We start from the raw sequence: 263,502 nt of genomic DNA, 5'->3' as shown, positions 1-263,502 counted from the left end.
TGTGGGACTTTTCAATTTAACCAGGTAAATAGATCTGACAATACAATTGAGTGGTATATTGGAGGTACAGAGATGGGGCCAAAGTTATTCCAGAGATTAAAAAAGTTAGCGAATGAGTTTTAAAGATCATAGCTTGGTTGTAACAAGGAGCCAGTCAGAGGCCAACTTCACTGTAGGAATACTTGGCATGAAATGAATTTTTTTTCTGCTGTAGCAAACCTAATAATTTGTCTGGACCTTGGATAAAATTTGTGTAGACTGAAGGGACTAAAAGTGCTATGGAAGGAGAGTAAACTCAGCTGGGCAGGAGTCCAGAATGCTCAAGAGTAATGATTGACCTGGTAAGTCATTCTAAAGTTTGCAAAGAACTCTAGAAGTTTGGGTTGGCTAGGTGGCACAGTGGATAAAGCACCGGCCCTGGAGTCAGGAGTACCTGGGTTCAAATCCAACCTCAGACACTTAATAAGTACCTAGCTGTGTGGTCTTGGGCAAGTCACTTAACCCCATTTGCCTTGCAAAAAAACCCTAAAAAAAGAACTCTAGAAGTTTGATGCCACAGCAGCTCTATAAGGAAAAGGTCTGTGGGCATTATTCCCTCTTTCTAGATAAGCAAAACTGAACTTCAGGGAGATTCACTAACTTGCTTGTGATCTCACAACTAAGTGTCAGAGGCAAGATTCAAAACAGTTATCTTGTTATCTCAAGCTGCAACACACCTTCCATTAAAAATGGATGTTGCTTCTGCCCTAAAAAGAGGGAAGCACGAGATTAAAGAAAACTCCCTTTATGGTTGATCTTTCAGTAATAAGTATAATGATAACTAACATTTATATGATGTTTATTGTGTGTCAGGGTTTTACAATCTTTATCACATTTGATCCTCCAACAGCCCTGGGAAGAAGGTATTGTTTCATTCCTATTTTACAGATGAAGAAACTAAGACAGAAATAAGACATTTGTTCATGCTCACATAGATAGTAAATATCTGAGGTTGGATTTTAACTCAGGTCTTCCTGACTTCAGGTCCAGCGTGCTACCCACTTGGCTCTCTAGCTGAAATGTCTAGAGACATTCTAGAGGCAAAGTAAGAGGAGAAAAAAAAGCAAAGTTCTGATTCTTTGGGCATGTGGAGTTTGTATTGCTTGGAATTTAAAATACTATGTATACAAACTGGGACTCATTACAAAGGTCTGGGTTGGCATGGACTATTTCAATCTTGAGGATATGTTATTATCATTCTCTGTCTTATGTTCCCACCCAGGTTTCCCACCCCAGCACATCTTTCCCGAAAGTCTTTTTCTCTCCTCACTACCCTTCTGCAAGCATTCCAGACCATTAGGGCATAGAACATAGAACAGATTGATTAAGAGCCACACATAAAGAATGGAGAAAGGATAATTATCTTAGTCTGATTCACAAGGGAGCAGTGATAGCACACCTTCTGGCAGCTGCCCACCCTCCTCTGCCCTGCCTCCAAAGAGTTCAGTCTCACAGTCTCTATAAATCTAATGACATTAATTAGTTAAGTCTTTGATTCATGAACTGCTACTGCAGGTGATGGAGTTAGTTGAGAGGCAATAGCCTCTTCTTCCTCTCTATTATTGCCATTCCTTTTGTTCTGCCATCTGCTAGCTCAATCCTGGCTCTTGGCCAATGCTATTTTTTGACTTCACCATTGCTGCCCCTGCCATCTTTCCAGCATTAGTCCTGCAGGTCCCAGATTGACTTAAGAACTCCTTGTCAGCTACTGCTTTGACTATTGCTATGGACTCATGCTCTTCATGCTTGGCATAACCAAAGAGGTTTGTTTGCCTTATGGCTCTCACTTTTCCCAGAAAATCTTTCCCAGCAGCTATTGCTATGGACTCATGTTCCTCATCCTTGGCATAACCTAGAAGGCTTGTTTGCCTTATGGTTCTAACTTTCTCAGAAATTTACAACTCTTGTATTTTTAATAGGTATACACCCTAGGGCTTTTCTTCTGTTCCATATGTGAGAGGTGCCATACCATATCACTCCAACTAAACTTCACCAACCAAACTAAACTAGTAATCATTATCATATATGCTAAACTATGAATCCATACACATCACCACCATACCATATCACATCAAATAAGCCACCCTTACCACCTCCAACTACAGCTTAATCTATAACACTCATTTCATATATACAAACATACAAACATACACATTGGTAAACATTCTACTTTAAAGAAATCATCCTAACTATACTAATCAACTGACACATACCATCACACCATGGCACAACAATTTATGTAGCAATCTCAACCATACAAATCTACCAGCCCTCAAAACATGGTCACAGCATGATTTTTGTTTTTTTGTTTTTTGCAAGGCAAAGGGGTTAAGTGGCTTGCCCAAGGCCACACAGCTAGGTAATTATTTATTAAATGCCTGAGACTGAATTTGAACTCAGGTACTCCTGACCCCAGGGCCAGTGCTCTATCCACTGTGCCACCTAGCTGCCCCATGCACCACCTAGCTGCTCCCACAACTTGTTAACTACCTTAACCAGCTTCATATCCCAAATACCCCCAATCAAATAATCTGCACACTACACTACCATATGAAACCAAAATAACTAACCTAACCACAGCCATACCAAATAAGATACCACTAACACATATTACACCAAATAAACCATTTCCAACTATATCAAACAACTCACAGCTACCATCAACAAGGTTATTAGAAGGATTAAATGGAATAAAATATATAAAATATATAAAATGCTTTGCAAACCCGAAAACACTATCACAATGCAGCAGCCAGATCGTTTCCAATAGTCCTGTTTCCTATCAGTCAGTCCATGAGATGGAACAATTCAGGTAAAGGCAAGTAAGAAAGTTGCCTTGCATAGCATGCCCTCCTCAATAATAAACATAATTGTGCAACTTATACCACTAATCACTTGGTTGGTTTGTATGATCTTTTTGATACCAAAGTAGTAGTAGTGGTAAATGCTAGATATATTATAAATTTGTGCTAGAACAGAAAGCATGGATGGTAGGATTGAAACTATGAAGGGAGGTCAGAACAGAGCTGATGGACTGGCAGAAAAGAGAAGAAAAAATAGATTTAAGAGAAATGAGGCAAAATGGAAAGTGAAAGATAAAAAATTACTATCAAAGAAGGAGTTTCAGACTTCAGGGTTATGGATATAGTCTATTTATGAAGGATGATGCAAACTAAATTATGACTAACTCTTAGGGTGGGGAAGAGTTGAAGTGGGGATAAAGATGTAAATTAGGAAAAAATAACAGACTGATGGATTGTGAGACCAGGGTATGTAGGGGACTTCACTGTATTGCCATGTTTGAGTCAGAGATTAGGGTAGAAAAGAAATCTGAGTTAAATTTGGAAGTTCTTGAGAAAGTAGGAGAAATGATTTGGGAGCCAATAGATGAGTAAACAAGTTTCTGAACAAAGTTATACTGACAGAGGGAACCTCAAAAGAAGAAAAATAGTTGATTTTATGGAAGTAGGAGATTTCTGAGGGTTATTTGAGGAGAAAGGGACATATCTAATCCTCTACCTGACCTCGTATGTTGAGTGCCATGACAGAAGAAGAAACGAGAGCTAAAGAAGATGGCAAGAAATAAAGTGTAATATAAAAAGGGGTCAATTTTCCTTAAGAACAAGACAATAGAAGGAGTAGGAAAAGAAATTTAGGAAGAAAGCAAGTTTGTTACTGGTAGAATGGGTTTCAGAGGGCACAACTGAAAAGAAAGTAAAAAAGGAAAGGGACCCAAGGAAGATAAAGCAGAGCTGGATTAGAATGATAGAGCAGGAAATGGTAGCAGCAGAGCCCTGACTAGCAATTATAATCAGTATGACTAGTATCACAAACTGTACTATAGAGAAACATACACAAAAGTCATTCTAAAATCAACTTTCAAAGGTAAATTCTTTTTTTTCTTTTAGGTTTTTGCAAGGCAAATGGGGTTAAGTGGCTTGCCCAAGGCCACACAGCTAGGGGATTATTAAGTGTCTGAGACCGGATTTGAACCCAGGTACTCCTGACTCCAGGGCCGGTGCTTTATCCACTACGCCACCTAGCCATCCTGAAAGGTAAATTCTACTGTGGTAGAGGGGAGTCAAACTACTCAGATGAAGATACTACTGATCTCAAGACTGAAAATCCACAGCAACATAGGGATGATGATCAACTTGAATGGACTTGCTCATCCCATCAATGCAATAATCAGGAACAATTTTAAAGTACCTGCAATAGAGAATACCATCTGTATCCAAGACCAAAGTGTATTACCTTCAATTTTTAAAAAAGTGTCTTATGGGGGCAGCTAGGAAACAAAGATGCTAAGAGGTCTGTAGATCACTTCTGGGGAAGACATCAGAGTGTATATATATATATATATATATATATATATATATATATATCACTCCATCCCAGTTATGGATCTCAGAAGTAGGGAAATGGGGTTTTCCTCTCCTTTCCAAATTATAGCTTTATTCCAAATTATACCTACAAGAGAAATAGAAGTATATTAGTCAAAGGATGGGGAATGTTCAGGTTGACTGGGATCCTGCAATGACAGAATGATATTAAACTTTTCTCTTTCCACACACCAAGGAGTATGTAGAGGAAACAGCAGAGAATTTGGGTCATGGATCTGGGTCCATAAATACCTGGTAATAATAAATACCTGATCTCTAGGGACTTACTTAGGTTCATGCTCAGTGTCCTTCCTTTAGTTCATCTCAAAATGAGGCACTGAGAAGATATTGGATGTTCAATGATTATGGAGGGCTGAGGTGTGGTTGTTTTTCCTATATACAATAGTGAACTTCAGTGAAGTAGATATTGTCCCTACATGTGCCAGAAGGATTATAATGAGTTAGACATCAAGTGGGAAAGTGAATAGTAATTTTAATGATTCCAAGCCAATCCCTGATGTATTCACCAATACCCTTTCAGTGATGTTATGTGACCATGGACCATTGAATATTTATCCAAAGAATCAAAATGGCAGATGACCCAAAAAACAATCGAGAGAATCATGGTTAGTATTAACTAAGCTGTAACATATTACCAATAATGATTTGCATGCAAATCAATTCACAAGGACTTAGATACTACCTAATATTTATGAAATATATATATATATATATATATATATATATATATATATATATATATATCTGGAAAGAGAGACACAAACCACTCATATAATGGAAGCAAGGGGCAACAATGAACATCCTAAATATTTTAGCCAAAAACAAACAAATAAGCAAAATAACCTTCTAATTACAATGCATTGAATAAATCCTCTATGGAGGATTTATATATGGACATGGATTGAAAAGATGTGAAAAGGCTGCAATCTGCAGTGGAAGAAGTACTCATGGTAATGTGGAGGATGTATTGAAATAGTGGCAATAGGGCGGCTAGGTGGCACAGTGGATAAAGCACTGGCCCTGGAGTCAGGAGTACCTGAGTTCAAATCTGACCTCAGACATTTAATAATTACTTAGCTGTGTGGCCTTGGGCAAGACACAACCCCATTTGCCTTGCAAAAACCTAAAAAAATAGTGACAATAAAAAGATGTCTTTTGAAGTATCAAAGCATTTGGTACCATTGAAACATTATCCTGCTTTCCATATGTACTGCAGCATAGTCTCTTTCTATACCATTATGGTTTCACTTCTTATCCATCTGAAGCACTTATCTGTGATACAAATATTGGTGAATTAATTTAATGAGTCATCCTTTCAGCTATATGTCATGATCTGCATCAATTAGTGTTGTTCACCAACTTCATTTTTCTAGTGTGGATTTGTAGACCAATCTCTAACATTCCATTTTCTACAACAGGTAATCCATCACTTTCTATTTTATAGATACAGACTTTTAGGCAACCTATGAAAGGAAGTCTAAAGCTATAAAATCGATGGTTTGGAGGATGAAGACATTGAAAAGATCATCATGATATAATAGAAAATGAGATGATTACGACAAAGAAGAGATTTCATGTCAAACCTTTTATATTAAAAGTTGCTGGTGAAAACTAACATAAAATTCCAGAGATGGAATAATTATCCTGAGTAGCATCCTTCCAAAAAAGGATCTAGGGTAAAGACTCAGAAAAGTTTTTTCAGTGTATCATAATGAAAGACTATAAAAGTCAAGTATTAAATGTGACAGCAAAGAGAATGGACAAGCTATGGCTAATAATAATAATAATAATATTTTTATTTATATAGGTATTAAAGTTTGCAATAATAGCTCTCTAAGATTTGTAGTACATGAATTATGATTTCCATAATTCATGATGAGGAAATTAAGATACAAAGTGGAAAGTGATGTATTTATAGTCACAATCAGTAAACTGTTTTACCAGGATTCAAACCTAGATCTCTCTGTATAGGATCCTTTCTATTATGCCATCTTTCCTCTTGCTAGGAAGAATTTAGGGTTTTGGTTTTTTTAAGATCAGAAAAGGAAACAAGGCATCATGAAAATTTTCTAGGATAGCAGAAATGCTAAAAAATGGAACAAACCTATGAAGACTTTGTATGTACTGATGCAAAATGAAGTGAACAGAACTAGAAGAACAATCTATATAATAATAGCAATGTTGTAAAGATATTCATCTGTGAAAGCCTTAGTAACTCTGATCAATACATGATACATTAGAACTCTAAAGAACTCATGATAAAAAAGATGCTATCTCCAGACTGAAAATTGATGGGCTCAATGTGCAGATTGAAGTATATATTTTTCTTTATTTTATTTTGTTAATGCAGAAATATGTCTTATATAATGACTATCATATTTCTTACTATATGAATAGAAGGGAGAGAAGGAAAATTTTTTAAATTGAAAATAGAGCATTCTATAAAAAATAAAGACAATAACAACCTTAATCAGGAAAGGAAGTGATTAAATGACTAAATTGCACACAATGGAAAACAGAATGGAAAAATAAGAGAAAAGATATTTGAGTTTATTGGAGTTTTTTATTTGTTTATTGGTATTGTGTTCACTCTCTTCTTGACTCCATTTGGGGTTTTCTTGTCTGAGTTACTTCTCCAGATGATGAACTGAGGCAAACAGTATTAAGTGACTTGCTAATAAGTGTCTGAGGCTAGATTTGAATTTGACCAGTCTTCCTGACTTCAAACTCAGCACTCTATCCATTTGTGCCACCTAACTGCTTTTATTGGGTTTATATGAAATCAAATCCAATTAAACAGTTAATAAATATTTTTCATGTGAATAACAATGTGGAAATTGCTGATAGAGGAATATTTTCAAACAAATAAAAAAAAACATCCCTTAGCCTTGTGGAACTTCAGTCTAATCGTGAGATATAATTCAATGGCAATTATCAGACATGAAAGATTTGTATATACCTTGGAGTATTTCTCTAAATGCTTGCCTTCAGTCAGCTAATTTGGGAATTTCTTGCCTGTCATCCAGTTTGTTGCCACCAATTCCATTTGCAAATGCATTAGTCCATAGAGCTGAGAATGAACAGCTTTAGCTATAGGTCAAAGAACACAAATAAGCAAATTTGAAAAGCCAGAGAAAATAGAAATACCTACCAGTGAGTGATCCTTCCCAGAAGCACATTTGGATTTCACCACTTACCGTGCTGCTGTGTGTATGGTGCTCAGCACAGGCATCAGAGAGGATTTCTCCAAGTTACCACTTCTAACTTTATCTATGATCCTATGATGATCTTAAACATTATTTCTTTGATTCTCTGTATTGCTCTGCCTCAGAAGTTCTCAAAATGTGTTCCAAGGACCCTTGAGGGTTCCCAACACCTTTTCAGGAAGTCCTCAAGGTCAAAACTATTTTCATAATAATATATAGACATTATTTGCCTATTAAAGTGCTCCTCCCTTTTGCAACAACATATCTGTGTGAGGCCAAAATTTTTTTCATATATTTTAATCAAAATAACCTATTAAAACAGATTGAATATGGAAGCAGATATGAGATCTAGCTGTCTTCTATTAAGTCAGACATTAAAGATATTTGCCAAAATATATAAAATAATGCTATTCTTCTTGTTGAATTTTTTGTTTTGTAAAATATAGTAAGTTTAATTTTTCACTGGTAAATCTTGATAGATGTAATAACCCCTATAGACAAAAATTCTTTGGAATCCTCAATAACTTTTAAAAAGGTAAAGGGGTTCTGACACCAAAAAGTTTGAGAATTGTTGCACTCTACCTGTAGCTCATTCCTCCTGAGCTTCTCTTCATCTCCCAGAAGATGGCATCAGCCCTTCCCTTTCCCAAGAAACCAGGTCTCCATCACTGCCTCACAGAGGAAAAAAACCTTTAAGGAGGGTGTATAGACCCCAGGTTAATTAAAAGTGTGTCTTTTTCTTTCCTCCTTAGATTCCTCCTGGGACAGAAGGGTAGGATATGAATGAGGCTCCTTTCAGAGAACCTAGGAGAAGCAGAAGGAGATATCATACACTTTCCAATGTCCTATAGAGAAAAATATTTATAATTCCTGTTAGATATACCAATGACCATAATACATAGTCATAATAAATGCATCAAAGATGTGCAAAGGGCAGTGTGAGGTCTAGGGATTATGGGGATTGGAGAGGAAGTGGTCTTTTATTTAGTATTTAAACAATGAATAGGAATTCAACTAGCAGAGAGGTCCCAGAGTACAGACCAGGAAAAGGGAATATATTAGCAAAATAGGGAAAAGGGTTGGAGATTACTGCTACGGAGAGGCAGCTGATGTATTGGGTAAACTGATGAACCTGGAGTCAGGAAGATCAGAATTCAAATCCAGTCCCAGATATTTACTAGTTATATGACATTGTAACTTCTCTAGGCTCTGTCTGCCTTGGAGAAAATATTGATAAAGCACTTAAAACACTATATAAAGATTAGTTGCTTATTATTAGCCATCATCATTATTAGGATTAATTTGAGATATGATAGAAAAATAGAAAGATATATGTGTTTGTTGAAATTGTTTTGATTTCATGAAATCATATACAAACTATATGTGATTACCTTTTGTTTTTTAAATTATGGAATTAAAAATTATGAAGGTCTTAATAAAAAGGTAGATTAAATTTTATCCTGAAGAGTTTCCATAGTATCCTACTTTTGGATGCCTCCAGTTCCCTCTGTTGCCCCTACCATCTCAAGGATCTATGATTTAAATTTGCTTGTAAAGAGTAAACTTACTTGGTTTTACTTATTTAAAATTCTTGATGATTTCCTTTTCCCTATAAAAATTTATTAGAAAGTAATGGTTAGTTTTTTTAAGGGTATATTTTTCCCTGTTGCAAGTTGAACTTTTCAAAGCTAGGGCACTATAAATAAAATTTGACTTATATTAAATAAAAAAAGAAAGTAATAGTTAATGCTTTTTATTAAAGAACTTTTCAAGAAAATTTTATTTATTTTGAATTTTACAATTTTTTCCCCTAATCTTGCTTCCCTCCTCCCACACCCCACAGAAAGCAGTCTGTTGGTCTTCATGTTGTTTCCATGGTATACACTGATCTAAGTTAAATGTGATGAGAGAGAAATCATATCCTTAAGGAAGTAACATAAAGTATAAGGAACTTTTAAAAATAAGTTTTAGTTGTTTTTTTTAGTATTACCTGTTTTCTCCATATCCTCTCATTTTCACCTGCATCCTAGAGAGCTATTATAACAAAGAACTTTTTAAAGCCAAAAAAAGGAAGATTAAAAAATTAGCAATATGAATTAATACATTGGAAAAATCATTTTATGTAATATTTTATACCAATGGAACTCCCTACCTCTGTTTTTACTAAAGAAATTACTGTAAGCTCCTAGCCTGAAATTCATATATTCCTCAGGATTCTTAAAGATAATGGAAATGTACTCAATGTTGTTTGACCCTAGACAGTAACACCAGTTTATTCTGCTTCTTTTCTGAAAAAAATTATTCCTCTATTATTTTTATAACTTGCTTGAGTTAGAGGCAAATCTTAGAATATAACTGTAACATGATCTGAGCACCTAGCACATTGGTGGTGGTGCTCCTGTATGACAGTGATAACCCAATAATGTAAATATTGTGAGCATTGGTGCATGATGTCTCAAAATTTGGGGCCAGCTAGTAAATATTTGCATAGAACTGGGCTAGTAAAAATTGCTCACTTGAATTTGCCTCCCTCTGATTCTTTATGAGGTTGTGTTTGCTCTGCAATGTTGGCTGATATTCATGTAAACTAAAGGATTATACAGTGAGTCGTTATGTGTTTTTTTTTTCCTGGATGTATGCCAATGGAGGGAATAGGTAAGAGGGCATACCAGGTTGTGTGTATGACTTGTGGAATGGCACCAGTGAAGCTGGACTGATGAACCTATTTGTGGACTAGCAGAATGAAGAAAAATTAATATGTTAAAATGTAATGTGATAATCACTATTATTATTATTTGTCAGAAAAATGTGAAGAGAGATACATAGTTAGGATTATTAGGTAAACTACCTCTGTGCAGGTTCATTGAGAGTTTTGTTCATGAAAGCCTTTGGATCTTTGCAGAACCCTAAAGAGACCATGGTTGAAGTGGACAATGGAAGACTTCTTTAGTCCTTTCCTCTGGCATATTTTTGCTTTCTTCATGCTTTTTCTTCCCATTTTCATTGTTGTCCTTTTCACAGTTAAATGGTGGGATTGGACATCTGACCTGGAGTCAATGTAAATTCTGAGTCACAGGGATATCCATGGCAAGAATGGTTTGACTTCTCTGTCAAAAATGACATACTTCGATTGACATTAGTTCCCACCCTGAATTCCATTTTACAGTTGACATTAGAGAAGCACCAACTTTATTTTTTTAATTTTTATTGATTTTTTATGTCCTTCACTTTAAAATATATCCCTTACTCTTCTTTACCTAGATTATACCAGAACAAAACAGAACAAAATACAATTTAGCAAAACTAATACATAAAATAAGTCTGGTAGTATATGCAATGCTATACACCCATACTCCTCTACTTTTTCAAAGAAGGGAAGAATGTAGTACTAATGTTGTTTTAAAAAAACGCACATCTTAGAACCATGTAGAAGGAAGAATGGTATTACAAAAAGGATCCTAAATTTGGCATCAGACGATTGGGTATGTCACCTTGGGCAAATAGCAACATCTCTATGGGCCCCAATTTTCTCCTTTGAATGTGACAGATAACTACTGTGCTATAAGAAATGAGGAAAAAGATGATTTCCTTGTGTGAACTGATGCAGGTTGAGTGAGCATTATGCCTCAGCTGGCATAACCTGGCCTTACACTGTCTGCTCCACAATGGTCACTCAGTTGTCACTAAAGGGATCTAACTTCCATGTCATTCTTGCTCCTTATATCATTCCAGGCAGTCTTCCACTAGTTCTTGGTTCTTGGGCTTGTCTCAATTGCTTAATACAATGCCTAGCAAAGAGTAGGCATTTAATAAACACTTGTTGATTGACTGGACCAAATCTTTCTCCAGGATGCTCAGCAATCTCTATAACTCCTCCTGGACATAAGATATTAATGGGTCCAGGATGTGGGATGGGGGAGGGGTAAGAAGGAACAAAAAAATTCCTTTTCTAACATTTTCCTTTAATAACTCTCTGAAGAGAGTACCCATTTTTTAAAACCAGGTGCCATCATTAAAGATTTTTCTTCTCTGAAAGTCTATTCACAACACAGGCCTTTCTGAATTATATAGATACTCTCCAGGGCAGGTTCATGGAGCCCTCACAAATCATAGAGATGAAAAACACTTTATATGTCAGCTAGTCCAATCCCCTTATTTTATATTTGAGGAAACTGAGATACGGGGATCTCACTAACATCACACAGGTAAGCAAATTCTCATTTTATGGTTAGGGACCTTGCTAAAAGCTAGGGATATAAAGAAAGGCAAAAAACAGTCCCTGTCAATGAACTCCGGGTCTAATGGGAGAGATGTTATGTTAACAACTATGTATGAACAAGTTCTACATACTGAATAAATTGGAAATAATCAGCAGAGGGAAGGCTAGACAGTCAACAAAATAATGAATAAAGCTCTGATTTTAATGTTTGTCAATTTCAATGTTATCAACAGGCTCTGATAGGAACTATCTCTATACCATTGGTTAGGAGTCTTAATTTGAAGAATAAGTAGGTTTATTCACTTTCTTCATGAGGAAGGTGTTCAACCCATTTAGTGGAGCCTCTATAGTGAAATGATGGAAAACATAGTCAGGGAAGGAGTTGCACAGGATGAATGGGCAAGGATGGGTCAAGTCCCAACTAAAATCCCATCTTTTATAGGAAACCATTACTCAGTCCTCTTAATTCTATCTGTAACTTTGTTTGAATACATCTGTTTTTTTGTCTTTCCCATTAGATTATGGCTTCCTTGAGGGCAGGGATGGTTTTTTGCCTCTCTGTACCCCCTTTCTCCCTCCTCCCCCACTTTTCACAGTGTCTGGCAGAGTTTGAGTTATTATTATTATTATTATTATTATTATTATTATTATTATTATTTAGGGTTTTTGCAAGGTAAATGGGGCTAAGTGGCTTGCCCAAGACCACATAACTAGGTAATTATTACGTGTCTGAGGCTGGATTTGAACCCAGGTACTCCTGACTCCAGGGCCGGTGCTTTATCTACTACACCACCTAGCTGCCCCAGTTTGAGTAATTATTGACTGCAGTCAGTCATTCAAAAGCATCTGTTAAGTACCTATTATATCACTGGAGGGAATACTCATATCAATGACATCACAGATCCATGTGAGGGTGTATAAATTCAGGTCTGTGGGATTATACAGTAAGGAAGAGAGAGGCATCTTATCTTAGAATATTATAAGAATTAGCACATATTTATAACAACTTGTCCATGAAGGCAAAGATTTGTGTTCTACATATGTGGGAGACTGTTATGATGTAGCATCAGTTGATTCATTTTCAGATTCCTGCTCATGTTTTGTTCCTTTGTAGTGGCTATAGTTCTAGGCAGCTGTTAATATCTAGGATTGGGTTTTGCTTGGGGTAATTCATTAGCAACTAAGTCCTGTCATGGGAAGATCTACTTGTTCTGGATCTGTTTATAGAAGCAAGCATTATTGATAGATGACCCAATTAACAGCTCAAAAAGAATGAGTTAAATTCAGGCTCTCAAAAACTAACTCTTGTCCTGGGCAGCTTTCCTGACCATTTAGTGATCACAATAATAAAAATGGGCTTGTGTTGTTGCTGATTTCTCTTATATATTTTCTGATAAAGGAGGAAAAGCAATCTATTTGTCTTTATTGTCTTGGTAGTGTGATGTATACTTGCCCCACCTCCTATTGTATCTCATAGAAAAGGAATTTAATTATACCACCTGTAGCTAGCTACAGTTGAAGCCTGTCTGATGGCTTTCTGCTTTAAAATAGGCCAGGGGAACGAATCAGTTTGGAGTTGGGCAGCAAGCTGGCTCATAAACAGGCTAGTCTTACCACTGACCTAATAGGGGCCATATTTGACCTTGGCCAGGGTGGGTAAAATGGGGACTAGCTCTATCCTTGGGGAATGAAGGGCATAATAAAAATTAGTAATAGTAGTAGTAGTACAAAGCCATTTTCTTTCCTGGCAGTTCTTTTGCTTCATAGATCATCTTATATTCTACCCTCCTATTAAAGAGAGTGGATAACTGAGACACAGAGTGGGCATCAATTTGCTTGGTTTCAGTGGTTAGGGAGTGAAGGCTGTCAAGTTTAGAACGAATGCTTCTAAATCTACATCTTTCATTGGGCATGATAACACTAATGATTCTCCTCTTCCCATAATTGTTCATGTTGCCTCTTATTTACCCTCTATGCCCACCTATCTCCGTTCCAGAAATTCCATGCTGCAGTCAATGGCTGTTGAAAAGGTTACGATTTGGTTTAATTCTAGGGTACTATACTTAGAGCTGGAGAGTATATTACATGTAAGGGTGTGGCACATTTAAACTTCCATTTGAAGTTGGAAGTTGCCAAGACAGAGACGATGAAAAATAAAAAATAAGGCAAGAAAAATCCCCAAACCCTTCACCTTGGAAGGGGTCTGAGTCTTGGAATAGTAAAGCTGCATGTGGGGAAAAAGTACAGAAGAGTGAACTTGTTGCCAAATTGCTTATAATGATTATCTACTTACATTTCCCAGATTCCAGTTGGGTCTCAAGCAAAGGAGTGGGAAATGTAACTAGGATGGCCATAATAAGCCTCGGTGGGAAGTCAGGTAGAATTGTTGTTTAATAGAAACTAATTTTTTCCTACCTTCTGTCAGGGAAGCATCCAATCTCAGCACTGAAGCCCTGAGGTAGACAGGTTAACCCTAATCTAAGGGTCTCTGCCCTTTCTGAAAGAGCATCATCATTCCAGCTGAAAAGAATATAGTAATCTCCATTCATGCCTGAGACTTTAGAGAGAGCAGCTGCTCATTGGAGATTGATCCCAGGGAGATCAGCAGATGGTTTAGCAGAAATGCTAAGCCCTATTAGAAATGACCTGTTTGGTCCACTAAATCCATGACCTGAGAAGAGCAAACCCAACTGAGCAGTAGAACAACTCAGCGTTACTAACATAAGACTTCCTGCCCCCTTGTGAACTTCTTGAGAATTATCTGGAAAGAGAAAAGACCATGAAGCCTCTAGTTCCAGAGTTATGAGTTGCCATGGCTACATGGGACTCTGACATTTTTCATTGCACTTCACCATTGTAATTTAATTATCTACCCATTCTTCCATTAATTCTGTATATTTGGGGGAAGGTGAACCTCAGGGTTTGAAGGAATATCATTTTTACTATGTTGTTTGAGTAAACGTCTTTTCCATAGAGCAATAAATTGAATCTACCAGGTGATTGTTAATAGAAAACATATTGTTAGGGGCTCATGGACTACCTTATTAGGAGGAAAACAAATTTACCTTAGGAATGTAGGTAGCAGTCTGTGGCTCCAAACTTGCAGGGTCAATACAAGTTAGGAGAGTGAACCAAAAGGAAATACTTTGCAAATTTGAGAACACTGAAGAAGTGTCTGCTGATATTTATTATGTAAAAAGGTGTGAGACATCTGGGCAGGAGAGACTGTGGGCCTATGGTGCTTTTGGGAATGGCAAGTGGACAGTAGACCATCTTTTAAAATGTAAATACTCCCTGGAAGTGAATTAAACCTGTCAGCTAACTCATTCTTCAACTATTAGTTGGCTCTTTATCATGAAAGAACTAAAAAGTTTTATTTAAAAACACATTCCTTAGCAGGGCTAGTTGAAAATCAGTTGAGAGCAATAATGACATGAAAGATAAAGGAACCAACAGATGACTCCTATCTTTTCAGGTTAGAATTTCTGCACATGCTCCCAGACATTATTTAGAATAGGAGTGTTACTATAGAATGCTAGACTGTTGGAGAACTGGATTTGAAGTCAGAAGATCTGGTTTTAAATCTTGACTGTCACTCTCTGGTTACAAGATCTTTGCTATGCCTCAATTCTGTTATTTGTAAAATGGGAATGATAATGCCATATCTATCTTCCTTATAGGTTTTGTGAAAGGATCAAGTGGAGCAATATATATATAAAACTTTATATAAGCTCCTAAAGTTTAATAGCTCTCAGTTAGACTGAGGCAAAGCCTATTCAGTGAATAAGGCTAGGTAAGAAAGAAATGAAGCAGAGATTGGCCTCTTTAACCTAGTCCAAAAAAAAAATCAATCTGGGAGGGAAAGACCCTCAGGGTTTCTGGTCAAAACAGAAAACAATGGCTATTTTCATTTACTCTTAGCCTATCAGGACTCAAATAATGACTAAGTGAGGCTATGGATAAGGTAAGTTTTTATGACCAAAGGAGATAGAGAACATTATAGGACCGAAAATAAATAATTTTGATTACATTGAATTAAAAAAAAGTTTTACCAAAAAAACCCCCAATGCAACCAAAATTAGAAGGAAAGCAAGAGGATATTTTTTAATAGTAGATTTGTCTAATAAAAAGTCTCATTCCTCAAATATATAGGAAACTGAATCAAATTTATAAGAATACAAATTATTCCCCAATTGATAAATGGTCAAAAGCTTATGAAAGGGGCCCTTTCCAGAAGAAGAAATCAAAGCTAATTAGTCATATGAAGAAAAGCTCTAAATCATTATTAGAGAAATGTAAATTAAAACTATTTAAGGTAACAATTCATACTTATAAGATTGGCTGTAAGACAGAAAAGGAATGTTGCAGGTATTCTGGAAAAATATATATTGTTGGTGGAGTTGTGAACTAATTCAACCATTTGGGAGAGCTATGGCCAAAAGATTATAAAACTGCATTACATTTGATCCAACAATATCACTTCTAGATCTCTATTCCAAAGAGATTTTTTAAAAAAGGGGAAACGACCTATTTTTACAAAAGTAGGTATAGTAGCTCTTTTATGTGGTGGCCAAGAACTGAAATTTGATGGGATGCCCACAATTAAAGAATTTCTGAACAAACTGTGCTATATAATTTTTTTCTTTTTTTAATTAATTTTTATTAAAGATATTATTTGAGTTTTACAATTTCCCCCCCATCTTTCTTCCCTCCCCCCACCCTCCCACAGAAAGCAATCTGCCAGTCTTTACTTTGTTTCCATGTTGTACCTTGATCCAAACTGGGTGTGATAAGAGAGAAATCATATCCTTAAAGAAAAGTCTAAGAGGTGACAAGATCAGACAATAAGATATCTGTTTTTTTTCTAAATTAAAGGGAATAGTCCTTGAACTTTGTTCAAACTCCACCGCTCCTTATCTGGATACAGCTGTGCTATATAATTTTGATGGATTACTAATGTGCTATAAGAAATGATATAATGAGTAGAATGCTTTCAGAAAAACCTGGAAAGATTTACTTGAATTGATGCAAACCAAAGTGAGCAGAACTAGAACATAAATACACTGTAGCAGCAATATCGTATGATGATCAATTGTGTATGACTTAACTCTTCTTGGCAATACAGTGATCTAACACAATTCTGAAAGATTCATGATGAAAATGCCATTCACCTCCAAAGGAAAAAACTGATAGAATCTGAATGAAGACCCAAATATACTTTTTTGGGAAATATTTTATTTATTTTGAATTTTACAGTTTTCCCCCTAATCTTGCTTCCCTCCCCTCCAGCCCCCCACAGAAGGCAACCCATTAGTCTTCCATGGTATATACATTGATCTAAGTTGAATGTGATGAGAGAGAAATCATATCCTTAAGGAAGAAAAATATAAGTATATAAAATATAAGAGATAAAATTACATAAGATAAAAGGGTTTTATTTTTTTTAAATTAAAGGTAATAGTCTTTGGTCTTTGTTTGAACTCCACAATTCTTTCTCTGGATACAGATGGTTTTCTCCATCACAGATACCCCCAAATTATGCCAGACTGTTGCACTGATGGAATGAGCAGGTTCATTAAGTTTGATCATCACCCCCATGTTGCTGTTAGGGTGTACAATGTTCTTCTGGTTCTGCTCATCTCACTCAGCATCAGTTCATGCAAATATTTCCAGGCTTCCCTGAATTCCCATCCCTCCTGGTTTCATATACCACAGTTTGTTAAGCCATTCCCAATTGAAGGACATTCATTTAATTTCCAATTCCAACAGCAAAACATACTTTTTTAAAAAAACTTTCTTCATTTTTCTTGTCTTTTTTTCTTTTGGTCTGTGTTTTCTTTCATAACATGACTAACATGAAAATGTGTTTTTGCCTGAAGGCACACATGTATAATCTATATCAAGTTGCTTGCCTTCTCAATGAGGGGGATCAAAGGGAGGAAGGGAGGGAGAGAATTTGGAATTCAAAATTTTAGGAAAATGAATGTTTAGAATATACATGTAGGGGCAGTTAGGTGGCACAGTGAATAGAGCACTGGCCCTGGAGTCAAGAGCACCTGAGTTCAAATCTGACCTCAGACACTTAATAATTATCTAGCTGTGTGACCTTGGGTAAGTCACTTTTAACCCTGTTGCCTAACCAAAAAAAAATACATGTAATTGGAAAAAATGGAAAAAAAAATAAAAATTCTTCAGGAAAGAAAGAAAAATGGCTACAACACCCAAAAGATACATCTCTAGATCATTTATCCATCCCTCTTTCTTCATGATTTGAGTTGTGTGTGGCCTATTCCAGGCCAAGTGGTCACTGTTTCAAGATAGGGTTGAATTGTGTTCCTAATAATAGAACAGGATCTGATTGTTAGACCACTGATATATGTGTGTGCTGATGGAGGACTTTGGCAGTAGTGCTGAGACAGTGGAGCATTCCATGATGATATGTTTCATACAGATACTTTGAAACACAGTGGTTTGGATACTTAAATTTTTTGTAAAAAAAGACTGAAAATACAGAAGATCCATCTCCTTGCATAAGCTTCCTATGCCCAAAGGCTACCTGTAGCCCAGTGTTACAGTTTTCTTCATTTGTACTAACCTCTGCCTTTCAGTGATTACCCCCTAGAAGGATCAAGAGTTTTTTGGCACAAGTTGGCCATAGATGGGTCTCCAATATCTGTTCCACAACTTCAAGGCAACCTGATACTAGAAGGTTCTATAAGTGTGACCTGGATCTAGTATATTGGCTAGACAGAGGAGACATGGTGAGTGGAGTCTTCTTGGTATTCATGAGCATCTTAAAGACATTAGAGACGTAGGAACTTTGTGTACTTCTCTGGTGACACCGGGCAAATGATGCATGTTTTTCTTCTGATATTCCCCAGTATTCCTCAGAACTGGGAGAGGGATCAGGAGGGGGAAGGAATCTTTAGGATATGTGATTATAGGATGTATTCTATTTATTTGTTATCTGAAGAGCCCAAGGTTAATGGTAAATATTTATTTTCTCTGGAAGAGCCAATAGACAGTTCCAGAAGCTGAATATCCATCAATCCTATAGAGTCAATACTTAGTACACACTCCACAAAGCAGCTTAACTTTGATTATCTTCTTTTGAATTCAGACAGAGGACTAACTAAAGTCCAAAATAATTACTTCGAGAGGCAAAGCCTTGGAGTTGAGAGGATCTGGTTTCAGGACATAACTTTGATATAGCCTAGCTATTATTTCTATGGACAAGTAATTCAACTTGCTCCTAGGCAACTTTCTGAGACTACACTTTACAGATTAGTTGTCCATCTGCATCTATGGAGGTAGATTGCATTCAGGAATTCCTAATGCTGTTAAAATCAGAGATTTAGTCAAAAATGAAAAAGGTTACCTTTAGTCAAGTTTCCATTCCTTTCATATAGGAAAAAGTTGAATTCCTGCTCCTTGAAGAATATGAATCATGTCATTTCTCTGATACCAACGAAATAATCATGATCATCATCATCATCACCTCACATACTTGAAGTAACAATAATCACTACAATCACTTTCATCTCAACATCTTTGTAATGTAATATTTGTATTCTCATTCCAATTTTGCAGATAAGGAAATTAAGTACCAGAACATTAAAGAGATTTGCCTCTTACCCCTACTTGGCTCAGATGCCTCTAACTTCATTTACTTAGAAGTGATTATAAGACTTGTGGTCAGTGGGACTAAATTTAAACTAAAATTTTCTGATTTCTAGATCACTGACAAAGTTTCCATTACACCAGGGGTTCTTAACCTTTTGCATATACCCCTTTCATAGTCTGGTGAAACTTATGGATCCTGTCCAGAATAATGTTTGCATATATATAAAATAAAATACATAACATTACAAAGGAAACCAAAAGTTAGTGAAAATACAAATCCTTATTTTTTTTTCTGAACGAGATCACAGTCCCCTATGAAATTTATTCTTAAACTTCTTGGTGGGGTGGGGGATGTCGAAGAGAATCTCTCTATTACACCATGCTACCTTCTTTTACCTTGAAGCTCCTCTTTCTTCTTGCAGTTTTAAGACAGGTAGTTTCAAGCTCTTAGACTAAAACCAAATGATCTGGATTTCTGTTTTTAGAATCTATGGCCCCATTCTCAGAGGACCAAAAGAAGAGCTTTCATTATTAGGATTCTTTCACTGCTCTGATAATGATGATTTAACTTTAGTGAGTCTATGGATGCACATTCTCACTCCTCACCCTGATCTCAAGTGTCCTGGCTGTTACTAGCTGCTCTTGTTGCCTTGGTTCACACTTCCCATTTTCCTTCTCATCTGAGCTATCAGGCCATCCTCCAGAGCCTGGAGTACCATGGCATTGGCCTTTAAGCCCAGTACACAATGGGATCAATCAGCAGGGTGATCAAAATGACCAGTCAGTGAACAGAGAAGAATCTTTGGGAGGGAAGTTGCTGGAAATTGTAAACCTGTTTGGCAAGTAGGAGTCTAGGTTGAAGTCCCTGCCAAGAAATTTTTACCTGCTAAACAGGTTTGTAACCCAGCTCTAGCCTCCTCCAGGGGGCTCCTGTTATAGCTGGGGGGATACATGAAAGACTTGACTTTTTCAGAATTCTCTTAGTGTTCACTTCATTTTTTGGTTTAAGGAAGTCCCTCACTTTCATGCTCTTATCTTTCTGCTGTCAGTTCTTAGCTAGGTTGGTGGTCCATTCCTTTCATCTTCTGAGCTTTAAGAGCATCCCGTTTTCTCCCTTCTCACCTCCCTCCCTCTCCTCTTTACTGGTTGATTAAATCTATTATTGGTAATAGAGTTTTGTCTGGGCTTTTGTATAATGTTAAGCCAGTATAGGATAGGAATATTTTCTACTTATTTTTATCTGGGCTTTTGATTTCCCAGGCCATTTAGTTATCTGTGTGCTTTCAGGATCTGCATCTGGGAAGCAATGGGGCCAGTGTTTTCAGTGGAAAATTCTGTAAGCTGCTGAGTGTCAGTTGGGCTTAAAAAGAAAAAAAGAAAAGAAAAAAAGGCAAAAGCTATGCTCATGCAGAATCTTAGCCCTGATACCATTCAGTAATGAATCAATTTCAATTAAGAAGATTAGAGGTGCCAGAGCCCAGGAAGCCCAGCACAAGTTTCTGAACAAGGCCTTGTCTTTCACCCTGAGGGAGGCAAGCCAGTCAACAATAGGTCTCAGGCACATTGTTAGTATATTAAGGTAAACAACATAAGACAGAAGCCAATAGAGGAAAGTACAATTATGGAGCTGGCACTTCTTTTCCCCAGTCCCAGGCAACAGTCAATCTCCTCGCTTCTGGCTGATAACAAAAAATATTAAAGGCCTGTTGAATGAATTGAATGCCAAATGAAAGGTCCTACTGTGGGGCATAGTATAGGACTGAGCTTTAGCCAAGACACTGTCCCTGCCCTAAGTGCCAATACTTTACATTCTTATCTCACAATAACCCTAGGAGTTGCTATTATTAGCCCTGTTTTACAGATAAGAAAACTGAGGCTTGTAAGCCCAGAGCCAATAAAAGTCCGAGGAAGGATTTTAATACAGAAAAGCATAAGATGGTTTATGTCCTGAAGAGTTTATGAAGAAGCTAAATGGTGCAGTGGATAGAACACTAGCTCTGGAGTCAGGAGGACTTGATTTCAAATCCAGTCTCAGACATTTACTTAGCTGTTTGACCTTAGACGAGTCACTTAATCCTGAACACCTCAAAAAGGAAAAAAAAGTTTATGGCTTAGTTGGAGAAGCACAAGAAATATGCATAAAAGGAAAGTTTAAGCTTCCCCAAACAGAAGGTAAATCCAGTAGGTCATAATAATAAAAAAGTTAAAATCAGAAGGCATCTAGGAGGACATTCAGCCCACCGGTCTCATTTTACAAGTGAGAAAAGTAGGAGACCAAATAACTTGGCCAGCATCACACAGTTGGAGAAAATATTTGAACTTCCTTACTCTAAATCTATTGCTCTAGCCATCATGTCATGCTTTCCAGAGATTGTGGACTGGAGTTTTCTACAAAGACTTTTTGGTGGAAGTGGATTTCAGGAGGAAGAGAAGAAAAAGGAAGAAAGAAGATGGAAGAAGAGGAGGAAGAGGAAAAAAGGAGAAGGAAGAAGAGGAAAAAGCAAAGGAGGAGAAGGAAGAAGAAGAAGAATAAGAAGAAGGAAGAGGAAGGAGAAAGAGGAGAAGGAAAAGAAAGAAGAAGAGGAAGAGAAGAAGTAAGGAAGGTGGAAGAAGAGGAGGAGGAGGAAAAAAGGAGAAGGAAGAAGAAGAAAGAAGAAGAGGAGGAGGAGGAGAAAAAGAAGACTAAAGAAGATGAGGGGGAGGAGGAGTTTAAAGTGAGTGGGAATTACTAGTGAAAAGAATATCATGAGTGAAGTTGCCCCAAGGGGGCAATGATAAGCCTGGTCTAACTGGAAGAAAGAAGTACATTTGCTATAGTTGGAGAAGAATTTGGGGATAAAATGGGGTCAGATGATGGAAGGCTTTGAAAGCCAAGTAGAGGATTTTTATTTTTGGTAGCAGGTTCTTTGGAGCACAAGTAAACTCTTTTCTTGGCTAAGCCCTAGCAGAAAGATATCCTTAGGGGTATTAGAATTGACTTATAGTTCTTTAGGTTTGATTGTTTAATATGCTGATTTCCCTCATCTTCTTCTGACCATTTTCCAATTCCCACAACTAAGACTGGAAAAAGAAAAGAGAGGAGATGGAGTTATTCTATTTGCTCCTTCTTTGAATACCTCAATGTGCTGTGTTTGTTGGTATGAATGCATTGGAGGTGAGATGAGGGAAGGATTGTAAAGGGAGGCACAGCTAAATTTCTTGACTGGAATGATAAAGGATAATAAAATTGAGGAAGATGATCTTTATTGGACTAACTCAAATGTGCTACTCCAAAGCTGTTCTGGGGATACAAGAATGAGACAAAAAGTAGTCCTTGTCCTCAAATTGCTTATATTCTACTATAGGGATATAATCTGTAACCATGGGTTCTTAACCTGGATTTTGAGGACTTTATTTTTTTTAACAACATTTTGATATTTATTTCAATATAATTGATTTCCTTTGTAATCTTTTGCATTTTCTTTCTTTCTTTCTTTTTTCTTCCTTTCCTTTCCTTTCCTTTCCTTTCCTTTCCTTTCCTTTCCTTTCCTTTCCTTTCCTTTCCTTTCCTTTCCTTTCCTTTCCTTTCCTTTCCTTTCCTTTCCTTTCCTTTCTTCCTTCCTTCCTTCCTTCCTTCCTTCCTTCCTTCCTTCCTTCCTTCCTTCCTTCCTTCCTTCCTTCCTTTCTTTCCAGGACAATGGAATTAAGTGATTTACTCAAGATCACACGGCTAAGTATTAAGTGTCTGAGGTCGTATTTGAACTCAGGTCCTGACTACAGGCCTGCCCCTGCAATTTCTTTTATATATTTAAAAGCATTTTTCTAAAAAAGAAGGCAAAGGCTTCACCAGATTGACAAAGGGGTCTACTGACACCACAACAGACTAAGAATCCTTCCAATAAATGGAAAAGTGTGTTAACTAAGATACAGAGGGCTTCCTCAGGGCCATTCACTTAATACATGGAAAGAGTGCTGGGACTTGGTGGAGGAGCCATAGAATTTGAGTTCAAAAACTTTTTTTGAATTATTTCTTTGTGAGATCTTGGGCCTCATTTGTGAGATGAAGGGGTTGGATTAGAGTTACCCTATGGTCCCATTTATTTCCAAATTGATGAAAAGGAAGGAGAGAAGGGAATGAACGTTTATTTAGCTCCTATTATGAGCCAGACACTTTATAAACATAATCTCATTTGATTATTATCCCCATTTTACTGTTGAGGAAACTGAAGCCAACAGGTTAACTAACTTGCCCAGCCATATAGCTTGGACATATCTAAGGGCAGATTTGAACTCAGATCTTCCTGACTCTAAGCCCAGAATTCTCTCTACTGTGCCAACTAGTTGCCTAATATTATCTCCTGATTAATAATCTTGACTAGGCTCTTGTATTTTTTCTTGTTCTATATACCACACAGGCTTACCTATTTCCTATGCCAATCTGTCCAGATTTCAACCTGGATAATGGAGAATTGAGTTAACAGTAGCTCCAAGCAATGGCTATGATGAATTGAATGAAAGTCTAGAGAAAATTAAAATAGTGTCACCCCGCCAGCTCAGTTATCTAAGCCAGCTTAAGCTGAGAGCTTCTTGCTAGTTTCTTACATTTATCTTCCTGGGGATTGAGTTTGTAGGCTTTGATCTCTGTCTGGTGCAAGGGCAGGTGGCAGCTAGAAGTCTGTTGGATTAATACAATTGTATAGGTAAATATTCCTTTATTTATTTTTAGGCCAAGAACCAGGGCAAGTGGCCAAAATGTGGCCGAGCCAGCACAGGACTGACGAGTTGTTGGAAGAGGACGTGTCCCTCCTTTCTCTTTACTCTGATTAGCTTCAGTCCCACGAAATTCCACAGGCACCAACACATAACCCCTACATGCACAGAGACCCAAACACCAACACATTTGGGTTTCACTGATAATTCTGCAGAAAGTGTCAATCTCTCCATTCAGGCAACCATGCTTCCAGGGCTATTTCTAGTGAAAACTGACATAGGGGAGTTTGTTTTCCTTGATCCTCATTTCTCCTTCTAAGACCTCTTCCCCTCCTCAATATCTCCTGACTTGTTTGCTTAGCCCCAGGCATCCTGCCTTATTTTTTTTCACTAGTAATGACCTGAAAAAACTCATTCATACTAAGATTCATTTGTATTTAATGAGAAACTCATGGGAATGAATTATTAATGGGATTTTAGGCACTGTAACCCATAGGTTGGGCAGGGGATATTTTGGAATAGTTTGTATTAGACACCTCACCATTCCACAGGCCCATTAGGTTAAGAACCTTCTCACTAGCTTCTGCCAGCTGCAATAGCCTTCTTGTGTCTCTTTGGCTCATTGCCTTTCCATCTAGTTTTACATCTCCTTAGTCAATTAGTTATGCCTGGCCTCTGGGAACCTCATATCAATTAAAAGCATATAGCGCACCATGAAAATTCAGTCCTTGTATATAGTGACAATGCAGTCTTAAGCTTCCAGAAACAGACATCTTAAATTGACCCAACAGCTGCTAGGTTGGGGCAGGGATAATTTACAGATAGTGATCAGTTCTTGAAAATTTGCAGGATCACAGAGCCAGAAGGGATTTCTTATGAAATGAAATCTAACACCTTCGGAAACTGAGGTTCAGAAAAATAAAATGGCTTGCTCAGAGCCAATATTTCAATAGATTATTAGAGCTGGAAAGGACCTTAAGGAATCACCTAGGTCAATTACTTTTGTATCTTACAAATAGGGAAATTGAGGTCCAGATATGCCCAAGGTCACTTGTATAGGTAGGTAATTGTAGAGCATAAAGCAACTCAGTATGGTAGAAAGTTTAGTGGAGTTAGATTCAGAAGACTTGGTTCTGGGATTTGCTACCTATGTGACCTTGAAACACCTCAATTTCCTCATTTGTGAAATGAATGATCTCTAAGATCCCTTCCATCTTCAAATCCTTTATCTTTCTACTTACCCCTTATTTTTCTAATGTCTAACTTCCAAAGTCCACCTGCAAAGGAAAATATAAGCCTTTTCCCCAGGTGTGAGGGAGAGAGGAATTTATCTCCAAAGAACAGTCTCTTTCAAAACTAGAGACTCTGCTTATGTTGTCCCTCCCCTAAGGAAAAGGCAGGGATAGGAAGAGGGTCATGGAAAGGTGTGCTTTGGGCTAGCAACAAAGGACTGCTTTTACTCCTTAGCTTAATTTATAGCCAAACTACATGGGTTGGGTGTGAAGAAACCTCATAACTTGGACGTAAAAGCAACTTTTTTGAGCAAGGTGAAACTGGAGATTTGGAAATGAGAAAGGTGAGGAACTGAAACTCATACCAGATTATTTATCTTCTCTTTTTGCAGTCCTAATCCAAGATTTGATAGGAGAGGAGGTTGGAGAAATGATTCAAGTACAGTTTTTGGATTATTCCTTAATTTTTATTGAGAAATGACTTGAATATTAGATGGAGTCACATAGGATCCAATATTTGATGTGAATAAGGCCATCCATAGCCTTCATGATTCCTGGGTTGTGAATGAATGTAAATGAATGAATAAAAAGTATTTAAATATTTATATACATAACATCGTGTTAAATGCTGGAGATACAAATAGGAAAATGTTTTAATTCCTAAAGAGCTCACATTCTAATAGGGAAGACAACAGGTCCATTGGAAAGACCTAGAAGTCCTTTGTGTAAAGCGCCAAAGTAGAGGGTGACTTATCTTCTTAGTTGTCATATTCATTGAGAAAGTCACATCAGTTTCCAAGTTGAATCATTTGATACTTTCACGGATTTTGGTGTTAGGAACTTTTTTTTCATGGCACATTCTTTGAAGGCAGTGGATTCCAGCAGTTGTGAAAACGAAGGCAGGACTTGCAGTCTGAAGACCTGGGTTTTAATTCCATTTCTGTTATTTCCTTGGAGGACCCTGGACAAGTCACTAAAAGCTTCTAAAGGTAGTGTGTCTCTAACCTCTGAGATCAGGGGTGTGCTGGAACCAGCGTCAGTCCACAAATTCCAGTTTGTTTTGTGGCTTTATTGAGTGTTTAGATTCAAGAAAGTGAAGGAGAAAATGTTAATAATGCAAATTAAACCTCATCTTGGGTCTGTGGGTACATTTCTCCATTCTCCAACAGATTGTTCAACATTTACCAGCATACCCTGTCTAAGAGTCCTTCTATCTCTAAATCCTATAGATTTATGAGTCCTAGCCTGGCAACTGAGAAACATGGGTTCTAAGCCCAGTGTTGCTCCTTCTGTATGACCTAGGGCAAGGCTCTAACTTTGCTAGCATTAGATCTTATCACAAACAGGATAAGAAGTGAGCTGATCTATGAAATGGAGATCATAAAAAATAATATCTGCTTATCTCCCCAGGTGTCATAAGCCCTTAATTCATATTTATCAGGGTGATACTTTAAGAAAACTAAGTACTTTTATGGTAAATGACCAAGAGGGTAAATCAATGAGAAAAGACAAGGTTTTTTCCAAGCTAACTAAAAAATACAAGGTTTCTTATAAGAACAATACTATTTACTTTATGAGATACAGGGCAAAGGTTTCAATCTGTTGAATCTATTTGAATCTAACAATATACTTTATTCAGTTCTCTTTGTTCATGAGCCTTAGACATGAACTGAAATTGGCCATTTAAAAACAAAATTGGTTCTACTGTCTTTAGAAACCACAAGAAGACACTGTGTTTTAGAATGCAAAAGGCAGCAAGTATTTTTTTCAGGAAACAAGGGACATTGGGAGAAAAATCCCATTTCTAAGCAGAAATGAAAATGCACTCATCATCACAATTCTGGGATTTCAAAGCCTTTCTCAATACTAATCATTTTTTGTAGCAAGTCCTCATTGGCACTGATGAGCTGGGGAGGAGAGGGACAGAGAGAAGAGATAGGGAAGAAAGAAAAGAGAGAGAGAGAGAGAGAGAGAGAGAGAGAGAGAGAGAGCAGAGAGAGATGAGCCACAACAACTCAGATAAACAAGGTTGTTCATTTTTTTTGAAAAGGCATTGAATCAATGTTTACACAGCTGAGTTAAATTATTTATACATGTGCTATAGGTTTTGTATCCCCAGGATTTGTTAGCTCAGAGTATGATAAATCACACCTGACCTACTTGTGAAAAATCATCTTGAAAGCTTTTCTTTTTTGCAGTGGGAGAAAATGCAGATGACACGTGGAAAAGCTTATTGAAATAGTTCTTATGGGCCTTAGCTCAGTAATATTCACTCATTGAAAGGGAAAGGAAAGACTTATTGAACACTGATATCTTGTTACAATAGGGATGAGGTTAAGAAGACACCAGCCTTACTTCTGGAGTTTGTATCGGCTGTTTTCATCTCTGTACATGTATCTCCAGAGTCTGTAATGATGATCAATGTACATTTCTCGTAGCCCCTCTTCTGAACTACAAGTTACCTGAGGAAAGAAATTACATAGATTTTTTATATTAAAAGAATATTTTTATTAATATTGCAAGTTGCATTCAATAGCCTTCAAATACACCACATTATAATCCATCTATGGTCAATCAAACCCAACAGTAGTTCCTTTTTTGCACAATCCATGAGTGAGGGCAGAACTCCCTTCAACTGACAATGAGATATCAACTTAACTTTTGTGGGCAGGGAATGGGGAATTACACCTCATTTCTGATCACTAATGTGTGATGAAGATCATTGGGAGAATTATATGAAACATAGATCTTTTTTTTTAAATCACTTCTCTTTGTGTATTATATCTCCCTATTAGAAAAGGAGGGGTTGGAAAGGAGAAATTGTCTCACTTTTGTATTTTTATTCCTAGGGTTTAGCAAAATTCCTGGTACAATATAAGTAATGTATTGTTTTGAAACAACTTCATTCAGTCATAAATCTCATCTTTCTAACTAAGTCTAGTTCCGAGTATATAACTGTGCATCTAGCAGGCACTAAATACAAGTTTTCTGAATTGAATTGAAAAATCACGAATGAAATTAAATGAGACAGTTGGGAAATCGTAAACCAGAAAGTCAGTAAGTTTAAAGGTGAGGTAGTGGCTCCTCTTAGGGTGGTATTTTATATCAATACTAAATATTGATTGATGCTGGAGCAGATAGCCCACTAGAGAAAACAAAACTTTTCAATTCCTTCTCTGTTAGGGCTTGAGAGCAAGTCTTCCTTATTTCTCTCTCTGATGTATTGTAAATTCTGAGATTTTCAGACAAACTCATATTAACCAATTATCAAATACAAACATGAATTTTTGGGGGGAGGGGAGGGATCGTGTCTATTTCTCGGCTCTCCTATATAAGTATTGAAAACTGACGATTGAGAAGAATGAGGAGGGGGACGACAAGTATATAAATAGTTAATGGATCATGAACTCAATTCGCAGTCAGGAAGTCTTGAGTTCAAATCTAGCCTCAGACTAGCTGTGTGACACTCAGTGCCTCAGTTTACTCATCTGTAAAATGTAGATATTAAAAGCATCTATCTCCTAGGGTTGTGAGGATCAAATGGGATCCTACTAATAAAGCTCTATATAAATGCTAGCTATATACAGTCACTGAGGAAAGTGACAATATTTCTTTTGACTATCTTCAATTCTCTCAGACACTGCAATTATAGACTTATAAGATTTGGGAGAAACTTTAGAGAGCTCTACTATTTCAAGAATGAATCTTCTTAATGATATCCTCTACAAGTGGCTGCCCAGCTTCTGTTTGAAAACTTCTAGAATAGGGAACTCACTATCTCAGAAAGTAGCCAAGACTGCTCTAATTGTCAGATTTTTCCAGACAGCTCTAATTGTCAAAAGCTTTTCATTAAACTGACTCAGAATGCTTCCTTCTAAGTTTGACTGAGTGATCCTGGCTCTGCCCTCTGGAGCTACAGAAAATGGCTAATCCCTCTTCCACATGAGGGCCCTTCAAATATTTGAGGACAGCTATCGTGTTCCCTTAGGAGTTTTCTGGTTGCTATCCGACTTCTTTAAACAAAATAGCTGACCTGGAAGGAAAACTCAGAATTTTCACAAGTCTATTCCCCACCTCCACCTCCTCCTCTATAGATTAGGATTCTCTCTTATAGATAATCTCTGTAGCTCTCTGAAAGAGTTCACTTTCCCGGCTCTTCTAGCTGAGAATCATTCCCTGTACTGTTCCTTTTGAAATGATTGTTTTGGTTGATTCACAAAATGGTAGGAATGAATGCCCAGGCTAGCTCACCACCTCTAATCTTCACCTTGACTGCTGCAACAACCCAGGCATGCATCATTAGCCTTCAAGAGACCTGATGGTTATTGGGCTGTGCTGCTTCCATGCCTGTGATCTTACATAAGAAGCAGAAAGACAGAATACTAAGGCAACCCACACCATACACAACAGAGTTTTCTAGGCTAGGGTGTGTGTGTACATGAATATTTTTTGAAAACTATTGTTTGAACACCTTTCCCTAACCTACTGTGTGTGTGTGTGTGTGTGTGTGTGTGTGTGAGAGAGAGAGAGAGAGAGAGAGAGAGAGAGAGAGAGAGAGAGCGAGCAGATGAAGGACAGAGAGGGAAGAGAGACATAGACAGACATAAAAGTGTTGTCTTTCTATTGTTTCATAGTTTGAATTCAAATCTTCAGTGTGGATTAGACTGAAAGGCCTCACTGGCCAGCTTTCTCAACTCATCCCTGAAGCTCTGTGCAGTAATAATAACTTCACATTAATATAGCACTTCTAGTTTACACAGACGTTTTCTCACCATATATCTGTGAGGTCTAGAGAGTATAAACAATGCTATCCTCAGTCAGTTAACCAACATTTATAAAACTAGTGAGTCAAGCACTGTGCTAGCGCTTCTGACAAATAAAAGAAACGCAAAGCATAGCTCATAGTCTAATGGGAGAATAATAATAGCTAGCCCTTGAAGGTTTGCAAAAGTGCCTTATAAAGGCTCAGCCTGCAAGTGTTGGAGGCTGGATTTGAGCTCAAGATTTTGGAATCTAGGTTCAGCAGTCTAATCCACTAAGGCACCAGAGGAACAGAGGTTCAGAGATGTTAAATCCAAACTCAGGTCTAGGAATTAGGCGTGGGGGATAAATTCCCCAAGGATGTGTTTCTTCTGATTGTGGTTTAGGTAGATTGGAGATGGAAGATAGCTTGCGAGTTAAATCATTCCCTAGGATGTTAGAAGGGCACTGGATTTATTGTGAAGGTGGGCCCCACAGTCGGTAGAAGCCAGCAACAGTATGGGAGAAGAACAGTGGGGTGACGGGTGATGGAGGCAGAAGATCTGAAAGCATCATTGAGGAGCATGTGCATCTTCTCTTCTTGTTCTTGCGCATCATTTGGGGATGGTGAGAAATAGAGCAAACCAAATAGAAGAGAATGCCTAGAGATGTTGGGGTCACCAGGAGATACCCAAAGAAGGAAGTAACATGAGAGGAAGAGTTCACTAGATCTTGGATCTAAAGGATCACTGATCTGGAGCTGGAAAGGGGCCTCAGAGGTGTTCTAGTCCATGTCTTTACAGATAAGAACTTTGAGATCCACAGAATAAAGTAATTGGTCCAAGATTGTGCAGGTAGTAAGTGACAGAATGACAGAGTTCAGGTGATATTTTGATTGTATCATAATAGAGGAGGGAATTCAGAGGGTGCAGTGGAAATGGAGGGCAATAGAGGCTAGAACCCAGGGAAGGCTAGTGAGGATTTTATTCTGAGGAGCCAGTAAGATGGAGGGAGACAAAGGTGGCTGCTGCTTTTGCACCCAGTGATCCCCAACCCTTCCTCTAATTGCTCCCGCTGAATCTAGGAGTCTGAAGAGAAAGTGGAGCAAGTCCCCTAGGGAATAGGTGCCTCATCATGATGAGAAGACAGCCCAAGAAAAAAGATTGATAGCTGATAGTCTTTAGTGAGTGGCAGTTTGGGGCTAATAGAGAACAATCATGCAAATCCCTGATGGGAATTGAAGGAGGAAGCATTCATCTCAAGAGGAGGAATCGGTCCCTAGGACTTGGCACCTGGGATAGTTGGAATTCATTTAATCCCTGCTAGTTCTAGGTCAATGCATATGGTCAGTATTTATCAAGTCTGGAACCCAAATCCAAATAAAGTGGAAAACTCACTAGATTTGAAATTAGAGGTCTTGAGTGCAACATCTTGCTTCTTACATTTATACTTTGTGTGAACTTAGGCAAGTCAGATGACTCAATGGTCCTTCCAACTTGAAATCCTATGAATCTATAATTTTGACCTCAAGTTCACTGCTTTTCTCACTACATGAAGATAAATCACCATCACCAGACATTTAGTAGCTTCTTAGCACCAATGAGATCATTGGGGAAGGTGATATGTCTTTGCAAATAATACAATACCACCAATTTGAGAACCAAAGTTGCAGAAACCATAGGTTTCTGACCATGATCCTCCTATCTTCCCAAATCAACCAATAAAAAAAAAAAACTTGAACACAGGGTAAAATAATCTTATTTCAAATCAGGGTTCTATTAGACCTGGTCCAATTAAGGCTGAACTATCAATGGCTCAAAATAATTCACAATACCATAGTTCCAAAAATAGACTTCAAAATATCTGCTACTCAGGGAATGGGGGAGAAGGGGTTTGAATTTTAGGGGGGAGAGAAGAAATTTGTTTTAAATTTTCACCAATCTTCTCACTTGTAGCAGTCATTTTTAAAAAAAATATTTGGTGGAAAAGAGTTTTAAAAATATTAAACTCCATCTCAGGTGGTATATGGTTCTCATGTAGCTTTCTTAGTCTTACCTTCCAGTCCTAGCTCCATATTCCTTTCTCATTTGCAGCTTCTCTTACAGCTGATCATCCAAATTCTAATTGAATATTTCTGGTTCTCAGTTCCTAATTGAAAGTGAGAAATAATTTAATTCTATTCTATAGATATTCATGAAGTGCCTACTATCAGGAAGGGCTGCTGCGTAGTACAGTGACTAGAGCACCAGTCTGGGAATCAGAAGGACCTGAATTCAAATTTGACCTCAGACACGACTCTTACTAGTTGTATGACCTTGGGCAAATCACAACCCTGTCAGCCTCACATCCAGGGACATCTCCAGTTGTCCTGATTCATATCTGACCACTGGACCCAAATGGCTCCAGAGGGGAAAGTGAGGCTGGTGGCTTAGCACAGAACCCCACCTCACTCAAATCCAATTCATGTGTGTGTCATGGCATTGCCTCTCGGATGCCATGGTCTTCTTTGAGAACAACAACAACAACTAAGACACTGTATTAGGTTCTAGAGATGCAAATATTGGGAACTTATAGTCTAATTAGCAGGAAGAGAGGGGAAAGTGAGAAAGGATATATATATATATATATACACATACATATATGTATACGTATACATATATATATATACACACACAAATAACTATGATTCAAAGTAGATTATGATACAACCTAAGGTGAAATTGAGAAAAATAGTTATAAGAAAATGAAGAGAGCAACTGTTCATGATTAGGTAGAGCAAATATAATGAAAATGAAATTTCCCAAATTGTCTTAGAGATTTAATGAAATAGCAATAAAAACATAGAATTAATGTCATAACAAAATTCTCATGGGGAAATTCATGAACGAAAATATAAAGAACTACAAAAAAGAAAAATGGTAAATGGGGATTATATGATTGTACATTTATTTCAAGAAGGAATCTTATAGGCCTTTAAATTCAATGCACTTATTTTGCTGTTTGTTGGTCATCTTCAGTAATGTCTGACTTTGTGACCCCATTTAGGGCTTTGTTGGCAAAGATATTGGAATATTTTGCCATTTCCTTCTCCAGCTCATTTTACAAATTGAGGTAAACTGAAATTAAGTGATTTATCCAAGGACACACAACTAGATCTTGGAGAGAGATCTAATAGATCTAATAGAACCCTGCTTTGAAAAAAGGTTATTTTACCATGTGCTCAAGTTTTTTATTGATTGATTTGGGAAGATAGGAGGAGCATGGGCAGAAATCTATGGTTTCTACACCCTTGGTTCTCAAATTGGCTGTATTGTATTATTTGAAAATTCATATCACCTTCCCCAATCATCTCATTGGTACTAACAATGATGGTGATTTATCATCATGTAGTGGGAAAAGCAGTGAACTTGAGGTTAAGATGATAGGTTCATCAGTTTCAAGCTGGAAGGACCATTGGAGTCATCTGACTTGCCTAAGATCACACAAAGCACAAGTGTAAGAAGCAAGATGTTGTGCTCAAGACCTCTGATTTCAAATCTAATGAGTTTTCTACGCCATTTGGCTTTGGCTTCCAGGTCTGACATGTACTGACCATGTGTCTTGAGCTAGAACTAGAAGGGATTAAGACTGGATTCGATCTCAGGAAGATCAGTCTTTCTGACTCAGGACCTGGTGCTCTAAGTCCACTGCACCACCTAGCTGTCCTTACTTTACTCACAATTAAATGAAGCAGAGATGTGATTGCCCAGGGTCACCCAACTTGCCAGGATATAAGGCAGAATTTGAGTCCAGGTTTTCCTGACTCAAAGTCCACTTCTTTATCAGATATCATAATATACTATAAACCAATATTTTAAAAGACAGAAACAACCCCCCCCCAAAATTGCAATATAGGGTTTTTGTCAGAGGCAGCCAGGATCATAGAGGACCAGGCCTGAAGTAGGAAGAATTGAAATTCAACTTCAGACATTTACTAGCTGTGTGACTCTGGGTAAGTCATTTAACCTCTGTTTGCTTAAACCACTCTAGTATCTTTGCCAAGAAAACTCAATGGATTACATGGTCCATGAGGTCATAAAAGAGTCAGAGACTGAGAAACCACAATAGTTTTGTTATTATTTTTTTTTAACAGAGCAGTGAGATGGTCGTTAATATCCTTGCTCAAAGGTGAATCATTTGATTGAATGAGGGACCATCAGAAGTTTTGGTTGAGTACATTAGAAACACAGTACCATTATGAATAACAGTCATCACTCTCCTTTCTGCGTCACTTAAGCTCCTCAGCATCACAATCGTGAATAATTCTCTGCCTTCTTTCTCCTTGATCAAATCTTCTCTTGTGGCCCCATTTGTAAATAGCAGTGAATTCCAAGAATATGATCCATAAGCAAATTTAGACTTTCCTAAATTATTTGCTGATTATTTGCTATTTTGGATTATTCAAAATATTCCCTCTATAAGTATGACTAATCAAAGTCAGAACCCTGTTGTTGTTGATGTTGTTTGTTCTTCATTCTTGAAGAAGACCATGACATCAGATACAATGACATGAAAGTGAACTGGATTTAAGTGAGGGAGGGCTGCACACACTCTTGCCTACCTCACTAGCATCTTCATGCAGACCCTCGTCACCTCTCACCTGAAGTCCTGCGAGTGGCTTTCTGATAGGTCTTCCCACTTTCCTCACCATGTCCATGCTAATCTATCTTCCATACAGCTGACAATGTGATTTTCCTTAAACACAGACTTGACTATATCAATATCCTACTCAAGCAGGTGGTTCTCTGGTGTTTCCAGGATCAAATATGAACTCTGACTTTTAAAGCCTTTCTTTCATAACTTGGTTCCACACTAACTCTATATTGTCATTCTACATTACTGGGACAGCTAATTGTCACAGTGGATGGAGCACCAGCAATGTGTTTAAGTCCTGGGCTCCACATTTTTGAAAGGACAGTGATAAGATGGAGAGCATATCAAAGAGAGCAACTAGGCTGAAGAAGGAACTCAAAAGCATGAAATCTGAGGATTGAAGGAATTGAGAATATTCAATTTGGAAAAGGAAGAGGAACAGGAAAGAAACATTATGAATATACCAGCCATGGTAGTAAGAAAGTGAAATCCTGCCCTCAGGGAGCTTACATTCCAATAAGCCAATGACATACAAAAGGGTGCTGAAAAGGTGAGGGAACAGAAAGAAGAGCATGGTTCTGAAGTCCAGAAAGTCAGGAACATGACTGGATGAAGGTAGACTGGCCTGGGTCATTCTGTGAAATAAATAGAGATTCTAGGAAGAACTCAATGGGAGAATGGGGCAAGACTTTGAAGAAGAATATCCCAAGGGAAGCAGGTGGCAGGGGTGATAGGCTGCTCAAGGCTAAGGAGGTCACCAGAAGTTCCAGAATGAGCCAGCAGTAGAGAAGGTATGGTTTTGAAATCCTAAAGTCAGAGAGTAGGAAGAGAATGAAGAAAGAACATGATAGTTTTCTGAAAGTTTTTCAAAAACTGTCACATGGAAGAGAAATTAAATTTTTTCTATGTGTCCCTGGATGGTAGAACTAGGTGAGTGGATAGAAGCTGGAGGGAGGTAAATTTAGACTCATTTTTAAGGACAAATTTCCTAACAATTAAAATTAGCACAAAGTGAAATAGGAGCTCTAGGAGCTCATGAGTTACATATCTCTGGAAATCTTTAAGCAAATAGTGGGTGACCACTTGTCAGAGATGGTCTAGGGAAGGTTCTTATTCAGGGACATGTTAGACTTTAAGGAATCCATTATTCCTTCTGTAGCTGAGAGTTTATGAATGTGTATATATGATTTAGATTTGTACAATGTGAATAATTATTATATCTATATAAATATGTATATACATAATTAATAAAAGTCACTACTATAAGTATACATGGAAATGTGGACAAAAATGACTAAAATTACAATATGAAAATGACTACTTATATTCTGAGTTCCATTTTGTTGTAACTTTTTATCCACAGATTGTTTTTATTTTATTTTATTTTCTTAGGTATTCTCCTTTCCTCCATTCCCCTCTCAATCCTTTCTCTGCCAAAATCCCAAAGCTCAGACAGCATTTTCTTCTGAATCTGTGTCAAATGCACTTATATCTCAGATGGGTTTCTTCTCGTCTTGCAACTAATACATTTTTTATAAAGCACTGTCTCCAGTTTCCTTTCAAGTTACAGAGAGGATATCCTTTTCCTGTTAAGCTGTAGAATAATCCCCCCCCACCCAAAAAGTAAAGCAATAATCTCTAGAGTCTTGTAAATAGGTTGGATGAACACATTATCTGAGTGACAAAGAATTGGGAGCTGAAGCTTTTGCTGAGAATACTTGCATACTTCTGATACCTGTGTTATAGGACTTGATTTTATAGAGAAAATCCCAGGAGGAGCATTTATTTGTTAAGGACATGTATATTACTATATTTCTCCTTGTTTGATCAGAAATCTTTTCTTTGTTGACTCATTAATACATGGTCTGTTCATTTTCTTTATCTGCAGCTGTGTAATGGTGATTTGGACATACCAGCATGTTCTATGTGGGTGATGCCATCTTGGGTGGCCTGAACCTACCTCAAATTATAAAGCTTCTTGCATCTCATGGCTATAACAGTCATTGAGTATGAAATCTTTAGTTTTCCAAATTTAAGAGTTAACTTTTAGGTATCAGGAATTTATGGAGGGTCCACTACATGTAAACTATTATATTAGGTCCTATGCAATAATACAACAAAAGTAGTAGATATAGTCCATGTCCTGGAAGAATTTAGAATTTAACTCTGGAGACAAGAGAAGCATACTTGAATGGTAGCATAATGGAGGCAGGATGGTTTAGTGGATAGCACAGTGGACTTGGAACCAAAAATTGCGTTCATTCAGACACTACTTGCATGATATTGGATAATAAGTCAGCCAAAAAGCATCTACTATGAGGCAAGCATGATATTAAGTGCTAAGATACAAAGAAAGGTAAAAGAAAGTCCTTATTTTCAAGTCCCTTATAGTCTATTGGGTGAGACAATAGTAAACAACTGTGCACAAAGAGGTTAGATACAGGATGAATTGGTACTAATTAATAGAGGGAAGACACTAGAATTAAAAGGAATCAGGAAAGGTTTCCTGGAGAAGATTATAGCTGGTACTTGAAAGCAAGGGAAGCCAGGAGGAAGAGAGGAAGAGGGAGGCTATTCCATGAAGGGGAAGCAGCCAATGAAAATGCCCCAAATCCTTGTAAGAGGAACAATAAGGAGGATGTGGGAATCATGGGGTCAAAGATATAGAAAATGTAGGAGAGGCAGGATATGAAGATCTTTGAACACTAAACAGAAGTTTTGATCCTTGAGGAAATAGGGAGCCACTGAGGTTTCTTGGGGGGAGGGAGGGGAGGTGATATAGTCAGATGTTCACTTTAGAAGAGTGGTGGTGGTCAAAGAGGACCAAAATGACATCACCATATTGGGGTTAAGGTACTGTAAGACTGTGGCTGATCGCACCAATGAGTCTCTATCAAAGTGTGGATTAAACTAGTCCATATGAACATTTGGAGTGGAGCTTCTTCTAAATTTGTGCATCTCAGGTTTCTTTTGAGATAAAGTAATTCTGTCTGGTTCATAGACCTTTGAGGAGGGCATGCCATGCCACCTCAAACCTTTGATGAGGGTCCTGTGCCAGTATCTCCCATGTCTCACAATCAATTCCAAAGTTCTTCAGAGAAACTTTGAGAGTGTGTATTGGTTTCACTTCTTCTGACCACCATGTGAGCACATGCCTGTTGTGAGTTCTCCATAAAATAGCATTTTAGACAAGTGTGTACACTCAGCATTCAGACAATATGACCAGTTCATTGGAGATGTGCCCTTTATAGTTGAGTTTGAATGCTAGGCAGTTCAGTTTGAGAAAGGACCTCAGTGTCTGGTCTCTTCTCCTGCCAGTTGATTTTCAGAATCTTCCTAAGACCATTTAAATGTAAGTGATTCCATTTCCTCCCATGGCTCTGAACACTGTCCAGGCTTCACAGGCACTTTAGAAAGAACACTGACAACTGAATGGAAGATGGACCACAATGGGGTGAGACTTGGGATAAGTAGGCCAAAATATCCCTACTATACCAGATCTCATAGATAATTACATTCCTATGTTCAGGGGGAGACAAATGCAAATAGCTGTGTATAAAGAAGCTAGATAAAGGATAAGGTTTTTGTTGGCTAACTTTGAGTAAGTCAATTACAGTCTCAAATTTTATCTCTTTCAATAAATGATTTCTTTCAAAGATCCAAAGCATAGGGGCGGCTAGGTGGCACAGTGGATAAAGCACTGGCCCTGGAGTCAGGAGTACCTGGGTTGAAATCCGGTCTCAGACACTTAATAATTACCTAGCTGTGTGGCCTTGGGCAAGCCACTTAACCCCATTTGCCTTGAAAAAAAAAAAAACCCTTAAAGATCCAAAGCATAGATCAGATAATGGAGGTAGGAGATAATGTTTTGTTCTACCATTTACTTTTCTGGAACCTTCCCAAAATGGGGAAGCATTTCTAATAGAGATCAGAGATGGAACTTCAATGCAAAAGGGAAAACCGAAGCCATCTTTGGAGATGCCATATCAATACCAATTTGGATGGGGATTTATTTAGAAGATTTGTAGCATCCCATTGCCATCTCCATGCCTCCTGAGACCCCATCTGATTGTAAAGAATATACTTTAATAAATCTCTTGTGGATTCATAACTCTTTGTAAGGGCTTCTTTTTTCTTTCCCTAATGTGGAAACAGGGTTACTGAGTTATGATCACTCATTTGGAGAGGCATTTGCAACAAAATGAAGGAATTGAAATAGCTTGTAGAAATTTATTATTTTATCCTTCATTTCTAAACTCCTTGAACTTGAGGAACCTTTATTCCAGTTGTTACAATGAATGACCCTAAGCAGAGAAACTAATTAAAAGATTATTGTGATAGTCTGGGCAAGAGATGAGACTTGAACTAGGGTGGCAGCCATCTGAGTGGAAAGAAAGGAAAGACTGTGGAGGTACTTAACTATTTGGATATGAAGGCGGTATTGGCACAAGGAAGAGGAAAAAGTCCTAAAACTTGTTTCTCCTTCTGACGTTGCTATTTTGTCAGTGACTTCACTCTTTGCCTTTTCTCTCATATTTCTAATGTTGCATTATAAGAAATGGAAGGAATCTCTGAGGTCCCTGAATCCAACCTATTCCTGAAGTACAAATTTCTATGATATAATTTTTACTGTAATTTTTTAAAAATTGGAAACCAGATATGCAACTTTGAATTGATTTGAGGCAAAATGTACCATGAGCAGATTTCTTTTTCTAATAAGTGGCTCAACAAAGTTTTATAAAAAGTTTAAAAATAAAAAACAAGTAACAAAATGTGTTCTCTGGTATGAGTAAGGTTTTCTAGAATGAGAATGTAAGTATCTGGATAATGTGTCCATTTGGTATCTAATGTTGACTGTCCCAAGCTTGCATAGATTTACAATTCCACCCTTCAACAACTACATACTGACAGCTCTTAAAGAAAATGACTTCTTTTTTTATAGGCATTTTTTATTTGTTTTTTTTTTCTTTTGCTAGGCAATGAGGTTAAGTGACTTGCCCAAGGTCATACAGCTTGGTAATTATTAAATGTCTGAGCTTGGATTTGAACTCAGGTCCTCCTGACTCCAAAGCCAGTGCTCTATCCACTATGTCACCTAGCTGCCCCCCTGATAAAGACATTTTTGATAAAGACATTCCCAATGTATAAGAAACACCTTAATTTGGGGGCCCGAAATAAAAAAAGTATTACATAAAGTTATTGAATTCAAGTTTTATTCATCATGAAATTCAAGGACCTACTGCTCCTAGTTTTCAGGAATCTTCTGGGCAAGTTTGTTGCATGGGACACATGCTTAGTCCATTCCATTTCATAAACCTGAAGCACCAATGGTGTCCTCCTTTGAAATCAACAACTTCTTTTTCACAAGCAATTCTTCTGGCCTCATGCTAAGCCATCTTTATGGACACAGAAATTCTAATCACCCTTTGTTCTTCAATCCATCTTTCAATTCCTGATCTAAATCAGGCCATTTGACTGCCTTGCCTTCTCATGACCTTCTTCTGCCGGGGCATTTTTCAGGAGGGTTTCTTCTTTCTGTGGCCAGTCTCAGGTTGTTTTCTCAGTTGGAGGAGGATTTAAATTGACATTCAGCAGCACTACTTCCATTCATTTTTTGCAAACTGCATCACTTTGAACTTGAATTCAGTACTGAACAGAAATCTTTTCTGAGCCATTTCTGGGCAGAACGTGGCAAAACATTACCTAATATATCAGTAGCAAATGCAAAACAATGAGCACAAGGATAACAAGTGGGAAAAGGTGGGAAATGCAAGCAAAAAAATCTACAACCACTGTATAAGATACCTCCAGTTTTTAGACTCCATCTTATACATGGGGAAATATGGTAATCTAAATGTTCCTTTATTTAATCAATTCCATATAAGTTTAGAAATGCCACCTGCAATGTTATCAGACCAATTTTCCAAAGAAAAGTTTCAGAATGATGACAGTGACAAAAAAGAAAGAAAAACATGGAAGAATGAAGTCTTAATATTTGCATATACTTTGGATGCTGGGAATGGAGGAAGCATGGGGAGAAGGAACCCATTTTCAGATCTTACAAAGAAAAAAAATAAATTGTTTTGTATAAGACACTTGACACATACTGTACAATGTCTTAATTTTGTTATCATGATCTTTTTTCTATATTTAATATTTATTCATTCTCATTTTGTACAATTTTTTTAATACATTAATAAAATATTCTTGTTTAAGAGTAAACAAAATACCCCTCCCTCCAAAAAATATAGACTCACTTGAATGATAAAGTAAAGGGGAGAGTAAAAAATTAAAATTAAAAAAATAATAATAATTGTAGGTATAGCCAGGTAGCACAATGGACAGAGTACCAGCCCTGGAGCCAGGAGCACCCAAGCCCATATCTGGCCCCATACACCCAACAATCACCCAGCTGTGTGACATGCAAGCCACCCCAACCCCACTGCCCTGCAAAAACCAAAAAAAAAAAGAAAAAAAGACCCAAAATAAAATAAAATAGTAATAATAGTAGGGGTGGCTGAGTGGCGGGCAGAGCATTGGCCCTTGAGCCAGGAGCACCCAGGTCCAAATCCTGCCTCAGACACCCAATGATCACCCTGCTATGTGGCCCCAGGCAGGCCACCCAGCCCCATCTGCCCTGCACCCCCAAATAATAATAATAAAAAAATGTGCTTCAGTCTTTGTTCCAACACCAACACTGTTGCAAGTGGGTCACATTCTTTATGATAAGTCCATCGCAAAAGTTGCTTCCATATTTTTCCACTGTTGCCATTGCTGATCACAATTCCCTCATTTTGTATTTCTCCACTACCATATACTATATTTTCTCTCCCCTTTCACTCTGACTCTACTGTAGGGTAGCTGAGTGGCACAGCAGAGAGATCCCTGGCCCTGGGGCCAAAAGGCCCTGAGCCCCCCTACCATCCCTTAGGCCCAGCATCCACCTGGACCTATGGTCCCAAACAGGCCATCCAATCCCAGCCCCTTGCAAGAAGTCAAAAAGAAAATGTTATATCTGACCACTCTTCCCCCATGGTCCATCCTCTCCTCCATCACTCACATCCCCCCCCCCCCCGTTCCCCCTGTCCCCCTTCTCTCCTTCTTACTCCAGATGCCTATGCCCCATTGAGTATATATTAGCCACCTCTGATGAGAGCGAAGATTCCCTCATTCCCCCCTGCCTTCCCCCTTCCATATCATTGCAATAGCTCATTGTAATAAAGAAAAATTTTATTATATGAAATATCTTGGCCTATTCCCCCTCTCCTTTTTCTTTCTCCCATTACATTTCCTTTTTCCTATTGACTCCATTTTTACATCATATTTTATCTTCAAATTCAGCCTTCTCCTGTGCTTCAACTATAAAAGTTCCTTCTACCTGCTCTATTAACTGAGAAGGTTCATATAAGTATTATCAGTATCATTTTTCTATGCAGGAATACATGCAGTTCATCATTAAGTCCCTCATATTTTCCCCTTCTCCAATCTCCATGCTTCACCTGAGTCCTGTATTTGAAGATCAAACGTTCTGTTCAGCTCTGGCCATTCCAACAGGAACATTTGAAATTCCCCTAGTTCATTGAAAGTCCATCTTTTTCTCTGGAAGAGGACATGCATTTCTGCTGGGTAGTTGATTCTCGGTTGCATTCCAAACTCTTTTGCCTTCCAGTATATTATATTCCAAGCCCTAGAAGCTTTTAATGTAGTTGCTGCTAAGTCCTGTGCGATCCTGACTGAAGCTCCAGGATATTTGAATTGTGTCCTTCTGGCTGCTTGTAATATTTTCTCTTTGACTTGGGAGTTCTGGAACTTGGCTATAACATTCCTAGGGCTTGGTTTTTTGGGATCTCTTTCTCGGGGAGATCGGTGGATTTTCTCCATTTCTATTTTGCCCTCTGCTTCTAGGATATCAGGGCAATTTTCCTGTAGTAATTCTTTGAAAACAATGTCAAGGCTCTTTTTCGTGATCATGACTTTCAGGTATTCCAATAATTTTTAAATTACCTTTCCTAAACCTGTTTTCTATATCAGTTGATTTTTTTCAATGAGATGTTTCACATTTTCTTCTAATTTTACATTTTTTTTGGTTTTGAAGTAATGAGTCCTGATTTCTCGTAAATTCATCAATCTCCCTGAGTTCTATTTTTTGTCTGAAGGATTTGTTTTCCTCTTATCTCTGTTTCCATCTGGCCAATTTTGCTTTTTTTTTTTTTTTGCAAGGCAAATGGGGTTAAGAGCCTTGCCCAAGGCCACACAGCTAGGTAATTATTAAGTGTCTGAGTCTGGATTTGAAGTTCTTCAGCTTTGGCGGCCCACCCCTCTGGCAGGCCACCCCTCCAACCCCGGGGAACAGAGTCTTTCTACTCTTTTCCAGGTTACCTTGAGTAGGAGAACTGCTTCACTGGGTCCCTCTGTGGATTCTGTCTCTCAAAAATTTAGTTAGTCCTTAGTTTCGAAGATTTATGAGAGAGCGCCTAAGACAAGATCCGCTCTTGTTGCCATCTCGGCTCCACCCTGTTGTCATGATCTTTAGGAACTCTTTTTTCATTCTAATTAAAGATTTTATTTATTTGGAGTTTTACAATTTTTCATCCAATCTTACTCCCCCCCCCCCCCAGAAAGCAATTTGTCAGCCTTTGCATTGTTTCCATGTTGTACATTGATCCAAATTGAGTGTGGAGAGAGAAATCATATCCTTAAAGAAGAAACATAAAGTATGAGAGATAACAAGATCAGAAGATCAGATATCAGGTAATAAGATATCAGGGTTTTTTTCCTTAATTAAAGGGAATAATCCTTGAACTTTGTTCAAACTCTATGGCTCTTTATCTGGATACAGATGGTAATCTCCATTGCAGACAGCCCCCAATTGTCCCTGATTGTTGCACTGATGGAATAAGCAAGTCCATCACGTTTGATCATCACTCCCATGTTGCTGTTAGGGTATACAGTGTTTTTCTGGTTCTATTCATCTCACTCAGCATCAGTTCATGCTAGTCCCTCCAGGCTTCCCTGAATTCCCATCCCTCCTGGTTTCTAATAGAACAATAGTGTTCCATGACAGACATATACCACAGTTTGCTAAGCCAATTCCCCAATTGAAGGACATTTACTTGATTTGCAATTCTTTGCTACTACAAACAGGGCTGCTATGAATATTTTTGTACAAGTGATGTTTTTACCCTTTTTCATCATCTCTTCAGGGTATAGTCCCAGTAGTGGTATTGCTGGATCAAAGGGTATGCACATTTTTTGTTGCCCTTTGGGCGTCAAACTTTTTTGGGGGGCAAGGCAATGGGATTAACGTGACTTGCCCAAGGTCACACAGTATTTTTACAAACTATAATTTTTGTACCATTCCTGTTGACAAGCATCAATCTCTTTATCATGTTTTAACATCTTTCCAAGGTTTGTTACTACATGTCAAAAGTCACCAATATAACCACTGCTACTCTTATCAAACACATAAAATGCTTCACTAATTTTTTCTTGCCACCACCCCTGTACCATCACCACCACCACCATCAATATCATCATCCTCATCAGAAATTCTATTATGTCAATTGTTTTATTAGCATTTGTATCTACTTCATTAACCATATCCTGTAATTTCATTTCTAAGGGGTACTGTCCAAGTGACCTTGTTATAGCTCTCAACACCTATACTATGAAAGGACCATCTCCAATCTTGTCAGATAGTAAAAAGGCTTCTTTGAATCCCTCAATTTGCTCATTAATCAATTGCTCCCAAGTTCCTTTCAGACTCTATCACTTAAAAATTATTAACTAGAAAATATCAACAAAAATAAACATTTACATATAAAAACCCAGAAAACAGGATTGTATATAAAACTGTGAATTGATACATAAGTTTATAAATATGTATGTGTGTATACATAATATAAATATGTGTTATATACATTATATATTATATATACTACATATATTAAAGTTAACATGGTAGTAACAGCATTTTCCTTTTTTCTGTCTCCTTCTGGATTTCCTTCTGTTCATACTACAAATGTTTCAAAGGCTTTTTCTGAGAGATCACATGCTGTAGTGAAGAAAGCACTCATTGGACATAAAGTAAGGAAAGATGTGCATTCGAATCTTGACTCACACTAGTTAGGTGACCCTAGATTTAACATTTTGGGGGACTTGGTTTCGTCCTATATAAAATGAGAGGGTTGATTTCCTTCTAGCTCAAATTTCTAGGATCTTTTCTTCTTTGCATCACTATCACCACTTTCTCATTTTCTTCCACAACTTATCATCTGTCCCAAATAAAAGTCCTCACTTGTAACACATAAATCAAACAAAATATATTTTATTGGTTAGGTATGAAAAGATATGTCTCACGCTGCCCTTAATATGCATCACTTCTTTATCAGGAAGTGAGAAGCATGCTTCATTCATGATTCTTTTGGAGCCATGATTGGATATCTATTATTTATGATTTGTGACTTTCTATGTCTTCCCCCTTTTATAGAAAACTTCTCAGCACTTGGCAATACATTAGTGGTGATGTTATAAACTAAACCTGGAGGATGACACACTACTTCCTCTGGTCATCTTTGATTCTTGCTTCTTCCTTCTTTCTCGTATTCAATTGGTTACCAATTCCCATGGATTCCATTTCGGTAGCTGCTTTTTGATTCATCTCCTCTTCTCATCTTCCACTAACAACTTTCAAATACACTTTCACTCACTCATTCACTTATTTATTTGTCATTCATTCATTCATACATGCAGCATTCACTCACTCATTGGCCTTGTAATGAAGAAGCCGATCCTGCCTTGGATACATTTTAACTGTGTGAATCTGAGGAAATTATTTGGCATCACAGTTACATAGGCCACTCTCTAAACTAAAATACAGATGAATTGTAGATTGGTTGGGGAAGTTGACACATTGGGGGTTCCTCAGGCTTATAAAATCAAAGGTTCAGAAACCGAGGCAGCTAAGGTAGCACAGTGGATAAAGCACCCTCCCTGGAGTCAGGAGCACCTGAGTTCAAATCTAGCCTCAGAAATTTAAGAATCATCTAACTATGTGACCTTGGGCAGGTCACTTAACCTTACTACCTTGCAAAAACCAAAAAAAGAAAACAACAAAAAAGGTTTAAAAAACCTTATTCCCTCTAAAATGCAGCTCGAGTTATAGCATTCCTTTGCTAAAAAAATCTCCAGTGAATCAACTTGGCAATTAATTCAAAGAACACTTTATCTATCCTGTATAAGGTGCTGTGATAGACGCCTTTTAATATAGTATGCAAATTTACTGGTAAAAAGCAAAGTCTGTTTCACTCAGGTGAAAAACTTTAGTATTATAATCATTATAGTAACCTTTGCAGTCTTCTCTTGTTCCACAAAAGAAGAAAAAGGTCAAGTTTAAGTGTCAGTTTATTGAAAAACAGTTCAACCCAACAAATCCATTCTACAAACATTTTTTTTTTAGGTTTTTGCAAAGCAAATGGGGTTAAGTGGCTTGCCCAAGGCCATACAGCTAGGTAATTATTAAGTGTCTGATGCAGGATTTGAACTCAGGTACTCCTGACTCCAGGGCCGGTGCTCTATCCACTGAGCCACCTAGCCACCCCCCTTCAACAGACATTTAATAAATACTTTATTTCTTTGTGCAAAAAACTATGTTATAAGATAGGGTGTCAACATGAAAACATAGACAACCCCAGCTCTTAAGAAATGTAGATGTAAATTCAGCATGAATAAGTAGTGGGAATTGGGAAAGATTTTGGGAAGGAGGTGGTACTTGAGATGTGATTTTTCAGGAAGCTAAGGGTTCTATAAGGCAGAGAGGTAAGGAAAGTGAGAATTTCAGAGAGGACCATCTCTACAAATAAACTCAGATGATGTATTTGGTTTCTGAATGCCTAAAGCAAGCTATCACATGGCTTCTTTCCTTTCTTCCCTACCAGAAGTGCTTACATCACCAAGATTGTCCCACCTTCTTCATCCAAGCTAGTAAGGGTATTCATCCTGATCTGTAAAATTGATTTTCACTCCATACTCACAATAAGTGTGAATTAAATTCGTGAATTAAAGCATTGTTGGAGATCATACCGAATTAAAATTCAAGAGAACTGGTTCCTAAATTAGTTCTTTAATTTAACACTTTGCATTTTGTGTGAAATTAGTATATTTTAAAGGAGTCAACAAAAGTAGTTTTTTCTCCAAGTTTAGATTAAAGGAAATTTTCCAAATTTATCAGTTTTTACAAATAAAATATAAATGAAAACAAATGAGGAAAGTCCTTTCAACTAAAAATAACCATTATATTTGGGAAAAAAATCTTTTGAAGGGATCATGGAAGGCTTCTGTAGAAGGTAATGCTTTTGCTGAGCCTTAAAGGACTTCCTAGTAAGGGATTATTTGGGGCACAGATGAGGATAGTGAGCATTTCAAGCATGTAAAATGGCCTTTGGAAAAGCAAAGAAGTGGGAGTAGGGAGGAATACTGTATAATGAACAGTTTAACTGGACATTAAAGTGTGGGAAGGGAAATAATGTAAAATGAGGAAGAAAAAGTAAGTTGAAAGGCTTTAAATGCCAAATAGAAGAATTTATATTTTATCCTAAGGGCAACAGAAAGCCATTGGAATTTAATGAATAGAAAAGTGACATCGTCAGACCTGTAGTCAAGGAAAATTACTTCAGCAGCTATGTGGAGTATATATTATGAATGGCAAAAAACAAGACTGAACACTAATTAGGAAGACATTGCATGGTTCAGGCAAGAGGTGAAGGGGATCTAAGCTAAAATTGTGGCTGGGGCAGTAGTGAGAAGAGGTCAGATGTGAGAGATCTTTTAGAAACAGAAACAGCAAGTTTTGGCAACTAATTAAATATGTGATATGTGGGGTTAGAAAAAGTGAAGAGTGAATGATGATGCTTTGATTACAAATCTGTTTGACTTGTATCCTCAACAGAAATTGGGAAGTTTGGAAGAAGAGCAGGTTTGGGAAAAAATTTAGTTTTATTTTGGACATACTGAGTATGAGATAACTATGGAACAGTCAGTTGGAAATGTCAAACAGATGGCTGATGATAGAGAATGAAGTTCAGAAGAGAGACTGAGGCTGAATATGTAGAATTGACTGAATAAATATAACAATTGAACTCATGGGAACTGGTTAGGTCACCAAATGAGAGAGTATAGGAAAGAAGAGAGCCTAGAGTCAAAGCTTAAACTTCAACCACAGTAAGAGGGTTCAATATTCCAGCAACTGGGGAGATGCCTTTCCTGTTGGCAGTGTCACTTGAGCTAAGTTTTGAAGAGAAGATGGAATTCTATAAGGCATGATAAGAAAGACTTGTGTTTATGTTCTAACTTAGACCTTTACTAGCTTTGTGATCCCAAGTAAATCATTTAACTGCTCTGGACTTCAGGTTCTTCATTTATAAAATGAAGGGGATAGGATGAATGATCCCTAATAGCCAGTCCAGTTTTGAATCTATGATCCTGATAAAGACATTAATTAAATTCTGATGTGCCAAGAGAATTCCTGAGGACAGGTCAAGGACCAAAGAGAGATTTGTAAAAGAATCACCCTCTTCTTCTTCAAAATTGAATGTAGTCCATGCAAAATTAAACTTTAGTATTTGGACCAAGAGTTACAATTCAAAAGGAGTAAACTTAAAAATTCACATAGGAAAAAAAATCAAATAGATAAAAATGTCTATTGTGTAGACATTCATATGAAAGTTGAATGACCAGTTCCTCAAGTTAGTAAATCAGTTTGTGCTATTTATCTAGAATAGCCACTGAAAATGTAGCTCATATAGTACTTTATTTTTTCACCTGTCTAGTGCTTTTATCATATAATGTTGTGAGTCATCATACTGTCCTGCTGACCAGACAATTTCCTTTTGGAGGTGAAATAGCCCCTCTACCTCCATTGATCCAAGCTCAATGTTCTAGTATCCTTCCCATGCTATTGCTTAGCAAATTTTCTTTTGTTAACTACTTAATGACCAATGAGAGAGCCTCTTTTTATTCTAATATACATAAACTAATAGGGGATTCAATGGCCTGAATCTCACCTGCTTGTTACAGATAAAATAAATATGTGTAGCAGATCTTCTATAAAATAAAATGAGTGAACTTTGAGTGCAAAGACGGGAATGGTTTGTTATCTGTACAGATGGAGGAACTATCCACATGAACAGGTTCACATAAAACTCCCTTGAACTTTTTTTTTTTTTTGCAAGGCAAATGGGGTTAAAGTGGCTTGCCCAAGGTCACACAGCTAGGTAATTATTAAGTGTCTGAGACTGGATTTGAACCCAGGTACTCCTGACTCCAAGGCCAGTGCTTTATCCACTACACCACCTAGCCGCCCCTCCCTTGAACTTTTGAAGCATAATTCTAAAACATTACTTTGAATCATTCTTGTGAGCATACACTCACATGTTGGCATCCTCTTGTTTGATCAAACAATATAATTTCCTTATGATCTAAGAAGGTAGGCTGTCAGGGAGAAGAAATGAGTATATATGCTTGCAATGGAGTTAAGCAGGTAGAGCTAAGGAGTGAATGTTGCCTCTCACCAAGACTGCTTCTCTTGAAAAAAGTCATTACTTGTACTGCCCCTCACCTATACTGATTATTATCACCATTGCCTCCACATATCCCTTACACTGGTTCTTGTGTGAGACAATCAGGAAGAGCTCCTTTTGTTCTGGTTGAAAGGAACGACCTCAGGTGTTGGTGCTTTGGGATAGTGACTGGTATGAGCTCTGCCACCATTCCTCCTCTCCAAGCCCCCACCTTTTGCTTGGGTAGATATGAATAGTTTTCAATCTGCATTCCAGATTTCATATTATCATCCCTCCAAACCTATTCCTATTGTGTTGAGGGTACTACCATCCTTCCAATGTACCAAATTTTGAATCTTGGTACTATCCTCATCTCTTTACTCTCAAATCTATCTCCTTTTCTCCTTCTAACACCACTGTAGTCCAGGCCTTAAGTGATTGCTCTGACTTAAATGTCTCTCTTCTATAATAATACATCTTCCAAATAGCTGCCAAAGTGATTTTCCTCAAGTGCAAGAATGACCATGTTGTCCCCCTACTCATTAAACTCCAATAGCTTCCTATTGATTCTAGGATCCTATTTGACATTTAAAGCCCTTCATAGTCTGCCCATTCTAATTTTTCAGTTTATACACACACACACACACACACACACACACACACACGAAACCTTCTTCCACTTCACATTTCAAGCCAAATAGGTCTTCTTGATATTCCACATACTCATATGAAAACAAAACCAAAATATCCATTCAGTAATAGGAAATGAAGATATGATACTACACATTATGCAGCACCAGGTTAAAAAAAAGAGGGAAAGATTTTTGGGAAACTTATGGCTTAAAGTCAATTTTCTTACTGTTTTTGTTTTATAGGTAGTGAATGTGTATACACAAAAGCAAGACTTTTGCTGTTATGTTTATTGGCTATTATGACCTAATTTTTGATCAGTGCATTGTATAATTTGATTTTAAAAGGTAGGTTTATAAAAGGAAATCTACTTGTTTTACCTTGATTTCACAATGTTTCATATTGATCAAATTGAATGAATAATTACTACCAATTATTATCTATAAATCCTTCTTAATCCTCCAAGACATATACAGGAATTTTTGGAAACAATGACACATAAACAAAGACATCAGTTACTGGAAATATTATATGTGTGTGTGTGTGTGTGTGTGTGTGTATTACATTTTAGCAAGAGAAAAATGGGTTTGTCTTGCTTTTTAAAAATATAATTTTATTTTTCCCGTTACACATAAAAATAAATTGTAGCTTTCATTTTTAAAACTTTTGAGTTCCAAATTCTCTCTATTCCTTCCACCTCACCCCTCACTATTTTATAATAATTTTTTTCTGGTTTTTGCAAGGCAGTGGAATTAAGTGACTTGGCCAAGGTCACACAGCTAAGGTAATTGTCTGGGGCTGGATTTGAACCCAGGTCTTCCTGACTCCAGGACTAGTGCTCTATCCACTGTGCCACCTAGATGCCACTTAATAAAATATTTAAAAATATTTTTTAATCTAATTTCTATACATTGCAAATACTATACAATGTAGAATGTATGCTGGTAAATTAATGAGTTTTTAACTGCACTAAAACTTTGGGGACCTACTGTATATGAAGGGAGTGTTGAAAATTTTTTACTTATAGGAAGGTGTAATCAAAAGAATTTAGAGGGCACTACCTAAGAGTTCCAGGTAATCATTATTTGGCAGGGGGAAAAAAACAACTCTCAATATAACAGTCTGACAATTTAAGAGTTTGCCTGGCAAAAGACTTAACCAACTTCCTCATGTGGGGGTGGGATGGGGGGAGGGAAACAATATTAGGAGAAAAATTCAAAAGAAATAAAATCTTTAAAAAATAAAGTAAAAAGTTTTCTGCCAGTTTCTTGAGATTTAAAAAATTGTGTTTTGGTGGCAATCTGTGTTCTCATTCGTTATACAAGGAGACACAACTTACTGCACAAGTTCCTTGGAGTATTAGTTGGAGTTCAAGGTGAAAGATGACGAACATATCCAGTGTTTTAACAAACCTACCGACTCTTGTTGGTTCCCTTCAGGAAGCAGCTCTAATTATGAAGGCAGCTTTAATTTGCAATTTTTTCAAAGGCTGAGTAGGTTTAAAACTGAATGAAATATTTTAGTGGTACATGCCCCATGTTTTCCTTTGTGATCAAAGAGTCCAAAGGCAATCTTTTTATGCCTCCTGCAATTTCACTTACTATTTCTCTTTGCTTTTTTGATAAGCTACCGAGACAATTATCTCAGTTTCTTTGCTTCAGGTGGATATAGATTTTCCCTCATCACTGCTCTATGCCTTGAGGGGTGGTGTCAGAGATTGAACACCAAAGCTGTGCATTGGGCAGGACCATTCCTAAAGGTGTTAGATCCAGTGTTCACCATGGTGTCTACTCCTTTTCCTTCTTCCCACACCTGCCTCTGGCTGAAGTACACATTAAGACAGCAGTCCAAAAGAGGAAAAGAGATGGGGGTGGCTAGGTGGCGCGGTGATTAGAGCACCGGCCCTGGAGTCAGGAGTACCTGAGTTCAAATCCGACCTCAAACACTTAATAATCACCTGGCCTTGTGGCCTCAGGCAAGCCACTTAACCCCACTGCCTTGCAAAAAAAAAAAAAGAGGAAAAGAGAGGAGAGTCCTCTGTGGGGTCAGTAGGAAAGTGGTGGCTGGGAGCTGGCCAGCCCCTGGGTGCTGACTAATCTTTGTGGGGTTATCAACTTCAGAGGCTAGGTGGGGGGGGAAGTTCCTAATTAGCTTTTCAACCCCCTAGGCATTACGGGGGGGGGGGGGGGTTGTTTTCAAATCAAGGTAAAGAAGGAACTTCCTAGAGCAAGAGGAGGGTGCAGATGGTGAAAGGGGTGGGAAATTGCTGGGGGAGTGGGTAGCGCCCTCCTGTGTTCAAAGTGGAGCACACTGCCCTTATGTTTTAACTATTTTGCATTACAGATTGGTTTGGCTTTCTGATGTGTTGTTTCCATAGAAGCAGAGCTTAACCTTTTAAGTGAGGATTATAAAGCCACCTAATTCATTTAAAATTAGGCTTCAAGCTTATCAGCACTTAATGCTCAAGTGTTATTGTGGGACTTGATATAGCCATTGATCTGACAGGCAGTCTGTTATTTTCCCAACATTTGAAGAATCTTATTTGGGAGGTGATCTATGTATTTTCCATCAGCTCCACAAGGAGACACAACATCTTGAACAAAATTACAGGAGTACTAATAAATAGCTTTTAATTAGCTGATAAATTTAACTCTTTTTCATACATACAGGAGGAAATATGCATGTTCAATTAAAGTAATTTATTGTTTTCTTTCAGAATGGACATAAGGAGCTTCGCAGGAATTGATATCACAACACAATGTTATACACCATTTTCACAACTAGTCCTTTGCTGAATTTGTTTTAAAGAACATTGTAATTTAAAAATATCTAAATATTTACATATTAATAAAACATATGTACATAAGATTGAGACATCCATAGATATGGAATGATTTTTCATTGCTAATAAAGTCTATAAAAGATTTTTGAATAGTCTGAACAGTAGTCACAGTAGGTAAACACAAAAACAATTTAAATTTACAAAACATTATTTCACTGTTGCACTTTTGCATTATGTAACTCCAATTTATGGATTCATTGCAATTATTTTGGGGTTACAAAAACTCTCACCCATCCTCAAGTGCTGAAAATTCCAAGTCATTGTACAAATGATGATTCCAACTTCAGAAGGAAACAGTTGGGAAGGTTCATGGTACACATTTAACTGATTCCATGGTTCAAAAGCAACCATTTTCACCTTCACTAGTAACATATTCATTATACCTTAATGGAGTTGAAAGGTCATCAATTCATCTTTTAGAGAGAACTATTTCCTTCTGAGAGGCAGAAGACAAATTTTCAAAATATGTGTCGCAGAAAACAAACACCCTTATTTTGAGCTCTTCAATTAGACTGGTTAATAAAATTAATTTGAGAAAAGCTTATGACTGAAATTTAAAAGAGAACTAAAAGGTATGTTGAAAACAACTTCCCTCCCCCACAAATAGTCAAGGTGTTACTGTAAAGCAGTAAGATTGATTCCATAAGCTATGCAGGAAAAACCAGTCTCATTACTTTATAGTTACACTTAGTACTCACATTAGTTCACTGGCTGATGATCAAAATGGAATAGTAGTTTATCTATGAGTTCTCCTCTTATCTCACTTTAATTTTGCAGGGTGGCCTGGTAGAAAGCACAATGGAACAGAATCAGGAGACCTGGATTCTAGCTGGGCTCTGCCACTAATGAGTTGTATGACCTGCTACAAATCGTTTAGCCTCTCTGGCTTCAGTACAATAAATCAGAAAAGAAGGGCCCAGACCGGCAAGCTCCTTACAGTCAGAGACTGCCTTCTTTTTGTTTTTGCTTCCCCAGCACAGTTCCTATCATAGTAAAGGTGCTTAATGAATGTTTATTGAATTGAACATTCTATGATTCCATGATTCTATGAAACAAGTGCTGGTGAAAGATAATTAGACTGTCTACACAGCCACTGATGAAATGGAGGGTCGACACCTTAAAAATTAAGGTTAATTTTTAGCTCCTCTGATTGGCCTGCAAAAGTTCCAGAAATGGCACTTATTTCCAATTTTACTTTGCTTTATGTAATACCCTTTCTGAAAGGTGATGTATAAATAAATAAACTCTCTGTTTATGAGTCAAATCTGTTTTAAATGCATTAGCTTGTTATCTCAAGAAATTCTGTGTAAGTCCTTTTGTAAAGGGAATAACCATCTACCAATTTATGTTTTTCTATATACCCAGATTTTAATATTTTTGAATTTGCTTAAACTGGTTGTATACCAATATTAAAAATAAGAAAAATACAGAGTATTTCACTAAGTGCCTTTGTGATTAAGATGAAGTCCACATGACCTCCAAATATCTGATGTGCAAATCAGTTTTAAAAAGGTTCATGAAATTGTTGTGTGTTGGTTTTCAGGAAGGCCAAATATAAAAATTGAATAAAATTTTGAATTTCTGATCAGTTACCTTTTCATCATGTAGACAGAGCCTAGATCTCACAAATACTTGCTATTGCTCAAAAGATTCCAGGTTCTGAGGAACAAAGATATCATTAGCACTTAATCTGCTCCAAAGTCTCACTTTAGTTCCACTGATAACAGAGCTAGTTTGTTCTAACAGATAAGAGCCATGCTATGCCCCCCTCAAAGAAAATTTTATCTTCTAAGCCAATGGAGGTCAAGTTTATTTTGGCTTTCAGCAGGGTGCACTCAGTATAGGAGAACTACCAGTCTTCTTTATCTGTATTCTACATCTACATAACTTAAGTTAAAATAAATATGCAGCATTACACTGTGCACAATCATATGGAGGAAACAAGGGGGAAAAAAAGAGACACAAAGAAAGAGAAACACTCTTGTTACAATGGACACCAAACTAAATGGATGATATATGCTATTTTCAAAGAGTAACAAATCAATTTTAAAGATGATGAAGGATCTTGAAAAAAATTTGATGGCTTGATTGTCCATGTTACAGAGAAAATATGTGAAAACAATTCAAATTTGAAGGCAAAACTTTATAGAACATCCACATGGTATGGTAATCTGAAACACCTACACATATCTTAGAGAATTCTCCAAACAAAGAATTACATTTACTAATAAGAAAACGCCACAGAAATGAAGACTAGGCAGTGAAATCTGGTTCTATGTCTTCCATCTTCTCTGTCCTGGTTTCAAAAATATTACCTAAAACAGAGATGAAAAAAAAAACTTCTATAATGAACAATATGGTTATTTTCTATAGCATCAGACACAGGTATCTTAGGTAGTAAAATACTTCATTGGTGAGGTAGTGTCAACCTCTTTGAAAATAGTATTGAGAATTGCCTTTCTCTTTAGTAACAAAAGTTAGCATCTGAAAAGAATGCTTTTTATAGGAAAGATAATGAGTATGGATGGCAGTTATTAAAACAAGTCCAAAAGGACACTCACTGAAGTCTCCTCTCTGTCTAGTTACAAATCATCTCTCCCCACACTGAAATAACATGTCATTTTGGACCTCTCTTGCTGCACATTCACATCCTTTGTCTTTTCTTTGTACAAACCTCTCATCTCCACCAATATAGTTCAAGTTTCTTGGGGGCATTGACTGATTCTTATTCTTGTACTCCCATTGTACTAGGATAATTGTCAGTGCTACGGCTACGTATTCAATAAATATTTATTGAATGAATGAATGAATGATCCTGTAGAGCCCCTTTCCCTCAGATATGGAAGCTGTATCTTAAATGTTAGAGATAGGTTTTCCTTTTTCACTTAAGACATTATTTTCAACTACCAAATTACTTTTCAGTTCTCTGATAGCTTTGATGGGCAGAAATATCTCAAACATATATGGGATTGGGGAGGCTAGGTGGCATAGTGGATAGAGCATCAGTCCTAGATTCAGGAGTACCTGAGTTCAAATCTGGCCTCAGACACTTAATAAATTACCTAGCTGTGTGGACTTGGGCAAGCCACTTAACCCCATTTGCCTCACAAAAACCTAAAAAAACCCAAAAAAAACCCCAAAATATATGGGACTGAACCTGGGTCTACACAAATAAAGGAAAATGAAGAATTAGATAATTATGCAATGAATAAATCTCTTGTCTAGTTAATTCAAGTTTCTGTATTTTTTGTTAGGGAAATATTTTTACAGCAATTATGTGGATAATTGTTTTTAATATTTCACCTTGGCAATGGAGAAACAGCCTGTTTTCTATATTTCTCAGTAAGTCATCTCACATTATTTGTTTGCAAACATCTTGTTTTAAGTTACAGAAAAAGTACTCTAATAATAAATTAGTAAATTAGGTAGAGTAAATATTTTAGCTCTACTTGATAAATGAAGAAACTAAGGTTCCAAGAAATTAAGTGTCTTGTTCATGACAGCTCAATGTCTGAGAGGGAATTTAAATCATGTCTCCTGACTCAAAATCTAGGGTTCCATCTGTCATACCATTCTAACTGTTGGCTTGGATTATTTGTTGTAGATAGTATTCCCTTAAGACTTCCTTCATTCCAGTTTCTAAAATCATCTTTACATTCATTTAAGTGAAGAATAACAATGTCTCTGTGTTGGAATTAACAATTTTCAATAATTATTATGAGTATTTTTTATTTTTCTATATTTCTAATTGCATGTGTTCTGAAGTTTGCCAAAGGAAAACTAATCCTTCAAGTCCTTTATTGAAAACCTTTTTCCTTTTTATTATTGAAAAATCTTTCTTAAAATGCTTCAATGTTTACTTCTTTGAGATGAAACAAAATTAGTAACTGCTGCTTAATATACAGAGCTGTTTTATGTGTATATATATATATATATATATATATATATATATATATATATGATTTGATAACTAGACTGAAGGCTAGTACATTCCACTTTTGCTCTGCTGAAATTCTAAGGAAAAGAATAGTAGTAAAGACTGATTAAAGTAGTCATAAGAACCCTTAACCTCCCCCTCTCCATTTTTTTTTGAGGGAAAAGAACCTAAGAGGTGATGATGGTATATTTTAGTTCTAAAGCTCAGAATGGGTTCAATTTAGTCCAATCTGTAAAACAATGCAACTAAGATGCCTATTACACCACTTAAGACATTGCTATTGTTCTGGTTTCACTTTTCATCTTTTTATCTATCACAGTCAGTCTTAGCATGATATCTCATCCAGAGTGAATAGAAGTTTTCTACTAAGATTATCTCAGGATGTGTGGAAGAAGGAAAAGTGATTAAAAACTAGCATAAGATTATTGATGTTATTACTTTGCCAATATATGAAAATATATTGAATAGCAACAGTAGAATGAGAAAAGGGTGTCTAGCTTGCATTCAATTCAATGAAAATTTATTAGTCACCCACAAGGAAGTGAAAACTAATGATGCAAATGATAATAGATGGCATCACCACAAAAAGAGGTTCAAAAATTATGGCCCAGGACATAAGAAATTGAAAAGACTAAGAAAGACTAGATGTGGGGCGGCTAGGTGGCACAGTGGATAGAGCACCTGCCCCGGAGTCAGGAGTACCTGAGTTCAAATCCAGCCTCAGACACTAAATAATTACCTAGCTGTGTGGCCTTGTGCAAGCCACTTGACCCCATTACCTTGCAAAAAGAAAGAAAGAAAGAAAGAAAGAAAGAAAGAAAGAAAGAAAGAAAGAAAGAAAGAAAAAGAAAGAAAGACTAGTTGCACAAGTAGGAGAGGTAAAAGATTACTGTCATGGAGGTTAGGGAAGGAGTAGTCAATAATGTCAAAAGCTATAGAAAGAGCTAGAAATCTGAGGCCTATTGGACTACTGGACTTAGCAAATGATAGATCTTAGTACACCTTGTAAGGAGAAATGTCACTTGAGTGGTGGAGTGGGAAGCCCAATTATAGGGAGTTAAGAAGTGATTAGAGGTGAGGAAACTGGAGAATTGAGTATAAAAATTTGACTCTGCAAAGGAAGAGATTTATGGGAGACAGCTTGAGTGTGAGTAGGAAGGGACAGCTCATGAGTTGGGGACAACTTGCCTAGCCTGGGCTATTGTGGTTCAATCACCCCCTCTGAGCAAGGTCTCTAAAATGGGATCAAGTTAATCTACTGTTTGATAAAACAAAAGACATCAGCTTCTGGGATAAGAACTCACTATTTGACAAAAACTGCTGGGAAAACTGCAAAATACATTGGCAGAATCTAAGCATAAATCCTACAAAGATAAGGTCAAAATGGGTACAGGAGCTAGATATACAGGGTGATATCATAAACCAATCAGTAGAACAAGGAATTAGTTTATGGAGAGGGGAGGAGTTTTATGACAAAATACAAGACAGAGAACATAATAAATTGAAAAACAGATGATTTTGATTACTCTTAATTAAAAAGGTTTTGCACAAATAAAGCCAATGCAACCACAATTAGAAGGAATGCAGAAAGCTGGAAAACAATTTTCACAATTAGTGTTTCTGATAAAGGAATCATTTCTCAAATATAATGAAAACTGAGTCAAACTGATGAGACCACAAGTCATTCCCCAATTGATAAATGGTCAAGGATATGAATAGGCAGTTTACAGATAAATTATAGCTATCATCTATAGATACAGATATAAAGAGTGTATGTGTATGTATATATATATATATATATTTATATATATAACTGCTCTAAATCATTATTGATTAGAGAAATGGAAATTAAAGCAACTCTGAGGAACCACTTCACACTTACAGATTGGCTAAAGTGACAAAAAAGGAAAATTATTAATTTTGGAGGGGATGTGGGAAAACTGGGGCATTGATACCCTGTGGTTGGAGTTGTGAACTGATTTAATCAATCATTCTGGAGTGCAATCTGTAACTATGCCCAAAGAACTATAAATCAGTGCATACTCTTTGATCCAGCAATATTGCTAATGGGTCTGAAACCCAAAGAGATGATAAAAAGGTAAAGAGACCCACATGTTCAAAAATATTTATACCAGCTCTTTTTGTAGAGCAAAGAATTGGAAATTGAGAGGATACCCATCAACTGGGGAATGGCTGAATGAATTATGATATATGAATTGGATGGAGTACTATTGCTCGATGATGATGTTTTTCTTGAAGAAGGCCATGATATCAGGGAAGTGATGCCATGATAAATATGTTAATTGGATTTGTATATGGGTGGGTAGGTGGGTCCTGTGCTAAGTCACCAGACTCACTTTCTCTTCCAGAACCATCTGGGTCTAGTGGCCAGATATGAATCAGGTCAACTGGAGACAGCCCTGGACTTGAGGTACCAATGTTAAGGGACTTGTCCAGTATCACACAGCTAGTAAATGTCAAATGTCTGAGGTTGGATTTGAATCCAGATCCTCCTGACTCCAGGGCTGGTGTTCTATCCACTGAATCACCTAGCTGTCCTACTGTTATGTAAGAACTTAAGAGCAGGTAGATTCCAGAAAAGCCTGGAAGGACCAGCATGACTGATGCTGAAGGAAGTGAACAGAACCTGGAGAACACTGTTCACATTAACATCCACATTGTGAGATAATCCACTTTGATGGACTCAACTTCTATTCAGCCAAGTATCACTTAATAAATGCTAACTGACTGAGCTAGGTGCTTCAGATTCCTAGAAAGAGAATGGAGAGTTTCTTGGTAGCATAAATTTCAGGTTTACCTCTTTAGCAATTCCAAATGTGAATATTCCCTTCTTCTATTCCATGAGCCATTTATAGAACATCATTCACAGGTCATATAAAATTATCACCTTAAAAATTAGCCCGCTGTATTTGATCAAACATTTAATTAATTCACCCTTAAAAAGCTCCTAGATTTATTGAATTTTGAGTCCTGCCTGTGATTGCTGTGGCAGCACCAGACCAAATGATTTCATGGGTTTACACGGCCCAACCCTGTTCTGGGGGTGGGGGGGTAGCTGGACAGTACCAGTCTCTTAGAAAAAGACTGGGCATGTAACCTTAAAGCTGGAGGTCCAGCAAAGGGCTGAGCCATGGTATGGATAAATAAAGACTGAACTGTGTCTTCCATTAGTATGGTAAGATATTCAGCCAGCATACAACCAGATGGGAAGGAAACTGCCTTACCAAAAAACCCAAATATATTTTCCTTCTAGGGGAGTCCAAGCCCATAGGATAGTACCATAAACCTTTTCTATGTCATGGACCCTTGGGCAATCTGGTGAAGCTTATGGACCCTTTCCCAGAAAAATATTTTTCAAATACATAGGATTAAAAAGGCAATTAAATATATTGAAATACAGCTGTCAAATACAGCTACAATATTGAAATACAACTATCAATAAAAAATAAAAACAACAAAAATAAAGTTCACGAACCCTTGTTAAAAATCTCTGCACTAGAATGGATGTTGATAGGGTGGCTCACTAGCAAACACATGCTTCCATCTAGGAGACCTTAAAAATCATTGCTATAAGTCCAGGGGGTCTTGGGCCCTGGGGGAAGAGAGACTCAAAAAAGAGGGAGAACTGTATTGTTTGTTGGTTACTGTGAGTCCTTCATGCCTTATCTACATGCTTTACTGTTACCTTAAAAGCTTTTATGGGAGCTGAGGACCTTTTGACTGTCATCTGTAGAAAGCTAGGCATAAAATATGTTCTAGACATTTTCTAAGGTTTCCAAGGAAGACTGGAAACAAAGGAGCAAAGAATTTCCTTTTCTTAGTGGATGGCTAGTCCCAAGAGCTGATATGGCTTGTATAAACCTAGAATACGGGAAATGGGTACAATTTCTTTTTTTTTTTAAGGTTTTTGCAAGGCAAATGGGGTTAAGTGGCTTGCCCAAGGCCACACAGCTAGGGAATTATTAAGTGTCTGAGACCAGATTTGAGCCCAGGTACTCCTGACTCCAGGGCTGGTGCTTTATCCACTGCGCCACCTAGCCGCCCAATGGGTACATTTTCAACTGGGGATAGAACCTCCCATGTCTAGGGATTCTCCTCTCAAGTCACACTGGTGACTTGGTTCTGTTGCCAGTTAGAACTCTTTGAAAACAGGCAAAAAAAGGGCCATTTTTTAACTGGGCCCAACTTATGAGGCCGGCACAAAAGGAATTGTTCTGATCCACAATATTCCAAGACAACAGAAGTTTACTCAGTTGTTTCAACAAGTTATCATTTGGCATGTCCTACATCTTTTATAGGGTCATTACATTCTGTAATTCATCAGGTTCACCAGATCAACTGCCCATCAACCTCTTCATTAGGATGCAGGAGATCTGAACAAGTTTTTTGGCATCAGGGAAGGAGCAGGTTTTTCAGTGTCAGGGAAGGAGCAAGGAAGGATAATATCTGACATTTGTACAGTATCTTAAAGTTTACAAAGCACCATCTCATTTGGAACTATGAGTGTTAATTTTTATTTTATAGATATGGAAATAGGTTTATAGAGATTAAGAGAATTCCTCATTGTCACAGTTAATAAATGCCAGAATCAGAATTTGAACCCACATCTTCTCCTGACTCCAAGTACCAACCATATCTTCTATACCACACTTCCTATCTAAGTAAAGACTATGACCAGATAAGATGTAAATATTAAAAATGTGTGTGTGTGTGTGTGTGTGTGTGTGTGTGTGTGTGTGTGTGAGAGAGAGAGAGAGAGAGAGAGAGAGAGAGAGAGAGAGAGAACTGAAGGGATAAGCTTCCAGAGTTCCACAATTGATGGTAGGTAACAAGTACAAAGGAGAAGAGATGAAGAAATGGCTTCTGCAATGGGAAGAACTCTTCCTTAGAGACTGAGGCAAAAAAAGAGAGGAAGAAGGATTATGCCAAGGGAGTTTAGTTGTAAAAAAATGGGGAAAAGAGTTAATTCACAAATGATGAACTAATTCAGTTGGGCTATTGTATATTCTATTAATTGGTACATTAAATTAACTGATCAAAAGTAGTATTTATTGAACATCAAATATGTCTAGCAATAATTTATTCTTTAGAACTGTTTTATGGCTATAATATAGATATGGATTAATCACAGACACAATCACAGTCATCCTTCCAAAAATATGTTATGATTTTGGCAGAATTAAAAAATATAAAGGTTGGGTGAATAAAAGCAAAACCATTTCTGGATTTTAGAATATTAAAACACTAATTTATTAGGATTTATCTTGTGAGGTTTCATAAGTATCTATCAGAGAAGCGGAAAACCCATAAGATTTTTATGTTTTTACAGTCAATATGAAAAAATTCCCTGGACACTGTACATTAAAACCTCTGATAAAAAAGGGACTTTTATAGAAGCAGTATGTTCAAACATCTGCATCGCTAATATTACAAATATTTTCCATTCAAATATTTTTTCAGCAGGTGATCAAAATGTAAATGTATTTTACCTGTTGGTGGTACAGAAATGCTGTCCAGTTTTTCATCACAGTCAGCTACCTCTGCTGGTTACAAACATAAAACACAAATCTCATTAGTTTCAGGGAACACATTCATTTTACTGAATACAGTAATGCAATTAAGGAGCTGCAATACACATAATGCTTTTCACCTTTTTTCTTCAGCCGACTTTGCTACTATACAATAGGTTATATTAGTAGTGAAACAAAGCAATTTTCTGATAATAATTAAAGCAGATTTTAATTTAGTAAGTAACTGTTGGACAACTTTTAAGAACCCACTAAACGTACAAAGTTATTTTGTTTTCCCTTAAACAATAAACAGTTCCTTAAACAACAGGAGCAGATATGTCAATGAAACACAGACAGACAAATCTGCTCCTATCAATGTCAACTTCTATGCCAGTTGAAGCATCATTAATATAAAGGTCTGAAGTCAGCACACTATTTTGCTTTTGTAGAAAGGCAGTTTGGAATAGTGCTAGAAGTCAAGAAGACTCGAATTCACATTCTGCATCTGATACACATCTTGACTATAGCAATATAAGTCTCTATTCATCCTCTCTGATCCTCTATTTCCGCATCTGTAAAATGGACTACCTGCAGCACCTACTTAATAGTGCTATATTGAGATTCCAAATGAGATGATGCATTTAAAGCTTTCTACAAACTTTAAAACACTATATGAAAGTCAGTTATTATTTGGTCCTTGAAGGCAATCTTCATGGTTTGGTTTTTTCTAAGTTTAGCACTCACCACTACGCTATCAGCCTCTAGGTAATTTCTGGTTGATATGAAACCAAATTAATATTATGCCCTTATTGTTTTTAAATTACCTTGACTTAGATATTGGTTGAAAAAAGGAAAATGATTTTATATAGTTCATTGTCTAATATTTTATCAACCACTTCACAGCTTTGGCTTTGGTGGACATTTAGCCTTTCATTGCATATATAGTTTCCAGAGCACAGTCTGGAGTGAGGAAGGTCTGAGTTCAAATTATCAAATAAGATAATATAGAGTGCTTAGCACAGTGCCTAGAAAAATAATAAAACTCTATAAAGATGTTAGTTATTATTAAGGGATAAAATTATTCCAAAAGAGTGAAATAAGAAACAAGAAGAAAAGGAGAAAAGATAGTAATGGAGGGACTTAAGAAACATTAGTAGAAGAGTGACTGAAAGATGAAGGAAAAGATGCAAACATTAAAATAAGAGAACTGAATGTAGAGCTAATTTTTCTCTGTAGACCAGAACCTTAAAATCTTTTTTTTTGTGAGAGCAATAAGAGCCCAAACATTTATCACATTTTGTGATTTTATGTGTCAACTAAAATGCAATAAACCTTTGAAATAGTTATTTACTTCCTGGAATTTACATATATGCAATCTTTTCAGTTAGGCTCAGAATTGCAAAAAGCAGTTCTTGATTTGAAGTGATCTTTTCCCTTTGTAATTCAGAATCACCAATCCTTTCAACAATAACCCTATGCAATTATGTATTTTAGTAAAGTATCCTCTTAAGAATGGAGAGTATATAACAAATGAAAAAATAAAAGAAAATTAAGATATGCTGGTTGCATGAATTGGGACCAAGTGTCACGGCTGAAGAACATGATTGTGTTATTTAAATTTAATTATAACATCTGTTTGTAACAACAATCTCATAGTCTTTCTTCCCTGGTGACAGTCAAGTTGTGAAATTTGGAAAAGATTGAACAAGGCCAATAAAAATTTAATAGCAGTGACAGCTTTACTCTCAGATCTAACACAAATAAAAAAAATTGTGGTCTCAGATCTGAGGTAATAATCTAATGAAAATGATAAAAAAAAAATCCACACCAGGAAAGGAATCATTCCAGTTATAGAAAAAATATATTACATATGATGAGAGCCCCAAATGAATTTCTATTTGGATTAGGATAACAACCTTTCAAAGTCTGTGCAGGGTCCCCCCCCAACCACCACCACCAGAAGCCATGTGGGCTTTCGGAAGCAGTCTGTTGATTAGCTTGCCCAGTCAGAGTCTGTATCTAATTCCAGGAACTGAGCCAAACGTGATAAATGAGGCTGAAGTTGGGGAGAATGTATGATATAGTGATTATATTATCATTCAAATTGAAAATACTCATGAGGGAAAGTAGAAGGAAAACAATACTTAGGGCCTAATCCTCCAGGTATCTGTTGGGGCTTTCTGAAAATAAGTCCTGCCAAATTCAAAGGAAATAAAATGGCATTTATAGGGGCAAGATTCCCATTTCAAGAGCTCTCCCACTGGCTCCCTGTGAGGAGAGACAATAATGACGCGGGACAAAACCTTCAACCCCTGCCAGGATACTATTAATAAGCAATTTGGGGGGTTTGGATCATGGACACCCTGTTCTGCCACCCAGTTTCAAGAGTGCCACGGCTCTGACTCTGCTGGAAAACAGAGCTGAGGACTGGGCACTGAAACTTATTTCCTGGAATTGGGCTGACCAATACCTCTGGCCCTGCCTTTTCTTTTTCTCCTTTCTTCCTCTCCTCTCCTTCCTTTTCCTTCTCTTTTTTCCTTTCTTTTCCTATCCTTTCATTTTTCAAGACAGTAGATGCACAAATAGAACATTCAACCCTCTGGTATACCTAAGTGTGTAGATGGAGATCAAAAATATATAGGTAAATCAAACTAATGTCCAGGTCAAAAGTTAAAAGCTCCTGGCTTACCAAGTCGCTGATGGTGGAGTCAGAACTTGATGTTTTGAGCACACCCCAGGTTAAATTCTCTGTGCAGGGGGCAGGCTTCAGCAGGCAAGGGAGAGTGGCTTTTCAATTTGGGGTCCATTTAGAGGAATATATATATATATATACATATATATATACATATATATATGTATATATATATATATACGCACACATATATGTATGCATATATATATATGTATATAGGACTAATTGTTTGGTGGCAGAGCATACTTATTTTGAGTAAGATTGCTGAGATGCTAACCAAAGTGCTCCCTGGCTAATCCTCTTTCCTGCAGCTTTTTCTCTTTTGCTTAAGAGCATGGGAATGGGAATACTGGCCTTTTTTTTTGGATAGGGTATTTAGAAATTAAAACACAGGACCTATATAATACCACAGATCCCCCCAAAAGGGTATTCAATGGAGAACTGTGGCTGTAGAGGAGTTGCTAGAAAGAACCAAATAATCTAAAAGATCTCCAAAGTATACTAAATATTTTTAAAAGTTTATTATTTCGACCATATTTCCCATTGACCATAAGGTTGTTCCTATCTCTAAGGAATATTCTCCTTCAATCTATCTCCTTACTTTATGACCTCTACCATCAAAGATTTTCCTTAAAACTAATATTCTTCAAGCACTTTAGAGACTGCTAACAGCTTTCCACGGCTAGAAGCAGGTGTTCTTTAATACAGTAGACTCTGTTTTCCCTCTCTGGGTGGTCTCTGCAGCATTTAAGTTAAATTAGCAATAGCAGCATTCTGGATTGATATAGCACTTATCTCCCAAGGAGCTCCAGTGGATCACATATTTTTCTATTTACCTTATTCTGTTCTTGTGAAGGAGGCAGGTTGGGGCAGATATTAACCTTAATACTGTATTGTAAAGGAAGAAAATGAGGCACCGAAATTAACTGGCCATTTTAGGTCATACAGATTTTTTTGTTCATAACTAGAATCAGAAGGCCTGAGGGATGCTTGATTTCTAGTTTACAATGTTATATAGCTGTTCCATTTGTTAAACTTTACTTTTTTTTCTTTTGTGTCTGAACCCAACTATCCTCTATGGTAACCATGTAAAATTTGGGTTTACTTTCTGAGCTTACACATTTGAAACCCTTTTTTTTTTCCTCCAAGCAAAATTCAATTGCTTCTCACTAAAAAAAAATAGGTTTTTGTCCTTCATTAGGTTCTCATAAAATGAAGAAAATACTAATTTTCTAGTAGTTTGTTACATAAACATTGGGATTTCTGGGAAGAATTTTGTCAGTGATAGTACCAACTTAGTTCTGATTATTACTTGGTTTTCCTGAAAGATAACATTTTTTCTTCTGAAACCTACAAGTTATGCTGACTTATTACTGGGAATCTGCACTGGGGCCTAAGAGCTGAGGGGACAAAATATCTAAGAAAATGACAGTGCTGAATCAATTAAATTTACTTTCCTTGGCTCCACAGGTTTAGTCTCAGGAGCAATGGGTAAAAGTTGTAAAGAAAAATGTCATTTTGCTAGATAGGAAACAATTACATCTACTCAAAAGTGAAATGAGTTGACTCAGAGCACAGTATAAATCTTCAAGCAAAATCTGGATGACCATGTGTTAAGTAGGGCATTAAGGAGATTCTTATTGTTTGAGTTAGGTTAGATCATTTCTGAGATCTAGGGCAGAGAAAGGGAAATAAAGATTTCTCAAAAATTTAAAAATATACCAATCACCTAATGCTTATTTTTTTTAAAACATCTACTATAGTAGAATAAAACGTTAAAGGAGATTTCACATTACAAAACCCTCTGAGGTTTCTTGCATGGTCATTCCTGAAGGTTTTGTATGGATGAACTTCTTGGTGAAGTCTTTAAAACAATGTCAGGTCACCTTTCCCTCTTGACATATTTTTGGCTATTGAATATTATAGGATATCTCACTGTGACAACTTAACCAAGCATACTTTCTAAATGTTCAATATTCCTTCAAGAATAATTCTGGGAACACTGGTGAACCAGAAAAAAATTATGGCACTTGAATTAAATTACTTGTTCCCCCTACTTTAAATAACATAAATCTTCTCTAAGTCCATGTAGACCCAGAGAAAAATAGAAGTAAATAAGAGGTTTTTTAAAAGCTAATTTTATAAGTAAAGCTCATCAAACCACAAATAAGACTGGTAGGCAACACTGATCATAACAGTAAAAGCAAATAGCTTAACATGATTTTTGTTAACCCAACTAAAAATTAAGAATTTATTTATTTTAGTTTTTTAGTTTTTTTGCAAGGCATATGGGGTTAAGTGGCTTGCCCAAGGCCACACATCTAAGTAATTATTAAGTGTCTGAGACTGGATTTGAACTCAGGTACTCCTGACTCCAGGGCCAGTGCTTTATCCACTGTGCCACCTAGCCACCCCTTAAGAATTTATTTAAACAAGGCTTTTATACATAAAACAAAGAGCACACCATGCTGATAGGTTTATTTGTTTTAAAAGCTCATTCAAACAAAAAAAAAAAATCATTCAACAAGCATTTATGAAGCCCCATTTTGTATCAGGTATTGCATCTGGCAATGGAAATACAAAGGAATGGAAGAGTTCCTGATCTCAGGAAACTTTATCAGAGACAGATTCACAGCACAATTAAAGGTGAGAGAGCACTCACTGGTAAGAGGCAAGGTTTAAGAGTTTATGGCTGGGATCATGTCTTAGGCACTTTCTCATAACTCTTCGAAACTAAGGACTTTAAATTTTCTAGAGACAGAACCCACAGAGGGACCCAGTGAAGCAGTTCTACTCAAAGTAACCTGGAAAAGAACAGAAAGGCTCTGCTCCCTGGGGTTGGAGGGGCGGCCTGCCAGAGGGGTGGCCTGCCAGAGTGAAAGAACTTCAGCCTCCCGGAGGCAGCCACAGGGCACTGGGAGCCACAGTTCACAGCAGCAGGGGAGTTTCCTGATCTACACCCTGGGGAGCACCAGGCACAAATTAGGGGAACAGCGGGGTCCTCTGCCAGGGGGAGCAATTGAAGTCCAGCCCTCAGGGGACATAGTGAGCAGCTTGGCCACTGCATTCCAGATCCAGGAAACATAAGCATGTGGAGTCAGTAAGCAGGAGCCCCCAGGGCATGAGTCCATTGATCTGAGGGAGGGGAGTGAAGAGAGAGAGACTGCAGAGCTCTGTACTCTGCCTCTGGAACAGGAATCTGGAGCTCTGACCACATTCAGATCCTGATCGCAGTCTAGCCCCCCCACCCCCACCTCAGCCCTGTGGCAGAGGGGGGTGCTTATGGTCATTCACAGACCAGGAGGGAGGACAGAGCCTCACACACTGAGATACTTGTGGGAGTGTCCCAAAAACTCAGGAAGCACCCCCAAAATAGGCTTAGGCTGGGAAAATGAGCAAGCAGAGAAAAAAGAGGAACACCATTGAGAAATACAATATCTATGATCCCAAGAAGGATCAATATACTCAGTCTGAAGATGAGGAAACACAAGCTCCTGTATCTAAAGACTCCAAGAAAAACAGAAATTGGGCTCAGGCTATGACAGAGCTCCAAAAAGACTTTGAAAATCAAATGAGGGAGTTAGAAGAAAAAGTAGGAAAAGAAATGAGAGAGATGCAGGAAAAACATGAAAATGAAATCAGCAGCCTAGTCAAGGAAATCCAAAAAAAAAAATGCTGAAGAAAATAGCATGCTAAAAACCAGCTTAGGTCAAATGGATAAAACAGTTCAAAAAGTTATTGAGGAGAAGAATGCTTTAAAAAGCAAAATTGAGGGGCAGCTAGGTGGTGTAGTGGATAAAGCACCGGCCCTGGAGTCAGGAGTACCTGGGTTCAAATCCAGACTCAGACACTTAATAATTACCTAGCTGTGTGGCCTTGGGCAAGGCACTTAACCCCATTTGCCTTGCAAAAAAAAAAAAAAAGCAAAATTGGCCAGATGGAAACAGAGATAAGAGGAAAACAAATCCTTCAGACAAAAAAATAGAACTCAGGGAGATTGATGAATTTACGAGAAATCAGGACTCATTACTTCAAAACCAAAAAAATATAAAATTAGAAGAAAATGGGAAACATCTCATTGAAAAAAATCAACTGATATAGAAAACAGATTTAGAAAAGATAATTTAAAAATTATTGGAACACCTGAAAGTCATGATCAGGAAAAGAGCCTTGACATCATTTTCAAAGAATTACTACAGGAAAACTGCCCTGATATCCTAGAAGCAGAGGGCAAAATAGAAATGGAGAGAATCCACCGATCTCCCCGAGAAAGAGATCCCAAAAAACCAAGCCCTAGGAATGTTATACCCAAGTTCCAGAACTCCCAAGTCAAAGAGAAAATATTACAAGCATCCAGAAGGACACAATTCAAATATCATGGAGCTGCAGTCAGGATTGCACAGGACTTAGCAGCAACTACATTGGAAGCTCGTAGGGCTTGGAATATAATATACTGGAAGGCAAAAGAGCTTAGAATGCAACCGAGAATCAACTACCCAGAAAGGCTGAATGTCCTCTTCCAGGGAAAAAGATGGACTTTCAATGAACCAGGGGAATTTCAAATGTTCCTGTTGGAATGGCCAGAGCTGAACAGAACGTTTGATCTTGAAATACAGGACTCGGGTGAAGCATAGAGATTGGAGGAGAAGGGGAAAATATGAGGGACTTAATGATGATTAACTGCATGTGTTCCTGTGTAGAAAAATGATACTGATAATATTCATATGAACCTTCTCAGTTAATAGAGCAGGTAGAATGAGCTTTTATAGTTGAAGCACAGGAGAAAGCTGAATTTGAAAATAAAATATGATGTAAAAATGGAGTCAATAGAAAAAAGGGAAATGTAATGGGAGAAAGAAAAAGGAGAGGAGGAATAGGCCAAGATATTTCATATAATAAGGTTTTTCTTTATTACAATGAGCTATTGCAATGATATGGAAGAGGGAAGACAAGGGGAAATGAGGGAATCTTCACTCTCATCAGAGGTGGTTAGGAGAGGAAACAGCATATATTCTCAATGGGGTATAGGCATCTGGAGTAAGAAGGAGAGGGGGCAACAGGGGGAAGGGGGGATGTGAGTGATGGAGGAGAGGATGGACCATGGGGCGAGAGTGGTCAGATATAACACATTTTCTTCTTTACTTTTTGCAAGGGGCTGGGATTGGATGGCCTGTCTGGGACCATAGGGCCAGGTGGATGCTGGGCCTAAGAGGTGGGGCGGGGGGGCTCAGGGCCTCTTGGCCCCAGGACCAGGGATCTGTGGGCTGCACCACTCAACTACCCTACAGCAGAGTCAGAGTGAAAGGAGAGAGAAAATATAGTATGTGGTAGTAGAGAAATAAGAAAGGAGGGAGTTGCGATCAGTAATGGCAAAGGTGGAAAAACATGTAAATAAGTTTTGTGAAGGACTTATAAAGAATGTGATCCACCTGCGACAGAGTTGTTGGTGTTGGAACAAAGACTGAAGCACATTTATTATTATTATTATTTGGGGGGTGCAGGGCAAATGGGGCTGGATGGCATGCCTGGGGCTGCGTAGCAGGGTGATCATTGGGTGTCTGAGGCTGGATTTGGACCCGGGTGCTCCTGGCTCAAGGGCCAATGCTCCGTCTGCCACCCAGCCACCCCTACTATTATTACTATTTTATTTTATTTTGGGTCTTTTTTTCCTTTTTCTTTTTTGGTTTTTGCAGGGCAGTGGGGTTGGCATGGCTTGCATGTCACACAGCTGGGTGATTGTTGGGTGTATGGGGCCGGATATGGGCTTGGGTGCTCCTGGCTCCAGGGCTGGTACTCTGTCCATTGTGCTACCTGGATATACCTACAATTATTACTGTTATTTTTTTAATTTTAATTTTTTTTCTCTCCCCTTTACTTTATCACTCAAGCGAGTCTATATTTTTTTGGGGGAGGGGGTATTTTATTTACTCTTAAACAAGAAAATTTTATTAATGTATAAAAACATTATTTATACAAAATGAGAACAAATATTAAACATTAAATAAAAAGAAAAAAAAAGAGTTTATGGCTTAGAAAACGATGAGGGGAGCAGTTTGTCGTCCTCCTAAGGGCTATATGGTTGCAGCCCAGTCTTGAGCCTGCTTTGAGGGGACTGACCTCATCCTTCTGACCTGTCCACATCTCTGCCACTGCATTCATTTGCCTCTTGGGACTCTATGGATTGTGGATTTTCATTTGTACCACACACAATGTGCCTCAGGGCTGGTTTTACATTGCTGCTCTTTTATATCTAATCAGCACAGCATGAGGAAATCATTAAGGCCAAGATTTGGGGCCCACCACTGACCCAAACTGTTGAGGTGACCCTGTCTAAATCGCCTACCTCTCAGAGCACTAGATGACTCCCTAAAAGTATAAGTTGCTCAGCCTGTACAGATTTGCAGTGGTAAGGGACTTTTCCTCAACAAAGGTTTCCTATACTAATGAAATCATGTTTAGATTCCAATCACTTTCACACCCCCCCCAAAATCTCCCCAAGTCTTAATATTGCATTTTTATGTGTAAAAAGTAATTAAAAATAAAATGTCATGAAATAATTTTCTCTAAGACTCAGCTCAAGCACCACCTTCCATATGAAGTTTTTCCTAATTCCCCACCCCCACCCCATGCCTCCAAGGTTTTAATATTTTCTTCTCGAAAAATCCCTTGTTCTGGATCTGTTTTCTATTTGTTACTCCCTGCCCCCAAGGCAATGTAGGGTCCTTGAAGGCAAGGGCTGATTCACTTTTGCCTCTGAATCCAGTCCATATCTGGCAGAGAGTGCATAACAAATGTTTGTTGACTGACTGATCCAAAGACTTAAGTTTTAGGAGTCAGTTCAAGAAATTGCTTCCTTGCCGCTTGTGCATACCTGAGCCTCTTTTTAACCTTCTTCTGGCCAGTTTAATTTGATCCTGTAGAATCTGTACCCAGTCTCTTGGGCCAGGAAGTTTATCCACGTGGTTAGCAGTGCAGTATTTTTCTGTGAAGACTGAAAATAAATATAAAAAACATGTTAAATTTCATGGCAAGGAAGATATATGAAGATATGTGGTCAAAATTTATTTTAAATCCATCAATAACATATGTGAATTTTGCTTAGGGCCACAATTGGCATTGTCCATATTTATCTATCAAATCTCTTTGGCATTGGGGAAAAAATGAACTTCTGGTCAAAGTTGCCTTTGTTCAGCAGAACTAGTTGCTGCATTAAGTAACTGATATGGAAAAGTTCTATGCTGTAAGTGTTCCAAGTATCTAGAAGACACCTGTCCTAAAGTCAATGCAGAAAATAGCATCATGAGTAAAAGTGGATAAGACAAATCACTTGGCAAAGTTACCAGAAGGATAGTGTCATTTTATTAATTCAGCATCTATGGTTTGGGGAAGCATTCAAGTGTCATTCCAGTACAAATGGAAGCTGGGCAGAACAGCCTCAATAAAATTGAGCAAGAAAATTCTCCATGATATTGTTCTGATGGTGACATCATACCAACTCATCATCACTCAGATTAAATGAAAAAGCAATTATGTTATACAGTACAGTTTTTAAAAAAATCTTACACTGATGCCAGACTTATAAGAGTTCCAAATCTATTTTGAGTCACCTTTTGGCATCTTATTGCACTAGCTTCTAGGAAAGAGCCATCCAATCAAGCAAGCTAGAAACTACAGGGAATCATATGATAAGATAAAAGCCTTGAAAGACAATTCTCTGATTATAGCAGCATGTAGTAGTATTACCACAGCTAAGGGATTTGTTGCTGACATTTTTGCCTTATACTCTGCTTCTGAGAGGTTCTTAACTTGGTCTTTTCAAGTTCATTTTTATTGGGTCAAAAAGTAGCACTCTGTTAAACTACAATATATACCTATAAAAGGATGATAGTTTTAGTTTATATAAAAAAGATTGCTTTCCCTTGTAATATCAACAGCTATGTTCTCTTGGCCACACATTCAGCTTTGTAGCATTAACTGTTCAAACTAATTTTTTTTTCTGATTACCCTCACTAGTGTCTTATATAACTCAATGATCAAAGCAGATAGGAGTCTATGAGCTTCCTGGGAGAATTAGAAGAAATCACAAATCACACAGCATTTAAAAGTATGTTCTGTGCACCCCAGTGATTATATGTCATGATCTTGTTGTTACAGCATGCCCATGAAAATTTTCTGGTTCACATACAGCTTCTAACTCTTCTCTTACATATGTATCCAGGAACATTGCATGCTCCCCTCCAAATCTTCCTCCTCATATAAGCTAAAACTTTGTTATTTTTTTCAATCATTTCACTATACCATGTTTCCATTCTGCAATAAATTTTTTTTTGATAAAGTCAGTTTAATTTTTTTTAAAGAGGAGACAGTAGCAAAGATCCCCATCGATCTGGTTCTTTTGGAAGAGAAAACTTTCCATCAAATGGTTCTTGGACCCTCCAAATCCAGTTTCTGTCCATTAACATATCAGAAAAAAAGAAATGTGATACCAGGAACAGGATGCATAAAGATTTGAGGACTATCAACAGCTTTCTACCTGTGTTCAGTTATCAATATCTTAACAGATTATTATTTTTTCCACTAGGATGTTAGGAAGCCAATTACGACTTTTACTAATATCTTGATTCCCTCCTCTACCTACTATTTGCTAACACATTAAGCCAGACAAGCTGCGGATCCTACACCCAGACCCCCCATCCCCAATAACAAGGAAAAGACTCCATGACAGTTAATGATTGACAAGTCAGCCCATGGGAATAAGGGGGAGGGGCATCCACTCACATCACCTGGGGAGGGGGCATGTGATGACAGGGCCCTACTTCCCTGCTAGGTGCTCATAGAGCCAAGGCATATAGTTGTCCCATTCAGCCTGGTTGAAGGCGCCGGTAATGGGGACCAAAAGCTTGTACTTGCTGTGGAAGGAAGCCACCTTGAACTTGCTCCAGTAGTCCCCGGAGTGATTGGACAGGATAGGTTCATTATATTTGAGTGAACCCTTCTGCTCATGAACAAGCCACACACAGAAGTGAAGACCTGTTTCCTTGGGAGGGGGGCAGAACCCTCATAATCTGAGAGGACAAAGCCACTGCTGATATCATTGCCCTTTATACTGACCACCAGGAAGTGGTGCCACTCCTGGAATTTGGGGTCCTTCCTGCTGGTAGCATCTGGGTCTGTGAGGACCAGAGTGCAGAGTTTCGAGGGGTTGTAGCCCTGCCATCCAATGCTCACTGGATGGCCCTTCACCTGGGTGGACATCAGCACTTGGCCCAGTTTGAGGATCTCATTGTCCTGAACTTGATGTTGAGTGGGTACTGTGGCTTCTCGTCTACCTCCCACAGGCTCAGTCCACAAGCTCAGATCCACTGGTATGGCACATGGCAGGGGAAGACGATGGCAGAGGAGGCTTCAACAGAAAACAGCATGAGCAACAGGGCGAGAATGCCGCATGAGTTGTGGGGGTTGGGGCCGAAGCACCTCCATTCTGCAATATTGTTACTTTTTTTTAATCTTAGTCTTTTCTTTCCTTATTCTTGCCACATAAAATTAACACTTCATACACTTGAGCTACAACTTCTCATCTGCTTTATTTTATGCTGGACTAATATTAGCTGTCTAACTTGTGTTATCCTTCTTATTTGCGATTATGCTTCCAACAGACAGAGATCTTATTCATTACTTTTTATATGAGAAGGTAGATTCTTCTTCAAGCTTTCAACAAGTTGAATAGTAACATGGCTATTTGAGGTATGAAAAGTAAAATGCCAAGTGGTATTAACTCAAAAATTTTATGTTTGTGATATTATCAATCAACAAAAATTTAATAAGCATCTACTAACAGAAGTACTATGATAGAACTTGAAGATTCAAAGACAAAATAGTTTCTGCTTTATTAGATGGATTGAGAAGAATATAATACTATCTAACTACATATAACTTAAGATAATTTGATTTGGTAAATATCACTAATTAGAAGCATTAATGGAAGAGGTAGCATTTCAATTAAACCTTGAAGGAAGACAGAGATTCTGAGAGATAGAAATTATTTTTGTTCAAACTGTCTCTTTTAATATAATCTTAAATTTGCTTTTTTTGCCTGCCAGCTTTATAAGCCTTGATTATACTTTGTCATCTCACATTTTGCTCAGTTATCTAGCCAGGCCTGGTAGTTGTAGAGTTAATTTTTTGAGCTCAAGTATAAGATTTACATTTATTTCTACTGAATTTCATCTCACTATATCAGGTCCAATGGTGGTGGTGATGGTGGTAGTAGCTGTTGTCTTTCAGTATTGAAAAGTACCACACCAATCAACCAAGTGACTGTGGTGATGTCCTTGCACAATTCTGTTTATTTTAGAGAGGGGCATGATGTACAAAGCATCCTTCTCATTTGCCTTTACCAGAACTATTCCAGACTTTGGTGATGGTCTGGCTGCTGTGGGAGTCTCTTGGTCTTGAATTGGTTTCTCTTCCTCCCATATCAGGGAGTTACCATGACAACATTAATACCAGGCAAGCAACAGCATGTGACATCTGGTGAAAGAAGGTGACAACTCGATACATCCTGGTCTCTCTTGATAGACTAATTATCAGTTTGGCCCTGGTCCTTTCTCTCAAACTTTCCTTGGTTTCTCTTCCTCCCTTATCAGTGAGGCACTATGGCATAACCTGGTTGGATGACCGATTTGCACTTAGGACTACTATGGACCTCCCCTAGAGTTTCCTCTGGCTTTGCCCTGACCAGGTAGAGTTCATATATGTACCAGTTCAAATGAGATCTTTTTGGATCCTGATCTGTTATTTTGATAAATATAGTCTCTAACCTTTATTCTGATTACTGATTAAAATACTCAAAGGAACAGAGATTTGTACAGATCTCTGAGGTTTTCTAAAAGTTCTCCTTCCAAGTTGCCATTGAATCATTAGTAACATTAGTGTTATCCTGATTAGTAAGGAGTCTTTGGGTTTGTACAATCAACCAGTTCTGAAGCCAACTAACTGTATTAGTATCATTAGCAAGAAGAACTTTCTCCAAATGCTTAATTAAAACTTTTGCCCAAACTATATCCACAGCATTCTCCTAAGGTGACTGTCTAATAATCCTGTCAAAAAAGAATTTATCATCTGCTCTTTTATAAACCCAATTTTATTTTATTTTTAGTTCCAAATCTTCCCCCTGCTTCACTACCCACTGAAAAGAAATCCAGAGGAATTATTTTTCTATCACTGCTATATCTTGCCTCCATATCATGCTTGTGATATATTTCGTGTACTCATTTATTTCCTCACATTCAAGTACTCTATGTAGGATCTTGTGAAATTCTATTCCCTTCCATTTCATCAAGGATCTTATTTCTGTAATCTTTTTTTTAATACTTTTTTTTTAGTTTTTTTGCAAGGCAATAGGGTTAAGTGGCTTGCCCAAGGCCACAGAGCTAGATGATTGTTGGGTTTTTTTTTTTTAGTTTTTGCAAGGCAAATGGGGTTAAGTGGCTTGCCCAAGGCCACACAGCTAGGTAATTATTAAGTGTCTGAGGCCAGATTTGAACTCAGGTGCTCCTGACTCCAGGCCTGGTGCTTTATCCATTGCGCCACCTAACCCCCCCTTAAATACATTTTTTTTTTTTTACATTTTTGCAAGACAAATGGAGTTAAGTGTCTGAGGCTGGGTTTGAACTCAGGTACTCCTGACTCCAGGGCCAGTGTTCTATCCACTGCACCACCTAGCCACCCCTTAAATACATTTTCAATATCTCCTTCTCTATGTGATCCCTTCCCATTTAACTACAGATATGCTCAAGTTTCTCCAATCCTAAACTCAAAACAAAATACCTTTCCTTGACCTTTCTAAATCATTCAGCTATCAATTAATAATCTCTTCTTGGAAATGTCTTGGAAAATATATCTATATTGCATACTTTTCTTTAGCTCTTATAATCTAGTTTTTAACATCACAACTCTTCAAAAATGCTCCCAGAGGCCATCAATGATCTTTTTTTAAAACATTTTATTGATATCTTTAATTTTAGGTAGATTTCTCTTTGTATTCACCTCTTTTTCTCCTTCCCAAAGAACTGTCCAATAGAACAAAGGTCTTTGAAAAAGGAAAAGGAAAAAAAGAGGAAGGGAAAGAATTTAACAAAATTAATTCATGGAGAAAAATTTGATGTTATATGTAATGTTGGATACTCATGAATTCTTTCTACTCCCTGTAACACATACACACTCTCTCTCTCTCTCTCTCTCTCTCTCCCCCTCTAGAAGAGAGTAAGGAGGGCATGTATTCCCATATCTTTTGGGGGGAACCAAATTTTATTTTTTTAAAAAAAATTTCATCATTCATTTTCTATTGTTATATAGTTGTCCTTTCTATTTACATTGTTACAGTCATTGTCTAGGTTGTTTTCTTGGCTCTGCTTAATTCATTTTGCAACTGCTCATGTAAATCTTTCAAAGCTTCTCTGTACTTATGTTTGTCATTACTTATAACAAAGAAGTACATAACATTCATGTACCACAATTTGTTCATCAAAATTCTCCAAATGACAAGCATTTACTTGGTTTCCAACTCATTTCTTCTAGAAAAGCAAATACGAAACATTTCTTTTTCTCAGTGAACTATTTGATGTATATGCCTGAAAATGAAATTTCTAGGTCAATGGATATGAAAATTTTAGGCAATTTGCACGACTCTAAAATGTTTTGTAAAATGGTTGTACTAATTCACAGCTCCACCAAAATTAAGTCAATGTTCATTCCACAACCCCTCTAAAATGGACTATTTCCACCTTTTGTTACCTTTATAAACTGGTTAGGGTGTGAGGTAAAACCTTAGGGTTGTTTCATCATGAGTGATTTGGAACATTCTTTAATATAGTCATAAATAACTTACAATCCGTCTTTTAAGAAATGCTTGATCACATTTGATACCTCCTAACTGAAAAATCCAATGGTCTTTTTTTGACCCTTATCTTCCTTGATTTCTCTTTATCATTAACCTATATTTACTCTCCCCTTCTTCTGGATGTTTTATCTTCCCTTGACTTCAGATTCTTCTACCATTCTAATTGCCCCATTTCCTCATCTCCATTTTGGCCTTTAAAAAATATTTAATTTTATTTTCAGTTCCAAATTCTTTTCTTTCCTCCATTCCTTCCCCAAACCACTGAAAAGGTAAGAAAACTAAAACCCTTCACAAATATGGATAGTCAGTTAAAAGAAATTCTCATTTTAGTTCTGTGGAAGAAAGGAAGGGAGAAGAAAAAAGGAGAAAGAAAAAACTGCTTCAATCTAGACTGAGTTCATCAGCTTTCTATCTGGGTTTGGAGAATATGTTTCATCATGAGTTTCACAATGAGGATGTTTCTTAAAGTTCTGTCTTCAGCTCTCTTTTCCTCTTTCTTTATCCTAGGTGTTCTTAACTTGGGATCTATTAAACTTGGTTGTTTTTTTTAAGTTTTTTTTCAAGGCAATGGGGTTAAGTGGCTTGCCCAAGGCCACACAGCTAAGTAATTTTTAACTGTCTGAGGCCGGATTTGAACTCTGGTACTCCTGATTCCAGGGACAGTGTTCTATGCTTGCACCACCTAGCAGCCCTCAACTTGGTTGCTTTTAAAAAAAAAATATTTTGATAATTGTATTCCAATGGAATTGTTTTCCTTTGTAGTGCTGTTATGTATTTAAAAAACATTCTAAGAAGGGACCATAGGTTTCACCAGACTGCCAAAGTTATCCATCACATAACAAAAGGTTAAGAATCCCTGCTTTATTCTCTTTTCCTTGGCAATTTTACTCTACCTCATGGCTTCAATATTATTTCTTTATATATAAGAACCAAGTCTCTATTTCTAGAACCAGACGTTCTTCTGATCTTGAGGCTGAAATCTCCAATTGCCCATAAGACATCTCTACCTTCACATTCTAAAATCAACAAATCCCAAACTAATTATCTTTTCTATCCAATTTATCCTTCTATCAGTGGTACCACTGCTTTGGTTATTTTAAACTTTAGTATTGTATGTTCTTCTCTTGATTTACATCCATTTAGTTACTAAGTCTTGTAAATTTATCTGTGCCAGGATGGGGGTGGGAGGGCAGAGATGTAGAATATTTCATATACTGTCAGATTCAGCCAATGTGTTGATTATTATTATTATGATATTTCTTATTTCCTGTTTCAGTAGAGTGGTGAATATGGAATTCAGATTACAAAGGGTTTAGAAATGGATGGTGAGGAAGGAGATGCCCCAAATTATAAAACTTTTTTTTTCTAAAGTAAAAGAGAAGAGACAGATAGGGTCTGTCTGTCGTGTCAAAATTATAAAAGCCTTCATGAAGGAAATGATCATAATCATTTGGAGTAACAAAAATAAAATTATTTTTAAGTTTACATTTCAACACAATATTAATCGAAGCATAACCAAAAAGAAGTTCAATAAATCAATAGAGAAAATGAATATTTGGCATTTTACTTCTTTGTGGACAAATTATATGCTGAAAATATTTTTCTTATACAAGTAAACATCTCTCCATGTCCTAAAATATACATTGTTTAAATAAGTGGAGTCAAAATTAACTCATTCTCTACCCTGTTTTAAAAGTCCCTAAAATATAGCAAGTTCTGGTTACTAACTATTCAGAATTAAGTTTATGAGAAGTGAATGAAGATTATAGAATGTCTTCTCCACAAAGCCTCCACTGAACGGTTTCAAATGTGTTATTTCTAATCACAGTTTGAATATAGCCATTAAGATATTCTTTTAGAAAGTCTAGAATTATTAGTTAGTATTTATTTTCCCTGCTCTGTTAAATCCTATGTAGTTTCAATAGAAAGGGGCCAGGGAAAAAAGCATTATATACATCAACAAAAATGCCTACACAGCATATTATTGACATTCTAGCTCATGAATTGCATTCTAACTTTAAAGAGACCTTCAACTCGCTCTACCTACTAAAGACTATATATCCCACCTTCCATTACACATTACATAAGTACAAGGCCAAAAGATTTTCATTATATTGATCTTAATGACTCAATATGCCATGTGAATAGAGGTATTGAATAAGCAAAGATATTCTTACCATTTGAAATTATAGCAAAAGGTCAAGTTATTATGCCTGTAACAGTTCCATTAGGAGTAATGATGTGAAAAGAAGTATTGCATTAATGCTCTGTGTTCTGTCTATGTTAATAGTGGGTCATTAAAAATCATAGTAGAACAATTTGCATTTGTCCTCAGATTGCAATAGGTCATTAACTGAAGTTGCCTCCTCCATTCTATTTCAATACTATTATAAAGAAACAAAGACTAATTTTAAACAACTCCAAATAACCTGAAGAATTGGAATAAGGCCAACAATAACACTAAATAAAAGAGCAAAAGTTATGACTATTTTTAACGTAATTTGCTGTCCTAAGAAAAAGTATATTAAATAACTGAGAAACAATAGAATTTAATATATATATATATAAAATGACTTTTCTTTGATGTTTCTGTTCAGTTGAATAACTTCCCACAAATAAGTAAAAGTGAAAATAAACCAATGATAGATGAGCAGATCATTGTAATATATTTAATATATACATTTTAATTTAATATATAATTTTTGATGAAGTCTGAAGCACAGAAGAGCTGAAACATCTAATTTGTTCAGAATACTGTGGATTGGCTATACTTCTTGACTAGAGGTTTCTTCATACCAAAGTGAGGGGCTCTCAATGCTGATTCTTCTGACTACTTGTGTTAGGAAGGGGAATACTATATGGAAGCTGAGTTTATGTTTAAAAAAATTAGTTTCAACAAACACATTTGAAGATGCACAGACTACCTTGTCTGTCTCGTATAAACAACCATAACTAGGATGAATCACCTGATAAAGCAACTGCCAAGATTCTATGACTTGGTGACAGTATATTCAGTTAGGTGGGAAATCCTGGCAATTCAAGTAACACATCAGAGTGTAGAAAGAGGATTCTTCAGTCAAGTTAGCAGACAAGCAGAACAAGGGATCTTAACTGGCTTCCTACTACTTGGTGTTGTACTAAAAGGCATGCTAGAAAACAGTCTCAAGAGCCCCAAGGAGCCACAATACTGTGGTTAAGATGTGAACTGACAAAGGGGACAAACAACTAATAAGGCAGGGGGGTGGCTAGGTGGTACAGTGGATAGAGCACTGGCCCTGGAGTCAGGAGTACCTGAGTTCAAACCTGGCCTCAGATATTTAATAATTACCTAGCTGTGTGGCCTTGGGCAAGCCACATTTGCCTTGCAAAAAAAAATAACTAAGAAGGCAGAAATTAGGATCATAATAGGCTGGTAAAAGTATCTGAGCAGAGATTTTAGAGCTGGGGAGGACCTCGGAGATCACTTAGTTCAAAACACTATTTTTACAGGTGAGGAAATTGAAATCCAAGAGAAATTAAACCACTCATTTACAGTCACCAAAGTGGCAAAAAAAAAAAAACAAATTATAAACCTGGGATCTCTAACTCCAAATCCACTTTTTTTTCCTTTGAAAAATTGTAAATAAAATCTGAAGCAAATGAACCACCTTAAGATGCTTATGAAACACTTTTCAAACACTAAAGTAATATATAAATGTCAGATAAAATAAAAATTATTATTAATATTACAGTAGGCAGTCCTGTATACCAGGAAAAGGATGATAAGGAGCAAGACCCAGATGGGTCTTCTTTCGGCAGCCTCAATTCCAATTTCTTCAGAACTCTTGGATTTCCCGATGGAAGGGAACTCAGAACTTTTCTATCTCAAACTTTATCTAAGTAAGGTATATTTCCCAGACTATAGAAGGGGAGGCACTAAAAATTCAGTGGATTAATTATCTTTTCATCTATATAAAATCTTTATGGGACTAATATACACATTCATATATAGTGTCCCAGTTGAGAGAAAATGAAAGTAAAAGGCAGACTTTTGCAAGTTATTTCCTAAACAGAACACATTTCTAATTACATAATTGACTGAAAAGTATAGAGTAAAAATAAATTCACTGTGCTAACTGGTTGGTTGACTGTTGCTGTTCTTAATCAAAGAGGACCAAAATGACATCACTAAGTTGTGGTCAAGGCACAGTTGTGTCTGATGACTGTGGCTGATCAGCCCAATGACCCATATAAGCATTTGGAATGGGGATGTCTCTAATTTGAACATCGCAGGTTTCTTTTGAGCTAAAGCAATTCTACTCTACTCATAGAGCACAGTGCTTTCTTTGATGAGAGCATGCCATGTTAAGTGGTCTCATGCCAGTGTCTGCTGTGTCATACAATCAATTCCAAAGTTCTTTGAGGATACCTTGAGAATGCTCTGACCTCCTTGTGAGTGCCTGCCTTTGCTAGTTCTCCATAAAACTGTTTTAGGTGAACATGAGTTTGACATTTCACCATTTCACCAAGGTGGTCAACCCATCAGTATTGTGCTCTTTGTGGCAGAGTTTGAATGCTTGACAGTTTAGTTTGAGAAAGGACTTCGGTATCCAATTCCCCTATCTTTCCAGATGAAATTCAGAATCTTCCTAAGACAATTCAAATAGAAGTAATTCAGTTTCTTGGTATGATGTTGGTATTCTGTCCAGGTTTCATAGACACACAACAATGAGGTCAGCACAATGGCTCTGTGGCCCTTCAGTATGGTGAGCAGTCTAATATCTCTTCTCTCTCAAACTTTTCTTCAGAGTCTCCAAAAACAGTAACTCTGGCAATTCAGCTACCAACCTCATCAACAATGTGTACACCCCAGTAAAGTATGCTGCCAAGGTAAACAAACTTATCCAAAGCATTCAATATTTTTCCATTTGCTATAACTCATGTGGATGGTGGAGTACCTGTGTTTTCTTGATGTAAATTATTAAAACAAATTAGCATAAGCAGCAGAGAATTGATCTATATTTTGTTGTATCTCAACCTCATAGATTGCATCAAGTGTGTAATCATATGCTAACAAATAGTTCCACACCAGTTCTCCCTCCTCTTTAGCCTTGGCTTGAAGCTGTTCCAAGTTAAATAATTTACCATCATTACAGTAGCTGACTTTGATGTCATTATCATCTTCAATGAAGTTGCCTAACAACATTACTGAAAACATCATGATAAAAAAAAAAGCATGGGAGCAAGCACCCAACCCTACTTCACTCCACTGGTGACTGGGAAAGCATGAGAGCATCATCCAGTATCCATAACCTATGCAAACATGTCATTGCAAGACATACAATACTGAAGAAAGTTTATGGTCAACCAAATTTTGCTTATTTATTATTAACTATTTGATCTGGAAACACCTAGAAGGCTTTCTTACCACAAAGTATCTCATATTCACATTTCAAAATCCTACAAGATTCTTTGAAAGATTGAAGAGATCATTGTGGATTTAGTCTTACAATGTTTTACAACAGTATGACAAGCTCATCAAAGATGTTTGATTTTATCAGTAAGTTGTCCAGCAGAATCTGAATGGAAGAAGGCTTCCATATTGTGAGGTCTTCCAAATACTCCTCTTTGCAAATTCCATCATGCTCATTTTAGAAAATCTAAAAACACTGAAAAAGCTCCTCTATAATCACTCAAGAGTCTAGCTTAACTATCTTTCTGTATACACTGTGTTCAGTTCTGGGAAACATTTTAAAAGGAGCATGGAGAAAATGGAGAGTAGAATCCAGAGGAGGGCAATAAAATATTGATTTCATGCCCCTTGAGGAAATGGAAATGTTCAAGAGAAGATTTGGGGAAGGGATACAATATAGTTTACTTCAAGTATCTATACTGTCATGTGGAAAAGGCAATGCTCTCCTTGATCACAGAAGGCAGAACTAGGAGCGATGAGTGGAATTTGTAAAGAAGAAAATTTTAGACTTCCTCTGAAAAAAAAGTTCTAATAATTATATCTATCTAAAGTGAAAAGGGTGACCTCAGGAGGTAATGGGTTCCTTCTCATAGTTGGAGGAGATCAATGGATAACCTTTTGGGGAATATTGTAGAGAGGATATTTCTTCAGGCAGCAGTTGGCTATCCCACCTTTCCTTCAATAGTCAAGCCATCTGAGTTTGTCTCCAATATCCTTATCACATAAAGTTCCCCCACTTTGCCTTCTCTCTCCTCTGTGCCAATTCTCCAGTCTTCTCCCTTCTGAGGCTAGAACTGACTTCTCAAGATAATTAAAATTTAACTAACACCCTCCCCAACATACTCAACCACCCCTGTTTCCTAAATCACATCATGGTTATGGCAGGTGCCCCTTAAAGGTTGATCTCAATAATCAGGGGCAATGATCTAAGAGTATGAGTCCTGCCTTTTGGGACAAAATGAGTTGTACAAACCTTATATATGATGTGACTGTTTCAATGATCTAAAATTATCTTTCTCCACTGAAAGTTACTTCTTTCAAAACTACTTCTATAACTGTTGAAGATACCACCATCCTCTCAGTCGCCTAGTTCACGCTCTTGGTGTTGGCTTGATTCCTTATGTTTGTTCACTAATGGTTCACAGCCAATCTGGCTGCTTGGTCTTCTCAATTCTACCTCCACAATATTGCTTGTATCTCTCCTTCCCAAGAGCCACAATTCTATTTCCAGCTTTCATCACATCTTACTTAGACTCTTATAAAAGTTTCCCTATTAGTCCCTCTACTTCAAATTTCTCTTCCCCATGAGCTTCCTAAAGCACGTTTGAATAACTAAATGCTCTGAAAAAACATCTGTATTTAATGCCTCCAGTTCTCTCATTCTCTTCTAACCCTCTGCAATCTGCTTTCTAACTTCTTCATTTAACTGAAACTACTCTATCCAACTACCAAGGATCTCTTTAAAGTGAAACTTAATAGCTTTATCTCAATCTTCATTCTTCTTTCCCTCCCAGCAGTTGACATTGCTGATTATCTCTTATATACTATCCCCCTCCCTAGATATTCTTGATACTGATCTCTGTTGGTTCTCATACTACTTGTTTGGCCATTCCTCAGTATTTATTGCTGGATCTTTATCCATGTTACTATCCCTAATTGTAGGTATTCCCCAGGGTTCTGGTTTGGTACCTCTTTTCTTTCTTTATCATTTCATTTGGAATCAATTCCCAGGACTATATAAAAACTCAAGCTTCTCTTGAGCTCCAGTCCCACATCACCAACTTTCTAATCAACATTTTGAACTGAATGTCTCATAGGTATCTCAAGTTCAACTTGATAATGAGTCATTATCTTCTGAACAGTCCTCTTCTCTGAACATCCTTTCTATTGGGGAAGGGACCATCATCCTTCCAGTCAACCAGTCATCTTTGACCCTTCACTGTTATTTACCCTTCTTATTTAATCAAGTTGCCAAATTTTGTCTTTTTCTGACTACATCTTTTGTATACATTCTCTCTTCACATTTATAGCTACCACCCTAGTCCAACCACTCAGGCTCCTCATCTGGACTATTAGAAAGACCTTCCAATTGGTTTATCTCAACTCCCTATTCACACTCTAATCCACTGTTCACAAAGCTGCAGAAGTGATTTTCATCAGGTGTTGGTCTGACCATGGCACACCTTCCCCTCCCAATAAATTTTGGTGCTTCTACATTACCTCCAGGATCGAATATAAAGTACTGTGTTTGGCATTTAAAGATATTCATAACCTGACTACCTAACCACCTTTCCTGTCTTTTTACATTTGACTCCTTTCCACAAAATCTATAATCCCTATTTACATATTGACTTACTTTGTGTTTCTTGAATATGATGCTTTGTCACTTTGTACTGGTTCCCTCTCCTGTCTGGAATGCTTTTCCTCTCCTCTTCCCATCCACAGCTTCCTTCTGCTGAAGGCTTTTCTCATTCCCTCTAGCTGCTAGAGTATTCCCTAAGAATTACTTATAATATACCCTTTATGTACTTTGTATGTATCTTTTTATTTTCAGGTTGTCTCCTACTGTAAGCTCCTTGAGGGCAGAGACTGTTTTCCCCTTTATTTGTATCTCCAGTACTTAGAACAATGCTTGTTGTAAAAATGAAATAAATGTTTGATGAATGACTGACCATGCCACTAACCTACTCAATAAATCTCTTTAGGATCAAATATTATTCATCTTTATTTCATCATTTTTCAGTTTTGTCTTTGTGTCAATTTTATAATGAACATAATCATTAGTGTTGTATATCATTTGAAAAAATATACATATAGGGATTTGTACTCAAGAAATTCTATTGATAGGGATGTAGAATTAAAAAGTCTGATTGAAAATAAAATAACAGTGAAATTAAAAAGTTGAATTTTTTTTTAAAAAATCCAGAAACAGGGGCAGCTAGGTGGCGCAGTGGATAGAGCACCAGCCCTGGAGTCAGGAGTACCAGAGTTCAAATCTGACCTTAGAGGCTTAATAATTACCTAGCTGTGTGGCCTTGGGAAGGTCACTTAATTCCATTTGCCTTGCAAAAACCTAAAAAAATTTTTAAAAAATTCAGAAACATACAGAATAAAGAACTTAAGAAAATCCAGTAGGAATTGTGGGACCATGGAAAGTCAGGGTAGCATTTAACTAGAGAACAAAGGATGTTTTAAATAACGTATTTCATAAATGCATATATTTTTACATGAGCAAATTTCTATGTTCATGGCACACAGGAGTTTATTTTATAGTAAATCAATCTAATGCCTAAATTACAACTTCGGACATCAAACCTTGTATATAATGTCAAATGCTTTCTTCTGCTCTTGATTCCAGTCCTAATTATTCAATATTATTTAGTTAACAAGTATTAAGTGACACTTTCACCTCATGGAGTTTATAGTCTTGTAAATTAAAGTTAAAAAGCACTAAAAGTAAAAAAGTAAAAAAAGTAAAAAAGATGAATCATATCTAGAGAATAAACTCTCCTATTGCAACTTTGCAGATAGGCGATTGATTATCTGGTAAATGGAATAAAATCTAAGTAAGGCTTTCATGAAGTTCACATTCCTGTTTGCTCTCAGTGTTGCTACCATCATCAATTCCTTGAAGGTATTATAGTTCTCTTCATTCCCTAACCATACAAAAAAACTAAAAATTTATTGCTCTTGTCATACGAACCTACAGACTTAATATCCCTAACAATAAAAAAATTGATGATTATCATCATTAGCATTCATGATATGACCTTGCATTTGAATAGTACTTTTCTTGGTGATTTAACTCCTTAACTTGTGAGGTGGGTGGGTTAAAAAGGGTTAAAAAATTTTAGTTCACAGATGAGTAAACTGAGTTCTAAAAAGATCAAGAAACTTCTACAAAGTCTTTTAGACAGACAGTGGTCAAAACAGTCGTAGATCTCAGGTTTATGAATCCTAGCCCAATTTTTTCTACTAGTGCATACTAGGTCACAGTTTATTGTTCACACTAGCTTTGGAGGAAGAGGTGTTCCTCATTTCTTCTAAATATAATTCCTTCTTTAGGTTTTATGTTTTATTCCCTTGTGAATTCTAATAGATAGTCTTTTGTTTCCACATAATTTTCTTCCTTTGCTACAATCCTGAATCTCTCTCTCTGTCTCTCTCTCTCTGTCTCTCTCTCTCTCTCTCTCTCTCTCTCTATATATATATATATATATATATATATATACACACATACATATATACATACATATAATTCACTTCTATCTTCAATAACAGATTTCTGTCTTAAAGATAAAATGGAGATCTTAATTAACACTGCTAATAATACTTTTTCTTTCTTCTACCAACAAACTTGGCCAATGCAGTTTACTCCTGTTGCTTCACCATTCACTCATCCCTTAATTTTTGCAACCTATCTTCTACTTCCACCATTAACAAGAATGATGGCTCACATATATGTGGATACACACACACATATCATTACAGACCATTATAACAGAAATAACTTGTATTACTAGTGTCTAGCACAATGCATAGTATATAGCACGTGCTTTAAAAGAGCATTGGTTTATTGATTTGTTTCTAATTAATCTCTCGGTTGTTCAACGTGACATTTAAGCTATCTTGGCCCCATCTGTAAATAGGGAGCCTCTAGAGAGAGCCTATGTGCTGTCTCTATCAATATTAATAATCATCAGTTTTAGAAGCGGTAAGACTCAGGGCTTCACTCTACCTCCACACACACCTATACACACACTGACACTCACACATATTATCTGAGCTATCTTGTTGCTGGAGGGCTTAGTTACCTACGTTTCACTTCTTTCTACACACTATCCTACTCTGTATCTCATCTTCACAGAATCAGACTCTCCCAAGTCATCCAATATAACAATTAGCTAATCTGATAAACTCAGTGTAATTAAATACCAGGGGAAGAAAGCTAAAGGTTTTGTTCTGTACTTCTCATTCCTAAGCCACACAAGATCTTCTGGTATAAAATTTTTATTTGGTCTTTCTATATACTGTAATGTATTATAATTTTTAAAAATTCAGATGTGCAATTTAATTGGCATAGGGACACACCCTTCACAATGCAGACTGGCAACTATTCCAAATGGATAGTTTAATAGAACTGACTAGAATATTGAAGTTAAAAAACTTGCCAGCATGAGTTCAAGATAGAACACGAACCTATGTCTTCCTGACTCTGATGCTGGCAATCTATTATGCCATGCTGCCTCTCATTTGTATAAATACAATAATGCATAACTGGGACAGGTGATATTAAGAAACTCTGGCATCAATTATAAAAATAGACACATACACACATGAACCCAAAAAAATGCAGATAAGCAAAGAAATGACTGTTTTCCCTAATGCTGTCAACTATTAGCCTAGATGACCTTTAAGATCTCTTTCATTTCTAATAAGATTTCTACAACCCTCTCTATGATATCATTACCCTGAGAGATAGGTGTTCCTATTTACAAATGAAGAACTGGAAATTCAGAGACATTAGGTCCCAATAATTACACCTGAAATTCATCTAGTTACTTGAGATGGAAAACTGAAGACAGAAGGACTCTTTATCTCCTTCATTTCCTACATCTCCTTCATCTTAGTTAACTGGTGACCAAGTTCTCTTGAATCTTGCTTCAAAATGACTTCCACATTTACCTCTCCTTTTTTTCTTTACTTTCATTTGTTTGTTTTCATTTATTCAACAAATATTACAATTATGTGCAAGATAATGTGGCTTGATAATTATGTACTTATTCTATAATCCATTTTGATAATTATATACATATAAATATGTATATTGCCTTGTTATATAACTACTCCCAGTGTTCATATATTGTTTTCAATGACATTTTAGGTCATCAATCTTCATAATAAGCAGCTACCCCATATTCCAGGGACTGTTAATGTTTTTTTTTGCCAGTCTGATGAAATTCATGGACCCCTTTCTGAGAATGCTTTCAAAGACAGTATTCACTTCAACTTTCCTAAGCCTCTGTTTTCTCATCTATAAAATGAGAGAATTGGACTAGATTACTTGATCCATCTAATATCATGATCCTAAGCTCCTATGATATTGCTGAGAAACATGGATTTAAAGAGTATATCAATAACTGCCAATTTCTATACCAAATTTCTACATAAAGGGAATTTTTGTGAAAGTTAGTTCTACACAAATTAAAAACATTCTCAAGAGGGGTATTAATAGGGAAAATGCTTACTTTCACATTAGATATTCAGCATGCCATTTCAAAATTAATTTTACAATGTAGAAAATATAAGCTCCTAGTATTACTGCTTGACAGCAAAAAAAATTGATTCTATATAATAAAATGCTTTTTTACAGGTTCTTTTCCAACAAAATCAAAATCTTCAAGATTATAACAAAAGAAATTACCCTGCTGAACAATGCTCTGCTAAATAAACATCAAGTGAGTCATAAAGAGAGAGAGATATGCTTGCCAATGGTGTCAACCACTGTGAAGGAAATCCAGGGCAAAGTCTAGGTCAGAGAGGGATTCAAGTATTTGTAGAAGACATTGTGCTCTTTGAAGAGATCTGGAATCACAAAATGGAGTTTTGCCTGACTATTCACATAGGAAAGACAAGTGGATGAAGAATGTTTATTGCCCAAATTTCAACATACTCATGGATGCAAAACTTACAGAACAGAGTTTCTTAGCCTGAGGTTCACAGATCCCTCACAGAGTTCTAGTTAGATTTCAGGAGATTGATGAGCTAGCATGGGAAAAAGTTATCTTAACTGGTTTCCTTTATAATACTGCACACTTTATCGTACATATTTTGAAAAATCATATTAAGGGTCCATAGGTTTTACTAGACTGTGAAAAGTGTCTATGACACAAAAAAAGGTTTAACAATATTGTACATCTTAATCATCAAACAAATATATATACATAACTAGCATTAAATGAAGAAACTAACAGTTTCAATTGCTTTTTGAAAATTGTAAAACTCCTTTACTGACTTCAAATTTCTACTAAAAGTAAAGGGCTATTTAAAAAACCTCTAATGGTGATTTGTGGCAGTGAGAAATGGAAGTGGCCGCTGAAGAATTAGAGATAAATATTACAAGGGGCACTAGAAAGACTCATGCTGATATGAATAGGCTACAACACTGAACCCATCAGGAATTCTGAAAATCAGGAGTAGAACATTTCATTTCGGAATTGAAGGAAGTAGAAGAAGAGATTTTGAGATGCTCATGTGACAGGACAGAGGAATGATAGTCGGTCAGAATACTACAATGGTATCTTTGTGATGTCAAAAAAAAAAATAAGGAAGGCCTCCAGAATGTTGGGAAGACTGACTATGTAAAATATAAAAAAATAAGTCATGTAATATAAGCAGTTAAAGATGAGATTTACACTGATGAAAGGAAGCCCAAAATTTATGAGATAATGAATATCAGTAAGGAGTGATGGAGTTAAATCTTCAGAAAAATGGTATTCAGGAATAAAGGAGAATAATGGAATAATTTCAAGTTGGTCACAACTTATTGGAGTATAAATATAAGTGATTATTCACTTATAAAATATAAGTGATTATTCACTTATAAAATATAATTTTATTTTATGTGCCAACTTCTGTTGCAGAGGACAGTTGAGAGATCTGGGTCAGAACTCGAAATTTTCAAGTCCCTACAAATTAAATTAATAGCTACTTTAATTTTTGGTGTCTTTTAGGTGTGTATTGCAAAGAAAATTTTAAAAAATGCTGGAAACGATGGCTTAAGATTGGGGGATGAAAAAAAGCTTGGATACTGCATTATACTCTGCTATTAATAGTTTATTCAAGGGAGTCAGGAAGACTAGTAAAACTAGCACCAACTAACATCATGACTGTATGAAAATGTGGTATGATTCAAAGTCCATGCTAGCAGAATATAAATCTGATCAGTTCACATAGCAGGTTGGAAATCGTTAAGAGTTCCAGTAAAGACTATGTCTACTTTGCAAAGACCAGTCTCAGTAAGAACAGAGAAATTCATCACCTGGAGATTGATCATCTGATGATGAATTCTTTAACTGTGACCATGGAAACCCATGAAACAAAGAAAACTATAAAATATATTTTCCATTCTGCTTCTTCATTGGCAATGGCAAAAAAAGGAGAGAAAGAAGAATCACATAGGTTTTAGACAGTATGTTGAACATTAACTCAAGGTGCTAAATAGGAGGTCTTTGTCCTGTGAGCAAAAAAAGTAGGTGTAGTAATAGAGAAAGTGAATAATCTCAATTTTGACAGTCTTGCTATAAATGAAACCAGAAAAACAAAATAAGTTTAAGTTAAATGTAATGATGGTTCATAGTTGTCCTTGGAGAGATAAAACAAAGGTGCTGGTTTTATCATGTGTTCAAAAGCAATAGCAACCTTGTTGTCCAATTTCATTGCAGTGCAGTGCTCATGATAAGAATACTACCAGTACTTACTGTTGAAAAGGGTAAGGAGGGTAGAGCAATTCTACAAAACACCAACATTCAGTTACTTCAATAGAAAGATGGAGAAAGGAGAAAGGTGAAAGGGTTTGAAAAATGGTTTGGGTTTCAGAAAAGAAAATAATAAAAAGCTACAGAGACTGTACTGAAGTCTCACATCTATATTTTCTCAAAGAATGCTTTCTTTAATAAGAGAGCCAGAAAGTACTGGATATAGTCAACATCCTAATTACACCCCAAAATAAATCTGACTTAGGAAATAACTGCTTACAGATGTGGGAATAATTTCTGAATCAATGTCTGTGTACAATCAGAACAATAGCTTATTTGAGCAAAAATAAAATCAATTATCAATCAGAAGAATAAAAATGAGAAGATATGGCATTGAAATGAACTCTGATGTCGACTTACCTGAGAACAGGCTGGCTTTAACAAAAGAATATTCTATAGAGGTCACTTCTTTTACACACAATTCACTGACTGATAAAAAGATTAGAAGAACCCATTGTTTTTGTTGGCTTACTACATTAAAAAATTCATTCAGCTTAGGAAAATTATGTTTTAAAAGCTATCCTTCAACAAAGTGTCTTTAGTGGCAAGTTCCTTGTAAGTAGAGATTGTTTCATCTATTGTATTGTGTCCTCAGTGTTTAATACAGCCTAATACATGATGGGTACTTAATGCTTCCTGACTGATATGTCAAATTCATAAGATTTCTTTAAAAATGTAATAGCAGAGATAACATCTTTTCTTTTCTTTAAAATCCTCTGATTATTAATGCCAAGGACTTAAATCATGGAGACATGTTTACCAAAAGTCTTTGCCATTATGTTGGCAGACATCTCACCCAAAGTCCAGATGGAAAGGGGATCCCCTCTAGTTAAAAAGTTATCCATGGTTCCTTTTTGGAGTTAACAGTGTGCTGATTACATGGAGTCATGAAATATCAGTTTCCTAAATAAATATTTTTATTAATTAAAAGAGTATAGAAAATGATCCACATATAAAAATAGCAGACCAAGAATATTAATTATTTAGACTATGATATACAATTGGATAAAAAATCCATAGAGCTTATCTGCATGTTTCTGTATTTTGGACAATTTTTTCCCTTTTAGTAATTTTTTTTATTTTAAATTTAAACATAAAATGAGAAAAGAAGAAAAAATGCCATAAACACAACAAATCATAACAGAGGATTCAATATAAAACAATAAATTTCCATTTCAAGAAAGCCTATATAAATAAATACTACAGTGTTTTCAAAGCTGTCCAATTTTTTTTTGCTTCCTTGTTTGTTTTTTGTTCTCTGCTGTGTTATTTTTAATTTTATCCCCCCCCTCCCCACTTAACAAGGCCATAATTAAGCGAAGATAAATATTCATATGGTCAGATAACTATGAAAATGCATATGTGTGTGCGCACATATACACTCATACAATACATATAAGACCATACTATGTTTATTTCTTCCTATTATGTTACTTTGAAAATAAATAAATCCGAGTCTTTCTGTGTTTTTCTAAATCAATCAGCTCATTATTCCCTATATCATAGTAATATTTCAATTCAATCACTTCCTATCTGAGAGATTGTCTATGAAATCCCCCTCCCCAATTTTTTTGCATTCTTTCTGTTCTTGGCTAATATACAAGCACATTTTAATTTAAAATAATCAAAATCATTCGTTTTATATTCTAAAATACTCTCACTTTAAATTATAGTTTAAGAAGTCTAATACTGCTGAATCTACTTTGTTTATATTTTTTTCCTGGTTTCTTTGAAGTTCTGACATTTTGTTCTTCCAAATGAACTTTGTTGTTATTTTTTTAACTCCATAAAATAACTTTTTAGTAATCTAATTGGGATGACATAAAATAATTCAGTTAGGTAAAATTGTCTTTTTTTAAAAAATTATATTGGCTTTTCCTAGACAAGAACAATAAATATTACTTTAATATTTAGATCTGAGTTTAATTTGTATAAAAAGTATTTTATGTTTATGTTCAAACAGTTCCTGTCTGTTGTGGCAGATATACACTGAGCTATTTATTCTATCTAGACATTTAAAATGATCTAAAACAATATTAGATGATATTTCTGACAGATAGCATAGGTTCTCTTTTTCACTTTTGATTTAATCTATTTTACCTTTGTCTGAGACCATGATTACTATTCCCCCCTTTTTACATACTAAATTCTACTCCTATCCTTTATTTTATCTTTGTGTGTATTTCTTGTTTTTATTTTTTTTGTGAAAATAACATTGTTGAATTCATATTTTTAATTTGCTATTCCTTTCTGTTTTATGAGTAAATTTGTCTGATTCACCTTCTGAGCTACAATTACTTGTGTATTTTCCTTCTTCCTAATTATCCTCACTATTCTTCTTATTAACCCTAGTTCTTCTCATTCCTTTGCTTTACTTTTGTCTGTTACCTTGCCCCCCATTCATTAATGCCCACCTCTGACTCCTTCCATTATCCTCTCCCTCAACCCCATCCTCTTGTGCTCATTTCTTTCTCAATTCAAAAGATTTTATGCTATTTGAACCACACACACACACAAACAACACACACACACACACATGAATTGTTCCTCCTTAATTTATTAAGTTGTTTCTCCTTAATCTATTCCTGATAAGAGTAAGGTTTCAGCACTACCTGCCCTCCCCCACTAGCTGCTTCTTTATCGATTTTTCCTTTTATGCCTCCTTTGTATGAGACAATTGCTTCTTTTTCCTCTCTCCATATAGTTTTTTTAGAATTACCCTATTATATTCAGTTCAACCAATGCATTTTTCAAACTACTCAAATAATGATCACAATAAGATTCCTGTTAAATAGTTTTACATATATGAAGTAAATAATTTGATCTTATTGAGTCCCATATAATTTGATCATTAATGTTTACTTTCTATTTCTCCTGGATATTATATGTTGAATTTTTCCTTAAGGTATGTAGATTTTTGTCATAAAAGTCCTTGAGTTCATTAAATATCCATTTTTTTCATAAAGGATAATATCTATCTTTATTAGATTAAAACCCCAGGTTATAATCTCAATTCTTAAAAAAAAAATGCTAGGTCTTGTATAATCCTTATTGTTAGCTCCATTATATTTTATTTTTTTCTTGTTGCTTCTAATATTTTCTCTGTAGTGTGGGAACTTTGAAACTTGGTTATGATACTTCTGTGAGTTTTCCTCCCGGAACATCTTTCAGGTGGTGATTGGAGGACTTTTTCTAGTTCTACTCTGCCTTCCCATTCTAGAGTTTCAGGGCAATTTCCCTTGATGATTTCTTGTCATAGTGTATAATAAAAAAACAACAACTTCAGTACGTTATTTAGGAGAGTCTTTCTAGCTTTATTTTGTTCTCAAGGTTGAATAGATCTGAGAAGTTTTCACTTTTGATTTCTTGAAATATAGTATACAGACTTTTTATTTCTTCTTAGCCTCTTTTCCATATGAGTTGTTTTAGATGATACCTTTTCTCCCAATCTTTTGATTTTGTACAAAATTTTGTACTGTCTGGTGGAGTCTTGATTTCTTTTTGGTCCATCCTAATCTTCAGGGATTCTATTACTTGGATAAATTTTATGACTTTTTGCTTTAAACTATTTATTCTTTCAACTTTCCTTTGGAGACCTCTTGGCTTATTTCTTCTAGTTGCTTCTAAAGTTCTTTTGGAAAATCTATTTTCCTTTGAGTTTTGCTGTTGCTATGTAGTTATTACTCTCCTAGACTTGATTTTTAAATTATTATTATTATTATTATTATTAGTTATAGTGGTCTAGCTCTTGAATGGGAGCTTTGTGTCAGGACTAGGCTCTACCTCTTGCTACCCTTTTGGATGGTGTAGCCAGTCTTGCTTAATCTCAACCTGGGTAACTTGGATTGGCATGCTGACTGATCTTTATCTCCTGGAAATAGGCTCCCTTGGATCTTTAAGTTTCAGAATACCAGATCTTTAGGGTCCTCTAATACTTTCATGGCATTTCATGAGAGTGTTATGGATTTTGGAGCTCCTGGTATCTGAGTACTGCTGCTTCTGGTGGCTTACCAATAACTGCAGGGTGGGTTTCTGACCATCCTGGTGTTTTTACTGGGAGGTCTTCTTTTGCTGCTTCAGGATACAGAAACATGTAGGCTACCAGGGTCTAAGGCTGGCCTCTTGGTATGTTGCCAAGTTTATACTATATTTGGCTACACTGACACTGACTTTTCTGGTGGGTCCTCTTTCCTATTAACCTTGGGCCATTGAGTGACTTATTTTTAAATTCGAGGGTAGAATAAGTAATTTACTCAAGTTTTGTTTTTTCATTAGATTTTTTTGATCATTATTTTGTTTGGTACAATTTTTAGGTTTTGACTAGGGTAAGCATATGAGAGTTGTGAAGTTTGCCTGCCTATATTCACGGAGCTACCTTGACCAGAAGTTTGAGGAACCTAAATCTTTACTATTTTGTGATTAACTTAAAGATCTAGAGAAGATAAAATCCCATTGTGTTTATTGTTTATTAATAAAAATTATTTGATTTAGTAGAACATAACACTATATTAAAAGCTCTTTTTTACTCAGCTCTTGAACACATAAAAAGGGCACTTACAAAGTAGACCAGAAAAAGACTGACTGTATATTAAATATGAATCTTCATTATGTACAAATAGCTTTCTAAAATGCATTAAAATTCAAAATCTAACTTTTAAAACTGTCAGTCTTATTTGTGTTTCCTTCTAAACTTCCTTTTGGTTCACTTCTATGTGTTTTTTAAAATGATTTAATAACTCTCTCTTTTTTCACAGGAGCAACACCAACATTCCACTCCCTCTTCCCAAACTCCCTTTTCCCCCTTTATTAAACTCAAATAAGCATAAAGGCTCTTCCAACATGGTGTCTCCAGTACATACATCAGAATCTTTCAAGATTCATTCAAAGACATACCAAAAGGAAGAAAAAAGGAAGATAATAAATAAGTGTTTATTAAGCACCAAACAATCTGCATGTCATTGTGCTAAGTGCTTCACAAATTTTATCTTATTTGGAGCTTATCAGAACTATAAGGCAAATCTTAATATTAATATCATTAAAAAAACTCCCTTGATCCTTCAATTGACTCACGCTATTATACCTTTAACAGACTATCTATACTTCTTGGTGCCACTTCTTCATCTTCCATTTATTTGTCAGTGCCTTAAAAGTTGGTTTTCAGTTGTACAACTAAAGTGAACCTGGTGTCCCCAAGGTGACCAATGACCTCAAGTGTTAAATCTTATGGCTTTTTCTCATTCTTCATACTTCTTGGCTTCACTTACTTAGGATATCATTGATTAACTAATTCTGGATATTTTCTCCTCCTACAGATTTTGTGACACTATTCACTACTGGTTCCCCAGCCAGGACACCCACTCCTCTGCCTGCAATTTTACTTACAACCAAACCACAAGAGTCCTCAATAGCTATCCTGAGGCTCTTTTCTCTCCTTATGCCTTCTTTCAGTGATCATCACATCCAATGGGTTCAATTACTATCTCTAGGAGCGGGTAGGTGGCACAGTGTAAAAGCACCAGCCCTGGAGTCAAGACACTTAATAATTACCTAGCTGTGTGGCCTTGGGCAAGCCACTTAACCTCATTTGCCTTGCAAAAACCTTAAAAAACAACAATTACTATCTCTATGCAGATTAAATACCTTACATACAATCTACAAATCCAGCCCTAATCTCTGTCCTGAGCTCCAATCTACATCAATAATATCTCCACTGGATGTTTTCATCTGGATGTCTCACAGGCACCTCAAAATCAGTATGTCCAAAGCAAAACTCATTATCACTTCCTTTAAACTTGCCTCTCTTCAATTTTCCTTTCCTAGAAAGCAATGTGGTGAGCCAATGTATTTTAGTCATTATGATTTATAACCCAAGTCTACACTTAATTCTTCAATCTCCCTCATCCCCTCTGTTCCAGTCAGCTGCCAAGTCTCATCAGTACCATCTCCACATCTTTTATATCTACCCCATCTCTCAACTCATATCCTAGTTCAGGCCCTGGACTTATCTTGTCACTACAAGTGGTCTCTTCTCCAAGTGGTCTCTCCATACTAAACATCTTCATTTCCTTCAAAAGATCCTCATCTGGAGGCAGCTAGGTGGCTCAGTGGATAGAGCACCAGCCCTGGAGTCAGGAGTACCTGTGTTCAAATCTGGTCTCAGACACTTAATAATTACCTACCTGTGTGGCCTTGGGCAAGCCACTTAAGCCTATTGCCTTGCAAAAAAACCAAACAAACTTAAACAAAAAGATCCTCATCTGAATTTCAGTGCCTTTAATTATCATGGCTGTCTTCCTTTAAATAGAGGAAAACCAAGACTGAATATAAGTTTTGAGATGTGGTCTAAACTACAAAAAAATGTATAGTGAAATTACCATCTCCTTAATCCTGGTTTAAAAGTTTCTTAATGCAGCCTAAGTCTACATTAGCCATCTGGAATACTCTATCACCCTGCTGGTTCAAAATAAACTTATAGACCCCTGAAATTTCCCAGATTTTTTTTCAGATAAATTACTCTCTAGTCATGTCTATACCATCTGATAATTATAGAGTTGATTTTTAAAAAATAAAATACAAGGTTTTCACCAAATAAATTAACCTCACTGACCCTTAGTTCCTCCCTTCATCTGTAAAATGAGGAAATTGGACAACAGGACTTATGAGAACTCTTCCAGCACCAGCTCTAGAACCACACAAACACACACACACACACTATATATATATATATATTATGTGTGTGTATATATATATACACACACATAATATATATGTATATAAAATTTCATTTCTGACTTCAGCTCAATGTTCTACTCTGTCTTTTCCTTAGTTCTTTTTTTTGCTTTAGTGCCTTAAAGCTTTTGAATTGCAATGATCCATCCATGAGGCATCAAATTAATCTCAAAATGAGTTAATGTGGCAATAACTCCTAAAGAAACAAAATGAGTCTGGTGCATCTGAAAAGGTTTCCTTCCCATTAGCATCTACTACTTAAAAAAATAAAAATGTGTTAATAGGAATAGCATTTTGTGTGTGTGTGTGTGTGTGTGTGTGTGTGTGTATGTGTGTGAGAGAGAGAGAGAGAGAGAGAGAGAGAGAGAGAAGAGAGGGAGAGAAAAAGAGAGGGGGAGAGAGACCTTCCCATCTATGATTAATATATACCTCACAATATATGTCTGTGACTATATAGGGTAGATGGTGGATAGTCATAAGAGGAGTGGAAGAACCACACACTTGGTTCCTACCCCAGTGCCAAGGTATTACTGCTATTAAATAATTGTAGGGAAAATTCAAGGTTATTGTTCTGAACTTTCACAACATTAATCAGAAAAGAGAGACAAATCTGTATCATTGCTCTAAATAAAACATAATCTCTCAAATTCTGTTGAGATAGTTATCCAAAATCTGATGTAGGACAGTACACCCAGATACCATGGTGACAAACATTATATTAATATAGACAGATGCACTGATAGATTAAGAAATCACATAATAATAAGGCATATTCATACAGAGCAACATAAATAACATCAAATCATCATTTAAATGATATTGTCAAATAAAGAATTTTCAAAAAAATTTGTTCATAATTTTTAATTTTGATCACTACATTTTTATGCTTTTAGTGGCCTAATAAATAAGAAACAATACCTTTTTTACTCTTCATGTGAAGACTACTCTTTCATCTCTACTTGAGATATCTAATAAAAAGAGTTAGACCATCCTAGGATAATATATTTTAATTTGTCATTTTAATGAGAGCTTTGCGGTAGCTCAGCTTCGTTTACTAAAGAATTTTTTTTTTTAGGTTTTTGCAAGGCAAATTGGGTTAAGTGCCTTGCCCAAGGCCACACAGCTAGGTAATTATTAAGTGTCTGAGACCGGATTTGAACCCAGGTACTCTTGACTCCAGGGCTGGTGCTTTATCCACTGTGCCACCTAGCTGCCCCTACAAAAAATTGCACTGTGGGCTGCGTTTTGAACAGTCCTGTTTTTAAAACATTTAAGTATTCAGTTGTCTATTTCAATTTGCCATGAAGAATGTTGAGATTATCAATTCCTTTCTGTACATAGTCAATTCAGTAGAGCTCTCCCCTCTCCTCAAGATAAAATCCATCCTCATATCCGAAGCATATATTAAATGAGCATGGCTCATACATTATTTAACTAGAAATCCATTTTGAATATGCTCGACATAAACCAAAAGCCAACTGGCCATGTGAAGCATTTGGACTGCTTTTTCTCACTCCAAAATGAATTTGGAACAAATTCTTACCAAGGGGCATTAGAAGATAGAATTCTAAACATTAAGACAACTCATTTTGCTTCTAGAAGTAATATGTTCCTTTTAAGGCTTATAAGCATATGTAGTTTAAGGAACAAAAAGGAAGAGGAACCAAACCTGAACTGACCTCTCTACCACTTCCCAGCTGAGAATATTATGAGAATACATATAATTTAACAGCAAGAAATAATAGAAATCAGAAGCATTAAATTATATATAATTTTCCACAGTCCAAACATGTTTAATTAAAGTAGCCTTCAGAATAAAATTTTAAAATGTGTGCCATTTCTGTTCTTGTTATAAAGAAACAACCATTCAATCTACTTAAACAAATTCTAGATGAGGAATAAGTATAACAAAATGAAGTGACAACAAAAGGGTTCATATGAATTTTTAAATACTTCATGGAAGATATACATGCACACATATAACAAGGATGGGATAAGATCATAATATATCCAGGGTCTTAGGTTTTAATTGCCCATTTTAGCAAATCTCAAAGAAGGGTATAAGCCAAATACAGTCAGTTTTCTTAATCTTACAGGAATCATAGTTCATTTCTTGGAGTACCACCAAGAAGTGTTCCCTCCAAGAGGATGTTCTGATCTGTTATTGTTATCTAAGCAGACCATCGGTGCTAGCATCTAACCAAGAAAGCAAAGATGTTTGTGAATCTTATGTCAGTGAATATACGTAGTCAACCAGTACTCTCTGGTGCACTTGTAATTTCCTTTAAATGTCACAGGATCCAAAAATAGGGTTGATCCAACACAGTCTAATTTCTACCACCAACAAAATGTGATGATAAAATTTCCTAAATATATTCATTATTAGTTCAAATTAAAATCACTACTTTGGTAATAGGAAAAATGAATTTGTAGCAGAGTTTTCAGAAAGTCATTGTCCATATGAATATTTATCTTCTCGATAACTTTACAATCTATAAAGGCTACAGTAGGTATAGATTGAAATAGTCCATTATGTAAAGAGTAAACACATAAGTGAAATACTGTACTCTGTTTATGGGTTGTCAATTATGTTCTAAATTCAAATCACAGTATTCAGTTTTGCCTTTAGATAAAAATCTTAAGGAATAGTATGATATAATCCTCTTCCCTATGCAGCTTAATAGTAGCAAGCAATATCATGAACTCATAATTATATTTTGCTTAAATAGATCCATAATGAAATTAATATAGGTACTTTTCCCAAAGAAGCAACTAAATGGCTTAGTGGACAAAGTTCTGGGCCTAGAGTCAGGAAGACATGAGTCCAAATCTAGTCTCAGACACTAGCTCTGTGGCACTGGGCAAGTCATTTAACTTCTGTTCACCTTAATCCACTGGAGAAGCAAAAGACAAACCCTACTGTACCTTTGCTGAGAAAACCATGGATAGATAGCACTGGTGTGTTATGGTCCAAGAGGTTACCCTACCAAGAGGTTATGACTAACTGAAGAACAACAACTCTTTCCAAAATATTGTATTGCAATCCATCTACATCTTCTTATCCTATTTGCCTATTGTTCATTAAATTTTCTATGGCTTTATCAATGAACATGGAGACCTTCCTTAGCACTTATGACATTACAAACATACCAAAACCTGGGTTATTATTTACTGATTTTACTACATGATCACCTGATATATGAATTCATGTGTAGCTTTGGATATATATATATATATATATATATATTATATATATATAAAAATTTATATACATATATATGAATAAACATGAATATATATGTGACAATAGATCCCTTTGATGCTATCTCTTATAGTGTCTTTGGTATACAAATCATGCTGCTTATCAAACATAGAAACCATGGAAGAATGCCATTATTAAAATGATAGGTTTTGTTCTAAACTCATATAATGTCAGAGTGGAAGGGACTTGAGAGCCCATCTAATCCAACCCACAACTGAACAATTCACTCTGCAACACTATTAACTAACATGTCTTAGCTTAGTTCTTCAGTAAGAAGATCCGCTCTCTGATACCTCTATTAGTTAGGAAATGTTTCCTTATATCAAGCCTAAATGATTTTTATAGGATGTTATTTAGGGGATGATGAGTTAGTTGGGAAGTGAATCTTTAGGACTTTAGTAGAACCTTCCTATGAAGTGCTATGGATATAACCATCTGACGCATTTTAAACTAAGTGTGGATGGATTAAGAATTAATTTGTTGGATAGAACTGTGGAAAGAAAGCTCTTGGGGGAAGGGCCACTATTATGTTGGCATCACAAAAAAAGTAGGTCAGTTACAGTCAATCTTTTGCTCTTATCTTCAGTTTTGGAAATCATCAGGTTGATGAGTTGAACTGAGTTGTTTATTGACTACTCTCCATTCTTTATGTGTTTCTGTATTTTCAGAGTAATACTTAAAAAAATCCAAAAACTGGCCTTTACATATTTTATTTTGGATGGGGACCAATTTACTTACATTTGTCAAGATCCAGATGAGCTATAGTTATCTTATATTCTGAGATTTCCTAGAGGCAACTTTAGGATGAAGGTAAAATGATTCAAAAAAAGACTTATTTGAAGGGAAGCCCCCAGGACTAACTCTGTCCCTAGTGCATGGGACATTGAGCCATGGATTACATGATTCTCCCACTGCTTTTAATTCTGCCCTCTGGGGCAGAACAAATTTAATCCCTCTTCCACCTGACAGCCATTCAAATATTGCTTTTGCCACTCTGAACTGTTTCATATGAATCTTCCCACACTGGTATTTTGTATTCTTCATTTGTTTTCATTTTCATAATTTCTTATTGTGAAATAATTTTTCATTACATTCATGAGTCATAATTTATTTAGTCATTTCTCAATCAGTAGGAATGAATTTTGTTTTCAGTTTTTTTCTATTATAAATAATGCTGTAATGTGATCTGTACCTGTAACTCTTACCTTCTTGTCACGCATAGTACCCTAAGTCCTTAAGATGTAAGTCTAAAATAAGATCATTGGGTCAAAAAGTATGAATAATTTAATCTGATTGTATAATTCCATATTTCTTTTCAAAATGGTTTTCTCATATATCCTCCACACTATATTTTTTCATCTTTTATCATCTTGGTCAGTTGAATGGGTGTAAAAATTCTACCTCAGAATTACTTAAACTTATATTACTCTAATTGTTCTAATGTAAATAGTAATAAAAAATAGCAAGCGTTTCATCGTATTTTGGGATTTATGATATGTTTTACATTTATTCTCTCATTTGAAGGTTGAGTAACTTATCCAGGGGTTGCACAACTGATAAATGTCTGAAGTAGAATTACAACTCAGTTCTCGACTTCAAATTCAATGTTTTATCCAATGAAACAATTAATTACCTGTTATTAGTTATCATTAATAATAATTGCCTTTTTAATTTTTTTAAATTTAAGGCAATGGGGTTGAGTGACCTGCCCAAAGTCACAAGCTAGACAATTATTAAGTGTCTGAGGCCAGATGTGAATTAAGGTCCTCCTGACTCAAGGGCCGGTATGCCACCTAGCTGCCCCAATAATTGCCTTCTGAACCAATTTCTGTCCCAAATTATAGACCTTTTAAAAAAGTTACTAATTCAGCCTATTGTCCTACTATTTTATTTATAATATTAAGGAACTGATCACTTTGTTTCTTCTTTTGATAACTGTGTGTTTTTATGTTGACCACTGAAAAATAGTTCTTAATATTGTAATTATGGTGTCAATTCCATATAGACATTTTCATATTATCTTTTTTCCTGAGGATTTTAAACCAAAATTATTTCTTCCTGTCTATACATTTTATTACTACTTTGGAAGCAATGTCTTTTATTGTATAAGAATCATTTATGTTATCTTTTATAATTTCTTCTATACTGAAATGGTTAGAAGTAATCTTCCAGGGAAATAAAAAGGCAAATATCAACTGAAAAAAAATTGGCTGCCTCAGGTGCTTTTCAAGATGACCAACTCAAGTTGTAAAAGAACAAGTTGAGTTTAAAGTAATCTTTGCTCTAGCAGGCAATCACAACCTGTTATTTCCTCACAATCATACTAAAACAGATTCCCAGAGCATAGACACAGCAAATTGTTTTCTTGCTTATATCTCAAAAAAGAGAAGAACCTGAAGTAAATGGACCATGGCTCCTATTTCAGTACTGCTCAAGGAGCATACATTCAGAATAAGTTAGGGCTAGGAACCAAAGTCAATAGGGCTCTAGGCAGATAAGATTCTTCAAAGCCATACACAATTTCCAATCCTCTTTCTTCCTCCTTTTCATTACAGGTACAAGACAAAGTTAATCTATATTCTTTGGCGCGTGTGCATGGGTGCGTGTGTGTGTGTGTACATACTTACTGACAGGCTACTTTAACAAGACATCCATAGCCTGGACAACAGGTATTTTTCCTGGGTAAAATGTTAGACAAAATTCTTAAGTGACTGTTGATCTCATTCAGGATACTATCATAGTAGTGGTAAGGTACATGAAATCAGTATCTCAGCCACAACTAGCAGCTAGAGGACTTTAACTTCGGAGAGACTGCCTCTTCCATTTGGATTCTGTGATGGACATCCTCCATAGTATAGGAAAATACATTTGAGGAATATCCATCTTCCTGTTTTATACCTCACTTGATATAGAATCTATAATCAGAGGGCTGCCAAACAAAATTAAATATTTTTGTTGTTTTATTTATGAAGGAATTTTGATATCTTAATATATACAAAAGAAACTCCTTTTTAGAGGCAAACATTTAAGGGCACATTTTGCTCTAGAGTCAATATTCTTATGATCAGCAAAGATTTTTTACTTTTCATACTTTTGAATCAAATGTGTGACTGTAAAAATGAGGTCTGTTGTATTTTGTATAAGCTTTCTCACATAGATCAATTTCATAAAAATTTTGTGGAGATAAGAAAATAAAGCAAGGTATAATATAATGAATTAATGCAAAGAATGTGGATGAGAATGGCCATTTAGCAGTTCCTTGAACAATCATCATTTTGAACAATATTATAAATACATATTTAAAATTTTACCAAAATTTATTCTTAGGATTAAAAAGGGAAAAATTTAAGCTGCAAAGAATTTAAAAATCTCAAAATATTATGAACTCAGTATTTGGGATTATTAAGACCAATATAAGTAAACAGAATTATCTTTCTAACCAACTTATTTCCTCTATCATATGCATTCTAAGATAGTTACTAACTCAGATTTTTGTCTCACTACTTTACCTACAAAATTAAAATTCCTCCAAGAAATAAGCTCCACTGCTTTTTTGATCTATGCTATAATGAGTGAGTCTCTGTGGACTCTTGTGTTATTCAGTTTCAGTAATCTACAAAGGATTATTGCTTTGCATTCTGAAGAATATTTTAGATGTCTGAGAAATCTTTTGAAATCATATGTCAAATGGCAATAATGACAAAAGACTTATGATAGAATGGTAGCCTTATATAAATAGAAGAAAAACCCTCAACTAAACCTCCCAACTCTTATAACCTATTTGATATAGCAGATTTGAGTTAAAAAAATGAACCACCTTTTCCTCTACCAATATCTGCGATCTCTAAGAACAGAGATGATCAATTCTTAGAATGGACCTTTGCATAAATGAATTTTTGTAAACCATACATTTTATAATATATGAGTTAATCAAAATTAAGTTAATAAGAGCTGGATAAGCTGAACAGGACATTAAGTCAAATGTTAGGAGAATGGGATGAACATTTATAGGTTTAACTATTTTTGTACAAATTCTTATCAGTATTTATTAGTTGGTAGATCTTAACAACATTGGAAAAAAGATGTTTCAAAAATCTTTAACATAACTTGAATAGAGGTAATAAATATTACTATCATTATGTAAAAACTCAGATATTGGGAATTACTGAAGGATGAGTTGGAACTATAATTAATGTACCTAAAGTTATATCAACAAACAAGTGGGATTTAAGGATATTATCAGGATAATTCAAATAAAAAACATCTGTTACTTGAAGATTTGGGGTCAACTGTTTCTCAAGCTTGAATTATCCAGATAACTGCCTTAACACTTCGCTGTGATTAAATATTGTCAAGGCTGAATGTTCTGAGATTATTCTACTCTCTAGTCAGGGAGTGGGAAGTAGAGATATTCAAGGCAATATTCTTTTATAATTTACCTTTTCCAAACACTTGAATAATGTCCAATATTTCGATCTAAAATGGATGAGAAAACAAACCTGTATCTGTCTACTTGCAATGACAAATTTCATCCACTATCCATTATAAGGATATCTCAACTGCTGCTTTTAAAATGGGCCATGATCATTTATGGGTCCTAATTTCCAATCTCTTTAATAATGTTAATATACTGTCCTGAAAAAAAAAGGAAAATTAAAACAATTTCTGACTACTATTCAATGAGTAAAAGATTCAGCAACAAGAAACATCTTCAGATTTGACCTTAAATTTTTCATATACAAAACAAATTAAATTGAGAAAGGGCTCATCTTTCCTTCGGCAAATTGTAGTTATATCACTGACCATTTTTCCTATAGTAAAACCCTATTTTCAGTGTCACTCCAGACAGCACTATTTTGTCCTGTAATGGAACAGACTGTGTCATCTCTGCAGTTTGTAATATTAACTACAACTTAACTCTCACATTAAGCAAAAAAAAATCTGATGGAGAATAAGAAATTATGTATTAATAAAGGTTTCAGTTTCAGCAATAAACAAAGGAAGCTGTAGTAGAGACATACTGGGTGTCTGATACTTACTAACTCTATTGAAAAGCATTTTCTACTTTGCAAAATTAATAGCCAATTTTCATATCCTTTTATTAGTATGAAATTAATTTATTTTGCAAGATGACTGGAGAATAGATATATAAATGTATAACTTCATATGTGTATATGGACATATTATCTCTGCCATGTCCATGAAATGTAACTATATGTGTATTTTTGTGTACAAATGTTACATGTGTATATATATATATATATATATATATATATATATATATACATATATATATATATATACACGTGTAGTTCCTAAGGCTCAGAAGAACAAAGAAATTTTTTTTATCAATTATTCTCTTTTTAATTAATACATTAACCAAAATTTCATTTTCATGGATTTTTTCCTACTTAAATTTAGATTATGATCTTTTCTCAAATAACATTTAAATACTTAAACCGAATGGTTTATCTTCAGCAGACCTTACTAGTGAATTCATTTCTAAGTCAGGCAGCGGACTTGTGCTAAGGAATTGGCTATGGCTGCCAACCTGCTTATAATTCACTTGAGTTCATTTTATAAATTCATCAGAAGCATTGTTAAAACAATGGACTATAGACACAAATTCAAGAAATTATTTAAGGCACAAGAACCCGTGTTTTTCTATGCATATGCTTGTTCTAGACAAGGAAGCTGCAATACAACTCAGAAACAAAGAGTGCATAGCTCTATTTCATCGTCTAATAACTAGGCTTAACCATTTCTAAGTAGCATTAACTTGGTCAAACGAATTTTTGTGCCCCGAATCTATCTTCAACTACTTTTTAAGAATGTCACAGCTTTAATTCTTAAAAACAAATGGTCTGTGAAAATAAATTTTTATCAAGTTCATAATTAGCAATTATGTGGCACATTAAATCAACATTTACTGGGAATGCCAAGTTACACATACCACCTCCCATCACTCTTCATAACCTCCCCCAGTCTCCCCCTCCCACACAACCCTCTTCCTTTTTTGGTGCTATAGTTGGTCCATTTGATTCTTAACATACATTAACAGACAAATTCACTTGGTACATAGTCAGCTCTAATGATAGTGTTTAAGGATCATGAGTGACAATGTTCAAAAATCAACACTTTGTTGATTGAAATTTCATCTTTGGAGCTAATTCACTATTATTTCCATTAATTTATCATTTTTTAGCTAAATCTTATTGAATTAAAAAAACTGAAAAAAATACACATCAAATGAAATGATGCAGACCAACCTTTTATTGCACCCACAATATTTTGGTCTAGTCCTTTCCGGTTGTCATTGAGTCCTCTTTTCCTCTTTCCATTGGGCAAGGAGTTTGCCAAAGTCTTGTCATCAAAAAATGCACACACCAACTTTCTAAAGAGAAGGCTTCCTGAGCGAGTGTAGTTTGACAATATAGAGTCCAGCTGAGATTTAGGCATAAACACATCAAAGCCTTCAGCAAGTTGCACTTCTGGCTAACAAAAGAACATAAATATTGTATTAAAAAATGTATTTATCTTGTTGAAATATTCTATTGGACATTTGAACATGAGAATACATTGTTATTCGTTAAAATGTCCATAAATTATATATGATTCATCCCAAGTTTCTATGTACAAATATATCCAGTTTGATTTGTACAATCATTTATACTCCATAGCTCTTTAATTTATGCTTTAAAAATTAAATGCTTTTAACAAATCTTTAATTTTTATTATCAGAACTGGCTAAAATGAATAATTAAGATTGTTTTCAACTCTATAATTCTATAACACTATGAAATAAACAAGCTAAAAACCTGTATTATGAAAATCTATTGTGATTGTTTCATATTTGAATATGTTGAAATATTACTAGGGTTATCCTACATAACTTTGAAAATATAGATTTAGTTACACTTTACAAATATCAAATTCCAAAATTAAAAAGAAAAATTATTCATTTAAATTCAATCATTTAAAATTATTTGTTTAAATAGGTTTTTCATTAAAGCTTTTACTATAACATATATTCTGAGCACTTTCAAGTCTGAAAGTCTCTCCTCTGCCCCATTAGACTATTACTTGGATTAGACTCATTTCTATCTATGTTGTATTTTCAGCTCCTTGAGGACAAGGTCCACATTATTTTTCAACTTTTTAATCTGCAGATATAAATAGGAATAGGTCCTAAACAGGTGCTAGGGCTCATATAGGTGCTTGATGAATTGTTAATGAGTTGACTTGAAATAAGTCATTGCTTTAATTGTTCTAAATAGAAATGTAAAGTCAAGGTTACTATCTAAATTGTTTTAGGCCATATGATTGGTCAGGGAAAGAAAAGTCATAAGAGTTTATCCCTGATTTTGCCAGCCCTGATTTCTGTTGGCAGTTCCTAAAACAAACTAAAGGGGTCTTTTTAGATAAAAGATCTATGGTCAGAATGTTGTTTCTACTGCTCAGGTTCTGTCTAAAGGTAGGAGGGCATCTATTTTCTGTTCCAACTGGAAGAACAAAAAAATTACTTTAGGAATGCTCTATCAGATTTAGAAGAAATGACTTACCTGATCCCAAAGTGCCTCAGAAAGTGTTCATTAGATGTTAGTGTTTCATTCCTGAATGAGCAGTATCATCATATCAGAGATTCAGAGTTGGAAGATTATTTTATCCAAATCACACTTAAAGTTGAATCTCTACTACAATATTACTAACCAGCGGTATGTTAGCTTCTATTTGAATAGCCCTAAGGAACTAGAACCTACTCACACTTAGGGAGACACATTTCACTTTTGGACAATTCTAATTCTTATTTCCCCTTCATATCAAGACTCATGGAAAACCCCTATTTGCATGGTAAGGACTATCAAGAATTGGGGTGGGGACTGGACCTGGCTTTCATCAATATGAATGCAATATCAATGCAGACTGGTCTAGAGCACCATGAATTTAAGTGGCTTGGTCGAGGGTTATACAGCAAGTATGTGTCAGAAATGCGTGCCATTTCCCCTCAGCTCCAAATTGTATTAGTGGTATTCATATTAACGACAACAAAATATAAAATATCTGGGAAACTAGAAACCAGTTGAGAATTGGGTGATTTATGTGGGTTAAGTTCTGTCATTTATGTTGGGTAAGATTCTGAAGATCCCCTGGCAGGAGAGATGCCAGATACTGAGGTCCTTTCTTGAGCTAAACTGCCAAAAATTCCAACATTACTACAGAGTGCAACTGGGATGGGTTGGACACGTTGTGAGAATGCCAGACGCATGCTTGCAAAAAACATTATTTTATAGAGAACTCACACAGGGCAAGTGCTCACAGGGGGGTCACTGAAGAACTTTAGAATTGATTGTTCAGCATGGGAGACACTGGTACAGGACCATCCAGCATGGTGTGCCCTCATCAGTGAGGGTGCTGAACTCTATGAAGACGGCAGAATTAAAGCAGCTCAAAGGAAATGTGATATCTGTAAGTTTAGAGTAACCGCTCTAGGGCTTCCCATGGACTAATTGTGCCTAACTTTTGATGGAGTAATCCAAGCTTACATTGGTCTGATCAGCCACAGTCTGTCTCAAACATAGGGATGTCATTTTGGTCTTTGAGAACAAAGGACAAGAACCAAGAACCAACCAGGTTCTGTCATGGAACTATGTGACAATCACTGCTTGGTGTATTTTAAGTGCAAATACTATGCTTTTGAATTTTCTTTCCTTATTTATCTGCCTCCCTACCCACTCAAGTGGCATATCTTTGCTTCAGATCAGAAATGAAACAAGAAAAAAAGGAGTCTTTAAAAATGTCATATCTTTGAAAGTTTTTGTCTGCAAGGAAAAAATCATCCATAAAAATCCTACTTCAAAGTTATATCAGACTGAAAAAGTGAACATGTATTCTCAAGGACTTGTGTGTCTTTTGTTTTCAAAGAGGACCAATGACATCATAGTTTGTTCTGGCAGATATTAGAATGCTACAGAGGTTTTCAAGTATAATTTACCTTATGTCTACTTTCTAAGGATTAACTTAGCAAAGTATGGAGATGCATACCTGGCTACTAAATCATAAGTTTTTGTTCCATGGCAATCCATGAAACAAAGAAAATTACAAAATCATCACCAACTCTGGAGTCAGGAAGAAGTGAGTTCAAATCCAACCTAAGACATTTGCTAGCTCTGTGACCCTGCACAAGTCTCTTAATCTCTTTCTGCCCCAGTTACTTCAACTATAAAATGGGGATAATTATTTCATACTTAAGTGTTGTTGTGAGAATTGAGATAACATTTATAAAGTGTTTAGCACCGTGTCTGCAACATAGTAGATACTATATAAGGTCGTAATCATATATAAATATTATAATTATAATATAAGCATAATTTAGCTTTACCAGTGTATTAAGTATGACCTCTTTGAAAAGTAACATTATACTAGAAGAACAAGGGTTTTTGATCTGGGTACCATTAACTAGGTTTTAAAATATTTAGGTAACTATTTCAAAACTACTGGTTTCTTCTGTAATCCTTTATAATTTATTTTATGCATTTAAAAACATTATTCTAAAAAGGGGTCCACAGATTTCCCTAGACTGCCAGAAGAGTCCATGGTATAAAAGTGAAGAACTCTTCTATTGGAGGAACTGAAAAATATCCATCTTGACATTCTCACTAAAAATGAAACCAGAAAAGAAAAAAAATATAGCTAAATAGAAGGAATGCTGATAAATTACCCATAGAGTGGCAAAAAAGGAATTATTATTAATCAATTAAGGGCAATAATGAACAATCACTAGTAATCGGTATTTACAATGAGCATTAGCTTATGTGCTGTTAAAAGGATAAGGAAATAAATTGTAAGGTTCTACAATTAAGAAATGTGTAGGGGGCGGAGCCAAGATGGCGACCAGAAGGGATCCAGTCTTAGGAGCTCTCTGATAAAATTCATCAGCTAAGGACTCTTACTAAACTTTCGAGAGAGACAGAACCCACAGAGGGACCCAGTGAGGCAGTTCTCCTACTCAAGGTAACCTGGAAAAGAGCAGAAAGGCTCTGCTCCCCGGGGCCGGAGGGGCGGCCCGCCAGAGGGGTGGCCCGCCAGAGCCAAAGAACCTCAGCCTCCGGGAGGCAGCCCCAGGGCGCTGGGAGTCACAGCTCACAGGAGCGGGGGAGTCTCCTGCGCTGCACCCCAGGGAGCACCCGCACAAAGTGGGGGAAGGGACCTCTGCCAGAGGGAGCACATGGAACCCAGCCCTCAGGGCACACAGCCAGCAGCTTGGTCTTTCCCCAGCCCTGATCCAGGAAACAGAAGCAGGCGGAGCCAGTAAGCAGGAGCCCCCAGGGCATGAGACCTTTGAGCTGAGGGAGGGGAGTGAAGAGAGAGAGACTGCCTAGCTCTGTCCTCTGCCCCTGGAACAGGACTCTGGGGCTCTGACCACATTCAGATCCGGATCACAGTCTAGGCCCCCGCATAGAACAGCAGGGCCCCCCCACCTCAGCCCCATGGCATAGGGGGGTGCTTATGGTCATTCACAGACTAGGAGGGAGGACAGAGCCTCACACACTGAGACCCTTGTGGGAGTGTCCCAAAAGCTCAGGAAGCACCCCAAACCAGGCCCAGGCTGGAAAAATGAGCAAGCAAAGAAACAAAAGGAAGACTACTGAGAAGTATTTTGCTCATGAGCCCAAGAAGGATCAAAATACTCAGTCTGAAGATGAGGAAGCACAAGCTCCTGCATCTAAAGACTCCAAGAAAAACAGAAATTGGGCTCAGGATATGACAGAGCTCAAAAAAGACTTTGAAAATCAAATGAGGGAGTTGGAAGAAAAACTGGGAAAAGAAAGGAGAGAGATGCAGGAAAAATATGAAAATGAAGTCAGCAGCTTAGTCAAGGAAATCCAAAAAAATGCTGAAGAAAATAGCATGCTAAAAACCAGCTTAGGTCAAATGGATAAAACAGTTCAAAAAGTTATTGAGGAGAATGCTTTAAAAAGCAAAATTGGCCAGATGGAAAAAAGAGATAAGAAAACTCTCTGAGGAGAACAAATCCTTCAGACAAAGAATAGAATTCAGGGAGATTGATGAATTTAACAGAAATCAGGAATCAATGCTTCAAAACAAAAAAAATGAAAAATTAGAAGAAAATGTGAAATATCTCAATGAAAAAACAACTGATATGGAAAACACACTTAGGAAAGATAATTTAAAAATTATTGGAATACCTGAAAGTCATGATCAGGAAAAGAGCCTTGACATCATTTTCAAAGAATTACTACAGGAAAATTGCCCTGATATTCTAGAAGCAGAGGGCAAAATAGAAATGGAGAGAATCCACCGATCCCGCCCCCCCCCCGCCCCAGAGAAAGAGATCCCAAAAAACCAACCCCCAGGAATATTATAGCCAAGTTCCAGAACTCCCAAGTCAAAGAGAAAATATGACAAGCAGCCAGAAGGACACAGTTCAAATATCGTGGAGCTGCAGTCAGGATCACACAGGACTCAGCAGCAGCTACATTGGAAGCTCATAGAGCTTGGAATATAATATTCCAGAAGGCAAAAGAGCTTAGAATACAACCGAGAATCAACTACCCAGCAAAAATTGAATGTCCTCTTCCAGGGAAAAAGATGGACTTTCAATGAACCAGGGGAATTTCAAATGTTCCTTTTGGAATGGCCAGAGCTGAACAGAAGGTTTGATCTTCAGATACAGGACTCAGGTGAAGCGTGGAGATTGGAGGAGAGGGGGGAAATATGAGGGACTAAATGAGGATGAACTGCATGTATTCCTGCATAGAAAAATGAAACTGATTATACTCATATGAACCTTCTCAGTTAATAGAGCAGTTGAAGCACAGGAGAAAGCTGAATTCGAAGATAAAATATGGTGTAAAAATGGAGTCAATAGGGAAAAAAAGGGAAATGGAATGGGAGAAAGAAAAAGGAGAGGGGGAATAGTCCAAGATATTTCACATAAGATTTTTTTTATTACAATGAGCTATTGCAATGATATGGAAGTGGGGAGGCAAAGAGGAATAAGGGAACCTTTGCTCTCATCAGAGATGGCTAGGAGAGGAAACAGCATATATACTCAATGGGGTATAGACATCTGGAGTAAGAAGGAGCGGGTAGCAGGGGGAAGGGGTGGGGATGTGAATAAAGGAGGAGAGGATGGACCATGGGAGGAGAGTGGCCAGATATAACACATTTTCTTTCTTACTTCTTGCAAGGGGCTGGGATTGGAAGGCCTGCCCAGGACCACAGGACCAGGTGGATGCTGGACCTAAGGGGTGGTATGGGGGCTCAGGGCTTCTTGGCCCCAGGACCAGGGATCTGTCTGCTGTGCCACTCAGTGACCCTACAGCAGAGTCAGAGTGAAAGGAGAGAGAAAATAGAGTACATGGTAGTGGAGAAATAAGAAAGGAGGGAGTTGTGATCAGCAATGGCAATGGTGGAAAAATATGGAAATAACTTTTGTGATGGACTTATCATAAAGAATGTGATCCACCCGTGACAGAGTTGTTGGTGTTGGAACAAAGACTCAAGCACATTTTTTGTTATTATTATTTGGGGGAGGGTGCAGGACAAGTGGGTCTGGATGGCCTGCCTGGGGCCACATAGTGGGTGATCTTTGGGTGTCTGGGGCCGGATTTGGACCCAGGTGCTCCTGGCTCAAGGGCCAATGCTCTGTCTGCCACCCAGCCACCCCTACTATTATTACTATTTTATTTTATTTTGGTTTTTGCAGGGCAGTGGGGATCAGGTGGCTTGCATGTCACAGGGCTGGGTGATTGTTGGGTTTACGAGGCTGGATGTGGACTCGGGTCCTTGTGGCTCCAGGGCTGGTGCTTCGTCCATTGCGCCACCTGGCCATACCTACAATTATTACTATTTTTTTTATTTTAATTTTTTTCTCTCCCCTTTACTTTTTTTGCCCAAGCAAGTCTATCTATATTCATGGGGGAGGAGGGGTATTTTGTTTACTTGTAAACAAGAATATTTTATTAATGTAAAAAAAATTTGTACAAAATGAGAATAAAAAATAAATTAAAAAAAGAGAAATGTATATATATATATATGTAAACATAAATTTATTAACTCAATATACAGTAACTTCAATAGAAAACTTTAGGGGAAGAAGTAAAAAATTATGTTGGAAAATTTGACTCAAAAAAAGAAACAAGAAAGGCTTAGAGAGAAGCCTACAACTTATATGTCATGAGTAATTTCTCTAAGAAGAGAGTTGGGAAACACAAGAAATGGCAAACACAAAATAATATAACAAAAATGAAATTAATTCTATTTTAACAAATAGGAGGAAAGTTTTTATTGATATAGGAGTGCTTCTAAATAAGCAGTCTGTAAACAGACTATCACTTTGTTAGAGAAAAAGATCAAAATCAATACCAAACTAGAAGGATTAAAAAAAAGAGAGATGTAATACAATGTAAGTTTTTGATGCTAAAAAACAGGGAAAAAGATAAAAGAACAGCCCTTGACACAGGCTAATCTCCCTTTCCTAAAGAATTTGAGATTGATTTGGTTTTGCTCTGGACCTACGATTTCTTAAACATAGAATGCTATCTTTGAGGAAACTCCTCTGCAATTTTAGAGATTTATTAAATGACTTGTCCATAATCAGTAAGTTGACAAGAATTCATGAAACACCTACCATGTACTAATCAATGTGCTAAAGTGCTAGAAATGGAAATAAAGGAAAAAACACAACTCTCTGCTGCCAACAATTTTACAGCCTTATGTTGGAGAGACAATATGTATATAACTATGTAATTTAAAATACACACATGGTGTAAATGAAAGGTAATCCGAGAATATTGGCAGCAGGAGCGGATTCGGGGAACTAGAAAAGGCCTTCTATACAAGGAAGGATTTAAGCTGAACCTTAAAGAAAAGCAGGGAAGTTAGGGAGGAGGAGAACATTCTAGGAATAGAGGGTATTTCATACAAAAGCATAGAATCATAAGATGGACACCTGTGCTTTAGGAAAATAACTTTAGTAATATATTTGGAAGATGAATTGGAGCAGGGAAAGATTTAAGTCATGAAGATCAAGTAGAAGACCCTGCAATGGCACAGTTAAGAGGTAATCAAGACCCGTTAATAGGGAGGTAGCTGAATGACTGGAAAGAAATGTTAAAAAAATCACAAAATTTGACAGATGACATTGAAATTTTAAGGCTTAGTGACTGGAAGAAAGGTGGTGCACTTGACAGTAATGAGTCAGTTTAGAAGAAAGAGAGATTTGATGGGGGAGATAATGACTTCCGTTTCAGACATGTTGAGTTTAAGATGCTTATAGCATATCCAATTTGAAAGAAGATACAGTAAAGCCTTGACAAAAATATTGTTGTTGTTCAGTCACTTCAATCACATCCAACTCTTTATGACCTTCTTTGGGCTTTTCTCTGGCTCATTTTACAGGTGAGGAAAACTGAGGAAAATGACTTAAGTGCAGTCACACAACTAGTAAGTGTCTGAGTGTGGATGTCAACTCAGGTCTTCCTGACTCCAGGCCAGGTACTCTATCCACTGTGCCACCTAGCTGGCTCTTAGCAAAAAATACTGAATTGTTAATACCCCAAGCCTTCAAACCTTTATCCTTATTAATAACAAAAAAGAGCAAGAATTTAGCAACAATTCTTGTTCCATAAGCCCACACAACTATGCATCTCACATAGTTAAATGAAAAGAGCAACTTCTAATAACTATGTCTTTTCCCCAATAGTGACTTCATTTAAAATGTCATACAGCTCAAAAATTATTTTTTAAATTTATTTTATTTTTTAAATAGCATTTCTTCTCTCCTTCCCTCCTCCCTCCCACTGGAAAAAAAAAGAAAAACAAAAACAAATCCTTGAAACAAATATGCATAGTCAAGCAAACAAATTCCCATGCTGGTCATGTCTAAAAATACATATTAAATTCTGCATCTGGTGTCCATCAATTTTATATCAGAAGTTGGGTATGGATCATTATTTGCCCTCTGAAATCCTAGATGGTTTACTGTATCTAACAGCATTCTTTAGTCTTTCAAAATTGTCTTTAGAACATTATTGATTTGTTTAAATTGTTCTCTTGGTTCTGCTCACTTCATCATGTATCAGTTCATACAAATTAACACTTTTACTGTCAAATTTGATAGACTTTACTACATTGTTTATGTTTACTGAACTCAATGTACAACTAAGTTTTATATTTATGTTGGCTTTCAATAAAGTCCTACTCTAATTCTTTTTTTTGTGGCAAGTGACTTGTCCAAGGTCACACAACTAGGTAATTATTATGTATCTGGGGTCAGATCTGAACTCAGGTCCTCCTGAATCCAGGGCTAGGGCTCTATCCTCTGCAGCACCTAACTTCCTCCCTACTCTAATTCTTAATTAAGGCACAGAGATAATTCTAAGATCCTCAAAGATTAGTCTAGTTAGTGGTGCACGAACGTTAGTCATTTCTATCAGGTTGGAAAGTTGTTGAGGATAAGTTCAGTAATAGAATGTCTGATGGCTAAGTATAAGTTAAGTTCAGAGATGCTAAACCAGAAGGCTTACCTACTAAGAAATGAATTTTGAACTAAAGAAACACCTTCACTTCGCAATAGTTGTCTTAAGACAGGAAGAGCCCACATCAATGAAAGGAGAATTAAGTAGTAAAATATTAACTTTCAGCAGAACACAAACACAATTAGTTGTCTATGTGGGATGATAATTACTGTGCAAGAGGATCAGTAAAGAGTATGTTGTCCATCCTTTGGTACTGTATAATCTAATAAACCAATGAATTTAAAATCTTATTCATGAGTGTAATCTTTATTATCGAAGCTGGTAATAATCCTGCCCATCTTGTATAATTTGTTCTCTCACAAGTTTATGGGGAGAGAAGTCCATGCCCCATGAATGGAAGTTTTCACAATTAGCATGTGGACTGTCCATCAGTTATCCCACCACATGACCAGCTTATCTTTCTTTTTGGTTTAGCTATTTCTTTATGGCACACTTTACACAGCTTCTCCTTCATAATTCCTCCTTTGTAATAAACTGCATCCTGTTCATCCTGACCATGTATCTCTCCTGGGGGCTCTTATCCACCATGAACTTTTGGATGATTCTCAACTTCAGTTCCTCAGAGGCTACTGTTAAATGACTCATTGACATATGACATAAATGGAAGAATACTGGCATTTAAAATATAAGCCTTTGTTTAACAAAAATGTTTAGGATCATTGAAAGAAATTTACAATTTCCCAAAGGCAAAACAGTACATTCTTTTATTCAATTCTGATTTCAATTTATTGCTCATTTGAAGGGTTCTATGCTTACTGAAGAAAAAAAATCTTTGGATTGCCTAGGCCCTTCTATATAACCATCTGCATAATAAGTATTTTATATTTACTCATATTTTCCTGCGTAGATAGTTAGGCTGAACTCTTCCTTCACAGAGATTATTCATCTCATGTTTCAATAATAGGAGGTTCTACAACAGTTTGACACTATAAGCAATCAAATATCTATTAAGTACATAAATGTGTTAAGCACTAGAGATATGAAGAGAAAAATAGAACAGTTTCTTCCCTCAAGGAATTTATGATTTTAACAGGGGAGAGAAAATGTACATTCAGAACAAATACAAATTGAATCAAAGAGTTTTGAAGAGAGCATAAGCACTAGTGGTATTAGAGAGAAAAACTTTGTATAGAAGGCGGTGCTTGATCTGAGTTTTGAAGGAAAGCAGAGGCAATAGGCAAAGATAGAGAGGAATCTTAGGAATGAGGGACAACAAAAGCAGAGGTAAGAAGGGAGATGAAAGCCCTATGAGGGAGAACAAGGGAGATAGTTTAGTATTGTTGAACTAAAGAGTACATGAAGGAAAGTAAAGAAGAATGGAAACAAGAAAATGCCAGATTTTGTTGAGTTTAAAATGCCAGGCAGAGTTTATACATAATCACAAACATAATAAATAGAAAGACAATGGAGATGAATAATGTGAGATAAAGGGTGAAAAGTGCACTTGAAGAACACTCCCTTGGTGTTTATGTGGAGAATGAACTGGAATGGGGAAAGACAGGATGCTGAACAATCAAACAGGAGCTATTACGATAGTGCAAGTCAGAAATGATGTGTGCTCTGAATGGAGAGAACAGAACATCTTTAAGAGATGCAGGGAGAAAGAAAGGGAATTTGACAACTGATTGAATATTCAGTTGAGTAAGAGAGAAATTGAGGATCACATCAAAGTTGTGAACCTAGATGATGAGAAGGATGGGGGTGCCCTCAAAAGTACCAGAGAAGTTTTGAAGAGGGATGGGTTTGTTGGGAAAAGAAGAACTCTTTCTTCCACGTCTTCTAAGTCTCCCTGAACCCACACCCTTCCTAAATTTTTATGGCATGAGTAGTCCATTTAAATTCATATGCTGTAATTTAAGCCATTCTTCAAATGGTGATCATCTTAGTTTTCTAGTTCTTTGAAACCCAAAAGAGAGAGAGTTACCCTATAGTTGTATACATTTGAGTCCTTTTCTCCTCTTTCTTTGATCCCTTTAGGATATGGATCTGGTGGCTATATTGTTGGATCCAAGGGATATTTTAGTAGTTCTAAATTGCTTTCTGGAATGGCTGGATTAGTTCACACAGTACCTTTTTTCTACAGTCTCTCCAGTCTTTACCAAATTCTCTTTTTTGTCAACTTTCTCAATTTGAGGAGTATGACATGAAACCTCAGAGTTGTTTCAATTTGCATTTCTCTAATTAATAGTGACTTGAAGCATATTTTCCTATGGTCAATAAAACTTGTACTTCTGAAACCTTTAAATTCTTCCATCATTTGTTAATTGAAAAAATAATCTTTAGTTTTATAAATATGAATTACTTCTCTAAACAGCTATAAATTATAGGCTTTTATTAAATTGCTGCAAAGAATTTTATCTTGTTATGTTTTCTCAAAGTTTTTACCACATTTTTCACTAACTTCACCTATTTTCATCTTTGCATCAAAGTACATACAACTCAGACTTATCAAGTTCTCATAATCTGTCTATTTTTGCTATCCTTTGCAAAAGAAGTTGATAAGCTGCAATTATTTTCACAGGGTTCTTATTGCAAATACTAATCATGAGCTTTTCAATATGAATTATCTACTCCATAAAATAATGTATCTCTTTGCCTTTGGATACATGAAAAAAACAGCTTCATCAATTTCTGTTTCTCCAAGGAAAAACTGTATACCAACCAGCCTTCCATTTAGATACAATTTTCTTTTGTCTTCTGGATTCATTTACAGAAAATGATAAGATTGATATGATTCAGTTTCTCTATTGAGGCATATACTAGGGAGTCATAGGAGAACCTCACATTTAGAATGTTAATAATGAAGTTAATGCTTACAAATGAAAACCTGTGACTATTAGCAACCACTGCTCCTGTATTCAGGCAGTAAGCATTTATTAAGCAATTATGTGCCAGGTGTTGTGCAAATTACTAAGAATACAGAGAAAGGCTAGAGCCTCCCCTGCCCAGGAAACGTTTTCATTCTAAAGAGTGAGATAAACATTCAGGTACCAGGGACTGGGAGGAGGCAACTGAGGCAGAGGGATGTCCTCTGCCCCAGGATCATAACAGAAGTGGGAGAAAGACACAGAGCAGAAGGTGGCTTCTTCTGAGTGTCTGCAGCCAAAGCTTCAGCTGGCGATACAGCTCTGCCCTGTTAGCAGGCACAGGCTGCTCTGTGGGACACAGACACAGTCTCCCATGGACTGTGCTCAGACTCGCCCAGTCTGACAAACTCTGCCACAGCTTCTGAGAAGTCACAATCCCCAATACACCACGCTACCCCTCAGGTCATCATCATGCAAAAGTGAGGTTCTAGAGTAGAATTGAATGCATAGAGGTAATACTCTGATAAAGAACTTAAAAGTCCCTTTATTTCTGCTGAGCAAGCCAGTTCAGCAAATAGAATAACTTCTTATTTCAGTGAAAATTGATTAAGAATCATAGAATTTTTAGCACATTTACAATAAAGCAAGTGAGCCATTTCCTACTTTTTTTCCAAACTTTCACATATGCCACTCCTTTTGTCTGAAACATTCTCACTACATCTCCATTAAATCTATCCTTCCTCTCCAAAATTCCTCTTAAAAATTTATATTTATGATTCCTTACTTATCTTCATCCAGTTCAGGTTGATCTATTTATTCTACCCTTTCCTACAGCTGTAATAAGGATTGACCTCATTCCTGCAGAATGAATTTTTCTTAATATAAGTGTTTCAAGTGTGTGTGTGTGTGTGTATATGGGGTCCCTATTGGTGAAAGCCATAAGGTAGACCCCTTAAACACTAAAATCCAAGAATAATGTGGTTTGTCTAGCAAAAGTTTCTATCAGCAAAAGTCATAATAATAATAATGAGTCCCTATCAATGAAAACCATGAATAATGTAAACCAATATTAATGTAATCCAAAAGAAAGCCCACTGACCAGGACACAACTGGGACATGATAAGCATGTATTCAGAATGCAGCCTTCCTTCCAGTCCTGGGTCTCCAGTCCAAACAGCACTGATAGGGCACCCAGATATCTGAGACCTGAGCCCAGTGCTGAGCAGATAAATTCCAAAATATCAGTTAATCCACAGATAGCCTTTGAGTATCCAACTTTAATTATTATACTACTTATATAATTAATCTGGAGCTTCCTGGCCTCTCTCTTTGGTATCATGTTGGATCTCTTGCTTGGGGGAAGCCTTGAATATTCCACTGTGGGATTTTCTGGAAAGATAGTGTGTGTATATATATATATATGTATACACACACACACACACACACACACACACACACATATATGTGTGTGTGTATATATATATACACACATATATATGTATATATGTTTATGTTATATATTTATATATAATATATTTATATATACAGATATGTGTATACATGTATACACATGCATGCAATTATATGTATATATACATGTCTATTTATTTATGACTGCTTCTATAAAAACAACACTATAAGAAATAGCATGATACCAAATGAGTGGTAGAGAAAATAATACTGTAAGTTTCATAAGAAGTTGAGTTCTCTATGGATTTCAATTGTCAGAGAATTTTATGTAGGAAGAATTAAACTAGAATAATAATAAACAGTATAACAGTAAATAATAATTAATTAATAATAGTTTATTATATATCACATAATTAATAATTAATAATAAATTAATAAACAGTAAACAGAAAAAAGTTTTCCTACTACATAGAGAGAACAAAAAGATCAAGGGCACAGAAGAAGGAATGAGTGCAAATAGGAGAGTGAGCAAATTAATCTGTCTAGCACAATTTAGAAAAGGTGGAAAAGGTACTTTAGAACCAAGTTATGTATTACACCTTAAATTCCAAGACTGTGGATGTTATGTAATAATAATAATGCTATCTTATACTTTTATAATACCTGAGTTTTCAAAGCATTTTCATAGGGCTTGATTCTCACAATTTCATGAAATAAATAGCAAAAACGGAATCCCAGACAAGTTAAGAAAACTTGTTTAAGAGAACAAAGCTTATGGTCTTTGACAAGAATTCAAGTCACTAAGTTCATTGTTTGTTCTATTATGTTCCAATGCCTCCTGACAATGGGGAGTCATTGAATGTTTTTCAGCAGCCCAAATGGGTGTTTTAGGAAGCAAATTAATTAATAAAGCAAATATGTTATATTACATTGAGAAGAAACTAGAGGAAGGGAAACAAATTAATAGATTACAACAATCCTAGTAGAAATAATAACAGCCTATAAGTTATGAAACAAAAATTTGAAAAAAGAGAATCATTATGAGAAAGAATTGAGAAGGTACAAAAAGCAAAATTTATGGGAAGTAATGGAAAAAGAGAATGGAAGGAATCAAAGTTGATTCCAAAGTTCTAAACTTCAGATACTAGGAAAATTATCTGGAGTCAAAAGATGACGAAGATGACAGTACTGGAATTGGGAAATCAGGATGAGAAGCTAACTTTGGGGGAGAGGAATGGAAAACTATTTAAATACATTGAGTTAGAGGTGATGGAAGGACAACAATAGTTACTGATACACCATGAAATACTTCTTAGATGTACTTCCTAAACTAAAATTTTGCCTTAAACACTTCTGGGATCCTTCTTCACTAAAATACATTTTTACTCATTTGAATAAAATTACAGCCTGCTCCGTCTATAATGCCCCACCTGTGGTATATTTTTGGAGCCCAGTTTCCCAATCACTCAATCCTACATACCTTCTCTACTTTCCTTCTCATGACACTCCCTAAAAACTTTTTTTCAGTATGGTTTTGTTTCCTGTTCCAAATCTCCTCTTGATTTGAGAGGGTTTGTAGAGGACAATAAACAGAAAGAGCATTACATGTATACATACTTAGGCTTTAATGTGCATATTTCCAACTAAGAGATTTAATTTTCTATTCCTTCTTAAGGAACAAAACAGAAAATCCTCTCAAAGCTAATGAAAACTACAGACAGAATTTCTCATTGAAGTTACAGAACCAACTTAATGTTACGTTAAAATATATTTTTCATGTGGGTAGTCATCAATTTGGCAAGCAATTCCTAGGTTAAGATAACTGCTCTTATAAAGTGCTATAGTCAAAGCGATTGAAGACCCAGAAAAGTTCTTTACACCAAAGACCTTGGAATTTGTCAAACACTTCAACATCAAATATATATATATATATGTATTTAGAAATGAAAATAACATTCATTTGGCATTGTCAAGTCCTCTACTAATGCACCCTAAGGACCATGGGAACTTTCCATTTGACTTGTACCTAAAATCTTCCATAAGAGTTTTCCCCCCTATTAAAAATCCTTGAAAGCAGGTTCTGTCTCAATTTTTTACTTGTATCACCAGCACTTAGCACAATTCTTTGTACTTAGTAAGTATTTACTAACTGCTTTTATTCATTTATTTATTTTAGTTTAGATAATTTTCCTGTTGAAAACACAAATCAATCTGTATATTAATTACATAATTTGGAAGCAAAATGTTGATTTATTTCTGCTATTTTTTAGAGCAAGTAATTTTCCAATCAAAGATAATCAGTGCCTAACTGAGCTTTCACAGATAATACTCAATGTATTCTACCTATCAAAAGTAATAGCTTGTTAGTAAATACTAAGCAATAGGTAAATTCTTCATGTAGTATATAAATAAAATCTGAATGATGAAATTTTTATATGACAAATATAATAGCCAATTCTATTTTACTCTAAATATTTCACAAATATCTAAAATATACTTTCCATATTGTCATACTAAGAAAGAATACTGATAAATCAAAATGATAATAATAATAATTCATTAAATAATTATAAAAGCCACAAAGATACACTCTTAACTATTGGTAATCTTAGGATTTAAAACTGAAAAATCACCTTATTTATTCAAACTTATTTTACAAATAAAAAACTGGGGATCAGAAATGTTAAAAGAGCCATCCAATATCACAAAGGTAGGGGAATCTGGGCAAATGTTTTGTTTGTTTGGATTATAAATGGGGCATTTTATCAGGGAAGCTAGATGGCACAGTGGGTAGAATGCTGCTTGAAGTCAGGAAGACTTGAGTTCAAATTTGGCCTCAGACACTTATTAGCTGTGTGTGACCTTGGGCAAGTCACTTAACATCAAGGGTCATCTCCAGGCGTCCTGATTCATATCTGGTCACTGAACCCAGATGGCTCTGGAGGAGAAAGTGAGGCTGGTGACTTAGCACAGCACCCCCACACTCAAATCCAATTCACATGCTTGTCATGGCATTACCTCCCTGATGTTTTGGTCTTCTTTGAAAATGAAGGGCAAATATTAGGACATTTTCTCTCCCTGCTCTTGAATTCAGCTCCACTAGTCTTCTAGTGGCAGTGTGAGCTTAGGGGAGGCACTGTCTCCCCTAACCTCACATATCCATCAGTTGCCAAATCTTGTCATGTCTACTTTCACTCTTGCAATGACCGCTTCTCTTGAGTCACACAGGTACCCTTTTAGTTCAGGCCTCTACCTTTATTCACCCATATTATTTCAATGGCCTCCTAATTGGTTTTCCTGACTCAAGTTTGTCACTACGCTCATCTATTCTAAATGCTACTGCCAAGCGATTTCCTTAAGTGCATATCTAATCATGTTACTCCCCTACTCAATCAATTCCAATTCCATGTTTTTTCCTAGAATAAAATATAAGTTCCTCTGTTTAGCTTTTAAAGCTCTTTGCAAGTTGAACCTATTCTATTTTGCTTGCTTAATTGGACATTACTCCCTGTCTCACATGCTACAATCAAGCTAAACTAGTCTTTTCTTTGCTTCTCACAGAGAGCATGGCAACTCCTCTCCCTTTGCACTGGCTGTCTTCCAATCCCGGAATGCACTCCCTTTCCTTACTTCTGCCTTAAAGAATCACTCTACCTTCAAAATACAACTCTGTGAAGCTTCATGATCCTCTAACCACTAATGCTCTTCATCCAACCTACCTTTATTTGATGACTGAACATTTATTTGTATTTATCCTTTTTTACATTTATTCTGTACATAATTATATATGGATTCGAGAGCAGGAATTCTTTAATTCTTGTACCTCTATCCTTTGCATACTAGGAGGTCCTGGGATTGTAAATGACACACAATAGGCAATTAATAGCTGTTGGTTAATTCAATACTCAACAGATTGATGGGAAAAGGAATTTTTTTATTCACTCCTATCAATTTGCCTCAATAAATATCTACAGTGATATTCAGAAGGAAGACATCCACAACTATCAACATCAGCCTGTTTTTCCATTTTTATAAAGTCTTTATGACAATGTCAGTGAATGCCTTGACAGCACTCTTGGTGGAAACAAAATTAAGCAGCAAGTAGACATTTCCAGGTGATTTTTAAAATAGTAGAACCACTTCTTTACAATCAAATTACTTAGAGGTATGGAAAATATAAAATTCTTTGTAAATTCTACTTGAGTCTAAGAGAGAGAGATAATGACCTAGTCTGAATTTCATTGATATATATATATATAGAACTTCACAATTTAAGAAACTTCTACCAATGTCGTTCAGCATTTTCTGCAACACATACTTTTAGAGAGCTACCTAGATTATCTAGTTTTAAGAGACAAAAACAAAAATAAAAAAAAAAACCCAAACAAAAAAAAAGAAATAATGGTATGACTTCATAAGGATTTGAAGACATAAGATTAGGATTCACCCAGTAAAGGTAAAAAAAGTAGAAACAAATAATAGTGGTATGCTCACTTCCTGCCAGAGATCTGATACAACTATTTATTGACATGACTAATAATTGAGAGTTCTGCTATCTAGCCAGGGCATTTACCTAGGACATGACTGAAACCCTCCCAAGTTTTGTTACAACTTCTGAAAACTTCCTAATTCTGGAGATTCAGTGGATACAAATGATCCTGCCAGAAATAACCTTAAAGTCTTTTGTGAGAAATATTACATATTAGTGAAGAAAGAAAGAACTTGGGGGTGGTACTTTCATCACTAGTTGGATGTTACAATTTCAGAAGAAAAAAAAATAAGTAGATAGCTATTCAAGAAGATGGAATCTGAGAACAGGATTTTTTGATTTCTAGACCAGGGCGTAAAATATAGAAATGATAGTCTTGGCCTAATTGAAGTGTACTTGATAAGGGTTGATAAAATTTATTTTACGGAATTCTTGTAAATCTAATGAATAGGGATTTAAGTGAAAAAGAGGGGTTCTGAGCATGGCTTCTCTTTCCTTTCTTTCTTTTTGGACTCTCCACCAATTTTTGTCAATGAAGTGGTGATGGTGGCCATGCTGGTGTGAATAGGTCACCTTCTTTGCTCCTGAGCACAGTGATCATACCTGTGGCAGTTGCAGCCCTGCAAGAGACTGGAGAACTTGGGACAACTCAATTGCCAAGGGCAGGATGACCATCCTCCAAACTAATAAGTATGTGATCACTCAGGGTGCCAGTTTCAATGAAACATGTTCGTTCACCGTCCTTTCAGGACTCCCAGCTCTAACTAGTCTATTCTAAACCCCCACCCTCAGGATGTAATTTCATCTCAACATTTATTAAGCTTTTAATATGTGCCAAGCCCTGATCTAGGCCACTAGTTAAAATTTAGCTTTCAAGGAACTTGCTTCTGGAGTATACGAAGATAAGAAAATTCAAGGTGTATGAAGTGATATAGGAAATGAGTATTTTCAGCTGAAGGAGGCAAAAAAGGAAGATAACATAGAGGAAATAGAATCTTAGCTGAGACTTGAAAGTAGAGGAATACTATGAAAAGTTTAATCTACCAATCCAACCTATTACACATATCAAGATGATATATCAAGTTTAGGGGAAGAGTTAGTATAATTGTTTAATAATTTTATATTATAAATATTAGAGGGAAGATTCTTGAAATGGTCCAGATTGCACTAGATGGCCTCAGAAGTCTTTCTCAATTCTAATGTTCTATGTAATAGTCTTTTTAAACATCTTCCATTTAAACTCCTCAAGCTGCACTTGATATTCTTGCCAAAATTAATTTTTCTGATGTATAGGCTGATCATGAAATTCAGCAAATGTTAAAAAGTCCCCATTAAACACAAGACACTAAGCTAGACAAAAATAAAGTCTCTGAAACAGGTTAAATTCCACTGAGAAAATATATTGTATATGTAGAAAAGTAAAAAAAAAAATACAAAGTAATTTGAGGAGGGAAAGACCATGAGAAACTGGGCAGTCCAGGAAAGCCTTCAAGAAGTTGATGGGAAGTGGTCCCTGAAGGATGATAAAAGATTCTGAGGTCGAACTGCAGAAAGTATATTCCAGGTATCACTGATAACTTGGAGGAGTTCATAGAAGGAAGAAATGGCAAGTCCAATTTGATTGAAACAAATGAGTAAAGAAAAATACTGTGAAAAAAGGTTTTTAAAATAGACTCGGGTCAGATTGTGGAGGCCTTTATATTCTTCACTAAGGGATTTTGTTTTTTTATTCAAAATTGCTAAAGGTAAACAAGGAAGTACATTGATCAGGCTATCATTTGGAATATTATCTTGGCAGTTATGTGGACCACAGATTGATGCTAGAGGGAGAAACTGGAAAGGGGAAGATTAAGGAAGAACCTGTGGGGGCTGGTAGGTGATAGATGCTAAGGACCTGAACTGTCTGTGAGTAAGTCCAGAGAAGAATTCAGAATAGTACTTGTAGTATGTATGTAATTCATGTAATTGAGTGTCATTTTCTTTTCCCTTTTTGAATTTAACTTTTGTTGATAGCCTCAGGAGTATCAATCAACATTTATAGGAAAACAGTACAATGCTTCATGACTTCAAACCTGGTCTCAGACTTATTAGCTATGTGATGCTGGTCAAGTCACTTCACCCTGTTTTTCCCAGTTTCCTCATCTGTAAAATGAGCTGGAGAAGGAAATGACAAACTACTCCAGTACCTTTGCCAAGAAAATTCCAAACAAGGTCACAAAATATCTGATTCACCTGGACAACTAGGATCCTGCACAGTATGGGAGCAAACAGAGCACCATAGTTTGGGGTAGCATAAACCTGAGAGAAACGATTATTTTCTGTTTATATTGGTAGCAAATTATTAAATTAGGATTAAGATTTTTCCCATTGTATTTCCTCATTCAGGGACCAGCTCTGTAGAGTTCATTCAGTCAATCTCTAAAGGACAAAGGTGATGGATGAGATGGGCCTAATCCCAGGTGCATACTCCATGATCCTGGTAGGGACTCCACCCAACTAGGAGACCTTATCTCTGTTTAAAGTGTAAACAGAATCTAATATGTGTGAATTCCAGCCCTAAAGAATTAAGTCTATGCTCCTGCAGCTTCCCATTGAAGTTTAGGGTAACCCAGTTCATGAAGGAAAAAACTGGATTCCTTTGCCAGATTGCCAGAGGTGGCCAAATCTCATAATCATGTCACATGCTTATTAGGAGGAGCCAAAGGCTTTCAGTCTCCCTCCTCATTTGAAAGTCTACCCCCCCTCAATAATTGTTCACCAATCAGGGATGACTTTTACCTGTCAGGGGCACCCCTAAAGGAATTTAAGCATTCAGAGATCTCCATGCTTTTGTCTTTGGTTACTAAAAAAAAAAAAAAAAAATCACTGAACACCAATTTATTATTAGCTAGCCTAATTAATAAATTGATTATTAATTACCTAGAAACTCTGTGTTGGGCTTTTCATTCATGTCATCTTTAAGCTTTTAGGGCAGCAAGGTGGCTTAGCAGAGAGAGTACTGGCTCAGAGTTGAAAAGATCTGAGTGCAAATCTAGCCTTACTATGTGACCCTGGACACGTCACATAACTCTTTTTTTGCTTCAGCCCCTGAAATGTATAAAATGAGAACACACTGGAGAAGGAAATGTCAAACTACTCCAGAATCTTTGCTAAGAATATTTTACAAAAATTCAGATATGACTGAACAATAAACCTACCAACTACCTCAATGTGGGTGATGAGAATTGAAAGCTTTCAACTTAAAATTCTGCAAAACTAGGCTTCAGTAAAATGTGAACTGAGAATTACCAGAAGAGCAGGCTGGTTTTAGAAGAGACAGAGATCAAACTGACATTATCTACCGGATTATGGCAAAAGCAAGGGAGTTCTAGAAAAATATCTAATTCTTCTTCATTGACTACACTAAAGCCTCTGACTGTGGGGATCACAAGAAAATGTGACAAGTCTTCAAAGAGATGGGAATACCAGATCATCTTACTTGTCTCCTGAGGAACAGTTAGAACCAAACATGGAATGACTGATTAGTTTAAGACTGGGAAATAAGAATGACAAGTCTGTGCATAATCATCTTATTTATTTAACATATGTAGAATATATCATGTGAAATGCCAAGCTGAATGAATCAAAAGCTAGAATTAAAGTTGCCAGGAGAAATATCAACAATCCCAGAGATGCTGACAATATCACTCTGATGGCAGAAAGTAAAAAGGAAATAAGTTTCTTCATGAGATGGAAAAAGAGAATGTAAAATCAAAAAATGAAGATCTTTGCAACTGGTCCCAACACTTTCTGGCAAATAGAAGGGGGAAGAAATGACAACAGTATCAGCTTTTATGTTCTTGGGCTCAAAGATCACTGCAGATGGTGATTGCAACCATGAAATTAAAAGATGTTTTCCCTTCCAAAAAGAAAAGGAAAACTTATGGCAAATCTGGACAGCCTACTAAAAAGCAGAGATATTGCTCTGCCAACAAAAGGGTCATGTAGTTAAAACTATGGTTTTTTTTCCAGTAGCAATGTATGATTGTGAGAGGTAGACTATAAGGAAAGCAGAATTCCATAAAATTAACACTTTAAAAAATTGTTGTGCTGAAGAATATTTTTGAGCATTCTTTGGGCAGCAAGATCAAATCAGTCAACAATTAAAGAAATTAATTCAGTCTATTCAATGGAAGGTCAAAAATTGACGTTGAATAATACTTGCTACATAATAAGATGGGACTCACTGGAAATGACCCTGGTGTTGGGAAAGATTTGAAGTCAAAAGGGAAAAGGGATGGCAAAAGATGACATGGATAGATTGTATCATGGAAACATCCTTGGACAGACTTCAAGAGATAGTGAAGGACAGAAGAGGCTGGCAAGCTTTGGTCCATGGGGTTATGAAGAGTTGTCACAACTGAATGCCTGAACATCTCCAATGCTATTATTCTCTCCAATTCCCTCAGCTCAAGAATCCACTGTGTAAACCAGATGACAGAGGAATTGGAGATCTTTACTCCTTTTAAGATTCCTTTCAGAAAGATTTGCTTCTTGTACAGATGCCCTGTTTCCATTATTTTGGATCCCAAAAGTATAAAACAGTTTGTGAGCTATTACGCTGCATTTACCAAGTAGCTTGTATCAGTATTATTATTAATTAAATGCATAGTAGCAAAAAGGTTATGTACAGGTATTTTTTAATTTTTTAATTTAACTATGAACTGGACAAACCTAAACATTTCCAAATAAACAAGAATGGAAAAAAGAATTGTACCTGACATCACAAATAAAAATGATAAATTATAAACATATATTATGAAGTTATATATGTTATATATAGAGAGAATATATAGGATTAGAAAAACAAAGCCCAGAAATTCAAAAAAGACAATAATCTAAGAAAGAAACAAAAAATAAAAACCTATTGTTAAAAATATTAACATGCTAAAAGGATGAGCAACAATCAAAGTAAATCAGAGTTCCTAATGCAATAAGACAAATTAGGCCCCACAAATATCAATGAAACATAGAGGGATGAAATGCATCAAAGACTAAGGTTTTATACTATGGCCTAAAGCAAACCAAACAAACAACAACAAACCAAAATCAGAATAGGTAAATGGAAGCAGGAGAGTTCTGACTTTAAGATTGGCATATTAATTTTTTTCATACTGTCTACCTTCACATCCAACTCTAATAGATTCAGTGAGCAGGAAAAAAAAAGGATATTTTCTTCTATTTTTTCTTTTTATTATTTGTTTTTTTTGGAGGGGAGAGGTAGGTGATACATGGTAAATGCAGAAATTTGTAAAGCATGACTATAAAAATTTTAATGGCTTCTAGTTTTCTTACCTTCTCAGTGGCTAAGGGAGGAGGAAGAAGAGATTTTAGAATTGAAAAATTTTTAAATTGAATTTTGAAAAGTAATAGTATATTAAGAAAATATCCTCACTGAGGTGCTAGAAACAGCCATATCATCAACTAAATATGGGTCCTGAGTCTGATACTGACTGGTTGTGTGAGACTATGGGCAAGTCATTTACTCTGTCTCCATTCCCTCTAGAGCAAGATTATTGTGAAGATCAAACTGAGATAACATCTGTAAAGTGCTTAGCATAGTATCCAGCTCAAAGTAGGTGCTAGATAAATGCTTATTCCCTTCTCTGGATAGGAGATAGTCCAAAGAATCAGAATGGAGAAAACATGATAGAAAATGTTTGGGTGAAGATTAAGAGAAAGAAAAGTGATACCATCTTGGTAAATAGAGCTCTCCAGACCAAATAGCCAGAAAGAGAAAATAGATAAAGAATTCATGAAACAGTTTTGAGGAACTTCAACTATCTGGATGTCTTCTGAAATAGTCTCTCTGTCAAAAGTAGAGCAGTTAATAACTTATTGGCTTGACAGTGGCAAGTGAAGTCTTCAAAAGGAGAACAATGTAATGAGACTAACTGTTAGCCTAGATCTTAATGGGACCAATAAAAAAAGGAACTACTTGCTGGAGTGGAAATGATAGGAACCTTAGGGAGAAGTGACCACTAATGTGATGTTTTATGACAAAGGAGACTAAAGTCAGATGTAGTCAACATGTACTCAAAATTTTTTGAAAGCAGATTTTAAAAGATTTAAGGAAAGTTAGGCAAACTCATATATGGTCTATAAATGGTACAAAGTCATCTCTGAGAAATGTTAAAGGATAAAATTCTGAAGAGATACAAATCCAATGAGTAGAAAGAGGGATGTAAAACCAACTTAAGATACAAAGAGACAAATTTATTAGATGAAAACTAGGGTAGGTAAATGAAGATTCAATTCAAAACTATTCAAATCAACAGAATTTCACATTTACTAAGGTAAATTCAAAAGACAAAAATGAAAATAATACCTCTTCAAGAAGCTAAAATTCCACCAGAAGATATAATAAACAGAAGAGAAAACAAAAGAGAATTTGAGAAGGAACGGGGTATTGAGAACTAAGGGAACCACAAAAGGCTTTTGAGAGGAGGTGGCACCTGAGTTGAGTCTTGAGGAGATAAAAGTTATGAGGAAGTACATTCACACATGGTAACTAGCCTATGAAAAAGCAACAAGACAAGAGATAATGTCTAAGTTCTGAAAACCAGTCTAAAGGAGAAGAATGTAAAGTGTGGAATGGTAATTTGATGTCAAACAGTAAAAGAATATAAATAGAGAATTAATACAAAAGCAAGGTACATTTCTATAAGAATGTCAAGATTACAAAAATGAAATGTAAACTACATGAAAAGCTGAACTCAGGTTAAGGACAATGACCAAAAATTATTCCAAAGAACAAATGATAAAACTTCCTTCCCTCATGGCAGAAAATGGGTGCCAAAGGTTACTTCTATATATGGATCCACAGTATCAGTCGGTTTGGTCAATTTGTTTTTCTTTGTAGACATTGAAGAGTTCTATTTCGAGTCGGGGAGAGAATATATGGAAATATCTGTCCAGTAAAAAATAAACAACATCAATAAAACTTAAATAAGCATTTCATCAAGTCTACAACATGTAAAGCACTGTGTTAAGCACAAGGAATACAAAGACAAAAATAAAATCCCTGCCCTCAAGGTATTTATATATTCTCATATAGTACTGGGAAGATACAACATAAACCTACATAATAAATATGAATCCCTGTTTAACAAAAATTTGAGGAAAAAATGGAAAACAGTCTGGTAGCAGTTAGATATAGATCAATATATCAATATAACAAGATATGCAAATGGACACAAGATGTAAATATAGAAGACTATGTTAAAAAAAACAGAAAAGTAAAGAAGAGATCTTTTACAATTATTGCTAAGGGATAATTCTTATCCACAAAAGGGAGAGAACTTAAAAGAGATAAAGTAGAAAATTTTAAATACAATAAAATAGTGAACAAATTTATTCCATAAAATTGAGAGGCTTTTATTCTCAAAATTAGCAGCAATTAGAAAGAGAAGGAAAACAACTGGGAAGAATCTTCAAGCAAATTTCTCTGATCATTAATAGCCAATAAAATTAAAGAATAGATATAATAAATATATGACAACAAGAATCAATACCTAATTGATAACCAATAAAGGCATATGAATAGGTAATGCACAAATAAATGCAAACTACTAATATATATATAAGAAAAAATGTTCCAAATCAATAATAGAGAATTATAATTTTAAAAATTCTGATGTCCTACTTCATACTTATTTAATTAACAAACATAGCACAAGAAGAAAATCCTAATTGTAGTTAGGGTTGTAGGAGAAAGACAAATTGATCTACTATTGCTAGAATTATGAATTGATTCAAACATTCTCAAAAACAATTTGTAACAAATCCTCCAAAGTTACTACATATCCTTTAACCCAGAATACTACTATTAGGCATATATATCTTGAAGATCAAAGCTAAAGGGAAAGGATCCATATGCACAATAATATTTATGGCAACACTTTTTGCAGTAGCAAAGAATTAGAAACAAAATGTCTTTCAACAAGGAATTTTAGAAAATGAAATGGAATGGAATACTACTAAACCCTAAGAAATGACTAGAGATTAAATTGGAGATAATCTACAGAGAGTAGATACTTCATTGAGGGTGATCTGGAAAGGCTTCTTGCAGAAGATGTGATTTTAGCTGGAATTTGAAGGATGGGGATGAAGAGAATTCTAGTTGGAAGAACAACTAATGAAAATATTGAGAGTCTGGAAATAGACTAACTTATGGAAGGAACTGCCAAGTGGCCAGCGTCAGTGGAATGCAGAGTAAGTAGAGGTGTGTAAGGGGTAAGAAAATTTGAAAGGAACAAGAGGACAGATTATGAGGTATTTTAAAAGCCAAGTAAAAAAATTAAATATTTGATCCTGACAAAGACAGGGGAGCCACTGAAGTTTACTGATTGGGTGTGAGTGGGACATTGGTATGGTCATATTTGCACTTTAGGAAATTCAATTTGTCAGCTGAGTGGAGGACGAACTAAAGTGAGTAGACACTTAAGATAGGGAGATCAATCAGAAGACTATGTCAATAATCTAAGTGTGAGATGAGGAGGGACTATATCAGGGTAGTAGTATCAGAGAAGAGAAGAATGCATACTTAAAAAATGTTATGAAAGTAAAATCAACAGGACCTGGGAACAGATTGTATATGCAGGGTGAGAAAGAGTGAAGAATCAAGAAAGACCCCCTCATTTGTAAAAAAAGCCTGAAGAGATAATAGTAGTGCCTTCATCAGTAATAGAGAAAGTAGGAAGACAGAAAAATTGGGTAGGAGGAAAGATAAGGCATTACATTTTTGACATGTTGAGTTTAAGATTTCTATGGAACATCTAGCTTGAGATTTCCAATAAGCAAATGAAAATGAAAGAACTATCAATTTAGGAAAGAGGTGTGAGCTCAGTTAGTAGATCTGAGATTTATCAGCAGAGAGATAATCACTAAATCCTTGGGAACTGATGAGATCTGTATGATAATAATATATAGAGAAGAGAACCCACATCAGAGTCCTGGAAAGAATTCATTGTTACCAGGCATGACGTATATGAAGATCTAGCAAAGGAGAGTATGAAGGAGTCGGTTCAACAGGTAGGATGAGAATTAGGATAGAGTAAACTTGATCCTTTTCAATCTTCCTTACTGCAAAATCATTTATCTCCCATCATTTAAGCATGAGTATTATTGCCCAGTACTTTTCCTTCCTCTCTCTTCCCTGATGACCTCAATAGTTTCCAAAGGTTAAAGTATGATCTCTATACTGTTGACTTCCAACTCATTCCACACAATTCAAATCTTACTTTTAAATTCTTCTCTCCAGCTAAATGCTGGACACCATATTCCATCACCATCTCAAACTAGACATAATCAGAAAAGAACTGATTACCTTTGCCTTTAAATTCACCCATTCTCTTAAATCACTTATTTATTTTTGAATACCATCATCCCTTTAGTCACTCAATTTATAAAATCAGATTTCTCCTTAATTCTTCCCTCTATCTCACTGCCAAATCCAATCCTAGGAGTTTTATTTTCAAAATATTCCTCTGCATCCATTATCTTCTCTCTATCATTATATCTACTTCCTTAGCTTAGAGGTTTTATCACCTTGGAAATGAATTACAATAGCCTTCTGCTTGTGTTTTTACTTGTGGTCGGTCTTTCCTTTTCAAATCCATCTTACATAGAACTGCCCAAATAATCTGTCCAAAACATAGATCTTACCATGCCATTCTCCTGCTCAAAAATTTTCAATGGTTCCCAACTGCTTCTAGAATAAAATACGAATCCTTGCCTAACAACGTGGCTCTAATAAACCTTTATAGATTTGTTTCATATTATTTGTCTTCATATGTATAGTAGATTTCACTCAAAATGGATTACTCTGATTGCCTGAATTGGACATTGCTATGCTCATTTCTGGACTTTCCAAAAGATGGGCTCCCTTACTTGAAATGTACTGTTTTCTCATGTCTGCTCCTCAGTCTTTACCATTCTCTGAACACTTAATTCAAACACTTCTGTGAAGTTTACTCTGGTACCCCTAAATTGTTACATTCTCTTCATCATTGTATTTATACTCTTCTAAAGATATATTTTATTCCCCAGCAAAATGTAAGCTTTTTTGGAAAGTAGGGATTGATTCTCCTTTTTCCTTTATATCATGTATATATTTAGCAATCCAACCTGATTAACTTTTGACTGGCTAAAGAGGTTTCTGAATTCCACCAGTGTTTTTTACTGTAGCAACTATTTTATAATAGTTAATGTCTCTAGGAAATGATAAAGTTAGAGACCGTATCTTTTTCTTTCCATTTCTTATTTGCATCAATGACAGCTTAAATAAACCAAGCTGGCTGGAGTTGCTAATAAGTACAAATCATGCACTTGATCCACCTTTTTTTAAAATATTCTCTCTATCTTGTCAATGGTCATACTTGTACAAAGACAGCTGAAATGATTGCTATGTATGTAACTGCTTATTTCCTGTCTAATACAATATGAAAAATTTCATTTTTATGGTAAGTTCATATAAAAGACTATTCACTCTTGTTTACTCTAGGAGCTCTCATAATATGTGTGATTCAGAATATACAAATGTATGAATAGGTACTGTAAATAAGCTATCAATTACAAATATTAAAGATTTTTAAAGAAACTAGCTTATTAACCACTAAAAATATAGTCAAGTAGTACACCTATAAATATCAATAACTAACAACATTTTTATCTATAATATTAAAATAGAAAACATCTAAAGAACATTAACCTATTATTACAGAGTAAATGGCAAGAAACTACAACCTAATTAGCAGTATAACACAAAATAAGCACATTTCTCCTTTTTTAATTATAAGTTTGTTTTTCTGGAAAGGTGAGACCTTATCTGTTCCTTTAGGTTTATAAACAAAGAGGATTTAATTATGTTCTTTTAGTTCTCTACAATAAGGAAATTGAAAACTGCCACATCAAAATGAAAAAATATTAAAGAAATTAATGATGAGATTTTTTACTAAGGTGTTTCTTCAAGATGTCACTATCCTGACCAACAAATCAAATCAATCTTCCCTTTGCCCTCAAGGAAACTTCATTAAGAAAGGAAATATGAGGAAAGGAAATTTTCAAACCAAAAAAAAATACCTACAATCTCTATTTTCTTCTCACTTCAAATGTATTAATATTTGTCCTAAAAATTGTAAAGTGTAATAAGTTTTCTTCTTATCCTTCCCTATGAGTGAGTATTTTGTATTAGCCAACAAGGGAAACTTGTTAGTTCAACAAAATTGTCTCCAGCTAAAGCACAGATTCTACAATATTAAACAACTTACATCTGAAGATGGTGATTCAAGAACAATGCCAAATCCTAAAACATGATTCTCCTCAACTGGGATGCGTTCAGCTTTTGGGAGGACAGATTGTTCAGAGGCGACTGCTTTTTCATCCTCTATTATACCAGGCTTCTTATTCATAGGAAGAGTTTCAGTGATCTTTGGAAGTACTTTTTTCTTTTTATTTCTTTTTCGGGACACAGCTGTTCTCTGGGAGCATAGATGGGAAATTGGGGGCTGTTGTCTGTTTTGAGTTCCAACTGCAAACAAACAAACAGAATTATTGTACACAATATCTGCCCAACTCAATTTAAAACTTCTAATGAAGCTGCCTATTGTTTTATAAATTTTATGCTAAAATGAAGCTCTTTCATATTAAGATATCAAATATGGCCTGGCAACACAAATTAGAGGAATAAAACAAAATTAGCTTTGAGCTAGGCACAAAAGCTCATAGAAAAAAAAAATCTGGTGGTCATCTAATGCAAACTCTGGCATGCTGCCAAAGAAAGTTTTAAATAGGAAAGGCCATCTAAAAGAAAAACCCTGCTTCTGGTTTTCAAGCAAAACATCACTGGGAACACCTCAAGTGAAATTTACTAGTACTATAAGTTAGAAGAATGAGGTAGTTATGAAATCTTTTAAAAAGAAAAGTATCATTTTAAATTGGCATTATAAATGAGATTTATCTAATACATAAGAAAATCATTCTGAACATAAATACTCAATACAATGTAATAGAAAGAGCAGTGAATTTGGGATCAAAATAATTGGGTTTGATTAATAGCTCTGCTAAATACTATCCATGACAAAACTTTCCTGAGTCTCTGTTTCCTCAAATATAAAACATAATACATGTATGATCTATGTTATAGAGTTATACTGAGAAAATCAATTTGCAAAACTTCAAGCACAAATTGAATTGTTGTTGCTGTTGATATTACCATCATTATTATGATTGTTTAGCTGCCCTGTACTTGACTCCATGATTGGTAAAGATGCAAAAAAGATAAATCTATGCTGTTGTATTGGCAGGCGTGATTAAGAAAAGCAGTGAGTTTGGAATAATTTTACAATACAAGTGATGTTTGTCACTGAGCATGTAGGCAGAACCTAAACCCAGGACCTGATACTGACTTATTAGATTCATTCATCCATTCAACATATATTTCTTAAGCATGCACTTGTTCTTAGTTTGGTTTCATCTTTCTCTCCCTCAATTTTATGTATCTGAAAGATGGGAGTGATGTTTCTATATCTCATGAATTAAATTACTGCAAACTATAAAACACTTTGAAAGATACCACATAAGTTGAAATAAACTAATACTGAATAAATACTTTAAGAATTAAAGTAAAACAACTATAGTCATGACAAGTTTGATATGAAAAATAATTATGGATTGTAACATGTTTTGAAACTCTTCAATGAAAACTGCCATACATCATTATTTATACCCTCAAGCAACAAAACACTGCTAAGTGTGACTACTGGGCATACCTATAATAAATTCATAAATAAATATGAGATATGAAACCTAAATAACTCCTATTAAGTTAAAAGTTTTATAAATCTTTGTCATTTTTATCCAATAATCAAAAAATAATTTATCCATAAGATAAGGCATAGAAATGGAAAAATTATGCACCAATACTATAGTAACTGGTCTACCTGATTCTAACTTGATACCGATATTGTGTTTTTTGTGTCTAAATGTATCATGTGAAGTGGATTACTGAGACAATTATCATAATGGCAAAGATCAGAAATATAGTGCTGGAAAGGATCTTAAAAGTCATTTAGTCCAATGGCTATAATGAAAATGAAGCCCAGAGAGGGGAGGTGACTTGACCATGATTTTATAAAAATGTTTTACATATATGTATATACACATAGAGAGAGAGAGAGAGATGCAGAGATAGACTGATAGATTATCTAATCTGTATCTATCTCTATCTAAACACAACACTATATGTTAGAATTTCTCTAAAATTGGGGCAGCTAAGTGGCACAGTGGACAGAGTACTGGCCTTGGAGTCAAAAGAACCTGAGTTCAAATCCAGCATCAGACACTTAATAATTGCTTAGCTGTGTGACCTTGAACAAGTCACTTAACTCTATTGCTTTAAATAAATAAAAAAAATTTTAAAAAGAATTTCTCCAAAATTCACTTGTTGGTCAGGAAAAAAGTGTGAAATAACTTATTATTCTATAAGAAAACAAAAAGAAAAAAGGGAAAAAAATCCTTATCTCATTGACACTAACATTCTAAACTGATGATAATACTAAACATTCATTTGCATCCCTGTATTTTTTTCATTTTTCTTCCTGTGGGGCTGATATGAAGCTCTTTTTTTTTTACCTTGACAAAACAGACATTTCATGACTTGGTGAATGTCTTTAACTTCTCTATAACTACTGTAATTCTGTTTTGTTCAAACTGTAAAGAAAGGGAAATATAACTGAAATAGTTAGGAGCTAAAATCTTAGAAACTCTAGAGTTCCACCTTTGATAAGACCCTATGACCAAATACAAATCTTCCACCTTTTTATTATCTCAGAAAACTCTAACAGAGAGTCACCCCCCCAAAATAAAACATTAATTCTTCTGAACCATCAGGAACACATATAATCAGAGGAAAGATCAATGAGGCCCACTATTTATTTTCACTGATTTCCTCCTATATATCTTTGTACTATTGGTAGCCATAGTACTGTCCACGCTTTCTAGGTGGCAACATAGCAAAACAAGGGACTTCTCTTTAGGGAGTATAGATATCCAGACTACCAGTATGAGACATGTCTAAAGTGATTTTTGGGACAGTAATAATAGAAGAAAATTTCTTTACAGGTAACAGGTTTATGACAACTTCAGATGTCCCTTTTGGACTCTCAGATATTGTTAGCTTATAGAACTATTTAAAGTTAAAGAACCCAAGCATATAATGAGTTAGGTTGCCCCTATTCTCTTTCATTCTTTGAATGAATATTACCATTGGTTTAGATGAACAAAAATGTTACATACATTAGAAGAAATATTCAGAAATTCAATTAAACTGATACATATGAAGTAGTTGAATTGCTCAGGAAGACATGCAGTGAATAAAGACAAAAAAAGCATTGTTAGCAGAAAGAGCTAATAAAATTGATAATATGAAGGAACACTGTAAGAAAGCAAGGTGGGAGCAATTAATAAAGAAGGCACAATAAACATCTGTTTCTAAAGACGTCAAATGTGTATTAAATGTTGAAAGAAACAGGTTTGAGGGCTATTATCTTTGTACCTGCTTGAATCTGCATTAATTTTCTCATGGTCTTGAGTTCTTGAAGAATGGCCTGCAAGGTTGACTGGCAGTTACAAGTACAGCAGTTTGATCCAATTGATGAATTCACTGCTGGAAGTTCTCCTATGCATGAAAGAAAAACATGACAGGCTCCAAACCAAAAAATAAAATTTAAAGAGAGAAAAAATATATCATGACAGGATTTTGATGCATATATTATTATTGTGGAACCATGCCTAAGGAAAATGTACCCAATAATTTTCACAACCTGAATTTTGGGATCTGATTTTATCCAATTATACAGATTTCCATATTGTAAGATACATGCTGTTTCGTGGTTTGGCAAAAACTGCATGCAAGTATGAACACAATGCAACCTCACAGCGGGCCTCTCTATTGTCAGACTAGTTCATCTAAGATAACAATAGCATAGAAATTCATTATAAACACTCTCACCGTATTATACATAAAAAACTGACTCCAAGAAAGAATAGACTTACAAAGAATTGATAGTTATATATGAAATAAAGGTTTATAATAAGAATTAAATGATAATCTAACTACTCAAAAATAGTTTGAATACTAATAATGCTTCACAATTCAAGTAACAGTAGGTAAAGTAATCTAGGATAAGGGAGGATATGAAAGGTTGATTTTTAGTTGTATGGGAGAAAGAATGTAGGTATATAGTATTCCTCAACTTGGTAAAAACCTTATACAATTTTGCCTCTATCTCCTCCAGCTTCCTTTCATCCACCACTCAACTGTGAGATAAAGATCTCACATAATTCTTCTTTTCCCTTTCCTGAAAGGCTTAAACTTTTCCCTGAAGTTGTTGTGGTGAATTGCATAACTCATTCCTTCTAAGAAAGTCCTCCTGATGTCACTATTTGTCCTCATCACTCTCAAAAGCAGTATATATAAGAACATCTAGGCCCTTTATTGACTAATACTTTATATATATAATTAAATTTAACTTCCACAACAAAAATTTTAATCCTTTAATCCTGACTAAGAATACAGTTAGAAAACTGGTCATAGTAGAACTATGAAACACTTTTTAAATTCTGAGTAACAGGAAATCTTACATTCAAAATTGTAGCTAACTGACATGTGATGACCAAAAAAATATATATGACTCAAATTATATGTCTATACTCAGCATATCTAATAAAAATATGCAGGCAATAAATGCTAAAAATGATGGTAAGGGGGAAATTTATGTATTAACTCCCATTAACTCCCATTAATCATAACCAAAGTTATTAATGTAAATCCAGTATCAATTCTGCAAATTGGAAAATAGAATCTTGTTTCCAAAAATCAAAGAAAGGGCCCACAAACTTCATACAAAAAAGAATATTTTTCTTTTTTAAAAATTTCTTCTTCATATTAACAGGGTTTAGACCATTTTAGAGAATAATATGCTTTGTCATTTAGTATAGTCACTGTTCCTAGGTACTCTATCAATTTTAGAGGACAAAGACACCCTTTTCTAACTTCTTATAAATCACTTTTTAATTTTAAAGAGAACTGACTTTTTATTTTTATGTAGTAGTCTTTAAAGAGCCATCTCCATCCAGCCTGGAAATAAGCCAGCATGTGAATTTGATACTGATTTGTATAATAACTGAAAGAAAAAGAAGATACAACCTTGCTATCTCATCAGCAGGTGTCTTCACAGTAGTTTTCTTGCATTTGAACTAGATACTGAAGATTATAGAAGCATCACATGTTTAAACAGAAAGAATAGATTAAGGTTTTCTTTTTCTCAAAGGATACTAAAAAGTTAAGTTATAAAACCTGGAATTAATAAAATAAAATACAAAAGGAAAAATATTTTGGGGACCTTCATTCTCTAAAGAAATTGAAAATGTATTTCCCTTCAAATATATTCTTACTTGATTCCCTATACAAATCAAGGCTTCAATAATGTATTATTTACATAAAGAAAAAATAGAAAATATATCAATGGATGGGATATTAGAATACGGATTAATTCTAGTCATTATTTTCCATATATATTCTTTCTAAACTTTCCATGTTAAAAAAACTGACACTATAATTATGTGAATTTTCCTTTAAGTGAATCATTTTCAATGCTAATGAAGCTAAGTTATAAAATATAGATTGCTGTTTCAGTAGTTGATATCTAAGATTAAAGCAGAGGAGTCACTTTGGACTCAGGGTTATAAATGTCCTTTGCTTGACTATAAATTCAGTAATACTGGCACATTGTGCTGATATTTGAGAAAAATAAAGGAATAAGTAAAAGGAAATATAAATATGTCACTTAACCAGGAAATCTCTTTGAGAGCACAGGTCAATTTTCTATCATACATGTGAGGGAATGATTTTTGCCTCTGCTCACTCTATTCCCTATGCCTGGAATGTAACCCTTTTGCCCATGGAATTCTGACTCATCCATTTCCTAAATGCCACTTGACCCATGGAGTTTTCCTGAACACATCCACTTATTCACCTCCATCTGAAATCACGTTCTTCTTTGGATTTTGCACATTGCATTTTTTCTTTGAACTTCTCTAATGCCTTTTACTTATAATACAGTAATGTGTGTATATTATACCTTCCACAGACTAGAGATTTTGCACCTTGGAGGTGATAATAAATGATTTTGAGATTAGAATTATGAATAGTTTAATTTCTTTAAGCTGTACCTCTACTTCTATTCTTAAGTGAATTAAAACATTCTTGGTCTTCAGTAAAGTTGAGATATTTTCAATTACACTTTTGAATTTTCTCCCTCTTCTAAAATGTTTTGGCTGATTTTTGTGATTAAGAGTTTATTGTATGGAACCCAAACAAACAAACCACAAAAATCGTAAAGTTTAACAATGAAACTCAGAACATAAATTAAGATCATACCATTGGCTCCTCCAGTAGTTTTGGACTGACTCTGGAAAGTTTTAGATCGGGTTCCATACGGCCCTGGGAACTGGCCAATTTGGGATGGTAACTCATTCCATGTACCACTGGGGGAAGGGTGGAGGTTCTGTGAGACCTCAGAGGAAGAATTCAAACGTTGAGCCCAGACCAAGTCTAAATCCTGGGGTTCTTCTTTTAGTTTTTCTCCTTCTTTTCCAACACGCTGATAGATTCTTCCAGTGCTGTCATTCAGTAATCTTCTCATCCCTGTAATTTGTTTTTTAATTTCCATGCTTTCATCTCCTAATGAAAACAGAGCCAGAGTTATCACTGCAAATTAGAAAAAAGAAAGAACTCCTTCCATCTCCTCTCCCACACATGAAATAACTGATTTCTGATGCTAGTTACAGTGAGACAAATAATGCACAAAATAAACCTATTAGTTTCAATCTGGCTATATTAGGAAAAACACTGAATTTTCTCGTGGTAAATGGTTTCTTAGACTTTATCTCATCAATATTTTCCAAACCTTTTGTAGTAAGAAAGTACTTTGTTTTCTGCTAAGTAAGCATAAGCCAGAAGACTATGCAGAGGGTGAGAGAGAAGATAAAAGACTTCCAATCATACCATAACCACTTATTTGCTTTCTAACCTTGGCTGGTTCACTTTACTACTTTATGTTTTCTACATATAGACATTACTAACCAGGTTTCCTGCTCCACCCTCACTTCACTTCCCCCAACAAGTGTTTGTAAGAAGAGTTCATAATCGTTATAAGGTGAGATTTTTTTTGGATCAGTAATACTTCTGTTAACAAAAATAATTTGCTGTTCTTATCAATTCCTAAGTTCCTGGCGATCATACAGAGCTGGAAGGGACCAATCATTTCATTGGTAAAGAAGCTGAGGCTCAGAGATAACAGGACCCCGAAGCCCTGATCATCACTGATAGTAAATGGTAGAGCTGGGCTTGGAATTTAGGTGCTCTAACTGCACATCCAAAACTCTTTCCACTCTCACTTGGGCAGGGACTATGTCCTATTTTGTATCTTCTTCCAGTAACTAGCAAAAGGAACCACACATAGTGGGGGGTAATTGTTTAATGTTTTGGTAAATGAGACAGAAAAGAGAAGACACTGGGATTCATTTAATAACTGAATTCCTCCTTAAGAAACCTTAAAGTCACTCTCTTCTCTCCCCTCTACACAGCTTGGGGTTGTTGCCCAAATTTCTTGTTTTTTTAATGATAAGGACAAGGATGATTCTCTTAAAACAGCTTCTCACCCACTTAGGAGGATGTTGCATATAGCAATCAATCAATCAACGTTTATTAAGCACCCAATTTGTGCCAGGAACAAGTGTTGGGAATACTCAAAGAGGCATACTAAAAGTGAATACTAAAAGTGCCTGTCTCAAAAAGCTTAAAATCTAATGAGGGAGACAACATTCAAACAAATACATAGCAGATAAATAAGAAATAATAAATATTTGAAGGAAGGTACCAACATTCAGAGAGATTGGGGAAGGCTTCCTGGACAAAGTGGAATTTTAGTTAGGACTTAAAGGGAAGCCAAGGAGATAAAGGTAGAGCATTCTAGGCATGGGGAAGGGGGTAGGACAGAGAGAACAACCAGAGCTGATAGTTGGGGTGTCTTTTTAAGAAACAGCCAGGACACCAGGGTCACTGGATCAGAATACATATTGTGGAAAAAGAAGTTAGATTATGAAAGGCTTTATATACCAAACAGGATTTTGTATTTGATCCTAAGAGTGACAGGGAGTCACTGGAATTTCTAAGTAGAGAAAAGACATGATTGGACCTGAATTTTAGTAAAACCACTTTAGTGGCTAAATGGAAAATGGATTGGAATGGGAGACTTGAGACAGACAGACCCACCAACAAGTTATTGCACTAATCCAGGTGTGAGCTGATAAAAGCCTGCAGTAGAGTGGTAGCAGTGTCAGAGAAGAGTTTCAAGCATACTTGAGAGGTGATACAAAAATGAAATCAACAGGGCTTGAAAACAGTTTAGTTATGGGGGTGAGAAGTCATTCAGAACGACGTCTATGTTGCAAGCCTGAGAGACTGGGAAGATGGTGTTGCCTTCCTCAAGATAGAGTAGGTGTTGGGGCAGGGATGCAGAAGATTTGGAAGGGAAGATAATGAGTTCTTTTATGGAGATATTTAAGTTTAAGATATGTGCTGGATGTGAACTCATCCAACCCTTCTGGAGAGCTATTTGGAACTATGCCCAAAGGGCAACAAAAATGTGCATACCCTTTGACCCAGCAATACCACTACTGGGTCTATACCCTGAAGAGATGAGGAAAATGGGTAAAAATATTATTTGTACAAAAATATTTATAGCAGCCCTGTTTGTGGTGGCAAAGAATTGGAAATCCAGTAAATGTCCTTCAATTGGGGAATGGCTTAGCAAACTGTGGTATATGTATGTCATGGAACACTACTGTTGTATTAGAAACCAGGAGGGACAGGATTTCAGGGAAACCTGGAGGGATTTGCATGAACTGATGCTGAGTGAGATGAGCAGAACCAGAAAAACACCATACACCCTAACAGCAACATGGGAGTGATGATCAACCTTGAAGGACTTGCTCATTCCATCAGTGCAACAATCGGGAACAATTTTGGGCTGTCTGCAAAGGAAAGTGCCATTTGTATCCAGATAAGGAGCTGTGGAGTTTGAACAAAGTGCAAGGACTATTCCCTTTAATTTAGAAAAAAAAGCAGATATCTTATTGTCTGATCTTGTTACTTTCTGTTTAAGGATATGATTTCTCTCTCATCACACCCAATTTGGATCAAGGTACAACATGGAAACAAAGTAAAGACTGACAGAGTGCTTTCTGTGGGGGGGTTGGGAGAGGGCAGCGAGATTGGGGGAAAATTGTAAAACTCAAATAGTATCTTTAATAAAAATAAATTTAAAAAAATAATTACATAACCCCATTTCAGGGGGGAAAAAAGATATGTACTGGACATCCAGTTAGAGATGTCTAAAAAGCAAACTAGAGATGTAAGACAGGGCAGAAATGTAGATTTCCGAATCAGCAACATAGATATAGTAATATGGTATGAAAAGAAAAAAAGGATCCAGTACAAAAATGAGTGTTCAGGAGGGGAGGCCAATGACAAAAGACATCATTTTTTTTCCCTGAAAATGAGGCAAAGTTTTCAGTTGAGAATGTGAAGGGAAGGGGAGTCTTGGGCTGCTGTGGAGAGTGGGATAGAGAGGAGATGAGAGAGATACAATGGATTTGGGCACAACAGTTGTGTGATTTTTCCTCACCTTCATTAAGCAGTACTAGTATGAAGTGAATGGGAATGATCCAAGGCTGAGGCCTGGAAGCGGGGTTAGGAATTCAAGAGAGGAAGACAGAGTTGAAGTGGTTCACTAAGGAGTCATGATGGGGAGAAAAGGAGAGAGCAGTTAATGCAGGGGTGACTGACTGCCTTGACCCTGAGAGGTCAAGGGATTAGAAGTCAAGGTTCAGAGGAAAGTAGGATTATGTAAGGGAAGGTAGAGGAAGATTATGGCTAGAAGGGATTTCAGAATTCTTGAATATGGCAAAACTACAGGTTCTCAGCTCTTAGATGACTGATTCATTCAAACTTCTATTCAGAGTTTACTCTCTGTCAATTATATCACAACTAGCAAGGAAATGAGAATTTCTCACAACCACTTCCTCCCTTAGTTTGTAAAGAGAAGCTCTGTCCTGAAGGGATTTTTTAACTGTGGCATTAGTCCTACTACACATTCCTTACAGGCAATTACTAAACACTATTTGATGTTATTATGAAGCACCATGCAATTATAAAGTATTTTAAAGAAATGATGACACCATTAGGGAATGTTAACCCTTATTGGGTTCTTTTAATAGACCCGCATTTGGAGTCAGAGTACCTAAATTAGATTCTCAGCTTGTATTATTACTCTGGACAAATAACTCTCTGAGCATCAATTTCCATAAAATAAAGACAAAAAAAACTATATATGCTAAAACAGAGCACTGGACTAGGGAGTCTAGGCGACATAAGCTCAAATCCTTCCTCAACTATTTACCAACTGTGTGAGCTTGGGCAGGTCACTTCACCTTTCTCTGCCTCAGTCTCCCCAAGGGTAGAATAGTTATAACAATGGTGCCTATTTTACAGAGTTTTTACTTAATACATATATATGTAATTCATTGCAAGGAAATCTTTATAATAACTACACATTGTTTTCCTAGCTGCCCAGCTTTTCTTTGCTTCCTTATTGATTTTCTTTTGTTCTCTACTGTGTATGTTTTACTTTATTTTTCCCTCCACTCCCTCTTCCCATCCTAAAGAAGGTTACAATTATATTAAAGAGAGATAGAGGGGGTGGCTAGGTGGCGCAGGGAAAAGAGTACCGGCCCTGGAGTTAGGAGTACCTAAGTTCAAATCTGGCCTCAGACATTTAATAATTACCTAGCTGTGTGGCCTTAAGCAAGCCACTTAACCCCAATGCCTTGTAAAAACGAGAGAGAGAGAGAGAGAGAGAGAGAGAGAGAGAGATAAAGAGATCGATAGGTAGAGAGACAGATGTATATAAGAATGGATTGATGGATATACACACATATATTTACACATACATATAGTTCTAGAACTGTTTGGACAAAAAACTTAAGGATTTTTGTGAATTCCAAAGCCCAACTGACAATAAGGAAGCCTTGAGATTTACAAATCAAAGTCTTTCATCAGTGAAAATCACAAGACCAAACTGAAATCTGAAAAGTTTAGAATTTTCCTTTTTGTTTTTTAGGTTTCTGCAAGGCAAATGGAGTTAAGTGGCTTGCCTAAGACCACACAGCTAGGTAATTGCCACCCCTAGAATTTTCCTTTTGAAGAAATATGAAAACCCAGAGAAGAGCAAACTCAAAAGTCTATACAGACCAACTAAGAGCCAACTAAGGGAACGTTAAAGGGAAAGAACTGTACTGTAAGAATTTATCCTTTCAGCAAAAATCCTTCTTAAAATTCTATCCTATTGAAAGTGTTGCCTCATAGGTAAGAATTTCTTACTATTTTTTATTAATTCCATTGTTTGAGAGAAATGTAATACTATTCTATTCTACAGAAATTCTACAGTACTATGTTCTATAGAAATAATTCTATGCTATAGAAAACAGTTTTTTTAAAATCAAGATTCAAGTATATCAAAAATTTCTTTAAACTACTACCTGCCTACTACCTTTGGAAGTAGTTACTTCCAAAAAATGAATTGTTAAATTCTAAACAGATAAACTCATAAATACAATGAACATTTCTATAATCATTACTACTACTACTACTACTACTACTACTACTACTACTACTACTACTACTACTAATAATAATAATAATAATAGTATTACTAACGATAATCATCTATCCTGCTACTTCCTAAAACTATTAAAATCTTTGTGATTTAATTTTTCAAATTTTTATTGTTTCCCATGAGGTTGAAAGCTCCCAGAAACAACAAAAATTTCTTTTTTTATTAATTTTTTTTCACATTACAATAGTCTTGTTGTAAATTTAAATATAATCCCCCCTCTCCCCACAAAGATAGAAGAAATCTCAAGAAAAATAAAGCGAGAGAAAAAAATAGTGTGTTTCTGTCTGTATTCAGATACCATCAGCTGTTTTTGGAAAGGATCACATTCTTTATCATAAAACCATCAGAAAAGTTGCTTCAATATTTTTCCCCCACAGTTGCTACTGCTAGTTTATTTTATTCTCAACTTTCACCTGTCCCTCCTCAAAAGTATGTTGTATCTGATTACACTCACCTACACCTCCCCCTCCTCTCTCCCCTCTCGACTCCCCCTATCCTCTTTTCCCCATCTCTTTCCTCTCCTTTTTTCTTCTAGGATAAGACAGATTCCTTTTTTTGGTTGTTTCTTTGTTTATGCAAGGCAATAGGTTAAATAACTTGCCCAAGGTCACACAGCTAGGTAATTATTAAGTGGCTGAGGCCAAATTTGAACTCAGATACTCCTAACTCTAGGGCTAGTGCTCCATCCACTAAGCCACCTCACTACCCCAGTAAGTTAAAAGTTTTATACCCTATTGAGTGTATGTTTTTTCCTCTCTGAACTACTTCCAATAAGAATGAAGGTTTACTCATTCCCTCTCACCTTTCCTCCTTTCATTCCATTGCAAAAGCTTTTTCTTGTCTCTTTTACATGAAATGCCTTAGTCCATTATACCTCTCTTTTCCCTATCTCCCTAGTACATTCTTTTCTCCTCCATTAGTTCCATCTTATAATATACCTTCAAATTCAGTTGCCTCCTGTGCCTTGTCAATATATGCTCCTTCTTAACTGTCCTAATAAATGAGAAGGTTTGTGTGAGTTAATAGGATGCCATGCAGAGATACAAGCAGTTCAACATCATTAAATCCACCATAATTTACCCTTCCTATCCACCTTCTCTATGTTTCACCTGAGCCCTGTACTTTAGGATCAACCTTTCTGTTCAGCTCTGGTCATTTCATTAGGAAAGTTTGAAATTCCCCCGTTTCATTGAATGTCCATTTTTTCCCATGAAGAGTATATTCAGTTTTCCTGGGTAGTTGATGCTCAGTTGTCATCCAAGTTCTTTTGGCTTCTGAATACCATTTCCCAAACCATATGAGCCCTTAATGTAGATGCTATTAATCCTCTGTAATCCTGACTGTGCCTTCACGATATTTGAATTGATTCTTTCTGTCTGCATGTGATATTTTCTCCTTGTCTAGGAAGTTCAAGAATTTGGCTATAATGTTCCTGGCAGTTTTCATTTTGGGATCTCTTTCAGGAGGTGATTGGTGGATTCTTTCAATTTCTATTTTACCCTCTGCTGCTAGGATATCAGGGAAATTTTTCCTGGAGAATTTCTTGAAAAATGAAGTCAAGCCTCTTTTCCTGGTCATGACTTTCAGGTAGCCCAATAATTTTTAAATTATCTTCCCTAGATCAGTTTTCCAGGTCATTTGTTTTTCCAATGAGACATTTGACATTTTCTTCCAGCGTTTCATTCTTTTGGCTTTGTATTATAGTTTCTTGATTTCTCAATTAGCTTCTCTTAGCTCCATTGTACATTTAAATAAATTATTTTCTTCAGGGAGATTTTAATCTCCTTTTCCACCTGACCAATTCTATTTTTAAGGCATTCTTCTCCTCACTGACCTTTTGGACTACTTTTTCCATTTGACCTAAACTAATTTTTAAGATGTTATTTTCTTCAGTATTTTTGACATCTTCTTCACCAAGCTGCTGACTTGGTTTTCATGGTTTTCCCTCATTGCTCTCATTTCTCTTTCCAATTTTTGTCCTATCTTGCTTACCTGGCTTTCAAAATCTTTTCTGAGATCTTCCATAGCCTGAGACCATTTCATATTTTTCTTGGAGGCTTTGGATGCAGAAGCTTTTACTTTGTCATATTCTGAATATATATTTTGATCCTCCATGGCACCAAAGTAATTGTCTATGATCAGAGTATTTTTTTCTTCTGTTGTTTGCTTATTTCCCCAGACTTTGACTTCATTTTAATTCTTTGATAAGGTTGGACTTGGTTCCCATGGTGAAGGTCACACTTTCCCAAGCTTTTGAGGGTTTTGGCAGCTGTTTTCAGGGACACCCCTCCCCAGGGATCTCAATTCCTTTAAGGTCTTATGAGAGGCTCTGACTATTCTCCTGATCTATGCTCTGTTTGTGGATGATCACAAGCACACCCATCTGTCCTGGAGCTGTGAGGAGTGTCCCTGCTCCGCTATGACATTATGGGGACCCATACTGCATCCTGGATCTGAGTATGAGCTAAGCAACAGAGTCCTGCCCTGGGGATAGTGGAGAGACCTCTGCAGTCTCCCCCAACCCCGTTACGTGAGATGAGTGCTCTGGAAACAGCTGCTAGGTGACTTCGCAGGCCTCCTTCTGGTTCCAGGACCAGGGCTGCACTGAGTCCTGCACTGGCCTGGTCTCTGTGCTCACTCTGGTGTGGCAGGGTTTTTCTACTGACCTTCCAAGTTGTCCTAAGAAATACCTGGATTGAATGTCTGGAGTTTGCCTGATGTCATGAGCTCAGTCACTCTCAGGGACCCAGCATCCCAGGGGCTGTTCCTGCCATTTCCAACCCTCGTTGAACAGACCCTTCCCAGAGATCTTCCAAGTTGTCTTGGGCCAGAAAGTTGTTTTACTTAGTCTTTTTGTTGGATCTATCACTCTAAAATTTAAAGCCTTTGGAGTAGTTCTGGGATTTCCTGCCTTCACTCCACATCTAACAGCAAAAATTCTTAACTTAATCGAGTTCTTAAAGATGTATGGATTTTTAGCCTTTTTTCCTTTTGAAGAAACAGAGGAACCCAGAGAAGTAGGCATGAGTCTAGATAGATCATCTAAAAGCAAGGAAGAGAACTTATTAATAGGGCTGCCTCAGAGGTAAAAAGCATCTTCCTTCATAAGTATAAGTTTTTCTGTATTTTTCTAAATTAGTCACTTCATCATTCCCAACTCTACAACAATATTCCTTTCTGGATGCTATCTACTTTCAGAAGAACAGATGATAGGAGGAAATAAATATAGTTTGGTCACATATGTAAGTGTATGAGTATATGTTTATAATTACCTATGTATAGGTATACATATATATATATATATATATATATATATATAGTTATTATATAGTTTTCTTGACATGGAAATGTATTGTTTTACAATGAATCTTCCCTTATAGTCTGCTACATACATGAAATTTTTTTTCTTATTTTTATTTGTCTAATATTAAAAATGTACATATACATATATACACACAAGTTTTATACAGTGCTTTCAAAACTGTCTTCTTTGTGCTTTCTTAGAAACTTTTTTATGTTCTCTTCATATATATTAAAAAATGTTACCACAGTATACTTTTTTATATTCTTATAGCCACCCCTCCCCCACACTTGAAAACTGAAATGAGGTGAAAAAGAAAACCTTGCATTAATAATCATAGTCAAGCAAAGCAAATCAACATGGGGACCATTTTGAAAATGTATGTCTCCTTCTCTGAGGTACCAATTCACACCTCTCAGACTAGCCAATATGACCAGAAAGGCTAACAATCATTGTTAGAAGAGTTGTGGGAAATCTGGGACACTATTACATTGTTGGTGGATTAAAATCTCCCTGTAAACTCATCCAACCTTTCTGGAGAGAAATTTGGAACTACGCCCAAATAGCAACAAAAATATGCATACCCTTTGAAACAGCAACACCACTACTGGGTCTGTACCCCTAAGAGATGATGAAAAAGGTTAAAAACATCACTTGTACAAAAATATTCATAGCAGCCCTGTTTGTGGTGGCAAAGAATTGGAAATCAAGTAAATGCCCTTCAATTGGAGAATGGCTTAGCAAACCATGGTATATGTATGTCATGGTACACTACTGTTCTATTAGAAACCAGGAGGGATGGGAATTCAGGGAAGCCTGGAAGAATTTGCATGAACTGATGATAAGTGAGATGTGCAGAACCAGAAAAACACTGTACACCCTGACAGCAACATGGGGGGCAATGGTCAACTTTGATGGACTCGTTCATTCCATCAGTACAACAATCAGGGACAATTTGGGGCTGTCTGCAATGGAGAACACCATCTGTATCCAGAGAAAGAACCATGGAATTTGAATGGAGCCCAAGGACTATTAACTTCAATTTAGAAAAAAATTGCTATCTTATTGTCTGATCCTGTTATCTGTTATACTTTATATTTCTTCCTTAAGGATATGATTTCTCTCTCATCACACTCAATTTGGATCAATGTACAACATGGAAGCAATATAAAGACTGACAGATTGCTTTTTTGGAGGGGGGAGGGAAGCAAGATTGGGGGAAAATTGTAAAATTCAAAATAAAATCTTTAATAAAAAAACAAAAATCTATGTCTCTGCATATTGTGTCCATATCTTTATCAGGAAGTAGGTAACATGATTCATCAGAGGTTCTCTGGAGACATGATTATTTAATGTAAAGATCAATATTCTTAAGTATTGACTGAAAGTTGTTTTTCTTTACAATGTTACTGACCTTGTATAAATTGTTCCCTTAGTTTATCCCACACTTCACTTTGAAGCAATTCATACTTCTCAGGAATCAATGAAAACCATCTTTTTGACATTTCTTATAGCACTATAATATATTCCATTAAACTCATATACCACAATTTGTTCTGCTATTCCCCCTGTATCTAAGAAACCATCTAAGGTACATCTCCTTATTATTTTAGTTTCTTCTCTCCTCCTCCACTCAGAAACTTAATTTCTTACCTTAAGAATTATAAAGTTTATGGGCTTACAATCCTTACCTCACATTAGTACTATCTTCCTTTTAGACCCCTTCCCCCATCCTGTTTTCCTATTGAGTCTGATTTATTTCTACAATTAAACTCTGTGTGTGTACATGTGCATGATTATCTCTCCTTTATCCATTTTAAATAAAAATCTGATTTATCTGACATCCACTCCTTACTCTGATTTCCCCACATTTGTAGAATAAAAAGAGTAGAGATTATTTCATTCTTTGTATTTGTACTACCAGTGACTAGAAAAGTTCCTGGAACATAGCAGATGCTTAATAAATGTTTGCTTATTGAGAATTCTTAGTTAAACAAGCTATAAAGGCATTTACAAAAGATAAATAAGAACATTTAAATTATATAAAATTGAAAAACTTTTGCAAAAACAAGATTGATGAGATGAGGGTAATACCAGAAGTTTTCAATTTAGAGTCTAACAATACAAATGAAAATAGAAAGAGAAAAATCCAATCTGAAAGGCATAACTAATAATGATAAAGAAAAAAGTAAGAATAGTAGCATACTATAAAAATGAATGAATTTAGAGATACAGAAATAGAATTCGAATTCTAGTTCAGTCACTCACTGGCTTTGTGACATTGACAAGTTACTTGACTTCTCTGTGACTCAATTTCTCAGTTTTAAAATGAGGGAGCTAGAATAGAAAGTCTCTAAGATCAATTCTAGTTCTAACTCTCTAGTCATATGATCTATTATCCTCATCATATGGCAATAAGGCAGAAAATTTAAAATAAATATTTATAAAAATGAAAAACAGCTGGATTAACAGAACAAGAAATAAAGATTCAAACAACCTAATCTCAGAAATGAAAATTGAACAATCTGTAAATAAAGCTCCAAGAAAACCCCCCTAATCCAGAGAGCCTTGGAGTGAATTATATTAGACATTCAAAGTAATAAATTCCTAAATTGTTTACAAAAACAGAATATATTTTTATTAAACTGCTAAAAGACAATTATGTTTCTAAAGTCCAAAACCATGGAGAGAAAAAAAGAAATCCACAGGCCAATATCAATAACAAATATTGATGTAAAAATAATGAATGAAATATTACAAAGATATTATAACAACATAATCAAAAGAATACTTCCTTTTCCCGGGTAGAATTTATGGCAAGGATGCTTCAACATTAGGAAAAGAACACATTCTACTAGAACATGCAGAGAACAAGAAAAAATTTTTGAATCATAACATTACATCAATATTTGCAGAAAAATTAAGCAAAATACAACATTGATACATATTAGAAAACAATAAAAGTCAAAGACTAAACAGGTTTTTCTTAATATGATCTAACTGTTGATAATGGAGTAAACATTAAAAGATTTTCCTCTGTGGCAAACTCTGTGGCAAAATAAGGTTTCAAGCAGCTGTTGAAATTATTTCCATTAACTAGCAAGATACAGCAAAAAGAGCTAGAAAGGGAAATCCCATTTAAAATTAACTTCAGACAATATAAAATACCTGGGAGTCTACCTGCCAATGCAAACTCAAAAGCTTTTTGAAAAGTTACAAAACACTTCTCACACAAATAAAATCAGATTTAAATAACTGGGCAAACACCACCTGCTTATGGATAAATTGAGCTAATATAATAAAAATGACAATTCTACCAAAACTAAACTACTTGTTAAGTGCCCTACCAATCAAAATTCCAAAAAATTACTTTAATGAGAAAAAGTTGCAAGTAAATTTATATGGATATATAAAAATCAAGAATTTCCAGGGATTCAATGAAAAAAAAGTGCAAAAGAAGGTGGCTTAGCCTTACCAGATCTAAAATTATGTTATAAAGCATAAGTCATCAAAACTGTCTGATATTGGCTAAAAAATAGAGTGGTGTATCAGTGGAATAGACTAGGTGCAAAAGAGACAGCAGAAAATTATTATAGTAATCTTCTGTTTGATAAACCCAAAGAATATTGGGATAAAAACTCTCTCTTCGATAAAGACTGTTGGGGAAAATAGGAAGTTAGTATGGAAAAAACTTAGATTAGACTAACACCTCACATCCTATACCAGGATAAGATCGAGATACAGGATTTAGACATCAAAACAATATTATAAGCAAACTAGAAGATCAAGGAGTAGTTTACCTGCCATATCTATGGAAAGGGAAGTAGTTTATGACCAAGGAAGAGATGGAGAACATCATTAAAAGCAAACTACATAATTCTGATTACATTAAATTAAAAAATTTTTGCACATACAAAACTCCTGTAATCACGATCAAAAGAAATGCAGTAAATTGGGAAACAATTTTTACAACTAGTATTTCTGACAAAGGACTCATTTATAAAATATACAGAGAACTAAGTCAAATTTTCAAAAAGCAAGCCATTCCCCAATTGAGAAATGGGTGAAAGTATATGCAAAGGCAATTTACAGCTGAGGAAATCAAAGTGATCCTTAGTCATATGAAAAGTTGCTCTAAATCATTACTGATTAGAGAAATGCAAATTAAAGCATCTCTGAGATTTCACTTCACACCTCACTATGACCAGAAAGGAAAATGATCTATGTTGATAGGGATGTGGGAAATTTGGGACACTAATACATTTTTGGTGGAGCTGTGACCTCATCCAACCTTTCTGGAGAGCAATTTGGAATTATGCCCAAAGGGCAACAAAAATGTGCATACCCTTTGATCCAACAATACCATTACTGGGTCTATACCCTGAAGAGATGAGGATGAAAAAGAATAAAAACATTACTTGAACAAAAATATTCACAGGAGCCCTGATGGTGGTGGCAAAGAACTGGAAATTAAGAGAATGTTCTTCAATTGGGGAATGGCTTAACAAACTGTGGTTTATGTATGTCATGGAACACTATGGTTCTATTAGAAATCAGGAGGGATGAGAATTCAGGGAAGCCTGGAAGGATTTGCATGAACTGATGCTGAGCGAAATGAGCAGAAACAGAAAAAACACTGTACATCCTAACAGCACCATAGGGGTGATGATCAACCTTGATATGACTTGCTCATTCCATCAGTGCAACAACAAGGGACAATTTTGGGCTCTCTGCAATGAAGAATATCATCTGTATCCAGAGAAAGAATTTGTACAAAGACCAAAGTCTATTGCCTTTAATTTAGAAAAGAAAATCATTATCTTATTATGCAATTTTGCTATCTTATACTTTATTTTTCTTCCTTAAGGATATGATTTCTCTCTAATCACATTCAACTGAGATCAATGCATACCACCATGGCAACAATGTAAAGACTAACAGACTGCCTTCTGTGGGGGGTGGGGGGAGGGAAGCAAGAATGGGGGGGAAATTTTAAAACTCAAAACAAATAAAATTTTTCTAAAAAGAAGAAATTATTCCCATTATATGACAATAAGGCAAAAAATTTAAAATAATATGTATACTTATAAAAATGTAAACATCTGAGAAAAAATCAGATAGAGTAAAAAAATCTTTATTTTCAGTTGATGTAATTTATTCTATACACCCCAGAGTTTCAAGAACAAAAGCAACAAAAATCAAAACAATTAGTAACTTTTAGTAGAGCTGCATTAAAAAGCCAGTATTTTTGTACACTAAAAACAAAACCTACCAGAAGGAGATTAAAAAAGAAACCACCCTCAACGTAACTATAACATTTAGTAGGTCTTTGTGTGATGACAAAGAATTGGAAATTAAGGGGATACCCATCAATTGGAGAATGGCTGAACAAGTTGTGGTATTTGAATATGATGGATTTTTGGAAGAAATAATGAACAGGTGGACTTCAGAAAAGCTTGGAAAGACTTAGATGAATTGATACTGAGTGAAGTGAGCAGAATCAGGAGAACATAGTACACATTAACAGAAATAATGTGTGATGATCACTTAGTTCTTCTTAGCAATAAAATGACCAAAGACAATTCTAAAGTACTTGTGATAGGGAAGAACTACCAATTCTGATTTCAGTCCAAAGCATACATTTCCATTTTAAAATTTGTTTTATGGCTTATGTTTTTCCCCCTCATGTTTTCTTTTCTCCTTTTTTGTTTTGATTCTTCTCTTTCACAACATAACTGATAAGGAAATATTTAACATATAGTTATAGATGTATAACTTACATCAAATTACTCACTATCAATGAGAGGGAGAAAAATATGGAATTCAAAATCTTACAAAAAATGAATGTTGAAAACTATATTTACATGTAGTTAGAAAAATAAATTATAAAAAATAAATAACTACAACATCTGTAAAATATCTTAGCCTTAAATAAACCCAGGAAATATTTAAATACAATTATAAAACATTCTCTGTAATTGTTAGGTGTTGAAGTAACACCCTGGACTTGGGAGTCTGAAAGGCCCAATTCAAATCCTCCTTTAGATACAGATTAACTATATAAGCTTGGGCAAGTTATTAGTTTTTCTCAACTTTTTTATATTTATTTTATTTTTGTACCAATAATGTTTTTTATACATTACTAAAATATTCTTGTTTAAGAGTAAAAATAATAACCCCCCAAAGAAATATAGACCCTCATGAGCAATAAAGGAAAGAGAAAAAAATAAATTTAAAATTAAAAAAATAATAATAATAATAAGGGTAGCTGGGTGATGCAGTGGATGGAGCACCGGCCCTGGAGACACAAGCACCTGAGCCCAAATCCGGCCCCAGACACCCAATAATCACCCAGCTGAGTGACCCTGGGCAAGCCACCCCAATCCCATTGCCCTGAACCCCCCCCAAAACCCAGAATTAAATATAATAATAATAATAATAATAATAATAATAATAATAATAATAATAATAAATGTGCTTCAGTCTGTGTTCCAACACCACCAGCTCTGTCGCGGGTGGATCACATTCTTTATGATAAGTCCATCACAAAAGCTACTTCCATATTTGTCCATTGTTGCCATTGCTGATTGCAACTCCCTCCATTCATACTTCCCCACTACCGTACACTATATTTTCTCTCTCCTTTCACTCTGTCCCTCTTCTTAACTGTGCTATACGGTAGCGGAGTGGCACAGCAGACTGATCCCCAGCCCTGGGGCCAAGAGACCCCGAGCCCACATACCACCCCTAAGGCCCTGTGGTCCCAGACAGGCCATTCAATCCCAGCCCCTAGCAAGAAATAAAAAAGAAAATGTGTTATATCTGACCACTCTCCCCTATGGTCCACCCTCTCCTCCATCACTCACATCCCCTCCTTACCCCTGCCCCCCTTCTCTCCTTCTTACTATAGATGACTATATCGCATTAAGTATATATATGCTGTTTCCTCTCTGAGCCACCTCTGATGAGAGCAAAGATTCCATCATTTCCCCTCACATTCCCCCCTTCCTTATCATTGCAATAGCTCATTGTCATAAAACAATCATATTATATGAAATATCTTAGCCTATTCCACTTCTCCTTTCTCTTACTCCCATTACATTTCACTTTTAGCCATTGACTCCATTTTTACAATATATCTTCAAATTCAACTCTCTCCTGTGCTTCATCTATAAAAGCTCCTTCTACCTGCTCCATTATATGAGAAGTTTCTTATGAGTATTATCAGTATCATTTTTCTACACAGGAATACATGCAGTTCATCATCAAGTCCCTCTTATTTTACCTTTTCCTCTACTCCCTATGCTTCACCTGAGTCCTGTATTTGAAGATCAAACTTTCTGTTCAGCTCTGGCCATTCCAACAGGAATATTTGAAATTCCCCTGGTTCATTGAAAATCCATCTTTTTCCCCTGGAAGAGGATGTTCAGTTTTGCTGGGTAGTTTATTCTCAGTTGCATTCCGAGCTCTTTTGGAATATTAAATTCCAAGCCCTATGAGCCTTTAATGTAGTTCCTGCTAAGTCCTGTGTGATCCTGACTGCAGCTCCATGATATTTGAATTGTGTTCTTCTGGCCGCTTGTAATATTTTCTCTTTGACTTGGGAGTTCTGGAACTTGGCTATAATATTCCTAGGGGTTGTTTCTTTTTAATCTCTTTCCAGGGGAGATTGGTGGATTCTCTCAATTTCTATTTTTTCCCTCTTCTTCTAGGATATCTGGGCAATTTTGCTATAGAAATTCTTTAAAAATGAGGTCAAGGTTCTTTTCCTGATCATGACTTTCATGTATCCCAATAATTTTTAATTTATCTTTCCTGAATCTGTTTTCCAGATCAGTTGTTTTTTTCAAAGAGATTTTTCACATTTTCTTTTAATTTTCATTTTTTTGGTGTTGAAGTATTGTATATTGATTTCTCATAAAGTCAGCAGCTTCCTTTAGTTCCCTCCTACATCTGAAGGATTTGTTTTCCTCAGAGAGCTTTCTTATCCCTTTTTCCATCTGGCCAATTCTGCTTTTTTAAAACATTCTTCTCCTCAATAACTTTTTGAACTGTTTTATCCATTTGACCCATGCTAGTTTTTAACATGTTATTTTCTTCAGCATTTTTTTGGATCTCTTTGACTAAGCTGCTGACTTCTTTTTCTTGTTTTTCCTACATCTCATTTATTTTCCCAATTTTTCTTCTACCTCCCTCACTTGATTTTCAAAATCTTTTTTGAGCTCTGTCATTGCCTGAGCCCAATTTCGTTTTTCTTGCAATCTTTAGATGCAAGAGCTTGTACTACCTCATCTTCAGACTGAGTATTTTGATCTTTCTTGGGATCATAAACAATGTATTTCTCAATGGTGTTCCTCTTTTTTTCTCTGTTTACTCATTTCCCCAGCCTGTGCCTGGTTTTGGGGTGCTTCTTGAGCTTTTGAGTATTATTGGGATACACACCCTCACAAGGATCTCAGTGTGTGAAGCTCTGCCTTCCCTCCTGCTGTGAATGACCACAGGTGCACCTCTCTGCCATGGGACTGAGGTAGGGGGGCCCTGCTGTTCTATAGGGGGCCTAGACTGTGATCAGGATCTGAATGTGGCCAGAGACCTATAGTCCTGTTCCAGGGGCAGAGGACAGACCTCAGAAGTCTCTCTCCACTCACCTAACCTAGGTATGCTGAGAACTCAAGGTTCAGTTGCCTGGTCGGGGGGCTCCTCCTTTCCTGCTTCACCTGCTTCTGTTTCCTGGATCTGGGCTGATCACCAAGAGAGCTCCCCCCACCCCCACCCCCACCTTCCAAGTTGTTTCCAGTGCTCCCTGGGATGTAGGTCAGGAAACTGCCCCCACTGCTGTGAGTCGTGGCTCCTAGGCACCTTGGGGCTGCCTCTGAGAGGTTGAAGTTCCTTCACTCTGGCGGGCCTCCCCTCCAACCCTGTGGAGCTGAGCCTTTCCACTATTTTCCAGGTTACCTTGGGCTGGAGAACTGCTTCACTGGATCCCTCTGTGGGTTCTGTCTCTCAAAAATTTAGTTAAGAGTCCTTATTTTATGAGTTTTGAAATACTATAAACAAAGAGCACCTAAGAGAGGCTCTTCTCCTGTTGCCATCTTGGCTCTGCCCCCAGCTTTTCTCAACTTCATTATCTTCATCTGTAGAATGGGGATATTAATATCACTGGGAATAATAATAATAATACAGTCTTATAACACCAGTAGCTGATGCTGTGAAGATAGAATAAGATAATTTATATAAAACACTTTGCAAAACTTATTTAAAGTATATATAATAGCTATGATCAAACTAGTAATAATGATGATAATGATGGAAATAAAGGAAGACTTAAATAACTGGAGATTCAGTATTTATGGTTGGACCACAGAAATATAATAAAAATAAAACTACCCAAATTAATTTACAGATTTCATGCCATACCCAATTAATAAAGGAGTTACATTTCAAACTAGAGAAAATATTAAAATTCATATAGTATATCAAAAAATCAATAATCTCAAGAGAAATCACAAACAAAAAGGAAGTTGAGGGGCCCTACCTAGCATTACCAATGATTAGCAGAATTAATCATCCCAAGCATCTTGTATTGTTTTAAATAGAAAAGATGATCAATAGAACAGACAGAAATAGAATTTGATGTCTGTCTGAATAACCTCAATGGTAAGATGAGGATAACAACAGTACCCACTTTCCATGTTGTTATTAGGGAAAAAAAGAGAATATTTGTAAAGCACTTAGTAAAAGACTGGCACGTAGTAGGCACTTAAGCATTACTTGTTTCCTTCTTTTCTTCCAACCTTTCTAGTGTATTATTGGTGACATCATAAATTATTGTTCAAGCCATCCTGGAAAACAATTTGTAATTATACTAAAACAATAAAACTATGCATGTCCTTTCACCTGGAGATAGCCTTACTAGGCAAATATACCAACAACAAAAAAGAGGAATTTGTTTCAGCTATAAACAGAGATATTTAAAGAAGAAGTTATTGACCAACCATAATTCCAAAGTGCTTGGGTTGAAATATTCTATATACTTCCAGATTTGAGATGGAGAGACTCAAAGTGCAGAAATGGCTAATGTGGGAATTTGCTTTGCATGACAATACCTATTTATATTGGCTTTTGTTTTTCTTGCCTTCACAAAGAGAAAGAGAGGAGGAAGAAAAGAGTTAAATTTGAAAACAATGAAAAATTGAATTTAAAAAATAATTTATTGTTCTAGTAAATAGGTAAAAAAGTTTTGGTGCCCATCAAGAGAGAAATGAATATAATAATAATTGCTGTATGTAAGCAATAATGGATATGAAGGATTCAGAAAACTTGGTAATATGTGAAAGAAGATGCACAAAAAATTAGAGAGTTAAGAAAACAATTTACTGAAACTGTATGAACTATATAAACAAAAACAACACAAAGATTTTTCAGAACTCTGATCAATGAAATATCAATCATGACTACAGAAAACATAATGAGGAAGAATCCTGCTTGCCTATAGGTAAAGAATCAACAGATAAGTATAATTCCAAAGCATACAATTTCCAAGTTGGCCAATTTTTTTCATTTGTTTTGCTTGTCATTACTTACAACCTATCACTGGGATTTGCTGGTACTGCTAAAAAAAGAGGAAAAGTGCCAAAAAATATATTATCTATAGATCAACAAGAGGATAATTTTTAAAGAATAAAAGAGAAAGATGAGGCAATACCTACAGATGTTTATGAAGTCTAATATTATACAGTTTCTTGTAAGAATGGACTAAATTAAATTAGGCTTCAAGGAGATTTTGACCATATCAAAAGATTATATAATAGACTATTATTAAAGGTATGAAAAAAAGGCCAAGAGTCAACAGTATCAAATGCAGTGAAGTCAACAGAATGAAGACTGACACTCAATGTTCTTAAGTTTTCACTGATGATTTCTGAGCAATTTCATTATTATTGAGAAGAAAGTAACTGATGAATAAGAAAGCTTTGGCAAAAAGTACAGGCTATTATTTTAAGAGTTTGACTATGAAACAGAAGGGAAAGAAAAGATGATAATCTGAAATAAAAGGGTAAAGATATGTGGATGAGACATGGTGTGGTATATGGAAAATACAGAAAAAGGACAATTTGGCCAGATCACAAAATGTAGAAGAATATTCAGAGGCTAGAAAACTGGTTAAGTAGGGTTGAGATGAGCTTTAAAAAATAAAGAGTTGTGGTCACAAAGCTGGAGGTGCAATTGGTCTTAGGAAGAATTAGGAGACAAAGCTGCGCTCCTCTCACACTGTGGTGGTTTCCAGTAGCTCCTGCACTTAACCCATTCAGTCAGATAGCCACCAGCTCCCAAGGTTTGTGCTTCACTGCAGTGGCTGTGCACCTGGCCGGGTGAATCCAAGTGCTCTGGCCAGCTGACCCCTCCCTTTGCTTCACCTCTTCTCAGGAAGAGTCATGGAGTTTACCAGAAGATGCAATCAACTTTCTTAAAACTAATCACCCCAGGACTGTGGGAGACAGTGTCTGGAAGAGGGGAGTTTGGTCTTCTCTCACATAATACGTTACCATATGTAATTATCAGCTAAAAATATCAAATCACTGTACTGTAAAGTTTAGTCAATAAATGAAGGCTTATTTCAGGCTTAAAAAAATAAAGAGTTTATATTTTATCTTAGATCACTGCAGCTGACTGAGTAGAAGAGTGGCAGGGTCAGATATGTGAATAAAGAATTTACTTTGGTGGTAGTGTATGGGATGGACTGGAAAAGGAAGAGACTTGAAGCAGGGAGATGAGGGGGATGTTACAATAATATAGTAGAAGAGTGACAAAGTCCTTATCTAAGGTGGTAGCTATGGAAGTGAAAAGAAGGTTAGATAAGTAAGAAGACTGAATATGTATGATTCAGGAGAGTGAAGAATAGAAGATAATGCCAAGATTTCAAATCTGAAGGATGATGATGTCTTCAGCAGAATAATGAAGTTCAGCAGAGGGGAGACTTTGGGGGTGGAGTTTTAGACATGTTGAGTTTGAGATGTGTCTGGGGCATAAAGTTGAAAGTGTACAAGAACTGATCCCACTGGACTAAAGCTGAAGGGAAAGACTGAGGGTAGACATGTAGATGTCTAGGGGATCATCTGCAAAGAGAATTGGAATTTAACCAAGGGGAGCTGATAAGACTGTTGAGAGAGCAGATAAAGACAGAAGAAACCTAGGACATAACCAGCAAAAGAGACAAAGAAATGATAACACCGGTGAAAATGTGGGGGAAGCACTGTCATGAGAACCCAGAAAAGGGAGAGTGGTTGTGTCAAATGAAGCAGATGGTTGGGAGGATGAGGACTGAGAAAAGACTGGAAACACTGGAGAATACACTGGAAACTGGAAGACTGCAGAAGACACTGGACACACTAAAGAGCTGTTTCAGGTTGAAAAGATAAGACTAAAAAGGGTGTAGAGTGAGAAAGAAAACACAAGTGGAGTGGGCAAATGCTGACAACTTTTTCCAAGAAGCTTGACTGAAAAAAAATCATGCATACCCTCAAACCAAGCAATACCACTACTATCTCTTGATCTCAAAGAGATAAAAAACAAAAAGGAAAGGGCTTATATATACAAAAATATTTGTAGTGGCTTTTTTAGTGAGGGGATGTGTGTCAACTGGGCAAAGGTTCAAAATGTGTTATATGATTGATGGAATACCACTGTGCCATGAAAAATGACAAGAAGGATGCTCTCAGAAAAACCTGGAAAGTATTACATAAACTGATGCAAAATGAAACCAGGAGAACAGAGTATACAGAAATTGCATTACTGTAAAATGGACAGCTATGAATTATGAAGCTATTCTCATCAATACAATGATCCAAGAGGATTTGGGAAGAAAAATGCTGTTCATCTCCACAAAAAGAACTGATGGGAGTCTGAATGTTGACTGAAACATACTTTTTCTTTTAGGGGTTTTTGGGTCTGTGTTTTCTTTTGCAACACAGTTAATGTAGAAATATGTCTTGCATGACTGTACACTGGGAGGAAGGGAGAGAATTTGAAACTCAAAATATTTTAATATGAATGTTAAAAATTGTTTTTACATGTAATTGGGAAAAAACAAAATATAATTTTTAAGAAGTTTATCTGAAAAAGAAAGGAATGATAGAAAATAATTTAAGGGAATGGGTAGGAACTAATGCAGCGTTTGTAAGGATAAAGGAGACCTGGGTATGAAGGAGGGCAAAGGGGAAGGAATCAATAAACAGAGAGATGGAAGATTCCAGAGAAGAAGAGATGGTTGTGACCTACAATTTCTTAGAAAAAGATGCTACATGGGGTGGCTAGGTGGCGTAGTGGATAAAGCACCAGCCCTGGAGTCAGGAGTATCTGGGTTCAAATCCGGTCTTAGATACTTAATAACTACCTAGTTGTGTGGCCTTGGGCAAGCCACTTAACCCCATTTGCCTTGCAAAAAAAAACTTAAAAAAAAACAACAACAACAAATGATCAAGTACATAACTCTAGAAGACTGATGGTGAATCCTGCTTCTTACTCCTTGGCATAGAAACCATGACACAGAAGTAAAGAATGGCATTGCCTAGGCATGAGAGAGAGAGAGAGAACACCAATGAAGTATTTGAAAAATACACATAAAAGAACAGAAGAAAGTTCATAAAGAAGCACAGGTAAACAGGGCTGTTAGAACTATGTTAAATTTAATAATGGATAAAGAAATGTTAATGTTTTGTCAAGTTCATAATAATTTTTTTTAAAAAGAAGCTGTTTGAGGTAATACTAGTCAAACAATTTAGAAGGTGTTAAATAAGGAATCACAATAATTTCTGTGTCCATCAGTTTGAGCAAGGGAGAAAAAATAAAGCTTCCATTATCAGCAACTTAAGGTATGTAGAATTATCAATGGAAGATCAAATTTCAATTAATTGGCAGAGCTGCAAAGGAAGTTTAAAGAGAAGGAAGATCATTTAAAAGAATTTGTTCACAACAAAACGGTGGATGTATCAATGAGTATCATTCGAAATAACTATGTTGCTCACAAGACTTTAATCCAGTGGTGGTTGCTAATAGTTTTGCTATGGTGGTGATAATAGATATTGTTTTACTGATAAAAATACCATTTCTAAAATATATAGGGAAATGAGTAAAATTTATAAGAATAGAAGTCATTGATATATAAATAGTCAAAGGATATGAACAGAAAGCTTTCAGATAAATGAAAGCTATCTCTTCTCATATAAAAAATGCTCTAAAATCATTATTGATTAGAGAAATGAAAATTAAAACAGCTCTGAGGTACCATCTATCATATTGGCTAATATTATAGAAAAAGAAATTGATGAATGCTGAAGAAAAAGTGAGAAAATTGAAACATTAATGTATTACTGATGGAATTGTGAACTGATCCAACCATCCTGAAGAGCAATTCAGGACTATGCCCAAAAGACTATAAAACTGTATATACTCTTTAATCCTAGAAGGTCTATATGCCAAAGAGATCATAAAAAAAGAGGAAAGGACCCATAAGCACAAAAATATTTTTAGCAGCTCTTTTTCCAGTGGAAAAAATTGAAAATTGAGAGCATGCTCATCAACTGGGGGAAGACTGAACAAGTTATGGTATTAATGTAATGATGTACTATTTATGCTATAAAAATGATGAGCAGCATGCTCTCAGAAAAACCTGGATTTACATGAACTGATGCTGAAGGAAGTGAGCATAACCAGAAGAATATCATATACAAGTAACAGCAACATTCTGTGATTAATTAGGATAGACTTAGCTTTTCTCAGAGCAATACAATGATTCAAGACAATTCCAAAAGACTTAATGATAGAAAATGCTTTCCATATCCAGAAAAAGAACTATGAAATCTGAATACAGACCAAAGTATACTATTTCCACTTTTTAAAAATTATTTTTCATGGTTTTTCTCTTTTGTTCTAATTCTTCTTCCACAACATGTAGAAATATGTTTAATGAAAGTACATGTATAAATCTATATCAGACTGCATGCTCTCTTGGGGGATGGGGAAGGGGAGAGAAAAAAATTTAGGACTCAAAAGCTTATAAAAGTGAATGGGGATGGTTAGGTGGTGCAGTGGATAGAGCACCAGCTCTGAAGTCAGGAGTACCTGAGTTCAAATCCAGCCTCAGACATTTAATAATTACCTAGCTGTGTGGCCTTGGGCAAGCCACTTAACCCCATTGCCTTGCCAAAAAAAACCCTAAAAAAAGTGAATTGGGAAAACTATCTTTACATGGAAAAATAAAATTGGAAAAATTGGAAAAAATAAAATAAAAGATTATTAAGTGGAAAAAACAGATAGTGTGTTTTATTCAATAAAGCACAGGAAATAATATGTAGTCGTAGAAATCACATGTGACAATAATACTGTATCTTTGTAGCAACTAGGTAACTCAGTGGATAGAGCACTGGCCCTGCCTGGGTCAGGAGGACCTGAGTTCAAATTTGGACTCAGACACTTAATAACCACTTAGCTGTGTGACCTTGGGCAAATCATTCTTAACCCCTTTGCCTCAAGTAAAAATAAAATTTTTACATAATATTTTATGTAATATTCTTCAATATTATTGTGTCTTAGGCAATAGGACGGTCCAAGAATAAGAAGGAAGATGGGGAGATGGCTGCCTAGTGGAGCACTCAGAACACAAACAAAATTTATTGTTTCTTATGAAACATTAAGGTTTTAATAAACCATTTTCACTTGAAACTTTTTGAAAACTTTCATTACATCACTGTCATCTTCAAAATTTCTAATGATTCTTGATTACTTTTTTACATCATTCTAGGGAAGACAAAAATTTGCTTCACTATTTTCCTCCCCAACTCTATACCTTTTTGATAATTTACCAAAACTGTTTCATATACAAAAAGAGCTATCATCTTCTCTTACTCAAAATAAATAGATGGTCTAATATTTACTCCCAATTTCTATTACAGGAAACAGTTCATTCATTAAACTTTTCTATTTGTGAAACTCTTGTATATATGATCTTTGACATTTCCCTCTCCCTCACCTCTTATATATAACTCACTAAGTTGAACTAATTTTACATATACAATACTGTTTACATCTATTCCCTCCCTTCCAATGCCACCACCCCAGTACAGGCCTTCCCTATACCCCTATATACGATGCAATATAATCCCAACTTGTCTCTTCAGTTTCATTTTCCCCCTTCTCCTAACAGTCCTTAACATAACTACCAAATTAATCTCCCTAATGCAAAGGTGTGATCATATTACTATTCTATTTAAAACCCTTCACCTGTCCTTCAAGTAAAGTACAAATTCACAGCCTAGCATTCAAGATCTGACAGCATCCTAACTTCCTGGCCAGTAAAAAGTTCCTAAAGTATAGACATACCTAGTTTTATTGCACTTCACTTTACTATACTTCACAGGTGTGCAATTTTATTTTATTTTGTTTTTTAACAAATTGAAGGTTTGTGGCAACTCTGAATTAAGTAAATCCATTGATGCCATTTTCCTAACAGCATATGCTTACATTATGTCTGAGTATCATATTTTGGTAATTCTCACATTATTTCAAACTTTTTTCTTATTGTTAAATCTGTTATAGTGATATGTGATCATTGTGGTTATACTATTATAATTGTTTTGGGGTGCCACAAACCATGCCTATTTAAGATAGGAAACAATAAATTTTGTTTGTGTTCTGAGTGCTCCACTAGGCAGTCATCCCCACCATCTCCCTTCTCATTCTTGGGCCTTCCTATTGCCTAAGACATAATAATATTGAAGAATATTATGTAAACTTAGTTGATAAATCAACAGCAGGATTTGGAAGAACTGACTCCAGTTTTTGAAAGAAGTCCTATTGTGGATAAAAAGTTATCAAGTATCACATATCACATATCACTGAGAAATCTTTCAAGAAAGAAAGAATCAATAAATGTGGCAAACTTCATTGTTGTCTTATTTTAAGAAACTTCCACTGTCACCCAATTAAGCAACCACCACCCTGATCAAATCAGTTGCTAGCAACATTGTGGGAAGACCATCCACCAGCAAAAAGATTATGACTTGTTAAATATTCAAATGATAGTGTTTTTTAGCAATAAATTTTTTAAATTAATGTACAGTTATTTTAGATATAATACTACTGCACACTTTATAGACCACAATGTGCATTAAGAAACCAAAAATGATCTAGAGATCATTAAACAACCACTGATTTAAAGCTGAACACTGAACCACTTCAAAATTGGTTACATATGTGTAAAATTCTAGTCTTACTACCCTCCTTCATAGACTACACTCCAGACAAACTAGATAACTCAATGACCCTTACACAGATATTATGGTTTTCCAACTCCATGCTTTTGTTCACAATATTCTACATGCCTCAAATTCTGTCTTCAACTCTACTTCTCCACTTATTAAATTTCTGCTTATTCTTTTAAACATCACTTGATTGAAACCTCCTCTACAAAGCTATCCTTAATCTTCCCAATCAATAATGGCATTTCTCCCATTAAACCACATTCTTTTTTTTAACTGCTCATACAATATTTTGTTTATAAAAAAACAGTATCAAGTCAATTTGAAGAAAGCCTTAAGCATGTTACATGGTCCCTGAGTATGTGAAGACATGGACAAGATTTGCAAAGGATTAAAGTTATAGTTAAAGAGACCATTTGGTATCATGGAAAAAGCATGACACTTTGAATCAAGAAGCCTTCTGTTTACAATCCATTCTCTAGCACTGACTAGCCATATGATGATGAGCAATTATTTAACTTAAATCTCAGTTTCCTTACTTCCAAAATAATTCCAATACTCATAGTCCTCCAGCCTTACAGAGTTGTTATGAGCATCAAATGAAGTAATATACAAAAGAGCATTAAGGAAGCCCTAAAACTCTAGACCAAAGACAGTAGGTTTGTGATAATTACTTTAAATGTCTTTGTATGTTCCTATATACCAATTCATTCTGACAGGAGAGACTACATCTCATTAAAAGTTTGTATCTTCTTAGGGGCAGCTAGGTGGCACAGTGGATAGAGCACTGGTCCTGGAGTCAGGAGTGCCTGAGTTCAAATCCAGCCTCAGATGCTTAATAATTACCTAGCTGTGTGGCCCTGGGCAAGCCACTTAACCCCATGTGCCTTGAAAAAAAAAAGTAAAAAAAAGTTTGTATCTTCTCTAAGATTCAGTAAGGCTTTCTGTATACAGATTGTATCTAGAGTTTGTTCAACAGAATTCAAGAACTTGAAGATATGACTGGAGAGAGTGGAAAATCTCCCAATATTATAATTTTCTTTCATCTAAATATTCCCTGTTCTTGCCTGCTCATCCTAATTCCACTTCATGTTATTTCTTAAATTTGTCATTGGGTGTTCACCTAAAGTATTGGGCTAGAGTTTTAAATTTAAGGATGAAAGAAAATCACAGTAAAGTGAAGAAAGAATTCATACTAGATCTTGTCAAAAGTCCACAATTCTTTGACTTAACTTATGAAAATAAGGGAAGAGTTACATGGTGTATGAGGGAAACATTTTCTAAAAAACAAAGCTGGGGTTGGCACCTTTACTCCAAACCCAGATTAGAAATCAAAAGTTATCAGGGTCTCCAAAGGCTAGCCTCAGGTCTGACAGTCATGTTGACAAGTGACAAGAGTCTGGGACTCATAACTCAGCAGGGGAAAGGGTTTGAAGGGCTGGAGTGAGTCACTTGATTAGTTTACTCAAAAACTGTATTTAGTATGGGATCTCTAGAAGCAAATAATATTGAAACCTGTTGGGGGTCCTTGTTACATTGGTGGTAGAAAAATCACAGTTAAGAAAAATTCAACAGTCAAATGTCTGTGCTTAAGGATTCCTATCTTAAGTCCCACTTAAAATGATTCAAAGAATATCAGGATAGTTCTTTCATTTACTTAACAAATATATGATCTAGAAACAATGTAAAGACTGGCAAATTGCCTTCTGTGGGGGTGGGGGAGGTAAGATTGGGGGGGATTGTAAAACTCAAAATAAAATCTTTAAGCAAAATATATATATACATATATATATATACATATATATATATATATATATATATATATATATATGAATGAATGATCCTCCGGTTAGGTACTACAAAAGATACAAAGGAATTAACAATGGAGGTGAGCAGATAAAGACATTTACACATACAAAACCAAAACCATATATGACTTGTGCTACAATTAAGCTATTCCCACAGGTTGGGAAGAAAAAGGAGAGATGGGTGTTGTAGAACCTAGTCTGCCTCTTCCCCTCAAAACCAAAAGTCCCTCTGGACCCAGAAAGGAAGACAGAACTCAGGGGGACCCAAAGGTGGCCCTGTTCTCATCTAAGAAGGCTTCTCTGCTGAATGGAAAAGGCCCTTCTACATGACTAATGAGCACAAAAATTTTGTATAGAGCCCCTCAAGTTCTGCTGGACTAATCAACTAAAATGTATAGCTCTCAGGGAACTATTACTGAATGTACTGGAGGAATGTACAAGTATTATTCTACCCAGTTATGTCAAGATACAATAGAAAAACACTGAAAGAATTTATTCTAATTACCTTTCTTGTAATGATAGAAATAAAAATTATTTGATTGTTCTAAACTGCATTGAACCAAACCTAAAACCTTTCCAAAGAGGAATGCTGTATGTAATTATTTTCTTAATAAGAAAATAGAATTGTTATCAATGCTCTAGCATGTAAACAATTATCTGTTAAAATGAACATGATTTGGGGCAGCTAGAACTACAAAGTTTTCCACTAAAGGTCAGAAAAAAATAGATTTACCCTATTTTTTAGTACCCAATTACCCTAATATTTCATAGAAACACAGAAAAATGCTTCAAAGAACTGATAATAAATATCATAAAAATACTGATAGCAGTGAATTAATGATATCTACTACTATCTTTGCAATATTCTTGTAGTACTTAATAGGTTTTCATTTAACAAAAGATATAATTTTATCATTTGTGAATTATATTGAGACAACTCAATATACAGTGATATCTACTTCTCTGTTAAATTGGGTGTGCAGAAAACTTTCTTCAGCAAAACATTTGTAATAAAAAGGTGTAAACTCTCCTTTCTTTAATGAAGTGTTTGTTTAAAACATCTATAGTAATGGTAATATATTAAATAACAACATTATTAAATTCCAACATATAGATACTCATTGAATACTGAGTGAAAAACATCTGAGCAATTAAATATGTACATATATAACAATTCTATCTTCAACATAAATATTAATTCAGATTACTCTAGAAGTAATGTCTCTATATAATGCCTTCCTTCCAAAAAACGAAAAGAACTATACTGACTTTGGGTATAAGGGCACAACAAGAATTGATGATAGATGACTGCATTTTCAATAAATCTAAAAATACTAAGAGTGGGAAACTAGCAACTGCACAAGATATGAAGCATAATGGCACTTTGTGATAGCAAAGAACTGGAAACAAAGTGAGAAACCATCAGTTAGGAAATGGTTGATCAAAAATAGATTGTAATATATAATGGAACATCACTGTGCTACAAGAAAGGACAAATATGAGAAGTTTGGAGAAATACGGAAAGGTTTGTATGAACCAGCACAAAGTAAAATAGGCAGAATCAAAGGAAAAAATATACAATGTCAACAATGTAAATGAAAAAAAATTACAAAAAGGAAGTCAAACTCTTGATAACTGAAAAGCCTGTGTTGGTTCCATAGAATAGAAAATAAAACATATCTCTCAGCATGGTAGAGAGACAAGGGACAACAGAACAGAGGGACAAGGAACTTTAGAGCACAATGTTGTATGTGCTTTCAGATGTAAAAAGTATTTCTCCTGTTTTTGATTATTTCTTTTTTATAAGAGAAATAGAAGGAAAGGAGGTGGAGGGAAGTCTTTTCCAGAAATGACTTCACCATAAAGACAAAAACTATCAATTTAAAAATGTTTTAAAGAAAATAAGTGGGAAAAAAATAAAGTATAGGTGAAGAAATATATTGGAGACAACTAAAAGTACTACCAGTGAGGTATAAGAGACAGCATATTTCTACACACACTGCAGAGAAAAGTTTCCTTTCCGCCAGTATATGTAGACTGTTCCATCATCTGTGCCTTCATACAACTCCATTATCCTGGGAAAGTCTACAGCATAATTTTCTAATTAATCCTCCAAAAAAGGAAAAATGCAGGTAGTCATTCTCCATTCTTACAAATAAGGAACGATTCAAGAAAAAGAAATAGAACTCCTAGTTGAGGGGTCTATAGATGAGGCTATATAGATGTTAAAGTAACATCAGATTAAAATTTAAGTGCAAAACTACTAAAATATGCTTTCTTATAACAACATTTACTCAAATATTTCACACAGTGCATACCCTGTTACCTATTAAAGTCCCACTAGTAATCGAAAACATTATATATGAGCAATATGAATGAGTTAATGTTACGAAAAGAACCTTAACTTTTACATCTCGACTTTTTAGTTTAAGTTTGTGCCTTAATCTTGTATTCTTGTTATTTTTACATTTTATGTGTAGGTATAAAGTCACATTTGAGATACAATTCCATTAAATATACAAGCAACTTCATGGACTATTATGTTTTATCAACTTTTTCTCTAAAAATAAATTGTTAAGGATATTATTCCTGGAACAGAATAAATTCTTGGAATTACTGAGTAACTTATGTACTGTACTACTGTTCCAAGAACACATTACTTATTTTATCATGACAAAGTAAAGTTATTAATCTTCTGGCTTCCATTTCAACAATGAGAAATGCTATAAGATGCACAGACACCTGCATTACATTTCAGCACAACTTTATATCATCCATAAACATTTCTGGTTTGGACACCTCTTCCAAACAAATGCACACAGAATGCTGTATGTAGCATTTGATTTTATGAAACTATAAAAGTTCCTTGCTGTTAATTACAGAGACAAATGTTTCATCACACATTTGGTTACCAGATAGTATAATTAGTTTTCTACATTAACCTTTCAAATGCAAGATCTGATTTTCAAGTATAAAATATTGTAAAACTCTAGAATTAAAATTCTTTATAGTATATTACCACAAATTTTCAAAATAATATGTGATTCTTAGAAAAACCAATTTTATGATTCTAATTTATAAGGGTGTTTATTATTAAGAATAATGAATAAGAACCTGATATAACTACTTTATGATTTTTAAGCTTGATTTTTAAGTCTAATATGCCATAATATGACTCTCTGCATAGGAATTATTAGCCAACCATCAACAGAAACATACTCTTCGATTTCTTTTGTTAATAGTGGTGAATAATCTGCAAGTAATCCTTTATATTCATTCTCTTGTTCCCCTCTTTAGGTACTTAAAAGACAACTGATGCCAAGTAAATATGTAATGTATAGAAAAGAATAAAGTGTTTCTATTCAAACCTAAAAGACTCATTTGAAGACTGAAGTTATAACCCTGACTTCCATCAGAAATATCAAGAGGGCAAGGATTGCATTTTACCTAAAGACGTCTCACTCAAATAGTGTGTTGTAAATATGGCAGACGAATGCATGTTTGTTAAACTAAAACTATGTTCTAAATGAACATCAGTCTAACCTAATATTATGACATGTTATATTTTGAGTCAATTCTTAAAAATAATTGTTACCAAAAGTGAGAAAATGAAGAAAAAGAGATACTTCTGATGAATGAAAAATACACAATTGTATGGTAACTGTGAGCATCCAATTAAATATATAAACTGGCAAAGCAAATTTTCATGTCAGGTCATTGCTTGTGGGGATTAGATCTGTCAAAAACCTGTGGGTGGTGTTTCAAAATGGCCTACTTCATTCTACTGATTTTAGATCTAATTTAAACCATACATTCTAGTTAACTAGCAACACTTTCTACTTCTTTCACACTTTTAAACAGTTAATCTTTTCCTCAATTAATATACTCTCCATAACTTCTGTATAAAAGACTCATATTCATGTTTTACTATGAAGTGCCTATCCCATTGTTGTAAATTCATTTTATTTTAAATATGATCACAATATTCTCTTTCAGTAGTGAAATCTATATTCCCAAGTGAACCACATTTTGCTTAAAAGCATGAAATTCATTGGATATTCTTTAGTATGGTTTTTATATCCTTTATTCTATTAAGTTAGAAAAACTTGTTCTTCAAATGTCAACTGCAATTGAGTAAAAGACAATGTCAAAATCAGTTTATAAGTCAGGTAAATATTATCTTAAGCACTAATGTAAAGGTCCATAAAGTTCCAAAGTTATAGCTATACTTTAAAGCAGTACTGACCAAGCACTTTTTCATTTCATGTTCTTCAAAGATGCATTTTTCTAAGTTCATTTCCTTCATATCCCTCTTGATAAAAATTGTTTTAATTTGTTCCATTTCTGGACAAATCTCTCAGATCAACAAATTTCTGTTCTGATTTAGATGATCAAGAATATTTCTTAAATAAAACATAATACAATTTATCTGACTAAAGTTTCTGAATTCTCAATAGTTTATATTTGTATAGCGATAAGAATGAATTTACAACTAAATTCTTCAAAAGCTAAACAAGTGTATTTGTTCATTCAATGGATATCTGAGTACCTACCATGTATACTTTAAAATCTAGTTGGAGAAATAAAATATGTGTACACACACACACACACACACACACACACACACACACACAGACCCCCAAGAATGATATAAAGTAGTCCATAACAAATGCTGCATGAATGAGAAATGAGCTACAGGAATTCAGAGGAAAAAAATAACTAATGGTTAGAATAATTAATATCTTTATGAAGTATATAAGATTTGAGCTGGTCCTGAAGAATACGCTGAATATTAGGATAAAAAGGTGGGGTCAGAGGGAAGCCTGGAAGAATTTGCATGAACTGATGCTGAGCGAGATGAGAAGAACCAGAAGAACAATGTATACCCTAACAGCAACACGGGGGTGATGATCAACTTTAATGGACTTGCTCATTCCATCAGTGCAACAATCAGGCACATTTTGGGGGTATCTGTGATAGAAATTGCCATCTGTATCCAGAGAAAGAATTGTGCAGTTTGAAAAAGACCAAAGACTTTATTACCTTTATTTTTTTCAATTAATCTTATTATATAATTTTACTATCTCTCATACTTTATTTTTCTTCCTTAAGGATATGATTTCTCTCTCATCACATTCAACTTAGATCAATGTATACCATGGGAAACAATGTAAAGACTAATAGAATGCCTTCTGTGTGGGGGTGGGGGGAGGAAAGCAAGATTACAGGGGAAATTGTAAAATTCAAAATAAATAAATAAATAACTTTTTTTTAAAGGTGGGGTTAGGGAGGCAGGAGAAGAAATCAAGTCAACAGTACCATCGCTACTAGAAAAAGCAAGGATATCTACCATCACTTCATCCCATGCAGAATTCTCTAATTTCCAGTAGTAGTAATCAGACCAAAGGTCCCATGCTGGGTCACTGTTCTCTGCTCTCATACCTATGTCTTACAGGCTCATCCTCAACCTTTCCCTTTCCTACTCTAATTTTTCCTTTCATAGTATCCTGGGGAATCCCCATTCTACTTTTAATAAACTACCTTTTATACTGAGGTATCTTCTTCACATACAGTAATTATTTATATTATAATGATTTTGATTATACATGTTGTTCCCTACCTGCCTCCTCAATAGCATTTAAGTGCTTTAAAGGCAGTTTCTTGTTTGTCTTTATCCTGGAATAAGGAAGACCCTATAAATATGCTTATCAAATTAACAGGATTAAATAGTTTGAGAACAGACATGGAGATGAGGAAAGGACAAGGTATGTTCCTAAAATGAGTTTGCATTTACACTCATCTGGTGTGTTACCTGGAAGAAGTTTCTCTTGAGGAACGAATGAAGAGAAGACTGATAAGGCAGGTTGGAGATTGAATGTGCAGGGTCTCAAAGGCCAGAAAAAGGAGTCTGGTCTTTATCTCCCAGGTTAATGAGGAGTCAACGAACAGGGAGATTTTGACCAGGAGAATAGCTTAGTATTTTAAGGAGATTAAACCTAAATATTGCAATAGTATGAAAGAAGAATAGGCAAGGAGAAAGTCTCAATGAAGAGAGACCAGTCTGGAGGTTATTAATACGATCTAGGTAAGAAATTTCAAAAGTGTTATAAACTAGGGTCATAGGAATGAGAAGGAAAAGGAGTACATGTTAAAGAGAGATGATGGAGGAAATTTAGAAATTAAATTTAATAAAGTAGAAAGTGATTAATAAAGAAGCAAAGAAAATGAAAAGTAGACAACATAAAAGAAAGAGTATGGGGGGTGGGTGGCGTAGTGGCGTAGTGGATAAAGCACCAGCCTTGGAGTCCAGAGTACCTGGGTTCAAATCCAGTCTCAGACACTTAATAATTTACCTAGCTGTGTGGCCTTGGGCAAGCCACTTAACCCCACTGCCTTGAAAAATCAAAAAAGAGAGAGAGAGAGAGTATATAGCTAAAAGATACAGGAAAGTGAAGAAAGAAAGTATGGCTACTGAGTTTTAACTTTATATTAATATTATAGGTTAGTCACAATCCACCCCCCACCTCAGTTTCTCAGTTGTCATGTAATTTAGTTAGCATAACAACATTTGATACTTCTCTTGATGATTAAACAAAAACCTTGTTTCCTCAAGAAAATGTCTAAAATTTTACTCAACAAATAATTTTCTAATTATTTCTACAAAATATTCTGAGTCTGTCTTCTGACTTGAATAAATAATCACAACATTTTCAATTGTTTGAGCTGTAAGTAGTTTCAAGATTTTATACTAATAAGTACATTAATTTAGTATCAAATATCTAAACCAAAATTCTGTGTAAGAACACATTCTATTTAAAGTTTACATTGTTGTTCCAAGCAATTTACATTGTTGTTCCAATTAGTTGGCTCATTAAAATATCTGAGTCTTTTTTTAGTATTCTTTGTTAATCTGGATCGCTCCTCCTTGCCACAAGGTTACACTATATTAACACCCAAAATTCATATAATTCCTTAAAACTTACAAAGCACTTTTATACATATCTCATTTGGTACTTACAATAGAACTATGAGATAGGAACTGGTTACTTTTATCTCCACTTTACAGATGAGAAAACTGAAACCTAGAGAAATTAAGTGTCTTATCCAGAATTTATGGAATTAAGAAGTATCATAGTCAGAATTCAAACCCTAATCTCCTCACTATGTAATTCTGCCTTTCATCTTCATGGCCCCTGTGCTTCTGCCCATGTTCTTCTTACCCTTTCTCCCTTCTCCCTCCTTTAAAAATACTTTTAAAACTTTTTTTCTTTCTAAAATGTAAATATATTTTTATTTCATTAAATAGTTGTTACATTTTTAAATGTTTTAACATTCATTTTTGAAAATTTTGAGTTTCAAGTTCTCTCCTTCCCACCCACTCCCTTTTCAAACCCTGAGAAAGTAAAACATTGATCAAATATGTGAAGTTATACAAAACATATTTCCATCTTAACCAAGTTGCAAAACAAAACATATAGCCCCTCCTCCCCAAATAAGAGGAAAAATAAAGAAAGTATGCTTCAGTTTGCACTCCAAAGTTCAGTTCTCTCTTTGGAGGTGGATGGCGTTTTTCATCATGGGTCCTTTGATTAGTCTTGGATCACTGCCTTGATCTGAGTAGCTAAGTCCTTCACCTACAATAAATCATACCTTCAATATTACTGTTACCATGTTCAGTGTTCTGATTCAGGCTAATGTTCTGGGTAGCTAGGTGATGCAATAGACAGAGTACCAGCCCCAGAGTCGGAAGGACCTGAGTTCAAACCTGCTTTCAAATACTTGACACTTACTAGGTATGTATGTATCCTTGGGCAAGTCACTTAACCCTGTTTGCCACACATCCAGGACCATCTCTAATTGTCTTGATTCATATCTAGCCATCGAACCCAGATGGCTCCAGAGGAGAAAGTAAGGCTGGTGACTTGGCATAGCTCTCTCACTCAAATCCAATTCACTTACATATCATAGCATCCCTTCCCTGATATCATGATCTTCCTCAAGAACAAAGGAGAAACATCATCATCATCATCATCCTCATCTAATCACTTCACTTTGCATCAGTTCACATATGCCTTCCTAGGTTTTTCTGAAACCATGCGCTCATCATTTCTTATAGCAAAATAATATTGTCTCAATCATATGCCACACCTTGTTTAGCCACTTCCCAAATGATGAGCATCCTGCTCCATCTTTCAAGGCCATAATTGCATCTCACCTTTCTCTGAACTGCTCAAGAACTCAATCATTACTCATTTTGGCATTTCCCCATACTACTTAATTAATCAGAGACTGCTTTACCAAATGGGCAGCTAGGTGGTGCTCTGAATACAATATAGGGCCTGGAGTCAGGAAGACTCATCTTCCTAAATTCAAATCTAGCCTTAGACACTTACTAGATGTGGGACCCTGAGCAAATCACTTAAACCTGTTTGCCTCAGTTTCCTCATCTTTAAAATGATCTGGAGAAGGAAATGGCAAAGGTCTCCAGTATCTTTGCCAAATGAGGTGGCAAAGAGTAAGATACAACTGAAACAACAGAACATCCTTACCATATATCATTTTTTAAATTGTTACTTGATTTCCTGTAGGTCCCAATTGGATTACAAGTTTCACAAGGTCAGGAGATCTTCTGTAATTCTTTTTTCCCCCTCCTTTCTCATAGAACTTTTCTCTATGAGTATTCAAATCTTTGGACATGGGCAACATTAGAATATGGAGGTCTACACAGTGAACTACTCTTGTCTAATATTATTGCATGTTTGAAAACACCCAAGACACTTGGTCAAACAATGTTTTATTTGATCCAGGAAGAAAACTAATTGAATTCCTTCTTCTTGACAGATGATAGCAAAGAGCTAATACAATTTTTCAGAAATGTATTTGACTTAAGGACTTCTTCCAAATTGTGGGATAAATTTGTTTTTTCTAAACTTCAACCTCATCAATATGAAGTATATTATCTTACAACTTGGCATAAATCTCTATGTAACATTAAGCTGAGAGTCCATGTTTCAGTTTTTAGATTTTGAGTAAAGCTATACTAACTGTCCTTCTGGGTCCTTTTAGTAATAAATTCCTTTAGAATTCACTGAATTCCAAGCTAAGTAGTGTCATAGCCATGTTTCAGTAAATTGCATAGAAAAATACTACTTAAATCAATATTTTGAGAAGTATTAATGTAAATTGAAAACATTTACTTCCTTATCAACAACAGAATTTTAATTTTTAATTAACCTGTAGATTATTCTATAACATTATTCATAAATGCTTTAGAAATATTAATTTTATATTCACTTCTTCCTTTACTACTTTTATGACTCTAGCTAGCTCCCAAAACAATCAAGCTATTCTTTGAGAAATACATCTTACTTTCTTCAAAGTAAGCAAGATTCCACACAATACACACTGATACTTTAAAAGCCCAGAGTCTTTAGCCCTTGACAGGAAAGACCTTATTTAACAATAACTTCAATTATGCATTCTAAAGCACATCTTTCTTTTCCTGTACTTTATCTTTCATGGGCTCTGGCTATAAAAAAGGAAATCTGTGATGTCATCCTTAAGAGTTTTCATTTTACTTCATTCTATATACTAGTTACATTAGCATCCTTCATGATCCTCTATCTATACACCTGTAGTCTGTCATACCAAAATAAATAAGACACTTGACAGTGTCATTACTATTTTCCAAGTACACAGAAAAAAAGCCACTTCTTTAGAGAATAACTAAATCAAGGACATCATGTACCCTGTTTTATGATAAATGCTGATTTTACACTAAGAAGCTAGCCCATTTCAAAAGACTGAATAAGGGAGTACTTAAAAAAGAATTCCAACTGTTTAAATTTAGGGGTACTGAAAAAACTACAATCCAAAAATATTCTGGTTGTAGTTCACAAAATTTCATTTGAAGTCCCTTGAGGTTAAAACTTTTAGTTTACATATTTAGTTCTTTTATCAAAGATAAACCAAAGCTGATAGTTATGTCCACCATAGTAATATCCTTTAACAGAATAATTTCAGTTGGATTAATAGCAATTAAAAATGGTGTTGTATAATTGATAAAGATATTATGTGATAACTGATAGAAGTTTCCCCCTCTAAGTGGGGTAGAAATATACTACGTGGTATTTCTCAAAATATTGTTTAAGGAAAATAAAATGTGCTTTTCTAAGAACTGGGGCTACCATATAAAATTTCAATTATTGTATAAATTACTAAGACTCACCAAATATCTACTTATGAGCCAATTATACAACAATTTTAAGATCTCAGGTACAATATTTGTACCCAAAATGATAAATGAAGAGTAGAAATGTTTTTCCTACCTATCCATTCATCATACTTGTTTGAAGGACAATCCAAGATGTTGCTTTTGTTCTACTTGTACTTTAGTTGAGCTGGGAATGAGAATGGGAATGAGCACAATTGATCTTTTTTTTTAGGGTTTTTTTTTTGCAAGGCAAACGGAGTTAAGTGGCTTGCCCAAGGCTATACAGCTAAGTAAGTATTAAGTGTCTGAGCTGAGATTTGAACCCAGGTACTCCTGACTCCAGGGCCACTCCAGGGCCACTCCAGGGCCGGTGCTTTATCCAACTAAGCCACCTAGCCACTCCACAATTAATCTTTCTGATCAGAAATTCTCTGAAGTGTATAATACTATTGACCACAGTCTCCTTCTTGAAGTGCTTCTCCATCTACCTCTTTGGCTATTCTCCATCTCTTTTGTATAGCTTCCCTTTCTCCTCTTCCTCCTTCCATCCTTTAGAGGGAAATTCCCTTTGCCTCAGTCCTAGGTCCTCTTCTCCCCTCCCCCCCACTTTTTTCAAAATGCACTCCCATATTCAACTATTATTTCTAGATAGACAACTCCTAAATCCATACTTCTAGTCCTGATCTTTTTCCTGAGCTTAAGATACATGTTTTCAACCTCCTACTTGGTACCCCCCCAATTTCATGCACAACAAGCAGCTCAAGTTCTACAAGTATAAAATCATCATCAAAAAGAGAAAAACTTGTTGTTCCTAGTTTCTCCGTTTTTATTAAAGGTAAAACAATTTTCTCAGTCACCCAGACACAAAGATTCAGTCATCACTATTTTCTCTCTCTTGCTCATTTCTGCCATCCTTCAACTAACTAGTCCTACAGTTCTTTAATGATTTTTACCTCCATAATCTCTCTCCAACCCATTTTTTCCCCTTCCATTTCTATGGCCATCAGCTTCTCTGCAATATTAAAAACTGGCCTTGGTTCTTTCTTCACTCAAATTTATCCTACACATTGTCATCAAATTAATTTTTCTAATGCACAGCTCTATTCAATTACTTTCATGCTCAAAAACCTTCAGTCCAAACTACTTGGCATGACATCTAAGGCCCTTCTCAATTCTGAACCTCCCCAACTCTACTTTTCTACTCTGTTCCCACTTTATACCCCCTTCCCTTTGTAAAGTACTTAAAATTCTAATCAAATTAGATTCCACAGTATTCTTGATATCACCCTCTCTTCTCCTACCACACCTTATATCTGTAACATACTATCCCAATATCTCCACTTATTGAAACCCTACCCTTCTGTCAAGGCTCATCTCAAATGACATCATCCCTGTGACTTGTCTGATAGACTTTATACATCCCTCTTCTGAATTCTATTATTATTATTATTTTGTTTATTCATCACCTACAATATAATCAAGTTGTACAATGATTGTGCATATTTAAATTTTCCCTTAGTAGGATGGAACCTTTTTTAGAAGGACCATGTTGTGTATCCTTGTGTGGCAATATCCTTACACGTAAATGAATTCAATAAATGGTTAATTGGAAATGAATACAAAATATATGAAAATGATGAGCCCTTCAGTGATAACTAGTACTATCAAGAGATACTTAAGCAGGCAATAATACTTCTGTTTTCTTCAAACTTTTAAAACTGTAGATTTAATTTAATTTTGTCATGGCAGGATTAGCAACCAGACTACAGAGGTGAAGGGACATTACAATATGACAGCACATTAATCCTCTATCCCACCCAAGGCAGAAGCAAAACCAAACAAATAGCAGCTTCCTGGAAATTGAATTTCTGTTATCCAGATGTCAAAGATGTAATACCCCAATTACACAAACTATTGCCAGTGAAGCATGCCAGCAAATATGCAATGTAAATGGGGTGAGCACAGAGCTACAAAACTGCACAGTCAGCATCTGGCTCTGTGAGTGAGTGATAATTAGCACTGTGTGTAGACACTAATAAACATTTATGTCTGAAATTACAACTTTTAGCAATGTTAATAAGGGATATATTGGCAATCTGTAAAATAAAAGGTCTTGAAAAGAATGTCATACATTAAGCAATGGCAGACATTTCCCGTTCTTGCCCAATCTTTTTTTTTTCTTCCTAATTGCAAATGGCCACACTGTTTTGCTCAGAATTAATCGACATAAGAACCTACCTAAAAAAATGGGTTGCGTCTCTTTGGCCTCTCCATTAACATCATTGCTGAAGTCAGAAACCTTATATATCTCATGGTGATAATCTGGAAGAGAAAAAAACAAATATTAGAATTCTAATGACATGGAAGATATAAAAAAGGCACTGAATGCTAGAGTCTTATTACATATGGTATTAAAACTCTACAGTTTAATTTGTAAAACTAAATTAACTAAGGAATATAAATTCTATAACAAGATCCAAGAATTTTCCCCAGTATTTTTGAAAGATTACAAAACATAAACATTTCACAGATTTTTGAGATTAGCTTTGCCTGTCTTGAATATGTCAGTTTTCACTAACAAGTACAAGAAAGTCCAGACACTTTTCTAAAGTTCAGCAAACAAATTCATAATAAGCAGGGAAAGTATTCTGCCATCCCAGGTCATAAAAGTCTTTTATACTTAACTTTACAACTAAATTTGTATAGGACATATTAACGGTATACCCAATATTTAGCTACAACACAATTGATATTAACAGTTAATGGTGAAAGGTGCTGGAAATTAAAAGCAGTCTAAAAGGAATCCCACATGAAAAATACTAATTTGTTGTTTTAAATAGAGAAGAATTTGAATAAGAAAGCCAAGGTCTCATCTTTCACACAAGGGTATCTTTTGCATTTAGTTATATGCAATGGCTTATTTTCTGAAAATGCACCTGCACACCAGAAAAAAAGAATCAGACTCAGAATTTGTTTTGCTATGTCAAATTTAAAAACACAGTATTTCAAAAGCTTCTCTGAAGGCACGCATATGGTTCTGATATAGTTCCTACAAATTGAATCACCTAAATATCTACCTCTACCTTAAATGTAAGTTTTTTTAGATTTATGCCTTTTGGTGGCCTTGGGCATACAGACCAATGTCCACACAACTATTTTCATTTTCAGGATACAATAATAAGATATCTAAAGTTAGAAGTAATTTATATTCCTGAATGAATCAAACAGAGAGAGAGAGAGAGAGAGAGAGAGAGAGACAGACAGACAGACAGACAGACAGACAGACAAAGACAGAGAGACAGACAGAGAGAGGGGGGTTACATATTGGGAAACTTTTAAAAGTTCAAGTAACTGAGCAATCAACTCAGTTGAGCAAAGTTATGAAGAATCAAACTGACAAGAACTTACTATTTTGAACAGGCACAGTGACTGTTGAAAACCCCTTTCACCAAATTCTATACACTTGCTCAACTATCTACATTAGTTTAAATGGGAAGGAGAAAACATATAATCAAAAGAATTTTCAAAAAAAACTAAAAGTAGGCTTTATTTGCTGCACACTAACATTTAGCTTAGCTGGGGTTTAATTAGGAAAAAAACCTGCTTTTTTGCAAATAGTCCTCTACTTTCATTAGTTTATATGATGACTTTTTAGAATTGTTAAAACAGTTTTTGGTTTGCTTCCACTCTCAAAAACCCATAAAACATCAAAGGAAAAATGGACTGGTTCTGTTTTTTTGTGTTTATATACATTTAAGGTTGATTCAAAAGGGAGGCTTAAGGGGGAAAAAAAAGATGTTTTGTCTGACTCCTCAAAATCTAAATGTGACATTAAGAAGACACAAGGTAGTTAACAGATATATCTTACTTTTTTTTTGCCTTGAGCTTTGATTCTTCTCAGTCTTTTCTAAACCAAATTAGAAAAATTAAGATTCTAATAAGTAACTCATCCTCAACTGAAGCGTTTTTTTGTCGGTCCTACTATCCTCTACCCACCAAATAACCTAAACCCAAGCAGCTTGAGCTATACACCTGTTCAATTATTGAGAGATTTGTTGGAATTTTTAAAAATTGATTTTTTTTCCAGATGCACAATTCTTTTTAAAGCAGCTTTTCCTAAACCATTCACACTACCAGACAAGTTAGATAGCAGCAATTCTTCCTTGTGCATGAACAAAAACCAAACCAAACCAAAACAAAACAACACCGCCAAAATCTATCCTACTGCGGGGGGTGGGAATCTGGCCATAGGGGCAAGAATCATTAATCCAGATTTCTGTACACCAATAAAATGGAACAGTCACCACTTCACTTCCCAAACCTGGCCACAGTAGTTGAATGCACAAGAAGGCTCTTTGCTCCCTAAGTGTCATTGTTTGCTAATTTCCTGATTTGCTTTTTGGGCTGTTTACGTTCAATAACATCCTGCCCCCCCCCACCCCCTTTCACAATACAACTTTATTTTGTGTACAGCGGTCTGGCAGCCAAGCATCCACACTGCCCCCCCACCCTCCCCAACAAAACACCCCCACTTAGAGCGGGTTCTTTCTTTCTTTTAAACCCTTTTTAATGATACAGTTACTGACTTGAAAATGTACAATTGCATTGATAAATAATAACAGAGGCTAAGGGAAATGACAAGGGAGGAGGCGGCCGGGGCTAGGAGGGCGCCCGAGGCTGGGGACATGTTTACACCCCAGAAAAGGGACTTTCCCACCCAAGAGAAGCCCCCTAGCCTGTCCCCATCTCCCCATATCTCTCTCTCTCTCTCTCTCTCTCTCTCTCTCTCTCTCTCTCTCTCTCTCTCTCTCTCTCTCTCTCCCTCTCTCCCCTCTCTTCTTACCTTGGTTCACCAGTTTGAAGCTTTGGGATTTTCTGCTTCTTTTCCTCTCGGAGAACTCCATGGTGCTCGGGAGAAGGAAGGAGGAAGGGAATGTGGCAGTGGAGAGAGAGAAGGAGAGACAGAGAGGGAGGCACGGGGGGAGGGAGAGGGGGAGGAGGAGGCGGCGGCGGCGGCGGCGGCGGCGGCTCTTGTCACCCGGCCGCAGCAGCAGCCGCCAGGAGGACCAAGGTCCGTCTCTGGAATCCGCAGGAAGGATAATTTTAAGACTAATTTAAAGGAATAAAATCAATCCGGCCCGCGGGCGATGTCGGACCCGGGCGTGGGCGGGGCTGGAGGCTTCCCCCGGAGAAGTTGCCACTTTGCTGGGCCCCCAGCCTCGCACCCCCAGCCCCCGGCCCGAAGCCAAGCCTCGGGAGCAGCCGAGCCCGGGCCCCGCCGCCCGCCGCCACAACTTTCGGCTGGGGCCGGACTTGGCCCTGGGCTGGCCCCGGGCGCAGAGGGCTGGGCAGGGGGCGGGCAGGCGCCGGGCGCTTCTTTCCTGCTCCTTCCCCGCGAGGCGGCGGCGCGAGGGCGGCGAGGGGCGGCCGGGAGGCGGCGGCGGGTCGGGCCGGGCCGGGCCGGGAGGCGGCGGCGGCGGAGCGGGGGGCGCCGGGTCAGAGGCGCTGGCCGCCCCCCCCGCCGCCGGGACGGGCGGAGGGCAGGAGAGGAAGGAGCGGAGGAGGCAGCGCCCGCGCTGCCTGGGACCCCGGTGCCACCTGCTGGGGGGAGCCGGCCCTCGCACCGGCGCCCCGGGCCGCCCCCCTCCCCGCCTCCGCCATCCCCCTGGGGGCCGGGCTGAGGGAGCCAGCCGAGCCCGCCGGCCGCTCCCCGGGCTCGGCCCCTGGCCCCACGCCATCCCGAGGAGGCGGAGGCCGCGCGGGCGGCCCGACCCACGGCCTGCCGGACGGACGGACGGACGGACGGACGAGCGGCTTCCCCGCGCCGCCGCGCACTCGCGCTCCCGGGCCGCGCTCGCGCCCTCCCCGCCCCCGCGCGTCGCCGCTCGCCGGCCTGGGCTGGGGGCGCCCCCCGTACCCCCCGGCCCTGAGCTGGAAGCTCCCCGGGGAGCCGCCCCATCATGGGCAGGATCCTCAGGATCCTGCTCGTTCTTCCCCTTTTCCTTGGAGACTCCAAGTCTTGCGGGGCCCCCCTTGTCTGCTCCAGTCCTCGGCAGCTTGGGACGCCCGTCTCCCCCAAACCGTCTCCCACTCGCAGATTCCTGAAGCAGGGAGCCCCAATCTGAGCAACTGTTAGAGGCGAACTCTCCTGTTCACAAATGCTTCCTAGGAAACGAAGCAAGGCTAGTGAGAAGGGTGGGGAGCGCTGACACCGAGCCCCGAAGGTCGGCGGCCCCGGGATTTAGACGAGTGGGGACTCTGGGGGGGGGGGCCCTGAGAAAACTTGGCATCCCCGGGGTTCTGACTGAGCTGCCCCCGGTGCCTCTTTAAGGACCAAGTCCCGAAGGCAAAAGCAAAAGACTGGCGTAATGATATCAAAATAAAAGGAATAAACAATAAGCATTTCATTAGACTTATTATGGGAGTCTCTGAGGACCACAGAACACATCAAGGACACTGTTTCTTCTTCATAACATCCTCTGGGAGAGAGGGGGAACAAATAATTGTGAGCCTCTTGGGATGTGTTAGAGGGAGAATCACATGGTTCAAGTGGTTAAGACCACTGGAACTGGAATCAAAGTATCTGTCAATCCAATCCAATAAATCCAATAAGCATTTATTAAGCACCTACTACACTTCAGCCTTGTGTGTGTGTGTGTGTGTGTGTGTGTGTGTGTGTGTGTGTGTGTGTGTGTGTGTGTGTTTAAACAAAAAGATAGTAGCCCTATGAGCTCTCGATTTAAAGGAGACAGGAAAGGGGACAGGATGGTTAATGAAGAGAATTCACCAGTTTCCTCTTCTGTAAAAGGAGGGTTGGACTAGATAACCTCAGGTCCCTTCTAGATCTGTGATCATTTTGTAGGATGCTTTTAGGTGGAGGGAATAGTTGGGCTACAATACAGAATGTCCCAAAAGGCTGAGTGCAATTTAAAGCTGCACTAAGTCTTTTGAGACACCAGGTAGAACAAATCCCTGGTGACCTGAAAGGTTCATGAGGATTAGATGATATGGTGAGTGGTAGTAGAGTCATGTTTTACCATGAACCCCAGCCAGTGAGACTTCCAGTAGTGTCAAACTCATACAGAAGCTTATAAAGAGATCCCTGCTAGCTGCATGTTGACTTAGGAAATTACATTTAACATTATCTATATTCTACTGTATTTTTATTTATATTGTCAAATATTTCCCAATTACATTTTCTTCTAATTCTCCTCTAGATGCTCAGGAGAGTTGATCTATTTTTAATACCTGCTCTACATTGATTGACAGTTGCCCATATTTCATTCAGTTCCTTCCTTCTCTGCTTTAATGGGTTATCATATCAGAATTGCTAACCCTATGGCCAAAGTATTGCTGATTTTTGGCAAACAGGTAATATATCGCTAGGACCTGCTTGTTATCTTAGCAAGATTCTACCACACATTATTAAAGGCGTGCTTTGTGAATACTTAGGTAGTAAAACAGTGATCAATATGAGCCAGTATTGGTTAATAAATAACAATTTCCACCAAACTAATCTTAATTCATTTTTGACAGGACTATTGAATTTACACAGAAGAGGAGTTCTTATAGCTATGCATGTGTATTTCAATGATACATTTGAGTGAGGGAACTCAAAGTTGAGATAAATCTGAAGTTTTATACTTAGAATAAAAATATCTGTACAATTACAGGGAGAGGTATGACTAGATAATTCATATAAAAATGAACTTGGGGGAAGGTAGTGGGTTTCTAGCTCAATATGAATTTACATTGTGATTTAGTTCCTCCAAAACAAAAGCTCATGGAATCTAAAATTGCATTAAGAAAAGTTATTCTAGGCTGCTAGGTGGTGCAGTGGATAGAGCACTGGCCTTGGAGTCAGGAGTACCTGGGTTCAAATATGACCTCAGACACTTAATAATTACCTAGCCGTGTGGCCCTTGGGCAAGCCACTTAACCCCATTGCCTTGAAAAATCTAAAAAGAAAAAAGAAAAAAAAAGTTTTTCTATAGAACTGGTTCTAAACCTAGAGTCTGTGAATTTGTCTTTTTAATATTTTGATAACTTTTATTTAATCAGTTTCATTTGTATTTTTTTATGCTTTCAAAAAACATTCTGATAAGAGGTCCTTAGGCTTCACCAGATTTCTAAAAGGACTATGATATGGAATGAGGGTAAGTTCTATCCTTTAACCCCACCCTCTTATTGTTTCAGTTCAGAAAGCATTTATAAGTCACCTGCTATGTACCAGCTAGGTGCTGGAAATATAAAAACAAAATATTGAACCTGCCTTTAAAGTGTCTATATTTCTAGGGAAAATAATTTGTATGCAGATGATAATGTTTGCCCTTTTCTAGAAGAAGACCATGACATCAGGGAGGTGATGCTGTGGCAAACATATGAATTGGATTTGAGTATATGGGTGCTGTGCTAAGTCACCAGCCTCACTTTCACCTCCAGATCCATCTAAACCATCTGAATCCAGTGGCCAGATATGAATCAGGATGACTGGAGATGTTCTGGATGAGAGGCATTCAGGGTAAAATGACTTGCCAAGATCACAACAGCTAGTAAGTATCAATTGCCTGAGGTCAAATTTGAACTCTGGTCCTCCTGACTCCAAGGCCAGTGCTCTGTCCACTGCATCACCCCATGCAGATAAATGAATACAAAATATGTATCAAATAAAATTTTGGGAAGAACACCTAGTTAAATCAGGAATGACTTCTCATAAGTTTTACTTGAACAAAATGTAGAGAGAAGCTAGATTCTAGATGGAGAAGCTAGGTGGCAGTGGATAGAGCACTGAACTTTATGAATTCAAATCCAACTTCAAGACACTTACCAGCTGTGTGATTCTTGGCAAGTCACTTAACCCTTTTTACCTCAGTTTCCTCATTTGTAAAAATGAACTGGAGAAGAAAATGGAAAACAGCTCTAATAGCTTTCCCAAGAAAACTCAATGAATTAGATATTACTGAAACAACTAAAGGGCAAAAGATTCTCAGAGCAATGGTATTAGAGGAAGAGCTTTGAGGACACCAGAGAGAGCCCAGTTGCTGGTAGGCTAGATATCATGGGATTACATGTGGGGATTGTTTTAAGTTTTGACCACCGCATTTTAGAAATCTAGGACAAAACTAGGGCCCATTCAAGGAAGGAAAATCAGTATGGTGAGAAAATTCAAGATTTGCCATAGACTAAAGATTTGGGAGATGGTTAGCTAGAGAAGGCATGCAAGACAAGACAGTAATCTTCAGGTGTTTAAAGGACTATCATATAGAAGAGGTACTATTTGTTACGTTTGTTCAAAAGGACAGTTAAAAGTGATGCAAATTTGAAAGAGGAAAATGTAGGTTCAAAATTCTTAACAATTATAGTTATCCAAAAACTGCATGAACTACCTTGATAAATTCACTATTCCTGGAAGTCTTATTTGTAAGTGTCCTATCGTCTTCAAACCTTCAAACCTTCAAACCAAGTCCATAGTGTACTAATTATTCTTATCTTTACTTTCTTTCCTCTTTTCTCCTATTTCTTCTCTGACCATGGTAAATTGAAAGTTAGAAGTTTTAGTACTCAACTTTATCTTTTTTAAAGCTTTTAAAAATCTCTGCTCAAAACAAAGCTGAGAAATAGACTGGCTAAAGAACAATTAGGAACTTTAATGCCTGTGAATATAAAATGAGTTTTTATTACACTTTAACTATGATGAAACCATTGAAGTTGTTATACCAAGAATCAAAACCCTAGGGAAGCTGTTAACAAATTAGCACTTCCAGTTCAAGTGGGAATATGAATTCCATTTACCACAGAGAATAGTATATGAGTAGTTAAGAATAAAAGCCAAATATAATAACCAAATAGTTTGGACAATTCAACTGAATTTCCCGTGAATCTTTTGTCTGACATGTGACCCAGGACTAGACTATGACTTGAGAAGAGAATAACTTATTCAAAAGCATTGACTTACAACTATTATTCTGAAAAGGGGAACCCTACACTCTGGAGCATATATATATACATATATATATGTATATATATATATATGTATATATATATACATCCATATATATTTGTTTTTTTATTGAAAAATTTACTTTGTATAAGATCCTATGCTTTTAAAAAATAATGTTTACATTTTAGATTTTGACAGGAAATATTTTTATCAAAAGTACTTTGAAGTGAAAAAGAAGGGGGAAGGAGAAAATATCATATGTATATCTACTAAGATAACTATCATAGAGAAGTATAATGTAGTAGCTCATGTTCATGTAGTGGTTTTTTGTTTTTGTTTTTTAGGTTTTTGCAAGGCAAACGGGGTTAAGTGGCTTGCCCAAGGCCACACAGCTAAGTAATTATTAAATGTCTGAGACTGCATTTGAACCCAGGTACTCCTGACTCCAGGGCCTGTGCTTTATCCACTACGCCACCTAGCCGCCCCTCATGTAGCATTTTAAGATTTCCAAAATGCCCAATATATTTTCTTATTCAATCTTCACAATAACCCTGGTATGAATTTGCCAGCCCCATTTTACAGATATGGAAGCCGAAGCTCAAATAAATTAAATGACTTATTCATGGTCATATCATTTCTAAATTCAGGTATTTAGTGACACCTAGAAATTCATAGGAGGCAAAATTCAGTGAAACCAGTAATATAATGGCTTCAGGTATCTATAAATTAATATATATGGATAACAAACAGGATTAACTAACAAAAGGATCTGAATAATAATGTTTATCTTTCATTTTCGAAGGTCATGATGTCATGTTGGTGATGCCATGACAAGCACATGAATTGGATTTGAGTGAGGAGCTGCTATGCTAGGTCACCAACCTTACTTTCTCCTCCAGAGCCATCTGGGTTCAATGGCCAGATATGAATCAGGACTACTGGAGATGGCCCTAGATGTGGAGCAAATAAGAGTTAAGTGACTCACCCAAGGTCACACAGCTAGCAAGAGTCAAATGTCTCCCCAATTGATTAATGGTCAAAGGATATGAAAAGACAGTTTTAAATGAAGAAATTAAAGCTTTATGTAATCATATGAAAAAATGCTCCAAATCATTAGTGATTAGAGAAATGCAAATTAAAACAATAATGAAATATCACCTCCTACCTATCAGATTGACCAAGATGAGAAAAAGGGAATATGATCAATGTTGGAGAGGTTGTGGGAGGATTGGGACATTAATGCATTGCTGGTGGAGTTGTGAGTAGATCCAACCTTTCTGGAGAGCAATATGGAACTATGCCCAAAGAGCAATAAAACTGTTCATATCCTTTGACCCAGCAATTCCAATTCTAGGTCTATACCCAGAAGAAATTATAAAAAAGGGAAAAGTCCTACATGTTCCAAAATATTCATAGCAGCTCTTTTTATAATGGCAAAGAATTGGAAATTGAGGGGATGTCCATCAATTGGAGATCGTCTAAACAAGTTATGATACATGAATACTTTGGAGTACTATTGTTCTATAAGAAACAATAAATGATTGGACTCTAGAGAAGCATGGAATGAATTACAGGATCTGATACTGAGTGAAGGCAGTAGAGCCAAGAGAACAATATACACATCATCAACATTATGTGATGAACTACCTTGTTGGAAGCAGTTCCTCTTAGCAGTTCAGAGTGCTAGGACAACTGAATCAGAACAGGTATAGACAATGTTATCCCCATCCAGAGGAAGGAAAACAAAACAAAACAAAACACATACCAAAAAACCCAAAATCTGATGAACACTTTATAAAAATTATCTCTCATGTATCTTTTTTCCCTTAATCCTAATTCCTCATACTGAAATTGATTAATCTGTAAAAATGTTTATCAAAAATATTTATGTACAATGCTAACCTGACTGCTACTGAGGGAGAGGGGTGGGAAGGGAGGGTAGAAGGAAATTTTGTAACTTAAAAACATACATGTGCATATGGATGAAAATGAATAAATTTTTTAAAAAGAGTCAAGTATTTGAGGCCATATTCAAGCTGCTGTCTTCTTGACTCCAAGACCAGCACTCTATTCACTGCACCACCTAGCTGCCCAAATATAAAAGGCAAATGAGATGTCATAAATTTCTGAGAGTTGAACTTACGAAGTTAATTTTTTATTAGTCTTTATCTTCAGTCCTATTAAATTTTATTTTCTTAGATTCAAGCCTGTGCTCTAGTCCTTCAAATTTTTTTTTGGATATTGATATTGTCATCCAATAAATAGTCTATTTACCCACTGTTTTTACTTCTGTGAATTTGACAAACATGCCATTTCTACCTATATTTGAGTCAAGCAGAGATTCCAAGAGTATTCTCCCAGAAACCTCCTTACCAGACTACATCATGCCATTAAGGCCTACTTGGTGTCTGGTGACTTAATTCTAAATCTGCTTAATTGTATTCTCACATAGCTCAAATTTCTCCATCTTTTATTAAAAGAGATCAGAAGCCTGGCAGAGAAGCATGGCATAATAGTAATGAGGAATTTCAATTATTTGGACTTCTGCTGGAGCTCTTCCTGCCAAAATCAAAGGAATTAATAATCTTGACTTTCTTTAATAATCATTTTATCCTCCAAAAACTGGAGGAAAACATAGAAGAAAATTATATCCTGGTTCTGATTCTAATCTATAAGGAGGGTTTGGTTGATAAGGTGACAAGGACCAGAACCTTGAGAGGGGAAAGTAACTGTTCCATTTTATAATTTATGGTAGAGAAAAGGAAAGCTGAGAATAATCTGACATGTGTCCTAGATTTGGGGAGAGTAGATTTCACAGGTGAAAGAATATTTCACAAAATTTTAGCAGAAAAATGAATGGGATCCTATGGAATAAAGTATTAATAGAGAGGGGGGAAGAGAGAGAGTGAGACAGAGTCAGAAAAAGAGACAGACCTAGATGTAGAAAAAAGATAAAAACAGAGAAAGAGACATAAATGTTGAAATACTATTGGAAAAGTCAACCTGAGATTGCTAAGCAAGTAAATAACCTTTTTTTTTTTGGTTTGTTTGTTTTAAAAAGAAAGTCATGGTCTCTACAAGAACTGAGATAAATTATCAGAAAAGAAAACTTTTGCTTCTATCATTTGCACCAGAAGGCTCCTTAGTCTAAAGGGGTGAAAGACTATTCTACTAAACTTGCTCACCAGCATCACCTTGTGGTCACATGCAGAAGATGGCGGTAAGGGCAAATAATAAAAGATCACTTAAAGGTGTGGTAGGAAGTAATATTAATCTACTGGAAAAAGAACAAGGTTTAAAAAATATTGACAGGGTAGAACTGAATATATTTTTAAAAATTAGGCAATCTAATAAGATAAAATATTATATGGGATAAATGTAAATTCATATTTGGGTTCAAAAATTAACTTCAAAAGTAAAAAAATGAAGTATAGCTAGACAAGCTTGCTTAAAAGATATGGTGGTTTTAATGATTATAAGCTCAATATGAGTCAACAATTTAATATAGAAGTCAAGAATACTAATACCATCTTATCCTGCATTAAGAAGGGCAAAGTGTCCAGGAATAAAATATCATAGTCCTGTTCTTTGCCATGGTCAGATAAAACCTGGAGTACTGTATTCAGTTTTAGAAGCTATATTTTAGGAAGATGTTAATAAGGTGAGAGTTTATTCTGCAGAACCATATCACCCAACTTCCCCCACACCCTAGAGTTCAATAAACTCTAGAATAGGTGTGTCTAACCATCAGTCCATAGGCTGCATGCTGCCCTCAAAGCCCATTCATGTAGCATTATTATATCTATTATATTTTAGTATTATTATACTCTTTGGTAATATGGATTACATTGTAGTCATAAATAAATATTAAATTCTATATGTGACCTTTGATAAGTTTTCATTGCATGTGGCCCAGAAAAGCTAACAGGTTGGACACCCATGCTCTAGAGGTTCTCTACTGACTCCAGAATCAAATATAAATCTTCTATTTGGAATTAAAAGTCTTTTACAATTTACCTACTTTCTTCCTTTACAATGTTCTTACTTTACCCCTTAAAAGTTTTCTATAATCCAGTGACAATGACTTTCTTGATTTACTGGAACACAATGCAATTTCTTCCTGACTCTTCACTGACTGTCCTCTAACCCTGGAATACTCTTCCTCATGACCCCTGCCACACCCCAATGCCCTTCACTGCCCAAGTGACCACCCTGTGTTTATGTCCCATGTGCCTTCTTATTTACTTGTTGTCTCCTCCATTAAAAAAATGAACTCCTTGAGGGCAGCAATAGTGACTTTAGTATCTTTAGATAGTAACTTTAGCTCCATGCCTGGCCATGTAAACACTTTGTAAATATTAGTAATTGAAAGAGAATGTCCAGAGAAAGGCAACAAGGAAGGCAACACTGAAGTCATGTTCTGTGCTGAAAGAAGAGAAAATCAGCGAAAGGAATCAGGAAAGCTGTCTTCAAATATTTGAAGGACTTCCGCATGGCCAGAATCAAGAAAAATGGGGAGAAAGTGCAAAAAAGAACATTTCAAACTAATGTCAGGTTGTGGGGGGTGATATAATAATTAGGGCTCTAGGTGATGTAGTGGACCCTATCCAAGTCTTTAAGTCATGAAAACCTGAGTTCAAATTCAACCCCAAATTCTTACTATCTGGGTGATTCTGGTCAACTCATTTAACCCTGTTTGCCTCAGTTTCCTCATCTATAAAATGAGCTGAAAAGGAAATGACAAATCATTCCAATATCTCTGCCAAATAAACCTCAAATGTCAACATGAAGAATTGGACACAACTGAACAGCAACCACAACACAATTAGAATAGGCTACCCTGTGAAGTAGAGCAAGGATCCCTCACTTTAGGTATTTAAGCAAAAAGGGGTGACCACTTATCTTTCTTCACATGCAGTTTGGGTCACATATTTTCTATGGTCCCTTATAACTATAAAATTCTGTGATTCACTTGGAACATTTGAAACAAACAAACCAAAGAAAAATCCCAAACCTCCTAGACCTTATTGACAACAGCATCATTTTACTCATTAATTTATTAAGGTGTGTGTGTGTGTGTGTGTGTGTGTGTGTGTTTGTGTGTTTATATTAATGAGTAATATAGAGCTTAGCTCAGGAAATGCACTACCTGAAGGAGGAACTTGAAAAACCATAGGTATAAATGTTGCCAAAATAACTATTCATTCAGTTTAGTGAAAAAACAATGTTAAACTTCTTATTTACCACATTTCCCCATGTACAAGATACACCCTTTTTTGAAAAATTTGGAATCTTAAAACTGGGAGTATCTTATACAGTGGTTGTAGATTTTTTTACTTGCATTTACCACTTTTCCCTGCTTGTTATCTTTGTGCTCATTGTTTCGCATTTGTTACCTATATATTAGGTTACGTTTTGCCACGTTCTGCCCAGAAATGGCTCAGAAAAGATTTTTTCCAGTGCTGAATTCAAGTTCCAAATGATACAGTTTGCAAAAGTGAATGGAAATCATGCTGCTGAACCTCAGTTTGGTCCTCCCCCAACTGAGAAAACAATCTGAGACTGTTTCTGGGAAGAAGAAACTCTCCTGCAAACACCCCAGTAGAAGGACATGAAAGACAAGGCAGCCAAATGGCCTGATTCTAGAGAGGGAATTGACGAGATGGATTGAAGAGCAAAGGGCAAATGGAATTTCTGTGTCCACAAAGAAGAATTGCTGATGAAAAAGAAGTGACTGATTTCAAAGGAGGAGACAATTAGTGCTTCAGGTTCATGAAACAGAATGGACTAAGTATGTGTCCACATACCAGACTTGTCCAAAAGATACCTGAAAACTATGAGCAGAAGGTCTTGAATTTCATTAAGGTCATCTTATACATGGGAGAGTCTTATACATGGAAAAATATGGTAGTTTATATAGCCAAAAGATCTATATAATTGTTTGATTTTTAACTATAGAAATAATAATAATTAATATTTTAAATTAAAAATTCCAAAATGCTTTTTATACATTGTTTCATTTGACCACAATCCAAAGGGTTTTGTGAGATTGATTCTATAGATATAAATGCAAGTCCCTATAATATGTTCATTTCTGTTATAATTTGTTATTTAATTTATAAATTAAAGCATGATAATTTATAACTATAATGATTATATAATAATAACAATAATTTATAAAATATAGCATCTTTGGTATCTGTCTTATAGAACCTTTGAGATTGGCATTAAATGAGATAATGTATAGAATTATTTTATATTAAGGTATATCATAAATATAGTATATATTAAAACATTATGAAATGTTTTATATTTTACATTTAGGAAAAGGGCTTAGAAAGGAGAAGTAATTTGCCCTTGTGACTTGTACACAGCTATTACGTGTTAAGGGTAGAATTCAAAGCCAGGGTCTAAAAACTCATTCTGCTGTACAATGTTACTTCTCATATATCTGAAGTGGTTTTTTTACTTCTAAAAACATCTTTGCTTATACACTAGTGGGATAAAACACACACACACAAACTGACAAGTCAGCAGTTTTGATACTATGAATTAATTTATTTTAAATTATTTAATAAAATATTTATTTTAAATTTCAAACCTTAGAAACCAAATAAAATAAGAATAAGTTATTTTATAAAATACAATGGTTAACCACAAAATGCTTAAAATTACACACAAGCCTAAACTTCAAATGTAGAATGTTCAACATATTATCACCTCAACAAAATCACATTGACTACTGATGTATGCCTGCTCATTGCTAAAAGGAATTAGTGATAGGGGAATGTATGAGAATTATATTTTGAACAAGTTTCAGGGAAGGAGAAGTCATGTCTAAATTTGTTGTAATGTATTCCTCCTCAGTTCATACTTGATCTTAGTTTCAAACTCCAGACATATGTAATAAATGCATTTTTGGACTAGTTAGCACGTGATATTTTGAGTGTACAATGAAACGTTTGGAATATCACAGGTGGAAACTAAAGTATACATAGTCCACATCAGCTCATGTGTTGTCTCCATTGAGCTTACAAAAAAGGAAGTGTGTTTCTGTGTTAATTATCCAGCAAGGGAGTATAATCTCTATATTTTCTGCCAGGTGATACTTTCCTCAAGACCAGTTGAGTGGTCTTATTAGAGTGTTTCTGGTACACACACCCACACCATCAGAGATTGCAATTTACAATCTTTCTCGTAATGTTGTCAACTCAAAACTAGGAGATAATAGAAAATGTTGCTAAAAACTTTTTTAAAATGGTAAATCTATGGTTTTTAACCTCACATCTTCATCTGGAATCTCTATTTTCAACTAACTCCTTCAGTTACAAGAAACATGCAGTCATATAGTTTTATTAGATGAAGCAAAAATGAAAAGCAAAACTAAGGCCTCCAAAATGGAACCTTCCATCCTAAGCATGTGCAAAACCGTTTATCTTCATCCAAAGGTTATAGAAAAGTTTAAAAGAAGGGTGGGTGCAACTTGGACTCCAGGTTTCAGAATTATATCATAGAAATCCAAAGGGAAGTATGGGAAGATTATAAATTATTATTCTGGTCCATTTCAAGAATCACTAAGAACTTCAGGATTTGTCAGTCTCTATTTGCTCTCAATGCAAGGGATGGGGTTAATTGAAGTATTTAACTTGGACTTTGAAATGAAAGAGTTAACTATGTATGATATTATAGCACCTAACTTTGTGTGAAAAGAGGTCCCAGACAGAGAATTACTAGCATAAGCATGTTTTTGTAAACTGAACTCAGTATCTCCTTAGAGCATAACATTGCACCATTATCTCTAAGGCCTCTTTGCTTGCCCTCCCTTCCTCTCAAACTCTATCCTTTGCAAATGAAAAATTCTCTGGCCTATGGGTATCTGGTAAAGTCCAAAATCTTTCGTTATAAGCAATTCCCTTTCTCTGCATAGTCAATCAACTATCTTAAATGCCTTCTTTCCTTGACTCTGGGAGGTTAATAAAGGCTGGCTTAAACAGGTTCCTGTTTCTGAATTCTCTTGCAATAGTTTGTGAACCAGTGTAGGGTCCTTAGAACCTTTCTAGGACTAGAACCTTCCCCTCAAATAAGAACCTGTCATTGTGTCTCCAGACAACTTTTGAGTGGAAAAACTTTCTTCTCATCATCCTGATCCCTGGTAGCCAGTCTTAGGTGGAATCAGCATCAGCACTTAATGACTGCTGTAGCCAATATGGCTATCAAGAAAATTTGGTTAGATTGCAATGCCTCCCCACTTCAGGTATTCTTCATGTACCCGACTGCAGGAAGCAAGTCCTTGCCAAAATAAACCTAAAAAAGAAGAACCTCCAGATTTCTTCAACTGCACAGATTTTATTATTTCTTTATCCTGTCTTGGGACTTTATGCTTGTTTCAAAAGCATGTTCTTGCAGACTCCCAGAGAAATGAAAATAGTAATCATCAGAACAGAACTCTTGATGAGAGAGGAAAAGTGTAAAATAGTATTACTACTCACTCTCTTTAAATCATCATTATCAGTCTTGGGCCTGAAGGAGGAATAATAATTATTCAAATAGAAAAAAAAAAGGTAGGCAGAGGTCAGGGTCAAACATGAATAGAAGTAAGATATTACTAACACATTCAATTTTTGACAGGTTTCATGATACATGTACTAGCTTTTATAAAAAAAAGTTGTATATATTTATTGAATATTTTATTATTGTTGCTTTTGGTTGTTCAGTTGTGTTCAACTCCTCATCGCACAAGGATCATACCATTTGTGGAGTCCCTATTGGTGAAAGTCATAATAATGTGAATCCCCCCTAAACAATGAAAACCATGATGTGGACTTCCTAACAAAAGTCTCTAGTGGCAAAAGTCATGAATAATGTGGGTTTCTGAGCAAAAGTTTCTGTTACTAAAAGAAATGATAATAATATGGAGTCCCTATCAACCAAATGAAGGCAAGTGTGTAAGGTGGAAATTGTGGATAACTAAAGACTTCAGGAATCCAAGTGAACATGAATAAATTCAATGAAAAGACCACTCAACTCAGATGAAATTAAGGTTTGTTTTTTTAACATATTACTGTGGTTAGCAGAAACTAAGGGAGAGAGAAAATAAAGGTAGTGAAGGCAGTTGGAAGGTAATCCCTGAGGGGATTAGCAGCTTCAGTAGCAGTACCATCAGGGGATAAGTAGTATAAAGAGGAATATAGGGACATGAGTTATTTGAGGAATCATACTCCCCAAGAACAAAATGACCTCCCAAATGGAGATAGCAACACAATTGAGGAGAAGGTGAACTTTTAAAGGAGCAGGAAGACGGGTAGCTCAGAGAGGAAAGATTAAGTAATTAAGGATATATAGATAAGGGCATTCGGGCCAGTAAAGGGATTTTTTTATTTTGTTGACAGGGGCTTTTATGAGGGACCTTAGTTCCAAAGTTATAGTACTTTCAGGCTAGAGCAGGGATCCATTGTTTTGTTGATTGGGGCTTGTATAGGGGTGGTATCTATAGGTAGACAATGGGATCCAAGAATGGGTAGGTTTCAAGTGATTTCCAGAACTTAGACAATGGGGTGGGTTACTAAAAAGCTCCGGGTTACTAAAAAGCTCCAAAATAATGGGATGGAAGTAGGGGTGAGTCTTTCAATATCTCTGAGCAATGGGATGGAGCTAGTGTTAAAGTAAGGCCTGCTCAGAAAGAAAAAAAAAATTAAAAAGGTTAAATATTTGATATGGTCAGCAAAGAAGGAACAGGTTAATTATTTTTTTAGGGTTTTTTTTTTTTGCAAGGCAATGGGGTTAAGTGGTTTACCCAAGGCCACACAACTAGGTAATTATTAAGTGTCTGAGGATGGATTCGAACTCAGGTACTCCTGACTCCAGGGCTAGTGCTCCATCCACTGAACCACCTAGCCGCCCCAACAGATTAATTATTGAACATATTTCTCTGTCCAATATTTCCTCTACTACACAATTGCCATAGCCACACATCTCCCTGTGCCAGAAAAATGTTGCTTCTGCCACAGCTGCTGTCACTGCCCAACTAGGCTAGTCTAAGCTTAGCAAAATGTGCTGCCAGCACTGTACATCCATATCCATGTCCACATATACACACTGAGCACTGTCCTTAGCACATGCTCTCTCTCCCTGCACAGGGTCATCTCTGCTAGGGTGAGGACAGTTCTCAGGGTCTGTGCTAGATCCACTCTACAGGTCATCTTTTTAGTCAGAAAGAGACATTTCAGAGGAACTAGAACTGAAACTATCTCTTCTTATAAACTAACTCACCTTCTCCCCTTTCCCCAGAAAATCCTGGGTATATTTGGCATGCTTCCCCTTTCCAGGATATCCTGGGTTATAATCCACATTTTTGTCCCTATTCTCAGTTTTGAAATGGTCTCTGGGGTCTTTTCAATGCCTCTTCCAATTCCTTAGACCACATTATATAGTTCCCAGGGGCTTTTCAAATACCATGTAAAAAGGTATGTTCTTCCAACACAGTTCTTAGTCCCTCAATTCAACACTTTTGACTTTAGGCATACCTTAGCTGGTGAACCTGGAGGTTACACAAATTTAAAACATCATACAAAATTCAGCAGTTTGCAAGATTTATCACCTTCAAGGAATGGAGAGCACATTCACCGGTTTCTGAATATAACTTACTATCCAGTTCCCCAGCATGTAAGCCATAGCCAGGGTTGCATGGGATATAGGGCCACTTGGTGGCACAGTGGATAGAGCCCTGGTCTTGGAGTCAGGAGGACAGGAGTTTGAATCTGGCCTCAGATGTTGACACTAACTAGCTGTGTGACCTTGGGCAACTTACTTAACCCTGTTGCCTCACATTCAGGGCTATCTTCAGTTGTCCTGATTCATATCTAGCCACTGGACCCAGATGACCCTGGAGGAGAAAGTGAGGCTGGTGACTTGGCATAGCACCTCCTCACTTAAATCCAATTCAGGTGCTTGTCATGGCATCACTTCCCTGATGTTGTAGCCTTCAAGAATGAAGGACAAACATTATTGTATGGGGCATTCAAGAAGGACTAGCACTTCTGATGTGAAGGCTTACTAATTCCTTTTCAAGGCTGCTCTTCCACCTTTGGTGTCCATTTGTCACCCAGCTATCATCTGTGGTTCCAAAAAAACTATAGAATACAAAGTAGTGACATTCCAGTAAAACAGATTTGACAGATGAGCTAAACCATGTTGAGAGTAGTCAACAGACCTCAAACCTGTAGGTAAGTTAGGGAGATGTCTACCCCAAATATGAAAAGACTTCCCTAGGCAGAATGGATAGATGAGAACAATTTGTTCCAATGGCAACAAAGAAGACTGAAGCAAGCATTGTGGAACACTTAAATCTTGGTCAGACATTGGAGACACCAAGACCATCCAAAGCAGCCCAGACCATTGCCAGTTGTCTTCACTTTTGTCCTGCCAATGGATTTCAATGATTAGGAATAGAGAGGGAGGCTGATGACTTTGTGCTACTGCTTCACTTAAATCCCATTCACCTTCAAGTCAAAACATCACCCATCACCACTATTTTACTATTGTATTGACAAACTACTTGTGCCTAGCCTGTGTGAGAGTGCTCCAAACTCATATTGGACTGATCATCCACAGCTGAATACACTGTAATTCCAATATCATGATTCTCTTCAAAAACAAAGGACAGGGTGGCTAAGCAGGGCAAAGGATAGAGCACTGGCCCTGGAGTCAGCAGGACCTGAGTTCAAATCCGACCTCAGACACTTAATAATTGCCTAGCTGTGTGACCTTGGGCAAGTCACTTAACTCAATTGCCTTAAATTACAAAAAAGTAAAAAAGGGCGAATGACAACAAAAACAACAAGCCTCGTAGAAAAACCACTTCTAGAAACACAGAAGCTACCTTTTCTGCATCTACATCACTCTTTTCCTACTTTACCCAAGTCATTTTCCCAGTAACATTTTGATCTCATCCTATTGACTTTTTGCTACATATCCTATTCCAGTCCAGAGTCAGGTCAGTCTGGTGCTTCAGTCACGACTGGAACACATGAGGCACTCAAAGACCATTTAATAATAGAATGAAAATTACTTTGACTGAGTATGAATATTCAGCAAGCAGACAACACTGATTCAGTACAATACCTCTTTTCTACCTCCTTGTTGACCAGACTATTTCACCTTCAGAAAATGGTGGGAGGGAGGGAGGGAGGGAGGGAGGAAATCCTGATATTGAATTTGCTGGTTTATGTGCTTGGGTCAGCAAAAGGCTAATGAATGGCTCAAGCCTCAGCCCCTGGAATAATTAAGTCTCAAGGATGGTTTTAGTATTTTTAAGGAAAAAACTAGGTAGCCTATATTGGGCTAGGGCCATTGGAAAAACTAGTCTGGCTTAGGTAACAGTGCCTTAGGAATGTTGTTCCTCTCATTACCAGGGGAGAGGTTTTCAAAGTGTCACTAGGGAGGAAGAAAGCAGAGGGACTTAGAAGTTGACTGTCTTTTAATGCTGGGGTAGTGTGGGAGGCACTTAGAGATCAAACGAAGCTTCTGTTTTCAAATGTTCAGGTAAGGGGCCTGATCACCAGAAAGAACCATTGTATGCTTCCAGAGAGCTCCAGGGAAGGTTCCCGAGTTTGGCACCTCTAATTACATAAGAATTATTTCTAGAGATCAGAAAAACTAAGAGCATGAGGGTCTGGGTGGCTTGTCTGAGCACCTTGTTGTTTGGCCTTCATTCTAGAAGAGAACCAATGACATCAGGAAGGTGATGTCTTTAAAGCAGGGGAACCCTGGGCTGGGAGAAATATTGTAATTGTTTCCCTTTTTCTGTATTAAGAGACAAATGTTATAATCTGTTTCTTTTTCTGTATTGTATTGTATTGTTTTGTTTTGTTTTGTTTTGTTTGTTTTTTAGGTTTTTTTTCAAGGCAGTGGGGTTAAGTGGCTTGCCCAAGGCCACACAATTTGGTAACTATTAAGTTTCTAAGGCCTGATTTAAACTCAGATACTCCAAACTCCAGGGCTGGTGCTCTATCCACTGTGCCACTAGCCGCCCCCTTTTTTCTGTATTGTTACAATACTTTCCTTATAAGCAAACCTTGGGGCTTGCTTATAGGTAAGTAAGGAATGTATCTAGCAAAGAGACACTGTTAAAATAATTGATCTTTTGAAACTGTTAAATTTTATTATATTGACTCTGTACTAGTCTGCTTTGTAATCCTATCTAAAATAGTGTCTCCAAGTTATCTCTCCAGGCTCTCCTAGTTATACATCATAAATTCCTTGAGGTTACCTTGTATTAATAAGGACCCTAACTCTGAGTTATGCTGATACCTTCAGCTAAGGTGCTATAAATTCTTAGCCATAAGAATTTATGACTAATCTAGAACTTTGCTCCCCTCCCATGCATGCGCTGGAATGCAACTTTATGCACTCTTTAGTCCCTCCCTGATACCTTCCAGTTCTACTCCTAACTCCTCCCAGATCTGCCCATAACTCCATCTGATCCCTCCCCCAAAGGATTTTAGGGAAAAACCCACCTTTCCATCCTCAAGCTCCTAGATCCATGTTGATCCTAGCCCAGTCACTCATCTTGTGGCTATGCCCTTTCCCTTTTCTTTTTTTTAAACTGTCTTTTGATGTTCTCACTAGCCCATCTTATAGAGATTTCTTCTTTGCTTATACTTTTATGTCATTTTAAAACTCACTTTCTTTACCTTGCTGCCTCCCTAAAAAAACTCTGTGAATTAACTTCTAACTATTTGCAGTAAGCTGTGAATTAAAATTTATGACTTTTTCTTACCCTCCTGAGTCAGAGTGCCTTATGAATTCTTCACTGATAAATGAACCCCTACCAATCCTTGCAAGCCATCTCCCCAAGCAATCATCCCTGCCACATAATTGGTGCCCGACAGAAAAAAAGGAAAAGATTACAATGTTTCTCACTGCCCAAAGTTTCTCTGCTTCATCTTGTCTTGAAAGTGGGTTGGATTTAAGTTAAGTTGGACCCAGTCTTCTGGGTCCAATGGCAAGATATAGATCAGATCAACTAGTGATAGTTCCCTTTGAGCACAATATCCTCTACACACATGTGTAATGTTCTGTCTGCTATTCAGTGGCTCTCTTTTGGTGTACCTTTGAAAAAAAGGCAAACCTCAGGAAGGGTAGTTTAAGTATAGTTCAAATATCAGGGTTCAGAGAGCAATTACTGTTTTTATAATCCTAAGAGATCATAGGCAGGAGATACACCCATCCCCACCCCAGGTCTCCACCCAAGTCAACTGAACCTTAAGCCAACTGAGCCATAGGAACTCATAGATGAAGATTGGACAGCTTAGTGGTGAAGTGGCTTCAGACACTTGATACTTTATAGCTGTGTGACCCTGGGCAAATCACTTAACCCTGATTGCCTCATATTCAGAACCATCTCCAGTTGTCTTGATTCATATCTTACCACTGGACCCATATGGCTCCAGAGGAGAAAGTGATATTGGTGACTTAGCACAATACCCCCTCATTCAAATTCGATTCATGTGCTTGTCAAGGCATCATCTCCTTGATGTCATTGTCTTCTTAGAAAATGAAGGACAAACATTATAGATAAGGGTTGGAGTCCTACTGTGGTTTTCATTGTCCTCAGTAAAATGGGAAATGTTAATTCTTGCATTGCCTCTGTCTTAGAGTTTTAGGATAAAAGTACTTTATAAACTTCAAGTTCCTATCATATGTGCACTTTGTTACCCAAGACCAAGCCGGCTCCCAGCTTTCACTTGAACACAGAATGATAAGAAATGTTCTCTGCTTTGGCAAAACTACAGATGGTTCTCAAAATCATCAACATTGTCCCATTCCTGAAGCCTTGTTAAATGCAGTTCAGGTGTGATTCCCATACCCCTAAGGTACAGTTTCCTACCTGCTGTGTATATAATTAGTACTTAAATTCTCATTGATTGTAGGAACAATGTAGGTATCAAGGAGACCAGTGGAATGATATATCCAGCAGAGAGCAGAAAATCCCAGAACAACTAGAGAAATGATGATGAACAAAGATATGATACCCAGAGTGGGATAGTAGAGATGCAATACAACTTCCAGAGAGAACTATTTGATGACATCATTCCTAGACATCCAAGTAACCCTTCAGTGAGATGAGCAGAACCAGAAAAACACTGTACACCCTAACAGCAACATGGGAGTGATGTTCAACCTTGAAGGACTTGCTCATTCCAGCAGCGCAACAATCGGGAAAAATTTTGCCCTGTCTGCAAAGGAGAGTGCCATCTGTATCCAGATAAGGAGCTGTGGAGTTTGAACAAAGTGCAAGGACTATTCCCTTTAATTTAGGAAAAAACAGATATCTTATTGTCTGATCTTGTTACCTCTTAGACTTCTCTTCTTTAAGGATATGATTTCTCTCTCATCACACCCAATTTGGATCAAGGTACAACATGGAAACAAAGTAAAGACTGACAGATTGCTTTCCAGAGTGGGGGGGAAGTAAGATTGGGGGGGGGGGAAATTGTAAAACTCAAATAATACCTTTAATAAAAATAAATTTAAACAAAAGTAGCCCTTCAGAGTTGAGTTGCACCTTGTAGATATGAGCCATCTATAAATGTTTCCTTGCATTCGTTGGACATATCAATTCCATACATATACTCTTGAGCATGATGCCATTCTACTCACTGATAGTTGGGTATATCTGTAGGATAGTCTATCCTAGGTTCATGGGGAATTTTTTTAATTTGTCATACCATCAATCATCTTGGCCTTGAATTGATTATGACCTTTGTTTGCCTAGTAAAAGCAGACATATTTGGTGGGTGCTTTTGACTATGGACAGAATACCATGAATAAGATTTCCTTTTCTGAGGACCCTATGTGTGAGAAGGGATTCCCTAGGTACTAAAATTTATTTTATTAAAAAATCAGAAGCAAAAGTGGGGAAGAAGTTATAATCTTTTCCTTTCATATTTCCCAAATTTTCATGTTGTTATTCAGTTTTCTCTGTCATTTAGACATGCACATATACATTTATATACTTATGAACTAATTCTCTTGAAGAAATTATAGTTACTTAGTGATTTTTATCTAACTAATCCTCATAATCTCTCTGTGAAGAGAGTAGATACTACCATACCAATTTTGTAGGTAAAAAAATAAAAATCAGTTTCAGAAAATTACCTTGCAATGAAAACTGTACAGTCCCTAGGATTTCCAATTCTACAATCTGGTGCATTAATTAAAGTAGCTTTCCCCATCACCTTTGGTCTTTTAAATCTATCCTGAATGGAACTGAAGCTTTCTCTGCTCTATAAAATGCAAGAATCTATTTTACTCTTTTCTCTCTACTTAATTTTCCCATGAGGAAGAGTTGGCAACTGGTCTGGAAACTGGTCTGAAAATTATAGGAGCCACAAATTAAGAGAGTGTTAGTTTGATATGTCTGAAATTAATGCTTTAATTTATTCACCACAAAATGTCTTCACACATCGCTGTTTTCTGTAATTTATACCATATACTGTCTGCTCCAGTTAATGTGTAGAGCATGGCTAAATTATGCCTAAAAGGGAACATGATAACTATCTACAAGGAATGGAAGGGAAAAGGATCTAACTAGGAGTAATGGGATTGAATTAAAATAAGACAAATTGGAATAAAAGGTTTAAAAAATACTGTCAGATATTTAAGATATCTTAACGGGAACACTCTTCTAAGAAAAGTGGTTAAAGCTTCTTAACGGTAGTCATTTGAATTGTTTTAGACAAACTTCTAGACATATTTCTATAGGGAACAAATAATTATATGCTATCTTCCAAAGTGGTATGGATGATCTAATAGCTTTCTACATGCCTCATATCCTACAGTTTTCAATCCTGTGCTAATCAAGTCAAAGAGGACTTGAAATAGAGAGTAAATGAACATCTTATAGATGAGAGACATATTTTGTCAATATGTTTTCATTTTGCTCTTTTCCCATATGTGCCTAACATACTGACAGAACTTATATTCATTTTTATAGCTAATTTAGTGCCTAGGGAGGGTGCCAAACTGATAGCTTGTGCTCTATCCTAACGATTTATGTTGACTTGGAGCAATGGGATTCCCTTGTAGGTATGGTACTGTTCCTAAGCAGAGGGGGTCTCCTGAGTGCAACCCAAATCAGTTTAAAATTTAGTTTCTATCTGGTTTTAATGCATTGATGCATTAATGATAAAAAAATAAATATGAGATACTTAGTTTCCTAAGTCAATATGTGCCCCACAGGGATCTTTATATATGATTTAGAGTTTTCCATTCCTCTCTAAGTTTGATATCACTGTTCTAGAAGACCAGAGCAACAGAGATCATGAAGACGTAGGCATTCTGGCAAGGACAAGGCTTACGTGCCTTATTCTGTCTTCTATCTTCTTGTGTTTTTTATAGCCTAAGAATTATGGTACCTAATTCTTTATCAGACTGCATCTGTTATTGAGACATTTCCTGGTGCCAGAAAGTGATTGACTTGGTTCTGACTCATACATCTTATGGTATAAAAAGCTTATGTTCACATTCACTTCTCAAGTCATCTCAACTAGTCCCATCACCCCTGAGTGGTCCCTGTGGTTTTACTTGTTGGTGAGAACTCTATTGAGAGTTGTGCTGCTGGGTAAGCCAGAGTTTGGTGATTGAGAGATCTTGGGAACTTTGTAGCAGTAGCAGCATGTACCTCTTAATATATTATTTGCCCAATAAATAGCTGATTTGAGTCATTAACTAGTAAATAGTAGCTAGGTGCCACAGTGAATAGAGTTGCATTTGGATTCAGGAAAACCTGAATTCAGGTCTGCCTCAGACACTATAGCCATGTGATCATAGACAAGTTACTTAACTTCTCTCAGTGTGAAATAGGAATAATAATAATACCTTCCTCACAGGGTTGCTATACAGATCAAATGAAATAATATTGTAAAGCACTTTTTATACCTCCAAGTATTTTATAAACACTAGCTATTTATGTTCTTTTGTTTGTCTCTAATCCATGAAAGTAGATTGCTGAATTGAAATAGACTGTCAAAGCAAGACAAATTACTGTCCTTTGAATCCCTTGATATCTCTCTTTAAGACTATCAAAGTAATATCGTTTTGAAGGGGGTATGGAATAATGGGAAGGAAGATAGTTCTTTTCTGTGATTTTATCATTTGAGGGAACTTACATGGAAAATACCTCCAACAGTAATTTCTCTGTAACTTTGAGTTTTTAAGAGTTGCCCCTAAACCAATGTATATTAGCTCATCCTCTTTAATTCATAGTCTTATTCATAGTCTTAGAGAGTTGTCTAGAACTGGGATCCAAATTATGTCCCAAGGACCAAATCTGGGTAGCCTGGGTATGGTTCCTAAGAGTGCTTTTTTCACTTTAGAATTAAGGTTCATGTTGAAATTAAAAAAGAACATACCTAGCTTCTCACAGTAGGTTAGATTTAATACTTTTCAGATACAGTAGACTGCAAGTCTTTGGTCTAGAACATTGAAAAATTGGGCAACTTGATCAAGGTCATAAAGCCAATAAGTATTACAAGTCTTGAACTAAATTTCCTGCCATAAAGGCCAGCTCTCTATTCTGTATTTAGTATCAGTTAAGTATTGATTGTTATGATATGATATCAGTGTTTTTATCACTATAATGGAAATCAGCCAATTTACTTCACATAGATCTTCAATTTCCAATATAATGACCTTTGCAATCTGTGACTTAGCACTCTCAGCTCTTGGCATAACCACAAATCTCTATCCATTTCCAGGGCCCTATCTCTGGATGTTTCCCAAAGCTCTGTTCTTCTCTCTGTATACCCTTTCTTTTAGTCATCTTATCCATCTTCATATCTTCAATTTTTATCCATGTGGTTTTTTTTATCTCTAATTGGTGAGTTCCTCCTAGAATATCCATTTGGATGAAGTATCCAAGTCAATCATGCTCACTCCCTTATTCCTCCTGGCTCAGTTCCTGATTCTTCAAATTCAATAGCCTATTCACTCTAGAGGATAACTCCTTGCAGTCTTCTCTGGAAGATCCCTCTGTCCCTGTATTATCCTCTTCTGATTGATGAACTCCTCCTGGAATGTCCATTTTGAAGAAGTGCTTAGGCCAACTATATTTACTTGTTCATTCCTCTCCCAGGTCTCTAGACTTCTCTGCTGTGTTCCTAGGTGGGTTCTTTCCCTCCCTCCCTCTCTCTTTTCAATTCTCTTCCATGTGTTTTCTTTCCCCATCAGGTATAAACTCCTTTATGGCAGAGATCGTCTTTTTTGCTTGTATTTGCATTCCTAGCACTTAAACTAGAAGATAGTAAACTTTGCCTTGTGGATTTCTAGCATAGTTTGACCATGTCATTCATTCCTTTGTTAAAGAAATACAATTGCTCTGTGTTTTTGCAAGTAAAATTTATAAACCTCACTATTTATTATTTGAAACCCTCACATAATCTTGTTTCGGTCTATATTTCTCGGCTAATAGCAATTTACTCCCAACTCTAGTCCAACCAAACTTTACTTTTCCTTACACATAATATTCTAGCTTCTGTCTCTAATCCTTTGCACAGTTATCTCCTGTGTGTGAAATTCACTCCCTTCTCATCTCTGCTTCATTGAACACTAGCTTCCATCAAGGTTCAACTCAGATATCACCTCCTGTTAAAGTTTTTCCTGATCCTCCCAGTTGCCAGTGCCTTCCTTTGTGGCTATTACTTTTATTAACTTTCAATATATTTTATATTCACTCTCCTGTGTTTCCATGATGTTTCCAAATAATAGAGAATATAGTATCCTTGAGAGTTGGGATGGTTTTGTTTTTTATTACATAGAAGGCATTTAAGAAGTGTTTATTGAATTGAATTATGGGGACAGCATCCATTCTTTGCAACAGCCTCAAAAATATTACTCTCTCTTTGATTTTTATTGCTCAAAGTTTCCTTTGAAAGACCTTGGATGTATACCTGATATCTAGGTTCCACAGAGACAGAACTTTCATTTCTTTTCAAGGACTCTTTAAGTTTAAAAAAATAGATATTTAAAGGACTCACAATGTTCATAAACAATAGATATAAACCTCTTTACTGTCTCTAATAAGTCCCACTTTCCCATTGATTCAAATATTCCTCCAGACTCTGTATTATTCTGCGTTTTGAACTCCCCTGGGAAAGAAACTCAGCTTCAGACTGATAGAGTAGAAACTCTTATTCCAATACTGTCCAATTACTGTAATAGCAAAACACAAAGTCCAATTCTCTTGCTCCTCTCTGTTGTGACTTTGGTCCTTTGAAACTACTCCTCCCTGTACCAAAAGTCACATGATCAATTCTCTTCTCTACCCAAGGGTACATTACTCTTCCCCTTCCCTTACTAGAGAGATATTCAAATCTTTGAATTTGGGCTTGGCTGTGAATCAATTCTGAAGCTATTCTACCTAGGATATTCCACTTCTAACTATGGGTTTGAGGTTCATGAATGACTTTGTCCAAAAAATCTCCTATTGGAAAAAAAAAAGAATGAGTATATGTCTACTTCTGTACCTTTGATATAAGGAAATTATTCAGTCTTATGAGAGTATCCTCTTTCCTTCCATGATTCATTCTTGGCAGTGTTCTTTGTTCTTCATTCTTTTTTATTTTGCTTTGTTTTGTTTTTGCAAGGCAATGGGTTTAAGTGACTTGTCCAAGATCACACAGCTAGGTGTGAGGCTAGATTTGAACTGAGGTCCTCCTGACTCCAGGGATGTTGCTCTATCCACTGTGTCAACCACCTGCTCCTGTCATTTAGTCTTAAAGAGGACCTTGATATCAGGAAGGTGATACCTTGACTTACAAGAGAATGGTATTTAAGTGAGGCAAAACAGTACAAAGTCACCATCTTACTCTCTCCTCTGGAACCATCTGGGTCTAGAGGAAAGATATAGATCTAGTCAACTGTGATGACCTCTAGGAAGTGGAAGTTAATCTGTTTAACCTTTAAGTTTAACCTTTTTAAACTAAGGTCTTTCCCAGATCTCACTTTGACTGAGGTAATATCCATCAATGATTAAGGCTAGATAAGAAATGAAGCAAAGAATGATCTCTTTTACCTAGTAAAAAAAAATCAGTCTAGGAGGGGAAGATCCTCAGGGTTTCTGAACAAAACAGAAACATTGCTATTAGCACTCACTCTGAGCCTTCAGGGTTCAAACGATGAAGTGAGACTTGGGCTGGGACCTATTGTTGGTTAATCAGTGAGAGCCACTTGGATCCCCAGTGAGACAGCTGTTATTACTACCACAGGTTGCTGTTTGTTCTTTATTCTTGAAGAGGACCATGACATCAGGGAGGTGATGCCATGACTTGCAAATGAATTAGTTTTAAAAAAGGCAGAATTATGCAAAATCACCAGTCTTACTCTGGAGCCATACGGGTCCAGTTGCAGATATGAATCTAGACAACTTTGCTAAATACAATATAACCTAGCTGAAGCAACAGGGTGCCTTGGGAGATAGAAAGGAGACAGCATATGCTATGCAGTTCCAATCATTTTGACCACCACCTTCCTTCAGACCTTGGTAGAGAAAACTTAGGACTCTGAGCTAAGAAACCCAGGGAGAGCAGTGGTTGAATGACTATTATCCTAGCTTCCATATCAGCCTTTGCAGCTATCATTGAGGGGAACAGTCCTTATGCAGATTGTACTTTCATCCTGCCATATCACCATCTGCTGACCAATCACCAATGAAGGGTAGATAAGCCTAGATTCCCAAGAACAGCAGCTTCCCCAGACCATCAACTCTGCTTCTATCCTGACCCTTTTTGAAATGAGAACTTTCCCTTGCAGATACTGCTTACTCAACAACTACCACTTCTGAAAACCCAGAAAAGTGATCTTTACACAAAATCCTTGGTACTATCACATGGTTCAACATCAGAAATTGGTAGGGTTTTATTACTGGAATTGATAACTAAAGAAATTCTATTACCATTTGGTTTTTGTCACTGTATACTTTTTGTTTGTTTGTTTTTGTTTTTTTGTGAGGTAATGAAGTTAAGCAATTTGCCCAAGTTCACATAACTAGAGAATAGCAAGTATCTGAGGTCAGATTTGAGCTCAGGTCTCCTGACTCTAGGGTTGGTGCTCTATATACTGCTCCACCAACCTTCCCCTTTGCCATTGTATATTAAGGATCACTGGGTCTTATTTTAACTTGCAATTGAAAACAACTTTAAGTATTGTCTTCTCCATTAGAATGTGAGCTTCTTAAGGTAGGGCCTGTTTTACTTTTCTTTTTGAATCCCTAGCAATTATCACAAGGCTTTGTACATAGTAGGCATTTAATAAAATCTTTTTCATTCATTTATTCATCTCCCTAAAAGAAAGGGAAAATGGAAAAGGCTAAAAGTGATTGAAGGATTCTCAAACAGTTTTTCCCCAAACATTTGGAAACCCAACCAATTCATTTAAGACCATGTATTTTTTCTTTGAAAATGGATCTTTTGAAATACAATAGACATATTTCCATAAATAGTAGGCATGTTCCTTTAAAAATGTTTTAAAATATTTTGGTATACATCTTAAGGTACATTAGATTCTGTTTGCTACTTAATTGCTGCTACATCCCTCTTTCTTGTTCACTAATAACTCTATGAGCTCTCTATTCTTTTCATTCCATTCCAAACTGTTGGTTTTAGCCCACTGATCTTCTATCCCATCATTATTCCTGACTGAGAAATCTTCCTCAACACCACTGAAGCAATAATAATAGGGCCTAGAAACATCAAACCAAGTACTTTGGAAATATACAGCTATTATTATTGTTATATAATTGTGGTAACTGTTGTAACAGCTCATGGACTAACACAAGCCCTATTCTACTTTTGCTGATGCACATTTTATAGATGTGTTTAAAATTTCAGATATTTTACTCATACTCAAGAAGACTTTAGTGAACTCTGTTGTATTAGAAAAATTTAGTTAATATGTATATATGCATATATATATAATTATTAGCATAGCACTGTAGGCAGTTTTCATATATACTGTGAACTTTGCTGTTTTTTTAAAAGAAGAGATATTTTATTGGGCCCCAGAATTAGAAGTTGTGAAACTTTCTGGTTAAATACAGAATTCTATCAAACAAGACCATTTCATCAATTTTTCAATTAAGTTTAACTTAAATCATTTTATATATCAATGTATACAATAGCAAGTTTTAAAAATAAAAGGTAAATAATATGACTACAGGATAGGATTCTATTTAGCAATCTCTGCTGTGAATTGGGGTGAGACTGTCTTTTTTTTGTGAAAATGATCAAGTTTACAGTTAAGCAAAGTGAGAATTAGCCAGGTTTGACTGTATTTATCACTTCAAGTTTTCACTTTCTTCTTCAATCTTTATTACTGATTTTCAAGAAAAAAAGTCATGGGATTTTGCAAGGTTTCTTTTCTCCCTAATCCTTTCAAATTTTCCTTAGTTTTTCTTAGTATATAAATGACTTTATTTACACTATCATTTTCTTTTTGGTATTTGAGTGAAATGTTATAGTATAATGGAAAGATGATTTAACTTAGAGTCAGAAAATATGACCCCACTATTCAGAGCTATGATTTCATTCTTAGAGGGAATTTCCAATGAAGAAACTCCTTCTACCATTGTAGATTGACTCTTGCTTGCAACTTATAGTCTTAGAGAGTTATCTAAGGGTGCTGGGTGATTCGGTAACTGGATCAGAGTCATATGGCCAGTATGTATCAGAGATATTCAAAACTGAGGGCTTCCTAACTCCCAAAATGACTGGCCACTACACCATGCTGTCTCTTATGAATTTGTTACTACGAACAATTCATTTAACTCAAGTGAAACTCATTTTCCTCATCTGTAGAGCTGCCCTATCTATTTTATAGGATTATAGGATTATTTTGGATATTAAGTTAGAATATATGTGAAAGTGGCTTAAATATCATGTAGTCCTATATTTCTAAAGTATTAGAACAGCTAGTTGGCACAGTGGATAGAGTGCTGGGTCTAGAATCAGGAAGACTCATCTTCTTAATCTCAAATTTGACCTCAGATATTTGCCTGTTATTTAACCATGGGCAAGTAACTTAACACTGTTTGCCTCAATTTACTTGTTTGTAAAATGACTGGAAAAAGAAATGGCAAATCATTCCATTATCTCTGCCAAGAAAATCCCATATGGAGTCATGAAGAGTCAGACTTGACTGAAACATCTGAAAAATAATAAATTAGGAAAACATCCCCTTACCCAGTATAGCAAGGACTATTCCCCAAATCTAGCATGCTATCCCAGAAAACCAAAAGATGAGTGGAGCTCATTTTTGTTGTGTGGGCAAGTAGTTTTCAGAGAGTTACAACATGTCTTTTAAGCACAAGTTGATTTAGTCTCTGTGTCTACAGTTTGTAAATAAAACATTTCCAGCTGCTTGAGCAATTTTATGCTCCAAACTATCTCTGGCATTGCTATTTTCTCAGACTATTTTTTCCTGTTTTTGTTGCTGAATTTGGGAATTAAAATTTTTTTGATAGGTGATTGTTGTTATTGTTCTCTGTACCATTGTAGGATACTGTTGTTTAGTCATTTATCAGTTGAATTAGACCCTTTATGATCCCATCTGGGGTTTTCTTGGCAAAAATACTGAGGTGGTTTGCCATTTCTTTCTCCAGTTCATTTTATAAAAGAGGAAACTGAAGCAAACAGAGTTAAGGGACTTACTTAGGGTTCCACAATTAGTGAGTATCTAAGGTTATATTTGAACTCAAGAAGATGAATCTTCCTGACTCCACATTCTGCATTCTATTCACTCTACCATCTAACTGTTCCACCACTGTGGGCAAGCCATGGGAAATATATAAGAACAAGATATTTCAGTCAAAAATGTTGGTAGACTTTAGAGATGTTTCAGATTATAGGAAGCCATCAGGAAGTAGCTCTGGAGTCTTTGCATCAAGCCTAAATTTTTTAGCACAAAATTGACTTAACTACTATAATGTTTGTGCCCTGGTATAGGGATACTGTAAGATTTCAGCAAATGTAAAAAGTTGCCAAAGAGAAAAGGATAGAAAGTTTGAATAGTAAATGGAAATGTCTTTGGCTATAAAATAAGCATTTCACAATTTAGAAAGGGCTGAGAAACTGCTACACTTGCCTCTAAAATAAAGATTATGTTCTTATCTTTGTCCCTAGTTATTCATCTATTTAATGTCCTTATAGGAGTCTTAGAATGATAACTGACTGAATAAGTCAAGGTAGTGTCCCCTGGATAAGAGAACCATCTCTGAAGCAGGAAGGATTATTAAACAGGAGAAACTTGATCTCCCCATTCTTTTACCTAGAGGTGGTAAACCCCAGAATTTTGACTTGAAGAGACAAAGGGGAGAACTTCTGCCAATTCTAGGTTGAAGGTCATTGCTCTGTTTGAAAGGAGAAAAAGACATCCCTGTTGAAAAAAACACCGAAACACTCTAGATATGGCAAATTCCCACAATCATACCAACAAATCAATAGTAAATATAGGTGTTTGCACAATATGCCTCACTACCACTAACTACATGCTGTAAAGACCAATATGACTAGGATTGGGGAACTACTACAAGATGTGAGCTAGATAGATTGAATCAACTGGTTTCAATCTCTGCTGGTTCATGGAATACTATTTTCTTCTCTATATTTCCCTGCATTACTATTTCCCCAGATTCCTCCCCTAGATGGGGCCCTTGACTTTTCTCTTTACTGACTCCTATACTCATCCTACTTCTAATTCATTCTTCTCTTGCTCATTTTTGGCCCCGTCTGCTTAATCTTCTTGGAAGATTCATTTCTTCTAGGTTAAAATAAGTTCATCTCTAGCTAGTGGCCCAGCTAGATAGCAACTTCTACCTAATCCTGGGAGCCAACACCCCTTGGACACTGTCTCAGCCAAGTTCTGCATGTACCTCAGTTACCCCTCAAATGGAACCTGTGAGGCAGGGACAGCCCTATACCCCCCTTTCAACTGAAAATGGTTTCAGTAGATGAAACCTTCATCCCAACTCCAAAATGAATTTGGTCTGGAATTGCTTGGGGGATGGGTGAGGGAACTGTAGCAGAGGAAATATGAGAAAGAGAAAAATGTTCTATGCTTCATGTTTAATAATTAACCTATTTCTTTCTATATTGACCTTATATTAATACTGATCACCATCCCATTGGGCAAAGCTATTGAATGCTTGAAACCCATACTCCCATCCCACTGTCTATCTTACAGACAGTACTAGAAGACAATAAATTGACCCAGTAGGATATGTTTACTCACTCCTCAATCCCTACCTAAGACAGCTCTAACTCCTCCCTTACCCCTTTCCCAGTACTACACCATGCCCTGCTCCCCTATATAAACCCTGGTCTTTCCCCCTGCTAGCTGCTCCTTATCCACTAATATTAGCCCAGTTGCAATACTCTTGCAACAGTCCTAATGGTCTCTCTTAATGCTACTTATCCTCTGCTGTCAGTTGCTGATCAGCCCAGTTGGAACACTCTTGCAACTGTGCTTTCTCTTTTTCCTTTACTAAAGTACTTATAGAGTAACATAGAAGGATACAAAAGATGGTTGGAAAGGACTTGATCAATTACTCAACTGGGGTCGAGGGTCTGCTTTTGTTTTTGTCCACAAATGGAGAAACTGTCTGGATGTCAGAAAGAAACATCAGACCATGCAGACCAGATGATCAAGTAATACAGAAAATGAGTAACCTACACTTAAGAAATTGAAAAAGAAAGTATAAGAGGAGAAAGAAGGACAGATTATGCAAAAGGAAAGCACAACATGGATTTATAGGACAACCTGTGATGCTTATATTAATCACAAACAATTTTGGGACTGCAAAAGGAACTGAATATTGGACTTATATTCAAAACTATATTGTGGAGAGAAAAGTATGAATGAAGTTGTTTTGATAGGGGAAGTTGAAAATTATTTGGGATATAACAAAGTTGCTACTGGAAATATCAAAGAAGAGATGCTGAGAAGTTGGGTATAATTTTTCTGGCTTAAATAGCATTACACCCCATATAGAGGAATTTATGATCGTTACTGAGAAAAAAGAGGGGAAATAATATTAACTGTTAAAAATGCATTATTCAAGCATGTGTATGTAAAGAATGATGAATAAGGAAAAGATAGAAGCAAAATATACTCAAGAATTGTCAGAAAATGTTTCTAGAGCATTAACGACTCAGAAGAAGACTTTATGAAAATCTTTATCATTTGATTAATGCATAACAAACTTCTGTAATGAACAATTTGTATTAGGGAAGAAAATATAGATTTGAGCAAGAAATTGTATGATTGGTTATTTTCTCCACCTGTAATTGGTACATGGTTACATGGTATTTCTGTTTTCAGCTTTGTTTTAATTATGATATTGATCTCTTGTTGTTTGTCTCTCACTTTAAAAGCTATCTTTGCTCTAAGTAAGAGTGTGTGTTTCACATTCAAGATGCTAAAAACCAAAGGATGGTACAAATCCAATGCTGATAATATTTTTGGTGAATTAATTCAATGACAGGAGAAGCTCCCATCTGGAAGGTTTAAAATATGTATTAGTTGTTTTGTAGTTGGAGTTGTTATGCTTGTATCTCTTATAGCCTCATCTGTATCACTTGCCCTGTCCATGACTTATGTACAAAATGAAGTAGGTCATTATTTAGAGGAAGTTAGTAATAATGTAAGTTTGGGCTTCCAAAAACAGTCAGATATTGATAAGCAGTTTTTGAAAATGTTAGAGGGTTTGTACAAGACGGTAGTTTCTATAGGAGATGAATTGGATATGGTAGAGTTTAGACAGATACTTAGTTGTGAATATGGTTACATGCAAATTTGTATAACCAGCCTGGAGTATTATGATATTCAATTGGAATGGAATAAGGTTAGGAATCACTTTAATGGATTGTTTGGGAAGTCTACTATATCTACTGGTGATTTGAATAAGTTGACTAAAGACATCCAAGAAGCCTCCCAATGAGACTTGATTCCTGAAAAGACAGCCAATAGGACAATTAAATGGTTTCAACATCCCACCCTCTTCTGTTATTAGACCCAAAGTATTATACAATTGTGTCTTATATTGATTCTCTTGATGTTTCTACTTTGCTGTTTTCCAAGTTTAATCAAAGTATTTTTTTCTGTAACCAAAGCTACTATATATACTATCAGTAGAATTCAGAATCCTTTACCCAGGTTGAACATCAGGTTGGGCAACTGTGATTTTGTTGTGTAAACAGAAAAGGGGGAACTGTTGAAAGCTACTTGAGTGAGTTTGGGTTAAAAAGTCAGTTATGACTAAAAGGTCCAGGCTTTGGTGACCCTCGAGCTAAAGGCTCTCCACAGAACTCTTCTGTGATAACACAACTGGGTCATCCATGGCCTCACTTTGTGATAGCCCTGTACCCAAACTTCTTGACCTGGGTTACATCCTGCTAGGTTATTTCCTGAACTAGTTTTAGAAACATCATTATTTTATCTTGTATGCTAATTTTGTGGTTTTCTGCTATAAAGAACTGTCTGATACTATCAATAAACCACTCTACTAGTTGTCCTGCTAGCATCCCCACCTCAGTGTTCACATGTTTCTTTTCTCTCCTGAGTCAAATTAATCCCCTGGTGGTCAGGGGAACACAACAACCTAGCTGCTGAGTATCAGCCCAGATATGGTAACCATTCAACTGACTTTACCTAATGTATTTCTCTTAGCTTTTGCTAAAATTTCTTTAAGATCTCTAGCCTGTATTATTGCTCAATTTCCTTTGTCCTTTAATATCCACAGTAATGTGTAAATAATCTTCCCCCCCCCAAACACCTCTGGGTTATGACTTGGTTTTTAAAATGAATTCATATTGGCCAATCTGATAGGTATGAGATGGTACTGCAAAGATGTTTTAATTTGCATTTCCCTAATCAATAATTATTTAGAACAATTTTTCAGGTAACTATAGTTAGCTTTGATTTCTTTATCTGAGAATTGCCTTTTCATATCCTTTCACTATCTATCAATTGGGGAATGACTTGGTTTTTCTATATATTTCGGAAATGAGTCCTTCATCAGAAACTCTAGTTGTAAAAATTGTTTCCCAACTTACTACATCTCTTTTATTCTTGATTGCAGTGGTTTTGTTTATATAAAACTTTTTAATTTAATGTAATGAAAATTACCAAGTTTACTTTTAATAATATTCTCATCTCTCTTTTGCTCGTAAACCGCTTCCCTTTCCATAGATATGTTCTTGTTTCCATAGATATTCTTTGTTCGCCTAATTGACTTATATTATTACTTTTTATGGGAGGTGGAGCCAAGATGGTGGCATGGAGGCAGGAATTCCCAGAAACTCTCTTTTGGAATGTTTTAAATAGCTTAAAATTATGACTCAAACCAAATTCTAGAGTGACAGGATCCACAGAAAGACCAAGTGAAACAATTTTCCAGTCCAAGATAACTTGGAAGATCCATGAAGTTCTGTTCCACCAGGGTCAAAAGGGGCCACAGTGCAGCCTGGCCATGTCAGAACAAGCAAGCTCCAGTCTTCTACGAACAGTCCTCAGGATGCCTGTGTCATTGGGGGTGCTAGGGTTTGTGGTTTCCAGATCTCCCAACCTAGGGATCCCTAAGTACAACTTGGAGGGTCAGCATAAAAACTCTGCCAGAGTGAGTTCAAAGCCCTTAGATCTCAGTGCAGACCTGGTCCTGGGAAATGGAAGCAGGCCTGTGGAGTCACCCAGCAGGGAGATACCTGGCAATGACTTCCAGAATGCTTAGCCCATGGATGGTCTCTCCACTATCCCTGGTTGGGAGGTGGGGCTCTGTTGCTTTATCAAAATTCAGAACCTAGTCACAGTCTGGGACCCCTTATTGCCATTACAGAGCAGGGACCCTCCTCATAGCTCCAGTGCAGAGGGGAGTGTTTGTGGTCATCCACAGACCAGAGCACAGATCAGTAGAGCAGTCAGAAGGAATTGTGATTCTTGGGGAAGTGTTCCAAAAGCTTGGGAAGTATGTTAAAACCAGATCATAGGCTGGGGAAATGAACAAACAAACAAACAAACAAACAAACAGACAAACAAACAAGAATCTGACCATAGATAATTACTTTGGTCCCATGGAAGATCAAAACACACACTCAGAAGATGACAAAGTCAAATTTTCTGTATCAAAGCCTCCAAGAAAAATAGGAATTGTTCTCATGTTATTGAAAAGCTCAAAAAATGTTTTGAAAATCAAGTAAGGTAGGTACAGGAAAAACTGGGAAGAGAAATGAGAGCAATGCATGAAAATTATGAAAACCAAGTCATCAGCTTGGTGAAGAAGATACAAAAATTGCCAAAGAAAACAGTCTTGGTCAAATGGAAAAGGCATCCAAAAGATGAATGAGGAGAAGAATGTCTTAAAAAGCAGAACTGGTCAGATGGAAGAGGAGACAAAAAAGCTCTCTGAAGAAATGTAGAATGGTGCTAAAAGAAGAAATGACTTTGTGAGAAATTAAGAAACAATAAAACAAACCCAAAAGAATGAAAAACTAGATGAAAATGTGAAATATCTCATTGGAAAAACTACTGACCTGTAAAACAGATCCATTGGGGATAATTTAAAAACTATTGGACTATCTGAAATTTCTGACCAGGAAAGAGCCTTGACTTCATTTTCAAAGAATTCCTCCAGGAAAATTGCCCTGATATCCTAGAAGCAGCAGGTAAAATAGAAATTAAGAGAACCTGCCAATAACTTCCAAAAGAAGTTCCACCTCCCAGGGAGGAATGCCCAAGAATATCATAGCCAAACTCCAGAACTCCCAAGTCAAAGAGGAAATATTACAAGTAGCCAGAAAAAAGCAATTCAAATATTGTGGCACAACAGTCAGGATTACACAAGACTTATCAGTGTCTATGTTAAGGGCTCACAGGGTTTGGAACATGATATTTCAGAAGGCAAAAGAGCTTGGATTACAATTGAGAATCAACTACCCAGAAAAACTAAATATAATCTTTCAGGGGAAAAGGTGGATATTCAATGAAATAGGGGAATTTCAAACTTTCCTGTTGAAATGACCAGACCTCTACAGAAAAGTTTGATTTTCAAGTATAGGACTCAGGCAAAGCATAGACAGAGTGGATGGGAAGGACAAATTATGGGGGATTTAATGATGTTGAGCTGCATGTATTCCTGCATGAAAAGATGATACTGATAACTCATATGAACCTTCTCATTTAATAGAGCAGTTTAGAGACAAAGCACAAGAAAGAGCTGAATATGAAGGTATATTATAAAGATGGAATTAATGGGCAAAAAAGGAGTGTATTGGGAGAAAGGGAATGGAGAGGTAGAAAAGGCTAATATATTTCACATAAAAGTGTCAAGAAAAAGCTTTTGCAATGAAGTAGAAGTGGAAAGTGGAGAGAATGAGGTAAGCCTTCTTTCCCATCAGAAATGGCTCAGAGAGGAAACAACATGTACACTCAATAGGGTATTGAACTCTATCTTAGCCTAGAGGAAAACAAGAGAGGAAGGGAATGGGAGAAAGGGGACAGAGAGAGGGGAGGGAAGATGTAGGTGATAGAGGAGAGGGAAGACCATGGGAGAGGTTAGTCAGATACAACAACTTATTTTATTTTATTTTTTGAAGGACTGTGGGGTTGAGTGGCTTCCTGGGGTCACATGGCTGGGTAATTGTTGATGCCTGAGGTCAGATTTCGACTCCAGTCCTCATGACTCCAGGACTGATGCTCTGTCCTCTGTGCCACTTGGTTCCCTAACAACACACTTTTGAGGAGGGACAGAGTAAAAGGAGAGAGAAAATAGAATAAATGTGAGTCGGAAGGAATTGATGGAGGAAAATACAGTTAGCAATAGTAACTGTGGGAAAAATATTGAAGCAATTTCTTTGACAGACATGATAACGAATACACTCCTGGGGGTGGCTGGGTGGTGCAGTGGATAGAGCACTGGCCTTCAAATCCAGCCTCAGACACTTAATAATTACCTAACTGTGTGGCCTTGGGCAAGCCACTTAACTCCACTGCCTTGCAAAAACAAACAAACAAATAAATAAATAAAATTAAAAAAAAGAATATACTCCATCCCAAACTGATGTTATCTGAACAAAAACTGAATTACAATGTTTTTTCACTTTATTTTTCTTGAAGTTTCTCTATCTTTGTGGGGGGAAGGGATGTTTACTTTCACAACAAGACTATTTTGGTAATGCATAAATAAATACCTAAATACAATTAAATGGAAGAATGTATGGCTTTTTAATGTCTAAATCCCATTTTGACCTTATCTTAGTATAGGGTGTGAGATGTTGGTTTATGTCTAGTTTCTGCCATACTATCTTCCACTTTTCCCAGCAGGTTCTCTCAACACTTTTTCAAAGTACTTCTCTCAAAGAGTAAATTCTTATCCCAGAAGCTGGAATCTTTGAATTTATCAAACAGTAGATTGCTATAGCCATTAACATCCTGTTTCTTAAAAATATATTTATTCTGCTGTTTAAAAGTTTACTTTGTCATTTAAACAGGCAGTTGTGATAAAAGGTATTAATTAACCACTGCTATTACTAATCTAAGTGTATTATTTGGTAATGCAATTGAGAAGAGGCAATTAGAGCAATCATCGAGGAGGGGAGAGGGATATTTAAAACAGCTACATTTTGCCTGTACCAAATCTCTTTTGGGAGACTCAGAGCTATAGATTAGAATTACTAATTCATTTTAATGTTTCCTAGGGCAGAAAAAATGTTTATATTTTAATTCTTCTAGTGATTTAGTCAATTAAGTTAGTAAAGAATGATAAAGGCTATCTATATCTGAAGACTGGAAGCAAGAATCTGCAATCTTTCCAGGCTTAGTTTGTTGGAAAGCCACACCTAGAGGGAAGGAGTCAAGGAAGTGAATAAATCCATAGATATAGCAAGGGGAGGAATAATCCATAAAAATATAGGGAATAAGGGTTACTAACAACTCAGACTGCCAAAGAGAGCAGAGTACAGCAAGCCCTTAGAGGTAAATAGAAGTTGAAGGTTCAAGACTGAGCTTTGAGTAAATTCATACTTGGGCAAAGGCTATGATTAATAATTTCACAAAAAGTACTGAGAAGCAATTGAACAGGTGGGAGGCAGGTTTCTTAGAAAAGTCATTGTCCCTAAGCAAAAAGTAGGCTGGAAAAGGGGACAGACCATTTGCAATGTCAAAAACTGCAAAAGTGGCCATAGAAAATGTCATCAACTTAAATAGTAAAGAGGTCTCTGTTGAACTTTGAGAGAGAACTTTCATAAGAGTGCTATGACTGAAAGTCAAATTTCATTAGGTTAAGAAGTGAGTGCGTGTGATGAAAATGGAGGCATCAAGTATCAATTCCTTGTAGAACTTTGACCATAAAAGAGAAGAGATATACTACAATAGTTTAACAAAATAACAACATAGAATGAAGGGTTTTTGTTGTTGTTTTTGTGTTTAGAAAAGACCTGAGTACATTTGAAAGTAGGAAGGAAGGTGCTAGTAGAAAATGAGTTATAGAAGGTGAGAAAGAAAATGATAATCTTTCAATTTAATTCAGGACTTGCATAACTAATATATTTCATGTATTATATTATCTACTAAAATTCTACTGATTTATTATAATGGCTTGTAAGTTACTTTTTTTTGTTTTACCAATGGAGCACAAATGGACAGACATATCAAGTTGGATAGTACTTTGAAATGTTAAGGGGGAAAAAACCTACATATAATTAAAAAACCAGTCCAGATAAATTTAGTCAAATAACTGGCTACCAGGTGATGATTTTAGCCACAATACTTCATAAAGTGATCTATCAAGTGGTTGCAATCTATCAGTGGAAAGAGTACTCATATTAGGGTTTGTCTTTGAAAGAATCAACATTTTCACACACTATATGCAAATGTATATAAATGTACATTCTTGTACAAACATATAACATGTACATATATAGGAATTCATCCAGGCAATTGAGTTAGTAAATAGTTACTATTTATATTGTGTGGATAGATAGATAGATAGATATAGATATAGATATACAGAATAGAGATTAGACCTGTGACTTATTTGATATATGTAACTCCCAGCTGAGAAAGATCTTTTTACAAATAAGATCAACATCTCTCCAACTTAGAGATTGCCTATGATACTGAAAAAGTAAGAAACTTGACCAGGATCATACATTCTGTATATTTTATGGATGGGACTTGAACTCAGGATTTTCTGGCTTTGAGATTGATTTTCTATTCAATGTTACTCTCAGATGAAATTAATCTCCTTCTCCTCTAAATTAATCATGCCTCCTTATGAACCACTGAGACTCCCTTCCTGCCATGAACATCCAAGCACTGCAGTTGCTACATGGTCTGTAATTATGTCTAATGTACTTTTTTTAAAATCTATTAGACACAGGCATGTATGCTGGAAAAGAACTGATGGAAAATAGAAAAACATCTTAAAATTCTCACATTTTCCCACCTAAGTGGGGTGGAATATCTGCTTCTCCTAATGAGTAAAATTGAGTAAATTGAGAAATTTGGAGATTAAGATATTTGAGTGAGGATCAGTATATCATTGAAGACAGAGAGCCATAGTAATTAGAGAAGGGAGAAAGACTGTGAATTGGGCATTGAATTCATTAAGAGGAATGCCTTTCTGGTCAGTTGACAACTCCTACTAGAATTCTGATAGATCTGAATTGAGTAATCCTCAAATAGTGAGAGGTTGCATTAGTGATGATGGTAGAGAAACAGTCTGAAAATGGCAATGGAAGACATGCAATATTCCAACTCTTCCACTTTGATCAGTGAATGTATGAGTGGGTGAGTGGGGTTGGAGATGGGGTTTGGAGGGAGAAAGGAATGAATGAAAGTGTAGCTAGTGCTAGAAAGGGAGGTCCTAGAAGCTGTATATATTAGAAGGTAGCCAGGTTTTAGAGCCAGAATGTGGACGGAGTGGTAAAAGAAAATATTTAGGATGAAAGCAAATTTGTTATCTGTGGAACAGGCATTCTAGAGGGCACAATGGAAGCAGTGGGTAGCTTTAGAGTGGGACATGTGGGCAAGAGGTTAGGCAGGGAATTGGAATATGGAATCAGATAGTTGGGTTTGAATGATGACAGTAGAGGTTCAGAATCACTGAGATAAAGAGCTTGACCAGGTTGATATTTGATAATCATTGAGGAATGAATTCAGGTAAGTTATCAATATCCCTAGAGGTTTGGTTTCAGGGAGTTAGGCAGTTCAGGTGAGTGGACCAGTAGAGGGAGCTGATAGAATGGAATATCTCTCCTTCCCCCCTAGGGAAGAAACCTTATTGAGAAGACAATTAATAGAATGGGCAATGTCTGTTTGTGTGTGTGTGTGTGTGTGTGTGTGTGTGTGTGTATGTATACAGAATGATGGAATGACATGTCGAAGACACCAGTAAGCAATGGAATGGAAGAATGTAAGCAGTCATGGAGAGGAAGAAAGGAAGAAGATGAGATATCTTTTTACAAAATGTTTCTATCATAGTCTTTTCCATTAATTATATTTATCTGAGTATAGGGGAAGAGGGGGTAGGGAAAAGTTCTATGGGAAAAAACAATGAAACAGATTTGTTTTCAAAATAGTATTTGAAATTAAATAAAAATTAACATTGTTCTCTTCAAAGTACAAATATAACCTGTTTCATATCATTAATTAATCTCAAAAATATCAGATAAAATGATGTGTGACAAGGGACTATCCCCTGAGCATTATGGAGATGGACTTGTACTATAATTCCTTCTTTTGGGCCATATGTGACCAGATCCCTTCCCTTACTAAAGGGCATGGATAACGAATGGCTCCTGATTAGTCCTGGGTCCCATGTATTGAGGTAAAACTATAGACTATCAAGTCTGTGGCTATAGATACTTATCTACATACTCAAGAAAATATTTTGTCCTTCATTTTCTTTTTCTTTTTTTTAGGTTTGTTTGTTTGTTTTGTTTTTTTTTTTTGCAAGACAAATGGGGTTAAGTGGCTTGCCCAAGGCCACACAGCTAGGTAATTATTAAGTGTCTGAAGCCAGATTTGAACTCAGGGACTCCTGACTCCAGGGCAGTGCTCTATCCACTATGCCACCTAGCTGCCCCTGTCCTTCATTTTCAAAGAAGACCATGACATCAGGGAGGTGCTGCCATAACAAGTATGTGAATTGGATTTAAGTGAGGGGTTGCTGTGCTAAGTCATCAGCCTCACTTTCTCCTCAAGAGCCATCTGGGTCCAGTGGCCAGATATGAATCAAGACAACTGGAGATGATCCTAGATGCAAGGTAGTCAGGGTTAAGTGATTTGCCCAAGGTCACATAGCTAGTAAATGGCAAGTGTCCCAGGTCAGATTCAAACTCCTGTCTGCCTGAATCCAAGGTCAGTGCTCCATCCACTGAACCATCTAGCTGCCCTACATACTCAAGATGGAGGTCTTCAGCTCCTGCTTAACTCAACATTCTAGGTATGGAGATAACTAAGATACCTTAGAGACTGTGATATCCATCCTGAGCCAACCATAAACTCAATATTGGGACCTCTATCTACAAATCTCCAAAATACTTTCACCTGGACTAAAATATAATTGTGACATGTTCAACAAAATAAATCAAAATATAATAAAACATAGCTCCTATTAATTTATGAGTTTATAAGTCAACAAATGGTGTGGGGACCCATTTCTATTTGAGTTTGATTCCACTGTTGTAAAAGAACCATTGGTTGCCAAAGGATATAATGGTTTTACAATTTTACAGTGGGATTTGGTTGTAATATATTAAGTGTTATTATAAAGTTACATTGATCTTGATCATGTTAGGATTGTAACTTTAGAGCTAGAAGATTCCCTAGAGGACACAGAGCTAGCACAGAAAATTTGTTTTGATTCTTTTAGAATTACCTTCAGAAACTATATCACATTCCTGTGAATATCTTCAACAGAGGCAAATTTTCATCCTCAGAATATATAAATATATGTGTGTGTATTGTTTAAATATGCTTATGTGTATATATATGTATATGTTTATTCATACATACCTACTTACATACAGATACATATAAATATTCAAGACCTGAAATAGGGAGGCTAGGTGGCACAGTGGATAAAGCATTGACCCTGGAGTCAGGAATACCTGGGTTCAAATCCAGTCTCAAACACTTAATAATTACCTAGCTGTGTGGCCTTGGGCAAGCCACTTAACCCCATTTGCCTTGCAAAAAAAAAAAAGACCTGAAGCAAATAAGTCATGAGTTGAGAAATAAAGAGATTTTTTTTTTTGGTTTTTGCAAGGCAATGGGGGTTAAGTGACTTGGCCAAGGTCATGCTAGGTTAATTATTAAGTGTCTGAGAACAGATCTGAACTCAGGTACTCTTGATTTCAGGGCTGGTGCTCCATCCACTGCGCCACCTAGCGGCCCTGAGAAATAAAGAGTTTTTCATTGAGATAACAGAATAACAAACCTGTTACTCTGAGGCCTGAACTTTATTTCCCAACCCAAAGATCCATTAAAAAAAAAACTTATACTTTTAGGAGGAGAAGGGGAGGAGGAGGTAGTATGAAGTAGCAAGACATGGTCATAAGACCCCAATTGCCCTTGGTAATTTGGACATGGAAAACCACTTCATTTTGATTGTTTTGTCCTTCATGGCATGAATCCCAACAGAATGAGGCAAGGACATTAGAAACTAAGATCTAGCTTAAGCTCCATTCATTTACATTTTGTGGGGGGGGGAGGGTGGAAGGGGGGATTAGGGTATGGTTCAGCTCTATGTAATTGAGAGTAAATATCTTCAAAGTATGAATATAAATACATTACTAGGGTCATTGAATGGCAAATAACATTACATTAGGTATTATCAATTTTCTGATTATGTATTTGTATATATATATATATATATACACACATGTGTGTGTGTTTGTGTATGTCTCTGAGTCTCATTTATATGTATGCAAACATATATATATATATGTGGGTATATATCTATGTGTATGTATGTATTTTTTTTAAAAAGCCATTTGAACCAAGTTTATTGAGTAGGCTGTGTGATTAGTAGTACAATCTGAGGATGAAACAAATTGTCCCTAAAAAGTAATGATATCAGTTTCTTGTGAGCTCATAGATTGCCTCTCAAGTTAGTTACAAAAGATAATCCAGTTCACTATTGTATTAGAAATGTTAGCTTTAGCGATAAGAAAAAGAAATTGAAGGAATTGGAAACGGTAATGAAGAAACAAAACTCTCACTCTTTGCAGATGATATGATGGTACATCTAGAAAATCATCTAAAAAACTACTGGAAACAATTAGCAACTTTTGCAAAGTCACCAGATATAAAATAAACTTACATAAATCATCCGCATTTCTATATAATACTAACAAGATGCAGCAACAAGAGATAGAAAAATAAATCACATTTAAGATAACTTCAGTCAATATAAAATACTTGGGAGTCTATCTGCCAATGAAGACTCAGAAACTCCATGAAAACAACTATAAAATACTTTTCATACAAATACAATCAGATTTAAATAACTGAGTAAATATCAATTGCTCATGGGTAGGTCAAGTGAATATAATAAAAATTTTAATTCTACTTATATTAAATTACTTATTTAATGCCATACAATCAAACTTCCAAAAAATTACTTTAGTGAACTAGAAAAAAATAGGAACTAAATACATATGAAGGAACAAAAGGTCAAAAATATCAAGGAATTAATGGAAAAAACTGCACAGGAAAGTGACCTAGCTATATCAAAACTAAAATTATACCATAAGACATCATTCATCAAAAGTATCTGGTAGCTGGCTAAGAAATAGAGTGGTGGATCAGTGGAATAGATTACTTGCAAAAGAGATAGCAGTAAATTACTATAGTGTTTATTATTTGATAAACCCAAAGATTTCAACTTCTGGGAAAATTGGACAAAAGTAAGGTAGAAACTAAGAATAGACTAACAGCTCACACCCTATACCAAGATAAGGTCAAAATGGGTGCAGGATTTAGACATAAAAGATAATATTGTAAGTCAATTAAGAGAACAAGGAATAGTTTACCTCTCAGGTCTATGGAAAGGGGAGTAGTTTATGACTAAACAAGAGATATAGAGAACATTATAAAAAACAAACTTGATAATTTTGATTACATTAAATTAAAAAGGTTTTGCACAAACAAAACCACTGCCACCAAGATTAAAAGGAATGTAATAAGTTTTTTTTTTTTACAACTAGTGTTTCTAACAAAGAACTCATTTCTTTTATTAAAGATTTTATTGGGAGTTTTACAATTTTTCCCCCAATCTTACTTCCCTCCCCCACACTCCCCAAAGAAAGCCATCTGTCAGTCTTCACTTTCTTTCCATGTTGCACAAAAGGACTCATTTCTAAAATATTGAGAATTGAATCAAATCAAATTTATAAAATTTGAATCAAATTTATAAAAAAGTCATCCTCCAATTAATAAATTTTCAAGGGAAATTGAAAGACAATTATCAGATAGAAATCAAAGCTATCTATACTTATGTGAAAAAGTGGTGTTGTGAACTGATCAAACTTTTCTAGAGAGCAATTTGGAATCATGCCCCAGAAGGCAATAAAAATGTGTATACCTTTTGATCCAGCAATATCACTACTGGGTATATATCCTGAAGAGATCATGAAACGGGGTAAAAATTTCCCATGTATAAAAATATTCATAGCAGCCCTTTTCATAGTGGCAAAGAATTGGAAATTGAGGAGATGTCCTTCAATTGGGGAATGGCTTAACAAACTGTGGTATATGTATGTCAAGGAACACTATTGTTCTATTAGAAACCAGGAGGGATGAGAATTCAGGGAAGCCTGGAAGGTTTTGCATGAGCTGATCCTGAGTGAGATAAGCAGAATGATTAAAACATTGTATACCCTAACAGCAACATGGGGTGATGATCAACCTTAATGCACTTGCTCATTCCATCAGTCCAACAATCAGGGACAATTTGGGGCTGTCTGAGATGGAGAATACCATCTGTATCCAGAGAAAGAATTGTGGAGTTTAAACAAAGACTAAAGATTATTACCTTTAATTTAGAAAAAAATATCTGTTATTATATTATGTAATTTTGCTTCTCTTAAATTTATTTTTCTTCCTTAAGGATATGATTTCTCTCTCATCACATTCAACTTAGATCAATGTATACCATGGAAACAATGTAAAGACCAACAGACTGCCTTCTGTGGGGGTTGGGGTGGGGGGGAGGGAAGCAAGATTAGGGGAAAAATTGTAAAACTCAAAATAAAAAAAATCTTTCTAAAAAAATAATTATCTAGCTGTGTGATCTTGGGCAAGTCACTAAATTCCACTGCCTTGCAAAATTAAAAAAAAAATTAATGGATTTGAGTGAAGTGAGCAGAACCAGAAGAACATTATACACACTTAAAAACAACATGGGGTGATGACAAACCGAGATGGACTCATTCATTTCAGCAGTAAATAGACAATTTTAAAAGATTTGTGATGGGAAAATACCATCCATATCCAGAGAAAGTATTGTATAGTTTAAATGACCAAAACTTATTACTTTCAATTTTTAAAGGTTGTCTTACCTATTATGTAATTTTGTTCTCTAATGTTTTTTCTTCCATTTGGTTCTGATTCTTCTCTCACAATGCTTTCAATTTCGATCTATGTGTAGCATGGTTACAAATGTAAAGCCTATATCAGATTGCTTTCTATTGAGGGCAGAGGGGAGGGAAGAAAGGGAGGGAGAAAAATTGTAAAACTCAAAGCTTTGAAAAAAAAGATTGATAAAAACCACCATTGTATATAGTTGGAAAAAATAAATAAAATGTTTATTAGAAGAAAAAATATATTTATAACTAAAATGAGCTTCAAAAATGTTTTAATGATATAATTTTAAAATGTTTTATTAACATAATAATAACATTGGTGAGGAAATTTCACCTTTTAAGAAGGCTTATTTGAAGCACACTGCATATTTAGAATTCAAATTCTCTTAAAATTTTTATGCTTGTTTTTTAAAAATGGTCTCATTATTTTACTGATACAACACACACACACACACACAGACACACACACACACACACACACACACACACACACACACACACACATCTTCCATATACAAGCATAGTATTCAGACAAGAAAGAATCTGAAGACGATTTTAGTATCTTTATATGGAAATGTTGCTTGTTATCTAAGATTCACTACTTTTTCTAGAGCTCAGTCACCTCCATTTTAAAAAATGCTTCAACATCTTTTCCCTTTTTATTTTGGATCTATTTATTTACTTTTCAATTATACACTAAGCTAATTTTTTTTCAAGTATAAGTTTGGTTTATTTATTTTATGCTATTACACCAATTTTTTATAAGAGTAAACATAAACCCCCCTCCCCCCCCCCAAGAAGATGAGAAACCTCAAGAATAGTGAGAAAGGAAAAAAATGTACTTCAGTCTATTCAGATTCCAATGGCTCTGTCTCTGGGGATGAGTTGCCTTCTTTATCATAAGTCCACCAGAGAAGTTGCTTCAATATTTTTTTCCCACAGTTACTATTACTAGTTGAAATTTCCCTCCACTCTATTCCTCCCCTCTTTCATTTATTCTTCTCTCTCTCTCTCTCTCTCTCTCTCTCCTTTCATCCAGGCCCTGTCCAAAAGTGTGTTGTAACTGAGTACCCTCTCCCACAATCTTCCCTCTCTTCTATCACCTATTCCCCCCACCCCTTCACTCCCCTTATCCTTTCCCTCTCTTCTCACTTTTCTCTAGGGTAAGATAGATTTCTATACCCTATTAAGTGAGTATTTTGTTTCCTCTCTGAGCCATTTCTGATGAGAATGAAGGCATGCTCATTCCTCCTCGCCTTCCTCTGTTCTACTGTATTGTGAAAGCTTTTTCTTGGCTCTTATGTGAAATTTCTTAGCTCCTTCTTCCTCACCTTTCTCTTCCTCCCAGTATTTCCCTTTATCACCCATTGACTCCATCTTTTTATTATATATATATATATATAAAAAAATTATATATAATATATAATATATTTTATTATATATTATTTATTATATTATATATATTATATATTATATTATATTTTATTATATTATACCATTATATTCTACTCCTTCCTGTTCCCTGTCTATATATATATTCTCCTTCTGTCTTTTATAAATGAGAAAGTTCATATGAATTATCAATATCTTCTTCGATGCAGGAATGCAAACAGTTCAACATCATTAAGTTCCTCATAGTTAGTTCTTCTTGTCCACCCCCTGTATGGTTCACCAGAGTCCTGCACTTGAAGATCAAACTTTCTGTTCAGCTCCAGTTGTTTCAACAGGAAAGTGTGAAAGTCCCCTGTTTCATTGAAAGTCCATCTTTTAAAAGGCAGAGCCAAGATGGAGACAGGAGAAAATCCTCTCTACGGTACTCTCTCTCAAAACTTATAAAATAAGTACTCTAAATTTTTGAGAGATAGAACCTACAGAGGGATCCAGTGAGGCAGTTCTCCAGCCCAAGGTAACCTGTAAAATAGTGGAAAGGTTCAGCTCCATGGGGTTAGAGGGGCGGCTCACCATTGTGAAGGAATTTCAACCTCCTGGAGGCAGCCCCAGGGTGCTGGGAGCCATGGCTCAAGGTGGGGGCAATTTCCTGACCTACACTCGTGGAGCACCCAGTACAACTTGGAAGATCAGCGGAGGGGCCTCTGCCAGAGTGAGCACATGAAGCCCAGCCCTCTGGGTACTCAGAGAGCAAGTTGGCTCAGTCCAGATCTAGGCACTGGAAACAGGCAGAACCAGGAAGCAGGAGCCCCCAGGCAACTCAGCCTTGAGTACCCAGTCATATAGGGGAGTAGAGAGAGTTCCAAGGTCTGTCTTCTGTCACTGGAATAGGACTTTGGGGCTCTGATCACATTCAGATCCTGATCACACTCTAGGGCCCCTATAGAACAGCAGTCACCCCCATCCCCCACACACACTTCAGCCCTGTGGCAGAGGTGTGAGCTTGTGGTCATTCACAGACCAGGTGGGAGGACACTGAGATCCTTGTTGGGGGGTATCCCAATAATACTTAAAAGCTCAAGAAGCACCGCAAAACCTGACATAGACTGGGGAACTGAGTAAACAGAGACAAAAGAGGAACACCATTGAGAAATACTTTGTCTATGATCCCAGGAAGGATCAAAATACTCAGTCAGAAGATGAGGAAGTCCAAGTTCCTGCATCTAAAGACTCTAAGAAAAACAGAAATTTGGCTCAGGCTGTGACAACGCTCAAAAAAGACTTTGAAAATCAAGTGAGGGAGATAGAAGAAAAAATGGGAAAAGAAATGAGAGAGATGAAGGAAAAACATGAAAAAGAAGTCAGCAGCTTAGTCAAGGAGATCCAAAAAATGCTGAAGAAAATAGCATGTTAAAAACCAGCTTAGATCAAATGGATAAAGCAGTTCAAATAGTTATTGAGGAGAAGAATGCTTTAAAAAGTAGAATTGGTCATATGGAAAAAGAGTTAAGAAAGCTATCTGAGGAAAACAAATCCTTCAGATCTAGAATGGAGCTGAAGGTAGCTGCTGACTTTACAAGAAATCAAGACAATACTTCAACACCAAAAAAATGAAAATTAGAAGAAAATGTGAAAAAATATCTTTGAAAAAAAACAACTGATCTGGAAAACAGATTCAGGAAAGACAATTTAAAAATTATTTGTATACCTGAAAGTCATGATCAGGTAAAGAGCCTTGACATCATTTTAAAAGAATTCCTACAGGAAAATTGCCTAGATTTCCTAGAAGCAGAGGACAAAATAGAAATGAAGAGAATCCACTGATCTCCCCCAGAAAGAGATCCAAAAAAAACCAACCTCCAGGAATATTATAGCCAAGTTCCAGAATTCCCAAGTCAAAGAGAAGATATTACAAGCAGCCAGAACAACACAATTCTGCATGCAGAAGGAGCAGCAGTCAGGATCATACAGGACTTAGCAGCAGCTACATTAAAGGTTTGTAGGGCTTGGAATATAATATTCCGGAAGACAAAAAAGCTTGGAATGCAACTGAGAATCAACTACCCAGCAAAACTGAATGTCCTCTTTCAGGGAAAAAAATGGACTTTCAATGAACCAGGGGAATTTCAAATGTCCCTGTTGGAATGGCTAGAACTGAACAGCAAGTTTGATCTTCAAGTACAGGACTCAGATGAAGCATAGAGAGTGGAGGAGAAGGGTAAAATATGAGGGAATTAATGATGATGAACTACATGTATTCTGGCATAGAAAAATGATACTAATAATATTCATAGGAAACTTCTCATTTAATAGAGCAGGTAGAAGGAGCTTTTATGGATGAAGCACAGGAGACAGCTGAGTTTGAAGATATATTGTAAAAATGGAATCAATGGATAAAAGGTAAATGTAATGAGAGTGAGAGAAAGGAGAGGTAGAATATGCTAAGATATTTCATATAATAAGATTTTTTTATTACAATGAGCTATTGCAATGATATGGAAGGGGGAAGGCAAAGGGCAATGAGGGAAACTTCACTCTCATTAGAGGTGGCTCAGAGAGGAAACAGCATATATACTCAATGGGGTATAGACATCTAGGATAAGAAGGAGAGAAGGGGAACGGGGTAAGGGGGGGATGTGAATGATGGAGGAGAAGATGGACCATGGGGGGAGAGTGGTCAGATATAACACATTTCTTTTTTACTTCTTGCAAGGGGCTGGGATTGGATGGCCTGTCTTGGGACCACAGGGCCCGGTGGTTGCTCGGCCTTAGGGGTAGTATGTGGGCTCGGGGCCTCTTGGCCCCCGGGCTGGTGATTAGTCTGCTGTGCCACTTAGCTACCCTACAACACATTTAAGAAGAGGGACAGAGTGAAAGGAGAGAGGAAAATGTAGTGTATGGTAGTGGGGAAGTACAAATGGAGGGAGCTGCAATCAGCAATGGCAACAGTGGAAAATTATGGAAGTGGCTTTTGCGATGCACTTGTCCTAAAGAATGTGATCCACCTGCTAATAGTACACATTGATCCAAATTAAATGTGATGAGAAAGAAATCACATCCTTAAGGAAGAAACAAAAAGTATAAGATAGCAAGATCAGAAAATATGATATCAGTTCTTTTCCTAAATCAAAGTTGATTGTCCTTGGTCTTTGTTCAAACTCCACAGTTCTTTCTCTGAATACAGATGGTATTCTCCATTGCAGACAGCCCCAAATTGTCCCTGATTGTTGTACTGATGGAATGAGTGAGTCCATCAAGATTGATCATCGCCCCATGTTGCTGTTAGACTGTACAGTGTTTTTCTGGTTCTTCACATCTCACTCAGCATCAGTTCCTACAGATCCCTCCAGGCTTCCCTTAATTCCCATCCCTCCTGGTTTCTAATAGAACAATAGTGTTCCATGACATACATATACCACAGTTTGCTAAGTCATTCCTCAATTGAAGGACATTTACTTGATTTCCAATTCTTTGCCACCACAAACAGGGCTGCTATGAATATTTTTGTTCAAATGATGTTTTTATCATTTTTTATCATCTCTTCAGGGTATAGACCCAGTAGTGGTATTGCTGGATCAAAATGTAAGCATATTTTTGTTGTCCTTTTGGCCTAGTTCCAAACTGCTCTCCAGAAAGGTTGGATGAGTTCACAGCTCCATCAACAATGTAATAGTGTCCCAGAATTGTCATTTTTCATTCTATTAACTCAACCTAATTATGAGCAATTGCTATTTTTCCAGTTGTTTAAATCTGTCTTTATTTGTGTGAAAAGCATTTTATAATTGTGTTCTTATAATTTCTGATTTGTCTTGGGAGGTAGATTCCCAAGTATTTTATGTTGTCTACAGTTACTTTAAACAGAATTTCTCTTTCTGTCTCTTACTGTTGACTTTGATGGTAATATGTAGACAAGTTGATGATTTGTGTGGGTTTATTTTATATGCTGAACTTTGCTACAGTTGCTAATTGTTCAAGTAATTTTTCACTTGATTTTCTAGCATTCTTTAAATAAACCATCATATCATCTGTGAAGAAGTAACCTCCATTTTAAAATTAGTTATAGTAAACTAAAAATTATTTATGAATGAGGCCTCTAGGTGATTCTGAGGAGGGGGCACTGGACTTGCAATCGGGAAGACTATCTTCATGAGTCCAGAAGCAACCTCAAATTGTGTGACCCTGGGAAAGTCACTTAACTCTTTTGCTATAAGTTGTTTTTTTAACATAAAAAATTAACAGGAAAAAGAAATGGCAAACCACTTTAGTATCTTTGCCAAGAGAACCTCAAAATGGGTAATGAAAAAGTCAGGTGCAACTGAAATGACCAAACAACTACAACAACAATAATTTAGTTATAGTAAATGACATTTTTTGACAATCTCAGCGTGGACACTTAAAAAGGAAATTGTACTTAGTTTATAAATAAGAGCTTGGGACCTTACAGAGAAAATGAAAGAAATTGTAATAAGTAATAAGTAAAAGACGCAAGAATAAAACTCGGTGGCTTAACCACTTTTTTTATGAACACATTCATTCTTCCTTTTCTAAGGCCATTCTTCTTTCTGGTAGACTTATAAACAAAGAGAAAATTAATTCTTAGTTCCCAGTCTTACTTTTCATAAGTTGTGTTTTTCATTATAAAATTAAGAACAAATCCCAACGTCTAATGTTTTTACATATTGCATTATTCACCTTTTTATTTCTGGGTTAGGAAAATAAATAATAATCATTGAACTGAAGTTAGCAAGAGTCATCTTTGTCAAGATGATAGATAGTAAACTTGGCCTCCAAGGAAATATCAGACAGCAAACCAGAATAGAGAGGAGAGAGAAGTTATGTTAAATGGATCTCATACTGGAAGACCAAGGCCTCTTATGTAGAACCACTATCTCTTGGAAGTACCCATAGCTCTAGATTTCTCTTTCAAATCCTTTATCAAAACTAATTCTTATCTATCTCAGTTTAGGAAGGATTTGATTAATTAATTTATACTGAGGTATTAATGACCTGTTATTCAGGTCATTTTAGTTGTGTCCAGCTCTTCATGACCCCATTTGAGGTTTTCTCGGCAAAGATACTAGAGTAATTTGTCATTTCCTTTTCTGTCTTATTTTACAGATGAGGAAACTGAGGCAAACAGAGTTAAATGACTTTACCAGAGTCATACCACTAGTAAGTGTCTGAGGCCAGATTTGAACTCAAAAAGTTGTCTTCTAACTTTGGGCCACACCCAAAACATAGGCTGATTCTTCCTTTGTACTTGGAAGCCATGTAGTATATGAGCATGTCTGTCAGAGAAGGATAGCCTGTCAAATGGTTCTGAATCTCTTCATTTGAGCTTCTTCATTAGTGGCACGGTGGATAAAGTACTGGGCCTTCAGTGAAGAAGATCTTAGTTCAAATATGACCCTCTGACACTTACTAACTGTGTGGTTTTGGAAAAGTCACTTACTCTCTGCCTCAGCTTCCTCAACTGTAAAATGAAGATAATATTAGGACCCACCTTGCAGGGACATTGTAAGAATCAAATGAAAAACAATTTGTAAAATATTAATCACAGTGTCTGACACATAATAGCTACATAATAAATGTTTATTCCCTTTTTTCCCCTTCTACAGATGCTTATTAAAAATCTTCACTACCACTGTTTACTTTGAGGCATTTTGGTTCAGTGGAAAACTGAATATGGAACTGGGGGAATTCTGTCTGCTGTTACTTCCTATGTTGCCTTGGCCAAGTAACTTAACTTTCTGAACTTCAATTTCCTTGTCTTTCTGTAACCTGGTTTTCTAGCTATGTCTGGGGCATTTTGATTGATACTTGCATAACTGATGGAGAGAATTCTGATGCAACACTCACATCTGTGGTTCCAAGTTCTCTTGGGAACTAACTTCAGATACATAGAGAGAGACAAAGACACATGGACATTTGGACACACACACATATGATAGAAGCAGAGAGACAGGAGAATTTCAAAGCAACAGATATATAGGGGAAGCCAGTTCCTCAATAGAATTTCCAGTTTGTGGCCTTTCCAGTCTTACCCTTGAGTAAGATCAGGGTCTTTCACTTAGTCTGAGCTGAGATATCCCATTAAGAGAATTTATTCACTCCATGCATTTCTCACCCATGCTAATCTATATAACTTCTTTGATTTCTATTTGCTAAGATGAATGAATTTACTTGCTATTCCCTGTTTGTGATAATCTTGTTTTACTAGCATTTGGGAAAAGAGTCTAACTGGTAGGTATTACTTTATCACTTCAAATCTATGATTCTATGATCTTCTCAGCCTTAAATAAATTTCTGTTTATCTCATAGTACAATTAGTTCACTGTCTTGTATCTAGCATAGAAATCAAAGCACCACATTTCCTGAGAATATATCCCAACTTGATGATTGATGTTTGTCCTTGGATCATGACATCAGGGAGATGATTCCATGACAGGAAAGTGAATTGGATTTGAGTGAGAGCATGCTATCCTAAGCAATCTACCTTACTTTCTCTTCCAGAGTCATCTGGGTCCAGTGACCAAATATGAATCAGGATGACTGGACATTTTCTTCTGGTTCTACTCAGTTCACTTTGTAGCAATTCACATAAATCTTTCTAGGTTTTTCTGAAAAATCATTCCCCTCATCATTTCTGTTTTTTGAATAATAGTATTTTATTATTTGCACTTTCATATAAAGATAGTTTTCAACATTAATCTTTGGAAGATTTTGAGGTTTAATTTTTTTCTCCCTACTTCACTTCCCTCCCCTCTTCCCAAGGTATCAATCAATGTGATATAGGTTATACGTATAGTCATGTTAAACATATTTCCATATTAGTCATGTTGTGAAAGGAGAATCAGAACAAAAAAAAGAACAACCATGAGCAAGAAAAAACAAAAAAAATTTAAGTGAGTACAGGGCCCAGCTAGGTGGCACAGTGTATAGAGCACTGGCCCTGGAATCGGGGGACCTGAGTTCAAATATGACTTCAGACACTTAATAATTGTATAGTTGTGTGACCTTAGGCATGTCACTTAACCCCATTGTTTAAAATAAGTAAAAACAAACATTGAAAAAAGTGAAAAGATTGTGCTTTGATCTGCATTCAGACTTCATAGTTCTTTTTTTCTGAATGTGGATGGAATTTTCCATCACAAGTATTCTGGAATTGTCTTAGATCACTGCATTTCTGAGAAGAGTTAATTAAGTGTATCATGCCATAATGTTGCTGTTACTATGTACATTGTTGTCCTGGTTCTGCTTACTTCACTTTGTAGTTCTTATGTCTTCTTAGGTTTTTTGAAAACATCCCCTGCATCATTTCTTATATATTAGATCTGGAAAATTATAATAGTAGAAAATTCCAGGTATGAAACTTAAGCTATTAAATATGAATTTAACCTTATAGCATGAGCATACCATATATTTATAAAAGCTGTGACCCAAAATCAAAAGTCTTCATAGATTTGGTTTAATCTTTCAGATTCTCTTTGACTTCTATTTCCTCCCTCACCCCCACCCCTCCCTAACCTTTAAGTCTCTACAATGGAAAGAAAAGGGTTCTTGCTCCCATGCAAGTATTTAGTAAACTCTGTTGACTTTTCTAGTATCTCATTGATATGTAAAGTTCTTCATAATGTATCCCCTTGGATCATTATAGGGGAGGTTATTTAGGGGATTCCTATTCAGGTATATTGTTGCTGTTTTGTTTGTCTTTTGTTCTTGAAGAGAACCATTACATCAGGGAGGTGATGCCATGACATGAACATTTAGGTATTGATACATCCTGGACTCCTCACTGTCTCTCACTCCTCCATATCTAAGCTATTTCCAAGGCTTGTTGATTTAACCTTTGAACATCTTTCAAATATTTCCCCTTTTCTTCTCTGACACTAACCACTCTAGTGCAGACCAGTATCATTTCAGATCTGAATTATTGCAAAAATTATTGGTGGGTTTATCTTCCTCAAATCTCTCCCCATATCAATCTGTCCTCCACTTACCCTCCAAAGTAATTTTCCTAACACACAGGTCCAACCATAGAACCCCCTACTCAGTAAATTCCAGTGGCTTCCTGCTGCCTCCAGAAGCAAATACAAAATTCTCTTTGTCATTCAAAGATCTAGCCCTTTCTACCTGTCTAGTCTTCTTGCATCTTTCTCCTTGGCTCATACTTTTCTCTGCAGTGACACTGGCCTCCTGGCTGTTCTACAAATAAGATATTCCATCTTTCAGCTCCAGACATTCTCTGTGACTAGTCCCATCCTTGGAATGCTCTTTTTCCTCCACCCTCCCTATTCCCATCCTGCCTACTTCAAGCCCCACTAAAATCCCACCTTCTACAAGATACCTTCCCTAATCCTTCTTAATTCCAGTGTCTTTCCTCTGTTAATTTCTTATTTATCCTGTATATAGTTTGAGATATATATATATATATATATATATATATATATATATATATATATATATATATATATGTTTATATGTTGTTTCCCCTTGAAGGCAGAAACTTTCTTTTGACTTTTTTGTATCTCTGATTTTTAGCAAAGCCCTGGGGCCAATTGGCATTTGTGGAAATCAATGTGATGACCTTAGTTTCAAATAATATTGCAAAGGCATATTGAAACTTGAGCTGATTCTCACCCAACTTGAATAATTTGGCATAGCAATTTACCCGTAACATGATAAACCACATTCTTCATTGGATAAATAACATGTTAATGGACTCTTTCCCTCAAAATGAGACTATACTGCAGTAGATCTTCCCACATTTCCTCGTGCTGGCCCTATGACACTGTGTTATTTGAGATTTCAGGCTATGCTTTGGAGGATTCCCAGACATACCAGACCAAAAACCACTAATACCAGAGGTGGGAAAAGACAAGACAGGTTCCATGTTTGTACCAATCAATAAGCTTCTAGTAAGGGACAGAGAGGTATTTATAAAACACAAAATGAATGCCACTGTACCTAATCATTCATCAAGTATTTATTAAACTCAGCTATATGCAGTGGTACAATGTATTGGTAAAAACAATCATCCCTCATGATGCTATGACATGAATATTTAGATATTCTAAGAGTTTTCTTAATTGTCTCATTAGTTTTAAATTTCTGTTACCTAGGAATTTTCTAATGCTTCAAGAAAATGCTGCTTTTTTAATTCTGGAAAGTTATAGACCAATATTTCAATGTTAGCTTTAACATAGAATCAATAAATTATTAACTCCCACAAAGACTTTGAGAAATCATAACTGATCCTTCAGTTTGTATTTTCTAAAATAAGAAACAAAGAAAAGAAGAAAAAAGAAAAGAAAAAAAGGAGAAAAATTTAAAATTCTGATGTATTTGTTAATATTTTTTAAATTTTGAGTTCCAAATTCTCTCCCTATCTCCCACCTCTCCCCGGTCCATTGAGAAAGCCAACAACATAATCTCAAATATAAGTGAAATCATGCAAAATGCATTTCCATATTAGCCATATTTCAAAAAAAGCAAGGAAATATAAAGCAAAAAAACCCCTACAGTTTGTACTCATAGTTCATCACTTCTTTCTCTGTAGGTGGATAGCATTTTTCATCATGCTCGTTTTTCAGTCATGTCCAACTCTTCATAACCCTATTTGTTTTTTTTTTTGGGGGGGGTTAAAGATACTGATATAGTTTACCATTTTCTTATCCAACTCTTTAGAGGTGAGGAAACTGAGGCAAACAGGATTAGGTGAATTACCCATAATCACACAACTAGTAAGTGTCTAATACCTGATTTGACTCCAGGGCAGAAACTTTATCCATAATGTCTTCCATAGATGCCCAGGATCATTATATTGATCGAAGTAGTCAATTCTTTCCCAGTTGATCATCATTACACCACTGATGTTACTGTGCACAATAATTCCCTAGTTATTACTTCACTTTGCATCAGTTCATATAGATATTAGAGTATTTTGTTTTGTTTATCCTGAAACCATTCACCTCATCTCCACGACACAATTTTACTTTGTCACAATCATTTGACACACCTTGTTCAACCCTTTCAAAATTGATTCCATTGATACAATTCTATGCCGCCACAAAGAGTTGCTATAAATATTTTTATCATATAAATTCTTTTCCTTTTTGGAATACAGAACTAGTAGTGGTATTGCTGGTCCAAAGAGTAGACCTAAATATCTTTTTAGCCCTTTAGCTCTTTTAGGCCTAGTTTCTAAATTGTACTCTAGAATGGTTTGATCAGTTCACTAGACCACCAACAATCCATTAGTGTAGCTATTTCCCCCTCATTCCCTCTAGCACCTCTTATTTATGATAGGTGTGACATAGAACTAGAGTTGTTTTAATTTCCCTTTTTCTAATAAAAATTGCTTTTTTTTACAGCCTTCAACAATTTATCAATTGGGGAATGGTTTTTATTTTTATAAATTTGACTCAGTTTTATACTCAGTATATATTTGAAAGATGGAAACTTTATCAGAGAAAGTTGCTGTAAAAATGAATATGAATATGAAATACTAATTTAAATTTTTCTCCTTTTCTTTTTTCTTCTTTTCTTTGTTTCTTATTTTAGAAAATACAAAACTATCACATTTTCTTCTGTTTCTTCTCTCTCAATCTTGAAAAAAGACTATTTTGCTTCTATTCACTCCCTCCCTTAATCTGCTATCCCTTGTATCATCATCCCCCCTTTTTCTTATCCCCTTTCCTCTGCTATTTGCCTATTGAGTAAGTTACATTTCTATATACAACTGAGTGGATATATTTATATATATGTATATAAATGAATATATATATATATTTATATACATATACAGATAACATATATATAATGTATAAAATATATGCTATATATATTTTTTTTTCCTTTCCTCTTTGAACCAATCACAATGAAATTGGATTTCAGGCATTGTACACTCCCACTTCCCATTTCCCCCTCCATAGTAAAATCTCTCCTTGCATGCCTCTTTTATGTGAGAACATTTCCCCATTTTACTTCTTCCCCTTTCTTCCCAATGCATCCCTCTTTATCACCCCTTTGTTTTTTGTAGAGATCATTCCAACATAATCAACTCACATTCAAACCCTGTGTCATTGTAAACTCCAAAAGAAAAAATGTTCAATCAGAGTTTTCAATGTGAACTAACACTACTATATTACTGAGACTATTGTTCACCTCCCACTAAGACAAGGTATGTGAAATCCATGAAATTCCTATTCCCAAAACAAGGCAAGAACCTCAAATCTTATTGAAAATGTTCTACTGTTACCATATTTTCATTCCACAAAAGGTCACAGCAATTTAGCAGCCATTCCTGAGTCACTTTCCTGCTTACTACAAAAAAGGCAATCTTTAGAATTAGACTCAGCAGTGTGAGGATGCTTTCTGGAATATCAAGCAGTTATTGACTTTTCTGTCTGTGCTGGTACATTACAAAGAATGTGGATCGGCAGTCCTGACTACCAATGCTTCAACTAACAGTGCTTAGCTACAAAATTCCAGATGGAACAGAGGTGACTTTTTGCAATTGATCAAGATCTATCTACCAAATGGAACAGCACAGAAATTAACAGAAACCCTCTTGATGACTGTGAGAGTCAAGAAATTCTGTGGCTGCCTCTGCATTTCTGCTGTTTACAACTCGTACTGGTCACAAAACTTGAGTCGGGAACCTTCAAAGCAGAAATGCACACACAATTAAATTATCTCTTATGTAGCCCTAGAGTCTTTTGCTCCATGTTTATGATTACATGCTTGTCTAAAACCCCCCCAAGTGTGGCCTTGGGCAAGCCACTTAACCCCATTTGCCTTGCAAAAAAAGCCTAAAACAAAAAACCCCAAAACAAAACAGAACACGGATACCCTTAGTTTTTGGCCATTATAGCTTGCTATTTTCATGGACCATTTCTATTGGACATGGAAGCAATTCAAGGGGTCAGCCTTTGGCGAGTAGGCAAACAAAGCTAAAGGCAGTGCTCGTGTGCTTCCTAAGAAGAGAGAGTCAAAGCATTGACTAGGAGCAGAAAAAAGTCCATAGTAATAAATTAAGGTGTCAAAGGGGAAAAAGACACTGGACTGGGAAATGGGAGATCTGCATTCAGATCTCAGAGGGACCAACTCAGTGTCTACATTTATCAACTCTTATTTAGATTTTTGATATCAAAAGTCATGAATTAATTTCCTTTCAAGTCCCCAAAGCATTTATTCAGAGAAGTACTTCCTAAACACCAGATTCATGAACTCTTCACTCCTCATCATTCTTAGTCTAAGGATACTGGCCTTGGAGTCAGGAGGACAGGAGTTAGAATCTAAACTCAGACACTTGCCATTTACTAGCTGTTTGACCTTGGGCAAGTCACTCAACCCTGATTGCCTGACATCCAGAGCCACCTCCAGTCATCCTGATTCCTATCTGGTCACTGGACCCAGGTGATTCTGGAGGACAAAGTGAGACTGGTGATTTAGCACAGTCCCCCTTACTCAAATCCACTTCATGTGCTTAACATGATAGCACCTCCTTGATGTCATGGTCTTCTTCGAAAATGAAGGACAAACATCATCATCCTTAGTCTAAATGCAATTTATGAAATTGTTGTTACACTTTCCTCCCTTCCCCACCCTAATCCTATCTTTACCTCCCCCCCCCCCAAATACTTTCCCCTCCTTTGGTCTCAGGGATTCTTCTACTTCTCTGTCTTTTAATGTTACTTCAATAACATGTCAACAACATTGATTGTTGGACAAAAGATTATATATTAAGAGATTTAATAGTTAAGTGAATATTTGGATATGTCATTCAACAAATATTTATCAAGTGCATAAAATGTGCCAGGAACTGTTCAATGTATAGTTTTTAATATTACAGATAAGAGAAGGTGAGAAGAAAGAATTGCCAAGAGCTGACAACTGATTTGGAATAGAACTGAAAATGAACACTCATCATAGTAAATTCTCCTAACTTGTAAATTATTTAGGTTTACATCCTATATTTTTTAATCTATTGTCTCTCAGTACTACTTGCTTCCAAGTATAATGTCATGTGGAATCATTTAGCTAATTTAATATTAAGTATTTTAAAAGTATTTGTATTATAAACATGACAAACATGTACAAACATAATTGTTTTCACTTACAAAGAACAAAAGTGTTGCATATGAAACAGTTTCTATTATGTGCCTCTTCATTTATAAAATGTATATAATAAATTCAAAACTACTGATCTAAAACTGACCTAAGTGTCTTGGGTCTTTCTGAACTTTCTTTTTCTTCCTTCTCTGTATCTTTATTGATTCTGTTTTTTTTTCTTTTGTTCTTTTTTTTGCACTTCTGACACTTATCAGCCTTAAACTTCAGTCTCCTCGAAAAATATCACCCTTCTTTGTAGAAAAATGTAAAAGCCAATCAAAACCAAATAAATATATTGCCCATGTCCAAAAATGAATCTCCTTCTGACATTGTCTATCACCTCTCTATTCATTGTTTGTCTTATAGCTCTTAAGTCTGTCAATGATTTTTTTTCTTTTCAAATGTTTTAGTCATTCTCTTGGTTCTGCTCTCCTCACTCTATATCAGATTACAGAAGTCTCAGATTTCTCTGAATTCATCCCTTGTAAATACTTTTTATATACCCCATTTATGAACTATAATATTTCTCTCCCTTATTTCTGATTTTTTTTCTCAGTACATTCCTTTTCCCTCTTCTTTCTTTCTTTCATCTTTTAAAACCATTGCAAAAACATCAACAAAAACACCTCAAGATCTTATATTTGTTTTTCTTAGTTACCTTTGTGAATGCTGAAGTGGGTGGAATTTTGAAGGAACATTTACTCTTCTCCCCTTCCTATCAATATGTAAACAAATCATTATCCTTATTTAGTCTCTTTTGATTGTTCAATTTAATTTTCTAAGTGCTTTTGACTCCCAAGTTTTAATTTTAAATTTTTTCTCAGGTTTTCTGTTTTTTTCCATTGAATGACTATATTTTATTAAAGGTTTATTTTCCCCCTATGGTATTTGGAGATGGAAGGCATATTAATTCATTTTGGGTAAGTTATTCCTAGTTTTTGTTTTTTTCTCTTTTAAAAATGTTGTCTTTATCATTTACCTTTTGAAATTTAATATTCAAAGATTTTTCTCTCTTTTAACTAATTTTGGAATTCAGATTCTTTGATAGCTGAACTTCTTATTTTTGGATTGTTGAAGTTTTTCTTCTTTTATCCTAGAAGTTTTTAATATAGTACTCTGGAAGCTATTATATTTCTGGGTATTTTTTTAATTTCTTACAGGAATTTTCATTTCTTTTTGTAATTTCTTTCAGGAATTGGTAATTTTTATTTTCATTTTGAAATCCTTTGGTTCTTAGAGATTCAGGAAGTTTTCTTTTGTGATTTCCTCAAATATATATATATATATGTCCAGGTATTTTCCAGGGAGTCTAAACTATTTCTCTTCAAACTACTTTCAGGGGGTGTTTATATATGTACATATATGTATATATATACACATATATATTTGCTATAGATTCATTATATTTTCTTCTATTTTTCCTCATCTTTTAATTTGTGCTAATATTTCTTGTAGTCTCTTGGATTCACACACTTCTTTTTATTCCATTCTAATTTTCAGGGAGTATACTACTGAGGTAAAGATTTTACCTTTAGTCCAAGCTATTTATTCTTCTTTCATTCTTTTCTCCAGAATTCTTATTTCATATATAATTTCATTTCTGTTTCCTTGTTCATTTCATTCAGTCATGTTTGGAATTCTTGTGGTTAGGTCTTTTCCCCTCCTGAGTATTTTCTTGTGTTTCCTAGGGAGTTTCTTCTGGTTTTATTTCTTGGGCATTCTTGGATTCATGGAATTTGTTTATTGTGTTTCATGTTTTCCAGTTTTTACTCCTACTTCTGATTGTTTCCCTGGGAGAATCTATCACCATGTGCAGACCTTTGGCTTTCTTTTTGCATGGGCTGAACGAAGTAGTTTCTCTTTCTATTTCTTTTATTATTATTTTTTATTTGTTTTCCAATTATATACAATAGTAGTTTCTACCTATCATTTTTGATAAGGTTTTGAATTTTACACATTTTTCTCATCCTCCCTTCACTCCCCCTTCCCCACCACAGAAGGCAGTCTGATAATCTTTACATCATTTCCATGCTACACATTGATTAAAATTGAATGTATTTCATCACATTCAATTTAGATCAATGTATATACCATGGAAATAATGTAAAGAATAACAGACTGCCTTCTGTGGGGTGGGGGGTGGGGGGGAGGGAAGCAAGATTGGGGGAAAAATTGTAAAATTCAAAATAAATAAAATCTTTCTTTAAAAAAAGATTGGGGGGCAGCTAGGTGGTGTAGTGGATAAAGCAAAGGCCTTGGAGTCAGGAGTACCTGGGTTTAAATCCGGTCCCAGACACAATAATTACCTAGCTGTGTGGCCTTGGGCAAGCCACTTAACCTCATTTGCCTTGCAAAAACCTGAAAAAAAATGGAAAAACAGCTGAATAAAAACAAGTATCACTGAAACACAGGTTTGTGATACCAATAAAAACATAAAATGTCAAAAAAATTGAATGTGTTGAGAGAAAAATCATATCCTTGAGGAAAAAATAAAATATCAGAGATAGCAAAATTATGTAGTACATAGACAACTTTTTTTTTTTAAATTGAAGGTAATAGTCTTTGGTCTTTGTTTAAACTCCCCAGTTCTTTCTCTGGATACAGATGGTATTCTTCATTGCAGATATCCTAAAAATTGTCCCTGATTATTGCACTGATAGAATGAGAAAGTCTATTAAAGTTGAACATCACCTCCATGTTGCTGTTAGGGTATACAATGTTCTTCTGGTTCTGCTCATCTCCCTCAGCATCAGTTCATGCAAGTCTTTCTAGGCTTCTATGAAATACTATCCCTATTGGTTTCTAATAGAACAATAGAGTTCCATAGTGTACATATACCACAATTTGTTCCACCATTCTCCAATTGAAGGATATTCACTCAATTTCCAATTCTTTGTTGCTACAAACAGAGCTGCTGTGAATATTTTTGTTCAAGTGATGTTTTTATCCTTTTTCATGATCTCTTCAGGATATAGACCCAGTAGCAATATTGCAGATAAAAGGGTATACACATTTTTATTGCCCTTTGGGAATAATTCCAAATTGCTCTACAGAAAGGTTGGATAAGTTCACAGCTCCACCAGCAATACATTAGTGTCCCAGATTTCCCACATCCTTTCCAACATTGATCATTGTCCTTTCTGGTCATAATGGCCAATCTGAGAGGTATGAGGTAGTACCTCAGAGATGCTTTAATTTGCATTTCTCTAATCAATAATAATTTAGAGTAATTTTTTATGTAAGGATTGCTTTGATTTCCTCATCTGTAAATTGTCTTTCAATATCCTTTGACTATTTGTTAATTGGGAGATGGCTTTTTCTTTATAAATTTGACACAGTTCTCTATCTATTTTAGAAAGATGTCCCTTGTCAGAAATACTAGTTGTAAAAATTATTTTCCAATTTACTACATTAATTTTGATCTTGGTTACAGTAGTTTTGTTTGTGCATAGGCTTTTTAATTTAATGCAATTAAAATTATCCAGTTTTTAATGATCATCTGCATCTCATGTTTGGTCATAAACTACATCCCTTTCCATACATCTGTCGGGTAAATTATTCCTTGAGCTCTTATTTTCCTTATAATATTGTCTTTTATATCTAAATCCTGCACCTATTTAGATCATATCTTGGTATGGGATGTGAGATGTTGGTCTAATCTAAGTTTCTGCCATGCTAACTTCCAATTTTCCTAACAGTTTTTATTGGAGAGAGTTCTTATCCCAGAAGCTGGGCTCTTCGGGTTTATCAAACAACAGATTACTATAATCATTTTCTGCTATCTCATTTGTACCTAGTCTATTCCATTGATCCACCACTCTATTTCTTAGTCAGTACCAGACAGTTTTGATGACTGATGTTTTTTAATTTAATTTTGGATCTGGTAAGTCTAAACCACCTTTTGCACTTTTTTTCATTAAATTCTTTGATATTCTTGATTTTTTTCTTTCTCCATATGAATTTACCTACACTTTTTTCAAGCTCATTAAAGTAGTTTTTTGGAAATTTGATTGGTAAGGTACTAAATACGTAGGTTACTTTAGGTAGAATTGTTATTTTTATTATATTAGCTTGGCCTATCCATGAGCAGTTAATATTGGTCCAGTTATTTAAATCTGATTTTATTTGTGTGAGAAGTGTTTTATAATTGTTTTCAAAATGTTTCTGAGTCTGCCTTGGCACATAGACTCCCAAGTATTTTATATTATCCGAAGTTACTTTAACTGGGATTTCTCTTTCTAGCTGCTTTATCTTGCTAGTAATAAATAGAAATGCTGAGGATTTATGTTGGTTTATTTTGTATCCTGTGACTTTGCTAAAGTTGTTAATTGTTTCTAGTAGTTTTTTTTTTTTTTTTTGCAAGGCAGTGGGGTTAAGTGTCTTGCCCAAGGCCACACAGCTAGGTAACTATCCCCGAGAGGGGATTTGAACTCAGGTACTCCTGACTCCAGGGCCGGTGCTCTATCCACTGTACCACCTAGCTGCCCCCTCTAGTAGTTTTTAAGTTGTTTTTTTTAGGATTCTCTAGGTATATATATCATTTGCACAGAGTGAGAGTTTTGTTTCTTCCTTCCCAGTCTGTGTATTTCTTGATCATTATTCAATATGGTTCCCTTTTAGAACTATGCTGGAGTATGTGTAAGAGATCTCAGCTCCTCTATTATCTGTAATAGCAATTAGAAGTCTTAAATACTAAATTTAGGTGGAAAATATGTTAGAAAATATTAATAGAAAGTCAACAGGTATTTATTAAGGATTCATTACATTTTTTGAGGTTGTACTTAAAAGCATTTACCTACCTGAAATTAACAGCTTCAAATTTTCATGTAAAAGCTATGATGTTCTATTGCCATGATTTTTTAATATTCCATTCCTAGTCATCAAACATTTGTGCATCAGTGGAATCTATGAGTATTATTTGCTATACTTCTTTCTTTAGTTTCTGTGGATTAAAGCTAGAAGGATCATCTAGTCCAACTACTTCATTTTATAAATGGGGAAATTGAGGTCAATGTTTAAAATTTTTTTCCATGATGACCCAGGGGAAAATAATAGCTAGCATTAATGTAGCTCTTTAAGGTTTGCAAAGCACTTTACAAATGTCTTTTTATCATCACAACAATTCTGAGAGGTAAGTTAAGTGACTTGTCCAAATTCACATAGCTAGTCTGAGAGGCTGGATATGAACTCAGATTTTCCTGGTTCATAGACCAATACTCTATCCATAGTTTTACCTAATTAGTACTCAGCAGCATTGAGTCTGACTTTGATTGCCTGACTCCACAATCAAACATTCTTTCCCCATTGTTCTATCACATTGGTCATCTCAAACTGGCCTTTGAACTATTCCTCATACATAGTCCTCTGTTTCTATAAACTTATTTTCAATATCTCCTATTCTTGGGATGGACTCTTTTCTCACTTCCATCTCTTAGAATGCTTCATGTCCTTCAAAGATGAATTCAACCTGACATTTTCCTGACACTCTTGAGTTGCTAGGATTTTTCTGTCCCAATCATGTTGTATCTATTATGCACATGTACATGTTGTTTCCCTGTAAAGAGAGACAATTTCACTTTGGTCTTTGCATCCCTACTATCTATCACAATATTGGGCACACAGTAGATATTTAATAGATTACTCACTGATTGAGTAATGTAAGCATATATAAGCATAATAATAAGATCACTCACAGCCCATCTTTTTGTTAAAAACATGTTTGATCTAAAAGATATAGAAATGGATAGTGGTGAATATGGAACTGAGGGAAAACCAAGTTTTTTAATGTTTATTGATTTATCATAATTTAGGTAAAGCAAAGAAGCTACAAATAATAAGGCATATCTTAACAATTATGCAGTCTAACACTTGATTATAGATTACCTCCTATTTATTCCTCTGTTTTTATGTCTGCTTTGTTAACTTGACTAGAATATAAGCACATTAAGGAGTTTTATTTTATTTATGCCAGCTTTTTTTGTAATAACTAAGATTGGGGGGCATCTAGGTGGCATAGTGGATAAAGCACTGGCCTTGGAGTCAGGAGTACCTGGGTTCAAATCTGGTCTCAGACACTTAATAATTACCTAGCTGTGTGGCCTTGGGCAAGCCACTTAACCCCATTGCCTTGTCAAAACCTAACCCCCCCCCCAAATATAACTAAGATTGGAAATAAAAGGGATGCCCCTCAATTGGGGAATGGTTAAACAAGCTATGGTATATGATTATAATGGAATATTATTGTGCATCAAGAAGAAGAAAGATTTCAGAAAATCCTGGAAAGATAGATTCTCATAATTCTCAAGAATTGTAACTCTATTAGAGAGAATATACTTAGCCAGAAGTAATAGACACTCATGACTTATCCATGACTCTGATAGAGCAGAATCATGGATATGTATAATAATTTTTATAATATTTATTATAAAATATTACATATAAATATAATAAAATATTAAAATCATTATGTCTTTAAAAGGGGGGGACAGTAAGATGATCGAATGGGATAAGTCACATTACATAAAGAGGTACAAAGGACTTGTTGCAATAGAGGGGAAGAAGGGAGGAGGTGAGAACTGCCTGAATCTTACTCTCATCAGATTTGGCTTAAAGTTAACATACACACATTCAGTTAAGTTAAAAAACTTATCTTACCTTTCAAGAATTAAAAGAGGAAAGGGGGAGGGGAAGGAAAAGATGAACTAACAGAAGGAAGGGAAGGAAGAAGGGGCAAAGGAAAGGGAAAAGGAAGGGGAGAGGGTTGGTATAAGGAGGCAAACACATTGAAGGCGGTGGTATTCAGAAACAAAATACTGGGGAATTTGGATAAAGTGGAAAAAAAAAGGAAAAATGCTAACAGAGGGAAGATAACTGGAGGGCAATAAAGATTTAGTAATTATAATTTTGAATGTGAATGGGATCAACTCTCCCTTAAAACTTAAGCAAATAGCGGAGTGAATTAAAAACCAGAATCCTACAATATGCTGCTTACTTGAAACTCATTTGAAGCAGAGAGATACATATAGAGTAAAGGTAAAAGGTTGGAGCAAAACATATTTTTCTTCAGTTGAAGTGAAAAAAGTAGGGGTAGCAATCCTTATTTCAAAACAGATGCAAAAATAGATCTGATTAAAAGAGATAAAGAGGTACCATAGACAATGAAGCAATTTCAATACTGAATATGTATGCACCAAGTGGTATAGCATCCATATTCTTAGAGAAGTTGGTTGAGTTACAGGAAGACATAGATAGAAAAACTCTGCTGGTAGGAGACCTCAACCTCCCTCTCTCAGATTTAGATAAATCTGACCATAAAATAAACAAGAAGGAAGTTAAGGAGGTAAATAGAATGTTAGAAAACCTAGACATGATAGACCTTTGGAAGAAATTGAATGGGAATAAAAAGGAATAATTTTTTTCTGCAGTATATGGCACTTACACAAAAAATTGACCATGTACTAGGGCATAAAAATCTTATAATCAGATGCAGAAAGGCAGAAATTGTGATCATAATACAATAAAAATCACATGCAATAATGGACTGTGGAGAGATAGACCTAAAACTAATTGGAAACTACATAACCTCATTTTAAATAATGAGTGGATCAAATACCAAATTATGGAAAGAATTAATGATTTCATCCTAGATAATGACAAACATACCAAAACTTATGAGATATAGCCAAGGTAATTGTCAGGGGATATATTATATCTTTAAATGCTTACATGAATAAATTAAAGAAAGAAGAAATCAATGAACTAAACATGCAACTAAAAAATTAGAGAAAGGACAAATTAAAACCCCCAATTAAATACTAAGTTATAAATTCTAAAAATTAAAGGAGAAATTAATAAAATCAAAAGCAAGAAAACTATTGAACTAATAAATAAAACTAAGAATTGGTTTTATAATAAAATTGATAAACCTCTGGTTAATTTGATTAAAAAAAAGAAAGAAGAAAACCAAATTGCTAATATCATAAATGAAAAACGGTGAACTTACCACCAATGAAGAGGAAATTAAAATAATAACTCAGAATTATTTTACTCAACTGTATGCCAATAAATTTGATAATCTAAGTGAAATGGATGAATATTTACAAAAATGTAAGTTGCCCATGTTAAATGAAGAGGAAATTAAATACCCAAATAACCCTATATCAGAAAAGGAAATTCAACAAGCCATTATTGAACTCCCTAAGGAAAAAATCCCCAGGACCAGATGGATTCACAAGTAAATTCTATCAAGCATTTAAGGAAAAATTGGTTCCAATTTTATAAAAACGCTTTGGGAAAATAGCTGAAGATGGAACTCTGCCTAACTCGTTCTATAACACCAATATGGTGCTGATACCTAAACCAGGAAGATTCAAAACAAAGAAAGAAAATTATAGACCTATCTCCCCAATGAATTTAGATGCAAATATCTTAAATAAAATCTTAGCAAAGTGATTTCAGGAAGCTATCACTAGGATAATACATGACCAAGCAGGATTTATCCAAGGAATGCAGGGTTGGTTCAATATTAGGAAAACTATTAGTATAATCAACCATATCAATAACAGACCTATCAGAAATCATATGATTATCTCAATAGGTGCTGAAAAAGCCTTTGACAAAACACAGCACCCATTCCTACTAAAAACTAGAGAATGTAGGAAAAAATGGATTGTTCCTTAGAAGGATTAACAGTATCTATCTGAAATCATCAACAAGCATTATATATATATATATATATATATATATATATATATATATATATATATATATATATATATATATATATGTAATAGGGATAAGCTAGAGGCATTCCCAATAATATCTGGGTGAAACAAGGATGTCTATCATCACCAGTACTATTCAATATTGTGTTAAAATATTAGCTTCAGCAATAAGAGAAGAAAAAGAAATTGAAGGAATTAGAATTGGGAAGGAAGAAACAAAACTCTTACTTTTTGCAGATGACATGACCTAGAGAATCCTAAAAAAAAATCTAAAAAACTACTAGAAACAATTAACAACTTTAGCAAAGTTGCAGAATATAAAATAAACCCTCATACATCCTCAGTATTTCTATATATTACTAGTAAGATATAGAAAGATATAGTAAGACACAGTAGCAAGAGCTAGAAAGAGAAATCCCATTCAAAGTAACTTTAAACAATATAAAATACTTGGAAGTCTGTCTCCCAAGGCACGTAACAACTACAAAACAGTTCTCACATAAATAAAATCAGATTTAAATAACTGGGAAAATATCAACTGCTCATGGATAGGCTGAGCTAATAAAATAAAAATGACAATTCTACCTAAAGTAAACTACTTATTTAGTTCCCTACCAATCAAAATTCCAAAAAATTACTTTAATGAGCTAGAAAAAATTGTACGTAAATTCATATAGAGAAATAAAAAGCCAAGAATTTCCAGGGATTTAATTTTTAAAAAAGCACAAAAGAAGGTGGCATAGCCCTACCAGATCTAAAATTATATTATATAGCTGCAGTCATCAAAACTGTCTGATATTGACTAAGAAATAGAGTGGTAGATCAGTGGAAAAGATTAGGTGCAATAGCAGGAAATGATTATAGTAATCTGCTGTTTGATAAACCCAAAGTCTAGCTATTGGGATAAAAATTCTTTCTTTGATAAAAAAAAAAAAACTGTTGGAAATTGGAAGTTAGTATGACAAACTTGGATTAGACCAATATCTCACACCCTATACCAAGATAAGATCAAAATGGGTACAGGATTTAGACATTTAATAGACAATATTATAAGCAAACTAGGAGATCAAGGAATAGTTTACCTGTTAGATTTATGGAAAAGAAGTTTATGACCAAACAAGAGATGGAGGACATCATTAAAAACAAACTAGATAATTTTAATTACATTAAATTAAAAAGCTTTTGCACAGATAAAATGATGTAACCAAGATCAAAAGAAATGTAGTAATTTGGAAAACAATTTTTACAACTAGTGTTTCTGACAAAGGACTCATTTTTAAAATGTATAGAGAACTGAGTCAAATTTATTAAAAAAAAAAAACCATGCCATCCCTCAGTTAGGGATCCTTGAGGACCACAGTTGTGAAATAATAAAGGTAATGGTTTAAAGACCCTCTTGGCCTCATGTTTTGAAAATATACTGGCTTGGTTTCTAAGGAGACCAGCAAGACCCAACTCCTTTGTTTTTCCTGATCACTGGCTCCGTTTCTTAGGAGACCAGCACTACCCAACTCCTTTCTTTTCTCTGACATTGATCAAGAATCCCAGGACCACAAGAGCAATGAAGTATGCATAAGAATGTGTAACTGTTTAATGTAATGATCTAACCAATATGTAATCTTTAATATAATTGGTGCTTAAGTTGGTAGCATGGGTTGTCCACAAGTACAGAAGTAGACTAAGATATAAGCAGCTATGTGAACCAAATAAAATTTGGAGTGCTTTACCATCTCTGCCTCCCATCTCATTCACTGCAATCTGAGAAGAGTTCTCCACTGGACAGAACTCAAGCAAGTAGCCAGGGCACCTAACACCCTCAATTAACAAATAGTCAACAGATAAACAGAGGCAATTTATATATGAGGAAATCAAAGTGATCCATAGTCACATGAAAAATTACTCTAAATCATGGCTGATTAGAGAAATGCAAACTAAAGCATCTCTGAGGTACCACCTCACACCTCTCAGACTGGCCGATATGACCAGAAAGGACAATGATCAATGTTGGAAGGGATGTGGGAAATCTGGGACACTAATACATTGTTGGTGGAGCTATGAACTCATCCAACCTTTCTGGAGAGCAATTTAGAATTACGCCCAAAGGGCAATAAAAATGTGCATACCCTTTGATTCAGTGATACCACTATGGGGTCTATATCCTGAAGAGATCATGAAAAAGGAAAAGAATATTACTTGTACAAGCATATTCATAGCAGCCCTGTTTGGGGTGGCAAAGAATTGTAAATTGAGTAAATGTACATCAATTGGGGAATGGCTTAGCAAACTGTGGTATATGTATGTCATGGAAGACTATTGTTCTATTAGAAACCAGGAGGGATGGGAATTCAGAGAAGCTCGGAAGGCTTTACATGAACTGATGGTGAGGGAGAAGAGCAGAACCAGAAGACTACTGTACACCATAAGAACAACAACGCATTGATGATCAATCTTAATGGACTTACTCATTTCAATAATGCAAAAATCAGGAACAATTTTAGGGCATCTAGTATGGAGAATACTCTCTATGTTCAAAGAAAGAATTGTGGAGTTTAAACAAAGACCAAAGACTATTAACTTTAATTTTTTAAAAAGTTATCTTATTATGTAATTTTTCTATCTCTTTTATTTTTACTTTTAGGATATGGTTTTTTTCTCAGCACATTCAATTTTGCTCAATGTACAGCATGGAAACAATGTAAAGACTATCAGACCGCCTTTTGTGGTGGAGAGGAGAGGAAAGTGAGATTAGGGGAAAAATTGTAAAATTCAGTAAAAATAAAAATAATAAGTGAATGAATGAATAGATAGATGATAGATAGATGATAGATAGATAGATAGATAGATAGATAGATAGATAGATAGATAGATAGATAGATAAAACAGACTAGACCACAGTTGGGAAAACTGGAAAATATAAAAAAAATTTAAAAGTAATTTTTAAAATTTTTTTTGTATACCTGCCCAATGCCTAATACTATTACAGAGCCCATAGAAATCACCAAGTAACTACTTGTTGAATTTGATAAATTTTAGTGACTTTTATATTTTATTGTAATTCCCTTTTATCTTCTTCATTCCTTTTCTACTACTATTGTTTGAGAATAATTCATATAAAATATTTAAAAAAGAAGCATATTATTAAGAATTTTATAAAGATATTTCATTATATTTACATAAAAGGATGAAGTAGGTGCCTGATGTTTGAAATTCCCACTGAATGACTTCTTTGACATTATTAAGCTATGTTGCTCTACTTCCTGAACTATCCCAGTCATTTTCATTCTCCCATTCTTCAAAAACAATCACCCTTCCTTTGCATCTTCTAACCCTTTCAATTTCTTCTCTCGACTTAGGACCCGTAATACAGTGTATGATTTTTATGTACATGTTTACATATGCATCAAATCAATGACTTGGAAATTTTCAAGTACCCGGCATATGCTATGGTATGCTACTAATCTGCTTACTTGGATCCTCTTAACAGCTTCTCTGATCCTCCCTATCAGACCACACAGCTGCTCTAATATATTCTCTGAATTCCCCCTGCTCCTGTATTTTTGTCATTCCTCAATTTTGCTGTGTCAACTCCTCCTGTCTCTTCTCTGAAGAATGTTAGGACTAATAAATTATCATTTGTGTACAGTACTATACCAGTAAGACAAAATTAAACATTCCTTGAAAGAACATTTTAAGGGCACTTAAAAATAAGCTATTTAAAATCTTAAAAACCAAAGATTACAAAAAAATAGTCCTAGTTATATGATCAATTAATTCCTGTGACTTTCTTCTTAGAAATGCCTAAAATCTGAAGATACTAGGTTAATCTTGAGGAGTATCACCCTTCTTTAGGTTTGATCCTTCTACCCTAACTTGAAACCCAAGAAAATCTCTCAACTGGACAGTCCTGTATTTAGTTTGACATCAAATGCACACTTGCAAATATGTTGGACATTATATATGCCCTTCCCCCATGTCTCATTTCTTTCTTTTGTTCTTTTGACATCATTATTTTTATATTTAACAATGTACATGACAGCACTGTGCCCTCTTTTTTTAACAAAGAAAAATAATTAAGTAAAACAATTCTGTGAATGTGTCCAATAATGCAAGCAACATTTTGACCTTGTAGTCCTCCACCTCTCTTCTAAAGTAGCTTCATTTCATCATATACTCTCTAAGACTGAAATTCTTATTACTGTTATTTAGAGCAATAATCTCCAACATTGGGGGCATGCCCTGTGGAGATCCTAAAGGGAATAATTATCTCCAACTAGAAGGTGGGAAGATAAATTGTATTCCACCCCTCCTACAACCAAACCTACTCCTTTCCCCTAATTCCTCAACTCTCTCCCCTCCTTCTGTTAGACAAGTACCCAACAAGTACTCTTCTGAACTGGACATTGACCTTCAAGGAATTTATAATCCACTATCTGTACTTCTGCTGCCTACCCACCCATAGTAGCAGCTATGCTACAAATGCAGGTACCAATGAGGAAATCTCTTCCCTTACCTCCTCTACATCAGTGTTTTTATTTCTTTCTTTTTTTTTTGGATTTTTTTTTTTTTTGCAAGGCAGTGGGGTTAAGTGGCTTGCCCAAGGCCACACAGCTAGGTAATTATTAAGTGTCTGAGGTCGGATTTGAACTCAGAATACTCCTGATTCCAGGGCCGGTGCTCTAGCCACTGCACCACCTAGCCGCCCCAATGTTTTTATTTCTTAACCCCCCAGATCAAGGCATGGGTGTGGCAAGTGTCCCTGGGATAAGCACAGAGCACAGGGCAAGAGCACCCTGGTAGGTAAAAAAGTCTGGATCTTTTTCCTTTAGAATAAGACAGTCCAGCAGGACAAATAGGTATAAATATGTTGCTATCTACATTGCAGACCTCTTTACTGCACTCTCCTAAAACTCAGTCATTTTCTCAACTTCCAGATTCCTATCAAGGATATTACCATTGTTCCCATTCATCTAAATTTGGTACTTCAGTGTTATATCTGACTTCTCATTTTCCCTCACCCCATATTTCTAGTCACTTGCCAAAATTTGTCATTGTTCCCTCCACAGTATCTGTTTTTCTTTCTACTCAAACAGTTATCTGCCTTGTTCAGAAGTTTCTGAGCTTTTTTCTGTAATACTATACTAGTTTGCTAATCATAATTATCCTTTACAAATAGTGGGGATTAGGGATCAGCACTCCTGGAAAAATCTGGAAAATCCATATAAAATCTTGTGATCCTTCCTTCACACCAGAGAAGGAGTCTGAATTATTATGGCATTAAAAGATATATTGATATTATATAGTATTATGCATATAATATATGTATTTTCTGCATCATCTGCTGATCTTAGTGTGTTGCCTGTGACTTCTTCAAAGTCAAGATTCCCATTTAATTTTTTATGCTGATCAATGATATATATCAAAATTACAAAGAGGAAAAATCATGATAACTGTAGTCTCCTTGTCTCAAGTTTCTTCTCTCTCCAGTTATTTTGCTAAAGTGCAAGCCTGACGAGGTCATTCCCCTACTCAGTGAACTCTATTGGATTCCTATTTCCTTGAGGATTAAATATTTTTAACTCATCCTTTAAAAATCTTATTTTTATTTAAGTTTTATAATATATGTAATTAGTAGTAAATGTATATTATTTATCAGTAATATGTATCATAATTTATAAAAAAATTATTAATTCACTTTACAAATAACATATACATTTTGTTGTATGTTAAAAAATTTTCAGTGGTATTGATAAAAAAGTTGGAAACCACTAACTTAGAGTTTAGCTTTATCTGTGTTCTTTTCATTTACATTATTATAGTCATTGTATATATTGCTCCTCTAATTCTTTCTTTTCCTTTGTGTGTCAGTTTACATGAAACTATCCATATTTCCTTGAATTTCTCATATTCCTAATTTACTATATACTATAATATGCCATTACAATGATTTATGACTTTGTTCAATTGTACATCTGTCAGTAGGAATGAACGTAGTACATTGCAAGGAAGTTTAATTAGGGAAGGAGAATTAAAGAACATTTTGTGCTTTTTAGGTGAATTCTGGTACCTCTAAATCCCTCAAAGTGCAACATTGCATGTTTCCCAGCATCACTAATAGTCTAGGAATAATAGTTCCCCCTTGGCTGTTCCCTTCAGGCATCCAAGGATAATATTAAGGTTCTGGCTCAATTCCACTTCTGTTTGGGGTTACAACCATCCCAGAAAGCACATGACTGTAACAAGAGAGCACAGAACAAGAGATGCCTCACTCCCTACTTTCCCAGGGTCTCAATTAGGAGACCATTTAGTGCCACCTTTGAAGAATGAAATACCCTTTGTCATTGGAACTTCTCATGAGAGCTCTTATCTCTTTTGATACAGTTACCTCAAAGTCTCTGATATAGATTCATGTTTATTTAAGGTAAATAATTTCTTCCATCCTTCTTTTGATTTAGTTAAAAATATGGCTATGTGCTAAATTTTAGACATACTGAGATAGATATGATACATACACTCTTCCTAATAAAATGTAAAGAACAAGGACACAAAAGATTACAAATGATTTCACAAAGAGTTAACTTAATGCAGTAATCTGAGGCAGCTGTGTGGGGTAACCAGTAAAACCTGAATTAAAATTCTTCCTCAGTTTCTTAAAAGTTGTGTGACCCTGGGCAAGTCACTTAACCTCTGCTTCTTTATTCCTTCTGCATAATTACCTTGTCATGGAGGTTAGGGCTTAGGTAGCTCCATGAAATAATGAGCTACATTATGTAGATAGACAGGTCTTGGAGAGTTTTGACAAAAGTTAATCCCCTAGAGAAGGATATAGCAAAATACTCCAATATCTTTGGAAAGAAAATTCCATGGACAGTATTAAATGACTAAGTGCTATGGCATCAGAAGGTGAGCCACACAAGTTGGAAGGGGCTAGCAGTGTTTTATGGTTCATAGGGTCATGAAGAGTTGTACATTTCTGAATTACAGAACAAAACCAGTCTAAGTACACAGGGCAAAGTTCTAGGAGAAATTTGAGGGGGGATTTGTTTTTGTCCTAGCATGGGAGTGCTGCATAGGTGGGGAGGAGAATAAAGGGGACATTTTGGAGAAGATAGAATCTATTTTTGTGTCATGAAGAAAGAGTACATAAACAGATGAAAATGTTGGAGTAAGGACCTATATTTCAAGCATAAAGGAAAATGTGAATAAAGAGAAAGACATGAAAGAGTAAGATAGTATCAGTGAATGGAGAGTCATCTGGTTTGGTTGGAATGTAAAATATATGAACAGGAAGCAGTATGAGGTAAAGCTAGACAAACAGGTTGAAATCAGATGGTAGAGTGCCTTGAATATCAAAATCAGTTTATATTTTATTGGGTGAGTAAGGGAGAGCAGTGGAAAAACTTTAAGTTATACAATCATAGTGATATATGAACATCATTGATCTAGAACATGAAGTCAAAGGTCATCAAGCACAAGATCTTCATGTTATAGATGAGAAAACTGAGTCCTAATGTGCTGGTCATAATTCCATATTTAGTGTAATAGATAATTCAGAGTCTGTGGATTCAAAAGGAAAATTCCTGTAATAAAAACATATTCAATAACCAGTAAAATCAGAACACAGGAAGACAAAATCAGTCAGTAAATAAGCAGATAAAATCAAGGATATAAAAGTAGTTGGTACAAGTAGATCCTTAGGGCATCAAGAACTCTCCACCTTTCAAAAACTGTTTATATACTCCTTGTCAAGAACCCACAGTTGGGTCAAGGGGTAAAATTAACTCAAGCTGCCCCATTTCTATTCCACAAAAACTTGTCTCTTAACAAGTGTGAGACTTAAGTAAAGACGCCCCAGTTCTGTTAAAGTCTTGGTCCACAGCACCCATGGTAGTTAAGCAATTTATCCAGAGTTACCATGTAGTAAGTATCAAAGATGAAATTTGAAACCAGGACCTCTCTTTATAGACATTATGAATGTTCCACTATACCATACTGGCTCCTAAGGCGTTTTCCTCATAGGAATATCTCTCATTGTTAATATTCTTAACATCCTTCTCTTACAAAATACTTGGCAATATGTTGAAGGATGGCATAGAGGGCTAGCCTGAAGTCAGACTTGAAGTCCTGCTTTTGACATGCTACTACTCTATTACAGTCTTTGGGCATTT

General features: G+C 36.0%; 1 protein-coding gene and 1 pseudogene across 8 annotated transcripts; both read right to left on the bottom strand.

Annotated features, from left to right (window-relative positions):
- Positions 1-52,223: 52,223 nt before the first annotated feature.
- On the bottom strand, positions 52,224-186,937 carry BEND7 (BEN domain containing 7). Of its 8 annotated transcripts, none has more exons than XM_074194094.1 (10): positions 186,379-186,937; positions 185,404-185,442; positions 183,774-183,857; positions 143,600-143,902; positions 140,714-140,836; positions 137,430-137,689; positions 108,121-108,346; positions 71,842-71,961; positions 62,258-62,308; positions 52,224-55,125 (listed from the first exon to the last, which is right to left on the bottom strand). In XM_074194094.1, exons 1-10 carry the CDS (start codon positions 186,437-186,439, stop codon positions 55,064-55,066), a joined length of 1,329 nt encoding a protein of 442 aa, XP_074050195.1. In that variant the 5' UTR covers positions 186,440-186,937; the 3' UTR covers positions 52,224-55,063. The 8 variants fall into 8 exon arrangements, 7 of the variants coding, with proteins under 7 accessions (XP_074050195.1, XP_074050194.1, XP_074050196.1 ...); XM_074194093.1 differs by having other exon boundaries at positions 52,225-55,125; positions 62,258-62,311; XM_074194095.1 differs by lacking the exon at positions 185,404-185,442 and having other exon boundaries at positions 52,225-55,125; positions 62,258-62,311; positions 186,379-186,932.
- On the bottom strand, positions 71,969-74,375 carry LOC141493566 (phosphatidylethanolamine-binding protein 1 pseudogene; annotated as a pseudogene).
- Positions 186,938-263,502: the final 76,565 nt, after the last annotated feature.

The sequence above is a fragment of the Macrotis lagotis genome, chromosome 7 (genome assembly GCF_037893015.1).
Source record: "Macrotis lagotis isolate mMagLag1 chromosome 7, bilby.v1.9.chrom.fasta, whole genome shotgun sequence".
Lineage (NCBI taxonomy): Eukaryota > Metazoa > Chordata > Mammalia > Peramelemorphia > Peramelidae > Macrotis > Macrotis lagotis.
The sequence above is the reverse complement of the archived record's forward strand: the minus strand, read 5'-3'. Positions and strand labels throughout refer to the sequence as shown.

What these genes read in the sequence shown, in the direction of transcription:
- BEND7 (XM_074194093.1), bottom strand. Translation starts at nt 186,439, where the DNA reads ATGGAGTTCTCCGAGAGGAAAAGAAGCAGAAAATCCCAAAGCTTCAAA. An exon ending in AAGCTCAAGGCAAAAAAAAA is followed by an intron (nt 183,858 to 185,403) that starts GTAAGATATATC and finishes TTTCTCTTCCAG; the next exon opens with ATTATCACCATGAGATATAT. An exon ending in TTGAATCACCATCTTCAGAT is followed by an intron (nt 108,347 to 137,429) that starts GTAAGTTGTTTA and finishes TTCTTTTGTTAG; the next exon opens with CCAGAAGTGCAACTTGCTGA.